A 266,395-nucleotide genomic window follows, 5' to 3' on the forward strand; every position below is an offset into this window, starting at 1 on the left:
CCCTCTCAACGAGCCATTCCGCACGGAGCGAATCCTCCTGCTTCTGTCCCACGGCAACAGCGTAGATCATCCTGAAGGTGACAGAGAGCCTTGCATGGGGATAACAAGGCCTGGCTATGCACGCCAGACCAAACTGTGTCACATCCATGATCTGTGGACAGAGCCACCCTATATCGATTGCATCTTTGCCCCTGGGAGACATAAAAATGTGCGCGCACACACCCAGCAGGCGAGGTTATGAGGAATGTTACGGGAAGCTGCAGCAGTGCATAAATCACTCTTATTAATTACAATGATAAAAGCTGAACACTGGGAAAGAAAAATATGACGGGGAGCTGAAACTGGAAGACATTATAAGGCTCACAGGGCTGCAGCAGCTTGAAAAGGCTGCTGTTACTCTGTTGGTGCATTTCTGTATTTTGATGTTCAATAAGACCAACTTGAATACTTGTGTCCTCTGTATTTAATATATTATTTTAAAGTTTTGACCAGGATTATTTAAATAAAGGAACATTTACATGATGCATCAAAGCATGAAAAATTGTCCCAAACAGGACAATTCAAATTGTCACCTACACACAGTTTCCTTCTTGTGCATCACTATGACAGACTGAAAACTGTCCTGCCCTCCCACATTTAATACCAGCATTGCAATTTCCTGGGTAGCAATTACAAAAAGCTGCTATCTGTCTGTTTACAGACTGATAAGCTTTTGCTGTCAGCAGGTAGTTTTTCTCCTTTTAACAGAATGACCAGCTACGGAGGGGAAATGGATTCAAAAATAAACCATAAATCTGGGGAGGGAAATGCACAGTGTCTCCAAAGAGCGTGCAGGTGATGAGACCACGATAAATCATTTCAGAACTATTTTTCCACTTTTAATGGCATTTATTCTGTATAATTCAACTTTAAAAAATGTTAGAGGGGAAATATATATTAAAAAGTTGCGACAACCTGCTTGTATTTCATGATTGTACACACCTCTAAGTTAAGACTTAGTCCAGTTTTTTTATTCTGTTTCAGCATTCAGGAAATGTGTGTGAAGACAGACGGTATCTTGTTGCACTCTGACTTCAGTTTTTACTGTATACTGTCATACTTATAAGGGAACGTTATTTATTAAAGTATAAAAAGTAGCAAAAGTTCAACTTAAAACATCTTGCAAAATTCTTGATAAATTGACATTCTGTTTCTCTTTATTAATTGCAGGTGGAAACTGCAATTAATGAAGAATGTGTGTGTTTGTGTATTTCAACAATGAGTTTGTTTTATCCTGGCAAAATAGTTTGCTTCTGACTGACTTCATAATAGTTTGATAATGACTTAATACTTACTCCGATAAAAGAGGGAAAGGAAACCGGCTCTTTTCCAGAACCAATTCAGAACTAAATCTGTACCAGCCCTGGTTGAAAACAGGAACCTCTTTCATTCAAACTACTGTCTGCAACCTTTCTGCAGAGCCACCCCAACTCATAACAAATGTCTAAATTACACTACAGTGCAACACCAATCCCTTAAAATAGTCGCCATACTAACCAATAGAAAAAGATCCCGACTCCCAATTGACCACATGCATGTAAAGCAATAGAAAACTTTTTTCAAGATTAGCTGTCCGTTGTTGCTACATACTAATGAAGGGGGAGTAAATGCTTTAAATCAACAACTTGATGTCAACTGTTGGGTTTCATTTGACAAACATTTTTTTTTAGTGATTGCATTAATCAGTGTCATTGCTTTTAAACTTGGGGTTTAATTTGTTAAACTTTAGTGTAATCAGACTGTGTGGTGCAGATTTTCTGCCCAGGTCCCTCTTGTAAATGAGATTTGGATTTAAATGGGATTATACCTGGTTAAATAAAAATAAATAAATATGAATAAGTAACCAGTCTTGACAATAAACTGAATTTGAATGTATACATTATTAAATTGTATTTGAATTGACTCATCTTATAAATTGCCTTGATTCACTATGTGAAGAAACTTTCAAGTTCTGTTTTATTTTTTTTTTATTTGTCATATCTGTTGCTTTTGTGCCCCCATTCCTTCATGCTGCCCTGGACAACTGCCCATGTGACCCACATTGAAAAAAATAACCGCTGGATGAGCTTCATGCTGGTTTTTAGTTGGGACTGTAGGAAATATTAAACATACTGCCAATATTACACTAATAACCACGGCAGTGGCACACAGCAGAGTCGTGTGAAGCTCAGGACTGTGTTCGTGTGTGTGCGCGCGCGTGTGTGGGAGTGTTTAAGTGGAAGTGGGAGTTGGGGGGGGGGCTACAGTATGAAAAGTAACGTCGCTGGAGGAGCAGATGTGACTGCCGAACTGTTGGAAGCAGATGTTAATTAGCAGAGGAAACGTTAACGGGAATAACTGGATTATGAGGATTTGAGGAGGAGAAGTCGCCTGAACCCGGTGTCAAACACACACACAGCGGGGAGGATTAAGTTCCGGGCGCCGTCGCTCCTCTCACCGCGCTCCGGGGGGCTGTCATGGGCATCGACCGGCGGCGGAGAGCCTCCCTGGCTCTCACCTTGAACTTCCTGGCGCTGTTCCTGGCCGTGTCGGCTCTCACCACCAGCTACTGGTGCGAGGGCACGCGCAAGGTGGTGAAGCCGTTCTGCACCGGTCTGGTGACCACCAAGCAGGCGTTCTGCATCATGTTCAATAGCTCCAACATCAACGACACGCGGCTGGTGCAGTACATATGGGAGACCGGCGAGGACAAGTACGTGATGAGGAAGTTTCACACCGGCATCTGGTTCTCCTGCGAGCAGAACATCAACATGACCGGTGAGTTCCGCCGGAAAGGCGAGGGGGACCGCGCGCGCGGAGCGGTGCGTCACATAGAGCCCGGCACATGCAGAAAGGGACGGAGTCAGAGTTGTTAGATGCGATTTTAATCAAAACAGGTTTGACCAGCCACACCTCTGACAAGATTTAGAGAATAATCCGAGAAAATGCCTTTGCAAATAAATGGAAATATTAGAGTTTAAAGTCTGCTTCTCAGTGTGGTGCTGCGGGTCATCCAGCAGAAATGTGGAAATTTGGCGGAGCAAATTGTTCGGAATTTTATTAAAAAGAATAAAATAAAATAAGCTGATATAAAACTTAGGAAAAAAACATAAAACTTTTTTTTTTTAACAAACGAGACAACCTACTTATCTCCTTCATGCATAGTCGTCACTATGATGTGTGTGCGTGTGTGTATTTGTGGGTTATCTGGGTATAAACCACCTCACTTGATTGTAGTGTCCATCTGTACAAAGCCCCCTATTGGAAAACCAGTGTAAGTGCACAAAAACCACCCCAGACATACAAGGCTGCTGGCCATCAGAACTGCTAACATATTGGGAATATATTGGCTGTTCAATCAATCAATCAATCACATTTTATTTGTATAGCACATTTCAGCAGCAAGGCATTTCAAAGTGATTTACATAATAAAAAAACAGCATGTGACATTGAATAAACAGCAAGAAGGAGAGATTTTGAAGAAAAAAAAGATTAAAAAAGATAACTTTAAACCCACACCCCTTTTATTACTTCAGTTAAACATTGTTTAACTAGGATTCCAACCCATTGGGACTTTAGTCAAAAATGCCTTTTGACAAGGACTCTAACCTCTAGGTTTTTAGTTGAAACGCTGTCAACTGGGACGCTAACCTTCTGGGCTTCTTTCCTAAGAACCTTTAGTCAAAACACCATTTGACAAGGACTCTAAACCTCCAGATTTTTCAGTTAAATGCCATTTAACTGGGACTCTAACCCTCTGGGACTTTAGTCAAAAATGCCGTTTGACAAGGACTCCAACCTCTAGGTTTTTAGTTGAAACGCTGTTAACTGGGACTCTAAATCCCATAGGACTTTAGTTAAACATTGTTCAACTGGGACTCTAACCCACGTTTTCTACGAGTGGGGGACAGTAAAAACTAAACTGAATGCTGCTTCTGACATGTGAGATAACGACTAGTGTTATTTTATTTTCGAGGTGTTGATAATATCTCACTGTATAATAGCTATTAATCTTCTCCTCCTTAAAGTGAATATCATGCAGCACTGGTCCATCATTCTTTAAAATCAACGTAACCCATTGTAGTGTAAAGATACAGAAAGCTGAAATAGTTGAAGTTGTTAAGGAAGCTCAAGAGTTTCCACCTTACAGACAAAGTGCAAAAGAAAGCATAATATAAAATACTGAAAGTTGAAAATGAACAATATTATTTTGTTGTTTTTCATTAAATTATGTTGAAATATACACTGTAAAACTGGAAAGGCAATTTAAAACACACAAAAATTTATTCACATGGAAATTGATTTTTTTTTCTGAGACAACAGTTTTTAGTGATAGGATTGGACACATTTTAGAAAACACATCAATGTAAGAGATAAGTGGCTCTTTATTCTTATTCAGCACCTATTTAAAAGTCGGATATCTGCTGTTTTTTCTGTCTTCTTCCTTATTGTGTGGAAATCCTCCACTGATGACTTACAGGACAGTTCCTCAGAGGTGCTGGACCTCCAGCTGTGACTCTGACATTACAGAGAAAAACATTTGTATCTTCAGAACACCATAGAAGCATTTTGTGTGTACTGACTCCGTTTCTGTGCTGCAGACTTCCTCAAAAACGGAGGATGGAGGCGGAAAGCAAATCTCTTGACAAATTGGATCATTCCGAGATTTCTTCTTCTTCTTTTTATTTTATTTATTTTTTTATTTTCATGTCAGTTTTATCCCCTCAAAGTCCACCTGAAGCTCTCTTTCTGTCGCAGTCTGGGAAAATGCTGGAATACAGATGAGGTCCCATTTTTATTTATCAGTGAGGTGCAGGGGTGGCTGTGCTGTCACCGGGTGTCAATTAAATGTCTCATTTACATTGTTTTTCAGGTGAAAAATGTCGGAGTTTCATTTATGTGGCGCCGGCGAACGAAAGAGGTGAGGATATATAGACATATTTTGAGTTTTATGGGAAAATTCAGACCGAGTTAATGTGTGCGTAATACCTTGAATGGGTGAGACACAGGATGTCTCTGCCGGCTTTATTCAGAGGCTGGATTTATTGCGCGTTCTTCTTTAAATGACACAAGTTCAGACAGCTTTTATCAAAAGGATCTATGAGCATTACTCAAACTACTCTCACAGATTCTGCTCTTAAAAAACACATGGATTTACACCGACATTACTACACATACAGAGGTGGAAGGACAAAAAGGAGCTAACCACGGGCTACAATTTTTTTGTAAAAAAAACCTCACAATTATACACTTGGTTTTGTTGGACTCTTCTATAAATTCCAACAAAAATACATTGTGGTTTTTGGTATGATGTGACAAAATGTGAATTGTAACTTCCAGGTTATCTGGCTTTTTTTCCCCTCACCAAACTGTTGGTTATTATTGGACTTTAAGGCAGAAAATCTGAAAGCTGCAGGTGTAACATTGTTTCAGGTAATAATAATAATAATAATAATAATAATAATAATAATAATAATAATGCAACTTAGTGTTAAGCAGCGCAGCAGAATCTTTTGGGAAAAGGACTGTAGACGTCACAGTTTCAGAAGAAGCTTGTTGCTATAGTAATTTTTACAGAACCCAGATGATGAGGCTAAAGAGCAACATAGTTTTTATCTTAAGGAGGCTGGTGTATGCTTTGGTTAAAATTTAAAGCTGTGTCTTTCAGTAAAATGTGACCATGTGAATTTAGCCTTTATAATTATACTGTCCTCATTAGTCCTAATGAAAGACTCTGTGCGCTGCCTGTTTTCACGGCTGAATGCCTCATTTTGGCTTTTTAGCCTCACTTTTTTTAAAAATCTCACTTCTCTGTTGTCTGGACGCTAGCTTACGTTGCTGGTAGTTGACCACGTCTTGTAGGATTCCAACACGTTTCTCAGAATTGGTCAAAAACAAAAGCACGGCAGTTTTTTGTAGGTGAACGTTTAAAGATTGATCCGTTTATCAAGGAGAAAAGCATTAAATTTGTTTCCCGAAGACCACGAAGTGGGTTCAAGCTACTTAGGTTTTCTTAAAGAGATCTGACTGAACTGAACCTGACAGCAACAGCAGCTTAAACCTGGCATCTTTGTGCTGTTTTCAATCTTCTTTATGCCAAATGAATTGCAAAGTAAACATGACTCAATCCAGCAGCTGTAGATTCCTTATATCCAAAGGTTAGAATGTGCTGGGTGTAATGTGCAACATTGAACTCTTAAGAACTATACAAGTGAGTGAAAACAAAGGTTTGGACACGACATGTTGCATTTTGAAGGGCATGAAGAGCTTCATGCTTATGGTAAAGAGATTGTTACAGACAGAAGTATTACATCTTTTCATAGTCTTGATCCAGACAAATAATCTGCTCTAGATCCATCGTAAATTAGCGTTGTGATGAAGTCAGGTATGAAGTGACCCAACTTTATGACGCTGAACTTTCCGATGAACTGGTCCTGCTCCGCTCTTCAAACACACAACATTTAATGCATCTGTAAAGGTTACTGCTATTTCCATCGCCTCCCTCCACCAAACAAAACTAAACATCACAACTGATTGGAGCCAAAAACAAACACGGTTTCCCTGCTGCAAAAAGAAAATCACTAAATTTCTAAACAACTTGAAAATCTGTAACCAGGCAACTAACAGTTTACGTCTCTCTGCAGCATAAACTGGCTCAAACCGAGAGGCTCTGTGAAACAACAGTTTAGGTGAAAAGCCCAATCAGTGGTAGAGCACTTGTTGTACATCTGAGTGCTAAAGTCTGTAGTTGTGATTACATTTACATATCATGGTACATGTTCATGGAGGGCACTTAATTAAATGCTTTTGATTGCAGATATATTTTGTAGAATGTCTTTAAATATGCTGCAGTAACCGCACTTAATACTTTCTATTTGCCCATTTTACAGGCATTTATTTTATAAAATACTATAAAATCGCTTGTGTAGAACTTTCTGGGATGTTTATGGCAACAGGCTTTTTGTTTCTATTTACCTGCTAATATCGCCGCATTTATCGTATCGTTTATTTCAATAAATTTCTTAACATGATAAAAAGTTTTGATTTATCATTGTGACAATAAATTCCAGCTAACGAGTCTCAAAACCATCCAAAATCTGACAGTTTTATGAGTTTCTCCATTGTTTTTTTTCTTTTTTTAACTTATTCTGGAGTTTAGTGTTAAAAATCATACTTTTTATTTTTACTTTTTGCAACTGGCATCCTAAAGAATTGTATTTACAAATTGGTGCGTTTTTAAAGAACAGTATTTGTGGAGCTGCGATTGCTGTGCCTCTAAATCACAGCTATACAGTTACCTAAAAAAAAAAGAAGCTGTAAATAGATCTTATTGTAACTTTTACTGTTATCACAACAGCATCACAAAATATGGTAATAAAACTTTAATTGCCCGCCCCTACTGATCCAGCCAGACTCAGGACGGGCTGCGTTTCCTTACACATCGCTCTGAGTGTCCTCCCTCTGTCTGTGAAGGTTAATGATATGGGTGAAGGGGGTCACTGATCCACCTTTCTCCTCTCATCACTTCTCCTCATCCATCCTCGCATCCTTCCCTGTCCCCTGTCTTCATCCTTGTATAAGGATGTTTTCCCTCCTCTTCATCCTCTCACCATCCACTCAACCCCCCACCATGTGGATGTGGGTTTGTTCTTTGTCTTTGTGGTTCCTTCGTGCTAACCTCCTGTCTCCATAGGAGTGCTGTGGCTGTGCATCGTGGCAGAGTGCCTGTACATCCTGCTGCTGGCCACCGGGGGCATCCTCATGTCTTTAGAAGTTTGTCACATTGGCAACGTCATCGACGGCCTGAAGCTCAACGCCTTCGCTGCCATCTTCACCGTGCTCTCAGGTAACCCGGTTGTCATGGTTGCGATATGGTTGAGCTTGAAATATCTACTCGTTCTGTAATCAACTTGGTATTACTCTGATCAGAGACGGGTGATGTGGACTTAGAATTTTATCGCGATATTTTGTAATGCGATTGTTATATCAATAGATGGCAAAACAAATTTTATTTCCACTTTTTTAGGTAACTGCGTAATGTAACATTCATAGCACTACAAGCTGCTCTTTAAAAACATTCCTCTTCCAAATAATATTCTTAAAGAAGTGTGACATCTCTAAGCTGCACATAGACTTTACTGATTTACTGATATCCATTGATGCTCTTGCAAAAAGACAAAAAAATTAGAGAAAACAGTAAAAAAAAAAAAAAAAGCATTTTTTGTCAGTTGAACTGAAATTTTTATCATGGCAAGAATGTTTTCACGATAAATGATAAAAGATATGATAAATGTTTCCCTAAGAACGACATATTAAGAAAGAAAACACAACATAGACTTTTTTTTTTAATTCCTGAAAAATATCTAAACTATATCGACATTTGTTTCGTGTGTTCTGCTGATAGCGAGTTGCATTAAGGACACATGAGACGTAAACACAAGTTGAGGTGATTTGATTCTCCTCTAAACAAAAAGAAGTTGGATTCATTGCAGAATGAAAATTGTTGCAACACAACACTCTCAGGATGCAGTCGAGGAAATCATGTGACTCAGTAAATTGATTATTCAATTTCTAAAAACCTTTTTTTTCCCACTGGAACCTTCCATAAATTTATAAAATAACTTTTTCTCATGTCATGGAAATGGTAAAATCTGACAAACTTGCCACACAACACATATGCTCGCTAGTCTTTTAATACCTTAGTAATAAGAAGATTGTTTTCTTCTAGATTATAGTTTGTATAACGGTAGTTAGAATAATTACTTTTATGGCAATAACATAGCTTAACTGTGGTGAAATGTTTGAGGAAATGGTTAAAACATACTGGTTAGTTCCATGTTTAACCCACATGAGAAGAAATGTAATGCTTCTTCAGGAAAGATTCACACGACTGAATTAAACTGCACTCAGTGTTCATCCTACAACACTTGTTGCTGATCTCTGAGATGTTCACAAGTCATTTTAGTGAAATCTCTAATAGTTAAAATCAACATTTTAAAAGCATTTCTGTAGGACTGATGTTCAGAGTGATGCGATTTCTTTCCAATAATCAGTTAACACATGAACATGTCACAGTACGGCTGTATCTCTGCAGACACGTTTGTCAGGGGGAAAAGAAACCACGCTCCAATTCCATCTGATTTGGGTTCTGCTGCAGAACAAGCGAGCGTTTAGCTCTGCATCCCCTGCCGGCACTGTTCCAGTCACACAGTCGGGCCAGCCGCAGCCCCACAGCCCCTTAGAAGATTTCCCGCTAGTTTACTGTCTGCCTCCATCTCTCAGCGGAGGAATTAACAGTGACCTTCTCTCTAATCCACTCTGTGAAAGTGATGCTGAGCTCCCGTGTCTGAGCTGTGAATCAGCAGTGAAAGATACGCGGCTCCACAGCGGCGACGCGCTGCGTTCCACTCACTTGACAAGTCAGATTTAGAAAGGCTGTAAAAAGAGTCATTTTCTGAAGAGCTGTTCTCATTTTACACTGGGGTCAGTCCTCAAAGCTAGCTAAGTACAGGCCTTAAAAATAAGGATTATACTCATTCATAATGTTGGAACAGTGTAAATTTTAACCCGTCTTCAAAATAACGTTCTGAGAATGTTTTCACACCTTATAGTCCGGTAGACTCAGTTCGATTGGGGACCACAATTTTAACTACTCTTTCCGCTATGTTCCCCTCCTCGCCTGTGGTGGCGCTGCACCAAGAACCACTTAAGGAAATGACATGAAAACCTCAGAAGAAAACACTGAGCACAACTTCCATCCATCCATCTTCTTGCACCCTTGTCCCTTAGTGGGGTCGGGAGGGTTGCTGGTGCCCATCTCCAGCTAACGTTCCGGGCAAGAGGCGGGATACACCCTGGACAGGTCGCCAGTCTGTCGCAGGGCAACACTGAGACACAGGACAAACAACCATGCACCCACACACTCACACCTAGGAGCAATTTGGAGAGGCCAATTAACCTGACAGTCATGTTTTTGGACCGTGGGAGGAAACCGGAGTACCCGGAGAAAACCCACGCATGCACAGGGAGAACATGCAAACTCCATGCAGAAAGACTGGGGCCGGGAATCGAACCCAGAACCTTCTTGCTGCAAGGCAACAGCTCTACCAACTGTGCCACTGTGCAGCCCCTGAGCACAACTTCCTTTTTCACAAAATGTTAAAAAACTGGAGTAGCGTCAGATTTTAGCGGTTGTACGATTTCTCATTTGTCATTTCTCCCGTTAACGCTACACGCTCACGTTTGTTTTGGTTGTATTTACCCAGAATGCCCTGCGGCATAGTTTTTCTGCTTTTAGAGCAGTCATCTGTCTGCTTTGTGTATTGTGAATGCAAGCAGTAAATATTGCATTGTGTCAAATTGTCAAAATCATCATTATACGTCAAATATGTTGCTCAACTTTCCGTTTACTGCTAATCAAAGGCAGCTCTAAACAGGTGGGTCAATTTAGCTTTTCAGCGTTTCAGCTGTTTATAAATTTCCTTGAAGTTTCTCTTTCTCTGGTGTGGCTAATCCGAACAGGGATAAGCATGTAAAGAAAAGCACAGAGGATGTTAGCTGTAACGTGAAGCTAGATAAGCTAGCTTCTCTAGCTAGCTAAATAGTATCGCATCAAACTGGGCCTTGAAATTGGACATGCGCCTTTACGCCGCTCAAATGACGCGTCCCTTTCATCACAATCTGGTCAAGCATAAAATACTTCAAGATATTTCTCTGCCAGCTGTCGCCGTCTTCGGGATCATTATATCATAACAGAGCTGTCGGCCATCCTTCACTCCTACTCTTGTGCTTTAAGACGATTCGTCTTTTCATTCGGAGTTGACAGGGCTTGAACTCAGCGTCTCTGAGTTATACTCTCATGGTTGTGCTTTGGTGTTTTGTAGCTGCTCTAGCCAGTCGTCTGGAGAAAAGGAGGAGGCGAAACCCCTTAAGGTTTGTGTTGTTTCTAGTGATGGGTAGATGAGGCATCATGTATCGTTTCGACACATAGCAAAACTGTGTCGATACTGTGTCGATACTGTGTCACTCAATACTGAAACCTGTTGGACATTAAAAATTCCTACAGGCAACATAGTGATTTGATGACCAAGTCTATACAATAAGATTTAAGTCTTTGTATTTTATTGAATATTATATATTGTATTATTTCATATCTTCAGTTACATTTAAAATATATTTGATCTACAGTCAATAAATAATGTGAACATGTACCATAAAGTGAAAATTTAAGTGAATATGTTTGGAATGAGGATGATTGGACTGTTTTATTCCCACAAATTTTTATTTAAAAACAAAGTTTTTACAACATTTTGACAATACTTCTCCTGCTCTAGAAAAAATTTAAGTAAACCCTACATTTACAGCGAACCTTTGTTTTTCTTAGGGATTGCTTTCCGAAAGTAACCCGTGATATGCGAAATCCGTGAAGTAGTTACCTTTACGCTGTGAGTTATTACACAGCATAAATAAATACTCTACATTGAAACCAAATAACAAAACCTGTTTTCAGGTCAGCGGATGTACATGTGCATCAATCGGGCTTTAAGAGAAGAAAAAACTGTTTTTACCAATCATACGGTCAATCAGGACGCAGAACACTGTGGGGAAAAAAACAGCACAAAAAAATCTGCGAAGAAGCGATACCGTGAAAAGTGAACCGCGTTACAGCGAGGGTTCACTGTATAGGAAATGATTTATAAAAACAAGTGAGTAATTTGTAGAATGGCTGCATATCTGAGTTTATCTAGGTGTATCTGAGACTTCATTCTCATGCCTGGCCTCATAATGCCTCAGCATTGAAAAGGTGGATTTATTTAAATAAGACAGTTTAGTTAAACATATGCGACACTTAACCTGCACATGTTATGAAAGTAAACTAAAAATCAGTTTCAGCTGAATTTGGGTTCAGATAGATCAAGTAGAAACTGACAAGAACCGGATGAAACAACAAAAATGAAAAAAATATATATTTTCCAATATAAGATCAAAATGGTCCCACACTGCGGAAACCTTTCGTTTGAGGCTGCTCCATAGTTGACGCTGTAAAAGGTTAAGAATTCATTTGGCAAATGCATTTGACAGATTGACAGATTCGCTTCCTTATAAACACAGTTTGGCGCGTTAATGTCTTTTCAAAACAGTTCCTGTATCGGTCACGTGACTTGCTGAAACCAATACGCGCACCGACACGGGTTTTGGTCTATGGGCTTGACACATGCGCCGACGCATCGGTGTTGCTGGACCCATCACTAGTTGTTTCTGTCCTGCTGGAGAGCGAAAATCACGCTGTCAGTTTGCTGTTGAAGATCTGTCACCGTTTGTTGCCTTCTAAACAGCTTCCCAGGCTAAGCTGACAACATTGCAGAGGCTTTAGTGCACTTGTAAAATGTTTGAATTAAGCAAAGGCTTCCAGAAGCCGTTTCCTTTTTTTAATGGGATGAGTAGCAGGAGATAGACTATGGTAATGAGGTCTGGAGGAAAAATACAAGGGCGCAAATTAAAGTTTATTGCTGTTGTCAATCATGCATGATATGATAAGAAGGCATCTGAGTTTTCTTTCTTTTTTTTTATTTTGGTGAGATGACGATGGCAGAGGAACAAGAAGATCATTTTTTACGATATGTAGAAGCTGGAGCCCATTAGAGCTATGAGTCAGGTTCCAATTTTAACAGCAAAATGTAATCTTGGTAGAAAAAACAAAAGCACAAAGTTGTATTTTTTATCCACAAGGATTTGAGAGTGAGAGTAGCAGGAAGCATGTGCCACCCTCTATGACTATTAGAATCTCGGGTAAAATGCGTTAAAATAAATGGTTGCTATGGAGACCTGGTGACCAACATGCCATTCTTTGTTCTGGTTTTGGTGACGATGTGCCAGATCCATAAGGACGGATCTATGCATTCTAGATCTATGCTGTGTGCTCTGAACGACGTCATGCTTTTTTGTTTATTTCACATTATATTTATAATTCCTAATGACACTTTCTGGACTATTTGAACGGTTTGCTGCAGTTTATTCTCTGCATGTTTGACCATGTTTTTGTTTTTGTTTGTTTGATCAGTTTCTTATTTATGTTCTACTCCTAACTGCGATGAGTGAACAAATTGAAGTTCATGTTTGATCGAGCTTGTGAAGCTACTGGTGTGATGCACTGGTGCAGAGTTGTCAGATTTTGTTATTCACTGCATTTATAAGAATCACTAAGAATCATTTTAAGTCAATTCAGCTCTGTTTTTCCGTATCGGATTGTATCAGCCTATACTGAACCTCAGATATCGGTGTTGGAAGTGAAAAAGTAGATTGGTGCTTCCATAGTCTTCCCATCCACTAAAGTCTGACTAAACTAAGGACTTTGGTGGAAAAGTGTATCCTAACTTGATACAGGTTCTGCCCAGCTAATGTGCTTCCTAGTTACAACTGTTTGACTGTATCCCCAAAGGATGTTCGCAAATAAGACGGTATTGTAGCAGCAGAGAGAGAAAGAGACACTTCTGCAGAGCTTTTCCACCACACTCTGCAAAATGAGTCACCCACTCACGAACCTCTGGGAATCCCATGATTAGACTGCAAATACAAGTGACTCACTTAAGTGCAAAGGGGAAAATACAATTGAGAGATCTTTCCCAACACGCATCGGGATGAGTAGTTCCTCAGGTCCAATCAGTTTTCAACCTAACGGAGCCTGCTGCTTTGATCGCTCTGTCGATTGAAGTTCGGAGACCAATCGTCACGTTTTTGACTCGCTTCGGTTTGTGACCTGCTAAATGTAAAATACTTAACTTCAACCGAGCATAACAGGAGGACGCCATTGTTCCACGTTCATGAATACACATGGAGGCAGCGAGGAGAGTTACTTGCACATGAGAGGGTGGCTCGTGTTGAAGATTTGGAGGTTATTATCCTCCAAATGAAGTCTTGCAAAAGGACTTCTTGAACATTCTCACATCCTGTCACGTTCCAGCCACTAAATTCATGTTTTTGTATTTTGCGTATTTTGTTTTACGATATGTAGTGCCTAGTTATAGAAAAATAACTAGGCATGCCTAGTTATAGAAAAATAGGAAAAAGAAATGCTTTTTAAACTTTGGTATAACTGGAAATCTGAAAGGTGTAGCATTCATTTGTCATTGATCATGCTAAATGCTAAACAGACCAATAAACCACTGATTTTACCTCATGATGAAGGATTCTGCTTTAGACACTAGATGCTCTCACTGTGTTAGTCCTAGTTTTTCTTTTCTGACGCTATTTAAGACAAACTTCCCCACAGCATGATGCTGCCAACACTGTTTCTTGTGTGTTTTTCAGCTTTACAGTTTGGTCAGTTCAGCTCAATTTATTCTGATCATGAAAATAAATAAGATTATTTAAAGGCTCTTTATGAGGAAGTCCAAATAATTTCCAGTGACGTGTTTCTACTCCAGATGATGAGTGATTGACAGCACTAAGACCCTCCTCTTGGCTCTGATTGATTGTTTCTGGCTGACTGGTGCATTTCTGTAGTTGCTACTGGGAGAAGGTAGACAGAGGAGCTCGATTTTTTTTCATTTTTCACAGATCATCAGTCTTATTACACTGTCACAACACAATGATAATTTTAACAAATATGTGAAAAGCATGTTTTCATAAAAGTTAGACACTGCAGATTTAATGTAAATGCACACCACACTTTTCAGATTTAATTTAGCAATAAAAAAGAGAGCCGTGTATCATTTCCCTTCCTGTTCACAATTATACACTGCTTTCTGCTGTCATAACCTGTAAAATTTAAATAAAACACAACGTAGGCTGTCATTATTTTTGACAAATTGGAAGCACAAGATCATAATTTATCTTAATTTGATACCATAATGTGACCCAGAAGTTTGGGTTTTTTACTACCCAGCAGACTGAACCTTAGAAAATACACAATTTGTTTCTGTGTATGTATAAATTTATCAGTATAAATTTACATACTGTGTTCATAGTGCGCCCAAATGTCTGCAGCCTTCCAGATAATCATCTAATCCATTTGTTTTGTTCGAGACCAAATCGGTAATGGCGTCAAATCATTTGTTCTGACTTTGCTGCCATCTAGTGGTCGATAAAAAAAATAAATAAAAAAATACTGGGAAACCAAAGCAACGTCTTCAAAGGAGAATTAGTAGCAGTGTCACGTACCTGAGGCTGGATGTATGTATGTTATGTATGTGCTTTATCGCACACAGAGTGACATTCATCCACTTCAGAAGGAATGATTGTGAAGAAAACATCCGTCCTCCCCACATGCAGGGACAAGAAATGTGTCATTCATCCCGAGGCAAAGCCTTCCCTCATCTACATGGCATTATGACAACGTTGTAATGCCAGGATATTTTAAAAATGAAACATGAGCATTGATAGGCAGGAGATGGGAATGTAGGTGTTTGCTGCTGAATCTGTTCAGTGGAGGGATTTGGCGGAGGGAGGGGAAGGAGCTTATGCGGTAATCGGATTGAGAGGCTCCAGTTGTTTTCACACTTGTTGTCCTCCGCAGGCATTCAATGGTTCATGTAAGGAAAGCGAGAATTAAAAAACAAACAAACAAATGACACAAAGAAAAAAGGTCGTTTTGTGGCTTCTTTCTCACATTTCCAGATTTATTTCACAAGCAATCTGAAAAAACGTGACATTAATTTATATTTTCAGGCCCCCCGTTAAAGTTGATACTCCCCGATAAAGTCCAGTGCGGCCGACTTCAGTCTTCAGTAGTCGCGTTTATGAAAGAGAAGCAAGGACAAAAGCATTTCAGAAAGAAAGTGACACCATGTATTGTTAATGAATATGTAAAAGCACATATATACGTTTAGTAAAAGTTACATACTGCACCTTTAAGATGTTCTTATCTGGGAAAAACTCTCAGTGAGTCAGGTTATAGATTAACGTGTCCCAGGTTTCCTTTATGCAATGCTGCCACCAAGTGGGGACATTGTGGTAGTGCAGTAGTTTCTGTGTGTGAGTCACATGCCCCCTCTCTCTCTGTGTGTGAGGCAGGTCTGCTAGGTATGGTGGCCCACATGATGTTCACCACAGCCTTCCAGCTGACCGTCAGTCTGGGTCCAGAGAACTGGAAACCTCAAACGTGGGACTACAGCTGGTCGTACATGTGAGTACAGTTTACCTGGTTGTATGAAACACATGGAAAAGTGCCACAAAGTAAAACAGCATTATGAAATGAATAAACAATTAAATAAATAAATGCATAAATAATCCTGGAATGAGATAAACAGATCAACTGGGAAAAAAAGCTCTCCATTAAAAAAAAAAAATGTTTTCTTCAATATTTATTTTGTTTTTATTTCATGGGAACATTTATTTGAATTATTTATTGATAGTAGTGTTTATTTATTGATGCAGTTTCAAATGGAAGTGAAAAGGCTCTCAATATGAGATGTATTAATATTCTCAATAGGAACTGCCCCACGCTTTGAGGTACAGCCAATTAGCACAAAGGAAAATGAATCTAATTCATGGATTGGCTGCTTTTCAGAAGCCAGCTAATAGTGTGTCTAGTAGCATTACAGTCAGCTTCTAAAGCTGCTTTGTCTTTTGTATATTTTCCATATTTGATTCATGCATAGGTGAATCCACAAAAAGTTGGCTATCCACTTTAACCCTTGACTGAAGCAACATCATCAGTTAAATTTAAATCAAACTGTTTAAGGATTTTTACCAAAAAAGTGGTTGTCTTCCTAGAATTATTAGCATTATTGAACGTTACATTTATAAAATAATATGCTTAGATACAAACTGAAGCCGTTTTAGTGGTTAATGTTTCTTATCGTCCGAGATTAAAGTGGGCTCTGTTCTCTGTTTCGTAGACTGGCGTGGAGCTCCTTCACGGCCTGCATGGCGTCCTCGGTTACCACCATCAACCGCTACACCAAAACCATCCTGGAGTTCAAGCACAAGCGCAGGAACATTGAGAAGAACCTGAAGATCAAGCAGAAGCTGCTGGAGCTGGACTCTCCGGAGCAAGTGTGGGACATGTACATCAGTTCGGTGCCGAGCACCGCCGAAGAGCTGCTGGACCTGTCGACGAGCGGCCGCAAACTCTCCAACGCCTCCATCTTCCTGGACCTCAACGACCTACCCGACCCGCAAGGAGAGGAGTACTGCTAGAGGAACCGGGTCTTGAGACACGACAACATGGATGTTACGCTCTGCGCGGTACAGTGTGAATACTGTAAAAAGGCTAGCTGAAAGTTGGAACTTTTCTTTTCCGCCACACGACTTTATACAATCGACTTACCGCTCTGCTTTGCTCTCTGCCAGCTCTTAAGATGTGAAGATGGATCCTAATCATGCTGATTCTGCTGGTTTGAATGAAGGTTTAGCTGGTAGGTCCAACCGTCTCGTCAATCTGAATCTAACCTTGGCGTTAATCCAAGGTAGCCACTGTGGGACCAATGGGTCTGTGTGGATTTCACCAGCAGCATACACTGTGTTATTTCCTTGTATTAAAACATCAGCTCTGTTTTTCAATGTATGCTTTGAGATGCTGTATTTTCTAATGTATGTGGAACATAAAATAGTTGAGAGTCGATACAAATTTGCACCAACTTCTTGGCAGTTCCCAGGATCGCGCAGATGCTTTTAATTATTTTTTTTTTGTCCCCCGCTTTGTAAATCTGCCTTACCAAGCAGACTTTACTGAACTTGGTGTCAGCGTGAAGCACAGAAACAAAATGAATCTATTCTGAATCTTCAAGACGACAACACAGGGTAAGGGGTGCGCCCCGAGTCCTTTTAAAAATAAACAGTTGAGTCATAAATTAAACAATAAGTTAGAGTTTTTGAAATATGGATGTATAACCTATATCTGTGAGTCAGACTTGGATTGTCTGTTTTTTATTCACTTTAGCTCCCTAGTAAAGTGAATACTCATGCTAACTAGCAAAAAAACTAGCTAGCTAACATGTACTTTGATGACTATTGTTTATGCTTTTTTGTCTCAAAAGACCAACTTATGTACAAAGTTTCTATATTTTCCATGCAATTTGACATATGAAAACAAATTGATATTTAATTGTTTTATTATTATGAGCAATCAATATCTTCCCTCCTAGATATAGTCTGAAATGTCAGCCGATGCTTTGAAAAAGTGTCTGCCCAATTACAGATTTCTTTTCTTTTCATAACAATCAGATGTTTTATTTGATTCAATATTACTGACTTTCTGATGTGTTTTAAATGTTTCTACATCAGAGCATGATTTGTTGCTTTTTTGAGATCTTTTGTCCTACTTCATGCTGTCAGACTGATTGAATTTCAGTGATTTCTTTATTCCTCAGATCAAGCAGTAATGAATTTGATTCATTTGGCTCAAATGAACCAAATTCAGTCATCTGAAACAAAAAAAAGTTACACCAAACTGGTTGGTTTGGATAGCATTTTCCTCTAGCAAATGAATTTTTTTTTTTTTGATGAGCTGAAACTTTGAAGTTCAACAAAGAAGCAAAACTGAAGAACTCTGTAAAAGGGCAAACACCTTTTTAACGTCACTGTATCTAAGATGTCTGGAACGCAACATAAATCTGGTTGAAACTTTTGACAAGTTGCTAAGTTCTTCATATTACTTTTCCTTAGCGATGTACCTCTGCTAAGCATTGTTGCTAAGAAGAAAAACGACTTCTTCAATGTAACTTAACAACTGTCCCATTACGGCACGAAAGTCATGCGAAGGAACAAATTGGATGAAAGATCTACGAAGGAACTGACTTGATCACCATCCCAGTAGACGCAACATAATCTAAAGCAAGCACATTCAATAGTTTGGACACCTGACTGATCATTGGACTTTTCCGATTGATGAAGCACTGTGAGTCTGTGACTCTTCACAGCTGTAGAAGCCGATTGCTGACTCTTCTTCAGCAACTTACTTAACGTATATCTGAGAGACTAATCACTGCCTTCTTTTCAAATGAACCAAATTCAGTCTTCTGACACAAAAATAGAGTTGCACCGGACAGGCTGTGGACTGAGGAGGCATAAGCGATCTCCAAGAAGTGAACTGAAAGACTCGGCCCTTTCACTCTCTGAGGCACGAAAAGCTGGATTAAAGAGAAGCTGCGAGGATGAGGATGGGGGATGCCTAAAGGAAACGCTGAGTGCCTTTACATCCAGAAGCATGCCTCTGATCACACAGCATGCTGAACAAAGGCAACGCCGTTTCTCTGCCTAACCCCGATTCCAAAGCAACGGGTAGCCATCCGTGCAAATTGCCAAAACTTTTCCTCCGGAGAAATGCGCCTCTTTCTAAGCTTTCTGTTTGTACTTTCACATTATGTCGATGATGCAGAACTTGATACTTCTAGTCTGGGAGCATTTTAAGTGCATTTTGACTTAATTTTTTGTGTAACGTCAATGACTTTCCAACGTATTCAGCCTAAGATTCAATTATTTTTCCGCAAACTGGGTTTATAAGGCTAGAGCATGAATCTTTTGTCTTTATTTGTGTTTCATATTTTACAGTATTTACAGTCTCTTTGTGTGGTCTCTCTTTGTTATACTTTTGTGGGTGATTATTTGCAAGCTATTATAATATAAAGGAGAATATTTATGAACAGATTTTATTGAAAGATAAATGGAAAAAAAAACCTGTATCATAATAAAGAATGTAATTTCAAGTTTGAAACTTTTTTTCCCCAGACTTTCAATTTAAAGACCACAAGGTGGCAGTGTTGCCTTTGTATTGGTCGTGAGCAATTTCCCACCTCAACAAGAAGCAGAAGAATTTTATCAAATCAGTTAGAATCAAATAACATAAGCTAAATCGATTAAGTCCCGAAATTAACATCTTTATTTACATTTTTAAGGCGAGCACAAGACTTTTTACATCATTTTAGCAGGATTTCATGGACTCATTCAACTGAGGTGCAGAGATGTAGACTGTTTCTAGATTTCCTGAATTATTTTTTGTCAAATGTAAATGTTTCAGATATCCAAATAAATTAAATATACGACAAAACCAAATGATTTCATTTTTGACCAGCCTGGCCCTGCATGAAAATAAGACTGCCGTTCTTGTTAGATATGATTTAACTAACTCACCACATATTTTCTCAGTGTTTCATAGTCACAGATTAATTCGTGATCATAAATACCCATAAATAGGACCTGTCTGTAAACTAAAAATCTCAAAAAGAGCAACACAAAGGCGCCCCAAAAACAGTTTGTTTTTAAGGCTTTCTAACCCCAACAAACTACAGAAAGATCCATAAATCGTCTTTGCTTAAAAATATTTTTATTTTTTCCTGTTGGACAACAACTAGTGCAAAATACATGCAAACTGAAAACGGGAAACCGTGTAAGCGGACGAGGAAGGCTCGGTCCAAACGCTGGACAGCTAGCTAGCTAGCTAGCAGCAGCACGTCGAACTTCCCGGTGTTGATGTTCGGTTTTCTACCCCGCCGCCCTCCGCCGGCCCGTTTGCTTTGCTCAAAGCGGAACATAGCAGGCTGGTTCCGCACTCGCTAACCTAAGCAAAGCATACAAATGAGCCAAGTGATCCATACCAGTTCCCACTACATCCATTTAACCACATTCATTATTCAAGGATACAAAAGCACTCAGTCAAATCTGAGCTCATACACATATTCCCTCACTCCGCCCCGCCCGCCCCTCGACTCTGCTGCTTACCGCATGAAAGATTCATTCCTACCTTTTTGGAAACAATGCGTGCAGGACATTTTTTCAATATGTATGCCCGATTGCCCTTAAATTCTTCAAATCTGAGTCTGGGGAGGAAACGTTGGGATAAATAAAGGGTCTAGAAACGAAAATATGTTTGTTGTCAGTGTTCCTACACAGTCTTGAAAAGTCTGGAAAAATGTGGAACATGTTAGGTTTGGATAGGTAGGGAAAGAAGAAACGAAATATGAGAAAATGATTGATTTTCCAGACATTTTTCCTTCTTCCAATGTCTGAAGACAAAAAGACACATTGATGCAAATTAAATGGCTGTGCTTCATCTTTGATTTGCTGCATAATGCCTTGATTTCAGCTTTGCTGTTTGACTTAATGACTGAATCCATACTCATTCAGAAATAATGAGGGGCCATTTCACTACATGTTTGTTCTTCACAGCTTCAATTCAGGCAAAACTGGCCATGACAGCAGAAAAATAAAAAGACTAAACAGTTTTTTTTTTTCAAAAGTAATGGATCTAAAGCTCAGAAATTGTCTTTAAAAGAACCTGCTTCAGTCTAGGACAGGGGTCTGCAACCTTTAGCGTCTACAGAGGCATTTATTTTCGACATAGAGCTCACTTAGAACCCCAAACGTTACATGACTTCTTGAATAAGACAACTTATAATTTTATACTAAAGAAAGTGTGTTAAAAGACTCAGCATTTTATTTATTTAAGGTTTTCAAATAATGAAAAACCTCATTTTGCAAAAAGAGGATAAATACATTTTCTTCTATAGGCTGTTGATATTTGTGAAAAAAAGAAGCAAATTTTCAAACTAATTACAAGAAAAATTGATAAAAAAAATATGTTACTGGTACTGCGACAGACTGGCGACCTGTCCAGGGTGACCCCGCCTCTCGCCCGGAATGTTACCTGGAGATAAGCACCAGCAACCCTCATGACCCCATTAAGGGACAAGGGTGTAAAGAAAATGGATGGATGGATGGATGGATGGATGGATGGATGGATGGATGGATGGATGGATGGATGGATGGATGGATGGATGGATGGATGGATGGATGGATGGATGGATGGATGGATGGATGGATGGATGGATGGATGGATGGATGGATGGATGGATGGATGGGTGTTACTGGTACTTGTGGAAATTCAGTGCAGTTATTCCATGAAAAACTTAAAACTTGCACTTGCTGTTACATCTGTAGTTAAAAACTTTAGCCGAGCTATTGTGGAGCCGTACGTTGCCGACCCCTGTTCTAGAATATTCCATTCCTATCTTGACATGTCCAAGATTTAAAGACTTTCGAATCTTCAAAAGCAGACAAATGGTCCAAATTTACACTCTGAAAACCAAAAGCCATGTCTTGTTTTGTTTTTCAGAATCAGAATCAGAAGAATTTTAGTGTCAATGTCAGAAAGACAACGAATTTGCAGTTCTAGTTCCAGTTGTTTTGATTAAATTGTTTTTGTTTTTAAAAAAAAAAAACCTACAGATGATAAGAATAGGCTGGTTCAAAGTAAATATTTTAAAAATGAAATATAAAACTGCATGACTAAAATTTGAGTCCTGAAACGTGGAATATTTAGGGGACAACGTGTAGGGACCCTGAGTTTTTCGCTTCCTTGTACGACTACAACTGATTGTGAGTCAGACACTAAAAGTCGTTCAGTCCCCCCCCCGGCGTAAAACCGCATCCTACAGTCACCACGGTCTCACTGCATCTTCCTCAAAAGCACAAAGAGTGTATCGCTGACATATAAAGATGTCAACACGACTGATTGATCCAGACGGAACATATTGACACTGGGATTTCGGAGTGCAGTCTGCTGAGACGCTGCCTGGCTGTCTGAAGACATTGTTGACTCTGTTTTGCGCTCTGTGAGTCGTTTCGTCTGCCTCCGTCAGGCAGCAGATTTGCACCGGAGCAGCGTCAACAGAGGCCTCTCGCTCCATGCAGGTTACGGATCAGTGCCATCCGAAGTTTTGCCCCGCGAGCTGGTAGAAGCGCTGGTTGTGAGGCTTGTAGAAATCCCTCAGTTTCCGGATCACCTCTGGGTCTATGGAGACGTGTGTCCTCCCTTTTGTCTTCCCCAGACAGTGGGGTTTACTGCTGCCTTCTGGCTTTTTTAGGCAGGGAAATCCTTTAGTTTTGTTGAAGTAGAAGTGCTTGTCTGTGACGATCCTCTGCAGGCCCAGAAAGTCCTGGACTTTGCCCAGTTCTCCAGCCGGGTCAGAAATGAGTCTCTCCCCGCTGACCAGATGGATCTGATTCCTGGGGAACCAAGCCAGCCAACGCTCCATGTGTTGGGCGTAGAGGCCGATCCACAGTGGGCTCCACAGAGAGTCAATCTGACCTAGAGATGCAGGTAGGGAGAAAAGGGGTTGGTCATTATGTGGGAATGTTTTTAGGCTGGAGTCTGGACACGGAAACATTTGGTTCTAGTCAATGGCGTGGCCGAGGTCAAAGTATTTGACTTCTACAATTGCTTCCAGGCAAACTAATCCAGACGGTAATAAATGACTCTGAGAGTGTAAAATGAAGGTGTTGAAAATGTTGGATTCAATATACAACCATAGAGTGGTCTTGTACTTTGCAATATAGTAGCTTCTTTTGGTAGCATTCTAAGGACCTGTTGGCAATCTAGCCAGGGATCGTAAGAAGATTTGATTTAATAAACAGTACGGATTGACCTTAAGTTTCTTTTTTTAAATGTGGTTTTCGTGAAAGTTTATGAGCATACATAGCTGACATAGTTATGTTTACAATTATGATAGTTTGTACAGTGTGTAGCTCGCCAGCCACACCACAAAATGTTCCCATCCATTCTAGCTGCTGAATAAAGTAAAGCGAAAATGTTGTAGATAATTACTGTGGATAAATACATCATATCAAAAAGCTAAACACGTTTTTATGTGGATTACAAGCTTTGTCATGTAAACTGAACATTGAATAAACTCAAAGCATACTTGTGGTGCGGTTCTTGAAGGCCAGGCTCTCAAAGGACGGGATGTCGGGGGTCTTGGAGATGATCTGCGTATAATCTGATATGGCTCGCGTCACAGGGTCGCGAACGACCACTATCAGCTTCACATCCTGCGACATGGCATGGACTCGCGCTGGCGTGTCCACTGTGACGAAGTACCGGGGCGTCTTCTCCATGACGATCTGCCCATCAAGGGCTTTGGGCATCATACTTCTGGAGGTAGAAGACAAAATAATTTAGGTTAGACGACTACTTTGAAAAGTCTGTACATCCACCTCCACTAAAATAACAGGTTTTTGAGACCAAAGGGTTGAGAAAATTAAGAATTTCAATATAACATTTTTGTTTTGCACGTTAGTGTTTTTACTAATTTAGCTTCCCCTAAATAAATTTATCTAAACGCTAATTTACTTAGCTGTTTTGTAAATTTTCAGTTGAGTAAAGTTTGACATCTGTGTTGAAGTTTTGGCTATTGATTATTAATAATTCTTTGGTCATTTAGTTCAGATGTGCTCAAATCAAAGTCTCAAGTTTCCCACAACTTTAAGATGTGTTCCTGGATGGGAATGAAATGGTTGAATTACTTCCTAAACATCCAAAGTCCTGCTTATGATCTAATTACTTAACTCAGTTTAAAGTTTGAGTCAAGCAATTAGGCTTTCTGATCAAAGCCAATTAGGAAAAACCAGCAACAGAGTTAGCAAAATACTTTCAAACTGAAACCAGGAGTGAAATGTCTGTTCCAGAAAACAAATCTGGCACTGTTGAGGGCCATATACAATGAAGCAACACAAGTGTTACTGACACATAATGAGTATCAGCATTGTTGAATTTAGCAAATTAGCATTATCTTCCACTAAATAGCATGTTTTTAGCATTAGTGGAGCTAATGTTTATGAGCGGTGCGTTCAGGTTACTGCTACTAATGTTTTAGTTCTTGTTCCTGACGGATACCTCTGCCTATTATTTATGTCAATTTATTTACACAAATTTCACATTAACGTAAATGTTGTAAATGTTAATTTTACATTAAACGTGAATTTTGTATTTTAAAATACTATTAAATCTGGCTTTACCTCATTTGATGAAGTTATATTTACCATTTCACAGAACTGGAGTGTGGATCAAGATAATACAAGTTTTTTTCTGTTGTAAATTTGTTCAGTATGTAGTAATTAGTCAACAGTGAGATCACCCTCATGTCAGAGCGTACACCCATCCCCACACACACACACACACACACACATGGTCTGCCTCATACAAACCCACACCCGATTATTCACTCTGACATTCATCATACAAAACACATGACAGCATGAGCCGTGACAGGGCATCGTAACCCTGACCGACATCCAGATGAAAGCAGCGCAACACAAGTACAAAGAGTCTCTCCCTGATCCCGTCCAGCGCTGTGCTCCTCTGTCTCCACGCCAAAGCCCAGCAGATGGGATTCATTTAGCAGTAAATGACTCCAGAGGCCCTGCAGGACCGGCTGGAGGCTCGGGGACATCTGCCAGCACACCTGCCATACACCTGGTCGGCCGGCCGAACACGCACAGCTCTGATTCAGCATCTCAGCTCGTACGGACGGTAGGCCCCGCCTAACATAACCTGGACTGCTGGATGTAGCTTTCAAACCTTTTCCAAAGAAATTGTTTGAACAATATTGCAGAGAATGGGCAAAAATTTAATTCTTGGAAGATTTTTAAGGCAAAAACCAACGACAAAATAAAAAGTTTCACATAAGCCAAAAAAAATAACATCTTCATGGTCATTAAGTCTTAACTTACTTCTTACTTTATTTAACTCTGTCCATCCCTTTGTATCTGGGGTAAAACTAATGCAGCATTTTGGGAAAAGAGCATCAAACTGAATTTTAAAAATGGTGGTTGTCGTGTGATTGTCCGTTGCTGTTTTGCCTCTCTAGTACCTGGAGTCATCATCACCATGACAACAAACAAACTACAGAAAATTCTTTTGACTTCAGTAAAACAATCCAGAACACAGGAGGAAGTCCACAGAATGGCTCGCAGTGACTACTTTGGAGTGGCATAGTCAAAGTCTGGAGATGCAGTGACATAAATTCAGACAGGCTTTTTTTGTCATGTTTGAAAAACATCCAGTGAGACTCAATTAGAACAATTCAACCCAGGGAGGCAGCACTAGTTATCAAGTTTAGGGTGCAAATTACTTTTTTTTCATTGTAGGAATGTGCTGGTTTGAATAAATGTTCAGGTTATTTTTGTCTGACTGAGGGGAAAACATTTTACCACAGCACTGTAAATGATTTAGTAAGGGAGCTTTTCATGTCCTCTAATGGCAGATTTGCTCTAACAAAGCTAAAAAAATAAGACAAGGTCATAAAACTGTGCTGATGTTAGGATTCAATGTGTGACCCTGTGACATTTTTTTTGCAGGAATCTTTGGTTTTTGTTGCTTTGTCTTAAAAAAAAACACCTTGTTTACTGTTTTACATATTTGAAAGAAAAAGTTTTTAATGAATTTTGAATGTGGCATTAATAAAAGAAGGACAAGCAGAGAGCACACACACACACACACACACACGTAAGCTGATAAGAGCCAGGACAGGATGCTCTGGCAGCGTTCTGCTGTCAGCTCAGGTTTCAGGTGCTCCTGAAACACAAACCTCCCATCAATATCTTCTCCCTTCAAATCTGACAAACACACACACACTCACGCACACAGCGATTCCATTTGATCAGATGAGTGTGAGGCAGTTTTCACCGCCGCTTAGCCTGAAGACTTCCCTTTTAACTCTAATAACCCCGAGCAGGAGGAGCCACGCAGTCTGTTACACACACACACGCACACACACCTTGCATGTGCAAGGTACACACACACACACACACACACACACACACAATGCAAAAACACAAACATACACTCATTATTCACTCATTAGTCAATTGCTCACTATCTTCCCTCGGCTCTTCCCGTGGACCCATTTCTGGTGGACACACACATAATGAGAGGCATTTTTAAAAATCACACACAGTCGGCAGACTTAAGAGGTGGGTGTGATGGAGTTTTACCACAGCCTATAAAGGCAGCCCGTCTGCGTGTGTTTATGTATATGTGTGTGTGTGTGTGTGTGTGTGTGTCTCAGATCTGTTGCTGTGAGTGTTTCAAATGAAAGGGGTGGATGACTGATGAAGGAATGATGGCAGTGGACGCAAACGCGCCTCCATTAGCAATCTGTTTGCGAACAGCCTCAGAGCCGAGAGCCCCCATACCATTACCTAAGCACAAAGAGCTAATTACCGCCCCCCTAAGAGCACCATCAAAAGAAAATGTTCCTTATAAATATGTTTCTGCTATGAGCTTAGCGCACGCAGGCCGCGCTAATTGACGGACAAAATAGCCGTTAGCTTGTCGAGCAACAAAAACGCGTCTCCCACTCCCGGCATAGAAAACGCTTCCAAGCTTGAGGACACGTCTGTGACTTCAAATCCATTCACATGAAAACACTGTGTTGCGTAACGTTTACTCAGCAACACAATGCAGTTTGTTATTCGTGTGTCGGCTGCGTGTCACCGGAGCAGCTCGTAAAATCACCTGCCTTGTGTGGGTGGCTTTGCAGCGCCTTAGCAAAAACATTCATAACATACTCTTGTTCGCCTACAGCCATAAACTTCCAACGTGTTTCATTATGATCTTACGTCATATGCCAACAAAAAAGGAGCACAATAAATATGATACTTCACTCAAAAGAGGGTAAAAATTTACAAAATAAAAACTAGTAGCATACTTTTTTATTATTAAAAATGACTGTGTAGGTTGCTGTGTCGATGTTGATTTTTCAAAATGACTAAGCAGAATTTAATTATATTTTATCAGCATTGAATGAGCAATCGATTCTCCCCAATGGGAACTTTAATTGCCGTACACTTCCGCCCCAGGAATTGCGCCACACAAACATGATTAAATCAATAGTTTTTACTTAAGGTAGAAGTTCTTGAAATCTACTCGGTTATATGAATTGTTACTTTGTTGGCATACTTTTTTTTTACACAGCTGAAAACAGAACATTACCAGATACAGGAGGTGATGAAACGCAAAATGTCAGGGTAACATCAGATCTTGTGGTTTTGCCACAGCAGTGACCTCTCCTGGACTTCATCTGTAAAGTAGGACGTAAAGCCTCCACTGTGTTTTGGCCGACACGCTAGCAGGTCATCTGGAGGCACCATGTGTCAGAGAAAGTCAACTCCCAAAACAGGGCAGCCAAATTAATTGGCAGTTTAAATTCCAGCTTCAGCAGCATCTCCGTGCTCCTCGTTTACTGCTTAGTGCGAGATCAAACGTACAACATGATGGGCAGAGGGATTATCCAGCAGCTTACATTAAGCCTCTGCTTGCCTTTGAGGAACCTCTCTTTTTGTCGTTCATTTTCCAATATCGCAGCGAACCTCCCTCGTGAGTTACCTCGAGCCAGCCAAGGCCATGGGCTATTGATCCTACAGTGTGGGGGTCCCGAGTGTAGTCGTGGAGTTGGGTGGGATTACATGTGTTTATACTGGGAGCGTTATGATGGGGCGTATGAAGCGAGGAGGTGTTAGTGATGATGGAGGTGTAGCAGCGGCGGGGGCTCAGCTGGGACCGGAGAGTGGCAGGTGGAGGCTGAGGTTAGCCAGATCCCTCCGGAGCCCCATCAGTGGCATGCTGTGTCATGTGATGTGTGCCCCGTCTGCGTCTGTTAAAAAATGTGAAGCAATTACTTTGTCCATCACTAAGTCCGTTAGGGCATAGTTGGTGGCGGGGGTGGGATTCAGTTTATCGCCGATATCTGTGTCAGGAATGAAACAGCAGCCAATCAAATTACATTTACTCTCCACACCCGACCGCTGGTTTCTGAGAAGATTATGAGATTTGCGTTTGTTTCCTTTTTTTCATACATTTGCATGAGTGTGTGTTATGGGGAGAACCACTCATCCATTTCCTCTGTATGGGGGGACTATTAAGGAATCAGTCCATTGTGGCTGTGCCCTGTCCACTTCCAGGAGACATCCATCATACAGGGGCCCCCGGTACACACCCCCACACCCTGCACTTTTGGTTTCCAAAGCCCCAGGGGAGGGCCTTAATGAGGGCCGGATAGCTCCACCCGTCTGGGCCTTATGGTGATCACCATCAGTACAGTACAGTGACACGGCGAGTAGCTAGCACCTGAACCCCAGCACGGACATAAGTGATAGTCTACGCGACATCACATCTGTCGCTTAATCACCTAGAGGATTAATAACGCTTTGAGGTACGTATTGGCAAGAGGCCCCACGTCATATCAGAAAATGCTTTCACACTGGCCGCTAGTAACTTATTTACTAGCAGATTTGTAATCTTCTCCGATTTGGACGCTAATTACAATCTATTGTTCAAGCACAAGCACACAAGAATGTGTTTTGCGTAGCAGAACAAGGTCGTCAACGTATAGGTATGATTTTTAGATCTCACAGGAGGGTATATGGAAACGTTCCACTGGAGCAACTGAATTTGAAAAGAAGAAAATAATCAGCTCAGATTTTTTTTACATACACATACAAATATCTGAGCAATTAGAGACAAACCAGGCCCACAAATAATACCAACAAACCCCAGGCCAAAGAAAGTAAATGGGACACAAAAAAAATACATGACATTGTTTTTCACAAAGATTGTTTGAGGTTTGTCACCAAAATCCCAGTTGAGATTTGATCAATCTAAGTAATTCACATTTTAAACAGGAGATGAGAAAATACAGTACAAACAATAAAACAGCTAATTCGTTTTTCACAAACTTTGGTGAAATTATTGGCCAATTATTATATTGTGACATTGCTTGCAAATCATTTATATCTTATCCATCATTCTGGCATTGTGTCTTTTATTCCAATTTTGCCAGATAAATGATTTAAAGCTAAATCCCAGTCTCCCAATGTTCTACTTGAGATCGACTGAAAATTCCTGGCAAAGAAAAAGGCTGTTGAAGTCGACACACCCATGTTGCCCCTGCTGAGGTGGTCGTATACCTCTAACCACAACTTGTAAGGGTTAATGGAAGATAATATGAGGCAATAAAATGCAAAGCAGCTGGTTAGTTGTAAATCTCATCCTATTGGTTCCACAATCCCAGCATGATCTGAAAGCATGATCCATCCATCCATCCATCATGTCAATCAATCCATCCATCTACTGATCTATTTGTCTCTCCATCCATCAATCCATCCAACATGGCTTATGTCAACCAACTCATATCGAGTGTTTTTTTTTCTACAAGATTTTATGTCATTGTGACTTCTTTGAAGTAACACAGTAAGTCAAATCTGTGCCTGTACCTCAGAGTCAATAATATATTGATAAATGGCGTTGTGCCATAAGAGTAGAAACAGTAGCCTGAGTGTCTGTAGAGCATAAATCATTCTCCCTAATGTGTAGTGTCCTGAAACCAAAACACCTTCGCACATCACTTGCAAGCGGGTTTGTACAGGTATCTTTGATTTACATATTTGTACAGAGGCTGAATCAAACCCCAGCCATAACCCATCTAAATCCAAACCTAACCCCAAACCCGGATCAAAGACATGATCTCCTTCCACATGACATGCTCTTGGTCCCCCTAAAGACTACCGGTCCTCACAAAGTCAATGGATTGTTACAGCCCAGGTTCTAATGATGTACAAACACAGGAAGACAGACACACACACACTTACGCAGAGGGCCAGCTCTGATGACAGTCCCCCGGGTTGAAGCAAAGGTCAGCAGAGATGTGTGAGATTGAGGTAACGCACACTTCACCTTTCTCACCCCCAGCTCACCCAAGCCTTATCTCGTCTTCCTCCGTTTTATTGACCTTTTTTCTTGTCAGTCACCTGTCATGTCACCTCCGGTTAGGAAGCACTCATAAGCAAGAAACGAATTTCCACCTGAGTTTCAGTGAATTCCTGTGTAGTTGTGCTGAGGTAAAAGGTTGTGTGTAATATGAGCCCTTTGGGCCTATGCGAGGGAGCCGGGGCGGTTATGCCAACGTAGGATAAAGCTTCCTCCTAATTGTAACAGAAGCTGAGCTGACCAAAGCTAACCGCCCTAATGCTGAAGTCACCCCAAGGTCAGCATGAGGAGATAACACAATCGATCCCAGACAGAAAGGGGAAGAAGGAAACTTCCAGTGCATCTTGGGGGCCGTCGCAGTGCTCTTTTCAGATTAGATCTGGGCTTCCAGTGCCATTAGTGGATCTTTGTCGGGGGCTCTGATCTCAATTGCCCCGGTGGAAGCCAAATGTTATTTTACTCTCAAAGAAAAGAAGAGTGATTCAGGGGAAGATACACTGCTGCTGGTCCTCTTTAAATTAAAGCAATGGGGTTTGCGAGATAATCTACTGGCACACAGAATTCAATGACTCAGTTTGCGGTACAGCTGAACTTCAGTTGACCTTTTTATCCATACCGCCTTAAGAAAGCATGTTTATGTCTCGGAATGTTCACTTTTATATTCATAGTTTGTCATAATTGATATACAAGCGATATTTACTGAGTACATGTTTACTTCTACATGTCAAAAATTAAGTCATTCGTGCCATTTGGCTTTGGTAAAAGACCATAATCCGTTTCTCCCCTTAGCGCTCGACTCTTGTTTTTGTTTTAGTTGCATTTGCAGAATGCCCTGCACTATGGTCTGTTTCCTGCTTCTAGAGCAGGAAACAGGTCTGCTCCAAAGCAGACTAAATGTGGATGCATTTGGTCTCCGGTCCAAATGCATCCACATAAGCATTCGAACTGTGCCAGAGTTCACTTCAAAAGTTCACTGTTTTGGTTGGGATCAGAGTTTGATTACACCTTCACACCTTCCCAAATGAACAGGACTTTCTAGAGAAATTAATTAAAGTGGGCTAAACAGGGCTGCTTTGAATTCACCCCTAGACATTTTGGTAATAGCAGACATTTTGAGAGACCTTTAATGGTGTGTAATCCAGATTAAACTCCAAGTAAGTGCTTGGTATGCACACTTGACACGTATTATGATTGTTGACCGAAGCTTTCTGCTACCTACAGAGCAAGGATCATATTGACAGCCCTTGTATTTTCTGAATTAGAGGACATAATTTGGGACCTGGTAATGACAATTCTCAGTATTCATCCATTTTGTCAACATTTTTGACTAAGTTTTGTGCCTTTAATATTATATTTTCAAAATACTGAGTAGGACAGGAATGTCCTCTATTCATTCTGATTTTAAAAAAATGTCAACCTTATAGTTTAGCCCTGATTATTATTATTATTATTTTCCCCTTTGGATTATTCCTGTCATGTTCTTTTAGCAGTGTGTTGGTTTTCTTACTCATTCTCATTAGTTTAATTTTCTGCTATGTAGGTTTGCTGTTCATTCCCTTCTTTAGTAAGTGTTATGTTTTTCTTAGTGTTATGCTTCTTGTGTATTTGTACTTATTTTCTTAAGATTGTGATCAGGCCTGTTTCTCAGTTTGGCTTTTGAAGATCTGCCATGACACCTTAGGTGGGATGTTTGCATTGACTGAAAGTTTTCAATTATCAACATTTTTACTATACATGTTGTGAAGACTTTTGATTTTTTTTCTTTCCTCCTGCTACTGCCTATTACTCATATTTCTGCAGTTGAACATAAAAACTAATGTAATATTCAGCAGGAACAACTTTTAAACTTCATTTTTTTAGAAAATGCAAATATAGTTTCCATTTCACTTATTTTTAGTGTTAGTATTAAAAATGATCTATGTTTAGTGTTGTTTTGTTGTTGTTTTTTATAACCTCAGAAACAAAGATGTGTGTCCTTTGTCTGCCAGTGTGTTCAGGGCGTGGGCCTCGTGTTATGAAGTGGTGTGAACACATCATTAACTCTCAGCGCAAAGTGACCCAGAGTCAGAGGTCAATTGACAAAGCTGACAGTGATGTCAAGTGGATCAACACACAGCGAGGCCCATCTGGTCTGAGGGAGAGACGGGACAATCTGCTGTCACACACGCGTATGTACGTCACTGAATGTTTCAGAAACATCCGAGACATTCAGTTGAACACAAAATCAACCGACAGAGTGGCTCCAAAGGATTTTTAGTAGTCTCAGATTTTGGGGCATTTCAACAAAGCGTTGCTATACTGGTATTGTTTTGGTTCTCATAAAATATATTTACTTCTGGTAGCTTCTGTGGCAAACAAAGCAATGGAGGTCTGTCTACTTTCTATATCATATGGTATTTAACAGCTATCCATGCTGTAAATTTAGTGAGTTCACCCTGGAGTCGTACGTTTTCTGTCATCTGATACAGACATCAGTCAGACAGTGTTTGAATGCTCCTCTCATACAATCTGCTGTATGGGATTTAGTTCTGTTTTCTTGTGTGAATTTAAGATGACAACACGAAAAAGGGAGGTCAGATAGATATAGATCATGTCAGTTATAGCTGATTTCTACGGAATCCCAAAAGGCTCATGAGTTTTTAATTATTTTTTTTACAACACCTCGTAGCATCTAATAAAGTTGAAAACACAATAGCATACTTATACATAGCTGAAGTATGTAACTTTTATAAAAATATGTTTTTTACATATTTGTTAAAACTTTACAAGAGCTTGATTGACAGCCGTAAGACCCTCCTCCTTACTTTGATTGGTTGTTTCTGACCAGAAACAGTGTATTTTTGCAGATGGCAGAAGGACCACAGAGAGCAAGCAGAGCTTGATTTTTTTTTTGTACAGATTATCTTGTCTGTCTGGACATAGTGACAGTTTTAGCAAATGTGTAAACATATTTTTTACAAAAGTTATACATTGCAGCTTCAATTAACACCATTCAAATTTAGCCATTAATTCTGTATTGAATGATGTTTTGCTTGATGTTCAAGAAACATCAAGCAAAATAATTAAAATCAAGCAGAATAATTAAAAAATAAACTGCAGAGTCCATTTCACACTGTTTCCTGAAGAGTAGCGATATCTTAAAATATTTTTTTTTTAATCCCTGGTGTTTTTTAACAAATTAAAGTTGGTCTTGTTTAGAGCTATCCAGGACTGCAGGCTGGGCTTTCATCTGATCCAGTGAGTACAAGTTGTTAATTTGGCGCATCTAAATGTGAAAATGAGAGTCAAGTTAGTTTTGGGCTTAAAGTGGCTTAAAATGGTGTGTTTAAAAAGCAGAATACATCAAAAGCCCCAGATTATCACATTACCAAAGCCATGAAATGTTACGATGTAACTAAAGGAACAACGTATAAGAAGTTCCACGTTTGTTTTCTTTCTGCTCAGCAGTGGGGTTGTTTGGCCTTGGATCTCTCCTCTTAATGACACATTTGCTCAGTTTATTTCTTGTTTTACAACCATGAACACAGACTTTAACTGAAGGTGGTGCTTTCAGTTGTAGCTCTTGGAGTAGTTTTGGTAGTGGCCGGCCACTCCTGGGAAGATTCACCCATGTTCCATGTTTTCTTTGCATGCGGTTGGCTGCTGGCTCTCACCATGTGTCGCTGGAGTCCCAAACCCATGGGAATGACTTCAGCTTCAACTTTGCTGCTTATCTTTTCTTGGATGTCTTTATGTGACAATGTGTCTGCTTTTTTTGACAGATTTAAGCCTGCTTAAGTTGTTAGTTTCTGTTCAAGTAATTTCTTGATTCTCCAGATCCTTGCAGTAATCAGGCCTGCTTGGCTGATCGATTAGTTTTTGCCCTAAGGACCTGGTTGGTTTAATTAGCTTGTTTATCCCTTAAAAAGTGGACTTATTTATTAGGGGGGGGGGGGTTGTTTTGTTTTTTTTAGTAATAATCTGAAACTTTTATGATTTCATGTGTTTCGTTTAGGGCCAGGTTGAGCCCTGTACGAACATATACGCTGACAATAACTTGATTTCTCTAGGCTACATCAAGATTGTGAGCCAAAAATGTTGATTTGTTGGAAGATTTACTTCAACTTCAAGTCTTGGATACCGAATGTTAAGAAGATTAAAAATGATAAATAAAACGGTCTAGATGTTTTTTGTCTTTTCTAAAAAAGTTTCTTATAAGAACAGGATTATTTCTTGATGGTTCCAGTTTGACGTTTCGCCAGGTGGGACCCTCATGGTTTCCCATTTTGCTCCTTTCTGCTCCCATTTAAAACCCCTGAGCAAAACATTAACCATTGCATATCAGTTTTTTTCCCTCTCTCTCTCTCTCTCTCCCTCTCTCTTTCTCTCTGTGCGTCTGAACATAAATTACATTGCATTTCCACTTAATGTGGTTCTAGTCCTATTTTGGAACAGATGGCTTTTATGAACCCTGGTCAAACCAAAATATCTCCAAACAACCTTCGTCTGGTAGAAAATTGTTTTTGAGCTATGCAACCACATTTCCATGCGGTACAGTAGATTGGAGAACGTTTCTGTAAGCTCTGGTTGTCAAATTTCTTATAAACATACCCTGGAAAGTGTACAAATGAGTGTGCGGTTGGTGGCGAAAGGTCCCGTGACAGGCGGCTTGATTTCAGTCCAGAAAAGTTATACCTGAGAGAACGAAGAGTCGAAAAAAAAGTCACCCTTTTAAAACAGAACCGTTCCAAACTTTTAGCTTAGACGACTGTCCTGATGGGCTTTGTTAGTTTCAAATAAATCTCTTCTTACTATTTTAATTTGAAAGAGAAGTCAGCATCTTAAGATTTTCCGCATGACATCTTTAAGATCTTTGTACAGTTATCCCAAGTCTAGCGGCATGAAATCCTCCAGTCCACACAGTTGTAAAAACTTTAATAAAGCATTTAAATCTGAGGAAAACATTTTCATATCCCCCTTACTATCTCAAACAGAACTGAGTCTCCATGTGTGCTTTTTCGATGAGTTCCAAGTTTTCATTGAGCAGGCCGAAAGAAGAGCCACATGACAACAGTAACATCTGGCTCTGGCTTCAGAGATGATTACTCTGCTACTCTCGGAGAACTCATCCAACAGGCCTGACTCCGTGGCTCTCTGTCTCTCCATACTGTACAAACAGGCGCAGACCGCCCAGCAGGCACACACACGCGCGCGCACACACACATATCTCAGGCACAGATTGGCAAAGCTGCCAGATGGTGGAGCCTCACTGTCACCTAAACCACAATAAAAGAACTGCAGATAATGTAAGGGTATGTGTATCCACAGGAGAAAGAGGGGAACATTTTGAACAGCAAAATGAAAAGTGCCCAAATCTTGATTAAACCTCATGTAACACTACAGATATTTTAATCAGTTTTAGCAGTGATGCTAGCAAAGGTCTGCCATCCCACCCCCCACCACACAGCTTTTATTTATTTATTTATTTATTTATTTATTTATTTATCATTTTTGATTGTCTTTTAAGTCCTAAGATGATGGAACAGACATTAAGGTTAAAAGTTAGTACACTATTTTAAAAATCATAGTCGCAGAGTTTTGTTGGTTTTAAGTCGCCATTTTCTAGCATATCTGATCAGCTAATTCTACACTTGAAAACTAGAATTTACAGACTGCAAGCAATAAAAAAAAACATGCACAATTCTATAATTGAAAATCAGAATGTTGAAGTAAAGGAAACATATACTATAATTGAGTATACTAGAGCAATAATTTAGCTATCCGTTAGGAATAACAGCTAGCAAAGGTCGGCCAGTTCCCACCCCCCACGACACAACTTTTATTTATTTATTTATTTAATTAATTTATTTATTTATCTTTTTTTTGTCTCGTGGGTCCTAAAATAATTCATTTCTTACTATTTAAGAAATGCTCTAGTTGTTGTTTCTAGCAGTTTTTATTGGTCCTCAGCAATAAACATCCCAAGGTGGATATACTACAAACTTTTTATATATATTAATTTGAACAAAAACACACTTACATGAATCGCCTGAAAGACTGCTACAACTTTTTGTTTACTCAAGATTAAACCTGCTGCCCCTATCCGTCTGCCCACTTAAATAAGAAATAAAAATCCTAGATATACCCCTAGGTTCTAGTCTAATCTTTTTTATGGATGGAAAAGTGCACTACAAACCTTTTTTAAAAATATATATATCGTATATAAAAACTTAATAAAAGTGAACGGCTGAGATGGATTCCGGTGTTTCGCGTGCATACCTGTACCAGTCCAGTCCGCGTGCGTAATGCCGATCAAAGAAGTGCGGCTCGGACCCCAGAGCGCGGATGTCCGGGTGGAGCCGCAGGAACTCCAGCAGAGCCCTCGTGCCGCCCTTCTTCACCCCGATGATGAGAGCCTGGGGCAGCCTGCGCGCGGCCGTCCACTCCTTCCCCGAGCTGTTGGTCTCCGGCGCGGGGTGGCCGCTTCCCAGCGCGTCGCTTCCGTTCCCCTCCTGCCGCCATCCCGACGCCTTCGCGAGGAAGTCGCGCGCGGACGACTTGATTTCAGAGTTCTCCGCGAGTTCCGACTCGCAGCCTCCAGTGAGAAGGTAGACCAGGGAGAAGCAGATGATGCTCAGAGAGGAGGCGATGGTGAGCCGGTGGAAGAGCCGCCGCAGGTCGGTGCTCGGGGGGTGGAGGTGATGCTGGCTGAAGTGGTGGTGGTGGCGGTGGTAAAAGGTTGCCATCCCTCGGCTGTCAGTGCCACATGGCCGGCCATTCTACCGCGAAGTTCAGCTCACATCCTAACTCCTGGAGAGGCTCTCTGTCATTGCGCTCAGCTGCTCTCTACCTCCTTCATGTTGTGCGTCTGGAGCGCAACGAGCAGCCCCCCTTTTCTCCCGCCTTCCTGCGTTGACTGAGCCCCAAAAAGTAATTCACCCAAACTAGTTTTTTTTTTTTTTTTTTTTTTTTTGTTGCGATCACTTACTTGCCAAGATGAGAGAAAATAAAACCGTGATATCCGAGCTGCGCTGCCGCGTCTTTGCACTTCGCTGGATTACTCTCACGAAGATCCGCATCCAGGCATCTCTCTCTATCTCTCTCTTTCGCTCTCTCTCTCTCTCTGCCTCCTCCTGTCTTTCATTCTGTCTCTTCTTCCTCTCCTCTCGGTTTCATTGGGGGGTCATGGCCCGAGGCGAGTTTAATTCCATTATTATAATATCAGGCAGTCAGTCCTCTGACTGAATGAACCGAGTGCGTAAACCCGCTCACATGTGCCTTTGTCTCGCTCGTCTATAATGTGACTTTCAGAGCTTTGCAAACATATAACATGCCAACTTAAAAAAAACACACACACAAACTCCGACATATTTCTCTGAAATTGCATCAATAAAAAAGTGGAGCATGATCTGGGTTTCAAAATGTGGCCACCTCTTCATCCCTCCACGAGAACTTTGGATTCTCAAATGGATGCAGGTATGCACTTTGACTAGGCAGGTCTAGCACATGAATTTGCTGCAAAGCGTCCTCCAAAGCATGTTTATGTACCACCACCATGTTAGATTGGGCTAAATAACTCATCATTGCACAAAAACATATAATGGAATGGTTTAGATCAGAGCTGCATGCCTGTCAGAACGGGTTAGTAATAATTCAGGAAGTAGATAAACACTTTTGCTAGTTTTAGTTCCCACAACTCCCAAGCTATAGCCCCAAAAATGAGTAAATTCCCGGCCAAAAACAAAACAAAAAAAACACTTGAGGAACTGAAATTGCTCATGTAATGTAGCTTATCTTATCTGAATGCTTGTATATAAAACTAAAACTGACTTGTTTTTAGTTGTTTGTTTTGTGTCAAAAAATTTTTTTCAAAAAATAAGAAAACAAACATTTTATTGCCCAAAATGCAATAACATAGCATCCCTTCATGTGCAAATTGACAGTATATTTTGTACAGATTTGCTTTAGTTGGGACTAATTCTCCCAACTAAAGCATGAAGAAAGATGCTCTGAGTGCATCTTTCTTGAAGCAAATGGCCTTTTTTATAGACTCTGTGTACCCCAGTTAACAATTAATCAATTCCTGAATTAGCTCACAATCATTTTAAGAATCGAATAATCACAATTAACTCGATTAATCACAAATAATTTGATTAATCGTTTGAGCCCTAGTTTAATTTGATATTATAATTAGTGGTTATAAAGTGAGGAAGAGTGAAAACATCTTTGCAAGACTCTGCCAGTGCCTGAAACTCTGAGATTTGTGCCTCATTAAAGCCAACGCAGTGCCAGTGCATATGATAGATGGCTACATAAACACCTGTGTTTATGTGGCCTTATTGGTTTAAGGTTATTAGTGCCATTTGGACTTGGGCTTATCGCATACAGCTGACACTCTGCACTCTAAGACCTATGGCATAATTGGCTTAGTAATCAGTCAGTATTAGGCTCTGCCGTCCATCTGCCAATTGTCTTCTAATCCTGACCTCAGACCACCCTGTGCACGCGCCCACGTTAAGTAATCATTCACAAAAATCTCCAAAATTCATCATCAAGAAGGACACTTTTTCTATTGTTGTGGCGAGGAAATAGGGGCAAGTTGGTCAAGTTTGCTGATTTAAATCCATTTAAAAGGTTTGTATGCATATGATGAGTGTTTGCTTTAGCGCCTGCACCAGGAGACGAGCAATGCAATCCTCTGATAGGGGAGCCATGTCTGCAATGTTGCCTTTTATTATTGCAGAGTGTGGAGCTAAGGTGAGGGTAATAGCTCATAGGAGACTCATTAGTTCTCCAACACTGACACTCACACACACGCACACACACACACACACACACACACACACACACACACACACACACACACACACACACACACACACACACACACATGCACTTTATGTTCCATTTGGCCTACCCCTGTCATTATCCTGGTGCAGATGTGACCCGTCCTGTAAAACCACTGCATTGTCCTGCGGTGAATAAACACTCATTTTCTAAAAAAAACACACAAAAAAACAAAAGAAACAACTAATATAAACTAATATAACGCTCTGTGTTATTTGGCCTCTCCTCCTTCCTTTTTGCTGCTGAGGCAGAAACAAACTGCCGTCACAAACTACGAGATTTATTTGTAATGTGGTACATTTACATAATGATGCAATCAATTTCTTGACAAGGAAGCCAAATTTGCATCTTTTACGAACGTGCTTCACATACCTAAGTTAAGAGAAAAAGAAAATATTTTGTGGTCTGAACATGTGAATATTTAAATATGTCAACATCAAAAAAAGAAAAGAGCAGGCACTCCTAAATGGAGGTTGGATCTCTACTGTGAGGGGATGGGTTAGGGTAAATGAGCTCCAATCCAATTCAATACTATCACATTTAGAGATGATTTATAGCTGTGTGTTTTGCTGCGATAGTCAAAAAAAGAAATGAAATCTACTAGTTTTTCTTAATAAATGAGATTAGTGTTTTGTTGGCACTTTGCCCTGGGCTTTTAGTCGAAACTTCAAACCCTGATCAAGGTATTTTACAAAGTTAAGTGTAAAAGTCCTGGAATATTCTCACTTGTAGTTGGTTTACTGACTGGGATTTTTATGTCAACTATGCCACACAGCCAACTATGACCTGTATCATGTGATGCTGCCTTCTCGGTGTGTTCAGATTTAGTTTAAAACAAAGTTTATGAAGTAGGAGAATGACTTTTTTCTGTTACATTTACAGCAATATGGTAAAAATGTAACATGTTGCATCACAACAGAAAGAAAACACACTAACATTAGGCTAGCATTTAAGCTAACTGCTCTGCGACAGCATGAGTAACAGAACAAACTGTAGAAATAAGGCTACGTTCACACAGCTCAATCTCGATTTATTTATTTATTTTTTGATCAATTTTTTTGCCTGGTAGTTTTTACTACTAATTAAATGTGACCCAAATCAGACTTCTGTGTGAAAGTTTTACCCCAAAGTGAATCACAAGTGCAGAAGAAGAATGTCAACGTTTCCTTCTCAACAATTGCAGACTATGGCACAGTGAAGAAAAACAGCAGTAGTTTTTCTCCATTGTGAACACCAGAGGTCATGTGCTGTAACCCAGGGTCATAAGGGCCAAACATAGACGCACAGAACATTTCTAAACAATGAGAGCTGACAAACAGAATCAATTTTAAAGTTGATTTGTTGGCTGTAGCAAACTTTATGGACAAGCAACTTTTAACAGACTCCAGCAAGTGTTTCTGGAGACTTTTCATCCATTCTCGTTACCCCCCCCCCCCCCCCTACGCCCCCATGTAACAAAAATCAGATGGAAGCAGAATTTGAGTTAAGGAGTTCAGCCTTAGAGAAAATAAGTCTGGGGTTGTGCTGTGGTGGTGCAGTGGTTAAGCACAACCCACATATGGAGGCCTTAATCCTCGACGCAGCTGTCGCAGGTTTGATTCCCGGCCTTGGCGACCTTTGCTGCATGTCTTCCCCCTTCTCTCATTACCCACTTTCCTGTCAATTAACTATCAAATAAAGGCCACTAGAGCCAAAAAATCTTTAAAAAAGAAAATAAGTCTGACAATCCCAGTCATGGTGGATGCTAACATGGGTGCATAGAGTGAAAAAAACAGCACTGACAAGAATGATGATTGACTTCAGAATTTAAACCACAATATTTATTATACATAATGTTTATTTCATTGATTTCTGTACATATTTGCTACCATTTTCTGTTGCTTTAGCCTCAGTTATCTCCCATAGCAAAACAATAGTCCTTCAGATTAGTAACAAATCTACTGTTGCTCTCGCTGAAATGCTTGTCTCTCACTCTTTGCAACATGCGTAGTTGCAGCCTGATTAGGTAGTTGGAGCTTGATTGGGCATCAATATGTGTCTTGTTTCAACCAAAAACAAAACTGAAAACGTGGTTCCCACCGATAGCTTGTGTCCTTTTTCCCCTACAATGTGACATTTATGACTTTCCAACTTTCTTCCGTTACAGCTATAGATTGCTCTTCCAATTATTTGCAGTTTATTTTACTCCCCAGCCTCCCTCCATGGATCATCGGGCAAGGTCATCAGGTGAGGCTGTGTGTCTTTTGTCTGCAGTGGCCCAGCAGATTGTTCCGTGATGAAGTGGTCGTCTATAAAAGCATGACCCCCCGGGGTCAGGGCCAGAGCGGAGACGGTGATTCATTACCCAACATGGAGGGGCAGAAGGGGGTGTGTTTGGGTGGGTGATGGTGCAAGATGATTAATAAACTCCTGCATCACAATGTGTGAAATGAAGAGCTTTGAAAGTATCCAGCCTGTCAAATGTGAGAATGAGTCACATGACGTTTCTGATTTTCGTTTCCACAGGTTTTTCCAGTACGTGCCGTCAGTTTTTAGTCATAGTCATGGCGCGGTTGGAGCTATTTACGAGCCGACAGATTTGTCAGCTGGCTTGACTGAATCCTTCATCCCTGCCTGTGGTGACAATCTAATTAGAGTTAAATAAATGGGATATATAATCAGACTTAAATTACAGCCATTCGTCACTCAGTGGAGGACCTTACACCTGTGAGTCGGTCGCGGTCTCAAACTAAAGAAACACGCCTGACTCCGTCATAAATCTCAACACAAAGAGATGAAATCAACACATCCGAGAAGCATTACTGAAACCATTGTGAGATTCCTGTCATTCTAATCAGATAAAAGCTCATGCTGCCGTTTGATAAAGTTTTCCTTCTTTGGGAACATGTAAAATTAGAACAAAAATCGAAAGGTAGACGATACCTAAGCCTATCCAGAGGTTGTGTGAGTGCATCATCGGGTTCCTACGCAACAGGATCACTGAGGTGAGCTCCACAAACAAAACAGAAAGGCTAATAAACGGATGAACATTCGGATTTGGGCTGGTTGTTGAAATAATGGATGGGAAACGGTCCGGTTTCCCCAAGAAGGAGACACGCCTGTTTGGCCAAAGTTCACCGAAAGCACCAGGAGTCTGTTCAGGGGTTTGTTTCCTGCCTCGTTTGCAGCAGGATTTGAACAGAAACTGCTGAAAAACAAACAGTGTTTAAGATACTGCTAATAAGCCACAAGAACACTGTTTATCAATACATCTGCTGTACAAATCTGTTTTTATATAAGAAGGATTGCTTGCACTGTAAATTCTGTTACTCTGTTTTAAATTGCTTTGAACAGGCAAAGAAATGACTTGCTTAAATTATCGCCTCTGGGATTACCACCATCTTTGGGTGGTGCCTCCTTGACTCAGAGGAAAAAAAAAATGTTTCTCTTTGGAAATGCTACAACATTTTCCCATGAGATACTTGAATGGTCTAATCAACAAATTCAAGGGAAAGTGTTATGCATTTTCCAGGCACATATTGCCATTTAATAGCACAATCAAGTAACTATGTTAATTTAAGCTGTTGTAAAAATGCTACATCTATTTAAAAAATATGACGTAAAAGAAAATTGCCTTCGTAGTTTAATGTCTCTGTCAATTTAATAACTCCTGCTCTTTCTGAAACTCCGCCTCTTCAGCAAGTCATAGTAGCGTCGCTCAAATATCAACGTTTTTTTTACCAGCCTGAGAAGTAGCATCTCAGGTAAGTATCCCATATAATTACCTAAGATGTAGCTAGTGTAATGAGCTCGGCAGATGTGCCGTTTCCCCATGTGTTTGCTAATTGCTGCTGGCTAGTCTGAAGGAGCTGAGTGGGGGAGTTCGCAGGAGAGGGCCACTCTGTGAGGCGGAAATGTGGTCCAACCAGGGGTTTTGCACAGCTGAACGGTTGCCCTGGGAAACTAAAGGATTTCTCAAGCATGCGTGAAAAAAATCAGCGCAACACTCCAGGTATGTTTGATGAGAAAATAACATTACAACGTGATGCAAAAGTCAAAAATAGTCGATTTTTACATACCACTGCCAAGAAAAGATTTCATGTGTCACTCTGTGGTCACGGTGATCTGATCAGTGTACCTCCTCCTAACTGCTATGTATTTTGTCTTTGATCATTTAAATGTGACTTAATGTGGCTGATTTCTTTCAGCAATGGCTTTCTTTTGGCCAATCTTCCATCCAGAGAGACTAATTACCGTCCAATTGACAGATTTTGCAGCTCCTTCACAGTCTTCATAGACTCTCTCAGAGGGCCATATATTGGTTTATTTGTAGTTATGCTTTGTTCTGTTAATATCTCAAGCCTGGAGACTAATTAATCGACGACGTAAACGAACAAAAATCACATTTCTCTATTTATGAAGGGTCAACTGTAAATCATTGTGAGGCGACTCCTCTCGATGGCCTCTCATCTGGACCTGTCATAAAGCAGGTGATGAATTGGCGTCTAAGCGGCTGCCCTGCGATTTGTCTCGACGTGCTGTTTGTTCTCCCCGGTTCGGAGGCCCGCTGGGTCGGGAGTCCTGCCAGAGCCACACCCTCATCAGAGAGCCGCACCTGCTGCTCGCCCAGCGCCGTCCCCACCTGTCATTGACCCACATGCCGGCCAGGAGCGTGCACTGCGCAACCGCGAAGAGAGGGAGAGCTCGAGCGAGCGTGCTCGTGCGTTTGACCCACAGGGCGCGCGGGGATCAGAGGTAGGTGCCAGATCAGATCAGATCAGATCTCTCCTAGAAAGGATAAGCTCTACTTATGCTGCTCTTGGAGGTGTGTGTGTGTGTGTGTGTGTTCATTTCTTTTGTGCGCCCCCTTCCCTCCTCAGGGCTTTTCTCGCGTATGTGCTTTTGGTTTTAATGAGCAACGTGCTCGTTTGACCCTCTTCCTGTTGTAGTCGCAATGCGGTTATTGTGAGGCATGAAATGCGGGTCGTGGTCTGCTGGGTCGAGTAGCTCTTTCAATTAGGAAAGTCTGTAGGTTATGACGAGTTTTATTAGTGAGCTTTTTCACGCATACAGGGAATTAGTCCTTCATGTTGACGGTAGTGAGGCAACAAGCAGCAGCCTTAGTCAGAGTTCATCTCCATGTGGCATAATAACAAACTTAAGTGCATTTGACTGGGATTTTGTGTGAGACCCAACACAAAGTAGCTCATAATTCTGAAAATGAATACATAAAATGATGCACGCTTTAAATTAGTTTTGCACTTCTTCACGAAATGTAAACAAAAATGGAGTAGTTAGATTTTAGCAGTTGTCAAAAAGACCACAAGCCACTTCTGCCGCTAGCTAGCGTCTCGCGTTTGTTTTGGTTGTATTCACCCAGAATGCCCCGGTGCTATAGTCCACTTCCTGTTTTTGGAATGCATTCAAACTGCACCCGAGTTCATTTCAATTGGTTTTTAGACGCTCAGAGTTCGATTATGCATTCTCGCCTCCCAAAAGGACCCGGACTTTCTAACAAATAAACTAGAGTTTGATTAAAGCAAACTAAACGGAGGTGGTGTGAATGCACTCTTAGCTTTAGCATCCTGGAAGAACACCTCTGTATTTTGCTAAATAAAGACGCTAGGGGAGTCTGGACAACTTTCACAGATGCTCCTTAAAAATTAATACCTATTCCTTTAGTTGACAACGATGTTCTTCATGTGTGATAAAATTCCCTGCCAGCTTTGCTAACTTGAACCACCATTCAACCACATGTTCCTCAAACGGCTCTTGACACAGACAGCTTCCTCTCTCCCAGACCTCACCCTGACCCGTTAGCCTGTTTGAATCCTGACCGCTCCGAGTCTTCCTCAGCGGTCAGAGCGCTGCCAGGCCTCCTGCAGGACTCTAAAATAGCCAGGAGGGTTTAATGTGCCAACTAGGCTGACCCTAATCTCCATTTATGCCCTGCTGCAGGTGCTAACGCCGCTATCAGCATAGCTGCATCTTCACTACAGCAGAGTGGGGCTAATCAGCAAAGCCATGCCCTTTAACCTCTTTTAAAAAGCAAAATTAACGCATTGGATTGGGATGAAGGTGTTTTCCATACGGAATGATGAACAACATTCCTCAGTTTAGCGGCCGGAGTTGGCCCGCAGCTGCCGCCCGCCTCTCCCTTTTTTATCGACAGAAGTGTTCCTCTATGGATCCTAATGGAATAATAATGAATTGTAATTGCAAAGAGCTCCCTCTCTCTCGCTGAGTCTTGATGCACTTCTTCTTTTTTTTTTTTTTTTTTGCTATTGACCCGTCTGCAGTGAGCTGAAGCATGAAACACCCCCGCGCTCCATATCGATTTGGCCTCCCGAACGAGAATGTATTTTTGCTGCCATTAAAACGTATTATTACACACACGCATGAACGAGCTCTAACGCGCACATCCAATGGCACGTCTAACCGCTGGACTCTAAACGCCCGAGACAACAGGTTAATGTCCCGGCACTGCGACGGGGAGCGAGTGCGTCCGATAAAGTACAACAGAGGCCTGATCAAGGGAGGGAGGGAGAGATTAGGACTATCTGCTGGAAGGCCTGTCCTCAATTCCACAGGCTTCTAAACACATCTGCTAGCATTGTTTAACATCCCTGTTGTACAGAGAGGCGGATTACCACTCACCACCCCCCGGTTTGCTTCCCCCAGAGGAGGAGGGGGAAGACTGTGCAGCAACATGGACCTTATCCCAGATAAATCTGTTATCTGGAGGTTTCTGTCAGGAGATTAAAGATGGGGAGGGAGAATAGCAATATGGGAATAATCCCATCCAGTTTCAAGTTTCACCTTTTTCTAAAACCTGCTGCCAGAATACTGTTTGAAACCAGGCAAAAAAAATTAAAAACATTAATCCTGACCACCACTCAGAGGGTTTCGTTTGGGATTATTCTACCTTCTGCCCGTCCATGACAAATGTTAAGTGTACTTCTCTTTGTCACATCTGCTCCATTTATTTAGGCCAGTCTCTTTTTTTTTTACCAGTCTTTCTTAAAAACCTAATAAAAAGGATTTGGTGCAAAGTGCGTTGGAATGAGTACGAAATTTTATCGCCTGTTCATCATAACAGACATCGTCTTCAGTAAGAGGCTTCTTCACAGTCACTGCAATAGGAGATCCCTCCTGGCAACAGCAATCAACATCTATTACAACTCTTTGAAGAATCTTGGTTAATATGAATTACAACATTTAATTTCCCTTTTTGATCCATAAAGCATTTTTGAATATGATTTTGAATTAAAAGTAATTATATAGATTCATGACACAGAGATATATGTACATCTTTTTTTTTTTTTTTTTTGCCAATTCAAATTATGATGGTGCACAATAAATTAAAGTTGACAAATAAAACCACTAGAAGAAAACTAGTGGTTTATTAACTAGCTAATAAACTAACTACCCTACTGAGAAGTTTTATAGTTTGCACCAGAGTGGACTGGAATCTTGACTTGGGAACTTCAGGAAGCATAGAAAGTCCTAAAGTCGTGGAAATAGGATCTAAGAGAGAACTAGGTGCGGGTTAACACTTGGGCGACTGGAGATTGTCTGGCAGTTTTTTAAATGAATGCAGCAGCCTAATGAGGGGAGGAAGCTCAGGTGCAAAGACAGCTACCTGCTGGGCCAAACCCTACCAGGAGTGATCAGTGGAGAGGAAAAAACCCCAGACTTGCTGTGTGCTCAAAACATTGTCAATATTATGCTAATGTAGAAAAAAGACAATTTTGCAATTGCTGCGTTTCCATCAAAGAAGAAACACAATTAAAAACATGTGAATAAGTTTATTCACTTGACAACTTGTTGAAAAACACGCCACGCCATCATCGTCCAAATTCCTGTCGTCGTTTTCTTCATGGTTTGCACCAGTGGCATCGTCCAGTTGTTGATCGTGCTAAAAAAGTGTTTCCATTGCAGTTTTGTGAAATACAATAATGTTAATACGGTCAAAAAAAACTCCCCATCCTATCACCAACACTTTTAGCGAAAAACAAATTTGGTTTTTTTAATTGGCAATTTCATTAAACTAATTTATTTTGAAAATATCAAGTTGTGCAATAACGTGGTAAATAGAAACGCAGATAGTATGACAGCATATTAGAGCCGTTGTAGATGCCATTAATGGAAGGAGTAAATTTCCACCAAAAAAACGCAGAAATTTTGAGTGTAATCTCCAAAATTTGAGAAAAAACAAGGACATTTCTGAGCTCCAAAAGTAAAAAAAATTGCAAGTAAAAAAGTTTTCAAAAGTTTGTAATTTTTGACTTTTGAAACTCAGAAATTTCCACTTTTTTTTTCTAGAAAAGTTCTGAGATTATTCTCAAAATTCTCTCATCTTCCTCTTGGCAGTACACCACCGGTTCTCAAAGCAGGTTTAGTTCATGCTAGTTTGCTGACCAGTGCAGCACAGTGATACTACGGGTAATAAAGGAGGTACTTATATACGCTGGCAGTGTGGCCAGGTGCCAAGTCCTGCTGCTTCAATCTGGTTCAGGAGTGGTTGATAACCCATGTTATCACTGTGTGTGTGTGCGTGTGCCGACTCTGAAAACTCAAAATCTGCAGCTGCAGTCCATACTTGGTGCATCTCCACAAAAATCTATAAACAGATTTTTTTGGCTGCAGTTCTGCTGCTGGTCGAGTCTCTTTTTATGATGTTTTTTCTTTCACTCAACTTTCGTTGAATACAATATTTTGTAAACCAGCAACTTGTGGTTTACTCTCATAGGACCACAACGCTATTTCTGTTTAAAATTTTTTTTTGTCTTTTTCTTTTTTTTTTCAACTGAAACTGGAGACAAATTTCAATTGTTTCTCCTGATTCTTTTACTACTTGATTGGTGATGCTTTAGATATTTATCAAACGGCTTTCTATCGTCCATTAACATTTTCTCCCAACACTCGGTAAAACTGAAGGAAAAACTCTGTGTCGATCCACTCATAGCAGGAAACTGGGCAACCAGTCCCTGAGCGAATCTTCATAGAACACACATACAAAAGACAAGGCTGCCTAAAACGCAAAACTGAGCCTGAAAAGCTAGTTTAAAATTCCTCTTTATCTCATAGTTTTCAGATTAATTAGGACAGGTTGTCTTTCTTTTTTAGACGTTTTGTTTGTTTGGTTTATGAATTTCTTTTGTTTAGTTAATTGGTTATAAAGAAATATTTATATCCAATTTCCGACTCCATTAGTTATTATCTCGTATTGATCGCCATCTTTCGTTCAGCTAAAATCTAATCTTGAAAAATATATAAATGTCAATATGCTGCCGAATATTATATCATGGTAATGAAAAGGATTCATTATTCTGATTTTAAATTAATTCATTTATGTGCATTAAAATTATTTGATACGTCTACAGAAGGTAATGTCTAACCGCTGTGTCCAACCAAAGTCTCAAATTAGGTTCTTCTCCTAACGAGACCTCTTCATTAACTCTTCATCAGCATCATTTTTTTTATTACAGCTCTGGGCATTTTACAGTATTCCCCAGTGCTGACTGAGTAGTGTCAATGCCAACCTAAATGTCGCTCACATCCCCCCCAAACCACCATCATCCCCCTCCGTCCACCATCCCCCTTTCCTGACAGCACCAAGTAGCCGGAGACTGATCACCCAGTTCATTTCGCCGGTCCCATTGGGGTTTCCCTCTCGTTGGCCCATGTAGGACACATATGGAGACGCAAACGCACACATGCATTCAGTTTGAAATCATTCATGGCCGTGTCAATTTTGATTTATAGTTGCTTTGTTTTTGATCAATTACACAGGCCCGGCATTCGGAGCCGAACAGCCCTGGAGCTTACAGCAGATGAGAGGTACGATTACAGATGTGTTCGCACATTAAAACCTAGCAATGTGAAAAAAAAATGTAGAAGTACACCCTGCATACTCCTGAATGCATCATAGTCAATCAAAATATTATTTTAAAGAGGCTTTGTTGTATTGTAGACCAGAAAGGAATGGCACAAGGTTGGTGTAGATCTTATTTGTCCAAAACATTACAGCTCATGTTTGAATATTCACCAGAATCAGTTCTGGAGTTCCACACAGTTCAGTGCTTGGGTCAGTTTTCAGTTTTATACAACCCCTTGAGCTTGTCGTTATTTGTCTGTATTACAAAGAAAAATATGATCTAGATTTTATACAAAAATAAAAATCTGAACTATATCCTTTCATGTCTACTTACTCTTATAACTCTCAAAAGTCACTGAGTTAGCAACATAAACTCGTCTGTGTGTAATAATATCCCAAAATTTGAAGATAGACCATTCAACCCATCTCACTGCAAAAACACAAAACTTATTTCTTGCATTGTAGACATGTATTTCTTGGTCTAGTTTCCAGTGCTTGGAAAAGACAAAACTAACATAAGAGTCTCTCTTCAGCATGAACTATGAGCTTGTTTTGAGCAAATAATTCCTTAATATTAATTAAAATGTACTAGTCCACAGATTATTTCACTTACAACATGAGAAAATAATCTGGCAATGGAAGTAATGCGTTTCCATCAGTAACAAGGAATTATTGACTTAAAACAAACTCATATTTCTTGATAAAAAGTTACTTTTAAGCTAGTTTTGCCTTATTTCAAGAGTACTGAGATATTTGCACTAGAAACTAAACCAAAAAATACTTGGTAAGATAAAATATGTCAGCATGGTTAGTCTAGCCACTGTTTTAATGAAAGGAACGACCGTTAGTCACAGATCGACATGTTAAGGATAAAAACCAAGCAGCCATGTACAACCAAGATAATGTTCCACATTAAATTAAAAAAAAAATCTGTAATATGCTTTTTCCAGGTGGCATCGTTGAGAATCTATGGCAGAAACTGGAGCCGCTGTAATATCGGCGCCGCATGTTGAGAGCTCTTCCAATGACAATGCGAGCAGCCGAGTCTGGGACCAGCTGAAGTTTATTGACAGATTTGTGTGTTGGACCAGAGAGAAGAGAATTGGCTCTTAAAATACAATGCCACAATCGATACGAGAAGTAACAAGAGCACAGATTAGAGTGGCTGTGCTGATGTCCCGTAAGCGAGATCTGAAGTGCGCAGGTGAAAATAAGTGGACTGCTAATATGTTGCTGATGATAATTAAAACATCTTGAGTCTGTATGCATTTGAAGCACAAAAAATAAAACATCTCGCTGCATTTGGTTTAGATTGAACAAATCTGTTAAAAGTAATCAAACGATAGAAATGCAGTAGTAGGTTTTGGATGAATTATTCGGAGCAGCAATTACAAATACGGTAAACACCCATAATTATTAGACAGCTGTGTTTTTGTTTTGACGAGCTCCGTAGCAACGCCCACACAAACGAGCTGGATGTCCTTGCAGTGCTGGCCACTATCATCGTTCTGTGCAGGCAGCAGCGGCTCTGCAGCAAGTCCTGGTGGTGTCTAACATGTCTTGCTAACATGGTGCGACTGCTCTCACCCGCCACTCAGCGAAACAAATGGCAGGAAGACTCCCATGGAAGAGAGGCATTGCTTGAACGAGTCACTGAGGTCATGAAGAACATAAAATGTGTCTGCTTTCTCACGGCGGTACTCTCCTCTGAAAATGTGTTTAACTTACTCATCTCTGTATGAAGATACAAGTACACCCAGACAAGAATGAAGACATTTTATTTCAGCACCCATTTTAATATAAAATTACATATAAGTTACTTCAGAGGGTGCAGTGGAGAAGATTCCAAGCACACAGCCCTGGGGAACACCACCATTAACAGTCATGACTGGAAATGGTTAAACTGAATCCGACCGAGTACGATGCAAAATTGTGGTCAGTAGTTTACTTACACTTATCGTAAATATGTGTCATACAATTTTATGAATTTATTTTTACCAGATCTCTTTTAGTCCAATACAGACTCGGCAAATAAATAATTGATTAGTAGAACTGCATTGAAAATGTTGAAGAAGTGAACTTAAAGTAGAAACGATTGTCCCATTTTGAACGTGTTTAGGAATTCTAGTCTGAGAAACCGTCTCTGATCAGAGCTTTTCATTAAACCCCAAAGGTCCAGATTTTATGTGACACCCTGTCGACATCTAATTATACCGTGAAAACAATCCCGTCTTGTAATCACTTTAAACATGACAGACAGCTTTACACGTCTTTTGTTCGGTAGTTTGCATATGTGTGAGTGTGTCCCCCCTGGTCTCGTCTTGTGTATATTCCCACTGAGACAGAAGCCCATCTGACTAAGCCGGGACATATGCTGCTCTCATGTAATGGGCCCCCAAATACAGACACAAGTGTCTGTACAGAGCAAGCTGACGAATCTTGGGATCATTTGAACTTTTTATTCCCTTTATTAGGACACATAGAGGAACAGAAACGGCACTTTTCATGTTGACTAGTGTAGCTAACTTCACTGTGGCGTTACTAACTTTACAAATTACACCCAGTTTAAAACCATGTCACAATGTTAAAAGAAGCAACATAACATCCTTGTGTTTTATGACCTGACTATTTTCGCCTGCGTCTTAAAACCGGCACAATGTAATCAGATCTAGGCAAACGTTGTGACATTGAGCCACATTAAATGCATGTGAGTTCAGAAAATGGTTTATCTCTCGTGAACTGTGTTTGGGTTTTAGTGAGCACTGGAAGCAGGAAGTGATGGCACAGCACTGCCAAGAGAGTTGTAATGACTTAGCTGGAGGAGTGTCAGAGGCGGTGTGAGTGTGATGGGGTCACAGCCCTGGCATGAGGATAATCCTGCTTCAAATTATCAATGACCGAGTCATGGTAGTGCACACATTGTAGCAGGATCATCACCCAGTGGGAAACACAGCTTCCTTCCCTCTTTTTCTGTGTAAACAAACTCCTGAAATACATCAGTTTTAAATTTTATTAAGCCAGATTTATCAACAAAATGTAGAATCATTTTTTACTGCTTAAAGTAGTTGGTACATTTCGTGAATTAATATAATTGATCAAATAAAGCCAGAAAAGTGACCTGATACTGAACCTGATGTAAATCATGTATTCATAACAGATGTAATGCATTGGATGTTTAAAATGATTACATTTCTAACTCTATAAAAACATCAAGCATTATAAGTAAACTGGCTACCATTTATTTTTATACCCATTATAGTTGGTCTTTGGATATTAGTAATGTGGCTCATCACCCAGGGTGACATTCTGTCCAGGGTAAAAAGTTATCAGTCAGTTTGACCAGAATGGGTTTTTAATTGCCCTTTGTGATCTCCAGTGAATGAAGATTAAAGATTGTAAGAAAATGTGTTAATTAGTGTTAAATTTAAAGGTTTTTTATCATGATGTTCATTGTATTTAATCAAGTCATATTTATCTGAACTGGATAGTTCTAAGCTGGGTGGAGGTTCTCTAAAACACAAATAGGTCTAAAACTTATTTATCTTTAATGGGGTTTTTTGCCGTGGGATGCAGCATGAAAGACATGATATTGTATTTAGGTTGGTAAAACCTGGAACATATAATTCTACAGTGATTTAAAAAAATAAACAATTATAGGTAGTGAAACCTACTTGTGAAAACAAAAACATAGTTAAAACTTATCTGCCTCCTCATTATATGTGCAGAGGGACAGGTTCACCTGAAAAGAACATCACCGTTCATTGGTCAACAGACTCAGTGGACCGCTTCCAAGTCCATCACTGAGACAAAAGATACAAGGGACAAAAGACTATTTGCACACCCGCGCGCGCACGCACACACACACACACACACATGTTTGTGTGGCTATCTTTGTGGAGGCTTTCCATTGACGTTACCTCGAGAGTGAAAATTCTCAAACCTAACCCTAACCAAAACTCAATTCACACCTTAGTCCTAAATCTAACCCCTGACCCAAAAACAGTTTCCCCTTGTGGGGACCAGGCAGTGGGTTCCCACAATGCTGTATGTCTCAGGAAGATCATCCCCGCTAGGTATTACAAAAAACGCGCACACACGCACACACACGCATACCGGGTCACCAACTGAGAATCACCAAATGACATTTTTGGACATCATGAGACAAACCAAGGACAGGAAAAAAAACAATACAGAACTGAACATCTAATTAATAATAAAGTGACTTCTGAAGGTTGCACTGTTGAGTTGATTTTTTTGATTTTTTTTTTAAGTCCAGGAATAATTGTAGAAAGGTTCAAAGGGTCCCTGTGCAAGACACAATAAACTACTACTTAAAACAGTCCTGCTATTATCTACGCATGATAATACTCCCACAGAGACCAAAGCTGTCTGCCATTATCCGAGTTGAACAGAGGCGATCACAGCCAGCAGGTCCTCCATTGATCGTGGAAGTCCCCGGAGCCGACGCAGCTCCTATTAATGCCTCTGAAGTAACCACTGGCAACGCCCCAATCAGGTCTGGTCACAGTCCTAAATTGATCAAATGATAATTGTGCTAATCCAGCGGCATCTAATGTTCTTTCTTACATAGCAGGACACAGTGTTGACTCAACCACAGTTCAAGCTATGGGTATATGAAGCTTTTTTTTCCTTTCACATTTCTGAGCATTTTCCTTTGAATAGTGGATCTGGAACAAATGACCAGAATACGAAGTTCCTTTAAATCAAGACTTTATAGTCGCTTTCGACCCATAATCATTGGAATATTGACCAGCATATTTGATGTGCATCAATGATTTTCTCGTCAAAATGTAATGTTTGTTACTAGTTTCTCCATTGTTGACTACATGTTTTTATTTTATGTGTTTTCATGATTTAAAGCACTTTGAACTGCATTGTTACTGAAACGTGCTACATAAATAACCTCAACCGATTGACCTTGTCAGCACACAGCCAAAGTTTAAAGTTTAATGGCATCAGAAAATTAGTAAACTTCCACCGTTGCTCTTTCTACTTTCTAATGGATACAAATCAGTCTCTAGATGTACAAAACACTGAAAGACAAAAACAAAAGTTTGAATATCTTTCCGTGACAAAGTCGGGTTCTGACTACAGGCGCCGCGTCGCTTTCCACATTTTCCACCCGTACCTTGTGACTGGCGCACAGAGATTACCCAACATGCCCTCCATTCACAAATCCAAAATAGCCCTTCCTTTCCGCCGGCCGAGCACAGCCAATCAAGAGACCAGCAGAAACGCAACAGTTACCAGCCGCTCCTTTCAGAACTACTGATCCGAGACCTGTTAGCATCCACTCCCACAATCGCACACTGGACCTTTCAGCGAGGACATAAAGAAAATGCTGTGAGCCCCACACAACAGAACAAAACGTCTCCTTAGCGAACAATTAGGATTCCTGCCTTCCATACCTTTTCTCTCTCGCCCTGTGTCTCTCTGAAATCCCCCGAAACCTAAGCTGAAGTTTAGGGTGAAGGTGTGAAGAGGTGCGATTGCAAGAAACAAACAAAAAAAAGCACCTGAGGCTTTGATTAGGCCGAATAAATCTGCAGGAGTTAGGGGCAAGCGACAGTGTGTAAATTGGATATGACACGCAATCTGGGTGCCATAAAAGCCGTTTCACCTTCCGTCCTGATGAGGTGCTCCAGTGAAGACTTGTTTTACGGATGCAATTTTGCCTTAATGTTTCCCCTGCCGGCACTAAGCCACCGTGTTGCGCTCGGCAACCTGAACAGGGGCCCCTTGTTATCGACAACCTTTATCAGTTCCCAGTATATTACGCGATCCTCGTCTCGGGGATGGATTGCGTGGTTTCTGAAAGCATCTATTTCACAATGTAAGCTTCAGCCGGCTTTGTCGATTACAAATTTTTCAATTTCCCAGAGGAGAATGGATGTCTTTGTGCAACAGATTTATTTATTTTTACTCGTGTTGTCTCTAAATTGAAACTTTTATAAACAGTGACAAGTGGGTTGTTTCAAGGAGACGCAGCGTCTAGTTATTTTTGTGTGTGTTTAAATGTTATGTTAGGCAGCGCACATGTGCCACCCGATGGGCAGGCTATACATGCAGAACAGACTTTTGTTTCTGTGTGGCTGTAAAAACATGCAGGTACAACTATGACATGCTGATGTTTTGTATGTTTTTCTTTTTGGGAGGATATGCAGGTTCAGTGCAGAATTCAGTTTTATTTGAAAGTACGAGCTTTTGACCAAAACAGCTATGGATATAAAGGCTAAATAGAAAAAAAATTGAAAAAATTGCTTAAAAACCTGGATGTTATTAGAATTGGATAAAAAAAAACATTTTTCAGATTTTTTTATTTATTTTTTATTTCAAATGTTTTTCCAAACTGTATTTCTGAAGCTGTTCTTATGCTGACAGGTGAACCTCTGCCACAGTTTAAAGTCATGTTCAGCCTCTATCAAGTCTATTTAGAGTGAAGGTGTCCAAACCTTTTGTCACATGGACCAAAAGTATTCATGGGTCAAAAAAACATCATTTTTAGAAACTAAAGTCACCAAAATGTGATTTTTTTTTTTTTCACCTAATCAACAACTAAAGTAATCATGAACTATTCTAATTAATTAATTCACGTTTGCTTTTGGTTTTGGGGTTGAAAAACTTTTTACTTATTTATTTTTTTATATAAAAACGGGACGTAGGGTAGTCTTTATTTTAAAATACTTAGTCAAGTTGTGTGCGCGCAAGTTGTAGACTTGGTCCTATTTACCATGAACATATAAAGGAAACCAGAAAACTTGGAAAGCATAATTAATTTATAAGTAGATGTTAATTTAGGAATTGTAGTTTGGTACTAATCTAATTTTTTTTTTTTATTCCTGAATTCTTGATGGGGGCGTCACTAAATCGTTCCAGGGGCCGCAAATGGCCCCCTGTATCTGCTTTGAACACCCTAGCTGCAGAAGATTCTGGTGTATTCTGCTTCATCTGACTTTCCAACTATTCTGACCAGCTTTCTTGTCCTAGCTATCCCCATAGCATGCTGCTGCCACCACCAAGCTTCACTGAGGTAATAGTAGATTCAGAGTGATGTGCAGTGTCAGTCTTATGCAGTTTTTTGTTTGTTTTTTTTCTCAGTCATCTTTTTTTTTTTTTCTATGAAGGTCATAAAAGAAAACTTGTTACTTCTTGGTCGTTCCTTTACTCAGAAGTTGAATTCAAAGTGTGCAGTTGGACAAAAGCAAGTGAAAAAGTCCCTGCAGGTCACATTTCTTGTTGGTGAAATTCAAGTTTCTCACCAACTTCAACATCAAAATCCAATATGACTTCCTTGCATAGAAAACTTAGATATTTAGTCTGTGTGAAGGAGAAAATCTTTTATCAGAAACAACAACAGCGAATCCCACCAGTCTTCATATTTTGAACTGCAACATGCGGCTAAGTTGAATTTTACATCATTGCTAGATTTAAATTTCAAACCCCACATGCAGTAAGCAGCCAGTTAAATCAGAAAAATTCCTTTTGGAGGCAGCCCAGTACCCAATAGAATGACCCAGCCAAAGTCCAGAGCTAATTTCAGCTGGCCTGAAAGCAGATGTGCCGGTCATTCTAGACGAGCAAACAGCCTCTCAGGCATGGCTCCTCCTGACGACAGCAGCCACGCTCAGCACACGCAAGCTAATTCTGCATTGTGCGGCGACTCTCTATGAAGAGTCACTTATTTTCTGAGAAAAATCCAATTAAGTCATTTGAAAAGCTTCTGCCACTCTTCACACCTCTGCCGGTTGTGGTTTCGGTGGCTTGAGCGTTGCCGAGAGGATGAGGACCTGATCCGGGGGTCAGGGAACCCGGTGACTGCAGGCTTTAGAGGACCCTTTTTCCAGGGTGCCCCTTCTGTTTCATTAACCAGCTCTCCTCCTGCTGTCACCCCGCTCTAATTAAGATGAGGTTCAGGAGAGGGTGTGAGCCTCATGTTGGGGGCGGGGAACGATGGCGCTGTTTATTTGATTGTTCTTTACGTCCCAGTTCATCTTCCCGGCAGGGGCGTCGCCGGGTACCCCTGAAATCTGATTGGCCACCCCCACTAGAAATCTCAACCAGTTTGTTAGTTTTAGTGTGTTTATTCAATTTAAAACACTCACTCATACACATAATAATAATAATAATAATAATAATAATAATAATTGTTGTTGCAGTCAATCAACAACTATAAACTATAAATCAAAAGAAATTCAAAACAAAGTCAAGTAAAAATAGTTCACAAGTGTTGCATGAATCAAAAAAGGTGAAAGGGCCTAAATTTACATATCTGTTACACATAAACAATTTCTACGCTTCATAGTTTCATTGTAAGAATAAGTAACGAAATGCACAGAATCACCAATTAAATCCAGACGAAAAGAAACAAAATAAAATCAGAAAGATTAAAAAGTCAGTAAATTGTCCATCAGTCATGTTTCAAATACTCATATCGGACATAGATTAGTGTTTTGCCCACACTGATGGTCGATGATAGAAATGCTCCTTTTTTTCTTTAGCAACGGCCATTGTTGATTATTTAAAAAAAAAGAAAATTAAGTAATGAGACATCACATATCAACTTACATTTACATGTAAATACATGAGATTCTAGCCAAGTGGCTAATTCCCATCTCTCCGTTGATGGCAGGTTGATGATGTTTAGTAATAATAGGGAAAATCAGCCTCAGATTACAGGGCAACAAAAATCTCTTCATGAAGTGGCAAGAGGGGTATTTAAACAGTTGTTTGCAATTTGTAGTCTATAACGGTTCAATAATTTTGACTTTTAAGCTGATTAGCTGCATAGAGTTAGCATAGCGGCATTAAAAATAGAGTTGTATACAGTTAAGCTATGCTAAGCTAAACAAGCTAATCATTTAGCTCCCTAATCCACTGCAACAAACAAATCTACTGTATAGTTTCCGCTTACTGAGCAGATCCATGTGTTTTGTTTGGTTAAATAGTTTGTCATTCAACTTTTGACCCATTTTTAAATGTAATTTAAAACTGCAGTGCATTTAGTTGAAACTGTAATTTTAGCGTGCTGCCCTTGTACAGTTTGTGCCCCTGTCAAAAACAAAAAAAAACAAACAAATGTAGACACGGCCCTGATTCCCAGAAAGGCGGCATTCCTGTCATGCAGCTCCTGTATAAAAGCACCAGACCTAATGACCCCTCCCTAATTGCACAGTGTCAATATTGTTGCATTTAGATTCCCACAGCTCTCATATAATATGCACAGGGAGGAGATGGCTCATCAGAACTCAATACCTTGAAGCTCAGCAAGGTGGCCGTGGCCCACCAGCACCAATATCGCATTGCACTGTGTCAACCTGCTTCAGGTTTCACAGTCGTTTTCACTTTTTGTTGTTATTTTGATGATTTTCTGTTATGGAGGCAGCAGCCAGAAGAACAAAATACTCTGAATGTAGTTATGTGGGACACGTTTAGCACGTTTCTAAAACACAAATGTACGTTTTGTACATTACTCTGATCGTTTAGCACGGTTGATAGTTTTGAATTATGCTGCAGGATGACGATCCAGATACACTGCAATCTCACCTTTTAATGGCTAAAAAAGAAAAACAAAATAAGAGTTTGAGTCTAGTCAAAGTCTTGAGTTATATCCTCATGAGATGATGTGGCATGACTTTAAACGTTTCTTCTTCAGCAAAGAAGAAAAGTTGACTTAAGAGAGAAATATTCACGTAGCTTTGTGAAGCTTTTTATCTCTTAATAAAGAAATGATGTTGAAGTTATTGCTTTAAAGCTGCTTTTTGTATTTGGTCAGATTGTCTGTGTTTCATTTTTTTAACATTTCTTTAATGATCTGAAACGAGAAAATGTCACAAAAACAAAGGGAAAAAAAGAAAATGTAAGTAACCTTTCTTTCAAGTCGCAGGCAGGGGTGAAAGTAAAGGGGTACGGCAGGGTACTGCGTACCCCTAAAAGATTTAGAGGGGGTACGCAGTACCCTCAAGAGAGGAGCAGCTGTCAGCTGTAAAAAAAAATCAATGGGTTCACTGTGCAGCCGTGACTGATTAGTTTTTCAAGAACGATCTAAAACAGACTTAATTAGTTAATAAATAGCTTTTTTTCTCATTTCACATTGTTTCTGAACTGTTCATGTTTTGTAGAGCAGGGGCGCAACCAGTGGCGCAACTACACATTATTCAGGTGGATGCGAAAACATAGATCGGCGCCCCCCACCACCCAACCTCCCGAGGGAAGGATGTTAATTCAAACATCAAACACCCTTCACGTATCGTGAAGGGTAAAACTCGCTACATTTACCTCGTTATGTGCGCGAGGTGAAGGAGCGTTACACACGCCGAAGTGTATGGGAAAACAATCATCGGCGCGCCGCCCCCTCCAGACGGGGTTTTGGCGCCCCCTCTGGTGCTGCGCCCCTATGCGTTGCATACCCTGCACACCCACTTTTTGCGCCACTGGGCGCAACATGTCGATCGCAGAAGGTTTTGAGTCGATCTCGACATTAGGTGACAAACTGAACGCCGCCAGAACGCTGAGACCAGCATGTCCTCCTCTGACTCCTTATCAAAATGTTCATAACTTTATTAAAGAACAACAACAAAAAAATCAACAAAACGTGTTCAAATTAATGACCCAACAATAATAATAATCTGTGATTATTGTTTCTACAAGGTGTTGAGCAATTCTGTGCGTTTCGGTTCCATTACCAAAATAACTAGCAGAGCAGGAGTTTAAAATTAACTAATCAACCACCGCTGTGTTCAGGGAGGCTTATTAATGATCGCAAAATAAATATCAAGCCTGCAAACCTAATATTGTAACGGACTGAATGTTGTGTTTTTAATGTAATCTCTGGTCGGCCAGAGATTACATTGCCATGGCAACGGCTGTGCTTAAGTGACAAAGACAGAGTAAAAAGGTGTTTTAGAGTTGATCACCTGTTCAGGTTGTTTTGTTTGTCTTTGCTGTGGTGCATCACAGCCGCTGTAGTTTCTGAACGTTCAATAAACGATAAACTTGGACTAATTACCTCGTTCTTTGTGGTAATTAATTCAAACATCAAACACGGTAAATATGTTTCATTAAGTATATAACAAACAAATGGCTTGTACCGTGATAATTGTGTGAAATTAAATTAATTGTCTAATATAAAAGAATAGTTTGATGCTGACAGGCTCAGAGTCTGAGAGGCTTGTCCTTTATCAAACAATTTTTTTTGCCTTTTATGTAGTGGAAATATTGATGTTGATGAAACTTTCTCCAAAATAATAACCTTTTTCAACCTTTATAGCTCCACTGTTGAAAATGAGGCTCTAACATTCACAAATGACACTGAAATAAAATCCAGTCCAACATCTGGTTTGAGGTGATTCCTCTGGAACATGTTGGAGGAAAAATATTCCAACTTCAGAAGATGAGCTTTAACCTAACAGAGCTCTGTGGTTCCTCCTATCAGTATGAGAGTCAGGGTGAGGAGGCACCATGTTAGGAAGAGAAGTGGAAGCTTCAGGATCTTCAGAACAAACAGGTCATGATGCTGGGCTACTGATTATCCCTCTGTCTGGACACAGGATCAATAGAACCACTTTAAAGCTAAAATGATTGGTTATATGGTAGACATGGAAAACTGGGATGCACTCCATTCCATGATGTTCAGGATTTAGGTCTCATGGCATCTCAAGGTGTCAACATTGCACCCAGTGGACTGAAGAAAATACAGCTTTATTTTGTAGCAATTCAAGAGCTACCCAGCTTTTATTGTTTCGCAAAAAAATTCATCAGCACAGAAACTCCAAAGCACACAAATATATATATATATATATATATATATATATATATATATTTTTTTTTTGTTTTTTTTTGTTTTTTTTTGTCATAGTACCCCCAAGAATTTAAAACTACTTTCACCCCTGGTCGCAGGGGTTAATTAAATAGTGTTTTCATGAACCAAATTAACATTTTTGTGACTGTAAGTAAAGCTTAAACTCCATGTTTGTCTTAGTGCTGCTTGTACTATCCAACAGTCTATCTGTATTCATACAGAAATAAGATCCTATCTGCTGTAGATAAGACACTGGCTACACATAACTTGTTGACAGAACCCATCTTTTTAAAAAAAATCCTTTTTTTGTAGCGTTTCAGATCCATGCGATATGCCATCCTACTAATTGGTCCTAATTACGAGATTCTTTTGTAATGACCAAAAAATGATTGAGTTCTTTCGTTTGAGTGATTAAAAATCAGTCTGGGCTATAAGAAAAGCAATAAGGCAACACATTGACCAAGTGTCTGACATTGGACATTGACTCTGTATCGACCACTGTATCGACAGACAATGGGCAGACAATCGATGGAGAGCCTCAAACTTTATTAACATCTCCTACAGGGCAGCGGACATTTTTTTTACACTCAAAGACAGATCCGTCATGAAGACTAAAAAAAATACTACTCTAAGCTCTGCACTCAAATTAAACCTATTCCATTTCTTTTGGTACAGAAGTTTAGCATTTGACCATATTTTCATACAAGTATATTTTTAATATTTCTTTTAGTACTTTTGCTTACAAATTTAACTGTCAAAGCTGATTTAAATCTCTATAGTTACATAAGTGCGTGTTCAGGACCCTCTCTATCTTAAGGTCATTAGAAACATTAGTGTATTTTGTGTCTGAAAGAAATAAAACCAAAGGATTAAATGTGAAAGCTTATAAAATCCAGCTGGCAGCACAGTTTTATTCTCCCAAATGCGTTTATTGTGGTAAAGGGAGATATTTTAAGTAATGGAACGTGAGACATGCCGGATCCGTGATTTGCAAGGATTTGTGAAAGATTAAGAAAAAGTTTCCTTTAAGATTGAATATGTGTAATCTTTACAGCAGATTTACGGATTAGGAAGACTTCTGCAACTAAAAAAAAAAAAATCACGATGACATGTGATGCTGTGATTATTCCTTGACAGAACCGCTTAATCCCACACAGAGTCTAGGATGTTAACTTTGTCAACTTTTTTTACTTTAGTTTGCAGTGTGCAGAGTATCTGAAGGATTTCATACGATGAAACTCGTACTTTGTTTAAGAATAGCTTAGAAGGCAAATATGTTTTTTGTCCAAAGTGTTTGCCCTTACAAGATTTTGCTCATGTCTACACAGTAAATGCTGGGACAGTCAGGAAGAAGAGCTGTGTTTGGTACCAACTTCATCAACCTTATGGATTTATAATTTGAGTTGTGGAAGAGACACACATTTCTCCCTTCAGGAAGCTTCTCCTAGGGAGACCCAGGGCCTTGTCAGGACTCGAAGGACATTAAGGGAACATTAATGCCAGTCCGCTTTATTCTAACTCATTTCCTTCAGTGGTTCTTGGCGCAGCGCTGTCACAGGCAAATGGGGATGGGATGAGATTTTTAAAAAATGTGGGCCATTTGACACAGGGCAACGTGAAAGTCACAGCAAACCACAGCAGCTGAAAATGTAACAAATGTTGCAACTTTGGTCCCCAATCGAACCGACTCTATTGGACTAAATCACCCTAAACCTCTTGTAAATTCTGGGTCTCCTTCCATTGGGATATTCCAGAAATTCCCTGTTCCAATAAGCCATGTGTTCAAGCATTATAAATGTGATATCTTAAGAACTGATCGTGCTACCCCATTTCGCTTAGTTTTATAATAATTTAGTCAACTCTTTGCATATTTGTATTATTTAGGTCTTGCCATATTCATCGGCTGTTGTATTTGTTATTGCTGACAAGATCTTGCCCTGCTTGTTGACTCCTTTTCTATTGTAGTTCCTGTATCTATTTCTGTTCTTTGTACATTTGGATTTAGCTTTCTTAGATGAGTGTTATTTTACTCCTTGATTTGTTTTGAGTCTCAGTTTGGCTTCTTTGTGCTAATTATATAGCTCTCTGGCTTCATTGTTCGTAGTTTCTGTCCATTACTCTGCTGATCATTTTGCCATGTGATTTCCTGTAAGTTGTTCTTTTAGTTTCTTTGTTAAACTCTGCCAGAAACTTTGCATAACAGAAATATTCCCTGACAAATAATGTAGTTTGAAACCAGATTCCTCCATCTCTTGGTGTTACTTAAACACACGTTAATTATTTATCTTTTCCTTCCTCCATAGCAAGCAATTAACTCCCTCTATGTCTTAGGAAAGACAAGTAGCTTTCTGTCAGTTTGGAAGGTTGTTGGTTTAATTCCAGCTTCCATCTCCTTTGTCAAAACACTAAATTCAATCTGTAAGTAGACATGTAAATATGAAGACGGTATGTGATATAGGTCACATGGGCAGATGCCTGGAGTGGCATGAGCACCGGATGGAAGAATAAAATGCATCTTTCAATTCTTTCCTGAACAGGTTTTCTATTGCTTTTAAGCATGTGTGATTAGCGGGAGTAAGCGATCAGATACCTAAAACCATCTGGATAGACTCCTTTAGATTCTCCAGGCTCCCCATGGACTCTGGAACTTTTCACAAGAATGTCATTTTGTATTTTGGATCACGTTCTTTCTGTCACAATCCATACGCTGTTGCGTATGGATTGTGACATACGCAACAGCGAGAGGCTTGACTCTCTCAGATGAGAGAGTCAAGCCTTTTTCTTTACCCTGGCATCAACTCCCAGTTTACTATAAAACCATTTATCCATCTCCCATTGCTTCTGACCAAGACAACAAGATACACAAATTTTGACTTTGGCCAGAAAACAACCGTCAACTAAGAAGAGGCGATCCGCCAGGACATGGATGTAGAAGTGCTGCGTTAAATTCTCAGAAATGGTAAATGGCTTGTACTTGTTTAGAGCTTTATCAAGTCCAGACGACCTCAAAGTGCTTCACACTGGGCCCTCTGGCCACCACCAGCAGGCAAGGCAGGTGAAGTGTCTTGCCCAAGGACATATTGACTAAGAGAGACGATGGGCAACCCACTGATTATGGGACAAACTCCTACCATGGTCCTGATATGTCTGCTTCTAGGCGTTACTCCAAATCTGTAGCTCCTCTAGCCATTAAGATAAGTAATCGCAACTTTTGTTAGACTTTATCATCTGAACCCAACAATCCTGCTCAGATCAGCATATTACACCTGTCAGACTTCTTTGCCCCACTCACATCCAACTGTGTACCATTATGAGCTTTTTAATCCGCACATTGTCTAGACATCCACAAAGATCTGTAGATCCACCACCTGACATAATTTCCATTAAAAGTACTCCAAAAGATTTTGGGAGGTAAACGGACATCTTACACATGTGGGTGGACTAATAAACTGTTAGCCTTCTGATATTAGGAAAAGGTTCAAATTACCTTAATCACGTCACGCAAAATGATTTAAACTTCCAGAAAGTGCAGGCTAAATGAAATAGAAGAGAACATGTTTTTATTTATACGTTGCAAGCTGGGATACTAATATCCAAAGCAATAAGAAGGGATTGACAAAGGAGACATTATACTAATGCTCATTGGAGCAGTAAAGTCTGCCTCCGTCCAATATTTTAAAGCAAGAGGCGGCCCCTCTGGTGTTGTAACTGAAAGCTTAGGGAATCATTACCATGGCCTCTCCATAACCTCAATAAGTCAGGTTAGTGTCAATAACCTGGCCTTTAAAAATTGATAAGGGTGATCACTTTGCTCACAGTGAGACAATTTCAGAGAAGCAGACGTTCCCATTTATAAGTCACGTCTTGCATTTAGTAAGCATCAACCCTGGATATCGCTTTAGGACAATCATCTTCCTGATGTTTGGGCTTTATCTACATATTACTCACCAAAGAGCGCAGACACATGATTGAGAGAAACTATTAGGCTTAGATCGTTCGCTAATACTGCTGCACACCTCAGTGCTTTGCTGTTTGATTTACCTTCAAGCAGAAATAAATCTGACAGTTTCATGGCTCGCATGATATGGGCGCGCTCTTCAACTATCAGCGAAGTCCTGTTAAACAATAAGTCATACGTGGGGGCAGACCGGTGCCCCATCATCTCACATGCAGCGTGGTGATGGTGACATATGGAAATGTGTCCGATCAAAATGCCAATTTGGAGGATCCGGCAGAGTTCTTTAATTTATTTTTTTTTTTTCCTGTTTGACACATGGAAATGTCACAGAGCTGCATTTATTCATGTGGACATTAGAAGAGCATTCCTGTCCCAAGGACCCCGGGGACAAAAGAGGTGCTCCCCTGAGGAGAGTGACCTGGAGGACACACTCGCGCTTACCAGCTGGACTAGATACCAACCCCCCACTCCCACAGCCCTAAACTCACAAACATGAGCTGCAGAAAACTCCCCGGTTGGACCTGCTGAATTTACTTTACATTTAAAGATGACCAAGGTTTGTGACATCTGTCAGCTTTAAAGATTAAATGTGGTTTTATAGGGAATGTATTTATTTTTTATGCAGATCTTGAGTAAAAAATTGATGACAGTAGGTTATAACTAAAAACAATCAAAAATATTTATTCATTTTTATTTATATATTTCCCAGTGCAGGATAAAAAGAAACACTCCAGTACAAGGCAAAGGAAGAAGAGGAAAACCTTCCCCCCGAAAAACAAACAGAACTGTCATAAGTGCTGCTGCCATCTAGTGGACATGTCTGTGAATTACAATATTTTTCTGAAAGTAGTAGTAATGCAATTTTAAGTTGATACATGAATAAAATGTTATATTTAACTTTCCAACAGAATTCATATTTGCAATTTAACCAATTTGATTACAAAATCAAAGGAAAACAGTCCTATGTCTTATCCTGTTGCCTGCAGCATTTCTGATGCTTGTATTAAAGTTTGTCCAATACAGATGATTCTTCTCCAGCCATTTTGGGTATATATATATATATAATATATATAATTTTCAGGTCATGTCCTCATTTGTTCTCACTGACTTTTTATCTTTTACCTAACAATTTTGCTTTCAAAAGTAAAAAGGAAAGTAATCACAAAACGGACCACCATTTCTCATCGCACATTCAGAAAAAAGTAATGTAACTTCAATAAAGGTAAAGGCACTTGCAGGCCACTGAAATTCATATTTTAAAAAGATTATCTGCTCAATAATAAACTAATTGTTTATTACTGAAAAAGACAGTTTTTTGTGAAAAAGAGGTCTGTAAATTATTCTAGTTCCAGAACACAAAAAGAGTCAGGCATATAGTGTCAAATTTGAATTTTTTTTTTGTTAATGATTAATGATGGAGAAAATTATTTTTGTTGTATCTACTTTAAGAAGATTGTTAGAAAATATCCCTCTTACCAAAATTACAAGGAATATTTTATGTCTTCACTGCCTGTTTTGACTCCCAGACACTCCCATGGTAACATTATCATCCTGCCATGATGCCACCGCTCAGGCTTTGCCGATTCCTTCTGGCTGCTTTACTTGGTTGTTCTTAGTTGTTCTTGGTTGTTCTTGATTGTTCAAGTAAGTCAGTAAATTTCACCATTTGATAATGGTTCTGGATGCATCACATTCTTAAAGGAAATAAGAAAATTGTAAGACTGAAAGCAACAAACTTCATTCGTACATTTAAGTTAAGTTTCCTCACTATTTTCAGTTGTATACGCTCCTTGTTGCCATGACGTCACACAGGTCCTATTCTGTTAAGTGCCAAGAAAGTTCTAGAAAATTTAGTTGTCAATGAAGATCTTGTAAGATCTCATAATGTTGTCTTTGTTTTTATAAATGATGATTGCCATTGCAGACTTAAATTAAAAATGACAATCAAATAGTTTAACATAAAAATTACTTGATTAGTCATAAAAGTTATTAGGTTCAAACAACTCTTTGATTGCCTTAGAAGTAGATGTTGGTCTCTTTTACCAATCTTTACTGCATAATCCACCATGCTGAGTCAAACCCAAGGTTTGGATCATTCAATGAGCATCGCAAAGTAATATAAAATTAATCCAAATTAATTTGTCTTTTTCAACCCAGCAGTTTTTAATGTGTTCACTCAATTGTTGTCTGTCAAAATGAATCCATAATTCTGAAAGCAACGTGAAACTCTTTGGACCAACAATATTTTGCTTGATTTCACATCTACTCCTGTCTTCTTCTACTGTATCGGCTCTGCCAACACGGAGTCCTTCACTCCGGCCGCCAGCACAGCGAAGAGAAAGGGAGGAAAGAGGGAACGGAGGTAGAGGGCCACCCTGGGGATGGGGTGGGCCAGCACAACCTCCTTCCTCTTCCTGTTCACCGTCTCCAGAATCTCATTGGCCAGGACCGAAGGCCGCACACCGTGGGTGAGCTGACTGGCGATATCTTTGAAGGAACAGACCAATTGAAACTCATCCCAAGAGTAATGTAAATGTAATGTAAACATCTGCGTCATGCCTTTTGGTTTGCGTCATACTCACAATTGATTAGGACGTTTTGCTTTGGAGCTGGCTCCACGGCGGGTGGCGGCTCAGAGGCGTTGATGAAGGTGTGGCTGATGGTACTGACAACAATCCCATACTCCTCCACTTCGGCCCTGAGGCAGTCGAAGAAGGCCTGCGCCGCGTGCTTGGAGGCCGCATCTGTCAGCAGACGCAACACATGTAGCAACCCAAGCTTGTCTGCAGAGTCTCATTCCATTCATTACGCACCGCATTCTTTGTGTAATTGTTTTCTGCCTCATCGGCGGAAGCCCTCAGGTCTAGGGCTCTGGTTACAAGACACACAGTAACTAAATGCTATGAATGAGGAAGTGACGGCACTTAAAATCTAATCGACTCTGGTTGGACTGAGAGCAACCTGGAGATTTTTCAGAGTGTAAACAAATTATTATTGAGCAAAATATTATGTTTTTATTATTATTCTGCTGCATTCTGATTTATTTACAGCAATGAAAAGAAACTAAAGACAGAACAAAGAATGGTTTTGGCTGTAGGAAGTAATGAAAGGTCCTGGCCTTCATTACCTTTTCATGCATTTTTACAATCTGCAATGTAACAATTAGCCAACATTATTTATCCGCCTGAAGAAAAGACATTAACATTTTTTTTTTATTATTTGCATCAGAGTTCTTGTCACAGAATAGAGGCAGTGGACCAGACTGAGAGACATTTCCTGAAGGCTGAGTGACTTCAGAGGACTCTGGAAATAAGCATGATGGGATCATATGCAAATCTTATGGCAATGTTGAGTCAAGCTATAATGTTTTATGATATTTTCACAAAGTTTTAATGCCAAATTGTAGAGGAAAAATATAGAGGCTAAATGTAGTGGTGGTTTAAAAGTGCTTATCGAACCTGTTCCACTCTCTCAAGAAAAACACAATCTAATAATCTAATCTGCTTGACCAAATTAGCTAGATCACTTATGAAAAGCAGTATTGTCTTTATAAACTCCAAGGCTGTTCCAAATTTGTGCTTATAGTCAGGAAAAAAAATTAATGGTCATATAAGTGATCCTTTTAAAATGATAACTTTCCAACTTTGGTATACCATGATGTAAAAAGCCACCACATAGCTAGCTAGCAATGCAGAGCTAGTTAGCATCCCTAAGTAGATAGATAGATGGATACATAGACTTTAATACCTTGTAAATCAGTGTGTAAAACCGTCTCTACAAGCTTTGCAAATACAGATATTAATTTTGTTTTTTTGCTTTGTTGACTTCGCATGTTGGCACAGCTACTGTCAAACAGAATGGAAATTATTCAGATCTTGCCACAGACTTTCCCACAGTAACATTCCAGCTCAGGATGATGCTGCAATCGCCATGTTCCAATGTCTGTAGGATAATGCGCAGGGTTCCTTTCATGCCTACAAATGGTATTTTCAAGTATTCCAAAAAAGTTAAAGTTTGGACTCAACTAATTTGAGTGAAATGTCTCCCAACATTTGTGTCACAGGTAGCTACAATGGTTGCCCTCAGATGTAAACTCTGACTTATTTTACTGTCTGGAGCCGAAAACCTTTAGCTGGCAACTTACACGAGCCTCTGAATGGGATCGCCAGTCGGCCCTGGATGCTGTTGACCAGTATAACGTGTCCTGACCTTCTTGACATCATCGCCGGAAGAACACCTGCCACAATTTACCGTTTAGATAAAGCTGGTCTACCACAGTTAAAACTGACTAAACCCAACCTGAAGCTGGATTTGTAACGGCGTGCCGCTCACCTTTGGCGAGGCTGCTCGGACCAAAGTAGTTGATGTCCATGATGTTTCTGTCCAGCTCCAGAGAGACGCTCTGAACGGGAGCTTTCAGCTTCATGCTGCTGTTGCAGATCAGCACATCCACGTAGCCGTAGCACTCCATGACCTCAGCCACCACATCCTCCATGCTGTCCATGTCACTGAAATCCAGGATCACCAGCTTTGGAGCGAATGTCTAAGTTGAAACAAGTGGCACTTTGTAAGGTGTGGATAATTGATTGTGAGTCTAAAAGATGAAAATGCAGGGTTTTTAAAGAAAAACAAATACCCCACAAAAATATTTTGTAATAACATATATGTTCATAGAATAAATGATTTATTCCAATCCTGCACAAATACAGAATGAAACTTGGATCGCTTGCACAGAAGGACAGGAAAGGATAACTGAGCTATCAGAAAAGAAAACATCCTTTATGATAAACCGATACTGATTGGCTCTGTGTCGCCCACACAGCTATCTAAGCTTTCTCTGGCCATACGCTCCATGTGCAGTGGTGTGTGTAAGCAAAGAAACAGATGAGGACAGCATGCTGTCAGACAGGATATCCTTCCATTGTGTTGAGCAGAGGAAGTGTTTATCTGAGAGGCGGTGACAGAAGGAGTTTCTGATCAAAACAAGAACGGACTCTGATATCCACGGGCCGTTTGCAGAGCTGCCACACACCTTACAGAAAGCCAGCAGTAAACTGGGGTCTGCTGGAGGTCGCAAAAGGTAGACCCAGCGGCCCAAAACATCCAGTCAATGCTACTTTAAAGGTTTAAGTCAAAGCATATCAATGGATTAAAAGTACCCACATAAGATTCAGATCTAGATTTAATTTGAAAATTTGTGGTAAGACTTGAAAAACAATGTCTCATTTTCTTTTTGCTTTGTGTTGGTTTACCACATTAAGTCTCAATAAAATCTTTGAGGTTCGTGGTTGCTAATTCAATTAAGTTGCATTTATCCATTCACCCATTGCATACCCATTTGTTCCTGCAAGTGTGGGCGTGGAGTGGTGGGCAGACTGGTGCCTATCTCCAGTAGTCATCGGGCGAAAAGCAGAGTACACCCTGGACGGGTTGCTAGTCCGTCACAAGGTTTGGCGCTCCTGCTGCCCTGGGTAGCTTCCCATATGGATTATGCCAATCAAATGGCTCAGTACAGTTAAAAAGGAGCACGATTCATCTTAAGAATCTGAAGTGACATACTTTCTGGCATGTACCGTTGGTCTTTGTTTCATTTCCTCACCTCTCTTGGATCAGAGTCAGTAGTCAGAGAGTCGTACAGGGATTCCAGCTTATCCCAGGTAGTTCCACACAGGATGAGTCTGGCACCGGCCTTATGGAAGAGATGGGCACATTCTGAAGAAGACAACAAGAACATGCTATTTAGACAAATATATACGCAAAAAAGAACAATTGCTGACTGCCTTAGCTAAACTTGATGGCATTTCAACAAGGATTACATCTAACGGAGCGTCTAAAAACCAATAATGAAAACAAATATCTGTGTTCTCTGTGAAATCAAAACAAACATTCCTTTTCAAAATGTAGATATTTATTATTCCTGCTGAAAGAAAACAAAACAAGAAAAGAATTAGCCTGGAAATTAGCATAGCGCAGCATCCAGGTAGTTACAAACTAAATTGTTTGAACATTTACCCATATGACAAAATACAAAGAAAAAAATTATATTTACTTTTGTGCTAATGTAAGAAACCATTTTTAAGTTTGAATCAATTGAATGTTAATAAAAGCTTAGGATAAGAGTATCCATTGTCAATATGATTTAATTTAGACAGACCAATTGAGCTAATACTTATGATTTTGGACTGTTGGGGGTTTGGGGGAGCTGGAGTGCCCTGGGAAAACCCACGAATGCTTGGGGAAAAGATGGAAATTTCAAGTAGCAAAAACTCCAGGTCAGGATTCAAACCCAGAGCCTTGTTTTTGCAAGGCAATAGTGTTACCAAGTGCTGCACCATGCAGCCCTTAGCATAAAACTGGAAAAAAAGAGAAATGATTCTTTTTTTTTCACCTTCCTCTATCAAGGAAAAACCCTTAAGCACCAAGTCTGGCCTCCAAAAAGACATAATTTGGTACACATGCGGACCAGCTCTGGTTGTGCAAGTGATTCGATTTACAAGGAGCTGGCACATCTGAAAAGAGAACAGAAAAGGAGTAAGTGGAGGTCTTATGAGTGGAAAGAAAGTGTTATCGGGTAGTTGCCAGAGCATCTGAAGTCAATAAGAACAGCAACTGGAGATCAGGAGAGACTAAGGATTCCTGATAGATGGAATAGACATTCCATGAAAATGTGACATTGGCTAAATGTTGAAAACAACGGATGTTTTAAGGTAACTACATAACCTGACAGGCCAAATAGTGTTGTAGAGAGTTCACCTCACAGTCTGGGCAACCATACAGCTTCACCCAAACTTGTAAAGCAACTGCTCTCAAACACAGTCAAGTTCTGGAAACGGTAACTGACGTGACTACGATACAATCCTTCAAGTGATTTTGTTGTGTGCTGAGCCTGGCAACACAATTGCTCCTTTCATAATTCCATGACTAAACATCCTGTCTCTGATATCAATTCATTGAATCTGGATTTACGTGACAGTGCGTTGCAACTGGCAGAGATCCATTTTCGTAGGACGTAAGTGAGGTCAAATATTTTGAACAGTACCAGCTCCCGCTCCTGAGACGGCATCGGTGATCACCACGACTTTGTTCCGCACTAAGGTCTTGGACATGAACTGTAAGACCTCGTTGTAGATGTAGTACACCCCTGCTGCCACGACTATTAGCAGGGGCAACACCATCACCGAGGGGAGGCCCATGTTCTGCCGAGAAGAAAAGAACAGGAGTCAGTGAAGGAGACTCCAGTTTGTTGGTCAAGTCAAACACATCGTCAGCTATCGACACAAAAAGCAAGTCTGAATTCAACTGCTACTAGGACAACCCAATCATTAAAGTTTGCTCTTTATCTTGAACTTCATGAACCGTTGTGAGTCGGAGAAAGCACATTGATACAGTAATGGAGACTCTTTGTTTGCTGCTGTAAATTAGTTTGAGTCGTCATTGGATTGCATCAAATCAGTCGACCTTTGAAATGCATTTGAGGCATTGTGCAATCCAGGCACTGACACTCTGTCTGGAGATAAGCTGGACTCCATTGCTGTAACTGTATTTCATGTGTCCATCAAAATCCCTGTTTTGGAAAAACCAGTGTGTGTGATAGTTCCTTGCCAGATTGTTTGACTCTGTATCTAAGGAGATTCTTCCCCCCTCTTCTGATTGAAGTACACTCATGAAACTTAGATTCCTGTCTCTTTATGTCTTGGAAGTCTACCTTTTTCTCCCTTTGCATCCCTGTTGAGTGACTACCTGTCCTTATAGCGTCTGCCTCGTAACCTACCTTTGAGTAGTCACTTGAAACTCAGACTGGTCTTAGAGTTTGAACCTCCCCAGCATTAATCACCTGGCTGATCAATCCTGGGCCCTAGGTACACTTGATCACATTCTTCAAGCAATCCCCAATACTTTCATTGTTGACAATGTTTAGTCTCTGCTTAAACTCACTTAGTTAATTCTCCCTAAGAATAGTAGGTGGATGGAAATATTCTTTATTGTTTCTTGGGGAAATTCAGGAGGCAACTGTGCACTTCAACTTTATTTTCACTTGTTCAAACATTCCACAATAATATAACTGTCATTTCTTGTTTCTGTTTGTTGTGAATTTTCTCTGAGAGTCCAATAAAAATTTATGGTTTTGAAAACTGGTCAACATAATAAAGGCGATCAGCAACATCTCGTTTTGCTGATTTATAATTGTAGTGGTAATTCAAAAGTGCCTGTTAGCTTGACACTAGGTCAACAGGCTGAGTTAACAAGATATGAAACTGGTTTGTTTAACTTGGTACTTTTTGCATTGTTATTTAATTTAGAAATTTATTTGAGAGAAAACAGTCACCAGTGCTGTCCTCATGTTGTACCTACAGGAACTTGCAAAAGTATTAACATGCTGTGATTATTAATTCTGTGACCTCTGAATGCAATTTGTTGCACTTAGTTTTATGTAGTGATAAAGTAAATAGTCTTTAATAGAAATACATGCCACACTTTTCACACTGTACATGATTTTCAAAACCATGCACTGTTTTGCACTATTTTATGTTTGTCTATCACATATAATAAGTACATTTATATAAAGCGGTGGGACAAAGTGTAAAAAATATTCACTTTGTGAGAATATGTTCGACCAAGAAAACTTTTGCTTACAACCTAGCCATACTTTTGGTATTCTCACATTAGCAAACAGGGAAACTGAGGCTATAAAACAGCTCATGTGTGTCGGCTCAGGGCTATAAAGGGTAGGATATTTAGGTCATCTCCCAGTTTAGGGAACTGACACATTTGCATTTCAAAGCAGCTATTGGTCACTTCAGGAAGCAGAAGACGGCATCGTCACGACAACATACATGACTCTTCTGCTGGTATTTAAAAAGCTTGGTTTTTAAAAACCCAAATTTAACATATTTGTTTTCTAACTGGGTGATTTTGAACTAGGTTATAATGCATTGGATGAATGCATTTGCATTTTCTCTTTGTGTTCTTGACTAAACTTGCAACAAATGTGTTCAACTTACGTGAGGGTTTGCATTTGGACTTCTCGCTAATATACTTTCCATGTAAAATGAGGTGAACGGCTAAATATATTCTGGACTTGGAGGCTCCACAGACTGTCATCTTTGGAACACTGTCATAGGACACCCTAAAGGCCGCAACCGGAGAGATTCACATTTAAATGTCCAACCTTTCCCGTCCAATCTTACAAGTGGAAACAGGTTAAGATAAAGGTTAATCCACACTGAAATCTCCTGATCGCTCCAGAGATCCAGTTCCCTGCTTAGCTCCCTGTTTGGACTGACACATGATTAAGGTTAGTCGGCTTGTGCGTGCACAACTATAGCAACCAACCGACAGACACAAACACCTGTAATCTGTGTTATTATTGGTTCACTTACAGCATGGACAGGGAGCTAATCCTTCAGCAGGACTGGCTGGCAGTTGTTCTTTTATGGATTGAGTCGCGTAAATGAGGCCCTTCTCTTCCCCCTCGCCCATTCACACGGTACCGCTCCTCTCTGTGTCTGATTAAGTGCTCTACACTGGAACCCCCACACATCCCCCCTGCTTATAATAGCCTCCCCTTGAGTCAGGCAATAATACACACACATGCAGTGTACAGTATCTGAAGTATGCCCACTTGGTGCCATCTTGAAGAGAGGAGGCACAAGTTTGGGTGTCAGCTCCACTCCTTGCTTGGGTATTAAGAAGCTGGTTAAAAAAAACTGAAGACTCTGGGATTCTAAATAAAAATAAATACAAATAAATTAATAAAATCCTCCATTTTTCCTTGCATATAAATATACATATTGATATTAAATCATTTTAAATATTTCCATAAATAAATTATATTTATTTTTTTTCCTGCTGAGTCATTTTGGTTTCTGGTTAATGATTACAGCAAATTCTTAAAATGTGATTAATAGACTCACTCCATTATTACTAGTTATTATGACTAAGAAGTTCATTGATAACAGTGAACATACACACGTCAAATCTTGATGAAACATTGTTTAAAAAAGCAAATCCAAATAATACTTAAACAGCAACTTGGTTTTTAAATACCACTTCAGTAACCATACACAGCTGAAACCACATATTAGCTTTTTTCTTCTCATTGACAAAATTTAAAATACAAGTATTAACAAATCAAAGATTGTAAAAGCAAAGAAAGTTTGCTTAAGACTGCATCAAGTTAGCCCTAAAATATATAAGCAAATAAATTTTAACATAGATATTTCATAGCTTATGGCTGCTCATTCTGTTCACATATGAACCAGTTTACATTTTCCCGAAATCCATAAATGTGATCAACTTGATCATATTAAGTCCAAATAAAATACACATTTATGGAGATAATGTGATTAATTTGATTTAACATATCAAAATATTTCAGTGACATTGCTCCGGCTGTAGGTGGCAGCAGTGTGCAGTTATCGCGAGATCCCTTCGAATTCCCGGAGCTTGTGTGTGTTCACCTCTCCTCTCCTCCTCGCTCCACTGGGAAAGAAGAAAATAAACCCACTGCTGCTACAAGGAGGCTAGTTATGGAACCGAACCTTTAAATACTCGTTTTTCTCCGTTATGACTGGCTAAGAAGTGGTTTGTCCGCCTGCAGTGTTTTTACCCGAGAGGAAAACATTTTAACATTTGGACCTTCAAACCCTCGGCGTTATAAAAAATAGGAGAAAAAAAAGTAAAGTTGAAGAAGCGAACCCGAAGAGGATTTCAGCAGCGTTGTATCAGCTTGCTAGCCTCCACCGCTAACCGGGGGCTAAGGAGCACTGGATGAACTTCGCATGGAGCGACTGCTACCGATGGGTTTAGAGTTTTCTGCCTGACTGTAAGCCTTTCTTTGGGTTTGGAGCTCACGGAACGCCGCTTTGTTGAATGGACTCTGCCCGCCTGCAGTTCACGGGCAGCAGTTGTGCGAATGCCGCTATTGTGGTTTTCGCCATCCCGCTATTAAGCTTGAGATCCACTGGAAAGCTAACAGGATATTAGCCTCCTTCTCCCCTCTTCTCTTTGTGGTTGCAGGCCAGGGACTGGAAAGCATTCATCACTGAGCTGGGTGCTGGGAACGCTGGCTTGATGGCAGCTAATTATTTATTCGGAAAGCAGCAACTAGATACAGTTTAAGCGGCGAAAAGGAAACGTTTGTTGCGGATGCTGAAGTCCCGAAACTGCGTTTGTTACTTGAAAATGCGTCGGAGCGCTGGAGCTTATTCCAACTCGGGATAAGAGGGGGTGGGACACACAGGAGAACAGCGGGATTACAACTTCAAGGTCTTTGGAAAATTAAGCTAACCCCAGTTCGTATTTTCTTTTTTTTTTTTCGAATAAGTGTTGAAATATAATGTCTACCGCGAAGGAAAATACTTGTAGGAAATTCCAAGCGAACTTCTTCAATAAAAGTAAATGTCAGAACTGCTTCAAACCGAGGGAGCTGCATCTGCTGACCGACCAGGACCTGACCCAGGTAAGCCAGTTAAAACCCATTTCAGCATTTTAGTTGTTTTTTTTTCTTCTAATGGACACTAGTTCAAGGTATACAATCCCAAAAAACTCGACGAAGTTGCTCTACAGTCAGTACGGAATATTTTAAAAACACAGCTTGTGATTTGAGAAAACCGTATTCGCCAAAACATACACACAAAAAATGCGATTTTAGTGCTTTTCGGTATTTTAGCCTCTTCAACATCGGGGCAGTTATGCTTGGAATCCCAGGTCTTTGACCAGACAAACCTGAACTGGGGTGTTTTCTTTTTTTACAATAATTGCAGAGTTCACATGAAACTATGATTAATGGAAAAAAACACAAAGGGGACATTTTTGAAGTGCATCCGTATTTGTTTTGGCTAAGCTTTAGATTTCCTGATTTTTCTATAAAAGATTAAAGAACTCCACTTAAAATATTTATCTCAATAATTTTTGACATGAGTAATTCTTAATTATGTTGAGTGAAGATGAAGTCACACTTTGTGAGCGAGCAAGCAGTCATACCTTTTTTTGTTAAAAAATGGAAAAAAAATGTTTTATTACAATTATATATATAATATTAGCGGATAACCAAGTCTTCTTCACATTGTTATCACTGCTACACCGAAGAGTGTTATGTCTGCAAAAAAAAAAAAAAAAACCTGAATAGTGCTTGGGTGTCTGGTGGTGCATTGACTGGCTGGAAAAAAGGCTATGATTTTTTTAATTTCCAACCAAAGATAACAGACAAATCCAGCCACCAACCAATTTCCAGTTTTATCTGTGCATCTCTTGGCAATGTTAGTCCTCCTTTTTTTTATCAGAGCAAACCAAATGTTTCACAAGTTTCGTTAAAAAAAGAAAAAAAAAATGCAAACCAGATTTGATATCTAACATTTTAGATCTCTCTGCATACTCCAGCTTCCTCCCACAGCCTGAAAACATCACGGTAACTTTAGTTGTTCTCTCTAAATTCTCCTTGAACGTGAGCGTATATGTGTGCATAATCATTTTCCCTCTGAATCTCTGTTTCCTATGGAAACGTTGGATTTCTGAGCTAGATTAGATATTTTATTTATTTTTTATTTTTTACTCCATAAAGTCCCTAGAATACCGTTTTTACTCAAGCTCCAATTTTCCATGTTGTGTGAGCAGATTTAAGTCCAGATGTTTTAAGAAATAAAATGGACCGGACAGCTACACCCTTGTAGCTTTAAGAAAAGGTAAACAGAAGAAGTGTTGATCGGTTGGATGTGAAGGTTGAGTTCATCAACAGGATGTCATTATAGGCAATCGACTTTGTGTGTGTGATGCAATCAGCATGCTTCAGAGTGTTTGCTGTGTGGTAATGAGGATAGAGTTTGGGGTAAGTGTTTATTTAGGCAAAAGTGAAAATATATATATGTATATATATATATTTTTTCCTTGTTCACTGCAACCAGTCAGCTTTCCTTGACGGATTGTGCGACCTGAAGCTGTTAGGTTTGTTGGAAGGTAAAACTCTGTTCATCTGTGATGTGTGTTTGGAGCGTTCCTCTCTCGGATCATTAGTTTACTCTGTGATATATCCTGTAATCGATGCCAGATGGGCCCTTGAACACGTCGTAAAAAAAAAAATCAAACGGCAACGTCAGCATCCTGCTATTGCAATTTGCGCATCTCTTAACCCCTCAAACGCCACAGTCTGGACAGAGGGGCTCACAGTTACATCACTTCCTTTAATCCCCCTTTGACCCCGCGCAATGGCGTCTCCTGCGAAGGAGTTTGTTCCTCCCTCCGTCAACGTTGCCAGGATTTTTCTGAAAACGCTCCCAGATTGCCACCAATCCCAGTAGTCTGCGGGGAGCCGCCACTGCCGCAGCACAAGGAAGTTTCTGTGAGCCTTCCATCTGGACAAACTTCAAACCAGTTAGCGGCACCAGACCCTGTTGCGTAACACCGTGTAAGCAGGATGCGGCTTCAGAGCCTCGATTAACAGATCGAAGGTGAGGCGTAGGGGATTTGTAAAGAAAAACAAAAAAAAGGCACACCCCCAGTGTTCAGAAGAGATAAACCCGACAACCCCCGGTGAAAGAAAGCTCCTCCAGATCTCCCTAATGCAGTTAGGGCATCATGAATAGGTGATTTAGCTAAATGAATTTGAGTCCTAAATTAAATGTGAGTTAATCAGAGCTGCAGAGTTTGCTTTGAAACGGAGAGGAAAGTTGCGCAAAAGAGGAGGACAGTGACTGGCAGAAACAGCCCTTCTCTGTTCAGCAGGAGAATAAAAGGTGGGTTGAGGAGGAGGGGGGAGGGGCGGCTCCTGCTGCCTGAGAGAATTTCCTTTATTACAGTGTGTTCCACAAGGAGTTTTACCCCTCTCCACACCCCTCTCCGTCTGTTGCCATGGTTTTTCTCTGTCACACAAATCGTTTGTTCCCACTGTGTTGGGAGATCGGGTCCGTTGGGGGACAAGGGGGCGGTGTGGGGGGCAAATCCCACCCTCTGTCCAGCAGAGACGACCGGAGGAAGGACAGTGATGGAGGATGCCGGAAGGCCGAGGTTAACGCAAACGTGGGAGAAACGGAGATACGACGGGGATGGAGGAATGGGAGAGACGGGAAGTGTGTGGTCGGAGGGAAAAGCAGGATCGTTTTCCTCCGGCTGCTTAATCCCACCGTTCCAGCTCACTTCCCCATAATCATATAAACGGTTGAGTAGAATTAAGGCTTTCTGTTTCATTTATGCCAATAATCTTACACAGTTTGTCCATTCTTGTGTGTTTTTAAAGGCTTTAAAATGGCTTATACTAATCGGGCATTATTATGACTCCTTACTGGAAACGTGCAAAATTTTTATTTATTTTTTTATCTTGGCACCTATCAGTGGGCAGGATGTTCCGTGTGGGTTAGAAGGAGGGCAAATGGGGTAATGTAAGCACTGGCATCTTGGTGCCAGATACCATGGCGCACCTTCGAGGGTCGAGCAGAGTTCACGCCTCCAAGCCAAACTGGATCCAACGCTCTATTAGACAGATGGTTTAAAGGGGTTTTTTATGCTTAGTAGGCAGTTGAGTTGTTCTCACTAATCCAATTAAATAACGCAGGAATCCTCTGCATTCTGGAAAAATAAAACCAGCTTCACTTGCTAAAACCAAGACAAATTGTCTGGAATATGTTGACTTTTTGTAAAAGCCTAAAAACAACTTGTATTCAACAGGTGAAGTTTGCAAGTGAGGGAGCGTTTTGTTTTTTTAAGGATCAGTGTGATCATTATGGAGGTTCTTGGATCATGGGTAAGCTTGGATTCCCTTTGCGTGAACCAACTGTCTTCTCTCAGATCCACTCCGAGCTCACCAGCTTTAGATTGCTTGCTTATAATGAAACAGCAATCTGTCCAGGAAGCTGTGATCGCAGCTATCAATGCAGATTTAGTCAACATTTGCAAATAGTCACAACTTTTCCGTAAATCCGACCAATCACCTTCACGTTTTCTGTATTTCCTTCTCTTCTGACCAATCACAGCAACTCGGCCTCCTATGAATTTAACTTCCTGTTTCAATTTGTGATACAGGAAGTTTATCATTTTACACCTCTTGCTAGTTAACTAATGCCAGGAATAAGCCCAATCCTCTTAAGTTCTTGTATAGAAGTTGTGCTCATGGTTGCTTTCCACGTTTTAAAATATATCTTTATTGTCACAATAGTAAGAGCAAACAGTCATGGAGGAGGCCAAAGGCCAGCAGCAGGACGATGATGCTGGGCCTTCAACGTAATGGAAAGGTTATGTGCAACAATATCAACTTTTTTGTAAGACCATATTGCATCAAAAATAAACTAAAGAAAATGTGAAACTTTTTTTAAATGGTGGTGCGAAATCAGTCATTTTAGGCAGCAACGATCACAATACAAACCTGGAGGAAGTGAAAGAGGCGAGTCGTTATTTCTCATGAAAACGATTCTGCAACTCCACAGCAAAATGTTCTCCACAGCTGTATCGATTAACAAACCCATATGCGTCTGTCTGTTCTCCTTCTGCTCAGAAGTAGAGATAAAATTTGGCAGCCACTCTAATTTGTGGCTCATTTACCAGCCGTTTTTCTTCCTCGAGATTTCAGACATTAAGTCATGGTGAGAACATCTAATGCAACTCCTCGTATTAGGAAATGGAATGAAGTGCATTCAGTTTCTGTTGGATAGCTTTTTTTTTACAGATCACTTCATTTAGGTAATGGTTCTTTCATACAAATCAGCGTAATCTAGATTATTGAAGTTCAGCTTGGAAATACAAATTTCCAAGCATTTCAGCACAAATCTTAGAAATCCAGTTGCAGACAAAAGTGTGGCAAAATCAGCATTTTTCTTTTTTGGGGGTTGGCAGTTTAATCAGAGCTAGTGCTAGCTCTCACAATTTCCTGTCCAGAGAAAAGAAATGGAGAGGGGGAGGATTCATCAAAGAAAATAACTTTGCACCAGTCTCCTGTGGTCTTTTCCCAAAGACATTCAGTCTGTCCTCAGTTTTTGTTGGACAGAAGTAACTTCATAGCTTCTCCTAAGAATCAGCTTTATTGGCCAAATTTGTGCACACAAGCAAGAAAGTTGACTTGACTCTCAAGAAAGACATTTGAAATGTACATTTATGAAAAAGATTCCTAAAAATATTATTTTTCCATAAATATACATAGTTTTTGCAAAACAAAAACTATCATGTTTTTATTATGATACATATATCCATAATGGCTTTAACTGCTAGACGTCACTGAACATGGGACTGAATGAGTGATTCTTTGTCGGTTTAATACTGGAAAGAAATAACCAGCTATGTCATTATTTTTGCATTAATTTAAAAGTTACTTTGGTAGAGTTGTATATATTCACATAATCTAATTGCCTCACGTTAAATTCTGCCGTTTAGGTGGCTGTTCACACTTCCAAATAAATGCAACCTGTATGCGTTTTCCAGTGTGACCTGAAAGTGTCCTACAGGCACAGTAGAGGGCGCAATAACGTCTGCGTTCACAGTGTTTTGCTAACCACCATAAAAAGAAGTACTCGGTGTTTGCTGAAGTAAACATGGAGGTTAAAGGTGGAGCTTAGCTTACACATTTGAAGTTGTTGTCTGACTGTAGCAGCATATTAACACCTTAATACTCATTATAGTTCACCATGGTTGTTTTTCTCCCAGCTTGCGTGTATCAGGACGCAGAATAGTGAGGTTTGTTGAGTATCAGTGACATTCAGGTCGGATGAATGTGACCTGAACGTTTGGTCACAGTTGAATCGGATACATATTGGATACCCAAGTGGCCTGGGTCGCATTCGCAAAGAATCCGACCTGTGTTGTTCAGACTGTCATGAAAAGATAAGATACAGATTGCATTATGTCAAAAAAATTATAAAAAAAAAAAATGGAATTGGGTCACTTATGGGTGCAGTGTGAACGCAGCCTAAGTTAGCGCTTTAGAATTTAGCTAAAGCACTAAACAAATAAAATTACTCTGCTGTTGGCAAATTAGCAGAAGAGTGCCCACCACTACTTCTGATCTATTGCATTGTCCTCTAATCTTAGGTGAGTTAAAGACTGTTGTAGTTCTTTTGGCCACATGAAGAGCTGCTGTGTCCATTTGTGCATTCGGTGAGTTCCTCAGCAGGCACTCAGCCTCTCAGCTGAAATGCATGCAAACCTGGCAACCAAGTTAAGCATTTGCTGCGCTCGTCTCTGATTTCTCTTTCATCAGTAAGAGCCGTCACATTTCACTGTGCAGACTGAAGTGGGAGTATGTTCAGACTGGCACAGCTCCTCCATAGTTATTAAAGTGATTGAAGGTCTCCTCCGGAAATACTTCTAGTGTTTTAAAAAGATAGTAGTTATGTAGTAGTCATCTAACAGCTGAAAGAGTTTGTCAACAACTGAATGTGTTCTCGTTTATTCCTGAAAGTCTGGGAATGTGCTTACCGGCAACCATTTTTGGCATCCAGCTGATGGAAAAATAAAACACATTTATAAATCATTACATAAATTCCCAAAGCATTGTTTCTCATTTCATGTTTCTGCAACATGCTTCTTGTGATGCTCTGCTTCCTCGCCAATGGAGTTTTTGTAGAAACCAAATGCAGGCTGAGCTCTTACCAGGGCTCCTGTGCAATCTGGAAAAGTATGGGATTAGATTGACGTGTTTTCTAAGTCTAGATAAGTATGAAAAAGAAAAGTTTGGATTTCCAGACTTTATTTCCTGTGTCATTGTCTTGATTAGAGGTTTTCAATCCTCTGTAGGACCTACTGTCCTGCGTTTTTTAGGTGATTACAAAATATAGAAGTCAGGGTTCTTGAGGTTCTCCTAAGAAATTCATTTAGGGAGGTTTTTTTTGTATACCTGGTGATCCAGGTGATCCAGCGTCAGTAGACTCTGTTAAATTGGGGACCAAAGGTGAAACATTTGCTCCATTTCCAGCTGGTGTGGCTTATTTCCAAGCTGCACTGTCAAATGAACCAAAACTTCTTAAAAACATGTTCACCCCCTCACCTGTCGTGGCGCTGAACCATGAACCACTGAAGGAAACAACACATAAACCTCAGAAGAAGACATGAACGGAACTTCCTTCTTCTCAAAATGTAAACAAAAATGGAGTAGCGTCAGATTTTAGCCATCGTAGGAAATGTCTTGTCTTTGGTAAAAGACCAAGAGCCATTTCTTCTGCTAGCACTAAATGAAAAATCTAGATTTAAAAAAAGATGGAAATGGGTATGCATGTGCTAACTGACCCTGTGCAGTAGCCTGTTTCATGCTTGGATTTCACATGTGCATTTTAACCGCACCAGAGTTCACTCCGACTGAATCTCGACTTAGGTTTGTAGGTGGACCAGAGTCCGATTGATCATTCACACCTCCTCAAACGAATCGGACTTTCTAGGCAAACAAACTAGCGTTTGATTAAAGTGGACTAAACAGGGCTGATGTGAATGATGCACTAAAATACCAAAAATGTTGATGAGAACGCATTTGAATTTTAGAAGCGCTGTTTAAAAAGAAAAAGAACATTTTATATAAATTGAATACATGTGATTATTCCAGCGTTGCTGATTCTAGTATATTTGTTGGTGGAAGGAAGTTCTCACATCTGTGTCTGAGACGCTGCTTCTGATACCTGTTTGGGTCAGTTAGTGCATTCATACCTATTTCCATCTTCTTTTTTTTATCTTCAAATAAATCATTTTGCATCAGAAAGATCTGACATGAGTTGTGTTTTTATTTCAAGGCTGTAGCTGTAAGTGTCTCTTCGTGAGGACATCCCTCTAGGGCCCATTCCAGCTTTTGGACAGCAAATGCCTCAACTATGTTCGCGGACTGATTATATCTTGTTGTTCAGCTCTATGGCATTTGACACCCTATCTAGTGTTTATCTCATGATAACGCGCCCAAGCCTCTGCTTCCTGTTTACGCCGTGCACACACTCGGCGTCCCGGAGGGGTCAGGTGATCGAAATGGAGTGGATCTGGTTTGAACCACAACAGAAACGCCGCTTTAGGGTTCACTGCTGAATCCTCCTTCTTTCTGGAACCGGCTGCTTTCTAAAACTCCCCCGACACACACACACACACACACGCCTCCAAATAATCTCCTCAGGCTTCATGACATCAGGGCAAGGTTGAGATAGTTTATCATGCTTTGTAGTGCTCCCAAACTCATTTGATTTATGAGCTTCACAGCATGCCGTCTCTCCAAAATACCCCTTTCTTCTTTTTTTTTTTTAATGAGTTCAGCTCATTAAGGGTTCATAATAGACACGCTGCTACAAGTTGAACCTGGCACGTATGGATTTACTGCAGGCATGCAGTGACAGAACAACGACGCGGCCAGCAGCAGAAATCCCAGACTTCAAATTGCATCCTGCTGCCTTCCAGCTGGTTCATCTGGGTTGGGCTTGTAGCGAGTTAGCGCTAACATGAGAGCAAGCCTGCTACTGGTTAGCTGGTAATCCCACTCTCTGGGAGAGGACATGCATTTGAGTCGCTCTGTACTTCTGCGTGTTTTTATTGGAATTTTATGTGATGGACCAACACAAAGCATTGCATAATTGTGAAAGGAAGAAAACAGATGGATTTATTTGTGTGTGTGTGTGTGCATCTACTTTGTAGCTGCACACATTTTATTTGCAAATGTAGCTCAGATTTGACTTGGTGGACATTAGTTTAAGTCTCACTATAGATTTTATAGGTCTATAGTCTTTGACTAGGCCTCTAGAACACGAGTATGTGGAAAATAAGTCGATTACAAAATGCGTAACGATAGACATGCGATCAATATCAATAGATGGGACAACTGATTGTTCAATAATTTCACTGAACTTCGATTCAGAACCGCACAGAATTCTGGGTGATGTAGTGGACGTCACCCAGTGGAAAGACTTTATCCGTTCAACCTCTCACAGCCAGCTAAGGAAATGTGAGTTGCATCAGCTAAATCACTCAGGCTTTGGTTACCTAGCAACAACCTGTTGAGTGATTTTCGAAGCAGCAGTTTCATGTTTTGCAATTGTGCCTCATAACTGCTTAATAATAAAAAACAGCATGAAATGAAAACTGGATAAGACGGGGAAGGTCATGGCACCAGTTTGACAGTATTTCAGATATTTAAAACAAAATAACTAATCAATAATTATCGATGTCAACTGATATGAACGCTTACATGGTGATAGGTTTTTAAGACGTATCGTCCAGCCCTAATCCAAGCCTGTGGTGTCCAAACTTTTTGGCCAAAAGTGGCAAATTTAAACACTGGTGACCCACAAAATTCATTAAATTAAAAAGTGGAAAAATATGTTGGGATTTAGTTTTACCTGCTCAACAATAATCATTTTTGAAAAATAAGATTAAGTTTCCAAAACATCTCATTTGGACCGTTGCCGTATTATAAGAACAGCCGATATTTACCACATTTAACGATCGTCAGTTGTTTTATATTTTGTTGGCCAAATTTTTACAATTTTCGACTTGTGGCCAAAGAAAATCATTTCAATGCCAACTTGGTCTAAACCAACCATTCCAGTGTTTATCTCTGGTTATATGTTCAATGTGAACCTCTGTCATGTTCTCATCTAGAATTCCTCTTGCATTTAGCTCCATCCATCTTCCCATCATCTCTGATCCGCTTTATCTTTATCGATTTATCGATAATTTATAATTTATCGATTTATCTCTGATAAATCCAAGTTTGAGGAGTAATGGTTGTCATGTCAACAGATTCTCTCATGTCAGCCGTGGATGGCCCCCCATTATTGTTTTTGTTAATTTTAGGGGTTTTGGAGTAAACGCTGTTGAAACTATATTACACACAAATGTATTTATTTAGGAGTATGAGCGTAAAATGGGGCATGAAAACCACTAGAGCCGGGTGATTTGGCTAATTGTTTCATACCAGGTCTGATTTCCTATTTTAATTGATTTTGAATGATTTCTTTTTTTCTGAAAAAGAAATTGCAAATGACAGAAAACATTTCCAAAAAGTGTCTTCTATTTCAATCATCCCTTCTATGAGTTATGCAATGGAGTATTTAGGTCTACAGGAAATTTTGTTAAATTGGAAGAACTAAACAAAATCAGCAGAATTAAAAACGCAATTTTACTTGAACATCTCAATTGTGTGAAAAATTTGTTTTAATAAGAATTGAACTGTTCTTTTATAAAGTTGCTTCTTCCTTTGCCTAATATTACATCTTTTTTTTGGCAACATTTATTCTCGCATTACGTCTACTGCGTGAAAATGATCTCATTGGCTGACTGTTTATATTTTGTCGATTTGAATTCAAAGACCAAATAAATAGAAGCTGCAAAACACTTATCAAACAAGATGGCCACCCTGAACATGACATCACTCATTGGTGGAAAACAAAATCCAGATTTTCCAAAAATAAATATTCAAATAAAAAAATTTGATTGATTAAAATCTACGTCCGACATGATCACAGACTTTTCAGTTTTTTTGTTGTTGTTTTTTTCATTACACCAGATGTTTAGAACCTGGTTGTGTGCGAATGCTTGCACTATAGCAACAGTGGAACATCTGGATCCTAAAAGGCTTCCTTCCATTAAATTCAACCAGAGTCTTTCTTACTCTGCTTCCCCAAAGCTCACATTCTGCCTCAGTTTTAATAATTATCTAAATTACTGTTCTTTCCTTCTTTCCCTGTTTTTTAAAACAGGCCAAGCCTATTTATGCTGGATGGCTGTGCTTGGCTCCTGAGGGAACGGACTTCGACAATCCGATGCAGAGATCCCGGGTGAGTACGCCTGCACGCACTCCTCTGCAGACGTTTCTTCCAATCTGAAATTAAGAAATGAGAGCAAATGGTTTAGGATATTGTTTTCTTTTGCTCCCTGGACGAAGGACAAAAGGTCTGTTCTTTGGGCTGTTCTGAAGAAATGTGTGTTGTGCTTTCAGAAATGGCAGAGGAGATTCTTCGTGCTGTACGAACATGGCTGCCTGCGCTTCGCCTTGGACGAGTCGGTGAGTGAAAACTCCTCCCACTTTGGGTTTGTTACAGCATCAAGCTGGCTCAAGCTTTAGGTTGTTGATTCTCTACGGCGATTATCTCAAAGTGGACGGTAAAGTTTTTTTACTCACATTTCAAGACATCAGAAAAGGGTAGAAAAGCTGAATTCTAAAGATCGTTGAATGTTTTCTGTCTTTGACTAATCGATTGCAAATAATTATTTAATACATTGAAGATGCATCTCGTTACTGTTGCAGATGTCTATTGCTTGGGATTAAACTTTATACATCACTTGAATCAGTTTTCCAAACACTATCCTAGTGAGAGACATTTAAAAAAAAAAAAAATTATTCTTTGATTTTACATTGTTTGAACACAGAAGACATACAACACATTCAACCACTTGCCTGATAAAAAACATTTACATCTATTCTTCTTTATAAATTGTCTATTTTCTGTCCATTTGTGATTCTTATAGTCTTAGTCAGTTTCTGCATACCGTACTGACAGACATTTTAAAACCATTCTACAGCACAACTTGGACTCCGTTTTTAAAATTGGACGGCAAAAAAAAAAATCTTGTGTAACCACTGGATGATTAGTTAAAAGATTTCTGTTTCATTATTTGCTTAGTTTTTGCTCACATGTTTACATTTTCAAGTTTCAAACAATTAAAGACAAGATGGAAGAGTCCATGTGGAGTGGTCAGAGGTTTTCCACCACCTGAAAATCCAATATGGCTACCTTCTTTATAAAACTTGGTGACCCCTGACCTACAGTGTTGCCAGTATGAGCCTAGGGAGGCAGGAAAAGTTGGATATGGTTAGGATATATATATATATATATATATTTTTTTTTTATATTGTAATTTAACATTTTAGATTTATTTTTGACCTTTAATGTCTGTATGGTTTATCAAGTTTTATCTTCTAAAATGTTGGTTAGAAAAGCATAAATTGCCTTGAAAGTAAAAGCATGAGAAATAACTGCTGGGATTTTTATGTTGGTTGTTTCAGAAGGTTGATATTTTATCTCCATTAATTTTACTGTGAACCCAGAGGAATCTGAACTTGAGGCTAAACCTAATTGCCAGTCTGGTTTATTTGAATGCTGTCATCTTGTTTGCATTGGGTGGTTTTCCTTGAAGCCAGCAACACTGTCCCTCCCCCACTTGTTACTTTTGCACAGCTAGTTAGCTGAAAGCACGTTTTTCCTCCTTTTTTCTTTTCAATCAGAAGAAATGTCTCTTTTTCTTTCCTCTTTTTTACTATATGAAGCTGTATAAACCAGTCAGAGTGTGGAAACTAAAGGAACATGTCTCATTACTCTTGAACGTAGTGCGGTTTTAAATCTGTAGTTGTGGAACAATGAACAACACATCTGTTAATAAATCGCAGGCCGTTACCGAAGCAGTTCACCTAATTAAGCATTTAATAATGGCTTGTTACACTGTCAGAGCAGAGAGTGTTAAAATTAGCGGTGGAAATTTTTAATCGAATTATTTACAGTCTAATTAATTATAACTTCATCAAACTGTAGTGACTAAATAAGCAACATTTTCAGTCAAAATATATTTTTTTAAATTATTGAATAACTTGTGGAAGTCTGTGCTGCTGTGACATGTTTAGCACTGAGATGCTATTTTAAGCTTGATTAGCTTAGTTGATAAGCTAGCTCCTTTTAGCACAACTGGAACATAGCAAAAGTCTTTTCCAGATCAGATTGTTTGTTGAAACAAAAATTAACCAGCAGTGTAACAAGAAAAGCGGTTTTATCATTTGCAGTTCTCACTTGTGCGACAGATTTACGGAGGTACCAGAAACGCGCAACTACTAAGAGTCCGCTCAGAACCTTTGTTTGTAAAAAATGTTGTCAAAATTTTTAACGCATTAAAAAAATCTATGTAAATAATTCATAAAAATTAACATGTTAAAGTCCCGGCTCTTTTTGCTGCTGTTTTAAACTGACCATTTTGAGTTTGACTCCTGTCTTACTGTCTGTTGCCTCACATAGATTTGGCCCAAATGAAAGTCCCTCGAGACTCATCTACTGCTTGGAAGATATTAACTGTTTTTAATCTTGCAAAAGAAAGTCTTTAGCATTGTTTCTGAGAGAAATCAGAGCAGCAAAACAAATGCAGCACGCTAAAAAGGTCGTGGAAAAGTGTCTGGTTCTCCTTGGCAGCAGTATAATAGATTTCTCTGTTTAGAATTGTTAAAAAAGATTACGAGATGAATGTGAGAACATCTTGCCAAGTATATTTGGGTGGCTGACGAAGTACCAGGGTGGCCCGCTTTAAGTAAACAGTGTGGGAAATTTTTGGACTCATACAATGCTTTCCAGCTCCATTCACTGTTGTTCGCCTTCAGTTCTTTTTCTTTTTTTTTTGTTTTGTTTTGTTTTCAGCAGAAGATGTGTTTGGTCGACTCTGTAGAGGATGCATGTAGCTGATTGGTACGTGTTTGTGCTCTGGACAAAACACAGCACGGCTGCTGGAAGCACCGTGGGCTTAATGAGACTCCCACCCGACTCGGCTGTCTCGCTTCTTATCACTCGGATAAAGCCGATATTTCGGCTGGCGTCGCGGCGACGCAACCGCACCTCTCCATATCCACCGTAGAAAGATTAGAGAAACGCACTCCGCCACATCAGCAGGGGCTTGAAATGTGCGAGCTCAGTGGAAACTGCTTGTTAACCTCAGTGGTGCTGTAGAATAGGAATAATTTCACCTCAAACTTGTTAAACATGTTGGTGAGAGCAGTAGCTGAGGTCAAGGCCTGTAATCACTGCAACGCTGGTGAGGGCAAGAACACACTCGGAGAGGAAAGTCAGCTTCTGTTTGTGGTGCTGGTGTGTGTCGCCGAGGGAATGCGACATGGGTGACCAAACCCATACCGGCCGATCTGACTGGAGATTAGGTCTGCTTGCGCGGGGCCACACACTACCAGCTAGCCTGCCAGAAACACACAGATACCTGCTACCGTGTGCCTGCCATTAGCTTCATATCATCTTTGCCTTGAAGTTACTATGGCGACTCTCTCTTTCTCTGTTGCCAGAGATGACAGTGACAATGGGAGGAAACTTTGGAAAATACCGTGTGCGCGTTTCCACTGTGTAATGTGTTTCCAGTGACACCCAGGCTGGTGTGCAGTTGTGTTTTCCTCTCATTGTAACGACGATTTCCAAAACTGTCCAACACATTGTCCGTCGGTCTTTTCATCTGCTCCCCAAGGCAGGAAATGTGGGTCAGGGAAATGGCCTCTTTGTACTCCAGACCCCGAAGATTAAACCTTTCCGAAGCGTCAGCGTCGATCCCCAACCTGTTAACGCTCCTGATCTCATTGATGTGGCTAACCTAACGTCCTTGAGTTATTAGGGGAGGGCACCGAAGGTGTGGTTGAGATGGAAGTGTCCCGCAGAAGCCATGTCCAGACAGACTGATCTTTTTGTTACTCAGAACACATCAGGTTGACTTTTCAAAGCTTCTATCTAGAATTAAAAGTAGTTGATAAGCTAAAAACAACCTCTAGAACAGTGTTTCTCAACCTTTTTCGGTCCAGCGCCCCCCTAGCCTTTATCCAGGTCCCTCACCACCCCCCGCCAAAGAATTTGCAGGCTACTTTACACTGACTATTATTTTATTAATATTACTACCACTATTGTAGATGTTTTGATTGTTATGCTTGTTTCTGTATTTATCATCAAAAATAATTTCCCAGAGAACAAAAAGTCATGGGAATAGAAATTATTTTCACAGGCGTCTACAAAAAATGCAATGAACATTCAAGTTAAAATTGGTAGGCCTAACATCAGCCAATCAGAGTGGAAAAATATTCTTATTCTGTGTCATTTTCTAGCTGTTAAATATTCCATAAAATGACCAGATAAATGATGTTCAACATGCCAGTTCAAACTTTGGTTCTTAATCAAATCCTAATGAGTCAAATTGAAAGTGTCATAGTCATCAGCCTCATGACATTAAAACTGATATGAAAAATAATATTGAAGAAATAAATATATCAAATCTAATTAAAAACATAAATAAGTGATAAGTTATTTACTGTTATGGTCTGTAAGATATATTTATTCTCAGTACTAGATGTGGTCTCAACAAACCCATGGCACTTCAACAATATTATTTTACCTTTTATCTGGAAATAGTGTGTTTATTCTTGCTACTGTCCTCTGTATTAAGTTTAAATCGAAAGGTCTAGCCATACCAGTTTATTCCTCTGTATTTAATTTAGTTTCTTAGTTTATTCTTGCATTTTGTTCTTCATTTATTTCCATTTAGTTTAATTTGATTAGTATCATCTTCTCTTGGTTTATTGCTATGTCCACATTAGTTTCTTTCCTGTTGCTACATTTATTTTATTTATTTACATTTATTTTTTATTGACGCTCACCATCAGTAATCTTCACTCATCACCTGCTGCGCCGCCTAATCGTCATGTGTTTCACATCATGTGTTGATTTTTTTCACTTTTTTTGCGTCGGATTCTTTGTTTTTATGCCATAATTCACATCTAGTTCGTTGCTCCGTTTTATGTCCCGCTTCTCCTGTTTCAGAGTTTTGCGCAATGTGCGTTTGTTTTCTTAACCCCCTAAGGCGCAGAGCGGTCGGGAAACGTATCGATGGGGAAAAAACAGACTGACATAGACCTTTTAAAACAACAGAAACAATTTCGGTATTCTGATTATTGAAATTTGAAAGTGCTGTCATTGTTCTATCACACCCGTTTCATTCCGGACCACTTACAGCACCGGGCATAACGCTATAAAATGAACGCTCTCTATCGTGGTATCACCCATGGAGGGATTTCTTTATTTAAATGGGTTAATTTTTCAGAGGGATACAAAGTGAGGGTATCGTGATTTTAGTAATTACATGTTTATAAGAGCGATTTTCTGTTGTCCTTCCGTGGAAGCGGGCGGCCTTCAAACGGATATAAAACACTTTTTAATATAAGTTGCTGCTTTGACATGATCACAGAACTGCCAATACATATGTACAAAAATACCAGACAAAGTGAATCACAGCAACGTCATCAGCCGGTGTAACGCTGAACTGATGCGGTGAAGCTACTAGACGCAGGAGAGCTGAGCTGCGCTAAGAAGCAACAAACACTGAATAGAAGAAGAGCTGCCATCGATACAGTTGCAGCCAAGCATGTTTTGATGTCACACAATACAGTTTTACCAAGTTGCTCAAAGTCTAAACTGGTATTGTTGTGCATATAAGGTGTAAAGTTTACCTTCGACCAAACGCCCCCCAGAGGAATCTCAGCGCCCCCCTTTTGTAAAAATTTCCACCAGCGTCCCCTGCCGTCCTCTGAACGCAGGGGGATGTGGCAGTTTTGCAGTAAAAAAAAACTCAGTAAGTTGTTTTCTGACTTATTGAGCAGAAAATAATTCTTTTGCCATTTTTCCTAAACATAGCTACGTTGATATTAACTGGTTAGTTACTGGCAACCTGTGTGGGGAGGGACAGTTGTTCCTCGTCAGAGCCTCAACTTTTTTAAAGCATCGGTATATTTTGGTATTAGTAGTAGATCTGTCTGTTCCCTTCCTACTTCCTGTTAGCGAACCACTCTTACCCATGCAAGTTGGCTATATTTATCACAGTCATAACTTCCCTCACACCTGACAATAAGTAGGTTTTAGAAAACTGCCTCCAACGATTTTTTAAGACACATATAAGCTACCATCTTGTTCAGTGGTTTTATTTTCTTTAAATGAAATCATCTCTTGGATGTTTCAGGTATAACTGATAAGATATTTTGCCTTATTATTAGCAGAATTAGCTTAATTGTACTTGAAAGGACCGATCGGTCCTCTACTGATGCTTTAACCCTATGAACCCATGGAGCAATGACGTCTCTCGCTATTTTTCACCGATTAGGCAGCAGTCTATTTGGAACTCTTGCCCCACATAACTAAAGTATTTTCACCACGAAAAGAGGGAAAGATGCTCTTCCATCTAAAGCAGCATTCCTCCTGCTATGCCCTTATTTGGTGAACAGCAGCGCGCTCGCAACCCCGGCACCAGAGAGCGGTGGGGAAAGGGAGCGTTAGCCCCTGAAACCCACAGAGGAAAAGTCAGCTGTGCCCCAGACCCAGACATTCCTCACGAACGGCCCGCCAGAGTGGATGGCGATCCACAATGCTCCTGATATCACAACAGCAGAGGTTTAGCGAGCTCTTCACGTCTGACTGAAATGATGGCTGAAGGAGACCGGCCTTCAGCCATCTCCTTCAGAAATGCACTCCATGATCTGGATGTCTTTTCTATTGTATCTCTCTTTATCTTGTTTAAAGTTCAGGGTTTTAATAGATTTTACAATAGTGTTTTATTTTCCTTTTTTTTTTTTTTTTTTTTTTGAGATTTTACTGCTTCAATGTTAGATCTTGTCAGATGTTTCCACTTTGTACTGATGTACAAAATGAAATATTACCCAGGTTTTCAATATTTTTCTGGATAATAATGAAATTAAGTTTCATAGGCTGGAATGTTCAATGACATTCTTTAATCTACAGCAGGTTTTTTTGTTTGTTTGTTTTTGGGTCATTTTTAACCTTTCCATTTACAAGTCAGAAAAGGAAAACCGACAATGCTGAAAATAAAAACAAAATGATAAAAGCAAAACACAAAAACAGCCCAGAAGTAAATATTTTAATTCGTGTCAATGGACCGAAAACAGTGTAGCTAGAAACACGTTTTCACTTTTTAATGTATAACATCATCAAAGTCGAAACAGCATATTTGTTCCTGTATATTTTCCTTAAACATATCTCCAAGTAATTCCAGCAAAATCTGTAAACACTCGTAAGAAAAACAATCATGATCTAACTTTGTTATATTTGTTTAGCAAATTATTTTTTATATATATTATTTTTTATTATTATTTAAAGATTGAAAAACACAGTTTTAAGTCCTCCCAACAATTATTCCACACCTGAATCCTTCTAACTAAAGGGCAACAGTGTGACATGTAAAGTCAAAATAAGGAATATCACATAATAAATTAAAATGATCTAAATAATTTCCATTTGCATGATTCAAGGTTTCCGTCAGAAAACTTGCTCAGCCCGGTGGCTGGGCGCCTGGGCAGTCATTCATCCAGCAATCTGCCACTTGATAGTTATGTATTACTGGAAGATTAGAAAATGAATACCTGAACACCAACTACAAAGTCTTAAAAAGTGAAACCATTTTAAAAAGACTTAAATAAATAAACAATGCTTAGCCTGGTGAGGGCACAAGTAAAGCCTGGTGGCCCACCAGGCTTGTACCCTCAGGGGAAACCCTGTGATTTACTGTTTTTCTCTTTCTACCAAAACCCGGTTCAGTCTGATACATTGGACTTAACCAGCTGGTTTTTTGAAGGACGATTTTGTTTACAGAGATTTCATAATTCATTTTATTTGTTGTTTCTGTTGTTTATTTATTTTGGATATTAAACTATCTTCTAGTTAAATGTTGATTAGAATTTAAAGCTTATTGATCTTGAAAATGATGTCTAAACAACAATATTACCATATATCGCAATAACTTCTGGCACAATTTAGCGTTAATTATGGACATGTTGGCTTAAAAATTAAACATCTGTTCTACCAACCAGCCTCTAGTGAGAATAACTGTCAACGGATGCTGTTTTTTCTTAAGGCTCTTGGTCTTAAGGCAGCTGGGTTCTGTCTCCTCGGTTTTGATGGATGAAGCTGTTTTGAGGATCCTGCTGCTTAGAAAACAGCCGTTTCCTCTCCACAGCCTGCTGAGGTAAACTTAAGCCTGTAAAAGCCTCCTGGAGAATTTATATCATTTATGCAGTGGGTGCACTCCACTTAGTTTCAAACTCTTTTTTCTTTTTTATCCACAAGAGTTTGTTCCTTCAGTAACTTTATTATTTAGTTGTCTCCTGTATTTTTAGAGGTTATTTTTATTTAGCAAAACCTCTAAAAAGGTGTCCTCCACGAGGACACTATTTCCTTCGATATTATCTCCTTGCAGAGTTATAAATATCCCCCCTTGTGGACGGCAGACACAACAGGAAGATGTAGAACTGGCCCAGTTGCGGAGAAAATGAGAACCAGGACGAACGATTTAGCGTTTGAGCACTCATCTTGGCCGACACGTCTCCCTTTGTTTTGGTGCCAGTAGCGGAGAGCTGTTTCCAAGCAACGATTTTCTCTCGAACTGACAGTCACCCGGGATCAGATGGACTGCAGGAATTCAGGCTCTACCTCACAGCAACAACTAAGATAGCAAAGTCTGCTTCGTCTCAGGCGGTTGACATTTCTGAAGCCCAGCGCTCGCTGCATCCAACTTGTCTCCATTAAATACAGGAAATCCTTGAAATGTTTTAATTTGAGGCCTTGCTGCAGACGGCAAACTTTTGGAGATCATTTTACCGTCAGGATTAGGCAAGGATGTATGCAGTACAACCTTGAGCAGAGATGCCATCACTGCTACAATAATCACAGTTTTCCTTGAGAGGTTGAAGAAAGAGAAAACCAGCAGATACTTCAAATCGCAACTTTTCAGATTAAATTTATTGTTGGTTTCTGCCAGAAGGCCAATTTGAAATGATGTATGGGTTCCTGTTTAGTCATTTGTTGAATCAGATGCACACACTGATGTACTTCTATCAGTCCAAGGAAGCAGTGGGGATTTAGTGCATCATTTATTGTGATAAATTTCACACAATTCTGATTAATCGTTGCCCCGATAAATTCCAATTAATAACGGTTACCTGTGCATTTTATGATTAAAAATCACATTTCTTTTTATGACCTAAAGAAGAGCTTAATAAATGAGAATGCATTTTGAGAGACTGCAAACATTTGACACCCAGTATGAAGTAGCTGGTTTGCAGTTTGCTCTACCTGCCACTTTTTCCTGGTTTCTCCGTCTAAACGGAGTGATTATTATTTTGGGAAAATGCAGCAGTTTTGATTTCAGACTTCAAAGTCTGTTTTAATTATTTGTTTGTTTTGGGTGTTTTAAAAGTTTTCCAGGACCGATGTTGAATGTTCTTTATAATTTTTTTTTATCTTTGTGTGGGTATGCTGGCATTACTAAGTCTTTATTATTATTACATGAATATAGTTTCAAAATGACAATACTATTGTTTATCGCAGTAATGTTTTTTAGACAATTCATCATCTGGCGAAATTTGTTATTATGCCTAATTACTCGTCTGTTCCTAACTTTAACCCAAACTTCATTCACACTATACTTCTAAACTTAACTAGTAGAGCGCAGTAGAAGTGTATCATATACAACTACAAACAGACACATACTTTTTACATCAGCTTCTCCTTCACAGCACACAGTGTGACGTCGCCTCCGCTCTTCATGTGAGAAAATAACCGCTCATGGGAGGAAGTCTACAAAAATATATTTTAAACTTTGATTCTTAAAGAGAAACTGGAAACGGCTCAAATTAGAGACTGGAAAACATCCGACATACCTGTGATCGGTCTAAACTTTCAGCTAACAAATTTAGCCATTCTTTTTCCATAAAGGGCCAGTTTAAAGTAGCTCTTTATGTTCTGCAAGGAGCGACACAGAACACCGACTATCTCTTATTTATCCTCATAAATCGACACCAGATTGTACTAAATGTGTGATGGTTTCATCCTTGAATAGTCTCTGGATGTCAGAAGCTGCACCCGTTTCATTTCTTTTGGATTTTTGTCTTTCTGATTTGGGTCGCGCTCTGGATTCTTTTCTAATAGGGGAAATTCTTCCACAGCATCTGAACACTCTTTACTGTGACGTTTTGTGATTTCCTTATTTGGCAGCTCTTGGGGGTTTGCGCTCTGATCTTAATAAAACTGGATTTTTTCTCTGTGGCCTTAAAAGGAGCTGGAAGCAGCACCTGTCTAACATCAGACTGATAAGAGTAACGAGAATCTGAGTGGATGCTCAGAAGACACAAAACGTTTTATCTGTAGATGCTTCGATTCTTCTCACACACAGAACAGCTTTACTCTGGAATCCTGCGTAAGCCTGTCACAATAAGCAATAAATCAATTATTATTGATTGATTATTTTTTAAACTTTATTAAAATGATAATTATCGTTAAAGAAATGCTACCCTTTAATATTGTTGAAAAGCCAGCATTTTGAAAAATGCTACAAATATTTGACACCCAGTACAAAGTAGTTTGTTTGCACTTTTTTCAGTTTTTTTTATGTCAAAGCTGAACGATTATTTTTGAAACACAACTTTGGTAACAGACTTCATAATTCATGTAAATTACTATAGTTTTGGTTATTTTGCTAATTTATTTTGGATTTTTAAAATGTTTGTCACTGTTAAATATTCTTTAGATATTCAATTTTTGTTAACTTTAAAGGGTGTACTTGCATTAATATTCCTTTATTATTATTATTATTATTATTATTATTGTCTCAAAATGGCAATATTATTGTTTATCGCAATAATTCCAGGGACGTCTAGCAGAATTTATCGAGTCTTTCCCCCCATTTTCTCTGAACATATTCTACAGCAGAGAGATGTCTGTTCACCACATCGAACAGTTTAAAACAATTTGGAATACGATGGCAGATATATCTGTGTTTAGTCAGGCTCTCGCCCAGCCACCATCCAAACATAGACATTTGAAAACAAACCAGAACCGTCCCTTTTCAAATTGTTCCCACATTTACCTGTTTCTCTTTCTCTCGCTGCGCCTGACATCCATGTTGTTGTACGCGGCTCTAAAGGCATCATGCTGTGTCTCCTCCAGCCCAGCACGCTGCCTCAGGGCACGGTGAACATGAACCTCTGCACGGACGTCATCGACGCAGAGCCCAAGACGGGCCAGAAGAACTCTCTGTGCATCGTCACACCTGAGCAGGAGTACTTCATCAGAGGGGAGAATAAAGAGATCATCAACGGGTAGCGTCTCCTGCTGGGTTTCTCATTTCTCATTTAGTTGGTAGGATAGTAACAGGGAAGCATCTGGTGACTTTGCTTTGATTTCCTGTAGGTGGAGTGAACAGCTGATCGTCTACCCCCGAACTAACAAACAGAACCAGAAAAAGAAACGAAAAGTAGAGCCCACCACCTCCCAGGTAGAGTTTTCACACGATGTGACCAGCCAGCGAATCACAGTCCGTTTCCTGGTTTAAACTGTTTTCCCTGCGCTTGTCGTCGTCCAGGAACCAGGTCCAGCCAAGGTGGCCGTGACCGGTTCAGGAATCCCCGAAGCTGACAAGTCTCCTGACTCGAGCTCCATCATCTGGCAGGAAGAGCTGAACCAGCGGGAGGCCGAGAGCGCAGCGGCCTGGGCCGGCACCGACCAGCCGCTGGGCTCGCCGCTGCCCTCCGCAGGTGAGCTTTGGTTTTCTTTTTGTGGAATTTTATGTCAGCAAAGCGTTTTTTATTTATTTATTTTATTTATTTATTTGTGTATTCTTTTTTATGTACATTTTTTAATTTTACGTCAATATTTTTTTTATGTAAACGAGACTTCATAGATTTTATTTCAATAAGACCTTTTTATTATTTAAATTTTATGTTGAGACCATTTTCTTTATTTTATGTCAACAAGACTATATTTTATATTTCAAACCTTTTATTTATTTGGTTTATGTCAACAATATATATATCGTTTCTTTAACTTCATTGATCATTTGATGTAAAAGCACCAGGAAAAGCTACAAATTAATATTTTCTGAAATCCCAAGTAACTGTTCAAAAGTTAAATATCAGTTGATATTTAATTAACTGAATTAGAATCAGTTTTATTAACCAGAGCAATTTGGGAGTCTCAGAACAATCTGTGAAACTCTGGAAATGTTCCAGTTTCTAGGTTAGAGAGAAATTGGAGGACAGAGAATTTGTATTTTCAGATTTTATTTTCTGTTCTATTGACTAAAAGTGGTAACTGCTCATTACCTTTTCATATGACGGCTTAAACATGTACACCTGAAATATCAGCAGTACATCAAAACCTAAACTTTTATATTTTAACTTTAAAATGGTCTAAAAAGGACCAAACAACTTTTGAGTTTTTCTTGAAACATACGTCTCATGAAGGCACTGTGAACTCTTCATCATGGCCTTTCTCAGTCTCTACTCTCCTTCATCACCAGGTGACTGTGTGCCTGTGGGTCAAGGCTCTGATGCCGGGTCGGTAAACGGTGACGAAGTGGACCGTGGCGGCCTGCCGCTGCACGGCTCGGCCCTCCATCCCTCCGTTGGCCCCCTCTCTCCGACGGGCTCCTGCTCCAGCTTGGGAGGCGTCCCGCGTTGCCAGTCTCCGGTGCCCAGCGACCCTTTTCCCTCCGGCAGCTCCCTGCTTTCAAATGGCTCCCACATCAGCGGCTCGGTCAGCTCCCTGGACTCGGACGCCAGTGGCAGCACGGTCACCAGCACCGACAGCCACCCGGCGGGCCACAGGGGCGGCCACCACGACGCGCCGCGCTCCCGGCGGCTGGAGGCCGAGGCCAGAAAGGCAGAGAAGAGGAGCCGATTCAGGAGCCCTGACAGGCAGGAGAGAGAGGCTGTCCTCAGTCCCGAGAGAAGGTCCGTCAATCTTTCATTTAGAGATCTAATTTTCAATATTTTTTTCACTTGTTTATTTTATGTCTTTCTGGTGATCTGGCAGTCCTTTGTGGTAATCGGGTTTCCTCATATTATCTGTCATTAAGGGACATGGTACCATTTTATATTACAATCAAGTAACCATGTTACCTTCAGTTATAAAATGCTGTGTATGTCAAGTATGACTTACTTTATAAGAAATTTGACTTTGTAATTTATTGCTTTGAAATTGGGCTTCTGTCTCTTTAAAAACTCCTGCTCTTTCTGAAACTCTGCCTCCAGGAAGTCATCACAACATTGCTTCTTAACGTTTTTACCATTGGTGTTTTGAGAAGTAGCTCAGCAGATGTTCCACCAGGTGTTTGCTAATTGCTTCTGGCTAGTCTGAAGGAACTGAGGTGAGTTGAGGAGGAGCTGTGTCTGGAAGGCGGAGCTAGATCCCCCCAGACGTTTTGCACAGCTTGAACGGTTGCCACGGAAGATTAAAGGATTTCTCAAACATGCATGAAAGAATCAACTTAGTTGATTTTACATAATACTACCCCTTTAATTTATACAACAACGTTTCAGTCAATATGACTTAGAAACAGCTGATTGAATGAAGTGATTCAGCTTTAACTGGTTGAGCATAAAACAAAATGGCTTTGATCAGAACTGGGATCCAGTAGAAACTGATACTACCGTTTTCCTCTGATCAGCAGTTAGTTTTGTTAAATACCAAATACAAAGTTGTATCCTCGCAGGAAAAATTCAAGAATGAAGGAACTAAACGAGCAGACAGGTGATTCTGAGAGGTGATGTAAGACTCCGGTCTCCGTGCTGTCAAGTGAAGCCTCTAATCTGACTCCGCTGAACTTGGTTAGCGGACGGCTTTCTCAGAATCTTGGCTCTGTTCTGCTGACGCCGGTCTGAAAATACTTGAGCTACTGGCTTATCCTTATAAAGGCATGTCTGTACGCAGAGCAGACACACACAAGGCTTTGATGTTTTCCGACACACTCAACAAATTGATTTGGTTTTAATGGGAGATGAGCGAAAAGGCTGCATTTCATCAAATTAAGACATGTTGACTTAAAAGAGTGATCTCTCCGTATCACTTTCCTTCGTTCCATTGCTTCTCACTCAGACTGAATAAACACCCGGGTTCCTCACTGGGCGTTCGGTGATCTGCATCTCGGCTCCCCACACAGCAGAGAGCAGAACATTTCTAACAAATCGAGCAGCAAGAGGGCGGCGTGACAGGAAGGGGATCTCTCTTCCCTCTCTTCCTGTGCCATTTAGATCCCTGCACTTGTACCGGGCTCAAAAGGAAAAAAAGGTGGAGTCCAGCAGAAATGTGCAACTTTGAGTGGTCAGTGTTTGCCAGTGAAGATATAGGTGGACACATGTCTACTTTTTCTGCACTGGTAGACAAGAAGGTGCCTTGCGGTTTAAGATTTTAGACTCTTATGTACAGACATGGCCCACTTTTCCTTGTTTTAAGAAATGCAACAAAGTTGAGGTTTAAATTTACATTTTTTTAAACATGGCATGTCTGATGATGCGGCTCAGAACTGTTGTCTGACGGATTTACTTTCACAAGCATATCATATTTTAAAGGCGCCCATTTTGTTATACATATCTTTTAAAAAAAAATTGAAATTGTTTTGGGTTTATTTCAAATGTGATGGACACTGAGACAGAAAAGAAAAGGAGAACGGTGAAAGAAAAGATTTAAAGGGAGACGAGATAAGAAGCTTAGAGAGAATACAACACCGTAGAAGTCTGCTTCTATTCCTGCAAAAAGAGAGAAAATCAAACCAACAAACATGCACATTAGGGCTATGCCAAAAAATAGATTTACACAAGTATCGAGATTCTAATTTACAGTTTTAAAATTGATTTTAAAATGTCTCATAATCAGTTTTAAAAACAATAAATCTAATCTGCTGTCTGCCAGAGTTCATTTTGTAACTCGAGACATTCTGATGTCACCAGCCATGCGCAATGCACCAAAACAAAGAGGAAAAAAAAAAAACTACAAAAATGAAAGAGAGAGGGATTCGGCAAACTCCATCTTCATTAAAGGCAAATGTTTGGACGTTTTTTATTGAATTCCCAGGGAAACCGAGCTTGACATGTGCTTTACGGTGTGCACAGTTGGCAAAAATGAAGATGGAAATGAACGGAGCTAAGCTACATTTGAGCCACACTGTTACTGGTCAGGAGTTTATTAATGTTTTATGCGGAAATGCGCTTGGACAAAGCAAAGTTGATGTTTTGCTTCACCTAGTCGACTTCCACCGTCGGGTTTTTGCATCGGCAAGCGACATAAATGTGACGCTGTCAGAAATTACGTACTATTTTAACAATTCTTCACTAAATAACTGCCAAAAAAAACAAAATCCTCCAGAATCCAAACGCCAAGAAAAGCATCAAAGCAACAGACAAATTCTGCTGTCTTGTCATATTTTAGTCTGAAAAATAAAGAGAGTAATGTTGTGGAAACTCAGCAACTTTTCAGAGATCAGCATGTTATATTTTAGTGGTTTTTCATTTGTGCATAAATTTCTGTCAGAATCAAACAATACATGACTAGTATAGATAACATTATTACAGCTAAGAATGTTCCAAGATGTTAGGTCGGTCAGAAACTAAAAGCCTGATTTTTTTTTTTTTCTCCCTCAAGTCCTGCAAGGTCCGCATTGAATCCATCACTGAGGGATGAATATCGAGTTTGCTGTTTTCAGTTTCGATGCGGTCCTTTTAAATGCGCAAAATGTGACAAAGGAACCAATTTATCTCCTTGAAGCCATGGAGCTGTTGATTCAACATGAAAACTTAACTTTATCCTTTTAAGTTCACATATTTTTCCTGTCCGAATCAAACCCATCCTTCTGGACTCTTACTTACTTACACAATCAATCAACTTCAATGTGGTTGAGATTTTCATTTTCCCATCTTGCGGTTGATGCTTAAAAAAACAAAACAAAAACAAAACAAAAGGAAGTCAATTGGTGGGCGTTAGGCCTTGCTCTGCTCCCCTCTCATTTATTCCCATTTAAGGACAACAGCTCCAGCCTTCGAGGCCCCCGCGCCCCAAATAAGGGCAACATGTAGGCTAGAGTTGTACAGTATTTCCCACTGGCTTTAACCGCCTTCCTCTCTGAAATGTAGATCGCTGTCACTGAACAAAAGGCCCGTGTGGGCGAGTGTCCGAACATTAAGCGCACTGTGTCACAGATTGAGGACAATTGCAGATGTGAGAGTGGGCTGTTCTTTGATTCACTGATTGTTCCTGTGAGATGGATCAGCACCGTGGCCCTTCACCAAAAGGCCTGCTTCAGTGTGACCAGATGCTGATCACAAATTGGGAGTCAGAAATAGTATTTACTGTTTCACAGCCTGCAGAAGCTGTAAACAAGTTACTTTAAAAGTGTAGGAATTTGACTTTTTCTTTCATATCTGCCTTTTAAAGCATTCGATCAGTTCCACTGCTGGATCTTTTGAATTATGTCAGTAACTAAGAACTCCCGTGTTGATTTAAACAAGCGGGACCAGGGACGAAGTGTTCCTCTTTTCTCTTCGGTCTTTTTATTTTGACACGCGCTGCATTTGTTTTATTGCTTTTCTAAAGACTGTGGAAGTATGTGGCACTCATTACTCACAAACGGACCTGGGCTTTTACATAATATGTTGTGGTGCAGCTTAACAATGGTTTGTTTTGTTTAACTCTGCTACCTCAGCCAAGGTTCTAAGCAACCAGCTGCTAAAACTCCAGCCCACAGATTTACAAATATCTCATCCCTCTGCATGCAGGTTTAATCTCACTGGCACAGCCTCATCGATGGCCACATTTGTTTTCTTGTCCGACTGGAGGTGAACTGTGTTTGTATAGATTTAATTTTAAGATCTTTGGTTTATATGATTTTCAGAGTAATCTGGACCAGTTCCTATAATGTTAGTAGTTGGGGCCTGCCATAGCAATGCATAGCCAGGCACCTATTGTTCTACACCTCGAATTTTATTTTGGGTCCCTCTATATTTGCTATTAATGTGCATTGCTGAAAATCAACAGGCAATTAGATCATGTTGGCTTTGAATTTCTATAGCATCGGACAGAATGTGTTTCCCTTTGAGATCTTTTGTCCTCCTTCATGCTGTTAGACAAGTTTCTGTTTGAGTGATTTATTGATTCCCCCAGTCATATAGTAATCAGACCTGTGTGTGACTACTGAAATTGATTTTGGCTAATTACTCCCAGTGAATTCACAAACTAACAGGGGACTTTTCTTTTTCACCTAGAGCCGTGTTGGTTCTGGGACTTGGCCGCATTGTCATAAAGCATCTCTAATTGTCATTGTTTTAACAGTCTGTTAGATTTATTTTTCTTTCATTTACTAAGGCAACATTATATTGTTGAGTATTACAATCATGATATTGAAGATGATAAACCCATATTTTCCTTTCCAATTAACCATTTATTTACCAACAAGCAGGTGTGGGCTTTTATTGTTTATCATTTATCGTGATGAATTTATTTTGAATTTCAATTTATTGTTTTCACAATAAAACTCACCAAAATTATGCATGTTGTCTGAATTGCTATATTATTTTCTCCACCTTGTTCAATGTGCGTATGAATTCATTTGAAAATATTATTAATTGCAGTTAATGTGTGCAGCTTAGTGAAATAAATCACACTTCTTTATGTGCTAAAGAATAGTGTGTTGGAAACGGGAGTGTTTTCCAAGAGCTGCATTAGTTTTTGTGCGGCTATGATTGCTGCTAAAGATAAGTAATAAATATCTTTGTGACAATAGTACCACAAAATATTGTTATTGCAATAAAACTTCATATTACCCACCCAAACTTACAACTGGGTGCTTGTGTTTTCAGTCGCTCCGGTGTTATTGAGAAGCTGGAGGCCTTGGAGCTGGAGAATCCCGAGAAAATGGAGGTGGAGGAGACGGAGAGGAGTCGAGTGAGACAGGGCCGCAGCGAGCGCAGACGGTTCTTCAGAGAGGTAACGGCAGATCCACCAGAACCGACACCAGGCCGAGGTTTACGATGCAAACTGAGAGGTTAAAGAGCTTCTTTCCAGGACCACTTCTACTCCTCCTCTTTTCTTCTGCTTCTCATCTTTTCCACCCTCATTGTTTTGCTTTCAGGTCAGAGGTCAGCAGCTAGCGCTGTATTTATTTCGAGTTTCCATTCTTCGTTGAGATCTCCCCTGGTGATTACGTTTCCCTTTTCCCATCCCGGACCTCTGTGCCGACTTAGAAAGCTGACTCAAGCAGCACAGAGATCCAGCACAGTAATGCTGATTGTCTTGGCCCCGGATCTCTGTTAGTCACGAACCAATGAAAACGGCACAAACAAACACAGATAAAGCTGTGTGGACTGCTGGCGTTGCTGACTAATGCACACAAGCAATTCTGTGAGTTCTCACAGGGATCCAGATGAGCTGACTTGGTTGTTTTTACTCCCACCATTCTTCTGTGATTTTTTTTTCTGGTTTCTACGCACCTCTGAGGGCAGTGATTGTGACAGCAGTGATTAACACATTCTGGAGGCGGGTCTTTAGCTCAGTGGGTTGAGCTTGGTCCTTCCACATGTGGATTGATTAATAGTGTTTGGTCTAGAAATATTTAAGAAAACATTTGAGGTTTTTGTCAAGATGGCGGCGTAGCAAGTGGTCGACTTCGTCTAGCTGCGCACCACATGTTCGGTATTTGAGCAGACTACCATCCTCCTTCTAAGATTTCCCAACTAAATGAGGTGATACGATCGCTGATGAACGCCTCTTCGACTTACGCTAACATTATGCCGCCCAAAATTCTTAAGAAAATGAACAAGACCGGTGAAGTGGAGTCCAAACTAGCTAGCACAGGTAAAGTGGCTAACGCGGAGCTATCTGCTGTGCTACCAGTGGCTGGTGGGGCTGCTGTGCTCGACCCGGCGCTTCGTCAAGTCATTGAGGAGATCACTGGGAACATCTCATCAGTGATTTCCCAGAAAGTGGACATTCTGACTGAAATGCTTAAGAGCCAGGCCACAGAGTTAAAGGTGCTGGTCGGACGCATTACAGAGGCCGAGGACAGGATCGCAGTTCAGGAGGACGGCCTGGACCAGGCCACGGCCCGCATCAAAAAGTTGGAGAAAGAAACCCTCATGATGGCTCAACGAATTGACGACATTGAAAACAGAGGCAGGAGAAAGAATATTCGGGTGCTCGGTCTAAAAGAGGGCGTAGAGGCTGGTCCTGGAGCCCTACAATTTTTGGAAAAATGGCTGCCTGAATTTCTAGGAGTCGAGACCAAGAGCGGCCGGATCAAGCTTGAGAGGGCGCACCGCACACGAGCTCCACAGCCCGGGCCGACACAGAGATCAAGACCAATGCTGATCAGATTTCACAACTACCGGGATCAACAGCAGGTTCTCGAGGCAGCGCGGCGTGCGGGGAGCGGAGATCAGCCCCTGATATATCAGAACTCCAAGATCATGTTCTTCCAGGATTTCTCGGCGGACACCATGCGCAGGCGGAAGGGATTTGACGCGGTAAAGAGGCGGCTGAGGGAGGCAGGTATCCAGTACTCCCTTCTCTACCCGGCTAGGCTGAAGATTATGCGCGATGGCGAGGCAAAAATGTTTAATTCGCCGGATGGAGCAATGGAGTTTGTGGACAGTATAGGATGAAAAACTCCTGCCGAAGTTCTGAATAGATCGGCACCAGAGGTCGGCTCTGTAAGCTTGCTCTCTCCTTTTTTTTTTTTCTCTCTTGTTACTTTATTATTCTCATTGTCACCCGTGAGAACAAGTGATGGGAGTAATTATTATGACTATGATTCTTTTCAATCTGTTCTGCTCAGCTGCTTTTCTATGACCTTTTTCTTTTGTGGTGCGCAGCAGCGGGGAATGTGTGATGGACTTTCTCTTTTGGGTTAATCTATCTGTGTGTGTCTTCACCAGGGAGATGAGACACACGGGTTTAGTAAAGGTAGGGATGGCCCCCGGTGGGTTTGGGGGGAATGCGCACCTTGAAAGCGCTTTTGTTGTTCTGTATTGTTCTATCTTGGTTCTAGTTTGTTGGTTTTGGTTGGTTTTTGTTCAGCTCAATACGTTACAGTCCTTATACTTAATCATTAGTTGGGGTGGCATTGCATTACTACATTATAACTTTAAATTATAAATGTTAAGAATATGTACATGGAACATTAAGGGAAGTCATTCACCAATTAAGAGAAGAAAGGTTCTTCAGGCCCTAAAGAAGGAAGGTGTAGATATAGCGCTGCTGCAGGAAACACATTTAAACGACTCCGAACATTTAAAACTACGGCAATGCGGCTTCGAACATGTTTTTTTCTCCTCTTTCACTAATAAAAGTAGAGGAGTTGCAATCCTTGTTAAAAATTCAGTGCCCTTTAAAGTCATAGAATGTAATAAAGATGAAAATGGGAGGTATGTGCTTGTGAGAGCAATGATATATGGAGAAGAATTTGCCATACTGAATGTTTATTTCCCACCGGGCCATCCTATTAACTTCTTGACAGGAATAATGGCAAAACTTGTGGATCTCTCTCTTGAAAATGTTATCGTAGGAGGCGACCTCAATTGCCTTAAGAATCCACTGAATGATTGGCTCCCAATTAGCCCCCTCTCTATTTCAGGTAAATCAAAACAGATTTTTGATCTCTTCGAGGAGGCGGGGTTTGTGGATGTATGGAGAAAACTCCATCCTGCTGGAAAGGATTACACTTTCTACTCCAACCCCCACAAATGCCACACACGTATTGACTATTTCTTCCTCCCTAAAATTACGTTAGGACAAGTTGCCTCATGCAAAATAGGACACATTGTTATATCCGATCATGCTGCAGTGTATCTAAATTATTCCGTTAAAAATGCTAAGATTCGGTCAAATCACTGGAGACTAAATCCTTTAATTTTAAAAGATGAAAAATTTGGGAAGTATTTTCGAACAGAATTCAAACAATTCCTCGCTATCAATTCTCCCTCCGCTAGCAGCCCTTCCTTGCTTTGGGACACAGCCAAGGCATTTAGTAGAGGATTAATAATATCATACATGTGCAGCAAAAAACGAAGAATTGCAGAACAACAGGACATATTGGAAAGAAAGCTTAAGCTTGCAGAGAAAGAGTATATCAAAAAACCCTCGCAGTCCAAGCTGGGAGAGCTTAATGCTATTCGGTGTTCGTTGAACACAATATTGACACAGAACGCTACAGACAAAGTTAAATTTGCTAAACAAAGATTGTTTGAACATGGGGATAAACCGGGTAGATACCTTTCCTATCTTGTAAGAGCGCGAAAGTCCTCCCAATCAATTGCCTCAATTTCTGACCAGAAGGGTTCGTGTTCTACAAATCCAGAGAAAATAAATGCAATTTTCTTTGATTTTTACAAAAATCTGTACCAATCTGAGCAATGTGATAACTCTCAATCTTCAATGGAGACTTTTTTCTCCAAAATTAAGCTGCCCATTTTACCAGAGGACAACAAAAATGACCTAAATGCAGAAATAGCAGAGGTAGATGTGGAAAGAGCCATCAGATCTCTCCAGGGAGGGAAGGCACCAGGCCCAGATGGGCTCACTTCAGAATTTTATAAAACATTTATGGATCTGCTATCTAAGCCCTACTTAGCCATGCTGAATGATTCACTTAGTTCAGGTGTTCTCCCCCCTTCCCTCCGAGAAGCAAATATATCCTTGATTCTTAAGAAATCAAAACCTCCAGAAAACTGTGGCTCTTACAGACCCATCTCACTACTTAATGTTGATCTAAAATATTGACCAAAATTTTAGCAAAACGCCTGGAAAACATTCTACCCCTTGTGATAGGGATGGACCAGACAGGTTTTATCAAGGGGCGTAATTCCTGTAATAACCTCAGACGTCTTTTGAACGTAATCCAGCTGTGTCAGCGGCGCGCGATGGATGGTCTTATAGTCTCCTTGGATGCAGAAAAGGCGTTCGACCGTGTGGAGTGGCCATTTCTTTTCTATACTTTGCGCCAATTTGGTTTGGGCCCCAACTTTATCAGCTGGATAAAAGTCCTATATAGTCGTCCTTTGGCTGCGGTTATTACGAATGGGCTTAGGTCTAATAATTTTGAGGTGGGAAGGGGAAATAGGCAGGGCTGCCCCTTTCCCCTCTTCTATTCACCCTTGCAATCGAACCACTGGCCGAAGCAATTCGTAGTGATCCCGCCATTATGGGTATCAACACTGATCGGGGGACTCATAAAATCTCTTTATACGCCGATGATGTCTTGTTGTTTCTTTCCAGACCTGCCACTTCGGTTGAAAGAGTCATCACAATCATTAACCAGTTTGGCTCATTCTCGGGATATAAAATAAACTTCTCCAAATCCGAGGCCATGCCTCTTGGTGGACAACTTCATATCCCTAGTTCCCCCTTTAAATGGTCCCCTGCAGGATTTAAATATCTCGGTATATCTGTTACACCTTCCTTTGACCAGATGTTTAAAACAAACTTTCTTCCATTATTTGAAAAAATTAAGCTAGATCTTGAACGTTGGAGTGGTCTTCCCATATCTTGGCTAGGCAGAATCTCGCTTCTTAAGATGAACATTCTTCCTCGCTTGTTATACCCAATCAGGATGATTCCTATTTTATTTACTCAAAAGTGGATCCAAAAACTGAAGAGTTGGTTTGGTTCCTTTATCTGGGCCAAAAGAAGGGCATTTATAAAAATGTCAACATTACAGTTACCAAGAGACATGGGAGGCTTAGATCTCCCAGACTTAAAAAAATATCAAGTGAGTTCTCTTATTCTATACGCTCGAGAATGGTTATCTGATAACCCATCCGCAGTCTGGCTAGATGTAGAAGCCTCGTTATGCGACTGCCCTCTTAAAAGCTTGCTTTTTCTTAAAAATATGAAAACAATAAATAAATTTTGTAACAACCCAATTACTGTGAATACAGTCAAGGCCTGGAGGACGGCTCAAAACATCGAGGGCAGAACTGGGAGGACATCCTCACTCACACCCTTTTTTCGAAACCCCGATTTCCTTCCAGGTATGTCGGATGCGGGTTTTGGGGAATGGGTGGTTAAGGGTATCTCCTCTTTAGGTTGTCTTTTTAAGGAAGGGATCCTCATGTCTTTTAATCAAGTTGTGGAAGCCTTTGGAGTGGGGAAAAATAATCTCTTCCGTTTTTTCCAGCTGAGAGACTTTATCAAAAAAGAAACAACTTTACTCAGGGACTCTGAGGTTTCGGGTGTTGAAAGATTGCTTACCAGTACTCGTGTTGTGTCACTCAGTGTTTGCTACAAGACATTGAAAGGTCATAGGAGTCACTTAACAACTCTGGCCCAGGCCTGGGGAGATGAGCTGGGCATCGAGATCACTGATGAAATGTGGAACAGTATATGGAACTCTGCCAGAAAAATTTCTATTTGTAATCGCTCTTGGGCGCTGCAACTTAAATTATTACATAGAGCTCACCTGGCCCCAAATCGGGTCTCTAAGTTTAAACCAGGGTCCTCTTCCCTGTGCCCCAAATGTAAGATATATGAAGGCAACCTCACACACTGTCTTTGGTCATGCCCTAAAATCCAGTTATATTGGGAATCAATTCTGGCTGAGATAAGGAAAATTATCAAAACTAATATCGATCTTGATCCAGTATCTCTTCTCCTTGGTCTACCAAATAAACATATTCAAAATCAAAACATGAGTAAATTGTATAATGTCCTTACTTTCTGTGCTAGAAAGAATATTCTGTTACAATGGATCTCCAATAAATCTCCTACTATTTTTGGGTGGAAGAAACTTGTCTTGGAATATATACCTCTTGACTTCCTAACATGTCTAATCCACTCTAAGACGGATACTTTTGTCCGGATATGGAAGCCCTTCCTGGACTATGCTGAAGGACACGTATCCACCATCTTGTCCCGAGCTTTTATAAATGCCTAGGTGTAATCGTTACAATGTCGGAAACATGTGTGCCCCCCTCATCCCCTCTGTCTTTTCTTTTATGTCTCTTATGGACTGGACTGTTGAGCTCTTGTTTTTGTTTTGTTTTTGCTTTTTGTTTTTTTTTGTTTGTGTTATGTTGTTGTTTCTATTAAACAAAATTAATAAACATATCTACAAAAAAAAAAAAAAAAGAAAACATTTGAGACTCATAACAGCAGCTGTGTTTCCATTACAGATGGAATTTCACAATCGTGATGTTTCCATTAAATAAAATTATACGTGAATAAGTTTTATGCGCATATGAGAAAATGATTAAAAAACATCCCAAGTCGCTTCCTGTGATCTTCTTTTTCATCTTTTCCACCAGTAGCAACATCCGCTTGCTGACTGTGTGATGAGAAAAAAGTGTTTCCATACAGTTTGGCAAAATAAACAAAGTTTTTATATAGAAGAGTTGTTTTTTTTAAGTTGACATGTTTTCAAATTGTCAAATTGCTCGATCGTATCGCGAATAGAAACGCAGCTGCTGTTTACTTGCCATTAATTGTTGAATTACAGCGCCATGAAACAAAGCATGTTATCTGTTTGCTGTGTAGGAGCAGAGGCAGGACAATGACGAAGGCCTGGACTTTCCCTCCAGCCTGCCCCCTCTGAGGAGAGCCAAGTCTTTGGATCGAAGGACCACGGAGTCCGTCATGACGGTGAGGCTCCTGCTCAGCTCTGGAGTCTCATCGGACTCTGTTGTGTTGTTTGCAGCTGTGTGAATTAGTCATTATTTAAACTTTCCCACAATATAAACAAGTTGACTCGCTGAAAGCTGGGACTCATGGGGGAAATCCACTTTCCTCGTTGTTTATTCGTTTTATTAGCCGTATTTATAGGTATGTTTTAGGTAATGTCTGTCTTATGTGGCTGAACCACAATTAAACACTGTTTGTTGTGTACTTAAGTGATCTCAATATAATCCCAGTCAAAACATTTTTAAATAACCTAACTACATTACATGTTGTTGTTGTGCTGACCAGCTGGATGCCTTTTACCTGTTTTCTTTGAGGTTTGACCTGCAAAAAAACCCCAAAAAGTTGTCAATTATATTTAATTTATTTAAGAAAGTTATACATTTTTGACTAATTCATTAACTTATGTTGTTTTTCCTAATGTCCTACATCATAAAGTTGAAACGGAGTCTAAAACCTCTTGAATTTGACACTACTAAAACTACATTTGCATTAAGAGAGATTGTATTGGCTGCTGCAGCTGCTAATCGTACAATTAACTGCAACTGAATTGAAATGTACAACGGGTCGAATTATCAACGATTTACATCAAAACAGAAATTAAACATGCTAGCTTTAACCTAGCATGTTAGCGAAACGCTCCCTATTAAAACGTTCTCCACAGTAGCAACATGTGATTGTTTTGAAGGCCGTATGTTGTTGGTGTTGAAACAAGTTTTCAAGCTGTTCCTGTCAGAAAGTCATGGCAGCTTTTTAAGTGAGTCAGCCTGGGTTAGAGGAGCATATCGAGGTTGACCTGCAGAAACTTTCAGGAAAAACATACAGAAAAGAGAGCAGTTTCAAAAAATGTTAAAAATGTATGTCTGAAATCTAAATATTATTATAACTGCCTATTTTAATAGTTCAAACACCAAAAATGCCTCAATATGCGCTAATACACTCAGTGGAAGCTTGCTTCCATGGTTTTCCTCACCTCTGCTCTTTAGGTCACAGCCAATCAGCACCAAGCAAAATTAATGTAACTCCTGGATTGGCTGCTTTGCAAAACCCTTTTCTAGTAGCATTGTGGCGTCACAAGCTGGGTTTTGTTTTGAATATTTTTGATAAGCTCCATGAAAAAAAATCTACAAATAGGCAAATTCTCTGCAAATGATTGAGTTACATTCCACAGGTGAAAAGGCTCGGGTCCACTGGTCTAATACTGGTTGAACATATGACAGTATTTTATTGTACGGTACTTTAAAGTTACGCTTTAGGGCAGAGAATTGAGTCAGTTGATGTTCATTAGTGACTTTGATTGATTTCAGGGACAAAACCCTCGATAGCGACGTCTAGTTTGACTCAACCTCACCGTTAGCTGTTTATGTAAATAACCCAAAACTGAAATAACCTAATCTTCTGGTTTCTCTCTTGCTTCTGGATTGATTCCCATCTCCTCCTGAAAAACGATTTCCAGATCTCGAGCTTGTTTGCGGTACATCAGTCTGCTGCCTGCTACTGTTGTTCTACAGAAAGAAGCTTCAAAGTCCTGCAAGGCCATGAACGACTTTTTATGCAACACATTCTTTTTTAGCACATTGCGTTGTTGAAGGCTGGAAACCGCTCGTTTCCGAGTGTTTCTTGCAGCATACAGATTTTATTTTCCATTTAATGCCTAGCGACTAATAAATGAGCAGGTTTGGATTTGCTCTGATTAAGAACCGCAAGCAGGACTCTGGTTCCCGTGCGTCTGCGCTCTGTCCGAGACAAAGCCTCCCCTGTTCTGCTGTGTCCTGCTAAGCTGCAGGATCCGGGGTCAGCAGCAGTGCCAGGGCCTCAGCAGAGTGGAGAGAGAGGTCGCTGGGTTGTTGTTGTTTGGGCTGAGAGGCCAGAACTGGTTAGGAAACGAGAATCAAACCTTGAGAAATATCTCGGCGGGTATTAACCTCTGGTATCTTTTTACCCAGGAAGTGTATAGTTTAGGTAACTGAGTCATTTCTGACGTCCCACCCCAACCTTTGTGTGTCGGTACCAGGGTGGGGTTGTTGTTGGCCACGCCTCCCTCTGCAGGGCGCAGCGCCACCCATTCTGTACCCTCTCCTTCTCCCCAGGTTACACCACTCTTTATAATCCATGTGTGGCGGTTTTCAAAGATGCATGCATGCGACCGTTTCACTCCGCTGCCTGTGTTTGTGGGGGGGGAAGTGTGTAAAAACAATATCACATCTTGGCACTGCTTCCTGTGGTCACCAGTTAAATGGATGTGTGTGTTGTTGTTCCCACGGTTTGGACTCGCAGCGCACCACTGCAGGCCCGAGCACTGAGCCACACTCATGGCGGAAGCTGTCCCTGTTCAGTGGGCGACATTTCAGCAACCTGGGCAGCGAAGCTGTCCATCCCACTGATGGGGGCTCAGCTTCCCCACACAGCTTACCAATTGGGAGAGTGTTGTGTGTCGTTTATGGTGCTTTGTAAAAGTATTCACACCTCTTTATCCTTTTTTTTTTTTAATGTCATGTTGAAGCCATGAATTTCTGTATTTTGTTTCGAGCTTAAAGACGAAGAAATAAAACTTTAGAGCCTCAAATGTTACGTGACGTTTTGGAAAAGAGAAGCTAAATATCTGCTATAGGAATTTTGGTAACACTTTATTTGAAAGGGTGTATATAAGTTGACATGACACTGTCATAAACATGACATAACATCTGTCATGAACATGAAGTTTTTATGAATGTTTGACAGTTGTCATGAAGTGTCATTCGGTAAATAATGACACTTTTAATGCAAAGTTGCTCTAAAAGTTGCATTGACAGTCCATTAAAAATGCCAACTTTGCATTAAATTATCATAATTTACAACATCATGCATAGTTTACACTTTAAATGGACTTTTAATGCAACTTTTAGAGAAACTTTGCATTAAAAGTGTCATTATTTACTGAATGACACTTCATGACAACAGTTACAAACCTTCATAAAGACTTCTTTATGTTCATGACAGATGTTATGTCAGTCTTATGCACACCCCTTCAAATGAAGTGTTACCGGAATTTTGTTTATTTCAGTTTTTAGGTTTTGAAATGAAGAAAAATGTGAAACTTTGTAAAGACAGGTCAAATTTTCTTCTGTTGGATGTTGGTATTTGTGGAAAAAATTTTAAAAATCTGTTTTTAAAATCTAAAGACGAAAAATTTGATCTTCTGTTGTGAAAATTCAATGGAATTACTCCATGACAAAAGAGGAAGTAGTATTGAAAACCTCCGTTTGTTTTTAAATCTGTACTTAAGAACATTAGTTGGTAAATGTTGGTAATTTACCAGCTAAATTTGTCAATTTACCAATTGGTAAGTTACCAACTAATTTACCAATTCCACTAATTTATTGTAGAATTGTAGAATTGTACAATTAAGAACAATTGTAGAAGGTCCAAAGAGCCACTTCCATCTTCGTAGCCACAGGTTGCAGTTGACTGAAATAGATTCTGAGCTGCTTTGTGATGCTCTACCATATGAAATCTTAATAAAATGCGTATAATTTTGTGGTTGCAATCTGACAAAATGTAAAAGTTTAAGGGGTGCAAATACCTTAGTGAAGAATTGTGTTATTTCAATAAATTTTAGAGGGTAAGTAGCAGTAAATTAATGCTTTAGCGCTGTCATTGAGAGCCCCGGTCAGATTGAATATTCTTTTTTGTTCATTTGTTTTTCTCTGTGCTGCTTGTTTCCTTGTTTAGCCGGATTTGCTTAACTTCAAGAAAGGCTGGATGGTGAAGCTGGATGAGCAAGGCCAGGTACTGAAAGTCACGATCGCCTCAGCTGAATGAATAACAAAATTAATTTTTTTAAAAATCTGTGGGAAATCAACACTTTAGGCTCATAGGAAGCAAAATGAGTCCAAACGGGATTCGAACTAAACCGCTCCAGTGTCCGTGGCTTTCTGTGGCCTTCACAGAGCTGTGGCCTCGCTTTCATCTTCCACCTTCAATGGACTTAAAAGACGAGGGTGGAGCGCGGCGGCTTTAAATGATTCGCTAGATGATATAAAGAGAAGGAAACTGCTGCCGCCGCCATGTAGAGCAGGTTTTATTGACTGCTGGGGTTTACCAGGATTTTATATAAATGACCTTTTTTAAATTTTGTTTGTGGACTTTGTGGCAGAACATTTCTGTTTTCTTTAATTTAGTGGAAGAAATACTGGTTCGTCTTGACGGATCACAGCCTGAGATACTATAAAGACTCGATTGCAGAGGAGGTGAGCTCGTTTGATTCATGCTGTCACTACTTTATTTGTTATGCTCTCTTTTTGTAATACTGGTGTGTAAATCTTTTTACTTTCTCCCATCAGGCCTCTGACTTGGACGGTGAAATTGACCTGTCCACCTGTTACAATGTAACTGAATACCAGGCTCAGCGCAACTACGGCTTTCAAATTCATGTAAGACGCTTTGAAGGCTTTGTTCTCCTGTGATATCCACTGCTAAAGAAATCTGAAGTTTTTACAAATGTTACATCACAGACCACTAAGCTGGATGAAGCAGATTTGTTGAACAAACTACCTGAATGTTTGTGGATTTCTGCTGATCCTGTGGTGATCCGTGTTCAGACCCAGGAAGGAGTTCACACTCTGTCAGCCATGACGGCAGGCATACGCAGGAACTGGATCCAGGCAGTCATGAAGAACGTGAGACCTTCCACCGCCCCGGATGTGGCCAGGTCAGTACCAGCTGGGCCAGTTTGGGTGTATTTCTGAGTAAAGGTTCAGTTTGGCTGAATAAAATCAGCTGGACTGCAAAAGCCTGGTGCTAAAAGCTGTAGGAAATGTCTAGTTTCCATGGAGACACATCAGGTGTTCATTTGTAAGGCAAAGTTGCTGCGTTTTCTCCTTTTTGACCTCTGTCTGTGATTCATTATGCTTCATTCTACAATGTTGGAGATGTTATTCTAAGGGTGTTCATTGTTGGAAGAAAAACATGCAGATATAAGGGCCAGAAAATGTTTTGAGCTCCTGATTATAACACACTGAAGGTGGAATCCAGCTTTGAAAGTTAGCAGCCTCAGTTTTGTATCAAATATGACTGACATGTCTGTACAACGAAGTGAAAGCTGCAGATATAAACTCTTTATTTGACGGCTTGTATTCCATTATATAGTGTTGTTGGTGTCTATATTATTGTAGCAATTAACAAGAGTCGCTGGTCGGCCGACTCTCAACCACAATCATGAAATTTCTTCATTGTCAGATCTGACATCAAACTTCTGAAACCAATCAAAAGCAGAGAAATCGAGGTCAAATAAAACCAGTGTTAGTGGTGGGCAGCCTTAAAGCACTAATCATGAACATTAGTTTTGCTAATGCTAAAAAGCTATCACGGTTTTTAGTGAAAGCTAATGCAGAAGCGCTAAATTCAACCATGTTGATACCCACCATGACGTGTTACAACATGTTACATCACCCTCTACAGGGTCATATTTGTTATTGCATGCCTTCCTGTATGGTTGCACTTCAGGAAGTGATTAAGAACAGACATTTAACTCATGGTTTCAGTTTTATAGTCATTGAGTTTTGCCATCTCTGTTGCTAATTTAGCCTACTTGCAGACAGTAGGGCTTTGGTCTGACTGGACATGAGTAGATACTGTAGAACTACAGCGATGCATTCTGGGTACAAAATAAATGTCATTTGCTGCTTTTACTGCATTTATAACGAGTGGAGAACAGGAAGAGAGGACTGTAGCGTAAACAGTCTTCACCCACTTCAAAATAACAAAATAAGAGCATTAATATAAACATCTAGTTACTTGAATAGTCCTTGACCAAAATTTTACAAACAAAGTAAATTGGTGCTTCAGAAATGTTTCCAGAAAACTGTATTTAGGTGAAGTTATGTGTGGTAAATGTTTTCAAAGTTGGCAAAAGCGCTAAGCAAAAAAGTAGCTTCGTAGTTAGCGGATTAGTTGGAGTGTACCCACCTCTGACCAAAGATTTAGAAGAGCTTGAAATCAAAAAGTCGATACTGATTAGAAATAATGCTGCTTGGACCTGCACTCGCTATGTAACAATAAACAGGAAGTCTTTGCCATATCGGTTTAGCTTTAGTTTGAGTTAGTCTTCTGCGTTTGTACCAGGTGGTAGCCTGAATCCAAGTTAGCATAGTAGGGTTAACGTTTCATTTTCCTCCTTCTCAGCTCAACAGAAGATCACGGCTCCTTCTCGGCGCTGGAGGGTCTCGTCAGACCAGACGTAGCTCAGGACTCGCCCTCCTCTGAAGTGTCCTCAGTGGAGAGGGAATCCGCTCCGGGTGCCATCAAAAGCCGAGCACGAGAGCGGAGGCGAGAGGGCCGCTCGAAGACATTCGACTGGGCAGAGTTCAGGCCCATCGCGCAGGCGCTGGCTCAGCAGCGGGCGCAGGAGGCCGAGAGCCTCCAGGCCGACCCGGATCGCAGCAGACGGAGGGAGGAGAGGAGGAAGAGATACGAGTGCGCCACCGGAACCGAGCACGCATCTGCTGCAGACGGAGGGAGGATAGACTGCGAGGGGGGGGACGGAGTCATGCACACAGACTCGGTCAGCGCCACGTGTTTGGAGAAGCAGCAGCGGGTGGAGGAGGTGATCGAGGAGCACTGGCGACAGGTGGAGAAGACGCCCATCCGGGAGGAGCGGAGGGTCCCGCTGCCCTCCTCGGCGCAGTCCGGGGAGGCCACACAGCTGGAGAAACTACTGGACAGTTACAAGCATGGGGTACGTTGTTGTCATGGCTACATCGGCTGCAGAATCAACCAGACAGATTAGTTTGGTTCCATCCGTTTCTTACAGGTGTGGCCCTCTGAGGCCTTTGGCAATGTAAAAGTAAAAGTGTTTTTTTACATTTTGTCACATTGCAGCTTAAAACTTTAATGCATTTAATACTTTCCTTTTCATGTGATAAAGCGACACATTGTTAATAACCACAAAGGGAAAAATTTATAATCTTCAAATTTTTTAAACAAATGAAATTCTGAAAAATATAGCTTGCATTTGTTTTTCCATCAACTTTACATAAAGAATAAAATTTACTGTTGGCATACACCTTCAAAAGGCACAGTTAACAGATAGAGATCATCTTTGTGTAATTTAGTGTCGTTATAAACTGTTCTCTGAAGGAAAATGTAAGCCGGTCGGTTATAAACTTAGGGAGAAGTTTAACAATAGAGTTAAATGTCAGCATCTCACAGAGCTTTGTTCAATCCATCATCTGGAAACTGAGTACGGCACGACTCCAAACCCTCCAAGACAGGATTGTCCACCTGAAAGGAATGTTAGAAAATGTCAGTCTACAGCTGGCAGAAACATGCAAATAGATGGTACGGTTTTCCTATTTTTATTTGTAAATAAACTGAAAACTATGAATAATTTTCTTCCTTTTAACAATTATGTTGCATTGTGTTGATCTACTATGCAACAGAATGCATCGTAGTTTGAAGTTTCTGTTTGCAAAATTTGTTAGAAAAGCTTGACAATATTTATTGTCTTTATGAAACTTTTTTGCAACCATCTCCCTTTGAGTTTTGGGTTTCTTGAGCATCAAAAATGGGCACCAATGGAGAACTAATAGAACTTTCCAATGATTTTTGCACATTTTAAAAGAGCTTAAATGTCTTGGCTAAGGTCAAACAGAGGCTATGGTGTGCAAGGTAAACATTGGATGACAAACCAAGTCTTCTGGTTTTGACTGTTTTGATTACACTCTGCAGGAGCAGCTTTGTCTGACACGCTTCCACCTTCATTTAAAGGCTTCAGCCGTCTAAGAACATGGACAAAGTAGTAAAGCTGTAAACAAGTCTGAAGCTCAGCCTCGGTTATGACAAAAACAGAGGAAAGTCGGGGTGGGGCCATGCATTGTGTGGTTTTATAGCTGATTTTAAAATAGATTAAAGTTGGTATACCACCCAGACCTGTTAGGTCATCGTGTAATTTCCACAACAAAAGAAGAGCTGAGGATGTGCAACTGATGTCTAGCTAATCCGGTGACAAACCGAATAACCAGTGCATCTGTGTTTTACTCTCTCCTGCTGGTGCAGATAGAGGACCTGAAGGCCCAGTTGGAGTGCTGTCACCAGCAGCTACTTGACTCAAACAAGCACAAGCAGGAGCTGGAGCTCCAGCTGAGAATCGCTCTGGAGCAAGAGCAGGACATCCGCTCTGGCTACATCTCCCCGGTGAGTTAGCGGCGCGGCACGGCGCTGCGCGGTTTCATCGCATTCAGTCAGCTCTGCCACAGCGGCAGATTCAAGAGTTCAGTAACTTCCACTTCCTATTGTAACATCCTTTGCATGTCGTGTTAATGTAATAAAACCAAACAAACTGACATCAAAACTGCAGATTCTCCTGGTATGAGGCCTTGCATGAGTTCATTGCATGTGTCAAACAGTAAAATCCTGTTTCTACGCCAGCTTTCTACTAGTTAATTACCTGCTCTCTGCGTTCTGTCTGTCCTGGTTTTTTGAACTCATTCTACTCGTTTCAGAAATGCATTGAGTTTGGACCAAAAGACCGTAGCGTGCTAGCTGTTAATGTGACTTGCAGAGGATTATTTCACTCTAATGTGATGCACATGGACGATGAACCTTCCTGAATTGCTTTCACAGGTTTAGGATTCATACACGTAGGTGTGAAAAACTAGCCGTTTTAAGTTTGCTTATAGAGGCAAAAACTACCAACAAATTTGTGAATTTGAGTCCTTTGAAAGAGTTCGTCTCCATAGCCTCGGTATTGGAAGTTAGCACAATTATCCCTGATATGGTAACTAAAACAGTAGTCTCCATCTGTACTTTCAGCAGATCTTAAACTTTAACCTTTAAAAGCGCTGCCATTGTTTCCAAATCTGACATGTTTCAACACCGACGGAAGTTTAACAGACAGATATTTAATGAGGAGCGACAAAAGCAAATGAGGTGGATTAACAGCAACTAATCCACCTCATGATGATGTCATCCAGACACTGTAAGGCATTGTCACCCTGGATATTGAGCTGTTAGCATGTCATGACATGGGGTCATTACACAGCAGCATTGTCTTCAGTCGGAGACCTACTTAGAGTTGTTGAAAAACTGACTGATACCGGAGATCCGTCCTCCCAACAGCATCGTCATCCTCCACTGTTTGAAGATACTCGGATGATATGAGTTATGACGACATTTAATTTCCCTTTGGGATAAAGAAAGTATTTTTTAATTTAAGGCCTACGTTCAGCCTTCCTGCTAAACTTGGCTCCAAGTCAACTCACTTCTTTGCCAATTCGATAAGACGTTCCTAAAGCGGCTACAAATTACTACGTGACGCAACACAAAAAGTCAAGAAGAACGTTCAAAGTGAGAAACTGTGAAGAAGCAAAATGAGTGATCTGAAGTCGGAACCTCAGTTTGAAGCTGATGTGGCCTTTTTATAAAAGGCAGTTTCCTTTTTCTGTGCTTCCTTTGGTTTAAATTTTAAGGCTTGTTCCGTCAACATGAACTTCCCCACCGAAGTGTGTTGTTGTTAGTGGAAGCTGTTAGAAGGTAGATAGGACGCAGTCTAGTGGAAAATCGATCAATTCCAGTCACCAGCCGATATATCGGTGCATCTCAATTTGAAAACGGCAACAAAAAACCTCAAAATGAGTACTAAGAGAAAATGTTGCCCTTTGTTTTAAGTATACAAGCCTTCCTCCCTTTTTATTACTTCTGACAATTTTTTCTCAATTTTGTCCCGGTAAAGTGGTGATCGCACATGTATAGTCACATAGACTTCAGCGCTTTTTTTTAAAGTTGGACATTTTCTCTTTTCATCATCTACATTTCAGATACATTTGTTTAAAATGCTATTGTGTACTTATGAGTTGTGCTTAGAGTGAAATATCCTTTGTAAAGTTCACTGACTGATCCAGACTGAAAATAACGTCTTATATTCTAATACTTGGCATGGATGTCAGATTCATATCTTCCATTAATTTCTGCATACATCATCTTTCTGTTGTGTTAACATTTTTCTGTTGAGCTACATTAATACATTGAGATAAATGTGTCATGTTGGATTTCTGTTTGTTGATGTCTAGATGATTTTGGACTGTTTTTAATGACCATCATATTTTAGACTGAAGCCCCAATGCCATCTTTGGGTTATTTTTGTGTTTGTAATCTATTGTAAAATACACCACAAGAATGAACATTTAGCAGGATGATCCAATCTGCCGCCTCGTCAGAAAAGAATTTCAACGGTTTTAGGAATATACATCAAAAGGACCTTGTATGCCTTCTGCTCTTGAGTAAACCTTCTAGCTGGAACTAATACTGCATTACTTACAACATGAAGTAACAAATAACCATTTAACATGCATGCTTTGTTTTGATTAACTAACCGCAGACATTTGTTTTCCTTCCATTTCGCATTTTGTTTGTACAATTAATTTGAAAGGAAATTTGAATTGGAATGGAATTCCTTTTTATTTCGTATGAATATGTGGAAATGGGAATATAACATTTGTTTTTAAAGTGACAGCAAAATGATTGGTAGATATAACGCTGAGAATTATTAGCAAGCTTTTTGTCTCCCCTGCTGTGTGTTAACCAACTGTCTGGTCCCCTTTTCCAAGCTGGAGCACCCTTTGGGTCTGGAGGCTGATGTGACGCCCCAGATGAAGAGGCTCGAACCGGTTAGTTCCCAAGCACAGAGTTTAACAAAGAAGTACCAGGAGACCAAAGAGCTCCTGAAGCTGCAAGAGCTGAAAAAGCGCAACATGCAGGCACAGCTTGGCCTTTCGCTTTCTCACTCCTCCATCAAGGAGCCTAACCTTTCTGATCAAACGCCACCAATGCCAGAAGGCGCTGCCACTGAACTCATCCAAAAACGAGTTAGTTTCTTGCTCGAGGACAGTTCAGATGCGATTCAAGAACTCGAAGATCTTCTGACCGAGGAACCTCTGACTCTGAAGGAGCTCGGAAGAGTGTTGAAACTCCACAGCTTTGCTCAAAGTACCGGAGGAAAACACGAACTTCAGAAGCTCCTGGAGGCTTGGCAGTGCCAGCAGGAGATTGAAAATGAAACTTTTAAGAAGAGTTTGGCCAGAGCAGGAGAGAGCATACGAGAATACGAAGAGCGTCTTCTAACCATGGAGGATATGATGGGGAAAGTTCAGAAGCATAATTTCGAAAACCTCAAAGACCCCTACATTTCTTTGTCCAAACTGGAACACCATTCAGAGACGAGTGATGTGACGATTGCTTCACTCTCTCAGAGAGTCGAACTTCTAACAGGGGAAAACGGCGCCTTAAAACAACGATGTCAAGAGATAGTAAACCAGCTAACTGAAGCCGATAGAGAAATAGACCGACTAAAAGCTGAGCTTGTTAGCCAGCAGGGCGGAAAACAACACCATCTAGTCGTAGAGGAGCTGAAAAGACTGAAGGCCGAACTGGCTGAAAATCAAGCTAGTGCTATAGACCGCGAGTATTACGAGAGAGAGCTTAACGAAAAGTCTTTGAGGCTCCATGAGGCGTTAGTTACGTTGGAGGAACTAGGCAACACCCTTAAAGACACGGAGAAGAAGCTCCAGCTGAAAGAGGCCACACTAAGAGGTCTGGGTTTCCAGGCAGGCTACGAGGATGATGAATTACACCCAGAAGAGGAACATCTCAGAGACCTACTTCAATCTTCTCAAGCTAAGGTGCTTGAGGCTGAGAGAAGTCTCCGGAATACAGAGCAGCGCTGTATAGAGTTGGAAGCCCGAAACGATGAACTAGTTGCAGTAAATCAGGAAATTGAGCAAGCTAGCAGAGAGAAGCTAGAAGTAGCAGAAAATGAGGCGAGGATGCTGCAAGAGAGATTAGAAACGATGCATAGAGCTGGAGAGAATGTTGGTGAGGGTGAAAATGTAGAAGACAAGCAGGTTGATGATGGACTATTCAAGCAAGTGATAACCGAGTTGAAGATGAGGTCTGAGGCATTAGATAAAGTCATAGAGATGTTAGCAAAGGTAGATACTGATGTAGAAAAGATGCTTGGCCTTTTAAGAAGCACTTTATTTGGTTCTTGTAAGGAAGAACCTCTTTGCATTGGTGGAAAGGAGATGAGGTCAGTGCTGGAGTGGGAGTTCTGGAGCCAAGTGTTGAGCAATACCAAGTTGGAACCTGAAGAAGGCAAACAGATTAGTGAGTCTGAGCTGCTCCAGCAGATAAAGGCAGAGAAAAGACTTCAGCTGCTGGGGAAGGCAGAGACTGAAATGCCAATGGATTTCGCAAAAATGTACAGCTGGCTTGATGATGAAACATACGCTGTGATTCTTAGACAGTTAATAGAAACTTTGGAGGGAAGATCCCGTGATTTGAAGCAGATTGCTTCCAGTCTGGAACAGAACAAAGACCAGAAACTTCTCTCTTTTGGTCTAACAAGCTTTGGTCTTGGACAGACACAGTCTTCTAGGTATCTTTTAGATTCTCTCAAGAAAGCTTGCCTGTCGTATTTGATTGTTAGGCTTAAAGTACAGCATGAAATAGAGAGTCAACAGAGTCAGACTGTAGTGCAGACGGGGAGCTTGAATTGTCCAAATTGCCCTAAGCTGAAAGAAGCTGCTAGGGACCTCCAGTCCAAATTGGAAGATCTTCAAAATCAGCTTTCTCTGGCCTCTCTGAAACTTTCAGAAGCACCACAAACTTTGATCCAGATTGAAGGAGAGCCCATAGATTCTGTGGATAAAACCATTGAACTTCAGGACTTGGTGGCGAGGCACAGGAAGGAGTTACGAGATATCAAAAACAACTACGAGAAGGAGCTGGAAAAACTAAGGCAGGAAGTAAAAAAAGCCAATGAAACGATCCGCCTTCATTCAGAGGAAAATATTAAAGAGATGGACTCATTGACGAACTTTATGGAGAACCTGAAAAACAAGCATGAGGATGAAAAGAGGAGACTCCTCGAGAGGTTCGAACGGGAAATGGAAGAGCTGAGGAGCATGCTGAGCCCAGCGAGCCGAGAGAAGAACGAAACTGACGAGCACGCACCGTTGCAGGAAGCCTCAGCCCAAACGTCAACCCTGCGGGAACGCATCCAGGAGCTGATGAGCCAAGTTTCAGTCATGGCCGAAGAGATGAGGCGACGGGATGAGCAGGGTGGCACAAACACCCTGCGGCTGAAATACGAGAGAGACCTGGAGAACCTTAAGGTGGAAGCGCTCCTTGTCATTGCCGTCCTCCCGTCTGTGATGCCTTGTTTTCCTTTGTGGCATTATCAGATCCCATTCCTTCCCCAACCTAACTCCCTTCCCTAACCTCGATCACTGTTCTTTGGCTCTTTGTGCCGTAAACCACGTTTCCTCTGTGTTGCATGAAAACTAACTTCCCGTAGGGTTCATGTGACTTTTCCTTCAGCTTTAGCTGTAGAGCTACCAGTAGCTGATAAGCTCTAGCAACCAAAAAAAAGTTACACACATGAGCCCACATTTATCTTTTTGCATGAGTTTTATTATTCATGTTTCCACAATCCAAAGTTACTCTTTTAAACATATAAAGTTGCAAACAGCTTAAAAAATGCTTCTTCTTTTTTTAGATGAATATTAGCTGTAATGAAATATGTGTTCAGTTGTTGAATCCCTCTGCTTTTCCATACTAACAATTTTACTTGATGTGCCGCTTTTGCTCAGTGACGAAGATGCTGTTTCAAGTATTTGACAAAGTAATCTTAACTCAGTCTACTTGCTAGCTCTTTCTAGAACTCTGGTGCATTCAGAGCTGTCTTTAGATGGTATTCAGCTCATTTCTCATTATTATTGTCCAATTTATGTTCAATGTTTTTATAGGACTGTTTTCTCCCTTGATAAAAAAAGATGAATTGGTCTAAATATTAGAAACCATTTGCCATTGGAGCCATGGAGACAGCTAGAAAGTTGACTGATTATTTTGCCAATCAACTTGACAATTTCATTTGACTCTAAAGTCGGAACTTGGTCACACACAATCTGTTGTGTTGAGATTGCAAGTCAGAAACAAGCTCAGTTCTTCTGCTTATTGATAAGTTTGAGTTACTGTTAGCAGCACGAGCCACTAAGAATGGCTCATCAGAAGTACATTTCTATGTATACTACAGATTTATAGATATAGTCTCTCAAAAGTGCAAATAGTGCACTGTCTGACAACTGTTTATTGGGGTTATTTTCAAGCTTATCTGGTGGCCAAACAGTTGGACTTTTGGGAGCGCTCAATTTCATTTTTATCAACTTGGAAGTTCCGACTTCTGCGTACAAATGGAAGGTGCCAGTACTTTTTATGTTGCATTAGAAGGTCACTGTACCCTGTTAATTATTTTTTTTTGGAAATTACTTTTCAATTAGTATGTAAAACTGATATGCTGTTTTTAATAAGGGTTGCACATGGAGCAAAAATTTACTTTAGACACTTTTTACTCCATAGATAGCATTTCCCAACATGTCCCTCGCTCCAACCTTCACAATCCATTTCACAACAGAAAGTCTCTGTCTGACTAGAACATCAGAGGATCACTGATTAATAGCCTCACTCACGTACACAAGTTTCCCAACTTTTTCTTTTTTCCACAAAAGTCGAAGCAGAGTACTGGGTGGTTCACGTTAGTAACTGCTCACCATGGTCATAGTTTGCATTTCATAATAAAAACACCCTTCAAAATCCCTATTGGCTAGTGAGGATGTGCTGAACTTGGTGAAACATTAGTGTAAATAGCCTAAAGCTCTCTTCTCTTGCACTTTTCTTTTAAAATTTCAACAAATAAACATACAGGGAAAAAATTAAACGTGGACAGTTCAAAACAGGGTATAAACAAATAAGGTAATCACAGAACATGTAAATTATGTTGTCAAAATTAAATTGGTGCTCGAGGGTTGTAGTCTTTCAAGGGCAGATATAATTTGAATCAAAGTTAGTGCTTTGGCATTAGCTTTCACCAAATACCAGAAGCTAGTGCTTTAGTGTTAGCAGAACTAATGTTTATGATTAGTGTTTTAGGGTTAGCACTGCTAACCTTTTAGTTGGTAACAACCACCACTGTCTGTGGAAAACAATGGGGCAAAAAAAAAAAGAAAACGCAGACAAATTTTTAAAAGTAATTTGAAGCTGAACAACGCTTGTAAATGTATACACTAAAAAAACGGATTTACTAAATAAACTAGTAAATTCATCTCCTTTCCTACTTTAGCTTAGCCTTTTTTTTTAAAGAAAACTTGCAAAGCAGATGATTTGGAAAGAATTTTATAGTTTCACTTGAAATAGTAATAACTTTGCTCATACCAAAATACGGTCCTTGATTTAAAAAAAATATTACGTTTAAAACCCCTTTAAGCTAGGAAATAATGTGTAGCTGAACAGCAGAACTAAATCTGCCAAAGTATTTGCACATAAATTTAAATTGAGAAACTGTTACATGGCCCTGTATACTGTTATTTTTTTATATCTATAACAGAAGAGCAGCATTTATTCCAATTGCTGCTAAAATAATATTGCATTTTGATGATGACAGTTATGATTGTGTTGTGTATCATTATTTCCAGTTTGATAAACAATAATCTATGATAGAAAACAGCTGAATTTGCTCCTGTTTTGAACATAATATTGTATCTTTTAGTTCTTTCTGTTCCATATTAAGTAACACAAGTATGAAGCGCTACTATTAGGGCGTTAGTCAGGCTATCTGCTCAGGTAGTCAGCTTTAGACAAACACAGCTGATGCTTCATTTCTATACTTTTAAAATGTTATCGTGCTATAAAAATTTTCAAGCACAGGTTTTACATTTTTATTTTTAAAAAGGTATGAAAACATAAATTTATTGTAGTCGTAGACTTGCCGTGTGTAGCAACACGCGGGGGAGGGACCGATTGCATGACTTTGCCCCATTTATTTCAATAACACTGGACAATGCAATTAAAATAAATTTGGATCTTCTCTAAACACCAAACAAATGAGCTCACAGGCTTCTGAAGCAGCTGCTTGGTCGGATGTCAGAGCAGGAAGTTTACACTAGCTCCGTGTTGGTGGGGGACTTTTCCACTTCTCCCTCAGCCCCTGGGTTTGTCCCCCCAGGGAGAAGGCTACTCCTGTGAAAATCCAGCAGACCTCCATTCCTCACGTTTGCTTCCTGTTTGTATTTGTTCAAAATTACACGCAAGAGGTGTAATTTCGGCCTTGCTGATATCTTGTCGGCCCCACAGTCATAGCCCGACATTCTGCCTAAGATCCAGTCGGTCAGAAAGTTTAGGACTTTGTTGACTGGAGTTAGGATTTTCTTCACATTTGATGGAACAGGAAGTGGCAGCTCTTCATTCATTCGCCCTCCTCTCTGACCATCTGTGGCTTTCTTCTACGTATTGTGCATCCTGCCGTTCCTCCTAACCCTCTCTGTCTTCAAACATGCTCCACTTGCACATGGTTGCAAGGCTCTAACGTATTGATTAAAGTTATTATTGTTTACTGGTTTAAACATAAAGGATGAATGTTTTTTCCTCCCCTCCTCCTCAGCCGATAACGATCTGCTGCTCCTCTGCAGATGACCTGTTGCTCACTGCGAGCCTTGTTTTCTTACAGGCCACCTGTGAGAGAGGATTTGCCGCCATGGAAGAGTCCCATCAGAAGGTGATCGAAGAGCTCCAGAGGAAACATCAGAGAGAGCTAGAGAACCTGAAGGAGGAGAAGGAGAGGCTGTTGGAGGAGGAAACGGCCGCAACAATCGCTGGTAAAAGGAGAAAAAAAGAAAACTACCTTTCATGAGGTGTGATGAGTTCCAGAGAAATGTCCACAAACTGCCACTGAAGTTTTTCTTCTCGTTTCTGCCGGTTATCTAAGCTATCGAAGCAATGAAAAACGCTCACCGGACGGAGCTGGAGAAGGAGTTGGAGAAGGCACGCAAGGCCAGCAGCAACGCTGAGAACGCCGACATGGAGGAGATCCGCAGACAGCACGAGTGAGTCCTCTGCTCTGCCGCAGGGATTACATTCATCGGAAAGATAAAGCAGGGAGTCCGCGCATCCTTAAAAAGTCTGCAATTCATCTCTCTGAGTCCTTGAAATGTCTTAAATTCCTTAAAGTTGGCCTTAAATGCATTAATCACAGGTCTTAAATTTTGTTGTGGCGGGATTATTTAATCTTGTATATTCTACTGGGATGAAACAATTAATCATGATTAATCAACTAATGAAATAATTGTCGATTCAGTAATCGATTAAATCGCTAACTATACAGAGTCAGAAAAATCTAATTTGCTGAAAAAGCAGATTCAGAGCAGTATTTAAGAAAAACTATTATTTATTTGCATCTCCTGTGTTTGAATATTTTAGATTTTTTTAAAAAGGCTTAATTGGCTAAATGGAAATGAAACCAATTTTAATCGTCAGAATAATCAATTACTATAATAATTGGCAGTTTCAACCTTAATATTCTATGTAGTTTTCTTCTTGTGGGATTTTGCTGTTTCTCAAAATTTTGAGATTCCAGATTGGAGGTGGTGTATTTAGCAACTTTTCAGTCAAAATCTGAATCTGCAGGTTTTTTAAAAATTAGTGATCGGTCAGAAAACTGCAATCAGTACACCTCGAGAAAAATCTATATTAATAGGACTGGGGTTTGTTTTAAAAAGCTACTGCTGTCTAAATGTATACAGATTTCCTCGACTCAATACTTCAGTCCTTTTGGCCTGAGGCATATTTACCTCATTTCTCTTAAAATAGATTCACTTTTAAGACATCAAATGATTAAAAACAAACCCATTTTAAAGCACAGCTGTGTATATAAAGCAATCTCGGATCCGTCAGGCTGGGCTGTGCTGACACACGCCGCCAGTCAACTGTCACCTCTGATGCTTTTCCAGGTTTTAAGACCTGCTGATTTATCCTGATCAGTGCATATTTCACTCACGGCTTGTATGAACATGCATGGAGGCTCCATGTGTTCGCTTCACCTGCCTGCCTTCAGCACTGTGAGGAGTTTACAGGCTACCAGAATTAAAAGGTCAGAGGATCAAAACCAAAAGGATTCACACGCCTCAACGGTTTAATGGTGCAGCCACAAATCTTGATGGATTTTATTGGAATTTCACCACGCTGTTTTGACCTGAGATTAAATTATTTACTCTATTTACTGAAGGCAGCTGTTTTCACTGGATTTCTTTTATGTTGGAGAGTCAGACTGAAATAGAATGAATACAAATGAAAATGTGTCAGATTTTTATTTTTCTTGCTCCAAAGTGTGACTCGGTGGCCATTTGTGGTTCTTGAATTATTACAAAGCGGTATAAATTTTGCCGTCCAGCACATAAAGCCGGTGCAGATGGACATTTTTTGTAATTGTTTTAACTTTAGATTTCCATGGCAAGTTTCTGTCTTTTTAAATGAAACGTATCAAGTAAAACACAAGAAATATTTCTTTTATTTGCCCCTTTTTTAAATTATTTCAGTAAGTCATCCAGCGATACTTTTTACCCACTTGGCCACATTCGTCTCCTACACTTCTCTAAACACACTGAAGGTTTTTAGAAGAAAATTCTTTTTTTTTTTTTTTTTAAAACAGCAAAGTTAGAAATAATGGAGTCCCATCACACACACTGCTGGATTACTGCAACTAGTAACAAGAAGTACATGAAAATCTATTTGCTCCAACACACGAGACCCCAATAAAATCCACTGAAGCCAGTGGCCAAACTGTTAAAAACATTAAATGGGTCCGAATACTTCTCGTAGGCCGAGGTATCGCATTTCAAGCAATTTTCTGAACGTGGACGGCGAACGCATTATCAGGCTTGACGTTGTGTTCCAGGGAGGAGCTGTGTTCCTTCCAGCGGGAGATCGAGGTGTTGTCAGAGCAGTATTCCCAGAAGTGCCTGGAGAACGCCCACCTGGCCCAGGCTCTGGAGGCTGAGAGGCAGGCCCTCAGGCAGTGTCAGAGGGAGAACCAGGAGCTCAACGCACACAACCAGGTGCACACACACACACACAGTCTACACCCTCAGTCTACACCCTCATGCTTTCTGCTGGACTCTGTCTTGATCTCCTTCTCCGGATCACGTTTAGGAGCTGAACAACCGTCTGGCTGCAGAGATCACCAAGATGCGCTCCATGACGTCTGAGGATGGAGCCGGAGATCCAAACACCACGATCCAGGGGAAGGAGCTGTATGAGTTAGAGGTAACCATAAAATCACACAGATAGGATAAAATCCTATCTGTGGATTTTATCCACACAGAAGCGCATAAAATCACACAGATAGGATTCTAAAACCAGTTTGCACCAGTGAACTTTGGCGGCGGCAGCTGTTTCCCCTCAGGAGCCTTTCAGTTGTGAGAGCCACTAGTTTAGTTTATTTTGCACAGTTAAAATAGAGGTAGGCCCTGTCTGTCACGATGGCACAGTTTAGCTGGTGGATAAATTGTCCCAGTAACTATTATTATTGCAATAATATGGTTCTGAAACTATTTTCAAGTAGTGTTATTGATAATGAAGTAATAATGCAAGTTTCCCCTCTTAAAGACCAATACACTTTAATTCAGTAAAGAACGCTACATTATAACACAGAATAAAACAAAAATAAAACCGAAAAAAAAAACCCGAAAAAAATTGGATCTGTAAAGGATATGTCCCTTTAAAAAATATATATTATCTATAATAATTATTTTTGTAAATAGTTACTCCTTTTGATTAATCTGTCGATTAATCGGATGAAACAAACAGGCACTTTCTACAGATTTTTCATTTAACCCCTTGAACCTTTTTTTATACAATACAAGAAAAGTATGTGTGTAAGACTGTAATATTGTAATCAAACATTTTGCATCGACATGACAACTAACCCTCTATTAATAGGTTTATGCATTTTCCTACAAATCCAGTCCATGTTCTTTCCCTGTGGTTTCCTCAGGTGATGCTGCGGGTGAAGGAGTCTGAGGTTCAGTACCTGAAACAGGAAATCAACTCCCTCAAAGACGAACTCCAGGCCGCTCAAAGAGTAACGTCGACTCCTTCGCGGCTTCGCCTCGGCGACTGCCAACGATTCCCAGTCGCGCCTCCAAAAGAGCTCTGCTTCTCTAAGCGAAATGTTGTGCTTGCAGGACAAGAAGTATGCGACAGATAAGTACAAGGACATCTACACGGAGCTGAGCATCGTGAAGGCCAAGGCGGAGCGGGACCTCGGAAGGCTCCGGGAGCAGCTGCAGCTGGTGCACGAGGCGCTTGGCGAGCCGTCGCTCGAGGACTTGGAGCGAGGAGGATACGGTACGCCGGCCGCCGCCACCTCGAAATGGCCCGCCGTCCGACCACCAATCTAATTCGGTTTCTGACCGTTCTCGTGACAGATATCATGAAGTCCAAAAGCAACCCCGACATCCTGAAGATGGCAGCGGCGGCAGCCAAGCGCTCGGAGCGAACCCTGAGGTCAAAGGTGGGTCAGAAAGAAACGATTTGTGTTTGCAACAGCCGTGCAGTCCGCGAGAGCTCCCGCTGAACGGCAAAACCACATGGCTGTGATGTGAGACAGCAACACTTTGACAGTAGACAGAGCAGTCCAGCTTTCCATTCATTAAGACCTGAGATGCACGTTCCAGTTATTTGCTGCCCTCTGCAGGTCGCCTGAAAAGTTGCATGCAACAGTGCATGTCCCTAGCTGTGGAATGGAATTTATTTGATAGACCAACACAAAGTAGTGCATAATTGAAGTGGAAGGAAAATTATGGTTTTAATGTTTTTTTATCAATAAAATTTTGGGTTTTTTGAAAAATCTGTTATTTTCCACCATCTTGTTTGGCAAAGTTTCTATTTATTTGGATTTTGAACCTGGCTGCCATTTCTATAACAAAGTACTACAGCAATACTGTATAATAAAGTCATACACTAAGAGTCAAAAGTCATCTTATTAGAAGAATGAAGTTATAATTTTATGTTAACCCCTACAGAATAAAATACAAATTTTTCTGTGTAACACGTTTTTACAGACAATCTTTTAACCCATCAGCATCAAATTATCTCCAGTAGGACTTTGAAATGATCATGCAAACCATTTTGAAGAAAGACCCTCACAGACTGAGCTGCTAACACCAGATGGCAATAACTTATCAAAGCTCTTTTTCTTGTTAACTTTTTTCTCATAACTTCAAGAAGTTTTCCAGGTAAAATTTCTTCTTTATTCTGCTAATATTATGACTGCATTCTCGTAATTAAGCAAAACTTGTCACAGCCTGGCCCTAATGCTCTGTCGAACAACTCACTGAAGGGACGATTGAAACAAAAGCCGATTTTTTAAAATATTTTCTGCCATTTGTCTTTTTTTCTTTAGAAAAGAAAGTGAGAAAAAAAATAAAATCAGACCTGGTTTGAAAACATCTGAGATTTTATTTTGAAGCTGTGCTGCCCAGCCCTCAAAAGTACCTAAGTAATAGAATCCATACATACCCAATACCATGTGTGGTGAAGTTTTAACACACACCACCCTGAACACGTTGTCCTCACTGTGAGACAATTTAATGGCTACAACATGCTGGGGGTCACTTTTCTCTAGCAGAGACAGGAAATCCATGTCAGAGTTGATGGGAAGATGGAAGGAAGTAAATATATGATGATAAAACGTATCACAGGCTCAAAGCGCCGACGTTTCACTTCCAGCAGACTGAAAAATATTAATGTGTTTAAAATGGCCTAGTGAAAGACCAGACCTAAATCAAAGTGAGAATATTAGTTCACATTGCTGAAATTCAAGAATTCTCTATAAAACTGGTAATTGAAGCCATGATGTTTCTACAAAAAACCGACTCAAGAAAAAAATCAGCTGTTAGTTAAAAAAATAAATAAAATGTAATAAAAAAAACAACATATTTTCTTGTTTCTTATTCAGTTAAGCTCTAATTTGTATTGGTCTTGCCCTGGCATAAACACACATTTGTGGCTGCATCGTGGGAAAAAATAAAAAATAAAAGTTCAAGGGGTGTGACTACATTTTCCTGTCTGTTATGACTCCATCTGAACTGCAATCTTGGGATTTTGTTGCAAATCAAACACCACAGCGGTCTAACACACACTTTTGCTGGTGTGTGTGTGTTTTGTTTTTTCCTCCCCTTCTGTCCTCAGTCTGTGAATCGAGACATGCCCTGGGACAGTTAGCAGAAGACGTGTGTAGGCCTACTTCTTCCTCTCCTTTAGGTAAACCAAAGCAGACACACCCACGGGTCGGTGTAACACACCCTGCTGTCTCCCACTCAAGATCTGACAATGATCTTTAGTTCATGATAAATTTCTCACATTTAGTTTTTTTGTTTAAAGCCAGAAAACACTTAAGTAAAGCTAAGAAACATACCTGGGTAGATTTAATCATAACTGGGTGACAACTGGATAATAGAGGAAAATCCCTTGCCTAACTCTTAAGTTTTTTTTGTTGTTTTTTTTTTTCCGCCTGGGAGACGTGTCCTAACGTCGAATATCTCTTTTGTTTGTTTCCCTCCAGAGTCTGAAGGAAGGGCTGACTGCGGAGCAGAGACTCCACCTGTTCGAAAACAAAGACGCGAAGGAGTTCTGACGAGCAACGCATCACGTCTGCCTGCCGTGCCGCATGTTTAGGAGCCCACTATATTTTTAGCTCTGCTACGACTTATTTAGAAACACTACACACTGGTCACTAAACACAGATCATATATGTTATTAAAGAAGACACGCTATGAAGTTTGAATTTCATGTCTAGAGTTTGCATTCCATGCACTTCAGTTAACTGTGACGTTTTTGTATTATTTCTCCCCCCCCCTCCAGCCCCTTCCTCCTATGTCTTTATTGTAAATAATGTTTTTAAAAAAGAGCATCTGCCATGCATACACTAAACTGACTGTGTAAGCTACTGTTTTAACACAATATACTGTTGCTAGCCAAAGACATTTAGCTGTAATGTTGACTGGCTTAAAACAAAAGCGTATATTGAGAAGTAACACCTGCATAACACAACTGATAGGAATGAGTCCAGTGTTCGGCCTGTTGTGACTCCTCTGCACCTTCTCCACACGCACATACAAGCTTTGGAATGGGAACGCTCATCCGTGTTGCCTGTCTTCCGAATTAACATCACGCAAACCTGATGTTCCTGGAAAGCTAACGGCATTCTTATGGACAGATTCACTGACTATAATTTAAGTACATACATTAAAAGGTATAGTTTTTTTTGTTTGTTTTCTCTCACAGCAGTTGTTGGTCCAGCTGTATAGGAGTTTCTCCAGTTGGTTTATGTTTGTAGTCTTGTTCCGTGGCAGTCCCTTTGTATTTATTTAAATGGCTGGGATTTTTCTTTTACATTCCCATTCTTCTGTACTCTATTATTGTAAATATAAAACAAATATACACCAACTGACTACAGGTTTATTAGCAATAAATATTTTTGCACCCTTTCTGGTTATGAAGTTTGCCGTTTGCGTAGTTCACCTGAGATGTATCGCAATCTTTCACGTTGCATCTTGCGAAAGATTTACAAGGGTTTTGTACACTTCCACTTTGTCGGAAACTGAATGAATACAGTTAATAAAAACTGCATATACAGCAATAAAAATGACAAAAAAACACACCAAGATACATTCCCCTTGTCTGAAGGATGTAGAAAATGAAATTGGACCTTCAAAGATATGCAGTTTCTGTGGTGACCTTGCTGCCCAATGAATGGTTGTGGTTCTGCTCATTTTTTTTCCTTAGTTTTTTCTGTATTTATTTATTTTACACAAAAATTCACTACAGCATCAAGATACAGTGTTAATATAACCCTGGGCACTTTCTTGTTGAGAGGGAATAATGGTTAATTTCTAGTACACTCAACTGGGTTCAAAGAAGTTATGGAGGATGGTGGAAAAACCACAAACGGTGTTTTGCTGTAATCCAGTGGACCATCATCAGGACATCAGCTCACAGTCACATGCTGGTAATGCCTCTACTGCCAATCCTCAGACACCCCAATGTCAGTAATGTAGCTCCTTAGCCATCCATCATCTTCCATGCATATTAAAAAGGTTATTCCATGTTGAACCTAACCCACCACCCTTTGCGGTGGTGGGTTAGGTGAGTTTCTTTGTCACCCCAAAGAAACTCACCATAGCCGTACATGGAGCCAAAAATAAACACGTAATCCATGTTGGTGAATGGGAAAGTTCTATACTGTAGCTTTGTTGTATACAAAACAGTAAAGCTTGAATTTGTAGACTTTGCTAAATCCATACAAGGTCAAAGTTATATACTCGTATCTGGTTTAATGTCCCTAAGCACATTACACCCCAGCCACCCACCTTTGATGGGCATCAACAAAACTTCTGTCTGGATATTTGTCATTTTCTTGGCACAATGAGTTCATTTAAATTGGTTGGTAGCAAAAGAGACCTGCAACATGATGATTGCAATTATGCTTCATAATTTGTACAAGCTAAATCTTGACCTTTACACTCATAGTTCCTTATCTTTGTGGACAAACAGCTTAGTGTGTTGTTTGACCATAACACTTTCTCTCTACGTGGCTTCTGGCTTCTCATTTTCGTCAAGTTTCAAGGTATTGGCAAATAAGTTGAAGCGTTTTTTCTTGACCTCACAGTCTGTTGATGTAAACTGCAGTTTATATCAGCATAGACAGCAATACATTCAGTTAATGTATTGTGTTTTAATAGCTCCTGAACAGCTTAACCAATTTTGGGGGTCATGCAGAATGAAGTTAAATAAATGAAGATGGTTTAGTAATTTGTGTACAACTACCATGAAAATGTTTTTTTGAGGGAAGTCTTTTTAAGCTAGCATAGCATCTCTGAATTGATAAAAATCACGTTAGCATTAAATAAAGTCTAACTGAAAGTGACAGTAAGTGGAATGAAACGGATCACGACGCATCTCGGTTCCACAGATGAGTTTTAGCCGTTTCACTTGCTGCTTTATTTTGATCAGGCCGATGCAAAGGTAGGATTTTTTTTTATTAAAAAACGTGGAAAAAGCCTAATCTTTATCGGTCAACAGTTATACATGACGTTTAAGGTGTTTTTAATCCGTAGACAGACTACAGTTAACACCTTTGAACTTGATTAATTGCGAGTAGATGTGATCGGTTGTAGAAACTTAGTGATTTATTTTGAAGGCTATATCCGGAAGTCGGAGATTAGGTTCCAACATGACAGCACTGCTATCAGAGTAGTGTGTTTCTAGAAAGTGAGTGGATATTTATTTAATTAAGGGCTTTTTTTCTTTCCCAGTTCCATCACAATTCATATGAAAGGGAGGCGCTTTTGATGGAGACGCAGGCTGGGATGAAATCCTAACTGAATGTTTGAAAACGCAGAGATTTTCCCCGTCCGGGTAAGTTGTGATCAGAAGCGCAGCAGAGCCCGTACCCTCCGTCCTGTCTTTGTTTCACCCAGCCGGGCCTTGCCCCTATGCGGACCGTTGTAAGTAAACGGAATGCCAAACTCCATTACAAGTATTTGGTAGTTTAATAAAATGTGTGATGTCGCTTATTCTCGGATACCTGTGAAGAAACGTTTAATAAACTTGGCATAAAAATCATGTATTCTTCAATTCGGAATTAATTAAACATTATAAAGGGTGCTATTTGTGCTGAAAGATTTGATTTTATATTTGCGTTGGACGTTTTTTCCTCTTTAAGAAGTTGGTGGTTGTCATAGAAGCTTGTGAGGAAGAAGCAATATTTTCAAGTACAAGTTAACATTTTATTGAAATATTTATATTATGGGGATAATAAACATAGCCGAAATGACGACAGAGGGTAGTCGTTAAATGTGCGGGTATATTGGAAGTATTAAAGTTTAAGATTACGTTTTTTACAGTGTTTCGTAGAAGCTATTGAATATCCCATGGAAATTGACACACGAGGGGAGATTACCGCAGCTACACCGGGCCAGGCTAGCTCGCTAGCTCTTGCTAAGCTAACTAGCCATCCTGACCTGTCAGTGTCGGTGGGGAAAAGTTCGCTGTTTGCCTTTAGACCCGTTTTTCTCATAAAATAACTTCTTAAAATTATTGACATGATAACCTAATCTAAAATGAAGCTAGAAGGTAACCTGTCGGTTATTTCTTTTTTGTGTGTTTTTTACTACAGGAATTAAAAGCCAAGTACACGTCAGTTACCTAGCTTATGACAGCGGTGTGACTTCGAGGGTCGCGATTTAACCGTTTCTTTTGTCCTAAAATAGTTGTGAAGATAAATATGTAGTTGATGACTTAAAAGAGATAACTTTGTTTTTATTCGACATTTCCTGCGCAGGTCAAAGGTATTTCTCACAGTTGCGGTTAGAGATTTAAATGTACTCAAGAGTGTCATTATCAGGGTTTTTCACTTTTCGTCGTAATATTTCCCCATAGTGATAATAGTTTCCCCGTTTTTATATACATCTAAAATATCAGCTATAGTTAAAGTTATATTTTAGTTTAGCTATATCACCAGTTTAGTTTTAATTAATCATCTAAAAATCTGAAATATGACAGTGATTTGAGAAAGTTTTGTCTGTTTTGGAAAATGGACTAGCTGTCATTTGTGTCTAGTGTGGTTAAAAAAATAAAAAAAAATGAATGAAAAGTCCAACATCACTATGACATCCATGCAGATGCAATTGTATGTTTCATTTACGTAAATATAATGAACTTTTTTCCATCTATTGCAGTTGTTATGGAGCAGCCACCTGGGACCTTGGATGAGCTACAGCATCAAGGTGCCTCTTCCCCCACTCGCTCCAGTGTAATAGACTTGACCAGGAAAGACGATGAACACCTCCTCACATCACCATCTCTGGATGCCTTGCCACGGCTCAAGGGCTCTGACTGGGCCCCGAACTCTGGATCTGCCATCCCCGGGTTACAGTTGTCAGAGACTGGCTCCTCAGATGTCACAGTTCGACCAGGGGATCAAATTCAGCCAGACAATGCCTTATCCCACACTACAGTCACTCTGTCCTACGTGAGCAGGTCTCATGTCTTCTCCACTCACAGCTCTCCTCCGTACAGTGTGTCGCCCATCAGCAAGTCTTCCTTCCACCCTCAATGCAACACGGACAACGGGTTTGAGGAGACCAGCTATGCACTGAACCAGCATTTCCTAGAGCAGGACAAGGAGCCTGTTAACCTTGTCACACATGCAGAACCGTTCCCCTCGCTTTCTCAACCTCAAGTGGGACCACAGAATAATGCTAGAGAATACAACATGAAAGAGCCTCCTAAGTTTAATGGAGAAGCCATTTCCAGTGATGGACATGATAAAAAGGTACTGGCAGAAGAGAAACACAGCATTCTTTCTGAAAGTAGAAATTGTGTAGAGAATGGTTGGTCAGAAATTCTCCGGGATGAGGATGAGGACAGAGGGACATCCGATGTGCTTTTCATTGGGGCTAAGAAACAGGACCAAGAGGTCTCCAAAAGCGGCGGTTCCACAGATGTGCGTTCAGTGAGCAGGGAATACAAGAGCCCTTTGGAGGATCCTGTCTCCCCACCCTCTACCTCAGTAGATGATGTGGAGGATGTGTTCCTGCTTCCTCAGGCCTCCAGCTCACCCAGCGCAGATGACTTTTATTTAGAGGCTGCCAACGATGCTGTGTGTTCAGACAGAACCACTCGGGCAAGCTCTGCGGTCAACGATGGCCCAACGAGGTTAGAGTCACGTGATGAGAGTAAATCCCATAGACGGAAGGGTGTTTTGGGGCCTTTGAATGACTTGACTGATGATTCCTGTCTAAATCCGGAGAACAAAGCCAGTTGTGCCATTCGTCACGTTAATGGGAGTGCAAATGTGCTGGAGAGGACGATAAAAGAAAGGAAACTGCCCATGCGTTCTGGTAGAGGGACTCGACTGGAAGCAATAGTCATGAATATAAATTCAAGTCGCTATAAAGTGTCCAGCAGCATACTCGCCAATAAGAAACCCAGTGCCTCTCAGCCAGTAACACACACTTCTGCCTTGCCCAGATCCAAGAGGAAAGTGAAAGGCAAGGTAAAGACAGCTTTCTCGCTGAGAACTGTCAAAAGAAAAGCTGTGAACTTGAAAAAAAGTAAACCCAGTAGTGTCGACGCTCAAAGTTACAATGACTCTACCTCTGTTTCTGAGTCTCTCACCAAGACCGAAACATCAGGCACACCTGCTAAGAGATCTCAATTTGTGAGACCAAGCAGAAAACCAGCACGGCCATCTCGGAGTAGGCCTGTGAAGTCTAAGACGAAACCCCCTTCTCAGTCAAGTGCCCAGTTCCCCACACATAAGAACTTGAAAAAGAAGCCAGAGTTAGTCACTGTCCCCGAACCCTCAGTGGAAGTTACTGCATCAAAGGTGTTGTCCATTCATCCGCCACCAAAATCTCCAAAGAACAACCAGGTTGACCCTAAAAGCAAAACATCATCTCCCACAAAGAAGACAAAGACACCCCCGAGACGGAGGCGAAAGAAACCCAGGTGCAGCCAACCTTCCTCTATGTTCTCCCCAAAAGAGCCTGAGATCAAGCTCAAGTACATCACCTACAAGGAAGAAAAGAAGGATGTCAGGTTGGACAGTTTCTCTCCGTTTGTTCGTGTCAAGCGACAGCAGTCATCCCCTGCTCTGTGCACAATAGTGAACTACCCCGAGGAGGTGAAGAGGGAACCCAAGGATCAACAGCAAGCTCACCCCAGCCACTTTGTCTCAGCCGTTGTACCCACCACTTCCTGTCTGTATCTGGGACGACTGTCCACGCACGGCCAACACCAGCGCGCTCTCGTCTGCTGCTTGTGCGGCCGCTCGGCCAACTCCATCGACTTGGGGGATCTCCACGGACCCTATTACCCCGAGGGGTACCGGCCGAACACCAAAGCACCGGCCAACGCGTCGGGTCTCAAAGAAGATGAGGAGGACTCCAGCTATTCCGACTCGTCCTCCAGCACTATGAGAGCCAGACGCTGGGCAGCTCCGCTAAAGCAGAAGGGCCTTCTGGGGAGCCGCAAGTTTTCCAGTGGTAGGATCAGCGGCCCCGCAGCCAAGCGGGCAAGATCGGACGGCGGTCTTGCGGATGCGGAGGACTGGTACAGCCCGCCTGTTCTCCCCGTGGAGCCATGCGAATATTGGCTCCACGAGGACTGCGGCATCTGGTCCGCAGGCGTGTTCCTTGTCAGGGGCAAAGTTTACGGGCTGGAGGAAGCCGTCAAGGTGGCCCAGGAAACGGTAAAGCTTCTCTTTTTAATGGAATGGCAATACAGTAGGCGCTGTTGTGGTTGATACCTAAGATGTGTTGTAAGCCACAAGAAACATGAATAAATTCAGGTCTTTCAAGTTTAAAAAAAACCCACTGGAGAAACATTGGTGCTGACAAAAAACATCAATTCAGTTGTCACTGCTTGTTTTTGCAACACTTAAATCAATGGGAGGGTTTTTTTAAGGCTTGCTGACAGTTGGAAACGGGGCTCCTTTGAGTTTGGCCTGTACACGGTATAGATAATAGGCTAGTAGAAGAGAAATGAGGGATTAATGAATTGAAACGCATCAAAGTTTGCTTCAACTCTTCTCTGATGTAAAAAACCGGTTCAGCCAGATTAAAATTTTTTCATGGAGCAGCGTCCTGAAGAAAAGCTTGATGTTCCAAGCGATGAATTATGGTCTTAAGAAATGGCGTCGTCATCAGGAGTCCCTCCTCCCTTCAGTCTGTGAATGCTTCTCTTTGGCCAACTGGAACATTGTTTTCCTGCGGTTCTACTTTGACTCTCTTGACATTATTCCCACTCTTCAGCTGATCTCTATCAGTTTGCACACAAACGTTTACTCCTTTTTCTGCCTGTTTTCTCCTCCGTTGTTTTTGTTTGTACACTTCCTGTTTTCAAGCCAAGGTTGCTTTGTTTTCTGTCCTGATTCATTCATGCCTTCCCTCATGTCCACCTGGAGGTTTCTCTGTTACAACCAGGACATTTTGCTCTGTGTTTCGTACCCAGCTAACTGGGAACAACCGAACTCTTTAACTTTTTAACTTCTTGAAATAGATTCCAGACCCTATTTCAAAAAGCTAACCTCATTGGTTAATAATGAGGTTGTTTATTAGCCAACCTCATTATGATCGCCACACTCTTTTTTTTTTTTTTTTTCCTAATGCAGGGTTCATCTTCCACTTTGAGTGATTTAGTTTTATTTCTTCTACTGGATAAGAAAAAAATGGACCACTAGTAGCAGTAATTCATTCTTTTAGTGGTGCAGTCAGAATGTTCCAACTATTATGTTCCATATATCTGCAGTTTCTTTTTTTCTTTTGTTGCCCCAACAGAGCAACCAAACCTCTTAAGAAGTATTTCCGGATCCTTTGAGGTTGTCATCACTTAGGCTGCGCTCACACAGCAGGTCTTGATGCTTAGTCCAGGTTTTTTTTTTTTTTTACTGAAATCAGATTTTTAAACCTGGCATCTTTGTGAACGGTTTACGCAGTGGGAAAAAAAACCCGTCAGATATGGGTCGCATTTGCCTGCTGTGTGAATGTAGCGTAATGTTTTTAGTTTTGCGCAACTTGTTAACTTTTACCATTAAATGCATGATGAACTTTCTGCAAGAGTAATCATCAAAGTCATGATGCTGGTGAGTCTAGTAGATTTAGTCAGATTTGTAGTGTCAGGGGGTTGTAAACCTCATGAAAGTGACGAATCAGAGGCTTTAGAAATCAGAACAAGATAAGTTTTGCCCTGTTTTCTCGACCTCCAGCCTATCTAACTCACCTGCTCGTCTTTGGACCTGTGTCTTTCCAGATGTGTTCGGCCTGCCACAATCCAGGAGCAACTCTGGGTTGTTTCTTCAAAGGCTGCCCTAACAAATACCACTACAGGTGTGCTCTGGAGTCAGGTGAGGCATTTGCATTTTCCGTTGCAGATACACTGCATACTACCTACTGAAAATATTCTCACCTTTAGTTGCATGAAAACCACAAACCTCCCTCACTTCTTGTACGATAGACTTGCACAAAACAGTGCAGAAGAAGAAATCAAGTTTTCTTTTTTTTTCTTTTTTTTTTTTTTTACTAATTTTGAGTCAAAATGTTTCAGCATTTACAGCTTTTCAGATTTTCATTCTTTTATTTTGTGTTGGTCTATCACAGAAAATACATGCATACAGTGAAATACATTGAGGTTTGTCGTCGTAACATCAGATAATATAAGGCCTGTTATGACAACAATAAATTGTCCCAGAAACTATTGTGATAAATGATAAAATTGTCATTTTGAGACCATTTTCAACTGATATAATAATAATAATAGCATAACATGCAAGTTTGCCCTCTTACAAACTACTAAACTTTAATTTTGTACAGAACACTTAACACTGGAGTTTTAACCCTTGTATGTAGAAATGGGGTCCAACTGACCCCACATACGTAAAAGTTGTATCATTTGCCATAGTACTCTAAGTTTGCCTCAGTCCTCGAACGCACAAGGGTTAAATATCCAAAATAAAACACAACCAAAAGCAGTAGATAAAAAGGAAACAAACACACACAACTGAAACCATGAATAAAAATGTATCAAGTCTCTTTAAACAAAATGTAAAAAAAATTGAATCATCAGGAAGGAAATTGAGCTCATTTTAATTTACCATGCTACTAATTGCTTATTGCAACAGGCTTAGTTACTACTAATCCGTTTTGCAAAGTACTGTGTGTGTTTCGCTTTCCGAGTTGCTACCCAGTTGGATATGGACACACATGTACCAGAAGCTGTAGCTGTGAGTGTGAAGCGGTGTGTGTGTGTGTGTGTGTGGAAGTAGCAGCTTTGTGTGAGGAGCTGTTGGCTGCAATAACTTCCTCCGAAGCCCAAAGTGGCACGTGTGGGTGGTTGAACTGTTCAGTTGAATCAGCAGGACGTCTCTATAAAAACCTTCTCCTCTTGTTCCCGCAGACTGTGTGCTCGTCGAAGACAATTTCTCCATGAAGTGTAAGAAGCACAAGGTGAGCATCCAAGAAACCACAAGCATGATGGGGGAAAAAAATAAAAATATAACACGAGATGAAGCTCAATGTATAACGTTGATGTTTTTTTTCACCAGAACAAAACGTTGAAAGCACCTCCAGGGAGCCGATGGGACGACAGGTGACAGATTACATGAAACCTCATGAGGAAGGTGAGAGTTGTAGCCTGAAACATCGTTATTTTCCAAAACCAAAGCAAATTATAATGTCGGATATAATGTCACAAGGCGTCCACTGATAGTAGAGGACATATGTCTTCAAAAAAAGATTAAAAATGAAGAAAATTGTGGTTTCGTTGGCCGAATAAAACAAAGTGTGATTTCCAAATTGGGATTGCCTACATGAACACAAAAAGGACGTTTTAAAGGTCTTGAAAGAGAATTTTTATTTGGAAACTTTTTGGTTTGTTTCTGCTAAGTAGGGAACATTTTAGGAAATAATCTCACCTCTAACTCAACGTCTCAGTTTTATCCGCATGCTTCATTTTTTTTTCCTCCTTTGTGTTATTTTTCCACAACAGCAACAGACACAGAACCCACTACGGTTACAGCAGAGTTTAGGGAGAGCTCCTGTCTGGACGCATCATCATAAAACTGATTTGATCTGTTTTAGTATGAACACATTTTCCATGTTTTGAATCGTATTCTACAAACACACATTAGTTCCTGTATGCCCACCCTAACCCTACCACTCTCCTCATCGACTGACAGTGACTAATTAATATAATTAATTTGTTATTTTGAGGTCTTTTCACTTAGATTTTTTCTTTCTACCAAAGTTTGGTGTTTGGCAGAAAACCTGCTGCAAATACTGCCTCCTTGTGGTTTAGTTTTGCCATTTTTTTTTCCCCAGGTTTTTGTTTTTTTTTACCTTCAACACTAAAATAAAATAGATGATATTTGTAGAAAGGCAGTCGCTTTATGAACCCACATGCACCTCAAACTATTTGCATACTTTTTTAGTGAAACTAAAAGGGAGCAGCTGTAATGTAGATGGTGTTGAGATCTGATGTTTCTGAAGTGTCTGCATCAGCTGCCGTGATTTACAAAAGCTTCCATCTGTTTGTGGCAAATAGAGGTGAAATACAAGGAACACAATTCCGATCAAACCACATTCACACATTGGTGAGAAATAGTAATAATAAAATAAATTAAAGCCATGCATGCTTTTTCTTCAAATTCGTTGGTCTATGGCATAAAAGTCCCAATCACATACAGTTTAATTTGTGACCGAAACTAGGTAAAAGGTCAAATATGTCAAAAGTGTTTTTTAAACCATTCACTGTTAAAGGTAGTCTTTCAGGTTTTCCTACAGTGTATTATAAGCCTGGCGGGCCACCAGACTTTACTTGTGCCCCCACCAGGTTTAGCATTGCTTTTTTTTTTTAAGTCTCTTTAAAATGTTTGCATTTTTTAAGACTTTCTAGTTGGTGTTCAGGTATTAATGTTCCAGTCTTTTAATAACATGATTATCAAGAGATATTTTAAAATTTCCTGTCAACTTTAAACATTTTTTAACTTAAAAACACAACGGCCACTGGATGAATGACTACCCTCGGACCCAACCACTGGGCTGAGCAAGTTTTCTCGCAGAGCCGGGTGCAGACATTTTTTGTTTTTTAAAAAGTAATCCACCCCACGTTAGTTGGCTGCTTATCACCAGTGTGTGTGTGTGTGTGTGTGTGTGTTCGGCTGATAGCAGCAGTAACACCGTTCTCCCCCCAGTCGGCCCCTCAGAGGCTCAGTTTTAAAAAATGCAGAAAGGCATCTTCACCATCACTCCTTTATTTTTACAGAATCCTGCAGGAATCCGCCAGTAACCATGACCACAGCGGACCAGGGTCACCCACCCCCGCCCCTCATTGACTGACAGCTAGCACCCACAAACCTTATCGACTCCCTCTGCTGTGGACTGCAGGAAATTACAGAGTAACATGCTGAATTTGTTGTTTTGTCTGGTTATTTATATGGGATTGTTCTGTTTCTTTCTTCTTTTTTTTTTTTGCTTTTTTGTTGCTCAGATTGATATGAATAATAATCAAAAGATATTTAATTTTTTAAAAAGATTTTCTAAGTATTTGATTATATTTGGTTTATTTATTCCTGAACTCTTACGGGCTTCTTCAGCTGTTTGTCAAAGAGGCTTAATTGTAATATGTGTGTGTGGCGGTGAGAGTGTGTGTATGTGTGTGTGCTTTTATTCTACTTTCCATTGGGAAAGTATCAGTTTAGGATTTTTAATATTCTTCAACAAGTCAAGGAGATTCTGATGAGTTTTATTCCAATATGGGACATAAATAAATGCGACAGTTAAGCTGCTGCGCTCACGCAACAAACTATCTGCGTAGGCATGGGCCTTTCAACCACAATATCACCGTTTCCTGGTATTTACACTAAATACAAATAGAGTACAATGGTCTAATTTAATGCAGAATAGCAACAATTGATCCAGCTGGTTGCAAAATATCACATATTAACTAGTATCTTAATTTACATGCACAAAACTGAGCTAACATACTGCTTTTAAAGGAACACTTCATATTTGCTGTAGCAATTTCCTTTCTTGCATTACAGTATGTTTACATAAAGAAATCCTCAGAGCAATGGAAAGCTAACGGCTAGTAAGACGACTCCATGTTGTATGACGCTACGTTAGCGGGCGCTAAACGCCTGCAAAGCTCTGCTAACACAGTTTGAGCGTAGCTATGTGTTAGAAACAGCTGGGAAAATGGTGATAAAGTTAATGGTGACTCCTGTGAGGTTGTAGGTTTTAAAATATCAACTAGTATGATAAAGTGTCCTATTGTTAAACTAACACTAGTTGTTAAACTTCCACTGCTTTGAGGATTTCTCAACCTTTCTAGAAACTTGTAGCATTATGACATCTGTTTGCTGTATATATTATATCATTATTGCTAATATTCTGACAAGATCTCTATTTGACTGGTTATTTAGTCAAGTGCTCTTGTAGCAACAGATGGGGGAGGGGCAGGGGCTTTTGATGCTAGATAAGCGTCTGCCCATGCCTACAGCAAGACATTGGACCATCAGTAATAGTATTACAGGCTTTGCTTTAAATGATGCAGCACCGGTTGTAACTTCAGATGATTTTATCAGCGCAGTCCATCATTGTGTGTGTGTGTGTGTGTGTGCGTGTGTGTGTGTGTGTGTGTGTGTGTGTGTGTGTGTGTGTGTGTGTGTGTGTGTGTGTGTGTGTGTGTGTGTGTGTGTGTGTGTGCGTGTGTGTGTTTGAATGAATGCTAACAGGAAGCACTCCAGTCCGGGCCCCGCAGCACTGTTCAGCTCTTTTCTTGTGGCTCTTTTCTCATCATCAAACTGTTTGTGATGATTTAGTTTGTTCGTTTTTATTTTTTTGTGCAACTCCGAAGCACTTTGGCCTCCCCAACGTTAAGTTGGGATCGTTAAGGGGAAAAGAAAAAAAAATGTGCCCATGTGGTTTTCGCCGGCGCTGCCTTTTAAATTAGTCAGACTTCCTGTGAGTCTCATAATAGTGGAGCGAGAATCCAGTGTGGTGTATATTGTCCTTTGTGTTTCAGCTTCACTCCAACTCCACCGTCAGTCTCTGACGGTCTTTTACGAAAGGTTTTTCATAAAAGGCTGTCACTAAAATGTGTCCTAAAACACAGTATCTGCACCTGAACCCTTCTTAAAAAGCCTTATCTGATCTACGGAGGGGGACAAAAGTTTATCTGGGGTGCAGTGACAAATTAGTTCCTGAGTAAAGGCACCTGGCTTGCACTTTTTCTGTTTGTTTTTTTGTTTGTTTGTTTTTTCTGATGACTTTATTTTTAGGAAGTCTGTGTGATCAGTGCTGGCACCTCTCCGTACCACCGGGGGCAGCATGGAGTCGCCTGGTTGTACTTGTCAGATTCTCCTCTCAGCATTTGGTCACCAGCAGCATGAAGCATCTCAGAGGAATCAAAGTCTCACCTTTAAAAAAAAAAAAAACTTCCTGGCTGATCCTTTTGTGCCATCTCTTGTCTTTTTAGTATTTTTCGCAGTTTGTGTTTTTATTGCAGTAAAGCAGTGAGCTTCCCGCAGGTTTGTCTGGAAGCTTCGGTGATTTGTACCAAATATACATTTCTGAATATGTTGTTTATAAAACAAAATGTTTGCATTTAAAAAATATATATATATATATATAAATATATGTTGGTCTCAGGGCTGAATCTCAGATATTGTAAAAATGTTGTGTTTTTTTGTTGTTTTTTTCTACCTATTTTTATTTTTATTTTTTTCTAATGCTGTTACCGCAGTAACACATGGAACAGGAGGAGGTTTTCTGTCTTTCCTGTCCCGGTACACACTAAACGTTACATTCCACTTCCTTTTCTTTTCCTCCGTCTGCCTCAATGATGTGGTGATTTTGAGTTTAACATCAAAAGAAGACTGCCAACTTGTTTTAATGTTGCCATGATCTGATTTTTTTTTTGTACCGTTTCGTTCACGTCTCGGAGTATCAGAGGTCTCGTAATTGTCAGAATAAATATTTTGTTCAATCTTCTGGTTTTTCTGTGTGATGTGTAGTAATACCATTAAAAAAAAAGCAATATCTGAAAATAGCACTCCTGATGCCTGATGCTGCCACCACCACCATGTTTTACTCTTCAGGGTGATTTCCAATTTAGTTTTTCCTGCACCACTTTCCTGCTTCAGGACAAGTCGCTCTAATTTAGGGAATCGAGGTTTGCTTCATTCACATTAACCAGATTGGCTCGGACGTTTATTTTTCTCCTTAATGGAACAAAATTGTCGTTTTAAAAACCTTTTTTTTGTTTACTCAGGTTAATTTTGTTTCAACCATTTAGTACTCTGGGATTTCACAGATTTCAGTTGTGAACTTGTATCTAAAATAAGTCATTTGGTAAAAAAAATAAAATAAAAAAATTGAGAGAGCAGTGTTGAAATCAAGTCTACTCCTAAAGCAAACCCCTTAAAATTCAGCATCAAATGTCATGGGATGAAAAAAAGAAAAGACCAATTTCACTCCAACACATATTCTCATTTTATTGACTAAATCTCAGCTTACAGGAAGACGGTTGTTTGCAAAGACAAAGGTGGATAGGAGTTCTAGTGCTGTGATAATCTACTCATTAAAACTCTGCTAAAATCATGATGATGGGAAATGTCACCAAACAGACAACGGGATTTCATTACACACATGTATCACATTATGGATGAAAGGACGAAGCAGCAATCACTGACTCAGACACTACGAAACGAAAAGGGCCAAGTGGCTGAACTTGGAAATCTACTTTTGCTCACCGCAATAAATTGATAAAAATATATATTGCCATTTTCAGCTCAAGCACAAAAGTTTTTTGAAGCAAAGAAAACGAGTGAGGGTGAAAGTAAATAAGTACCCAATTACTTATTCTGGTTCTGCTCATATATTGACAGGTGATGCCTGTAATTCCCTAACTTTCTTACCAAACCAACAAGATTACAGAGCTGTTCATTCTCAAATAAAACATCAACAAACAGAAAAGTTAGACATCAGTGAGTCAACATTTGAACAAAAAAAAAAAAAAAAATCCAGTTTGCGCATTCACTTATCAAAAACATAATGGAGTAAAACTTCCCGCTACATTTAACATACAGAGTATTGCTGGTGGGACTTGGATGATTAATGGATACTAAAACAGAATATACAAACTAAATAAATAATAATTGAGAATACTCAATTGCCACATTAGTTAATGGGCAAAGCCTTAATTTAGAATCCAAATTTAGAATTTTACATTTTAGAAGCAATTTTAAAAAAGGGGTAAACTTCATGAAGCTGCTTTAATAATTTTAAAAATAAGTAAAATACTAGCAACTATTTTCTAGCAGGACTTTTGAAACAACTTCCTGTTTCCCTCTGTTTATTGTTGCATTCTTTAACTTAACACTGAACCACTAGTTATCTGAAATTAACAGTTTTGGAAACTGCTGACACAACGGGCAAACCATGACAACCATAAAGCTAACATCTCAGGAGAACCCAACATCGGAAGAAACCATTCTAAACTATGAGGTTGTCATGTTCATATATTTAAGGTCTATAATCAGTCCAGAAAAATCCTTGGTAGGACATTTCAAACTTCGCAATAACCTCCAGGTCAGAATTTCTGGAATATTCTCACGGGGTACAGAAATATCAGCTGCTGCCAAAACAACTTCACAATTTACTATTAGAACGACTTGGAGTCAAACTTTAGGTAAAAAAAAAAAAACCTAGCATAGCTAAAGCTTTTAAGTGCTTATTGAACGGAACATTCGACGTTTTTTGTCATTCGACTCTTTAATAGCAATACTCCTGTTAGCTCAGGTTATGAGCCGGTGTTAGCATACAGCTCGTCGCTTTCTAACGGTTGTTTTAAAACTGCATTACCTTAAAGCAAGCGATAGGTGGCGCGACTTCATTTTCCATACCATGACCTCCTGCGTTTTACTTGAGCAGCCGCTTTATCTGCCTGGTTACTTGTCATGGACCCATACCTACGTTAAACAAACAAAAGTTTCAAATGCCTCTTATTGAAAACCTACCATGAGATACAAGAATTACAACACCCATGTATCTGAATAGGAATATCCATTTTGAGTTCCTTCCCTGACTTCAAACTTTGCAAAAGAAACCCCAGCAAGTCAAAGGCACCATTAACAGTATCTACCGGGTGCTTCAATTGCTCGATGAGCTCATGTACAGGTTTCACGCGGTCATGTGAATTTAGTGTTGTAGCTCACAGCCAGCTGGAGAAAACAGCGGGGCTACAGTGTCTGCATCAGGATGGTCCTTTGTTCTGTATCAGAAGGCTGCTGATGAGGTCAGAGATGTCACAAGATGTTGTGCTTAGCATACATACCCACTGATGATGAAAATGCACAATGTACTGGCTTTAGCTGGGTCTAGTTGTTCCTCAGTCGGGGAGAATCCACGCTGAGGCTACTGACACAAGATGAAGAAACATATCGTCGGCAGCGGCTACACTACATCTACGGGTTACTACGGTTTGGGGTTCGAGAAACACTGAGCAGGTTTTCACAAGAGAGCTTTTTTAGCACATACATGTTCATGCAGGTTAATGTGTGGAAAGCGACAGCCATTCCTACACATGATTTTAAGCCTTGGAAAATATCGTTTTTCTTGAATTATTTTCTCATAGTCAAAAAAAGGAATGGTTTGCTTTTTCTTTTTCTTTTTTTTTTTGCCATCATTCTAAATCGGATAAAAAATACAAAAAGTGAAAAGCTTCACTACCTCATCAAAGGCCATTTAGAAGAAAGCTATTCAGATAAAACAGTAGTTTCTAATTGCAGCCTCTCGCTCCAGTGCCCTCATGCTTATAATTTTTTTTTAGCTGTTCTTTAAAGTGGTGAGATGATCACACAATAACACAAATATTTCACACAGAGTAAAAACTAATTACTGTTTTCTTTTTTTTTTTTTAGTACCAGAATTTCTCAAGAGATCATAACACTGGTATTCAGTCTTGAATACAATGCAAGAAGGTGTGCTATTGCAAAAATAATCACATATTTCTGCAAAACCTTTTTCTTTAACAAGTGTCTTTTTTTTTTTACTGTAAGTGAGAGCTAATCATGCAGTGATAAAGTTGGTGTTATTTTCTTTTCTGTTTTGTTGTTTTTTTCCCTTCCAAATTGAGCTAAGGTTGTTTCTTTTTAATCTACAGACAGTATTTAGATAGTAGTGTCAGAGGAAACGCATGTTCGGTAAAAAATAAAACACAATGAAAACAAAAAGCATCGCTGACAGATTTTCCTGTGAAGCTTTCAAAGACGAACTTCAGGAGTAAATATAAAAATAGACAGAGACATCATAGTCATTTTCTCTCGCCTAAAGTTAGGCGAATAGTGTTAGATTTTTCTGGTACAAGCATTAACGCCGGTATGCTCATCAGTTGGGGTGTAACAGCATTTTGTGGTACGAAATCTAGTGATACTGAAATGTGTTGACATTTCTGTCACACACACACTTTCCTGTCTAGCTAATATGTGGGGCAGGATCGCCTGGTGAAACAGAGTTGAGTCCCTGATATGAAAATAAGTGCTTCAAGCTACATCTGGAAATTTTTTGCTAGGTTTTTATCCAAAGTAAGAAAAAAAATAGTGTTGCGTTAACTGAGTCGACCACAAGGATTGCAAATTGGGCTGGATGATAACAGTCTGATAAATTAGCATTTGGAAGTTGACACCATGACTTAAATCATTTGTTGGTCTGTAATTTTGATTCGCTATAGGGAAATAAACCGCATGTGAGGGGAAAACAAGATGAATTTATACCTTAAACCAACAGAAGCTCACAATGCTGAAGCTAGCATCTGACTCAAAACTTCCTATAGGCAACATAATAAATATGGTTTTAGTATTATTTTAAGGAAGCACATTTGATCATTTCTAGCTATAAATTGAAAAAGACTGGATGAAATCTAAAATGTTAGTTTAGATTTAACTTGTGAAATTTGGCTACTGCGAATTAAGGGAAGCATAAACCCTAACAAATCCGAAATTAATAACTCTCACCTTAAATGGGCATTTTTCAAAAACAGTTTGTAGTTTGTGATTTTTGAACCCTTCGCACTATTTGTGAATCAAATCGCTGTGGTGAACTCAGTGTCCCGTATCACGGTGTCTCAGGAGATGAACAAATAGTTACACCCCGACTTATTAGCCAACCGCAAGTGTTGCACAGGGAAGAGGAGTCGGAAGTCACTTAACAGTATTCACTAAAGTGGAAAAAAGGAAAGCTACATTATTAAAAAAAAACAACAAAAAGAAATAAAATAGAAAAAACAATTTTAGTCTTTTACGATTAAATAAATAAATTGTATCTCAAAGCAAAATACACTTTTTTAAGATTCATACACACAAACCACAAACACACTTTCACATTTTTGTTACACATCGTCCCACTCCGTCAACCAGGGTGTTTCTTCGAGTTCTGTTTTAGTCCTCATCACAGAAACAAGTTCTTCGTTGTTTCGTCACAGCTTGTGAAGTCTTCCCTTGAATTATTTTTGCTGCAAGTATTGCTCTATAAAATACATTTTGGTTTTCTTTTCTGATGGTTTTAGTCACGGAGTTTCTCACTTTTTCTTTATATTCTCATGAAATGCACCTCAAAATGTCCCTAGATTGTAAACAAAGCCTCTCTTGATGACATCCAATAAAAGATCTTTCTGTATGTGCCTTCAATCAAGATCTACTAAGTCTTCAACGTGTCGACTTTCTTCCCAAGATGTAGAAAACAGGATACACGTTAGTACTTTTAGTCTGGTCTTGTTTCGATGCATGCACAACTATTGCAGTTCGAGAGGTATGGAAGTGTGGGTTGAGTCGGTCGCAGAGTTCGCCATGCTCACACGCAGATCTCAATGGGTGTAGCCACTAGCAAGCGGCCGCCAGGGGAACCGTTTTCCCGTGGCATTCGGTCATAACTGTTGGTGGACGACACCGAGCTGTTAGTGGAGACAGACACGAAATGATGTCCTCCACCCGGGTCCATCATTGCTCCCTTGGCCCCGCCACCACCACTGCCCCTTTCCACCACCATGGGAGACATTGGAGAGAGGGGCGAGAGCGGTGAACGAGGCGACAAAGTCTGCTGCTTCATCCTCTCCACCAGGAGCTCCTCATCTTCTTCCCCTGACGAAGAAGTAGAGATGGTGCCTTCCATATCTCCTCGCACATTCCCTCCTCCTCCACCTCCTATGTTGCTCCCGCCAACCATCTCCGCGCTACCACTGCCCCCTGCATTGCCGTTGTTGTCATGCTCTGCATCCAGCATCCAGGAGTGGCTGAAATACCCGAACACCTCCTTAACGGAGCAGCGGCGGTCCTGCTCCACCGAGAGCAGGCGGCGGAACATTCGCAGCGCCTGCTCGGTGAAACGCCTCCACTGCGATGGCACCGTGTTCGTCCTCCTCCTCTGCCAGTGGATGAACTCTTGATAGAACGTATCGGTGGGAAGCGCCTTCTCCCAAGGGAAGTTGCCAGTCAGCATGCAGAAGAGCAGCACACCAAAGGCCCAGACATCGGTGCTGTAGTCCACACAGAAACCCTCCTGGCGGGAGGCATCGCAGAGCTCTGGGGCCGTGTAGGGAATGGTGCCACTCACCTGGGGAGAAAACCCAACAGGTCAGAACCATGTCAGGGAAAAGAGCCCAGAGCAACTGAGAAAACTCAATGGTGACTTACTCTTTTCACAGGCGAGCCAGCCCGACGGGTCATGCCAAAGTCTGAAAGCTTGACTTTGCGACACTCTCTGTCGAAAATGAGGATGTTTTCAGGCTTGATGTCCCTGTGGACAAGTTTCTTACAATGCAGATAATCCAGAGCGATGGCCACTTGATGCACGCAACGCTTCGCCACCGACTCAGGTAGACCAACCTGAAAGACCAGATGGAAGAACATGTGCCGTACAGTTAGGACTTTCCAACTTACAGCCATTAAGAAGGGCAGACAAAAGAGTTAGGATCCCTTCAAGTTCTCAGTCAAATGTAACATCAGACAATGCCATTCAGGAAGAGAAATATTAAGAGTAGAGACATCAACGCTCTTGGGTTGACAAAATTCCTGTAAGGCTTTACCGCTTTTTAGAAACAAGGTAATCTTCTTATTTATGCATGGGTAGAGATTTAGAGCACAGACTGCATTGACAGTTAGCATTTTTATCCAGTTGATCCTGACAATTGCTTCAAAACCAACAAATAATGGAGAATGACATAGTCAGTGTTGAAGAGAAAACTAATGCTGATGATAGGACTTGCAATGTGAAAGTACTGGGTCTGTCCATTCGTCATGTAGTGTCTTTCTGATGAGTCAAAATGATAGCAGTCTATGTAGAACCAAAGACTATAACACCACAAGTCCCTCGACTGTGTGAGCTGAGGATGATTGAACCTGGATTGTTTTTGAAGGGAAACTGCTCTGCTGTTATACTATTTTACTGGCTTTCCATGGTTCAATGATCGTTTTGGTGAATGTCGTGAATTAAGGAACAATCAGAATGGCGGCTATAAGTCGGCACCTGTGGGGGAATGATGTCGAAGAGGTCTCCTGCCAAAGCGTACTCCTGGGCAAAGACGTAGTACTCGTCCGTCTCAAAGGCAATGCCGTACATGTTGATGATGAAGGGGCAGGGGGAGAGATAGAGTGAGATGCTGTACTCCCGAAGGAACGATTTCAGCTTCGTCGTCTTCTTCTTCAGAAACTTCAGTGCCATTTTTGTACCTTTTGAGAAAAGATTGTGAATTCCTTGTCAAGAAAGTGGCATAAAATGTGTGTACACACCAGGTCCCTCACCTCTGATCTTGTGGATCACAAGGTCCACCTTGCCGTAGGTGCCCTTCCCCAGCTCCCTGATCACCTCATAGTACTTGTTAACCTCCAGCCTCTCCAGGTTCTGAGCAGCGATCAGCTGCAACTCGTCCAGGATGTCCACGTTAGCTCGAGAAACCAGCGGAGAGGAGCTCATGGTGGCGGCTGTTTCCAACGAAGGACTGGGGTGAAGAAGTGTTGGTCAGTGAGGAGAGGCGAAGCAGCTAGCAGCTGGGGTCACTGTACAAAAACCAGACCGGGACGTGAATTTTTAGTTTTGTGTGTTAATGAGAAGTATAGATTTTTTTTCAGAATTTCAAAAACTAAAGACTTTCTGAGAGAAAAGAAAAGTTTTGTACAAAATCTGCTGATTCTTGCATTTAATTTTACAAATCAGAAAGAAAAGTAAATATATGAATAAAAACAGTTTGATGTTATAAAAGGATAGGTCTGAAAACATAAGACAATATATGAATGTATATAATAAACAAGGTATACAATTCTCTACCACCAACATCTGTTCTACAAATGTCATATTTCCAGTTTATGATTCAATTTTTACTAATTTTCTAAAAAAAAATAGAAAGAAGAGTTAAATATTTTTTATGTATATAATTAAGGTAAAATTTTAATTACAGAGTTATGAATTCAACTTAAAATATGAAAAAAATTGGACTACGTTTAATGAGACAACTGATTTGCCAAATTGTATTTAGTACTGAATCAGTTTCTAACTCCATAATAATAAGCATGAACCATAAGCCAACAGAGCCTAAACTCCTTTATCCAAAAAGAACCGACTAAACCCAAACGCAGTTTAGACGTCTTTAGTGCTACAATTCTCTCCAAGCCTGTTAACTCGCAACACATCTGTGCTGTGAAAACAATCAACAGTAACATATTGGAGGCTCAACCTGTGCAGCTCCTTTTTGCACCTCTATTTTCACTGAAGATAGCTGAGAAATCTGAGAAACGTCCTGTTGGCAAGTGGTCATGGCTGAAATGATCATGTCTTTTCAGTTCCGTCCTTCTGTTCAGTGGATCAGCTGCAGCATCGCAGTGAATTTTCCTCATGTTCCAGGCTTCATCCTTTTAACTGTACCATAGTTTCTGACCGAATGCTACTGATTTTTTAGAGGAATCAAGTTGATTTGTTGGTCCAACACATTATGGATTTATGCCAAAAATACAGAACCACAATTAAAGTAGCTGGTCACAGTCACCGCTCAGAAACAGAAAATATGTGAAGAAATACATTTGGACACGGCTACCGTGAAGTAGAGATGGGCTTGGTTTGTATAAATGCAACAAATTTTGAGGACAGAGTGTGAAATAATTTGCTTCTGTGGAGTTAATGAAGATTGGGTTTGTTTTGATGCTTTGTATAGTACAGAACTGCTGAGTCTAAAGACAGGATTTCATCAGAACATCCCAAATGTGGCTATTAAATACTTATGTTTTGCAGAAATGCTGATAAAATCACCAGATATTACAGAAGATTTGCTTTATTTGCTCTATTTATGAGAGAAATTTCAACAATAATTCCACAAATTTAAACATCTCGCACCAGGAAACTTATCCATCTTCTTTTCTGCAATGTTCTATGATATTATTTATTCTAAAACTTTAAAATGGAAATATAATTAAGTTCTTTTAAAATGACAAAAATTTCCTTAAGTAGCTATTTATCAAAATTTTTAACTTGTATTTTTTTTCTACATTTTTGGCTCTAAACAATTCTTATTTTGGTGAACTAAAGGCAAATACTGCTCTTAGAACTGTAAAGGTTGCAGACCCCTGGTCTATCACATAAAGTCTAATAAAATGCCCTTAAGGTTGTGGATGCAACATTAGAAAATAACTATTTTGCAAGGTACCGTGTGTTCTAAGAAGCGAAGTCTGCTGTTTCTGTTATATGAGACGTGGTTTTCAGGGCGAGTGCTGCAGGACGGATATTTAAACCCCCCAGTCTGTCAGTCAGATCTGCAGTGTGGTCGTCACTGAAAATGCTAATTATCTGCAGTGAAGGCCTTAGTAATTCTAAAAGCTGCTCACCATGGGTGGCTGCTGGGAGCTGAGTCACACATACACACAAAACAGCAAGCCAACAACAGTCAGCTCCAGCAGATCCATTTCCTACTGCAGTGTGATTATTCTTACCGATTGCTTTCTTTCTTTTCTCTCTCTCTCTCTCTCCTTTCTGAGGAGGCTGATCTGCCAAGTCCTGACCTACAGCCTATATAGATTCTGGCGCGTGTGGAGGAGACGCAGGAACACACATGCAGCCGAACACAGAACCATTACATAAGCTGCTCAGAGGAGTTGGATAGCTCTGACATTTACAGCATTTCATTATCTTCAACACACTCCTTTGCCAATCTCCTCAGAAATCTATTTTACATCACACTTTCTTATGCTTTCCAGTTTTTTGATGTCCAAAAAAAAAAAAAAAGAGCTTGGAAGCTTTCGTAACTCATGTCATGTGAAGCCGGCTCTCGTCATTCCCACCACAGGCCTTGATGTTTCTCGGTGGGGGTGTGATCTCCTTGAGCGATATGGACAGAGAGAGAGGTTGATGGCAGCAGGTGAGGAGGGATGAGTCAGTTTGGGTGATGCATGGCAGCACAGAGGGCCTGTACTCTCTCTTTGTCCCTGACACGTGATAAACACACACACACACATTTAAAAGAGAGGCCAGGGAGTTGTGGGCACACTAGGCTATTTGTTTCTGTCATGGATCAGAACTGCTTACTTTATATATATATATATAGTATATGTGTGTCCTGCTTGTGTATGTGTCCATGTACTGAAACTGCGGATAAGATTATTATCTTGAGTAGCTCCCCTTAAATCCCATAAATGTTATCAACATGTACATGGAGTATAAAGAGAAGTACACAACATTAAAACAATGAAGTCACATTAACTTAGGGGGGGAAAATCTCCCTCTGTAATTTCCTTGTTAAACATGAAAACTCTGTTGTGGGACTTGCTTGATTTGGAAATATCAGGAGTCTTTTGAAAAACTCAGTTAAATAAGCTACATTCTCCAGAAAATGCTTGCTCTTTTAGCATTGTAAACTGTCCTAATAAAACATAGAAGATGCTCAAAATGTTAACTCTTTAATTTCTTCCTTTGCATTAAAATAGTTAAACCAGCTACAAGGTTTACCCCAGAAAACTTGCTCAGCCCGGTGGTTGGCCCATTGTGTTTTTGAGTTGAATTTTGTTTTTAGTTGACAGGAAATTGGAAAATATCACTTGGTAATTGTGTGTTATTGAAAGATTAATATCTTGAACACAAACTATAAAGTCTTAAAAAATGCAAACACTTAAAGAAAAAAATTAATAAATAAGCAATGCTTAGCCTGGTGGGGGCACAAGTAATAACACACTGGGGAAAATTATGCTAGCTAGACTTCACTCACTTTCTCACTCATTAAAAGTGTCGTATCACAGTGAGTTTTTTTCAATACTTTTGGATTTTCCTTCAGCTTGGCTGTTGGGCAGAAGCAATGAAGATGGCAAATTCCTGTGCCTAACTAGGATTTCAAAGTTAGAAAATTTATCTACACACTGCTTGGCAAAGAAAGCAGAAACAAACTCAACTGCCTCGTAAACATTTAGACACAAAGGGAAGCCACAAATGCCACCACCATCTGCTGCTGCACAGAAAGTTTTCCACATCTCCTCTGTGAATGTTTCCCAAGGTACAAAATTCTACTCTGTGTAGGGGTCTCAAGAACAAACTTTAACTAGTATAAGTCATTTCTATCTCCAAGGAGTTGAAACAGCAATGATAGATATTTTTCTTTGCCTCATTTTTTTGTACTTAAAATGAATTCAAATTAAAATTTTAATTGCCATCTGGAAAGTACTGCCTAATGATTTATTGGTCTCATTAACATTTCATAAAATATATATATTTTTAACTTTTTCGGGAACAAGTTTTATTGTTCACTTTTATGGAACTATAAAGTGAGCCATTTTAAAAAGAAGCCATTAAATCAAATCATACATTTTTGCTTCCCCTGTCAAATAAGGTTCTGTGGTTTCTGGTATTGGATTGAATAGATATTCAAATGTGTGTTTGCATATATTTTCATCTGACTCACAATGAATTTAATCATCAGTGTGTGTGAGACTGCAGTCCCTCATCTATGTATACGTTTGTGTCTGTTTTCTGTGCAAATGGGGCCAGAGTGCCTTAAAGTAAACAATGTTACAGGGCCCAACAGGTTTATGGGGACGATAATGTTAGATCTTGTTAAGAAAATAAACGTAAAATATGCCAGTTTTAAAACTTAACCACATGCACAATATTAGATCAAATTAATAAACATTGTTAATTGTTTGCTTATGTCTAACCATGTTTTCCTACTCCTACTCAGTCCTTTTTTATCTTAAATGCATAACCACTTGAGTTGTAAGCAAAAATGCTCTGAGCAGAATTTTGAGACCAACTTGGGTTTTGACCCACCAATACTTATTTTAGCCAATAATAATTTCTCTTTTAGAACATCTACAACATAATTAGATACAAGGACATTTGAAATGATTTTTAGGCGTCCGCCTGTGAGTGGTCACTGATTATTTATGTTAGGAACAGAAGCAGTTTCAATCCACTTTGTTCAGTATCATGTTTGCATATGCTAACAAGGTTTACTGAAAAAACAGTTTCTGTTGCAATTTTCTAAGGAATCTTGGCCCTACAGGTAACTGTGAAATTACAAAAAGTCTAAAAATATTTAAAGATCCAGCATATTCAATAATATATAGAAGCTGAATGCTCAAAAGGAAAGTCAGAGGAACTCCAGTGTAATCTGTTCTGCCTTCCAAAACCTGAATAAACCTCATCCATGTGTTGACATAGTGCAGAAAATACGCTTACATTGATATATCTCTGTTCTCACTCTTATTTAGTCACTGAATTCACCACTGATGCTAATGAAATCTTATTTTGAGTCTCCATCCTCTCTGTTGATGTATGATGTGAAAAATAAGAATCTTTAGGAATGAAACTGAGAAACTGAAACATGAGTTTGGGAGTACATGCGATTTATCATTCTTTTGGACTATTTTGTCTTTTACAAAGATTGTGGCTTAGTTTTTACTGAAATAAATAATTGAAATGTGCAACACTACTGAAGCTGCTGCCCCCGCGACCCGACCCCGGATAAGCGGAAGAAAATGGATGGATGGATGGATGGAACACTACCAGTCTCATAATATCATCCATCTGAGATTTAATGTACCAAATCAAGCCAGGGCCATTGAATGAAAACAGAACTAAAGGGAGGACGACTGTTGACAGAAACCAAAAGAAGTAATCATGTTTTTTCCAAATTCTGGTTGTATTAAACTTTTACATGTGACTTTAAAACCATCAGAATTGTTTACTCCATAAGGCTCAAAATCCAATGTCCTGGAAACAGAAACAAAATACATCGTGTTCCTTTCAGCTGATCACAAATCCTCCCTGCCTCCCTCCTCCTCCTCTGTCCTCTGAGCTCCACACTGACACTCTGTGCCACCAGGTTTAAGGCTGTGTGAAAACAGTGCAGCAACTACAGGCCACAGCTGACTAAATCCCAGACTGCTTATGCAACCAGCGGGCGTTGCTGACTGGCCAAGCATATTCTGCTGGCCAAGGCGATGATTGCCGCCACGTCCGCCTCCGCTCATGCAGCCGCACTGTCCTCCAACAATTACAGCAATGCCGTCTTCATCCTCTTTTATGCATGTGGAGCATAAGTCCGCATCTTTTCCCTACTACAGTGACAGAGATTAAGTCATTTGTCATCCGAAAGAAAAATGCTGGCATGGTCAGAAGAAGTTGTTGACCACACATACACAGAATCAAACTCCTTTTTGGTGTAAGACTAACAAATTCGGCACTGACAGGCACCAGACAGTATGAGGGAAAAATAATGAGAAAGGAGAGGCAGGGACAGCGGGACATTATGACAAGGACCACTGAGCAGCAAAGAAGAGATAACGAGAATACCTTCAGCCAGCGATACCTGCGAATACAATAGCAGATGTAGGGGATTTATAGCAACATTCAAAGCTAAGAGTATCAAGTTTCAGCTTGGTTCTTGTGAGCCTACAAATAAAAATCTGATTAAGTGTAGTGTGCAATTTGTATTCAGCACATTCAAATTTCTTAGGAAATATATGTGAACAAACAGTACAAATAAAGCTCAAGGGACACAACAAATGGCTCAGGGATGAAGTTGTGCAAAAGGGTATAATCCAGGGTTAGCTTATAAAGTGATATCTCGAGCTTTTAACAGGTCAGCGCTCCATTCAATCCATCAAAACTAGCAAAAACAAGCCATCCCCGTAAACCCATAAGTAGAAGACGATTCTCTGGTCGATGACGCCAAAACATTTTCTCTACACAGAAAATCATATGCATGGGAGACAATATGACAATTCATTCATTTACTCAGAACAAACAACTGATTGGTGGTGCAACTGGACCAACTACGTCCTGCGGTTTGAAGGTAGAGCCACTTAGATTTTGCTCTGCACCTTTATACTGAAAAGAAATTATGGTAATAAAGATGTTTATTAAGTCCATATTATTAATATTATTGTATATTTTACCTGTTTTATGCTTCAGTTGGTTTTTGCATTAAAAAAGCTGCAATAACGTCTTCTGCAAAGAACACCCGAATCTGCCAAAGCTCACAAATCAAGTTAAATGACCCAGTTGTGCCTGCTCACAGCGGTCATATTAAAAATGCAGCTGCAGGTGCTGCTCCGGTCTGTCACAATGAAAAAAGAGCATAGGCAGAAAGCAAAGCACTCAATTTACCGGTACATCGATGCTCCCATCCTCACCTATGGTCATGAGATATGGATTACGACCAAAAAACGAGATCCTGGGTGCAGGTGGCTGAATTTGTGCTTTCTTTTGGAGGTTTTGGGCCACATTCCACTGAGAGGAGGCTATTTATCTCTTCTGACCTGGGAATTCATTGAGACCCACCAGAATGAGCTGGAAAGTCCCACTGGAGTGAGAGGTGTCTGGGTTTCACCCCTGGACCCGATCTCACATAAACACAAGATGGATGGATGATCATGTCCCTCGAAGTCGTTCCATTCTTCAGTGGATTTTTTCTTTTTCTTTTTAGCCTTTTTGATTTTAGTACCAAGATATATGACCACTGGGGGAATGAAGGTTCATGTTGGTATAGATAACCCTAAGGATTCATTTCACAGCTTATAAATCAGTTCGCTAGATTTTATCTCTAGTTCAAAATCAAATCTACATTTAGACTGATTGTACCTGAAAACAATTATTCTACACTGAATGGAGTTCGAGATGAATGACAAAATTTTCAGTGTGTTGTGTTTTCTTGACGATAAAGCCATCTTAAAGTTAGAGAAGCATAAAAATGTGACACATGGAAAATAAATTTGGGCTCGGATACATTTTCTTATGTGAAATTAAAGTCAATTGTGAAACCTTTATTAATTGAAATAAGGGTTATTTGTGTGTGTGTGTGTGTGTGTGTGTGTGTGTGTGTGTGTGTGTGTGTGTGTGTGTGTGTGTGTGTGTGTGTAACCAACACAAGTTATTGGATTCCAGCTGCTGGGGTCTTTCAATGAAAAATAGAGTAAAAATAGATTCAGCTGAATCTTATTTACAGATATATATCACCAAATCCAGGCAGATTACAAGCCATACCTATATGAAAATATATATGTATATTAAATCCAGTGAACATTGCAGTGTGCCACAGCAGAGACGAGAAATCCCTTTCACCAGAAAGAGACCAATGGCAGAAGCAGACTCAGCATGAGAGGCCATCTGCCTCAACTGGTTGGGGGTTGAGACGACATTTAGGAATTATTCAAGGCCTAAAGTCTTCTTCAAATGATGGAGCACTTTCCACACAATAATATATCATAATACCAGAAATTCCAGTCATTAGTCATAGAAGACTATGAAATTCAAAAGTGGCCAAAAATAATAACAAAGAAATAAAGAGTGCATTTCATATAGCAATAGGTTGTCCAGTGTTTACTACAAAAAGGAAGAAGAAATGATGCAATATGGATTTTTATAAAGTGTTTTGCACCTCAGCTCAGCTACACGACTAAGTTGATTGTAAATTGCTGCTTGTGTCACTAGGTGTCACTGTGTAGTAAATCTACAGTCAAATTCAGCTTTATTGGCCAAGTTTAAGTACACAAGCAAGGAATTTTACTTTGGTTTTACATCTTGTGAACGTATCGACATTTAACTATAAATGTATGAAGTTTACAAGTTTACTTTTCTAAAAGTGCTGTTTGTAAAGGTATATTCCAGACTTTATCATATTAGACAATGTTGTAAAAATAAGTATCAGAAGTTGAATTTTAAATGTACCATATGTCAAATTGCAGTAATCAATGCAATATCAAAGTGTGACATTTCACATTTGTATTTTAATAACATTTTGGCCTGTTGGATAAAACTTTGACTTAACTCAGTGCAAACCCTTGATATATATTTTTAGCAGCTGAGATGCTAAAGTTCATAAAGTGTGATGGAACATTGTGATAAACCAAAAAAATGGGGTAAATGGAGGGTTTAATATGATCACCTTCGTCAGAACAATGTTTTTCTGATATTTCGCCACCTCTGTATTGAGCCCTGGCCAAGGTCTTAAATCATTTTGATAATTTCTTGATCAGAACCAAAATGTGATACTTGAGATTGGACAGGGACATCCATAATCAGCAAACATTTGTGCATCTGCTGAAGACCCACTTTTCTCTCTTCTCAGTGAGCCTATTTATCGACCCATTGGGCCCGAACTAAATTTGCAATTGAATTCCCCAGAGTCCTTGCACTAATGCATTGCTCTCACCACAAGCCTTAATCAATGGATGCCTAACCGTAAACCACGCAACAAGGTAATTCTCCTTCAACTCAAAAACAAAATCTAATCTTTTAGATATAGGCGGTCCTCAAAAGTTGGTGCTTCATTAGGGTTTCACACACATACACACACATTTTCCAAATAAATACCTGACTCATAGTTTTGAGTAAGCCCCGAAAGGTTAAATAGTGTTCCTACTAAATCCTGGATTGTGACATGTTCTGATTCTTCAGCTGGTTGTGAAGACATTTACCACGTTATCAGTCCCATGAGGACAAATGACAGGCAAAGCTACCACCACAACTGGACTCTCACTGGCAAAGTCGATGTTTAGCCCCAGACTGTTCATGTAACCCACATTGGAAGCTATGACTCATCGTGCTGGAGTGTCTGTAGATGTGCAGTGAGTCGACTTCAGTGTGAAATAAAGCACAAGGTCTCCTCTGATCAGCAGACACACGCAAACAACCAGGCACCCTCCTCCAATTAGATAGCAGCAGGATATTTACCTAGATTTTTTATTTATAAAATTTTTTTTTTGCAGATTTAATAAATAATCATGCAAAGATCCAAAATAGCCAAAACTTCTGACCAAAATTAATTGAATTTTACTTGTTTAATACTTGAAATACCAAACAGTAAGTTAACCACGAAGTGCTTCGTACAGGAGTTACATCTGGGTTTTTTTTTTTCCGACTGGATATTTTCACCGTTCACTAAAATTCTAAAACTCAAATCACTAAACTCAAAAAGTCTACAATGAAAAGAGGTTTACAGATAGTTAAAAATGTATAAAATATGTATTGTATTTATAAAAACACAGCTGTTACTGTCACTTGGTCTGGTGAAATAAGAGGCGAGTGCTTTCATCCTGTCACTGCGTTTGAAGCTCTTAGTTCCTCGGTTGCTTTGGTGTCTCAACACAGTCGGGTAATAAGGACATCTAAAGGCACACTGGGTTACAAAAACACGAAAAATGCCACATCACCGTTAAATTGTTTCGCGCTTCAGAATTTTGGCTACAAAAGAGAAAATATTGGAATAATTCACCATAATTGAGGTTGACTCCCTGGAGCTAAAGGCCAGCATTTGGTTTAAAGTCGAAAACACTGCTCAGACATGAATTACACTGAAAAGAGATGTTTTTTAAAACAAAGTTTTAGATTTATAAACCTTTATAAAACACAAGAAGTAGCATTTCGACTATTCTTTTTTTTGCATTAATGTGAAAGCATAAAACCCACAATAGAGCGACTAGTCAAAACTAAAGGGTTTTATTTTATCCCTGACTACAGATTGTTAAATCTTAGTTTTCCAAAAAAACATTCTGTTGTTCTCTTGAACCAGATATCAAATCTAGTTTTATCACTTTACTCCTCATCAGTTAGGGAAAAAACCGTAATCTGCCAGTAACCAAACGTGCAGATGCTCAGCCTTCAAATACAAATTAAAATCTGTATTTTATTTTCTTTCTGTTACAAAATCGACTAAAATCTGCGTCCTCTCCTAAAAGCAGAGTGCTGTGCTGCAGCCACACAAGACGTAAACACTGTGTTCAGGTGGCGCTTCACAGCCATCATCAGTATTCTGGGAGCCAGTGTTGTGTTGCGTCTTAGTCTGCTGAGAGTTAGAGGAAAATCACAAGCACTTTACAGCGCTTGAAAGAATAGGAAACAAACGCACATGCAGAAGACGCCGCAGACACACGACAACCCCCCACAACCCCCACTATGCGTTACCCAAAATGACAGAACAGATCACAAGCATGGAAAGCAGCGCTGTGGTCAATGAGAACATTCAAAAATATTAAAGACTCGCAATAATCAGCATTCAGGAGAGGTGAGCGCTTTGTTTACAACGTGAATCAGAGCTGGTGGGCTCAGAGGTGATGGGTGAGTTAAAGCACAGCAGGACACGATGCTGCTGTCTGTCTGCACTGAGGAGGTCGGGGTGCAGGTGAGGAGACGCAGGAGATTTCTCCCATTACTCACCCTTCAGTGGGCTCCCATTTGGAGGCTGTGGTGTCCACTCTGTCCACGCAGACTCATAATTATAAAAAAACGGGCAGGTCGATGAGAGCGCATACTACAGGTAGGTGAGCCTGACCGACGCGTCCAGCCGGAAGCCTCCGCAGAGCAGTGTGTCGCTTCTGGATGTGGATCCGAGCATCCTGCTCCCTCCCTGCGGCTCTGCGTCCTATTGTCTCCGCATCGCTCTGATCTCCAGGTTGGGAGGAGAGGAGACGAGATGAAGACGGCGCGAGGAGAGGATGGGGAGAGGGAAGGTCCTCCCCCTCCTCGAGGCTTCAGCCAATCACAGCGCTGCTCCGCCGGGAGCCGCCGCTGCTCGCTGTCTCCGTACAGACTATGCTGCCTTCGTGGGTAATCGGAAATATCAACAGTGCACGCAAACGCGATAAATACAACAAAATAGAATGAAATTAAGTAAAAATAAACGAACAGATAAATTAATAGTAGAAGTATATTTACAGGTGCGTCCTAGTAAATTAAAATATTAATTTAAAAAAAATTCATTTACGTAAATTTGTATATATTTTATAGATTTGTTCCACACCAGTGGAGTTAGAATAGAATAGAAATACTCTTTGTTGTCCCACAGTGGGAAAATGCAGGTGACAGGAGTATCAAGATATTGTCCTAAAATAATGGCCTAAGTATTTTTTTTTTGCCAAAAACAATTTTTTATTTTATTTTTTTTACCTGAATTTTTTTTTTGGCAAAAAAGAGGTGGAGATTCTTGAAAAACAAAATAATAACCAAAAATAAAATAAATAAATCACTTTTGACAAACAAAAAAACTTACACAAAATATCAAAGTGTTTACAAAGCAATTAATTAATTACTAATAATATAAGCCAATGCAAGAGTTTCACTATTATTAATTATGACCAAAAGCTAATCGAAACTCTAAATTGTATCTTGTAAAATAAATATAATACACAAAACCACTAAAACTGTATTTTAGAAGATAAATGTTATGTTATGTCATAAACATCCTCTTCAACGAAGATAAACTAAATAAGAGATTTCTAAAGAAGCTGTATCTGAAAATATTAACGGAAAGTTGAGTGGAAGAAACAACTGTACAAGCAATAGGAATAACTGCAGCCTTTGAAGAAAGCCACAAGACATTGATTGCAGCAGGATTTCAAGATTCAGCGTAAAGCCTCAGAATCAATTTAATGGGGCTCAGGAGACATTGGTACCAACCTGCAGCAGTCATTGAGCAAAAAACATACAACACTCTAGACAGGTCAGTTTAATTGAACATGAGATTTAACTGTTTGCGTCCTGTCCTGTAAAGTGTACAGTGAGTCTGGCTTCCACTCAGTGTCAGCAGAAAATTTGCTTTGTACATTTTTGGTGGTGTTTGGGTATTTTCTAATTGTATACATCAAAAATATATCAAAACTCACTTACTATAAAAAAAAAGAAGCTAAGTTGACATTTAGCCGTTAAGTACATGTGTAAAGGATACACATAAGAGGGGACAAAATGAGATAGAAAGGGGGGGAAATGACTATTAAACAATGTTCACATAATAAAAATACATAGATAATTATTCATAATGATTCATACAAGTTTTCTGATAACCACGCAAAAGAACGGAATATTTCAAGGTCCGAGATGTCCTCACAAGTCAAAAGATAAAGATTCACACTGAAAGTGATGCTGCTTACGAATACGGAAGATCAAAAATGATCAAAAGCTTGAGATTAGGAAGCTATTTCTACCAGAAAGGCAAATGTACAAGCCTCCCTTAAACGCAGCACCGGTCCAGAACAAAAGGGCAGCTGTGCAGTGCAATAAATGCACTTCTAATCTAAATGTACCCTTAATGAAAACAATGCAGTAGTCGTTTTTTAGTGATCCAGTGGCGCTGAGTGAATGTGAGATATTGTCCTGGACTGTTAGGATCTGCTCCTGCAGGTCCAGACGTGCAGTGATGCAAAATGTCCTACCATTGATTCAATTAGTACAGGCTCCAGCGGCCGATCCATCGGAGGAAACAGCTCCATAAATCATGGCGAGGTGATTATTAGTGGAAGCTGTCTCTCCCCATAGGATGTTTTCTAAGATCTCTCCTGTATTACAGCAGTAGCTACTCCATGGTGTTCAAAAAAAAAAAAAAATCACCTACAGCAGTTAGACAGGTGGATAAACTGAAGGGATTCACAGAACTTCATGTTCACAAATATCTGCGTCTGTTATAGGAAAACGTGATTTTATACAATTTTATACAAACATCCCCACATCATAATGCTACCACCACGTTTCACCATAGCAGATGTTATCTTTTTTCTTCTTGCATTTCTCCGCTTGAAAAGTGGCATTAAGATGAAAGGCAATGTCTTGGTAGGTTTGCAGACTATGTAATTTGTTGAAACAGCGTTTTACAAGTTTCACTAAGTCAAATTTTAAGACCCTTATGAATTAAATGTAAGACCTGTATCACGGCAGAAATGTTAAAAATAAAACTGCATATGTTGTAGTGTCTAGCTTTTTGCACCAACTCCGTACGGGTGGCCAACAACAATGAATATCTCAAGAAAATGTAAGACTTGTATATGACAGATACGTACAAAAGAAATTGCCTATTTTAGTAACGTCAAGCTTTTTAGCACAGAATGAATGAGCGAGAGGCAAAGACTTACCAATGATGGACGCAAAAAAATAGCTAACTAGCTAACGAGACCATATTAGCAACTAGTTAGCGGTAGCTTCAACTTCTTTAAGTCACAGGATGGAATGAACATCTGACAAAAAAGTCGAGCAGTAAAAATAAACTGCATAAGATTAAACTGTACTGCCTCCACAAAATTTAAACCCTGAGATTAAGTGTGTGTTGCTTTCCCAATTTTTGTTTATGCTGTTAGTGTCTATTTGTACTGTGAAAACTTTGGTTGTCCAAAAATGTTAGATATATCATCAAAAGTCAGCCTTTCATTAATATTTTATTTGTAACATAAGTAATCTTCTTTCCACTTTGCAACCAAGTAATTCTGGCTCAATTACTTCAACTGAAGAACCAAGTTAGTGAAGTACATAAAACACAAATAGATGATAATAAAGAGAAACTCTTTCAGCTGAATGAAAAATTATTTATTTAAAAGCAATTATTGAATTTAAAAAAAGGAACCAGAGTTAAGAATGTGACGACACACACCGGGATTAATATACCTGATATACAATAGACAAAGGCTTAAAAGTGCATTATATGAAACACCTGATATTATGATAGACACAGTGCAAATGATACAGTGCAAATACTTGTACAGATTTAAAAGTAAGCTACACAAAGAGAAACAGAGCCAGGTCCTTGGTGTGGAGATGCTGCGCCAGGTTCTGAATGCGACACAGGCGGACGTTCTGAGCGTCCCCGGCGCTGTACACTCTGTAGATGTGGTAGCGATCCTTCTCTTTCAGCGCGAAGTCCAGCTCGTTGGCCGACATGTGGATGAAGGATTTTTCTCTCTTCACTGTTGACTTGACTTCCACGAATATGGCCCCCGCCTCTCCAAAGGCCAGCTTGAAGTCGTAGGGCTGGCCACTCTCCCCGCTCTGATTGCACCACAGGACGTGGGTGGGCCGCGCGGGGTCACTGCTGTCTCTCCAGTGGCACAGGAAGGAGTTGACCAGCTTCTCCCCCCACTCGCCCACCGCCGCCAGGTCCATCTGCTCGTCCAAAAACACCACCTGGAAAAGGGTGGAGCCATCATCAATAGGGATCCACTTTTTCAAATTCCGATACCGATATCTGAGGGTAAGTATCAGCCGACACGATCTAATACAGAAAAACAGCTGAACTGACTAAAAAAATTACTTTTTTTTTTTTTTTTTAAACAGACATAAATGTACTGATTTGATAACGCTGCACCAGTACAGCACGCTAAAATACACCAATTGCTTCACAAGCTTGGTGAAACGTGTAAAAACACAACATCAAATGTAAAATAAATAATAAAGAAACTGAAACTGACAGAAACAATAAGTTGACTACGTTGGTCGAACATGTAAACTAAACAAAGACGATGCGTATAGCACAAAGCATAGAATAAGCCTGAATAGATCCGCACTTATGCGAGATCTACATTTTTTACAGATATTGATATCGGATCGGTACATCGCCAGTTGTGAAAACCAAACCGCAACCAGAGCATCAAAGCCTTGCAGAGAGAAAGAAAGAAAGAAAGAAAGAGAGGGAGAGAGAGGTAGTACTGACGGTGTCGGGTCTCTGGCAGGGGAGCTCCATGTCCTCCAGTGTGGTCCGGAGAGGGTGGTCTTTGTCCCACTGGGGGAAGTCCATGTTCAGGAGAGGACGCTGCATGTCCCCAACTGCTGCCGTCCCCTGGAATGTACCGCAGGGAACCAGTGCCTCAGGCCCCACCCTGACGGGGAAAACAGGCAAAGAAAGGGTAATAGTTAGGGCTCAAATGATTAATCCGACTCAAAAAAGAGGCTGTTTGGTGAAAAAAAACCAACATATTCAGAGCAGTAATTAAGCCAAAACTGTACAAAATATATATACTTTTTATACTTAACGTGTATAAAAAGTATTTATAAATACTTTTTAGTCAAAACTCCACAAATTGAATAGTGTTATCACCCATTTCAGATTTACTGACGGACTGCTACGGTATTGCATTTTAGGCAATATGCGGTTTACTTTATTTAAAATATTAATTATTTATTAATGTATTTCTAATATTGGAACAAAAAGGCTTCAGTGGTTAAATGAAATATCTGTAGAATGTGCATATTTTTATCTGATTAATCAATTAATGGTCAGAATAATGGATGGATTACTAAAATAATCGTTAGCTGGAGCCCTGGTAGAGGTGAATCCCAACGTTAGTTTTCTACATGCATAATTCAGACACTGTTAGACAAACAGGAGACAACCTACAGGCTGTTTGGAGGAGGCTGGTTGCTGGAAGGTTCTGCAGGCGGCTCAGATGGAGGACTTGGCGTCGCCGCGGGGCCGGCGGGAGCCAGCCTCTCCTCTCCACCCTCGGCTTTATGGGACTCGGCGGTCTCAGACTGCTGGCTGCGCTCTGGCGGGTGACAGACGACACCAATGGAACAGGAAGCTTTAACACAACGTGCTGAACACGCACAATCTGTGAATGTTGCAGAGACAGTTTTCCTTTTTTGTCTTTTTTAAGACTCTGACAGCTTTAGAGTTCTTCCCAGCTAGTACTCAGTGTCACTTTAAGATTCAAGAACGAGAGCCAGGAAAACTATTTCCAAGCATTTTCTATCTGTTGAGATAACTTCCTGGCTGTGTGAAACGCCAACACTGCATCTTCATCATTAAACACGACAGTGGCAGTATTATGAGGTGGGAGATGATTTTCTTCAACAAATTAATGAAATTGACTGTAAAATGTTTTCAGTATGTGTAGAACATGCATCAACTAGCACAGCTGACATGAATACATCACTTTGGCTGAATTAAGTGGAATTTGTGATGGCAGTATATGGGGGGATAATCATACTAGAAGGGCCTACTCAAAGTCCAGACCTAAACCCATTGGAGAATTGGTGGCAAAACTTGAAAATTACAGTTCAGACATTTTCTATTAAATCTAACTGAGTTATTCCAAAAAGTACAGAGTACAACTCTAAAGGCACGCCACACTTTTCAGATTTTACTAAGCCGTTTCTCCTTTTTTTTTTTCTTTCTTTTCATTTCAATTACTCACTACTTACAAAAACACTGTGGGAGCGAGGGGATGAAATGTGAAAGTATTCGAGGTGTGTGAATATTTTCACAAGGTGCCGTCGTTTCATAAGCAGCAGCCAGTGTGTTCACACCTGGAGGTTTTGGAGCGCTGGTGGTCGCCGCGTCGGCGCGAGGCTCCCCTGGACGGCTCGGAACTCTCTGAGGGCCCTGAGGGTCTGCAGGCCTGCTGCTCCTGGGGCCCTGGTCTGCCTCGCCGCTTCTTTTGCCGGGTCCCACTTCCTTCTCTGGGTCTCGGTCTTTAGGAGCAGCAGGAGGCGGCCACATTTTTAAGACGGCATCTACCACGTCACTTTTAGGCTGACCTAGAGGAGAGAGAGAGAGGAAGAAAAAAATCCTTTAATTGATTAAAACACAAGATTAAATGTGTTATTAATTTGTAGAAGAAGCATCTGAGCGACCTGAACGGCTGCTGCCCGTGTTCGACATGGACGCTCGAGGAGGCCAGCAGGCCAGCGTTTGTTCTCCGTCTGGTTGAGGGGGAGAAATGGTCTCCTCTAGGGAGCTGATGGAAGAGAGGCTCCTGGAAAACACTGCGAAAAAAAAACCAAAACATTTTATAGTCAGAAAGGGAAAAACATTAAATGTCTATAATCACATCTTAACAAGACAGTCATTCATAAGTCTAATTCCATTCCCACAAATGAAAGTCATAAAAATGTCGAGTATTCACTAATACAAACAACTACGGCTTCTTTAGATTGACTCATTTCCTGTCAGGAAGTTGACATATTGATCATGATTGATCAGAAGCTAATGCACTATATCAACATGGTACTTATCAGAAGCTAACGCTAAAGTGCTTGGTGTTTAACAGAAGCTAACGCTAAAGTGCTTGGTGTTTAACAGAAGCTAATGCTAAATGCCATATAAATATGGTTTTTAATGAAAGCTAGTGCTAAAGAGCTACATCAACATGGTATTTAATGGTAGCTAAGATAAAGTGCTATATGAAAATGGTATTGAGCAGAAGCTAATGCTAAAGTACTACCTTCTGCCATGTTGTCCACCATATGTCACAAGGAGAATGTGAGGAGGCTCTCAAATGTAAATTTTTGTATGTTTCTGTTTAATTAACATGCCTGGTTGTTTGTTTATATAAGTGTTGTATACTTAATTCATTAGTTTGTTGTGTACTTGGCATTTGCTCAATAAAGAGAAGTGAAGAGAGGAAACAGCAGTGCCTGCTAAACAGTCTTCACACTAAATGAAAAATATTAGCACGTGTGCCCACCACTGTCAAAAGTAGCTTTGATGTATTTTTTGGGATCATTGTCCAGCTCAAAACACCCAACTGTGGTTGAGTGTCAACCAACTGACACAGACTGTTGCCCTCAACTTCACTAAAAGGAAACTGGTCAGGGTGTTCAGGAGCAGTGCAGATATGGTCAGGAACATCATCAGTACCTTGATGGACACAAAAAGTTTGCAGTTCATCTTCAAGCTGCAGAAGATGAAACTTCATAGGGGCATTCCAGCCTGTATGAATAATTTTGACCCTGTGTGGATAACATCACCTGCTGCTGCTGAATTTGTATGACTCAAATGAAACATTAAAACAACATAATATTTCAAAAACTCGACCTGTTGAGTGTGTGGAAACGTCTGCCTGGCGTTGAAGGTCATGAAAAAGATTTAGCGGTGAAAACATCTTTAATCACAACAATACTTGTGTGTGTGCTGTGATGCAGAGGGAGATCTGCTCCTTTCGCTCTTTGAGCCTTGGCAACAGCTGCGCTTTTATGTTGCCTCACATAAAGTGAGCAAACACACACAAAAAAAACACACACACACCAGGTATTCTCTAATGGAGAAGAGGAAGACTAGTTCAGATTGAAATATAAAACCCTACACAGCTTTCTAAATGGTAAAAAGTAATTCAGCGATTCGTTTCCACCTTTCTCTACAAGTTTATTACAAAGGAGTTGATTTCTTGCCTCTTTACTGGAGAATGTTGTGCTTAGAAAACACAAAGAAATGTAAATTTTATACTGGGATCACATCCAGCAGGGCAAAGTAAGAGTCGAGTAGCATGAAGCTCAATAATTAGCTTAATCTAAAGAGTTTAATATTGTGTTTAAAAGATTGAACCTGCACTCACTCTGCAAGAACAGACAAATGTATTCTTTTACAAAAAATAATTTGTATATATAAAAGTTCCAGGAAACAGATGGAGCCCCATTTGCTAAAATATTATGCACTTCTCATCTCTTCTGACAAGTTGAAATATGAATATTATTGCAGATTTTGTACAAAAATGATTTTTAAAAAAGCTATATACCTCACAGTTTATTCTTTTGAAAAAGAATAAACTATGAATAACCAATGATTACAGTTTTAAATTTTACCGTTAAGGCTAAAAATACACACCCCACTGAATTATTTGCACTTTTTCTGCTTTTGAGAATCACACAGGCTGAACAGTATTTACTAACCGTTACTTATTGAGTTAATAAACTCAATAAACAGTTTTAAGACTTAAAACAAAAATGAGCTGCAACAACTCAGTTTTATTAATCCGTTTAGATAATCATGTCATTGAATGCTGGTGTCAGCGGTTTGTACAGAGAAACTATTAAATATAAGAATTTAAATTTTGAGAAGGGGGGACAACAAATCAACAAGTGTTTCCATGGTGACAGGATAACATGCAACAAACTGACGCCAGCCCACTTTCATCAGTTCACCAGCGTATAGCGAACAGCTGATGGAGCCGTCAACGTTATTCTGCTCATTGTGCTTCAGCAAACACTCCATCCATCCATCCGTGTGTGTGTGTGTGTGTGTGTTGTGTACCTCTGTCATTGTCCATCTCTGGTCTGAGGGGCTCTGGGACCTCCCACTGCTCCTCGTCGCTAGGCAGCTCTCTGATGTTCTCTTTTTTCATCAGTCTCTCCAGACCCCTTTGATCCTGCATCAGGTTGTATGACGGTTACCAAATGCAGACTCAATATCTACTGTATGCTTTTATTTTGAAAAGCACATTTCCCCACCAGTTATATTACTTCATTATTTTCATTATTTGATGTCGTTTGTAATTTGTGCTCCTAGCTAATGATGCCTGTTGTGTAAAAATCTGCTTCCTGGATGGAACCTTTTATTAAATCATTTAATCACAGGAATATTCAGCTTTTACTAATAAATTCAATTAAACTCCAAGCGGATCAGAGATCATATGGCACTTACGCTGTTTACCAGGAGGGTCAGGAACTGCTTCAGGTCCTTCCTTTGGCTGCTGTCTGTGCAGAACAGCTTCACCAGCTCACTGTGAGACACACACACACACACACACACACACACACACACACACACACACACACACACACACACAGAGGCAAGCTCGTCTCAGACAGTTCACCTTAAAATGAGCTACATGAGGATTCCTACAGTTTTTAATTGAAAGAGCCAAAACTAAAGATTTAACCACAAATTTTCAGTTCAGATGGACAGACGAACGGATGGTTGGATGGATGGATGATAAAATGGATGATTAGATGGTGGATTGAACAGCAGATATAAATTCAGTATGAAATAGGTTCAGTAAATAATATTTTCCAGTATTTCTCCAGCCTCGTCAGTCTGCTCTCGTCTCCAGAACTTCCTACGTTCAGGTGTTGAGCCGACAAACCTCAGGATCTCCAGCTTCTCGTTGATGTGGTCCTTCTGGATGTAGAGCTCCTTCTCGTCCTTCAGCAGGCAGATCTCATCCTGCAGCTCTATCACTGCGTTCTCGTTGCCGGGGACGTCCAGCTGGTAGTGGATGTACAGCTTCCCCACCTGAAAACAGACGGCCACAGAGAACAACGTCTGTTTAGGAGGTGGAAACCCGAACCCAGAGACTTCAAAGTTCACGGTCAAAATCGTGCAACAATTCAGTTCTGGTTTCTTTCTACTTGCCCACCTGTCCAAAGGAGAGGCGCTTGAGTTTCTCTGCTATGTTCCCCTCAGTCAGGTCTGCGTAGACGTCGGCCAGCTCTTCATGGTGGTAGAGGAACCTCTGGATGTAGGGGACGACAAAGCGCACCAGGGACTGCATGGAGGCACAGGGCCTCCAGTTCTCAGTCTGCGGCTCCCATTTGACACACTGGGAAAGATGACGGATACCACAGATCTCCAGGAATGAGCGTCTGTCCTTCTCGTTGAAGGCTGGTTTAGTAGCCCGATCCCCTGTGACCGGTTGACCTGCCGGACCACACAGGAAGTAGGAAACATTTAGATACTCTTTAGTGATAGAAAAGTTGATGGCATCATGGCGGCGGCATACCGGTTTTACTCCTGGGAACAGTCTTCTTCTCTGGTGGCGGCAGGTGGAGCAGAAATACTGCCTTGTGATGTTTGAAGATCTTCTCCAGCTCTTTGTCGTCGCCGATCATCGGTTGACGACTCAGACTCACCCAGCTGTCCTTAGTGGGGAAGACCTTCTTGTCGGAGACCATGACTGGTACACAGAGAAAAAACACACACACACACACACTGAGTCACTCAGTCCCACATAGACAAACACTGGAGAGACATAGGAAGCTTTTTGCAAGTTTCTCTGCCTCTAATGACTAAAACACACGTTTCAGTGGAATTGGTGCCAGATATCAGGAAATCACCTGACTAACATTCTTGAATATTTAATAATCATTTGAGCTAAACCTCCCCACAGAGAGGACATGTAGACACAACAACGATGATGATGATGTTGGTGTAGAACAGTGTTGTAGTACTCGAGATCGGTCTTGGTCTCGACCACATTTGGTCTCGGTCTTGTCTCGGTCTCGGGCGCTGAGGACTCGGCATTTTATTTCAAGACCAGTCGAGACCGCAACTGTGAAAATATCACTAAACGTACAGCATACTGTCCAGTTTATTTGTTAACATCTTTGTTTTCAGTGGATGCAAAACGCATCGATTAAAATCCAAGCAATAACCGTGTTTCTGTTACTCCCCCTCACCACCTTTCACTCGCACGCGGAGCTCCAAGACATGCACAGTGATTTTCTCTGAGCGGCAGAAGATGTCTATCTAATCGTCAGTAATATAATAGCGCTGCATAAATCATAAGAAATCCGATGGCGACAACTAACTCAGCAGCACTTCGCTTTCACAGATGGTGGGGACTACGTCTAACTTTTTTCGTCACTTATAAAAGAAGCTCAAAGAAAGGTAAGCTCCGTTGACGTGATGTTGGCAAAGTTAGCTGTACAGAGACACATAAGCATTTGTGATGGAAAAAAAGTTGTTACTCACTGCACTTAATTATTGTGCAGAGGTGTTGACTGACTTGTCGCATATATGGAACAATGCTGTGTCCAAAAGTCTGCAATATAGTGATGTGACATTCAGGAACAGTCTGATTTTTCTGAACGGCTCTTTACTTAGAAAATAGGACCGAAGTGTCACTCAGAGCCGTTCTTTGTTCTTGTAATGCTTTGCGTACACTGCAATAGCTATTATTATTTTGTTTAATCATGTACATTGATATTTTTTTAATTAAATAAATAAAACACAAGAACAAAAGAGCATGCAGAGCATGCACATTGCTCTATGATCGTTTTCGTTCAAAGTGGCTGTAATGTCTGCCATGGTGTCAGACTACCTGGCTTCATGTAGCAGGAGAGAGGGTGAAAACAGTCACGGTGAGCACCTTGTGCTTAGTTACTTCTTTGTTGCTCCTTGGTCGGTGTTTATAGTTGAGCGTTATTTACCGTCAGGGCATTGCCTCAATTGCTATTTTTAATGGTGCAGACAGTGATGGTTTCTGACATGAGCAATATGGGCAAACACCCAGGGTGTTATCTTTTTAGGGATGGCACGAGACCACCGCGGATTGTAGCACAAAGATGGAAGCACTTTATTTTAATATTAGTAAAATTTATTAAGTATTTAATATCTAGGTGTTTTTATGGGAATATGGATCTTTCAGATCAATTTGAGAAGCAATTTTGATCATATTTCACATTGTGTCATTTAGTGTGGGCTGCTGGTCTTGGTCTTGACTCGGTCTCGACTTCCCTCGGTCTTGGTCTCGACTTGGTCTCGGACCATAAAAGTCTTGGTCTTGTCAAGGTCTCGGGTTAGGTGGTCTTGACCACAACACTGGTGTAGAACAACTGGTGCACTGTGCAACCATGACCCCAAAAATGATAGACGGATGGCGGAAGAAAGCAGGGGAAAAGAGAGAAAGACAAAGAAACAAAGAAATTAAGAAAGCAATAAAAGAAAGGAAAAAAATAAAGAAATGAATAGGGGTGTAGTGATACAATAATTTCACGATAAGACATACGATATTCTGGTCATGATACGATATGTATCACAATGTTTGTTGAACGATTCGATACAATCCGATACGATTGAGTGCATTTTTACAATTTTCTGAAAGATTTTAGAAAGAGTGATTTTAGTGACATTTTGTGTTCCATAGACTTGAATTTAGTTAACTGAAAACTGATTAAAAGCACCAACTACACAATACCTGACTATGATTGGACAGTCTAACAGTCTGCAGCTGGACAAACTGAATCAAAGATGCAGTGAGAGAATTAGTTTCTGTCATTTAATACATGTGGATTTGACATAAAACTCAAAAGTTTAAACAGTAATCCAGGAGCAGAGTGGGGAGATTATCAACCTCTGCAGACTCTCAATATGCAAATGATTGCACTTATGTTTTTTCTTTTGGACACTGTGGCTGCATTTTGGAGTAAAAATGCAGCCACAAATGCAGTCTTTTGGGAAAAAGGCTTTTCTACCTTGGCTCCCGGAGTTAGCCGTGGCTGTAAGCTGCTTTCTTCTAACTGCTAAAGTAGTGGCTCCGCCTCACCCCGTAGTGATCGACTCCCTGCAGCTAAGCAGCGCCGCTATTCCCCTGCTTGGATCTCTGAGTAGCTGCCTCTCAGACTGCCAGGATCTCATCGTTCTCTCAGTCTCTGATACTCTTTGTCTGTTGCTAATAAGAATGATCGATCAGTCATTGTCATCATGGAAATCCTCACTGCGCCGCGGATTCCGGCTGCGGGTTTTTCCTCTTCGTCTTCCTGCTCAAAACACAGCGCCGCTGCACGCCCGCTTCGGATATTGTCAACCCATGTTCATTCTTCAGGTAATCCTTTATATACAGAACAGAAACCGCTAAGCTAAAAACTAATTATGAAGTGAATGCTACCAGTCGAAATTAGCATTAATTTCGCGAATTCACTGTTTTTGCAGCTGCTCCCTTCGCGCCGCTACTCCTTTCCACTTCTCTGTTCTGCTTCTCTTTCACGGTTACTTGCGCAACTTTACTTCGTTTCTCAGCAACAAAATACAACCTATCGTTATTTATTGAAGATTTTACATGTCCAAAAACACAGGAATCTAATGTTTCGTTTCGTACGTTTGGAAGCTCATTCCCTCTCACACAATCAGAAAAGCCGAGGAATGGCGGCGCTTTTGACATTTCTCTGACAATAAGAAAAATATGGTTTACTAATTTTAGCATAACTCCGGTTATACTTGGCCTATTAACACAATTTAAAAACTGTTGTGTAGTTTATAATGTGCACTTTAAGCTCAAGTTGAAAGTGAGACTGAGGGAGGCGGAGTCCTGCTGCTACGCCGTAACAAACGACGTTAAAAAGAGCTACAAGGCTATGGACCCCTATTGTTTAAGGATTGATACTCGCGGATGAAAAATCGATACTTTCCAAGGGCGGAAAATATCAATATATATCGCCAAATCGATTTATTTATACAGCCCTAGAAATGAAGAAAGCAATAAGAAATAAAAAAAAGCAATCAAGACAAAAAAGAAAGAAGGAAAACATGAAAAGAAAGAACAAAAGAAGGGAAAAAACAAGCAAGAAAAGACAAAAAAGAAAGAAAGTAGGAAAAGAAAGTACACAACAAAGAAAATCTTAACCAGAAATTAAAAATAGCAATTTGTCAAAAACTTTGTTTCAACTTTGAACAAAAGTGATTAACAGGGTTAGTAATAAAAACTTTAGAAATAAATCTTACAGATGCCCTTAAAAATTAAAACTGCTTCAATGTTTTATGGCCCAGATTCTTACAAAAGCAAAATCCACATTAATAATTAAACCAAACCAACCTTAAAAAGAGTTGATCCTGAAATATCTAAATAAAGATTTAAAAGTACTCTTCAAAATAAAAGCCTTCATGTCTTATAGAGCAGAGTATTGTAAAAGTAAGTTCTTTTTTACTAACTATTTTTACTCTGATTTTTTTAAACTTATTTTCTAATTAAATTGTAAAAAATAAAAGGAAAAAGAAAATCTGTTGACTTTTCAAAATAAAACTCACAGATGCTGAATAAGCAGGAACTGAGTAATGTGTGCAAAACACTGATGATGATGCAAGCATCTGTAACCCGTCACTTTAACTGCTGCCTGAGCTGAAACGTGTCGCTGACTGATGAATCCTGTAAGAACAACCATCCATCCTCCATTTTGAGAATCCATCCTTCTCTTTCACACCTCTCCCTCTCTGAAGGACATGAAATATCTAAGGGGTCAGACGGAGGGAAGAATAAAAAATACCAAGTGTCTAGTCAGATGATGAGTGATATGTGTCCAATACTAAAAACAAATTTTTTTTCTGCCACTCCCTGATTACTTCAGGTGGTGTTAATGTGTGCCTCGGTACTTTCTCTCCCCAGAGAGAATATTTCCAGGTTGCTGCACCAAATTCTCCCAAGCTGTGTTTAAATCGCGTCTCTATCTCTGATGGGCCGATGGGTGAGGTTTGAAAGTCAGTCTGATTAAAGAGGAGAAGGACGAGTCACTCACCTTTCAACTGGGAGCTGTAACTCGGATCAAATTTAGTGCGAAAAGTGTTTTCCTGGTCTCCAAACACTTTACGCTTACACTTATGAGCTGAGGAAACAGAAAGACGAAAAACTGTGAGAAGAATCAATGGTCATTTGTGTCTTAATTTGTTGTCCATTTATGTTTTTGTGGTGTTTTCTACTGACCATTTCCATCTAATGAGTTAATTTTAAGAAAGCTGGCTTCGATATGATTTAGTGGGATTTTATGCAGCTGACAAGTGTGGAAAATTATCAAACATTTGTACAAACATATAAGGACCATACTGATTTATTATATCGTTTATAGACACTGTGAACATTATCACAATAAATGCCAATTGTGATGCTAGTTTATGTTCATGTAGTCCACAAATAAAAACATTTAAGAAGAAAAAACTAAAACAACCTTTTGGGAAGCATTGTCCCTACGGGAGCAAAATATTATTGCACTATAAAAGTACAATATCGCAGTTTAGAGATAAATTATCTAAGTATTGTATATTACAAACGACTTGCATTATTATTATCTGGAAAACTGGATGGACTTTCATTCAACTTTACAAGCAAGATTTGGGTTTTTGTCAAAGTGGAGGAAAAATTGTGATTAAGAAAAATGGAGGAAAACATTAAAAAAGTGACTTCTCTAAACAGCTATATGGAAATTATTATTTAATTCTTGGTGTTGTGCAGCACTAGTCTTTATAAGCTTTGCAGAATTAGAGAGTGAATTATCTGCCTATGCTTTGTTGCAAAAACACCTAGTCAGTCTTGCTGCACCTCATAAAATAGCAATAAAATACATTGTAGTTTATAACTTTAATGTGACAAAGTATATGGAGCATTTTAACTATACGGACCAGAATGGATACATCCATCTTTAGCTAGACAGTTACAAGGACACTTAAAAGGTAATGTGATATTCTATACCCTTAATTTGTTCCACCTGCTTACTTTCATTTTTTGCTAACAGATTTTGCCACTACAGTTCTGACAACAAGAAAAACAAAAATTAGGCAGGATGTAACAAATAGTTTTGCATCCTCATTAAAGAGGAGATTTGCTAACAGATGGGACAGAGTGAAGAACTTTGAGGCACCAAGTGAGAAAGCCTCTGCAACAAAGCGCTCACCGAGTTTGGCGAACAGTATGGACACATCCTGCAGCACTTCAGCGGTCGGCACGGGAACCGAGGAGCAGATCAGCTCCAGCAAACCCACGTACTGCTTCATGTTGGGACTGTCGTCAACGTTCAGGCACTGCATGGGAGAGATGCGGCCACAGGCGCATCAAGAACTCACATTAGTATGATTTGACATCTTTAATCCCACCTCATCTGTCAGATGTCATTTTTGGTCTTTTCTCAACCAGCTTAAGTTAACGGGCTAATTCGGCAAGCTACACAGAAACATCTTTGCTGACAGATACTGTCCATCTACTCAAAATTGCATATCTAAATAAAAATAACTAATGATTTTTACAGGTCACTGTTGTTTATGTAAGTGATCTAATAGGGAAGCAATGTGAGTTGGGCGTTTTCTATTTACAAGTTGGACAACAGTTGAATTTCTTAACCATTGTGCCGCTAATTACTACTAGCAATACCAAATGACAAAGTATTAATTTACATTTAACATGTTGAAATAAAAGAATTGTGAACTCTAAAAATCACACTTTTGGGCACAAAGTGAAACCACTAATATGTTCAAGCCTGAAGATCAGCTCTGGAAATAATGTCACATCCAAATGGAGAACATTCATACTGCAAATTGTAAAACTATCGGAGGTCGCTAATTGTGATGCTAACTATAAAGAACCAACTAAAAAAAAAAACGCACCAATAAAATACATCAATGTTTGGTCTCAGAAGCCAAATTTCCATGGCCAGTAAAAAAACCCGGCAAGAATGTCGATTGAAGACAGAATTTTGATTGGCCAGTCAGCTAGCTAATCAGCTAGCAGCAGAGCTAACTTTTTGATTAGCGCTTTTGCTAAGCTTGGAAATATTTAGCACACTTGGCTCCCCCTGTATTAATTTATTACTTATTTTACAACAGGAAACATACAAGAACAAAACAAAACATGCACAGTAGAGAAAAAAAAATATATAAACATGAATATAATAGGTATGTAAGAGCGTTACAGACCATTGGTATCAACATGGCTGAATTTAGCACTTTAGCACAGCGTCCACTAAATACCATGTTGGTGAAGCATGTCAGCGTTAGCTGAACTGATGTTTATGATTAGTGCTTCAGGTTTAGCGCAACTAACGTATTAGTTAGCGATGACCACCGCTAACCAACAGACTGTCTGTGAATGTACTGTAGTGCTTGAACTAATAAAGTGGGGATTAAAAGGATTGTTTTAATCCTTTATTGGTAATAAAAGTTTTGTAACTTGAGCGCAATGAGCTTGGATCTGATGTCATTGCCAGATCAAGCTCTTCTGAGACAAATAGAACCAAGAGAGAGCATAATTTATATAAAAGTGATATGGGAACGTGTCCAGAAGTCTTCCACCCACTGATATTTGTTTTACAGAATTTATAATGTAAGACAGGAATAATTATCTATTCAGAATCAAATGAAAACTAAGCCGGTCTTCAAAATATGTCTGGTGTTTGATTCACATTGGTGAATGAAATACATATGGGTGTTAAAGGAAAAATTCTGCATTCTGCTATGAGCAACCACAGGGAAATATACCACAGGTTTCACAAGTCATAAAAAGCAGGATATTTATAAGGTTTTAACAGCTGTCTCAGCTCACTAAGAGGTCCCAGGTTGACGTCAAACGTGTGACTCAGAGTGAATTAAGCAGGCAGGAAATCAACCTTTTCTGTGGCTGTTGTTAGGCAGATGCATTAGAGTGGCACGGCCTTATTGGAGGAGCTTACGTTCAGGAAGAAGTCCCTCATGTCCTCCAGCTGGCTGTAGAAAGGAACCAGGACTTTGGGCTGCAGGACGGGACTGTCCTCCCTCTGAGTGAGTTGTCTGTACCGCTGGAACAAGGAAGTGTTATCGCTCCAACACACCTCCTTCAGGTGATAGAAGCGTCCTGAACACCAGTTATCACTGTGCCTGGACAATAAAAAGATTTACCAGGTGTTAAAGGTGTTAAACTTATGACAAAAAAAAAACCCCAAAAGGAAAGAGGTGCAGATCACATCGTACCTCTTATTCTCTACAAACACAGCGGGGGTGTGCTGGAACAGCTCCTTCAGGCTGCTCAAGGAACACTTGTCCTTCAGGTAGCGGTAGACGTTGTGGATGTGCGTAACAGCTGTAGTGAAATGTGCTCCCTCGGTCTCGTCTGCAGCGGACCTCTCCTCTGGGTCGCCTTCTTCTGGCTTGATGCACCATTCCTTCAGGTACTGGATCAGAACCTCCACCGTGATAGTCTCTCTCATTGCTAAAACGAAAATGGAAAGTTACGGAAGCTAACTACTATAGAACTGAAGTACTGGTTCTGGTGGACGCATTTCTACCTAGGGCTCTGCTGAATTCGCTGGAGCATATGTCCACATAAAAGACGTGAGTTCCCAGCAGGCTGTGGACCTCCTCCGACATCAGATAGACTGAGCTGGGACAGAGGTACTTTCTCTCTTGTTTTTCTTCCTCTAGAGGGCGATAAGCTGGCACCCACTCAAGGCTGCAGAGCTGATGGTAAAAGGAAGACCTTGTGTGTTTGACTGGTCCGCCGTTGCTGTCGACAACCTGAGCCGTGAGGTACTGAGAGTAACGGTGTCTGCAAAATTGAGAAAGGATAGAGTTGGAGGAGGCGAAACAGGTAAAAACCTGAACTGTGTCAATGGGCATGATGACTGCAAAGTGACTCACAATCCTTGAATTTCCATTTAGCCACATTACAAACACAAACCTCGATTTTATTTTACTGAAGAGCATTCTTCAATCTAACTTCTGAAAATGGAAATGGTATGTAATAACTGGCAGCTTGTAAAGATATGGCCGTCTACTTAAGCTAAAGGTCTACAACCTATAACTTAAGTAAAATACAGCAATTTTTGCCCTCAGTCCAAAAATTGCTGGACTTTCTATTTTATGAAACGTACAATAGAAAGGAAAATTCATTTAGAGCTGCAACTGATACATGACACTTTGAAAAAACGACTATAACTTTTGTTACTTTTAAGTTCTGAAATGAAGAAAAACCTGAAACTTTTTAAAAATGAGGACGGTTATATTGTCGTCTACGGCATGTTGATATTTGGGGGAAAAAAAAGAGTAGTCTCCAACTTAATAAAAAAAAAAATAGTAGAAATACAGTCAATGTTACCCGGAGTCCCAGTTGGTCTGCAGCAGCTCTAACAGAGCCGTTCTCTGCTGCAGCAGGAGGGAGCCCGGAAGCTGAGCTGTGGCCAGGGCGTGGAACTCCTCACAGGGGTAGTCGTCGAGCACGCAGTCACTTCCTGGACTTTGGTGCCACCTTGCACTTTCAGCTGACCAGTGACTGGAGGCCTAAGAGAAGAGCAGGGGAAATAATGAGCCCCACGGTAACTAATGATATTTCACTTTAGTGTCTAAATCTGTCTGGGGCCAATCTGACCGCAGTTTTCTTGGACATTTTCTCAGATTTGTACTACTCTGACTTTTTTCTTCTGACCTTTCAGTGCAATCTCTAAAAAAAACAAAAACAAAGTAACAATAACATTATTACAGGGTTTCTGCAAGTTTAATCAACTCAAAATTAAAGGCATTTTAAGACCTTTTTTGAGACCATTATGAATGAAATTTAAGACCTGTATCTATGAACGCCATCCAGTCAAGTGGCAATAATTTGAACATAATCTTGACAGACGGAAAAAAGCTAGCTAGCTACCTGGGTTACATTAGCAGCTAGTTAGCGGCAGCCTCAACTGTCTCGAATCAGAGGACGCAATGATGTCCAAGTGTGACACAAACTTTTGCCTGACAAAAAAGTCGTGAGAAAAAAAATTAAACCAAATAGTCTTGTCAAGACAAAATTTGACACCTGTGATTAATATATTAAAGCCCACCTTACTTTTTAAAATAAATTTAAGATTTAAGATCTTTTTAAGAGCATTATGAATGAAATTTAAGATCTAAACTGTTTTCTCCACAGAAATGTACAAACATCGCCCAAACAACTAGCAATAAATTTCCAATTATGCACAAAAGTTAGCTAGCTAGCTAGTAAATGTATATTAGCAGCTAGTTATCGGTAGCCTCAACCTTCTTGAGTCAGAGAACGCAATGATGACTGAGTGTGACTCAAACTTTTGCCTGACAAAAATGTCTGAAGGGAAAAACATTAAACAGAATATATGAGTAACTAATCCTGTCAAGGCGAAATTTAAACCTTGTGATTAACATATTAAGTCCAGCTTACTTTTTAAATGAATTTAAGACTTTTTAAGGATGCGCCGACAACCTGTATTAACATGCAGCGTTAAGCAGAGAAAAATTTCCCAGAACTGGATGAAAAAAAAAAACAGCTGCCTATACTTCAAAAGCTGATTTATTCCTTATTCTATATCCATGTTTTATCCCTCGTGTCTGTTGCTGAGGCTAAAAGAGGAACCAGGAGAATGGGATGGGCTGAGCTCGGTTGTGCTGCATGTCACATCATGCACCTCTTTCCTACCTCAAAGCAACCATTGATCTCTTGTTCCTAGTGTGACTCATAACCCTTCGCATTTTCCTCTTTAATCACTAACCTATTTGTCACGATGACTCACAGATGCAGATGGAGATTCGGCTCTGCTCACAGCTGTGTGCGTACAGATTGTGCTGTCCTGAGCTTTTGTCCTTTTGCCAGAATTTTGATTTGAACAAGGGGTTTAGGTTCAACCTGAAATATCCTGCTAGCCTGGTTTATCTGTGTGGAGGGGTAAAACCACTGATAGACCCACTGCTCCAATTAACTCTGTACACTCTGTCCTTTCCCGCATAAAGCACTCCTGGCTAGAGCTGGGCAATACATCTATTTTATCCATTCATCAAATATTTAATTTTTGGAAAATCTGGATTTTTTTTTCACCTATGTGCTGCTCATGATGAAACTAGTTAAAACTGCTCTATTGGAGAAGCGGCTTTCGTAAAAGTAATAGCTCCACTGACATTTTATTCCACTTTTAACATGGCAAAAATATCTTGTTATAAGTGAAATAATCTGCCTGTGAAACTAGTACTATTTCATCAATATTAAGGAATTTACTGACATAAAACAAGTTCTTATATCTTCCTGAAAAGTTACCTGTAAGTTAGTTTTGTCTTATTTCAAGAGTACTAAGATATTCAAACAAGGAACTAGACCAAATTAGTCTAGATTTTGCATTGTTGCAGAGTGAACTGACATAACTGACTTCTCTCCTCACCAGTTCCTGAGGGGTCAGAGTTCGGCGTTGTTTGCGGAGGATGAGGCCGTCCCTGACCCCCAGCCTGCCGAACAGCTCCCTCCATCCAGCCACATCGCCGTCTGTCTGCACATAACAGGGACTCAGCAGGATCCAGTCGCAGCCTGGTGGAGCGTGAGGGCAGAACCGACAGGTTAGCGAGACAGAGCTTTGCACAAGCATAGGAAATTAGAAACATGGTGGGAGTGAGCCACAGAGCAAACAGATGTGGGCAGGTAACCGGGTGTGCAGTTTTTAGCTGCTAATGTCAGTTATTTATCATCCAAGCAAGATGTAATTAATCCGCTTCATTGCTTTTGAGTGCTGCCAGAAAGAAGATTGCCGCACTGTTTTTCTAAAACGGAGCAAAAGCCCACCGAGGTTCTGGCATCAGCGGATTGCAGGAGAATGCCTAACGCCTGTGGAAGACGTTTGTTATTCTGAAAACTACAGAAGCAAAGCAATCTGATTTCAACATCAAATATTTGCTGTTAAATGATTCAAAGCTGCAAACATTAAGTGTGTATCCTTTAAAGATGCTCTGGACTTGAAGGGTGTAGTAGATTTTCTGATCTGTTGTGCATTACATTAACACTTCACAGCTGCTTAATACCACAGAAGAGGATTAGGGCCATTGAAAAAAACCCCAAGAGATTCTGACCTTAATCTTCTGAGATCAAAAGTAAAAATTCTGAGGTTTAAGTCAAAATTCTCTATTTTTCTCAGCGGCTTTAATCATCTTCCATACAACATTAACATTGTGGACAACAATGAATGTTACTGGACGATGCCTATTAGCCGCTACAGCTAGTGATGCGCACCATACTGTTCCAATGTGGGATGTGCAAGAATCCGTCACAAAAATGTTTAGCGTTCTTATTTCTTATCTGACTTCTATAAAATAAGGCTTAAATTACAGCTGGAAAAATTGCACAAATCTCTAAACTGTTTGGTTTTTGCCAGTTTGGTCAAGATGTAAGAAGGCTAAGCAAATCTCTAACATCTAGAAGTGATTTCACTTCTATGTGTCTGTGGGCATATGTGTGTTTGCGTGTGCTTGTGTGTGTGTGTGTGTATATGCGTTATCTCCTACCAGGAAGCGTTTTTGGCAGGTCGATGTTGCCGTATTCCTCAGAGAAATGCACCCTTTCAGCAGTGGGGCACAGCAGACCCCTGCAGGTCAGTACAGGTACTGCAATGTCCGAGTATTCCTGGCTAGAGGAGGAATGCTGCTTGATGAAAACCAAGTAACTCACAACCACCGACTCAGGCTTTGACTTGAGTTGGAACAAGCAGGAACGAAAAAGGCACAAAGAAAACAGTTTAGATCAAATAAACCTTTTTGTAAAGGTTTTGAGACGTTAAAAGTTGCCTTCAGTCACCTTCCATTTGCTGCTGTTTATGGTGGGATAGATGTGCTGCTCCAGCAGCTCCTGCGGCTCCAGTTCGTGGACCCCGAGCTTTTTGAGCAGCTCTCGGATCTGCTGACTTTCCAGAGGCCCCAAACAGTTCAACAGAGAGGGCTGGACCACACTCAGATCTTTGTACAACGCAGACAACGGTCCTGCAAAAAAGACAAAATGGAAAATTTATAATATACATTAGTAACTGTATGAGCTGTCCAGGGTGTATCCATGCATAATATTTTAAATTTTGTAAATTAATACTTTGAAAAAGAAAATAAGAATCGGTCAAAATCAGCATTTGCAGATCAGAGGTTTATAAAAATTGTCAGATTCGCCACAAAATCTTGGTTGCTCTGATGCCACATCACGCTGAATTCACCGCATCATTCACAGCCTAGCAGGGTCACAGAGCTGATGTGAGATGGAAAAACTCTGACATGACTGTAAATGGAGGATTACATGCATGGCCGACCGCAAACTCAGTGTTTCTATCGGTTCTGCTGCCTTAGTTCAAGACAGATCACAGCGTATCTGTATTCCCAGGGAAATCTGGGAATTTAGCAACAACAAACAGCACTACTCAGAAGAAAATTCAATAAACTCCAGAGGGCACATTGTATAAACATAGATGTATATCAAACCACTGGCAGAAAGCATGTCATGTTTTTAAGTTTTAAGACTTTAAAAGTTACTTTGGCTTTCAGTAAAAATGTCTTTTCACTTTGGACATGTTCCCAAATATTCCTCACCACCTTAAAACACAAAACCTCTGTTGACCTACTTTGCTGCTTTCTGAGGCTGCCATCTAATTCCCTGCTGATGCCAGCACTGCTCAATATTTCAGTAGAACACTGTCTTTAACTTAGCCGTCTCTCTGAAGTTATCGCACTCATCTCTGCTCACGTCTCCCCAAAGCTCGGTCTCTGACCTGAAAACTAACCAAACGAGTCCCTGCCGCAAGCTGCATCCCCTGACAGGACTCGTAGTGTAAATGGAACAGAGTACGTTTCCAAAACCGTGGAGCAGAGATTCTCTCTGGGATTTTATGCAAACTACGCATCAAAGGCGGTGGCGTTCCTGCTTTTTGTCCTCCTTGTTAAGGAAGATCCGAGGGTTTTTCTATGGCAACATACATTTTCCTCTGAATCTGCACTAATTCCCTTGGGAAGGATTCATTTAAGCTCCAAATTGTGCTTAGCTGCACAATTTGGAGAGGTGTGTGCATCAACTGACCTCTATGTCATTATGGAGAAACCATCTCTGCTGCCACAAGCCTTCGTCAAGAAAACCAATAAATGCTAAACTGCCAGAAGTATCTGCTAATCAGTCATCACACAAAAAAACACCCTTTTCAACCATTTATTTTTATTTATTTCAAATGTATTTGTGTGTTTCAAGACTGTAATGGATGACCCAATACGTTTGGTACCAGGGAAAGTGACAAACACCTTCCACCTGTAACGTTGGCTCTGCGTTACGGTATTTGCATTTTTCTTTTGTGGAACGCAAAGCCAAATCATTTGTGGAAAATGTGCCTAAGTATTGATTTTTTTCATGAAATGCAGCTAAATCATTCAGAATATCCAACAAGGGAAGCCGAAACACCAATGCCACTTGACACACTACTTGGTCGGTGTTGGCGAAGAAGCCAATCAGGGACGCCATTTATTTTACCTTTCAACGATCGGCTGAACCCCCAAAGAGAGGAAATAAAGAAGACTGTAGTTGTTAGCTTCTGTAACACATTACTCACTTAAAACAAACCAGTAATAAAACACCGCCACTTTTAATATAGAGCAGTTTTTTTTAACACACATGCTTTCATGGAGGACAAGAAAATGTCAGGAATAACTGAAATTCAGCCAAGAGATGCTCATCTCCTGTTAGCTAAGATTTATAACAGCATTATGTGATATTTAGCTGTTAGAAATATTTAAAACTGAACTTGTTTTACATTTTTATACTGGTTATTGTATCAAATATAACAATAACTGTGTGTCTGGAGCGGAGTCGCTCAAGTGGAACAATGAAGCAGGCGACAGAGAAAGCTCTGGATCCTGAGCAGCTCACAGGGACCCCAGACAATTTAACCCACATGATTATTCAAGATGCTAAACCGCAGAAAGCAGAAAGCTTACATCAAAGTGTGAAAATCAATTATTCACTCTTGGCACTCCGGAGCTTGGCTTCGGCTGCCGTTTCCGAACACGGTGACGCAAAACGAGGGTGGATGTTCCTGCGCTTTTTATGCGAGCGTTCCTCGGATATAAGTGTCTGTACATCTGCTTATTCTTAGAAGCAGGTCAGCGGCGTCCTGACCGTGGACAGATTTATCCCACACACGCACAGCGGGTCTCTGAATGTTGGAGTGTGAGGCAGGTGCAGCTTTTCAAGCAGCGTCTGAGCTTCTATGAGTCAGACGCTGTGCAGATTCTGAAAGTCTGAATCTGCACTGTTTACCTGGGTGCTACAACAAAAATAGAACAGAATGTTCTGGGGTTTTTTTTACAATCATTTCATGCTTTTGAAAATATATATATCACCGCCTGAGGACAAATGGTACGTGCAACCTCTGATAGATATTTATCCAGCTTTCTTCTCTTTATAATCGTTTATCATATTTCAATTAATTTGAAACCTGAGAAACATCAAACGCCAACTTGCTGGCCTTTTCGCTTAGTAACCACTTTGCAATTTCAAAATTCAGTGCGTTTTATTCAAATGTTGTGTGACACCTACATGTGGTTGGGAAGTGGAAATGAAACAATATGTGGCTTTTTAAAACTTTCACAACTGAAAATCTGGTAAGTGTGGTTTGGATTTATCAAAGTCACTTTTCTGCTGCTCTGAATGATTTTGAATATTATTAAAACGCCTTACGACTGGAAAATTGAAATTCTTTTAAAGTCTCGTTTCTCTTTGCTTTTCAGTTGTGAAAGTTTTAAAAAGCCACGTATTGTTTCATTTCCACTTCCCAACCACATGTAGGTGTCACACAACATTTGAATAAAACGCACTGAATTTTGAAATTGCAAAGTGGTTACTAAGCGAAAATCTCTGTAAATAATCCAACCACTAACCTCACTGTAAGCACTTTTCTACAGACCTGCTCGAGAGCAGAAAGTTACAATATTACCTGTCTGAGCTTGAGCTGTTTTCTTCTTCTTTGTGGCGGTTTCTTCCATGGGAAAGAACACGCTCTCCCCGCCAAGCGCCACCATCCGTCCGTCAGCCAGAGGGATGATGCTCAGCTCCCTGAGGTTCTGGAGGATGGACTCGGCTTCTCCGTAGCGGTGCTCCATCGCCCGAAAGTTGCAAACCAGCAGCCTGGCCAGCTGACGGAGGCCTCCCTCTGAAACACACCGTTTTAATTCACTCAGTGAACGTTCAGCAGCTTCCTCTTGGTTTCCTCTACATGTAATTGATCGTAGCAAGATAAAAGCCGCCACATCTTCAGAATTAATCATTTTCAAGAGATATACTAAAACCAGGTAAAGCAGATGAGATAATATGAATTTAAATATTAGACATGCAAATGTATTCATTTTGAAAAACCAACACAGCCAGCTCCTGTCATCTCCTGGGAGAGAAAAAGTGAAAAAAACTTAAATTGGATGCAGTTTTAGTTCAAGCCTGTGAAAACGACTATGATCCATTTTGATTGTAGTTGATTAATATAGTTCAGCCTCCATTCATGCGTAATGTTGAACAGCAAGGCGTAGCATAATGTTGGGTAATTTTTCCGTTGAGTCTCCTTTCTGGTTGCATTTTCAAACGAGTTTTATCCATCTATATATATATATATATATATATATATATATACATACACACACACATATATATATATTTTTTTCTCAGAAGAAAATAGTAAACATTGAGGTAACGTTAGATGGAGATGCTCAGTTTTGTTTATTTTACTGCAGTTCCCTCCAACTAAATGACAGCAATCTCTACCATGACATGTATAATATTTAAATATTAAATATTTTAACCTCTTTTTTCTTTTCTTTTTAAGTTTTGTTGGCTCCAGTGGCTTTTATTTGAAAGTAGTTTGACAGGAAACAGGGTAATGAGAGAGGGGGAAGACATGCAGCAAATGTTGTCAGGCCAGGAATCAAACCTGTGACCACCACCACGAGAACTAAAGCCTCAATACATGGGTCGTGCTTTGCCCCTGCACCACCACAGCACCCCACTTTAAGCTCTTTTTCACAAAAAATAAAATGCCATCAGCCAGGCTGCAGAGTTGTAATTACAGTGAATATAGCAAATAAATGTTTTGCAAAAAACATTTAGTTTGATTTGGTCATAATTAAAACCATGTTGTTGTTCTACAATCCTAATTAATTTTTTTAACCAAATTTAACTGCTCCACCACACACCTGAATGGATGCCCTCTGCTTTGACCAGCTCCTTTGCCATGGCTGTGGTTACCGTGGTAACATCCGATCCTCGCAGGTACCGGACTCCCATCTGAGTGAGCAGGGAAGCGGGAGGCGTCGGGCTCAGGCCCGGATGGAGATAGGACAGAGACAGGTGCTTTTCCAGCTCGTCGCCGCTGATCACGTCCCGGATCACGACGTCCTGACAGACAGCGACCTGCGACGGCTGCTTGTACACGACCTTACCACCTCAGAGAGGCAGGGAGAAACCTCAGTTACACGACGCCATATTGTAGGTTTATTTTCTACAAAGGGCTTGCTGAGAGCAATACCTGAGTTAAGAGTTGGCAGGAAGGCCTTGCCCTTTAGCAGCTGAATAATCTGCCCGGCAACAGGCTTGAAGAAGTCCAGCACCTCATCAGGCAGCGGGATGAAGTGCAGGAACTGGCAGAGGCCTTTCAGCCCTTGGTACTCTGGGTGAGTCTGAAACAAACCGTGTGTTTGTACATCGATGATAAATTTTTATTTTACGATTTCATGATGTTTTCTCCACTTGTTGACCTTTAAAACCATTAAATTACTATTTGGAGAAAAAAATGTATTTCTAAAGTTAGGTTGTGCCTTACAGTGAAGACATCCATGGCCTTGAGGAAGAGCTGTGGTATTTCTGATCGAAGCCACTGGTTCCAGGAGCTGTCCCTGTCAACATCCTCCCGAGAAGAAGGGATGTCGAAATCGCCTAAAGAAGAGTACGCAATTACATCAAACCACGGTCTGTTTCTTCAACAAATTATCCTTTTTGAATCCTCAGTTCTCACCTTGGATGATGAAACGAAAGCCGAAACTGCGAAGAGGCAGGTAGGCAAACACGGGCTGCTTTTGTGGCTGGCAAACGATGTCACTCTCCGTCTCACTGCCGCCCAGCTGGAAAGCCAGAGCAAGTTCGGTCGACTCTACGTCTTCTTTTATCTGAGGGGGAGATACGTCTGAGTCAGAACAGCCCACAGACTGACAGACTGACTGACTGCTTCAAGGTGAATGCCAAGTAAACAATGGTGGCGCTAAAAACTGGATTGCTTAACATTTCTTTGTTTAACTTTGTTGCTTCTTGTACATAGCCAAACTGCAGAGGTTCAATTTTGTAAATGACTGAAAGAAAATAGGCGAGGATGTAACAATAATACTGAAAATGTAACCTATTGTTGAATTCAATGTACTCCCAAGAAGATCTGGAATAGAGAAATAATTAATCATAGCTTCAATAACATTTTCTTTTGATTCAATCTTCAGCTTTTTGTCAGTAAAAAAGGAAAAACTGAACTTTTTCATTGCTGGCTTGAATGCAGAGTTTCTAACCTAAACTTTTCTTTTGTTAAGTCTCAAGACATTCCAGCACCTTGGAGCTGTGATGAATTAAATATTCCTAAATGGTACAGACACGTTCAAGATGCTAATCAAATGTTTTGAGCTGCAGTGCTTTGCAAAAGTATTCGCACCCCGTTTTTGTAATGTTAGAACCACGAACATCAATAAGTTTCAGGGTTTCCCTCAGTGTAATATAAGCCTGGCGGACCACCAGGCTTTACTTGTGCCCCCCATGCTTATTTATTAAAGTTTTATTTTTTATGTTTGCATTTTTTAATACTTTGTAGTTGGTGTTCAGGTATTAGTCTTCCAATAACACATAATTATCGAGTGATATTTTCAAATTTCCTGTCAACTTTAACATTTTTAACTCAAAAACACAGAAGATTGCTGAATGAATGACTGCCGAGCGTCACAACCACCGGGCTTAGCAGGTTTTCTGGGGGAAACCTTGAGTCTCATTGGGAATTTTATGTGCTTGTCCTAGAAAAGTTGGTTTATACTTGGGAAAAGCAAAAAACACAATACTTTTAAAGTTTGTGTTCATCAGAAAGGCCAATTGAGCAAAACTGCAAAACTATCAGACTCACCCAGGGCAGCTGACTGTACCCTTTGAGATTTAAATTTGATATATAAAGGGATTTATAAATAAATGTTTTTCTTTTTTTCTAAATGGTGCTGAATTGCCTTCTACTTTATATCCTAATGAAGACGATAAAAATATCATCACATGCTAATCGGCTAGACTTTTTAGCTCTTCTTTAGAAATAACAGGGTGTTAGTATTGAAAATTGAATTTTCTCAGTGTAAAGGTGTGAAGTTTAGCACAACATCTTGTGCTAAAGATGAGGCGACTGCGGCTCTGTGTAGAGCAGTTGTCTTGCGATCGGAAGGTTGTAGGTTCGATTCCAGCTTCCTCCTGCCACATGTCGATGTGCCCTTGGGCAAGGCACTTAACAAATTGCCTACCAATCTGTGTATTGGTGTATAAATGTGTGAGCGTTTGTGAGTGCAAATGGGTGAATGTGACTCTAGTGTAAAACGCTTTGAGTGGTCAAAATGACTGGATGGGGTTATGTGTGTGTACCTTGTTGGGCTGCAGTGTGGTTTTCACCACCAGCCAGCGCTCTGTGCCCTCTGTGTGCTCCACCTCCAACACATTGTGACTCAGGTCTTTGCGAGTCATGGTCACAAGGCGCTTCTCGCTCTGCAGATAAACAGAAAGAAAGAAAAAAATTAATGTCACTTTTATTAAAAGGGTGCATTAATATCTTAGAAAAACTGCATTCTGCAATGAAAACAATGGCTAACCTGGTTATAGATGGTGATGGAGCGCAGGCGATGCAGAAAGAGCAGCAGTGAGGGATGGACGTCATGGAACAGGTTCCTCGTTTGGTGACTTTCAGAACGCAAGGGGAGGCAGATTTTTGTGGTCCAGCTAATAAAGAAAGGCAGGAAAAAAAAGGTTTTGGTGGCTGTATAAGACAGAGCTGCATGAAAATGTAAATTTCTCATAATCCCACCTGTGCCGATGGATGTCCTTGAGCTGTGCATCCAGAGGCCTCTCATCCTCGATCCAGTGGGGGAGGATGTATCCCATGGGGCCGCAGTTCCTGTCGAAGCGCAGGTGGAAGCCGTTAGAGTGGATCTCAGGACAATCTGTGACCTTAAACACAGATTTGAAGCCGATCCCTTTTTGCCCTGCATGAAGAAGCACAAGCCAGATCATTCAGACAGCAAGTTTGTACTGCTAACTTCAACACATACAAGTACACATTCACATATAAACACACATTCTTGTACTTCCATCCAACTGAGAACATTACATTGACCTTCACTCATTTTATAATAGTACAGTTAGCAGATATGCCTAACCTGGACATTTTCCCAAACCATTACTTGTCCACAATTAACGATATCTTTTACCAAAACCTAATTCACAACATACCTTTAAGCTAGTAGTGTGCAGCAGAAGTGCAAAAACACGAGGACAGGGAAAATGTCCTAACTTTCCATAAATAACCTCCCTTTGTCGGTTAAAATAGTGAAAGTGGTCCTCTATATGTATCATATGCAGGGTTTACCTCAGTGTTATAAGTCTGGCGGGCAACCAGGCTTAACTTGCGCCCCACCAGGCCAAGCATTGTTTATCTTAAATAGTGTTTTTTTATATACCAGTAATAATAAGGATTGATAAAGCTAGGCTTATACCTAGGTTGGTTTTTTGTGCGATAAAGTCACACTTTAATAAATGCAAGAACACCATGGTGTGCATAATCACCAATGTATCCGTATTTGTGTTTGCCCTTGGTGCTGCGGCCTACGTCACAGATGGCCCTGACGTTCCTCTCCTGGAAGCCCGTCTCGTTGTTGAGGATGGTGACGCAATCTCTCTCGACCACAAAGGCGAGCGCTGGGAGGGCGCCGCCCCCGGAGGGGTAACTGTTGTCATCGGCATTCTGACAAAGAACGCAGAAAAGAAAAGAGTAAATTTCTTCGATTTTTGCAAAGACAATTGATTCGACTACATTTAGAGTTGACGTTTCAGGGTTGTGAAGGTGTGAGTGGCCACCTGAATGAGTTCTAGGACGAAGTGTGTGTCTTTGCTGTAGAGTTCAGTGGACAGCCGGTCCAAGCTGCGGCCCAGTCGCTCCTGGTGGACCTGCATCAACTTCTGGCCTTCCGCATTCAGTTCCACGCCAATGCCAAACTCACTCTTCCTGCACCGTAAACAATGACTAATCAGCTCTACTGAACCATCAGATGCTTACTGAGTGAACGCAAAGGCAAAAACTCAAACCTGATGTCTTCAATTATGTTTTTCTGATGACAGAATGCATCCTCCGACTGACAACCATCAGCCTCCTTTTCATCTGAGTCGGACTTGTCGATCAGATCTGCTTGATCGCATTCAGCCTCACTGCTGATGTTTGATGTCTCTCCGTTAGGAATGGAGGCCAGCTCATACAGCTCCTCCTCATCGTCTTCTTCAGACTCCTTTGGTTGGTCGCCATTAACTAGAGGAATTTATTTGGGGGTACAAAAAAAGGAATGAGAAACAGAACTGGTTCAGTCCTTGATTCAAGGCAAAAATACTGAAAAGAAAAAGCAAACTTTATTTCATCCACCTTGCTGAATGGTCTGGTTGAGGTGAGAAGACACTGAGCTGCTGTCTGTGATGTCGTCTTCGAGGAACTCGTCTTCACTCGTGTTTAGAGCGGACAGACTGCTGCTGTCAGAATCAGTCAGATTGGGCTAAGGAAACACAAATAAGAAATCGTTCATCAATGAAAGTTTACGGTAATGCCACATGTTAAATATATTTAAATCCAGACTGACTAGACTTCTCAATGTTTGGTTTGTTCGGACTTTCTCCTTCTGGTTTCTTGTAAGTTAGTTTTTTGTCTCATTTCAAGTGTAATAAGCTATTACCAAAAATACTTGGCAAGATTTTGTTTTTTTGGTTTCAGGAAAGTGAGGCCCACAGAGCTTTAGATGTTGTGGTTCTACTGTGACTTCCTGGATGAGCCTCAGAGGAAGTCTTGAAAGACTTTTGGTAGGCTGGTCACTCTTGGGAAGCTCCAAATGTTTCTACTCTTCAGATCAAGGGCATGATGTTTTGATTGTTGAGTTCTCTTAGCCTACTTTATCTAGTTATGTTTCTGTGATTTATTTATTCAACCAATATGTGAATGAAGTCATCAGTTCTAAATAGTTTTTTCTAAATCTCTTCAATCTCCGTCTACTTTTTCTTTGCTCTCTCACCTTGCCGTGATCCCCATTCGCTACGTAACCGTTACTGTTTTGGCTCTGGATTGAGGTTAGCTTCTTCTGGTAGTCTTTGACCCAGTCTGTGATTCCCAGGAGGATGCCCAGCTGGTGCAGACAGCTCATATGTTTGGGGTCAGATTGCGCCACCGTGATCAGGACTTCTTTAGATTTGGCTTGACCCAACACGCGGGAGAAGGGCTCCAGGAACACCTACCAAGTCGCATTCAAACAGAAAAATAAGCATTTCTTATACAGTGGCAACAGAAAAACACACCAACCATTGACTCCTCCAATACGTGTCCCAATGTGTCGTCGCTGACCTGCTGCAGAAGCGCCTGGCAGGTTCTCGTGGGGATCCGTGTCAAACACTGCAGCAGGAAGTTGGCGACTCTGCTGTAACACATCACATCCTCGTCCGCTTTGGACAGATCTGAGGAAACGCGCATTATTTTGATGACGAAACATTCACACGCCAGACGCAAGGCAAAACCGACACTTTTTTGCCATGATTCTTATTACCTTCTTCAGCCACAGCTGCGGCCAGAGTGTTCTCCATGTGATTGGCCAGGAGGGCAGTGGGAGCGTTGTCAATCCCATCGGCCGTCACCATGGACACGAGGTGGCCGGCTGTGCCGACGGGGTCGAGCTCCGCCACGGCATTGGTGAAGTGTTTGTCGCCCGTGTCTGTGGTGATCCTCAGCAGCAAACCCGGGGTTACCTCCAGCGCCGCCAGGCCTGTATTCGCTGAGCGGCAGCAAGACAAAATATTATTGTATTATTTACGCATCAAGTAGCTAACTTTGGATAACTTTTCCATTACTTCCCGAAAGTATAACCACAAACTTCCATTTATTTTATTGGGATTTTATGGGACGTCCCAACACACAGTAACGCACAATTGTGAAAGGAATCGTTATTTATCGTCTATCAGCTTCCTACCACTAGAAAACAACATTTCTGTTTATGCTTAGCATCAGCATCATCAGCTAGTCTTACTGTAGTCAGATAACAAAAAAAATACACACTGCATTTACAAAAATCATATTACAGATTAAGTATTAAAACAACACATTATATTTTCAATCACTTTTAAAAAATGAGTCTTTAGTTTAATATAAAGAAATATTTTAATTTCCCATACATAATAAAAACGTATCCTTTAATTTGAAGTGTATTCTATTTTGTATTATATGCTATGACACTCTCATATATAAAGCGCATAAATGCACAACAACCTCATAAATACACAAACACACAGTATGTTTCTAGTTGCAGGGGTGTCCCTTGCTACAAATGATCAGCTGTACACTAACGGGATGCTGTTATTGCATTTAACTAATAAAATATATATATATATATATATATATATATATATATATATATATATATATATATAAAAAGGATTTCAGTCATCGATTTATTTGCATCTTTTAATGTATTTCTAATATTGCATAAAAAAGTCTTAAATGAAAAATTTGCATAATGTGCCAATTCTTTTTATCTGATAAATTTAATTAATCATCACAATAATCGATAGATTAATCAATTACCAAAATAATCACTGCTGTAACCCTTTAAACAGAATTAAAATGGAAGGGCCATGGTTCTGTACCTGCATTAATTTCAATGAAATCTTTCAGGGACCCAAAACTGGGTTTAAAGATCAGCTCCCATTGGCTCCAGATGTTCAGATCCTCCAGTAGAGGGCAGCATAGCAAGCTGGCCAGGGCCTGGGCCTTTGACATCTCTCCCAGGCGTCCCACCGACTCATAGCCACTTTCAACACTTTAAAGGAAAAATTCAGAGATTCGTTAAATTCGAAGGAAGCAGAATTGAGAATTTTTGTCTGCCTAGTAACAAATCCAACCTTGATTTGCTGTGTTTGGCCAGCAGAGCTGACTCATAGTAGACAGAGCTCAGTCCTGTCCCAAAATGCTCTCTTTGCTTCTTGACCAAGCCGGCCAGCGTTTGCAGGGTCCCATGGCCCAAGTCCCGACTGTCCCGGACCTTGTAGTGAGACCGCAGTGCTGTCTCAATGTGAGCCAGCTGGAAAAAGACATTAGGATAAGAACACTGGCTATGTACTTTCACTACTTTCATGCTGATGAGATACTCACTTCGTCTGGATCGGTGGAGGATATGTTGCCGCACTGTTTAATGAATTCAAACACGTCTTGTTTGGTGGGTCTGAAACCACTGCCTGTGAGTTGAGCATTAGTATCCAGAAACAAAGCAGATCCTAGAGATTCCTGCAGTAGCTGCACATAAACACGCACAGGATGAGAGAGTGTCAGTGGCTGTAATAACTTCCAAATAGTGGACACTTTCCCTAATTCGCTAACATTCTAAGAGTGGAGCTAACTTGTTGCTTAGCGCTTTAGTGTTTACGCCAACTTTGAAAATGCCCAGCGCTTTAGCAGTTTTGCTAACTTTGAAAACAGCTTGCGCTTTAACCCTAAGGTTATCGGCTCTTAAAAATTCTTCAAGTAGCTACATGTTTATGCTATTATTTTGACATATAGCATGTAGCTACATGTTCCATGTTTTTGGCAAACTTTTAAAATGTTTAAAGCCTTAGCTAACTTTGAAAATGCCTGGCACTTTAACTTTTTTGCTAACTTTGAAAATGTGTAGACGTTTACCGTTTTTGGATAACTTTGAAAAGTTTAGTGCATTTGCTAACTTGGAAAACAACTAGCGCCTTTGCAGTTTTGCTAAACATTTAGTGCTTCACTTTTTGCCAACTTTGAACACACTTCAAAGTTAGCAAAACTGCTCTTAGCTCCCCATAAATGAATTTTTTCAGATAAACTCTGAAGCGCAAATTTAGTTGGTTGTTTTGTAAAGATTCAGAAGACTAAAATCCAACATCCAAGTTCAAGTTTTGGTTACTGGCTCTGAAAAATTCTTCAAGTATCTAGAAGTTTATATTCATGCTCTTATTATGAAGTCTGTTTACGCAGCAGTTTTGTTTCCTCTTTTCAAAGTCTCTTTTTTTAAAGAAACTTTACTAGATGAACAAATGAGGTATACAGAAGAAAACAACAATTGAAACTGTACCCTGGTCAATTAGACAAAATCAACAGTTAGTAAAACTCAACAACTATAAAACTGAAACAATGTGTGAAATTTGGTATAGTGTGTATGGGGAGACAATGGTTAAAATTAGCACTTCAGCAGCAGTACAGAGCTTTGGTGGAACTAATGTTTATGATTAAAGATTTAGGGGTTGGCACAACTAACTGGTTCCCACCACTGCTTCCCAAGTAGCTTCAGATGATAATTTTGCCATAGGACACACACAGGAAGTTGAAGTTGTACCTGAATGTGTTTCACCAGGAATTCCAGGAAGGTTCCTTGTTCCAAGGAGAAGAAGTCTTTGATGTGAAAGTGTTTGGCCAGCTTCTTCTCCAGAGCGGCGATGTTTGCCAGAGTGATGGCTGAGGTTTGAGCAGCCAGGTTGTCTTTTACATACTGTTTTAGTTTGCCTGTGAAATACAAACCACACAAATCCATCAATGGTGCTCAACTCTGGCTGGAAAAACATTTATGGTCAAAAGACTACACAACATTCATATCATAGCGGTGTCATTTTCTCTTTAGAAACCTTCACTGGGGAGGGTCGGAGCAGTTTTGTCCACCGCTTTAGCTTCCTCTGTAGCTTTGGTGGTCTTTTCTTTGGGCACCAGGTCCTGTGGAACTGCCAGGGAACCGCCACAGATGGCCAGCTGGAACAGAGCTCTCGTCAGCCGATCGACTGACACCTGCATCAAGAAGCTCTGGATGTGCTGGATTGGTAAAAGAAACACAGCTCTGTGTTGGGAATCACTTCTCTCTTGAATTAACACAGAAACATGGTCGCTTTGTTTTTGGACTGATCACAAAACAAACTGCGAAGGGACAATATTTGACTGAGAAAACATTAGGTGATGTTGTTGCAGCAGCTGATGTCTGCCCTTTGACCTACAGTCTGCATCTACATTCCTGTAGCATGTAGCCATGGATACCAGGTCGACGAATGAGGTGAAGTCAGTGAAAAAGCCCAGTGTTATTTCAATTGAAAGAGATGTACAGGTACAAACTGCACCATAAACAGGGCACATCCCTAATTGTAATAATAATCTCTCAGCATGAGAGAACTCATCACGAGTTCAGTCCATTAAAGTCGAATCAGTGTGAACAAGTTAAATCCAGCAGTTTTGCAACTTCATTAAGGATTAGGAGATGATGGGTGGCTTTCCTCTGAATGAGCTTCAGTCTGAAGGCTCATGTTGAGAGACTTAGCAGAATTACCACCCTGTTGTTCCGAGCGCGGAGCTAAGGACTAACTGGGGAAAAAAAGGGGCCGACATCTCCAACCTCTTTTGTGAATAGAGAACATTTGTCATAGTCTGTCACCCACCTTCGCCATCCTGGGGTTGAACACTCCCTGGGCGTTCGACAGGACCTCCAGCACGACGTCGCCTGCTGGCATGGAGGCGTACTTCTTCCTGAGGTCAGCGTTTCCTGTACAGGAGAAGGAAGCGGCGCCTTGCAGCGGTTCTAGGATGCTCTTCTTGACTTTCCTCAGTCGCTCCATGGTCTCCTCCTCCAGCTCTTTCTGGATGATTTCCCTGGCCTGTTCCATGCGGACTTGCTCACATCGGCTCGCCTTGATCAGGCTCTTTAGAGGAGACGCAAACCAGCGTTAATAGAAATAAGACCTGGTCGTAGGTCAGGTGCAAGAAAACCACAATCTTTCACAATGACCAGAATACATTATTTGATTATTGATTGAAAGAAAATAGGTTATGTTTACGTTCTGTTCTACTAAGTGTTGCACTGAGAGCAGCTGAAACACTAGTTGTTCAGTTTTATGATGTTCAGAGTAAAGAGTGATGTAATACTGATGTAATGATGATTTAATGCAGATGAAGAAGTTACTTTACTGAACCACTATGTTTTTAAGTACGAGATGATAATGATTTTAATGAGACATTGGGCTGACTTAGTATCAGAAAATGCGTATTGATAAAGAACCTAGTCAACCCAACATATAAGGTTAAACAACATAAAAACATACAACTTCATTCTCAACGTATTTGAAGAATTAATTGCTAAAAATACAAATTGACGTCCCTTATTAATATTTCAAGTGTCAATTTATGTCACTTTATACAGAAAATAGCTCAAACTTAATACTTGCCTCTCATCTGTGTGTGACAGAAATATTTAATATTATTACCATTATTATTATTGACCTTTATTTTACCAGGAAAATCCCACTGATATTAAAATGTCTTACACAAAAAAATGCTGATAAAATAAATATTTTATTGAATAGGTTCCCAAACTGCAGGAAGCAGTATGGATGAATGAAAAAAAAAAAAAAAACACAATGATGAACGCTGTGTGTGCTGGGGGGAGTGGGGGCTTGAGTGGATGGAAGAGTATGACAGGTCTAAGGATCTCTCTACACCCAATGACACCACTCCCTCGGTCACACACATCGTTCAACCTGAGTCTAACTCTCCCTACTGTAATCCGTAGGGGAGCCCAGAAAATGTTTGGAAAACCACCGGGGGATCCCATGACAAAAACTTTGGGAACTACTGTTTCATTGGATAAAATTTAGCAATAATTTCCAAATGTTTTTCTAAGGAAACTGGCTAATTATACATAGACATTCACTCTAAACGAATAAAGAGAGTTTCAATCACATAGGTGTATGATTAGAATCCCATTGGCTGAGGACAGGAATTAACCAATCAGTGAGTAATCATGACTGCAGCATGTCGAGTGTCTTACTGAAATCGGTAGACCGAAGCTGGGAATCCTGATCCCTAGCTCGTAGGGAGAATCACAGTTGTAATGATCAGACAGATGCTTCATAAACTCTGCCAGGTCCAACCTTTGCTTTGAATGCTTCCTCCTGAAAACATTAATATGCTGCAAAAACAAACAGACAAAAACAAAACAACATTAAATGTACATATTTTCACATTTTTAGTCGTCGCTCTTTGGAATGTTGATTTGCAGGTCAACATCATCAGCTTTAACTCTGATGTTTTTGAGCGGCACCTTTAAGATGTCTACGGTCTCAATTTCAGGGATGTCGTCGTCTTTTGTGTTGCCGTCGATCTTGAACATGCGATGAACGAGGGGGAGCTTGCACAGCGGCCCCAGGTTGAGCTCTTCGAAGCGCTTCTTGGCCTTCAGACCAGCCAGCGACTGGCCGAGCTCGTACAGGGTGCAGATGGACGTCACCGCCTCTGTAGCCTTACATACAGGGCAAAGCTCTTCTCAGCACAGCACTCAAATATGAAAGAGTTTATGCCAAACGTGCATGTACCCACCTCTATGAACATGTTAACCTCTCTGATGAGGTACTGAAGGTTTTTGAGAGCTGGAATAGTCCAAGGTTTCAGCATTCCTGGGTCCAAGGAAGGAAACATTATGCAAACCCGGGATATCACCTAGAAGGAGATGTTGAGAGTAGAAAAAAAACAGCAAATGGTCCTGCATGAGCGTCGTTACGAGCAGCTTTTTTATTTTTAAAGGGACAATATTGTTTGTTTTCCAACCATATTGCACAATCACATAACTGATTTACCTTCCGTTATAAAAATGTTGTATGTATAAAACATAACTTAAAAAAAATCTGATTTTGCAGAGATAGCTCACTGCTGCTAGTTTAAAGGGTTGCAGGAGAAGGGTGTTCTGTAATGCGGAGGCTTGGCTTAGGAGCTGCGCATGGAATCAGTGTTACAAACCCAAATGGTTGCCACAGAAGATCAAAGTATTTCTCAAACACACATAAAAGAATCAAAGCAACATTCAGGAATGTTTTTGATGAGGGAATAAAATTATAACATCAGTTAAAGCTAAAAAAGTTGATTTTACATAATACTGCCCCTTTAAGAAAACTAGACCATACATGGCTTGTCAATAATTGCATACATTAGTCTAACTGTAGCCACAGTGTCAGCTTTAAATAACTGAACTAAATCTCAACATATAGTCAAACCCAATCAACATTTATGCTCTCAAATGATTTGGTCGAAAACAGAAAAACTGTAAGCTTTACTCTTTCCTCCATTTCACCTTTTCTTTAGTGACCAGCTCCCCCTCGGAGGCGATTTCTCGTACAACGCTCTCTGTCACACTGTTGATTGTTTCCGGATCCATGGCCCTCTTCCTCCTTCTCAACTTTGCATCCTCATCATTGTCCTCCATGGCCTCCAAGGCCCGCATGTTGCCGCCGTGGATCTCCCTCTGCTGGGCATAAAGCCTTTCTCTGAACACTGGCGCACTGGCCTCTTTCTGGTTGGCTTCTTTTGCTTTGCCTTTCTTCTCTTTGGCCACCGCCACACTCGCCCCCAGCACCGGGAAATCACTAGCGGTCAGCAGGGCGGCTCCCTCTGCAGGTGGCATCTCTACTTCGGCAGCCTTCGTGTGGTTTTGTGTTGCTGCAAAAAATTATGTAAAAACACATTTTTATAAAGTTGTAAACAAAGAAGGGATGGTGGGAATTAAAAGTGAAAGCTACCTTCGGTTCTCTGCCATGCGTTTGTCTGGGGATTTGCTGCTGACTCGGTTTGACTCGGCTGCTTCTTTGCTTCCAAGTTGTCGTACAGGGACATGTACTGCCTGAGTGGAAACGTTTCGCTGAACATCTGAGAATAGTAGGTTTGCAGCTGCTCCATTGTTGGCGCTGTCAATCGATGAGTCTTTGTTACCTGAAACACATTGGTGGACTTGATGATCAGGTTTCAAATACAGATGCAGCGCCCCCTATTCTTATCAGCACGCTATGTTTTTTTTTTATAAAGTCTTACATTAACTTCTTTCATTGTAGGAACATAATCCAATACAGAACATTTTTTGAAAAGTCCCATCTTTGAAGCGATCCTTGTAATTTCTTCTCCAATGTTAAGAAATATTTGTTTTTAAGCACTTATGGTAACGCAAATACTGTCTTTGCATTAATATAAAAATCTTTTGCTGCTACACTTTCTGAATGTCTTGCACCATTTCAATTTTGCTGTTATCTTTGAGTTTTACACTGTGAATGTCTGACATTTTATTTCCCATCTTCATTTTAACCAATTTATGCAATTAATTAGTTAATTTAGTTGAGTTAATCTAGCTCTCACCACTGTGCATTTTTCTTATCGTCATTAGTTAGTGTGACGGTAGGTCTTTTTATTGTTGTGCACTTTACTCTTATTTAGTGTCAGGAATGTCACAGTGAGAGTGAGAATCATAATTTTGATTGCTTTTTTGTCTGGTACATGTTAAGAAATAACAATAAAGCCGACTTTGAAAATTTTTTCAAAGTCGGCTTTGAAAAAAAGGCCCCTCCTTGTTTGGTAGGAAGGGCCATTTCCTACCAAACAAATGTAACACAAGCATTTAATTTCATGTATACTTTACATTTTAATCCATGTTTAGATTCTTTCAAATACCAGTTCACAGATTCCTGTTTCCTAAAGGTTTAAAAATGACATAACGTAAAAGCCTGTTCCTCTAACTCTTTAAATTGGGAAATACATAAAAACATCCCATTCAACAATAGCAGGGCATGACTACGAAAACGTAGCTGCAGTTACCAATATATACAGTTAGACAAATAATGCCACATTTCCAGTTTAAAAGAGCTTGAGCTCTGTGAATTGAGGCTATGTCTGTAATTCTGTGGCTCCATCCTCTTTTAAAGGTTTGTGATCCTTGTTAGAAAGTGTGAGCTATTGTAAACTCAAGATATGAAAGGATTTTAAGTAAAAATCTGGTGAAGTCAACTGGAAACTTTAAATAGATCAGTATATTATAAGCCACCAGGCTTTACCTGTGCTCCAACCAGGCTTAACATTGCTTATTTATTTATTTAAATGTTTGCATTTTTTAAGACTTTATAGTTGGTGTTCAGATATTAATCTTCCAATAACACATAATTATTAAGAGATATTTTGACATTTCCTGTCAACTTTAAGCATTTTCTAACTCAAAAACACGATGGGACGCTGGATGAATGACTGCCGAGCGCCACAACCACCAGGCATAGCAAACCATCCAAATTACAAGGCCAAGTTAAGACAGAAATGCTTCAATTTTTCTTCAATGTTTACTTGAAGTGCAGTAGATGTACTCTATATATATAAATAATCAATTGTTCCCATCAGTAAACTTTAATATCTGTCTCCACAGTGTTTGCTAAATCTGCAATGAGGAAGTATCCAACGAAGAGTTCAAAGTTCCTGTAATCTCTTACATAACAGGTAGTTCTGAAACCTATTTGGCCTGAAATGCTTCAAGGTGGCCCTGCAACAGACTGGCGACCTGTCCAGGGTGTACCCCGCCTCTTGCCCGAAACGTTAGCTGGAGATAGGCACCAGCAACCCTCCCGACCCCACTAAGGGACAAGGGTGTAAAGAAAATGGATGGATGGATGGATGCTTCAAGGTGATTTTACAAAACCTTTTCAGTAAAACGGACAGTAAATGGAGTGCAAAACCTAAAATTTGCTACATTAATACAATATTTTAATCAATGTATACATGGGTTCTGTGTAAAGAACAAGTCTTCTGTTGATCACCAGCCAATCAATTGCACTTAATTGCTTTGTTTATTCCATTCTCAAACTCACTCAGTTTAGACTCGAGTCGTTGATTATCTCATGAATAAAAGTCGTGACATTAGAGGTTTGATGACAAAACTCACCTGCAACACTCTCTGGTACAGCTGGTCTTGGGTCAGCTGCGTAACTGGCTGGGATGCAGCAACAGGTGGGTTGCCTGAGATGTAATGGGTTGATGACGATGAGGTAGAGGTCACCAAAGGTGAGCCAAGAAAATTCATCGCTGACTGAGGGACAGACGCACTGGGCGAGCTGTAATCACACTGGAACGCAGGTACTTGAGTTGTTGGGTTTCTGCTGCTCCTCTCCTTGAGAGAATCTGGTGTCCGCGGTGTTGTAGGTCGGCTGTCTTCTTTTATTCTTGTTGATGCTCTCGCTACGGGTTGACTTTCCGAGACGTAAATCTTATGAAAAACCTTTTTCCCGTTGACAACTAGATCGTCTTTCAGAGACCCAACAAGATCTGACGCCGTTTTGAAACCCATAGACGATACGATCAAGTCGTGTTGGTATACCTGCTTGTATACTGTTGCCAAGGTCTTCAGGCGAATCCCTTTAGGATTTTCTTTTATCAAGTCAACTACATTTTGCAGAACATCTGTAGTCATTTTCCTTTGTGCTTTAGCTTCAGCAGCATCTTTGTTTTGACGGCGATGTTCCTTGTGAAACATCACATCGCCCTCCACCACCAGGTCTTCTAGAGTGGAAACCATGCTCAAAATGGAGGTAAAGTTTAAGTCGCGTACAACTAGGTTAGTGCGGTATTTCTGGCTGTAGAGATTGGACAATCTAGTCAGTGGTATCCCATTCTTGTGTAGGTACGCCAAAGCAACGACGTTTTTCAAAACATCCTCCATCTTGCTACAAAGGGAAAAAGACATCAGTGAATTAATGCTGAACAATAGTTTGACAGTAATTTAACAAATTATACTTGAAAATGATTGAATGAAGAGATAAAAAGAAGCTCTTTTGTTGTCGTCGGAATTAACTTCTGGAACGGACTTACAAACGTATAGCTCATTATGGGTTTTCTAAATATTGATTAGAAAGAAAGTATTTGATGGTTATAAGGACAAAATACTTCAAATTTTTTCGCATCTGATTTGGTTTTGGTGTGTTTTCTGTCCTTTTGTTTCCATTTGTGTTTCTGTGATATGTTTTGGGATTTTTAAAATATATTTATGAAGGGGTATTTTAGCTTAATTTGTCTTGAGCTTCTGCCTGTACCGTTTCAGTCAAGTTGTTAAAATTGTTGCAGTATTTTGAAGTAGGAATAATTAATTACTTGATGACTGATTATAAATATATATTAACTGATTTTAGCAGTAACAATATTATTTATATTGATTTTGCCTAATATGAATGTTACTCATAAGCCATCACCAAAACGACCCCACAACACTTGCGTACTTTAGGATGAAAAAATAAATAGCACCTAATTTTTAGTGCTATAGTTTTGATACATTTCCCATTCGATTGTAATGCGAAATTAGAGTTAACTTTTAAAATGTCGCAAAAAAGAAAGAAAAAACCCCAAATAGGAACAAATCATCCACGCTACACAACGTGTAATTTCATCAGACTGAGGAAGTTATTTTGAATTTTGCCATTTCCAAACTTATCTAATGCCATTCTTCAAAAAAGCGCATAAAAACTTAACAAAACAGTTATTGATCAATTAAAACCTTTTAAAAACTTAAGATGTCAGGTACAACACAAGATTTTCATACATTCACAGTAAATAAAATACATAACTGAGTATGATTACCAATTAAACTAGGTTAAACAGAAGTGAGAATTATTGTTTAAAATGACTAAATACTTGTGCAATTAAGTTAATCTCTGAACCATGAAGAGAAGATTCACTGAGGACAATATTATATAAAAAAATAATAACGTTAAGGGTCATGTCAAAACAAGATTATTTAAACTACTGTACAATGCATCTACATTAAAACTGAATTACGTGAATACAATAACAGGATGTTAAGAGATTACTATCTCAACAGGAAGGGTTATGTCTCGTTTTCTCGTAAAAGAACCCAGTGAAGTTGGAAAAGGGGTTTATTAAACCAGCCTATCCAGATTTGCATATGGAAACCTTGAAGACAGGCAGAGCGAAACTTCTGAGATGGCAAAACAACAACAGCCACCAAGGAGCAACAAATGAGAAGAGGGAAAGTGTACTTAAACGTTACCTCTAGCATCTATGTTGCTGTGCATTCAAGTCTGGTTTAATAGATGTAGATACCTATTAAACCTATTAAAGCTTAATGATTAAGCCTTTAGCAAAAGGATTTGTTAAGGAAAGACAGAAGAGGAATTTAAAGCATGATCACAGACTGAATCACACCCAATCCGCTGTAAACAGTGTGTGCAAACAAAGGGAAATCCTTCAGCTTAGATTTACTGTAATTATGCATCAGTTTGCACAATTATTAAAAACAATTAATAAAAAAATGTGGTTTTGCTGTAGTCATTACCATCAGAATATAACAGGACAAGGACAAATGGTGCACTTTGTGACAACAAAACACAACAAAATGTCAGCGCCCAGCAGCTTCAAGCTTTGTATTAAGAGAAAATATTCAAATTCCAAAATACATTAACATTTAACCAAGCATTTAACAAAAACAAAAAACATTAGCCATACTGACGCAGCTTTAAACAACAAAAAATAAACGAGTTTATGTTGTTATATAAATGCTATAAATATATTATTCTCACCTTTTCCTTTACCACAAACTACATGTGCAGTGCCTCTCTTGAACTTCTTCACCAAGCTCCAACAATGACCACCAAGCTTCCTCTTCGTGTTTATATACCCCCGCACCTTCCCTCCCTCCCCTTATCGAGTGCGCCGTCTGTGTTTCACAGCCAGACAGCTCGGGGAGAAATGAAAGTGAAACTAGAAGCCTTGTTTCATTTCTCCGGAAAAGAGCCCTGCCTCACAACACAGGTCGTAACACAACAGCGTGTGTTTCACGAGCGACCGTAATCTTAAGGCCTACTGACCGCGTGAGAGACAAAACTAGTTTAAATGTTTTATTTTCCGTTCACCAAAAAGCATTAGCCAGGAATACATACTAGGAATAACAAGTTAGTCTGTGCTGGCATGTAAGAAAACAGAAGAAGTGACGAAGCAGCAGCGAAAACTAAACAAACACAAGCGGTGACGTCTCGAAGAAGCCGAGCGCTTTAAGTTTCACGTTCCCGGCTCGAACCAGCTGATTCACTGCAGCTGTTAAGTAACAAATCACGTGACCTTGTTTCAGCTGTTTAACTGAGGAAGGGCAACAGGGTTCAGCACAAAAGCAGCTACAGATCCCCAATGGCTGAGTGATAGAAAAGTTGTAAAAAAAGAAAAAAAAAAAGCCCAAATTCTAATGAGAAACAGAAAATGGCAACTTGAAAGATAAAGATGTGCTTTGAAATTCGATAGTAGAGACAAAAAAACATGCAGACTGTAAAGCAGTACAGGCATTTTTACAATCCAGAGCTTGTAATTTGAATTATTTTATGCATGCACTGAAACTTACTGGCACTCAAATAGAACAGTGAATGGGTTGTGAACATCTATATAAGGCTAATTGCAAAAGTTTCTTAAACAAATTTTTAAATCTTCTTTACTTGTAAGTAAGGCAAAAATAATAATGATTTTTCCACAATGCTTAATGGAATTATGTCTTTGGTTTATGGTAAGCTTTGAAAATCAGTCTCATTAGTTAGCTATTACCTAATTAGTTAGCCAAGAGCTAACTCATTAGCTATTAGCTACTGTTTCATGACAAAATGAAACCTTAAAGGTTTCAGTTTCTAATTAAGGCACTTAGAAACAGGACAGATTATTTGGCCATGTAACCTATCAATGCACAAATAAGTGTGGTGAAAATATTGAATATTATGAACAAAAAGAGATCAGTCATGTCAGATACACATCATAACCCACAATAACTGAGCTGCTTTACTACCAAAGAGTTGCTAAATTGCATATCAGCTAGTAGGCTGTAATAGCAGAGTGAAAATGATTTTTATTTACAGCAGATGAAAACAAATAATAATTTCTCTAGCCTTCTCTAAAGGCTAGAGAAAACAGTTGTTCTTGTCGAAACCAGCAGAATTTGTTAGGAATTTAGCACAACATACCTTGGATTTGTCAGTTTGTTGTTATTTCTCAGTGCATCATGTTTTCTGTGTCCACGGCGCATCAAAAATAGAAAAATCAGGAATGATGAGAAGCTATGACAAACAGAAACAGAAAAGCTATCTAGCTTACTTGATAGCTTACTAGCTAGTTTTCTTTTTAGCTTACTACTAGCTAACTTGCTTGCTAGCTTACTACAAGCTAGCTTGCTTGTTAGCTTACCACTAGCTAGCTTGATTGCGAGCTTAATACTAGCTAGCTTGATTGGGAGCTTACCACTAGCTAGCGAGAAACGAGATTAACAGACATACATATCTCTAATTACATAAAATGTAATACTGTCAATGGTATCATGTAGAGTTCAGCCGTGGACTTTCTAAGCCCACTGTAATTTTATTTTCAGATTAATTTATGAGATATATAAATTCATACATCAATTTCTAAACTCCTTCAGAGTGTTGACTCCCAAACAATTTGCTTGCACTGCGCCATCTCGGTCTTTTCAGATTCACTCATAACGCATCACTGTAGTCAACCTGAAGTCTTTTCAGACTTGGTCTTTCATAGTCTGTCCCCAAGTTTGCAGAATATAGTGGCATGTAGCAACAGCTGCTGAAAACCTGCACTTGATGCACTAAAGAACCACCAGGTCATCCGCATATGATGACATTATACACAACTTTTTCTTTTTTTTTAAGGTTTTATTGGCTCTAGTGGCCTTTATTTGGTAGTTAATTGACAGGAAAGTTAGTAATGAGAGATGGGGAAAGACATGCGGCAAAGGTCACCAGGCCGATAATCAAACCTGTGACAGCAACGTCGAGGACTAAGGCCTCCATACTTGGGTTGTGCTTAACCCCTGCGCCACCACAGCACACCCATACACATAACTTTTGACACAGCTGCACTGAATATTGCAATACTGTCATCATAGTTCAGCAATATTGTCTAACCCTGAAACTCCATCTATAGTGCAGAATTGCAGCATCTTGCACTCATTCATTTTTAGCTTCTTCCAGAAATCATTAGGATTAACTTAGCAGCTTATGAAACATAGAATTAGCCATCAGCATGTTCTTATTCTTCCTGGTAAAATGCATAGCATATTTATATTGTGAATTAGTGATCTTCTTATGCCATGCAGCCTCACAGGCTTCTGTATGACAGTCTGCAATGTATTCTACCCAGTTACTAGTTACTGGCATAGGGATAAATAGTGGAAAATATGTATCGAACTTTAAGGGCTAAAATAAAGATTTATTTTCAATCGTCCTTTCTCTCTTGCAGTTTGAAAACTGGGAAATGACTGAAATGTGTAACTTATAAATAATGTAGTAGATGATACATTTCTTTCAGATAATTTACTGAATGGAAACAACGTTTGAAAACGTAGTTAACTGAGCAAATACTGAAAAGGGTATTTTGCTACCTGCTGTACTGCAGCAGCATCCATGAGCTGCTGCTGTTTGGTCTGCTGGCATGTCTTTGTTCTGAACGTTTATGGCAGAGATACGCCTGAAAACTGCCGATCCATCTTGGCTAGCACATCTCACATGCTAATATTAGCAACAGATAGCAAAGGTTGTGAAAAGTAATAAGTCACTATTTTATGTCAGCTGCTTATTAAATGTATTAATAAGCAGTCACCTCACCGGTACTTTGAAAACGTAACATTGTTTCACGTATTCGCCATTTTTAGCAGCTTGAACGCTAGCATGTGAGCAAGCTATGAAGCTAACATCATGCTGCGTTCACGTTGTACTATAATATAGTAAATGCAACTTCTCTGCTGAAAAACGCAGAAAAAAATTCTCATTGTGTTCAGTGTAATTATATATATGTGTAACTGCGTTTAAAGTTTATTTTCTTGTTTCTATAAGCATTAGATTTAAAACTGAGGTCAACAGTCTCGCGAATTGTGGCAGGTTGTAGATAAGAGCTGCTTTTTTCCCGCACGACATGAACCTAGCATGATGTGAGTGTTTTGTTTTTTTTGCTATGAACTTTATTAGTTTAGGACCAGAAGTGTTCAGAAAATATATAAAAAAAAGTGATGCAGAACAACTAGAAAGCCATATAACACAAAATGAAGCAAAAAAGAAGGGAAAATAAATATATTCAATAAAATAACCAGTAGTGAGGGGTCTTATTTTTATTATTATCTGGGCATAAGTCAAATATAAAATGAGACATACATAAATAAAATATGAGGGAATAACTTCATATTTTCTTAAAAACATTGAAGAACATTTTTTCTCAAGGAAAATGGGAAGGTATTTTCATATTACTTATTTATATCAATTTACTATTGCAATTCTTAGTTGAAAAACCGTAATCTGGATTAACAATGACCCTTGAATTATTTTAATCAGAGCCTGAGGCCATAGGGATATGATAACTTTAATTACAGCATTACATTATTTAGCAGTGCAAGTTTTTAATTTGTCAAAGTAGTATTTAGCGTTAGTGGGATCGTCTTAGGCTTTGATGTTAATAATAGTCATATTAACAGATATTTGTATATATTTTTGGCAAAGCAATAATGAAAATGGTTATTGTATGATTATTGTACAATTATTATTATTATTATTATTATTATTATTATTATTATTGTACCAGCAACCCTCCCGACCCCACTAAGGGACAAGGGTGTAAAGAAAATGGATGAATGGATTATTATTGTGTGAAGTATATTGCATTAAACTGATATAATTAAGACATGATGTTGTAATGCCAGAACTGACCAAAAGAGGTCAGTATAACATCCAGTCAGTAAATCTGCCTTTCAATCGTCGGAACGTGACTTTGTGAGTTGCAGTCCACATTCTTTTTTCTTTATGTTTTTTTGTATTTTTTCCTGACTGTCCACTTAAGAAACCAGACCCATAATCATCTGCATATACTCTCATTCTGTAAACATTAACTTTAGTCTTAAGTTTTTCCACTTCCAACTTTACGGAATAGGATTAGGGCCACTGGAAAAAAGAATAAAACAGTTCTGACTTTCATCTCAGAATTCTGAGATGAAAGTCAGAATTCTGACTTTTTTCCTCAGAATTCTCACTTTAAATTCAGAATTCTGAGATTAAAGTGAGAATTCTGACTTTAATCTCAGAATTCTCACTTTTATCTATCTTTGACCTGCACAAGCATGAGTCCATCTCTAACTTATTATGACAATAGAAAAAAGTCACAATAACAATAAACGGTACAATATTTAATTATTTGCTGATTAGCAGTTAGCACCACAATTATCAAATTCAACTGGTTTTCCCAACGTTCAGCTGTGATGCTTTCAATTTCTCTCACAAGCCCTAAAGTTAAAAACTGGGAATGATGTCCAACCTGAGTTGATATTAGTTTAGCTACTTATTGTAAATACAGGTCTTCCAGCCTGTATTTACAATAAAAGTAATTTTATGCTTTCAGATACAAATACAGGTCATCATTGTACTGGGTGTGCCTCGGTTTTGATGCTATATTATTAACGTAACTGGACAGCAACCACTATACATTATATTTAAGTGTATACATTGGATATATGCCATAGACAGAAGGAACATAGCACTTCCACCAACTTTCTCTACCGTTTACATCTGCGGCAGCCATATTGTCAGTCTGAAACAATGGATGATGCCAGTGCCATCAATTATCAATCAGTGGGTATTGATCAGACCTACACTGTTGAGGCTTGTACATACCTCACAAAAAAGGAGAAATACTTTTGTTTTCTCCCAGAACACAACAATATTACCCTGTCATCCCAGTCTGTTTCTAATACTCTGTAGTTACAAAGATGTTCTTCGTAGGATATATCAAAAGGTATTTCTTGTTTTTTTTTCCCTTCATTTCCTACGGTGAGTCTTTCAGGCTATTTTTAATTTTTTTACTTGAGGCTCTTCTTTAATCATTTACTTTCTCAGTTTCCCAAAACCATTCTAAGAACACCAAGCTTGTGCAGCCGAAAGCTCTTTGGGAGTCACTTCACTTCACTTTTGTACAAACACAATTTGTCAAGCTTTGTTGTTGCAATCTTTGGAGAATAAACTCCAAATTGGGAAGAAATGGTGTCTCTATGGAACAGTCGGCTCGTGTTACAGACGACTTTACATTTGTGTCCACGAGACGGACATGTGTAGACAAAGCGCTGGTAAAATCTTTTTTTTTTGCTTTCTGCTCTATGATTTATGTCTAAAGTATGCCATTTGCTATGCTTACAATCTCTGCTATGTGAGGAAGATGAGCTCTAAGTCTTCAGAAGACATCAGCAGAGTTTGCTGGCCTGCCAAACATTTCACAACCTTTAAATTACAACATGTCACTTCTTGTTTATAAGATGAGAACATCCCAACCAACTCTGTGACAAAAGACATGCTGACTGTTCTGTCAGTGTTAATCTTTTTACTTTAAAGCTGTCAGTTTCTCTGTAGTCTCTCACAAAGGACAAAATGAGACATAAGATGGAAATGGTTTTACAAGAACATTGTGTGTTTTTTTTTTCTTTGAAGCACTTGGCATGATAGCTCTTACAACACATTGCCCGACTCAGATAACCCCAAATTATTACTCCATACTCATGTGCATGACGTACTCCGTCGACTTTGGAGAATTTCCTTCAAACTCTTCATGTAAATTTGTCCAACAGAAAGTTGCTAACAAGGTTTTTTTCATGGAAGCTGTAGCTCACAGAAGCGTCACTGACTGAAGTGATCCTGTAAATTCATGCAGCCTGAGTCATCAAACCGTACCCAGGCAGGTATTTATTCTCAAGGTAGTAAACAAGACAGTCGTATGAAATGTGGTGCGGTCCAAATTTATACTTGTATCAATTCTCAGTTATAGAACAATACTGTACGTACACTCAAATGATCAGTAGGTCATATTTTGCCAAACCTTGAAAAAGGAGTTGATGTCAGCAATCCGTCCTCTTCTGCACGCATGTGGCGACAGAGGGAAGGAACAACTCAGATCTAACAAGAAATCAACAGCTCAGTTTGAGCAGCCATCTTTTGAGGCCAAAGGAGATGAGAGGAGATAAAAGAAGCAAACAGTAATTCTTAAGGGAACAATGGAAAGTACAGAGAGTTAATGTAATGGTGTGTTCACACTAAACGAGTTTTGAGCGTCAGGCGCGTCTGGTTTACAGTCAAAGTCTATGCGGAGATGCATCGAGGGTCGTTGAGGCGTGTTTTAAGTGTCTAGTGCGACGCAATTTGAATCGTTTTGAGCGTATGAAGCGTCCAGCGCTTCACATAGATTTTGAACGTAAACCAGACGCGTCTGACGCTCAAAATATGTTTGGTGTGAACAAACCATTAGACATCATCACAGTCAGAAACACAGGAACCCACTGTCAGGTATTTCTTACTTTAGTATCGTCTTTATCTAACCAAAACATCCAGGTCTATATATCAGCTATACTTGTATGAAAGATTTTCCTGAAGTTACAAACTAACATGAGCTTTTACTTTTGAAACCACTTACTTTCAGTTTTATAGTTACAAAAAAGAAATTATGCTGTACATTTGTGTTTTTAACTATCTGGCCACACAATTTACACAGGAGACAGCTTTACCCTGCCCCCAAAGGAAGAATATTAGTTATTATTTTTTCATTTTTGCATGAAATAGCCAGAGTTTGTTCTAAAAACCGCTTAGTACCTAAAAAAAATGATAAAGGAACAAAAATTAACATGTTTGTGTACAACTTGAGATGAAAAGACTCCTTAAACACTTGAACTTATTGACAAGAGCCAACTCTTGACTTTGCTGTGTGAGACGCAACGTTTACAGTTGCCCAACATTTGGTGCTTTTCAAAATCAGTATATTTTGAAAATATATATACAGTATGTTCAATAAACTCGAACTCAAAACTGGAGACACAGAGTGTAAGAGTTTTTATTTGTTTTGTACAATTTTCTACAGTATTATACTAAAAAGCATAATGAAAGGATACAGGACTATGAGTTACATAGTTTTTATAAGAGTGTGTATGGAAGTCAACAAATATATTTGTTTTGGTGAAACATTATTAATGTTCTTAAATACATTCTTTTAATTACATTACATAAGTGCTTATGAAAAGCAGTAGTAGCTACAGGTTTTTATAGGATTTCAGCTGCTCAGGAATTAACATGCCTGGTATTTTTGTTGAATACAAGTTACTTACTTCAAGTTTATCTTTGCCACTTTACTACAGGTGAGCATAGAAAACCTATGGTGCTTCTCCATATGTGCAATGTAGGCATGCTATGTACGCCTTTCTCTTTACCATGGCTGAGGTTCTCAGTCGTCCATCAAGCTTTAACACAGAGAACTACTGCAACTCAACATGTCTTCTTCATTCTCTAAAGGCCAACATTATTCCAAAAAATATTCTAAATACACTGCTCAAAAAAATAAAGGGAACACTTAAACAACACAATATAACTCCAAGTAAATCAAACTTCTGTGAAATCAAACTGTCCACTTAGGAAGCAACACTGATTGACCCGTCGAGGGTCCCCGTTGTCAATCAGTGTTGCTTCCTAAGTGGACAGTTTGATTTCACAGAAGTTTGATTTACTTGGAGTTATATTGTGTTGTTTAAGTGTTCCCTTTATTTTTTTGAGCAGTGTATATTAAAGGTCAATCTTGCAACATATGAGTAATGTGCTTGGAGGAATGCTATTACATCAAACCTTCCCTTTCTGAACTCCGTGAGTCAATAAAATGCATGCAGCTTTTGAGGACAAAGTGAAACACCATCTAATGGCAGAGCCGCCTGAACTATAACAGCAAAACTAGCTCTTAAAAAAATTACTTCTGTCCCGCCTTAAAGGGATAGCTCAAATTTTTTCAACAGAGGTTGTCTGCAGCAACTCTCAGTAATAGTTTTGTTGCCTGAGCCAGAAAGATGACATACAGCAGTGAGTTTGCAACATTTTTTAGAGTGGTTAAAAGCTAACCACTAGGTCGAGGTGAAGAGCTAAGTGCTGTGTCACGGTGAAAAGCTAACTGATGAGTCGCCATTTTAGCCAATTTAAGCCATTTAAAACAGCTAATGCTAAAATTGTTTATTTGTGCTATAGTAACATGTCAATTGCCTACATTTTCCCTAAGCTAATCAATCTTCATGGCACAGGTTTTAAACTATTTATTCTGTTGACAGTTTCCATTTGATTCAATCAGTTATCAGCTTAGCTACTGACTAACTACAGTAGTTAAAGTGTTTCAATGATATTTTAAATGCATTAAACACTAAGGGTTTTTTTTATTCTTGGCTTATGTCACTTAACACAGTTAGCTTGGCTATTGAAGACCACACTTTGCCTTCAATAGCCAAGTTAACTCACTGGTTTTCCAAATTTGCAAAACCAGTGTTTCCATGAATTTGGGAATTTAGAAATTTGGGTTTTAGGTATTTTCCCAGTTCCACTTACCCAGTAAGCTCTGATTTCCTAGGCAAAACGGATCACAACATTGAGGATTAGTTTTTGTTTTTTTTTGGTTTTGTAACTTAGTTAAGTCACAGAAGAAGAGGTCAAAGTTTGAACTGATTTCTTTTAAATACAGTATTGAATTTTTCAGTCAGTGGTCTGACATACAGGTTAATTCTTTTTATGAAATGGTTAAAGTAATTGCACTAAACTGGCTTAATCCCAGTTGAATTTAAAGTTCACGTCTTTCATTTTTTCTTTGAACACTGCATCAAAGTGCTGTGCCTCTTCTGGTGTAAGCAGGTTCCTCCAGTCTCCAGCGACCCCTGAAATAAAACACAAGAGACGTGGAACCTTTTGGAAACTCTTGTTTTTTTTTAAAGGAAAATGTTGAATTTATCTCATCGGTTATAAAAAGCAATTTGTGCACAAATGTAACATAAATTTAAGTCTTTTTGACTTTTATTTGTAAAGACACTAATGTGTCCAATTTGTTGCCTTAATTCATTTGAGTTGAAATTTTTATATTTTCAGAAACAAATAAAAATGAGAATATTCATGCATTCAATTTCTACAATTCATATAGCTCTATTTTTTTAAAGCACATATATTTTGTGCGGTTTATTGAATCAGGACAAAGATGGAACAGTTCAATAAAAAATAAAGAATAAGACAGGTAGTTTGAGCAAGACACAAACAGCAATACCATCGAGACGGCCATAGATGTTGTTCGTGAGCATAAAGTTTATCATAAGACAAAATGGTTTCTTGGGCAATAGTTTCCAGGTTGTAATGCCTGCTTTTTACATCAGTTCAATCAGTTCAATTACAACGTCAGTGTGAATGCTGCTAGAAATACAGCTCTGGGAAACATGAAGAGACCACTTAAAATGATCAGTTTCTCGGATTTTACTTTTTACAGGTATATGTTTGAGTAAAATGAATATTGTTCTTTTATTTTATGAACTACAACATGTCTCTGAAATTCCAAGCAAAAATTTAGTATGTGCAGAAAATGAGAAATGGTCAAAATAACACAAAAGATGCAGAATTTTCAGACCTGAAATAATGCAAAGAAAACAAGTTGATATTAATTTAGAAACAACAATGCTAATGTTTTAACTCAGGAATAACCAGGAGATTTTCAATGGGGTTCAGTGAAGTGGGCTCTTCATTTTTTCCAGAGCTGTATAGTGTTAAGATTTACAGAATTTGTCACAAGTAGCCATCATTGTGACGAAGTGCTTTTAAATTTATCTGTAGCGTGCTGCATTGCTAGGTCTCCAAGCTATTACCTTTAGAAACCTTTTCTTTTGATTTTATCCTCCTTTCTGGATGAACCACCAGGTAAATCCTTATATTACAAACTCACCCAGAGTCTTTATTAGTACTTTAGTTATGGGCATCCATTGTGCTATACAAAACAACGTCACTACTCCTGTCACTTTTAGCAGCTTTTTCAGCTACGTTGAGATTCTTAATTTTTAAGGGCATTTAAAATCAGGAATGTTTCCAAATTCACTGTACTAAATCATCCAAACCAGTTTTAACTGGCATGAAAACCAGGAATCTAAAACTGATACCCGTTCCACCACTAGGGGGCCATGTTAATAATGAAAACTCACCTTTACGAAGGAACTGACTCTTTGTTTGGTCCATGAATTCCTGGGGCACCACCGAGTAGTTGGACATAGGGTTGTTCTTCATGTTTTTGAATAAACATTTGTCGGCTATCTTCTTCAGCACATCAGGCTCCAAGGGCTTCCCCAGGAACTGAGCGATTCTGCTCACAGAGTCGTTCAGGTCCTGCTGCACAGGAAGGCACAACACCATTCCATTTTAGAGATCGGTTCATGTTCACAAAGAGTTTCATGGCAAGATTCGCTATTTCTGTACGACTTGTTTGAAACCAAAAACAAAGGAAAAAGCACTTTGCTGTCACCTTTATCATATCCTCGTAGGAGATATACATGATCTGCAGTTCCTCTTTAGCGTTCAGCCAGCCTTTCACGTGGTCAAACCAGGAGCCAAAAATAACTGAAAAAAACCCCCCCAACAGATTCACAAATTTTTTCTCTTTATCAAGGATTGTGAATCAGGTTTTGAACACAAATACGATTAGATTTATATTCTGTAACACTTTCACAGTGAATGCAGACAAAGCTACATAGAGATGGTAACCTTTTCCCGTGAGGAATTTCTGGAGGAATTCGCTCTGCGGACCCGGTTTCACCAAGAATGAGGTGATGTTGTAATAGTGAAAGGCAGATGTGAACACGTCTTTGGGGTTCCTCATGACGTAGACCACCTGCAGAGATGGTACAACAGTCAGTGTGGAAACTTGTCAGAAAATATATTCCAACCTGTTTTACATAAACTCTGTGTGTTGTTTATAATGCGTCTCCAACGTACAGAGTTTCATAGCAAAACCCTCTGGTTTGTGTATTTATTTGTTTTTCATTTCAAAATCACAAAATTAGACATTTCTACTAACCCAAAATGTTCAAAAGTAAAACTTCCTCACATCTTTTAACAATTATTTTAACATGCACAAAATGGAATAAGATGGCTTACATTATTTTAAAAATTCACGCAGTGCAGAAACAGATCATACCTTTTTGAATTTGTGAATTTCTCAATGAGTTGTACTAACTTTTTTTTTTATCTTTTTCTTTAAAAAGATGCGACAAAATCTGGATCACAAGCTCATATCAAAAGTAGCGATGCACCGATCCAATATTAATATCTGTATCAGTCCCAATATCGAGAAACATCCTAGATCGTTTATCGCTGACAATGCGCCCGATCCATAAGGGCGGCTCTATTCAGTCTAATTCTATGTTTTGCGCTCTGAGCGACATTATTCTTTAATTATTTATTTTATTTAGAATTTCTAATCGATTGAAGCTTCTGAACCATTTGAAACAATGTTTGTTGTGGTTTATTTTTACATGTTTGAGTTATGTCAGAGTTATCAATGGATTTTGTAATTCAGTACATTTATGTTTGTTTAAAAAAAAAGGAAATGTTTTATGTCAACTAAAGTACTGTTTTCGGTATTAGCCGATGCTAAACCTCCGATATCTGTATCGGGATCAGCAGTGAAAAAAGTGGACAGGTGTATCCCTAGTCAAGAAGGGATAACACAGAGAGGATTTTTTTTAGATTAATAAAGTACAGCAGTGATCCCAACCACAGACTCAGTGGCAGGTTTACCTTTGGTTTTACTTGAAAGAAGGACGCCGGCATCATGTTGTAGTGGAAGTGTGTGGTGAACAAGCGGGGAGACGGCCGCTGTTCGAGCTTTAGGATGGAGGCCCGGGTTTCCTCCAGCCAGGGAACGCGGTCCCAGTTAGGCAGCGTCTCAACAGAGGCTGGATCCCCTCCACTTATGATCATGGGGAGAATTTCCTGCATCCAAGTTGTCCCTACACAAAGGAAACAAGGTAGTGAGAACATGCAGCCTTTTTTTTATTTTATTACTGTTAGCAAATATTTAAAGTCAGGACAACCATGCTGAATATCACAATGTTTCACAGAGTTTTCATTAAAGTACGTTGATAAAATCCGCCAAACGTGATGGATAACTTGAATTAAAGGAAGAAGACTTCCCCTTTCAACTTTTCTTACGTTAGATTTGTAGATTGTGACAAACTGAATAGATTTTAGTTCAAGTTCAGAGCTGAAAAATGCAAAATAAAAAATTATTAATTTCAAATGGATTCTAATCCTAACCCCTAACCCTCTTTTCCTTTTTCTTTCTAAAAGTCAGGATCAGCACAGTTCATTTAAAACTGACCCTGTAGCTTTTAAACCATAATCGCTGTGAAACAATCTGAGATTAATGAATGGCCTTTATCACTGGCCAAAATAAACCTCGGCCTTATTTTGGCCAAGGTTTCAGACGCAACAACATTGGAAACAGCCTAAAAGCTAGCCGAGGTAAATCAAAGGTTACGGAAAGTTAAGTACTACTGTTTTTTTTTTTTCATGGTTTCAAGCCTTGTGTTTACATAGAAACTGACTGAAAACATTTTTTTTTTAAAGAAATTGGTTCCAGATAAAAATACCCATTTAAAATGCCTTGCTTGCATTTTTGTGTTTAAAAAGAAAAAAAAATAACTATGTCACAGCCCCAATTTCCAAAGTGTACTTCCCCCATACCTCATCTGTATTTGGTGTATTGCTGCTGCAGCGTCACACCACCACCCTGCAGGCCTGTCACTGCAGCGTTTGGCTTGTTTTTAGAGATCTTACAATGATTTATCCACAAAGGCAGCCTTTCAAAAACAAGAAGTGAAAATATAGTTTTCTAAAAATGTTTAGATGTTAAAAATATCCCAATTTCCGTAAATTATTACAGTAATTTTATGAATAAAAACTACACTTTAATACGGATCTAGAACTTTGGTGAGCAGGTCTTAGAAAATCCACTTCAGAACCACTGGAATAACTCAAAATTCTAAGTAATTGAGTAAAACTTTAATTAGGCAACCTAAAGTAGATATGATCAATATACATCAAGACTAAAATGTCCAGATGGACTTGAGGAAATGAATACTTTAACTGTCAGGAATCTTTTTTCCCACAATATCACCATATTGCTGATCTGCCACCACCATGGAGAACACACCTACATAAAGAAGATTCCAATGCCTAATATATCCTGAGTTATGCAAGGTATATCATTTGAGGCATGAAGATAAAACAATTCTCTTAATGTTGCATACAGGTGTGGCTCAGCTAATGGAAGTACTAGCATTAGCTCTTTTCACATCACAGTCCTCTGATATGGCAGCAAAGACAACTAACCTCAGCCTTTTTACAAGTCCAACACTGCTGGGCACATCCTGCAACAATGGGCGCTTACATACAGTAAATGGAGAAAGAAAGGCCTTGTCCAGCCAGTTTGTGACTGAAGCATGGTTTATTATAATGACATGTGACTCTTGTCCCACTACTCCTACCGTCACAACACACAGAAACTTGTTTACCTTCAAGGTGCAACGGAAAGCAGGTTAACCTCAACCCCCGCTTTCCATTCAGGACATTACTCAGCATAAATCGTTTACCGTATCAAGGGATGCCACAACACTAGAAAGTAATGTTTCAAAACTCTTAAAGGGTCTTTTAATAAAATGCCGGACAAAGTATCTGATGAACCAGTTTTGCTAGCTGTATAGAGTCAGCCAACAAGTTTGTCTCTCAGTGGCTACATTTCCATTGACCATACAACAGCGCAACTTGACATTTCGAAAATAAATTTGCTTCATAGAACCACAGCAATTTAATGTTTTGATTCAAGAATGTGAGGTGACTCTTTTTGCCATATCAAAATTTGTTTATTTCTCAAAATAGCAATTTTTCGTACGACACAAGTTACATCATCATCAGTTGCCACTGACACAAACCACAACAAAGAAGCTTTTTATTTAAATGACTTATCGCACGTACAAACTTATTCATGTGTCATTTTAATTGCGTCTCTTTTTAAAATTTTTAATGGAAATTGCGAAACAGCCAATGCCTAACACACAACGAGCCTGCGTGGCAGTCAGTTCCCTCTCAAAAAGGCAAATGTTTGTTTTTTTTTAACTTGAAGATTAAATAAAACCAATTTCTCAAATCTCATTTGCTGGATGCATATCTTCAAAAAGAGGTAAATCATGGTGACCACATATAGAAATCAATTTTTATACAGGACTACTATCCATACTTCTGGTTGCTTTCGGTTGAACGCCACAGCGTCAGACAGAATACTGATACGTCTCCAGACCGTAACTTTGCCAACAGGTCGTTTCCCACCAATAACACCTGGGCTGTATCTTGACCTAAATGCACAGAATGCTGGAAGATGTGGGCGACACTTCTGTGAAAACTTATCAGATCAAAACGGTGTCAAAGGCAGAGAGGAAGCCTCAGATGAGTTGAAACAAGAGCCAAAGATTTTTTTTAAAAAAGGCAGTTTATCAACAAATATCTCTTTAACCTCATGAGTCAAGCTCTTGACCACAACACTGCACTGAGACTGCACCAGTAAAGGTTTGAAATTATATAAACTTTAACAGCAAGACGTCAAAACGTCTGTGTTGGGTTTTACTGGATCTCAGTGCCCTGTTTGACGCAGCTAACCTATCTGATGTAGAGACAGGAAAAGTTGGTGCGACCGTCTGCTCCTACGACTTCTGGTTCAGATGTTATCAGTCAGATTGAAACTACGCTGTCAATTTGACATACTTTTAAGCAAACCAAAAAAAAAGAAAACCAGTGTGAGGTTCCTCAAGGCTACAATCTCAGGCCACTTTTTTTTTTCATCTACACGTTCTCCTCTGATTAGACGATGTAGTACTCCTACATCTACTATATTTATCAGATGATGTATCGGAATCAATATCCGATGTTTATTTACGTCTGGTTGCAATTATGACACAATGTGGGAGAGTTGGGCTGTTTATCTGACACATAGAAGCAATTTAGGTGGTGTGGTTGCTTTTATAAATTGTTGTAAGTGTAAGAATAAATATATACATACGAAATATCAGTAAATATTGGTAATCACCTTAAAAACATCACTAGAATACAAAGTTTACTGTCAAAATGGGACACAGAAAAACTTGCTGTTAATTTCAGTAGGTTACATTATTGTAATTATCCTATTTGGGTTTCTGTAACAAAAGAAGTAGGCAATTGCAGTTTGTCCTTAATGTTACCAAAAGTGTCTTAAACAAACCAAGAAAATGGATCACATCAATCATATCAGCCTTTATTGATGTAGTTATTCCTTATCGGCAAAAGGACAGATTTTAAAATCTCATAGATGATCTGTAAGGTACAGACTGGTCTAGTCGAGTTGCTGGTCAGGTACAAACCTTAACTGTGTTCCCAGGACAAGAACTAAACAAGGTAAGACTGCATTTAGTTTCTATAATCCTTAACATAGGAAGAGACTCTGAAAGTCTGACGTGTCCAGAAACTGCTGGTTCCTGCAAATCAGAAACCAAAAGTTTCTGATGCAACTTTATACCAACGTTGCTGTTGGTCACAACTTTCCCATAAAAGGTAAGATATTACTATATCAAATTATTTTCATGATTGAATTTTGTTTTAAATTAGCAATTTTAGGGCACCTGGTCCAGTTTTCAACAACGTTTGCTTGTCTGAGAAATAAATCTATGTTTTTTTTTACAATGTGTGTCGCATGAATGGATGTTACCGTTTAGAAGACACCTAATCTTGTTGGAGTTTATGACAATAAAGATTACTGGGTTTTTTTTTAGGCAAATGAATAATCTCAGGACCAATCTGTTCTTTACAAAGAACCGATATCTGGTTGCGTACTGTGAGATCTTACATGGGGAGACAAAAAGAGTAGAGAAAAAGGAGAGGGAAGGCTGACCCGAGTATTGAAAGAAGCAGATTAAGCTCTCAAAGAGCCCTGTTGTACTGTTCTGTTCCGAAAAGCTAAGAAAACCCAAAGGAATCACTGTACTGTATAATGGTTGTGAAAGACGAAAACTCCTGTCCTCTGGAATCATGATGGATAAATGACTGCCTTAGCACCTGTGGTGGAAAATTGCTACAAGTTAACATCTGCTGATCATGCTATATTAAATGCTTGTGAACTCTCACAAAAAGAACAATTTGGATTACATGTAGAAAGTTGGAAGTTGTTTTTTACAGCTGCATCAGAACCAGACCGCCCCTTGTTTTTAATTCCTTATCCTTGGTCTAAAACTTATGTGTTGTCTCTGCCTGGCAGAGCTTTTCACTCAGAACTCCTTCACTATTGATTGTCCTACAAGCTCTCTGTATTGTGCACAATATATGAATAAACCTGATTGAGTGATTTCACCTGACAATGCTTGGTAATATAGTTTTGTTTCCACAACACACCCAACTGGCTTGGTAATATGTAGTAGTGCCAATAATCTCAAAAAGTAAGAACAGATGCCAAGTAAAGCCATTGGCATGTATCAGTTTTGAGAGGCTTGCAAAGTCATTTCTACGGCTTTGGGACTAAAGCAAATTACAGTGAGAGCCATGATCCCCCAAGGGAGAAATGTGGACGATCCATTAAAAACGTCTATTTTTTTTTTGTTCTCTTGCACAAAAAACATTACTTTAAGAACAAACACACTTGGGTAATGAGGCAGAATTATGATCCAGAAACAGTTATTTTTGATACAGTTTAAGGGCCTTTTTTCTAACTACTTTCTGAGGACAGACTGCTCTTTATGAGGAGGTGGTTTTTGGGTTAGTTTGAATTGAGTTTAGGTTAAGTTGAGGGCTTGACAACTTAACCTGGTAATGGCTATGTTTAGGGTAAGGGTCGATGTTAGGCTATAGAAATGAATGAAAGATGAATGAAAGTCAATGCAAAGTCCCCGTGAAAATAGACTTACTGCGTGTGTGTGGGTGTGTGTAGAAAAGAAACCGTTTGTTTCAACACGTTTTAAAAGTGCTGCCATTTGGCACAGCGTAACTTTATGCCTATAAGGAACTTTCTCTCTCTCTCTCTCTCTCTCTCTCTCTCTTTTTAATCGTCATTTTTCCAGATGTCTCACGGTGATGGTAGAACGATGATGAAAAGCTACCTCCGGATAACCCTTGGCTGGAGTGTAAAGTCCAATTCTTGGTCAGTTTTGTATAAATTATCGAAACACCTCACTATTTACGCGTTTATCTAGCAGTCAGAATTTATATTATTTATATATTTTTTTTAAGCATTAAAATACCCCCCTCCTCTGTTCATGACGCGAATGACGGCGGGACGCTCACCTGACTTGGGGTACGTTACGATGACAACATCGTCAGGACGAAATGTAAACTCCTCGTAGTACTTGAGGCTCTCCGGAGTATGTATCGCGTTTGGTACATAGACGCCCTTGTACAGAGTGTAGAGGTCCGCTTCAGTCATGGTTCCGAGCAGAGTGAACGGAGCTACGTGTGTGCGGCTCGGGCAGCTCCGAGCTGAACACTGCTGGACTTTGTCTGAACTTTGTTGATACTAACGAGTAGGATGGGACTATAAGCCGTCGTCTCTTCCGGTCTCTCTGTTAGATTTTGAAACGCAACACAAAACACAGTTTTCAATTCTGTATCCTTTAGCCATATATGTGTGAAAATGAATCGCAGATGTTTTGTATGTTTACAGCGCTTCGCAAAAGTATTCACACCCTCTGTTCATCTTACAAACACAACCCTGAATGTGACTTTAAGACTTTTTGTGGAAGACAGAGACGGCCCAAAGCATAAGCACACTAAGCCGCTTCTTGAGGCACCCCTTATATGCTTTGAGTTTTATCACAGACCTTTTATCTGACATTTTTGTGTTCATTGAGAATGAGAGTACTACTAAATTTGAACGTTTAAGCATAGATACATCTAAATATTTTGAACTATTTAAAGAAATTGGCACGTTTATATGGTAAAGGTCCTGTCAATGCCACCTTAGCATGCAGTCAGGTTCTACAGACATCTAAAAATTTACTTTTTTATTTATTATTAATTAAAACTTCCCTCCGGGACTGGCGTTTAGGGTCTTTTAGGGTTGTTATCCTGCTGAGAGGTGAACATCTGTTCCAGTTTTAAGCCTTCAAAAGTTTTCTTTTGTAATTGTGCTGTTTTTAAGTCATCTAGACTTCCCATCCACTGTGACCAGCAGTTAGCCATACTATGTTTTAAACATCAGAACAACTTTCTTTGCTGTGTTCCTTTCTATTTATTTTCTCTAATGTTCTCCAAAAAACCTTTTTGAGACCTTCTCAGATCAGCTGGATTTACATTGAGGTTAAATTACAGACTTAGAAGTCCACTCAGACTTCTGATGGCAGATTTTTCTACTGGATTTCATTTAAAGGTGTCAAACTAAAGGGGGTTGAATACGACTGCGTGCCACTCTTTTCAGATTTTATGTAAACAAAAAACTGTGCTTTTATTTACACTTATTTGCTACTTCAGGTTAGTCTAACACAACCCCTACAATGATAATACATTCCTACTTTCCTAAAATAATGCTAATAGTCCCTAGAATATGTAATTTTTGCCAAAAAAGTCACTTTTGGCAAAAAATGACAGGTCTTTTACGTTAGGAAGTGACAACATTTAAGTTTGTGGTTGTAACATGAGTGCACTGATTTACACCAAGAACCCTGAGCCTCACATTCTGCTTTACATTCCATTGCAGTCAAGTCTGGACATCTAGTTCACTCCCTTTTCTGCACCAACAGCAATATACAAAATAGTCTTCAGTCTATTGAGTAACCCTTAAATGTGCTCACTAAGCCACATTTATCTTCAATAATGACAAAAGACATCATTTTTCATAACGAGGCAGAAAAATCTTTGGCTACTTATTTTGTAAGGGTTCAAACAACTGGCTAATAGTGCGGACTATTATCTGTTATCTGGATCAGTCTGGGTTTAGCATTATATGCTGTGCAGCTGTTTATCGTCTGTCTTAGCAACAAACTCTGAGTGTATATCCAGCCAACAGGATTGCCTTCTTTGCTCAAACAGAGCATTCACAGGCATGTTCAGAGAAGGGTAAGTACACACACAGCTTAGTTCACGTCTGATGGATGTTTAATCCTTAATTCTTAATACTAATTCTCTTCCCATTGGCATGGAAGGGTTTAATAGGGCTATGAGGTACCAGTTTACATCTAGGCTGCATTAACACTGTAGTGTCTGACAGCACCCAGGCCTCTCACATCCCTAATGAATGTCTCACATGGGACTGACTGATGTATGGAGTCCAATAGACTGAGAGTCCATTTTATGGTCTCATCAAAGGGACGGAGAAAAGGTATTAATTCCAGCATCCTATGGAGAGACAGGTATCACAAGACTAGAAAAACAGGGACAATGACGATAATGAAAACGTTATGAGACCCAAATGTGCGTTCAGAGGACAATATAAGATGTTATGTTGTGAGAGTTGGGGGTAGCAGGGTTCTTTATTGATTGGGTCACGATTCCTCGCGATTTGGTTGTCGTGATACGGATGGCAGGTCAGAATAAAATCTTTCACTGTTCAGCTGACGCATCACCACACCAGCGACTTGAAGACGACTGCTAACAAATAACCACAGCACCTTCCCTGCTCAGTCCCCTTTAATCAAACTCTAGTTCGTTCATCTAGAAAGTCCGGTTCATTTGGGGAGTTATGGATGAGCAATTGAACTCCGACCAAACATTAAACTCTGGTCCGCCTACAAACCTAAGTCTCTGTTTGAATGCAAACAGACAGCTCTAAAAGCAAGAAGCAGACTAAAGAATAGACCATTCTGGGTAAATACAACTGTAGAGCGCTAGACGGTCTTTTGCCAGAGACAAAAGAGAAATCCTACAACTGCTAAATTCTGGTGCCACTATAGTCCTCTAGGTGTCTCTGCAATCCTGCCAAATTTCCTTGACCTAGCTTGCTGTGCGCTAACAGGTACAATAGCACCCTGAGCAGGTGGGCTATGTATAATAGAAACCTGAGTCTCATTATTGCTTTATGAAGATGATGTTGACGTGTTTGAGTCGTGACCTTTGGCATTCACTGGAGCTCTTCACTGTAACAACAGAGCGTCAGGAGTGAGAATTAGCTCTCTGAAGTCTGAAGCCATTGTTCTCAGCTGGAAAAAGATGTATTACTCTCTCTTTGACATACTTTCTAAATTTTTATTAAATTTTTAATTTACCAGAATAAAATCCCTTTGAGATTAAAAACTTGGCCAAGAGGCAGCAACAAGTACAACACAAAAAGTTACACAGTAAAAAGAAAATGACAAGCTATCAAGAACAGGTACATGTCATTGAATCGGATTTTAGTTTGGATGTAAAGGCACTAAATGAGATAAATTCAGTCAATCTCAAAGTTTCTTGTGGCAAGTTACAGGAAACTGGAGCAGAGTGAATAAAAACTCGTTACCTGGACAACAGCATCCTTCTTGCTCTTTTGAGATTTTCAAGAATGAGCCGGAGTAAGACATGTGGTAGAGATTCATCACCTCTGAGGTTTGTTTATTTCGCACAAATCAAAAGTCACACGAAATATGTGGATTACAGCTGTCCGAATAACCGATCACCTGACTGAGATAATAGTCAGGTATTATCTCATTTGAAAGCAAATGTAAAGTTGTGTGGCTATTCTTGGTCACAGCCACTAGGTGGAGCAAAAGACCAGAGGAAGAGCAGAGGAAGAGCCGCCCTGCTGCAGATATGTGGGGAACAAGATCTGTGGAGGGTGAACCTCAGCTGACCTCAATTTCATTCTGTGCTATGCTGAAGCAGACAGGAAGTGGTTTTGCTCAGCATACTTTTGAATTGTTAAATAAAGTACCGCATGCTCTCAACAGGATATTGTTGGCTAGCGTGCAAGGAAACATGCACACTAGCGATGAAAGTCCAAAGGTGAGGAAACCTCACCACATCTTTAACTTAGCAGCCCAGTTAACCTGCAAGAGATTTGTTGATTGTTCCAGGTGAAGATGATCTTTTATTGTATAACTGAGAAATATGAGAAAAAAATTCAAGATTTGATTTGACTTATTCATAGGAGGAGGGAAAAATCCATATTAGAAAAAAAATGAATGCTTTTTACAAAATTACCAGCTTCACTACACTGTTTTTGGTGTTTTTATTGGTCAATCAATTCCCAGAAACCTTTAGTTAGTGATCCTCTGCTAAAGGTTAAATGGAGATGCAGTTTCTGGCTCACAGAGCAGCAACTCCTCCACCCAGCTCCTTCAGACTAGCCAGCAGCAATTAGCAAACACTGTGCATCTGATGAGCTCATTGTAGGAGCTACTTCCAAGTACAACGCTGGTAAAAACCAATAATTAACAGAATAGCTAGATTGTTAAGACTTCCTCAAGGCAGAGCGCAGACATTTTTAAAGAGACAGAAGCCCAATTTCAATGCATTAAATTACAAAGTCAAATTTCTTCTCCTTCATATTTGATATTTATGGCGTTTTTATAACAACTGAAGGTAACATAGTTACCTGATTGTTGTGTAAAATAGCACTATGTGCCTAAAAGATCCATAACACTGCCCCCTTAAGGCTTTTCAGACATCTGTAAAAGGGTGCTGGATGACCTCCTTTGGTCAAACAGAGCTTTCACAGGCATGTTCAGAGAAGGGTAAGTACACACACAGCTTGTCTGGATTCAGTCTGAGCAAATTTTCAAACTTTCGAAGCAAATTCTCCGCTACTTGAAACAAAATCCAGCATCACTCAAAGATAACGAGAAATTATTACAGTAATTTTTCAAACTCAAAAGCTGCTAATTTACAATGACCATCTAAAACCAAAGTTCTTCTTCATAGTCCATTTTCTGTACACGCCGTGTTCAACAGGCTCTGGCAGTCTCATGCAGAGCAGATTGTGGTTCAGTAGTCCCTCAACAACTGCAGAGTCAGCATTCATTCTGTAGTGCTGCAGCCATGAAGTGCGATCTTGCCACCAGTAACCTCAGTCTGGCGCCTGATGACTGGATCAGCTCCTTTCCGCTAACAGAGGAAAAGAGGCAGAGAGCATGTACTGTAAATAAAAGCCGCTCGTCCAGATTGTAGTCTGAAATATGGAGTGTTTTTGTTAAACCGGGTAATGTTCCTAACCTCTCGTAATCCAATCCAAGCAGATTGACTCCGTTGACAGCCAGGATCCTGTCTCCGGGCTCCAGCTTCTCACACTTGGCGGCGGGAGAGTCTGGCACGACCGCGCGGATAAAGACGCCCTTCACCTTCATGGACGTGTTCTGATCGGGGTAACATGATAGCCGGGAGTCAGGGGAAAAAAGGATTTCACATTTGAAGCTTTTTCTTTTAAACTGACTGTCAAATGTTTTAGCAGCAACACAGTTTACAGGCGTACTGTGTGGGCAGCTTATGATCAAGTCAAGCATGCTAGCTGCAGCAGTACGAGGATACAATTTTCCTAAAAATGTAGCTTTATTTCAGCGCAGAGATTTATTTATTTTTTGTCACTGCCACTAGACAGAAAATATTTACATTCACATCCCAGGATAGCTACGTTTCCAGTAACCATAAAATTGCGCGACTTGAAATTACGAAAACAGATTTGCTTAAAGGAAATGCGGCAATTTCAGAAAAACTCAAATTTTTCGATAACACAGTATGTATCTTTTTGCTAGGATGAAGTAGTTTTTCAGCTGCATCAAAATTGATTTTTTGATACAGTTTTTCGATATATTATCGAAGAAATTCTGTTTTTCGATAATATATCAAAATACAGGAGTTTTTCAAAATACAAAAAAAAAAAAAATCCCATAAACGGGATATATTTGTCATATATCATCAAAAAACTCCTGTTTTTCGATAATATTCGTATATTTTGTGCTAGAATGAAGTGGTTTTTCAGATGTATCAAAATAATTTTTTTTTTTTTACAAAACTGCAATGGATACACTTTTTTTCCTGCATCACACAAGTCACGTGAGCAACAGCCAGATGTTACTACTACTGGCAGAAACTGCGAAGAAGACGACAAGAAGTGATCGGAGGATGATGGCCTGTTTTTTTTGTTGTTGTTGTTTTTTTTTTAAACAATGTGCAGCTGAATCCACTGGAGCTCTCCCAGCATCACACGCTTCATAAAAAATTGTGAAAAAACGTTGTCATTTGTTAAATCCATAATCCCAGGTGTAAGGTGTTTGTCGCTCCAACGCCTGAAAAAGACGCAGACGTCTATTGATTTCTGAGTTATGAATATATCTCATGTCTCTGTTTACATCCATTGCTTCCAGGATTTATAAAGACTTATCGCGCAAAAAAGTTATTCACACCTAATTTTAATCTAATTTCTTATTAAATGCAAACAGAAATTGCAGAATTGTGATTTTTTTTGATAGAAGGTGGAACCGAAGTCTAAAACCTCCACGGACATGTATAATACAGCTTTGTTTTTTGTTTTTTTCACTTTACTGACCCTTGTGTCCACCAGAGCAAGGCCAATTCCCGTTTCACCCCGCTCCAGCTCCAAACTGAAAACCTCGTCATTGTCGTCCACTTCCTCTTCCCCGGCCTCCTCTTCCTCCTCTTCTTCCTCTTCCTCCTCTTTTAGCCCCACAAGTCTTTTCACGGTGCCGCAGTCCGATTGCAAATGGTCCGCATTCAGCGCGGCCAGACACTCGGACACTAAGCCACCTGGTGAGAAGTTTGAAAGCAAGTTCAGTTCTATTTATCACAACACAGCGGAAGAGCATGAATTAAAAAATAAAAGTGCTGCAAGACCTTCACATTCCACTGTTTCACTGTTGGGATTCATCAAGGCTCCTGTTTTAGGTCGGATGAGGAGGCATGGAGGGTCCAGAGCCGACCACTGCACCTCACTGGGTTCTGTCGGCTCCAGATTTGTTAGATTTTCAGCAACAATATGTGCAACATTGGTGCTGAGCTCCTCCCAGTTAAGGCACGATGGTGATGGAGGTAGAATCAGGTCATCTGGTGATGAATTACAGGCTTCTAAGTCGACATTTTGAAGGATGTCGTTGACCGCCTGAGCAGTGTCCGTCTGAGCGGCACCAACCTACAGAACAGCTTGGGTTAGTATGATAATACAGTAAAGTTTCAGCTCGGCATGAAACATTAGAGATCACAAATTCCTTTAAAATAACTTGAGAAATTGTTTTTTTTAGTGTTGGAGTAACTTGTTGGCATTTTTTGTTGTTGTTTTGACATCAGGGTCAATCAATTTTTAAAATCCTCATTTGAGAAGCATATGATTTTATTAAAATTTACAGCTTTATTTCACAAATTTTTTTTTTTTTGCTAGGATGAAGTCGTTTTTCAGCTGTATGAAAATAGATTTTTTCACACATCTTCAATAGAAACACTTTTTTTTCACGTCACACGGGTCACATTATCAACAGCCAGATATTACTAATGATGGTTTGTTTTTGTTTTTTTCAGTCAGTGTGTGAAACAAGACAAAACTAAAACTGAAACAAATATTCTTGTCAGACAGATTACCAGAATTGCCCTCATTAGCTGCATTTCCATTACAAATGTAGTGCAAAACCTTTCGGTTTTTTGAAATTTCGAAAAAACACAATTTCACAATTACGAAAATAAGAAAAAGCTATTAAAATCCCATGTGAATAAGTCTGTTCACGCTGTAAGGTGGTTGCCAGTTTTATCACCTGACACCAAACACCAAATATAAAAGGGGAAAATCAACATTTTGCCACCTGGTGCTTCTTAGCGTCTGCATTGTTCATCTGGGAATCAGACAGAGCGCCGATAAACTCCTGGAGCTTTTGAAGCTGCTCCCTCAGTGCTGGGTCTGCCATTGGCCATCTGAGCTGGAGCCGGTAACCTTCGTCTGGAAGCTCCAGCGGATGGTGGGTGTCAAAACTCTCCAGGATATCAGCTAAGTAAAGGTAAATTGGATTTCAGCACGATATTTAAGAACCACCCGGATTATTCTGTAGAGGACTTTTCACCTGTTGTGTGGGCTGCCGCTTGGTCCTGTGCGGATGGAGCCCACGTTTGGGCGCAGGGTGAGGCAGGGCTGTACAAACTCAGCAGGTGGTGCAGCTGGGCCGGACTCAGGTTGGGGTAGTCGGAGCGCAAGGACGCCCACGGCGTCTACATGTGAACGACACGACAAGGACAAAATGTTTCTACATTTCCAAGGGACCTTTCAGGACGTAATGGACGATCAGTCTCCAACATAAATCACAGCTGCTGCACTCGCCTCTTTAGATTTTACTAATAAGGCAAAGATAACGGCATCCAACATGCTGGACTCAAGTGGGTGTCGTCATGGAAAGGTATGGAGATTAGTTACAATACTGGCGAGGTGTCAGTGTCTGGAAACCTTCAAGATCCCGTTGAACTGTTGCCTGAACTACGTTGCAAAAGGAGAAGCTTCCTCTGCTTTCTTTGTTTCAATCGTTGTAGCAGTAAAAGACAAGCAAGACAGTGGTCATTTAATGTAAAACCACCGCTTGACTGGATTAAAAGATCAAGAAGACACTGGAGCTTTGACCTAGGTTATATTTTTCTTTCAGCTAAAGAAAAAGAACATCTGCTTCAAATGAAACTAGACCTAAAACTTTAACTGCAAACATTTTGTCAGTAACCGTCCATCGGATGGTCATTGTTTTAGGACAGTTAAAGTAAATTAAGAGCCTAATGTACAAAAGTTAATCTAATCCCTTTCAACAGAACCTCGCTTCAAAAATCCCGTGTGTGGGAATAATTTATTGTTGTACGATGTGTGCTGTTTGTTTGTACCTGCAGTAAATTCTTTCTTGGCGTAGCCAGCAGGTTGATAGCTGACGAGAGTGTGTGTGTGTGCTCCAAGGCCAGTTCTCCAAGTCCAGCCGCGTGGGCCCAGTCCAGAACCAGGTCGAGATTGGCCCGCATTCGTACTCCTCTGGACCACTGGTAGAAGCCTGGTTCTGAGCCTGGGTGCACATGAAGAGAAAACTGGTCAGACATTTTCTTTTTTTTACCCGTTATAGACTCATGAATCAAGCCAGTAAGGAGAATACTGATGTACTTTAAGACATAGTTCTGTTTTCAACATAGAAACTGGTGTTTTCTATGTTGATTTTGGTGTTTTCTATGTGTTGATGCTGGTGTTTTGCATGTGCTGATACTGGTGTTTTGTATGTATTGATGCTGGTGTTTTCTATGTGTTGATACTGGTGTTTTGTATGTATTGATGCTGGTGTTTTCTATGTGTTGATACGGGTGTTTTCTGTTTGTTAATGCATGTATTTTCTACATGTTTTCTATGTGTTGATACTGGATTTTTCTATGTTTTGAAGCAGGTGTTTTCTGTTTTGATATAGGTGTTTTTTATGTTTTGATATAGGTGTTTTCTATGTCTTGATACTGGTGTTTTCTGTGTGTTAATGCTGGTATTTTCTACGTGTTTTCTATGTGTCGATACTGGTGTTTTGTATGTCGATACTGGTGTTTTCTATGTATTGATTCTGGTGTTTTCTGTGTGTTGATACTGGTGTTTTCTGTGTGTTAATGCTGGTATTTTCTACGTGTTTTCTATGTGTCGATACTGGTGTTTTGTATGTGTCGATACTGGTGTTTTCTATGTTTTGATACTAGTGTATTCTATGTTTTGATGCAGATGTTTTATATATTTTGATGCAGGTGTTTTCTATGTCTTGATGCTGGTGTTTTCTATGTGTCTAAACTAGTGTTTTCTATGTCTTGCTACTGGTGTTTTTTATGTATTGATACTGGTGTTTTCTATGTATTGATACTGGTGTTTTCTGTGTGTTGATACTGGTGTTTTCTATGTATTGATGCTGGTGTTTTCTGTGTGTTGATACTGGTGTTTTCTGTGTGTTAATGCTGGTATTTTCTACGTGTTTTCTATGTGTCGATACTGGTGTTTTGTATGTGTCGATACTGGTGTTTTCTGTGTGTTGATACTGGTGTTTTCTATGTATTGATATTGATGTTTTCTATGTATTGATACTGGTGTATTCTGTGTGTTGATACTGGTGTTTTTTATGTGTTAATGTTGGTGTATCCATATCCTGATGTTGTTTTCTATGTGTTGGCACTAGGGTTCATGTCTCTTGATGTTGTCGTTTTATGTGTTGATGTCAGAAATTAGTGTGTCTTTTTGCAGGTACCTCTCTCCATGAGTGAGTTGAAGAGCGATGCATTTATGAAGTAGAAGAGGTAGCCAATGAGCTGAGAGGAGACCTCTGGGTGGACCTGACAGTCTAAAAGCAGCCTCCAGCTCTCGTCCAGAACCTCCACCATCTGACTGATCTCCACGGGGACGTGCATCCCGCTACCACCCAGGCCCCGACCACAGTCTCCGGCACTCTCCCTGAAAGGATTGCAGTCCAGGAGACTCGGAAGGACTGTGTACAAGAACTGGTTGGACAGAAAAGAAAATCGACGTGACTCACTTATCCATGCAGCTCTGGAGACTGTTGACAATTCCTGTGGCTCAATTAGAGGCCGGAAAAGTTAACATTGCGTGGTACATGATACGATTGCTGGGAGAAACTAAAGCATGCAACCCTCCCGGTCAAATTTCAGACCACCCATATATAACTTAAGCATGTCAAAGCCTGTCACTAAAACATAGCTAATACATGTTTACTTTAGTGCAAGCAGCAGTCCCAGACATAAAGAAAAACGGGATTTCTAAGATTTTCACCTTTCCCTCCAAATGTCTTTCCTGTTCCTCAGAGTGAGGCTGAACAACTACAGCTTTGTTCGGCCTAATTGTACACAGACATCCCCCTTCCCCTAAGATCTCACTCCTATGCCCACAAAGTATCTGAGGTTAGTGCCAGCCATAGATCCACATTCCTGAACAGTTGAACATTGCTTTGAATGTGGGCTTCTTGGCATTGAGCTCCAAAGAGGGCTGCTGAGTGAAGAGCACTGAAGGAATCCAGTGCGAGCAGCTCCGTTTATAGTTCCTGCGAGGTTCCCGTGGCGAGGCTGAGCTCAGCATTAACCGAGCCGGGCCGCGTGAAACACAATGGAAACGACAGAGCTTTTCAATAAACAATCTTGGAAAGACACACTGGCTTGGAAAATGTCGCTCAATGCAGACGAGCCAGAGGGGATTTATATTTTCAGCAGCACTGGTTTCGCCGATGACCACATGCACGCATTAGTTTGAAGGCCAACATAAAAAGACAACTCGAAGCATTGTCTGCTTACGTCTGCATTCGCTGTGACAGACAAATAAACACAGTCTGCCCACAAGTCTGCTTGTAGTGTCCTTTTATTCATCAAAATGTCTCTTCATCCGAAATACTTGCTCACCAGTGGCGCCTTTTGCGATGCATGCCGATACAATTTTCCTTGTATTGACAAAATAACCACAAAATATATCAGAGGAGCAGATTCCAAACACTGTCAAACTTTGTTTCATTTTTAAAAAGCATTTGTTCTTTGCTCTGTTTGTCAAACTCCAATGTTTTTTGTGACTACACTTGAGAGGTATCAAAATTAAAATTTGTGAAACTGATGCAGAAGTAAAATGATACAGTCTGGTATCTGTCAGATATTTAGTTTTTCTTAACATATTTTTGTTTAACAGATACATAACCCTGTCTTGTATATGTCTCGATAATGTTGCTGTTACTAGCAAATACTGGCAGGCCACGAACTTTACATTTTTAGATATTTAAATTTCATAAGAGCTAAAATTTGTTTCTTAAATGTATGAAATTTTAAAAAAAAATTATTTTCAATTCCACTAAAATGGTTCCAACTTTTGCTGGTAATATTGTTTTTAAAACTAACTGTTGATAAATCTTATTAATTAAGATTATTATCAAAACAAAATAATACGGTTATACCAGAAAAATTTTTATTTAGTTGAGTGTGTTAAAATAAAATCACTCAAAATATCCCATTTTGACATGACTTAAAGAAAATGTGGTTTTGAAGTTGAAATTGGGAGTTAAATACTTTGTCTCTTGAGCTCAGCAGATGCACAGTTTGACTAGGTGTCTGCTAATTGCTGCTGGCTAGTCTGAAGGAGCGGAGAGAGGAGTCTCAGGGAGCACTGATCTGTGAGACACAAGCTTGGACACTGCAGCTCCGAGGAAAAGCTGCGTCTTCATGACGGAATAAAATCAAAACATGATATGACGTAAAGCTCAAAAAAGTCAATTTAACATGACGCTGCCCCTATAAAAATGCTGAAAACCATGAATCATTAGCCTTCCATTAGGTACGTCTCGTAAAAAAATCCCAATTAAAATGTATTGATGTTTCTGTGGTTCTAACTCAACAAAGTCAAAAATTTAATGTAAGTGAATACTTGCAAATCCCTGTAATGGATTTTTTTTTTCTTAAATGTGCATTTTTACTAGCCTTACATTTAGATTATTGATGGCTGAACTGACAAACGCACATCTGGAAACCATTTGGTTCATCAAGCTGACTTCCTGAGAGAGAACAGTGGTGTGTACAGTATGGATGTAAGAGCAGGTAGTTAGATAACCACAGCCGCTGCTCTCAGCAAATATGTGCTGAGTCAAACCTACAGGACTGCGTTTATCGAAGAATTCCTATAGCTTTCTCTCTGAAGACGCAGCATTCTCACCGTCTTCCCAACAGTATGCAGGAGGCTCGTAACCTGATGCATCAGGCACAGATCTGAGTTCCAGCTGGCACAACATGTGAGACCTTGACTCGGCTGCTGCTAACATTATGGCAAACCGCTAATGGTGTCTTTGATTTGGCTTCGGTCTCATCACCCACGGCTCTTCAAATGCCGAGTCTGGTGCAACCAGGACCGTGGAAGCGGTGTAATTTACGACGGGCCCCAATCGATTGGACTCTGATTTGCCATGGGGGACTGGCAAACAAGCATTTGTAAAGGTCATTGTTTGAACTTAAATAGGCCAGTCTGTTCAATAGTATTTTTTGGACTGCGTTTTCACCCACGCCTAGACAGCTCCACTGGAAACTTGTCTGAAACTTTCCTGGGCACGCTTCCATGGGTGTGGTACTGCTTCAGTGTAAAAGGGCAGAACTGGATACTGTTGGCTTCACATGCTCTTTTCTCTAAAGGCAAGCTGACAGTTTGACTCTAGAAATATTGTCCATGATCAGTCCAAGAAACTGAAATCCCTCCTACTGGGCACACCTTTCACCTAGCTTAGACTAGCAAGCGCTAAGCCTGGGAAAACGGCTAGCCTGGCTGCCTTTTGATAAATGTCTTTGGCTTTTTACCACCAGCAGGATTGTTTTTATAGCAGATAGCTTCATTTCATCCAGTAGGTAAGGGCTGGCCACAGTTTCTGATTTATTAGGCAAATTTATTATTTCCTATAACCACAAAAGCATGTGGTGCTGAGCCTAAACCGCAGGTTGTCTTGCAGATGTCCCATCTTGGTCTGGTAAAACTTTATTTTGGACATTGAAAGAGAATTTGGTGGAAAATAACATTAATTTCAAAAGCTTAAAATTCATGACATACACTTGCAGCCCCAAACACTGCATCCTTTTTGAAAATGACAGTGTTGACTTCCAGTCGGTTCAGGTTAGCGCCAAAGCTAGCTAGCTTCTTCCCAACAGCAGTGCTATCTAATACTTTTTGTTAGTGAGTATTACAGCAGTTTTCTGAACTGTTGCCTTCATGTAATATTTTCTATTAAGGCAAACTGACAGTTTGTGTTTATAAATATTATCCATGACAAGAAACTGAAATCCCACTATGGAGATTTACCTTTCACCTAGCTTAGCCTAGGAGACGCTAAACCTGGAGAAAATGGCTAACCTGGCTGACTTTATGTCTTTGGCTTTTTACCACGAGCAGGATTGTTTTTATAGGCGATAGCTTAGTTTTATCCACCAGGTGAGGGTTGAAAACAGTTTCTGATTTACTAGGCTAATTTATTATTTCCTACAACCACAAAAGCAAGTAGCGCTGAACCTAAACCGCGAGCTGTCTCGTTGGTGTCTCGCTAGTGTCTCGCCTCGGTTTGGTAAAACGTTTTTTGGGTCAGTGCCAGAAAGTTTGGTGGGAAACAGCACAAATTGTTTCTTAAATTCTTGGCAGGGTTGCATTCCCATCAGTTCAGATTAGGATTAAGGCTAGCTTGTAGCCTTAAAAAAAAAGAGAATTAGTTCTTTTTGTCACCTGACCATATAACCTTTCTCCACGTTTGCTCTAACGCCTACATATGGCAAACTGCAAACAGGATGTTTTTAAGGTTTTCTGTCAATAAACGCCCCATCATCTTCCACCTAAAGTACAGATCTATGGAGTGCACAAATGATAAATGTCCTCCCATCTCAGCTGTGGATTTCAAAATGTGGGTTTTAAAGTGAATTTACTAGACCAGAAAAACTCTATAGCCGATTACTTCATGTAATTTCCACCAAAGCTTTTCATTTTAGCTTTGCAATTCTTTTTCAGTGAGTCAGCTTAAAGTGAAAGAATATACTGTGACATAGTTCATGCAGTATAAATGGCATCCATTCTCCAACATACACAAGCACAAACACACACACAAAGGCTCTTGCTGTGTTTCCTATCTGCTCTGCCACAATGCACCCAGTGTAGCTTAACAGTACAGTCACCCAGGATGTTAAAAAGCTATAAAAGTGACTCACCAAAACCCTTTTTTCTCTACACCTGTCTGATTATATTAATGTCTCCGGCAACACATTTTAAAACAGGATGGAGCTGCCTGAATCTGCAGTAACATTGAATTAAGAAGTGACTGTGAAGTCAGCTGTTACCTTGGTGATGTAGTAGACACACTGCTGAAAGGCCAGCAAGATGACTTCCTCCAGGACGGCCATCGTCTCCTCGCTGGCTGAACGAATGCAGGACAGGCGAAGCTCCAACATTGCTGAAAAAGCACATTGACGATAATTTCCATATTTGAGTTTAACATACGAGACATTAGCTAACTGCATCAGCAATGCCACCGACCTAAGTTCTCCAATACTTTGCTTTCATCGTCTTCCCCGTCTCCATCCTCCCTCCGCTGCTCCTCCTTACAGTTTCTCCACTCCAGAATAAGAGGCAGTTGATGTTGAATGAACTGCAGCAGCTCCAGGGCGTTGGCCATCCACACCACCAGGGGGCGCAAACCCGAAATTACATCATGTAGGCTGCGCACTTCGTGGTTTGAACCTTCACTGCAAGACAAAAACAAAACATTCTGAAATGTCCTTGATGAAATGGCAGGACGAAGGGATACTGGAAATAAAAAGGTAGAGCTTACTCTTCAGGATAAACAGCAGCTAGCTTCGTAGTGCAATCCTGCATGAGGCGAAGAGATAAACTGCAGTGAGTGTTTTTATGTCATGGTACGTTTTACTCAGATTTTTTTCCTCCGCTGAAAGCAGTAACCGATAAAACAACTTTAAAATAGTGAGTCACAAAGTTATTCTCATGCCTTGAGCTTCTAGTCCACGATCTAAAAGCAGAAAAGAACGGCACAACTGCAAAGTCACTGAGACGTGGCTGTCCCCAAAACTGAAAGGGTTAATAAGCAGAACGTTAGTCAGAGGAACTGCAGAGATCCACAGCTCAGGTAGAAAAGTACACTGACAGAGCAGGTTTTATTTGTGTTTCCCCACAAATCTAGAAAAGTGACAAGAAAAAAACAAGTCAGCGTTGAAAGAAAGCCATAACAAATCATGTTTGCAGTTTCCCTAAAGTCATGATGTGGACACAGCAAACGTGTGGTGAAAAAAAAATTGAAATCAAAACAAAAAAATTTAAAGTGATTAAAAGTCAAAATGACAAGAAAAAAAGTCAAAATGTTGAAAAAAAGTCAAAATAAAGAGAAAAGTCAAAATTATGAGGAAAAAGCGTCAAAATAACCAGAAAAAGTTAAAATGACAAGAAAAACATTGAAGTGACAAGAAAAAAAAATCACTGATCATAAAAAAGGTCAAAACAATGAGGAAAAATGATTGAGATAATAAAAAAGTTAAAATGACAACAAAAAAAAAAGCCAGAATGATTTTGAAAAAAGATGAACTGGTGAGAAAAACTAAGAAAAGACATGGAGAAAAGCCAAAATGAGAACAAAAAGTCAAAATAGTGAGGAAAAAAGCTGAAGGGAAAAAAAGTTAAAATTACAAAAAATCAAAATGAAGAGGAAAAATAAAAAATAAAAAAAATAAATAAATAAATAAAACCAGTGCAACATCTATACACCAATATGCAACAAATCTGCATTACCTGCCCTCTGTCGGACACATCCTTTTTTGACTTCAGCCAAGAGTAATCCAGCAAGAACGATCTCAAGAGTTGGCCAAATGATTCACAGTGAGACGATAATTACTGAGAAACAAGCTGTGATGCTGCAACTGCAGTTTTTCTGCTGCGTTTGCAATGATCACATCACCAAGACACAACACGTTTGATGAAGAAGAGATTGTTTAAAACCAGACGGAGCTTTTTTATTTTCTACAATCTGCCTCTTGACAAAGATCCACATAACTTTGCCAAACAAGAATGTAGGCACTATAGCCATAGTCTGTGTGAAAATGTTGGGGAAAACCAATGCACATAAAGTTTCACAAAGTTTATATGGCAGTAACAGCCAACCCAAACACGCTCTGAAATTTAACGCGTCTCACTTGGTTTCCAACCTCTCTAACCACAAACTCACCCACGTGGCACTCTGGACTTCACTCGCGCTCAGCAGCAGGAGCCTCCGTAGGTCTGAGGTGTGAAGGTAAGCCGTGGCGTACTGGAGACACAGGCTCAGCAGAAAGGAGACAGTCAGTGGGGCTCCGTCAGTGATGCTGCTGCCGTCCATAGAAAAGATCTCCTTGACGACACGATCTTCATCCTCAACCCTGTAGCTCAAAGTCAGGATGTGGCCTCTGGGTGACGTTAGAAAGGGTGGGCCTTTGTTGGGAGACCGCTTGCAGGCAGAACCTCGGAAGTCTGTGCAGTTTGGGATGCAGTGGATCATTGCTGTACTGTGGATGGTTGCCGCCGCAGGAGGGCTGAGACACATTATCCACGGAGCAGCAGACAACGTTGGTTCAGGAGAGGCATCGCTTTCTTGCTGTAGTTGAGAAACAGAAAAGAAGCATGACGTCTCCTGAGTTCTTCTTCTTTTAGGTCTGCGGCGAACAACTGGATTCATTCGGCCGTCTTCGTCGAAGACTGTCTCACCTTGTTCACTGAAGGTTGGGGATCCCTGAAAAGAAACAGGTAATGCTTTCCCAGTCCGATGATGTCACCGGAGCTCAGTCGCACGTCGTCTTTCACGGCTTTGCCGTTCCTGGAGATGGCGGCGTCTTTGCAAGGGGAGAGCGTGATGGGGCTGCCGACGCCGTGGCGGTGAAGGGAGCAGTGGCTCGGAAGGATGTCGTCAGCAAAGAGGACGATGTCTACACTCGGCTCATCTTCGCACTCACCGCGTCGGCCGATAAGAATGTGTGGTGCAGCTAGCAAGTAGATGATAAAGTCCTGAGAGGAGAGATTAACGGTCAGTCACAGATGTTGTTTATCTGTATGGAGCATCTCTGAAAAACTACTTCTGAACACGGGGCTCTCGTACAGGTTTGCTTAGGGATTCCAATACTAGGAACCAAACACCTAATATTGCACCTCGATTGGACGTTTATGGCCTTTCGGGGAGGTAAAGCAAACTAAAACGTGTTTGTCACAACTATACAGACATGTAGGTCTAGGTATATTTACTTAGTATTGACAGAATTTTTATTTTTTAGCTAAAGATAAAATCGGATTCCCAATAAAATTCAAGTCATCCCCTACTGAGAAAGATCTACAAAAAAACCTAGAACAACGTTGGGTTTTGTATTGGGACAATGATCCAAAGGACATCAGCAAGTTCACTTATAAATGGTAGAAAAAATATTTTGGAGTGACCTAATCAAAGCTTGTCCTTGTGTCAGATATGATTTAACCGAATTAAAACAATTCATTTGCAAAGAAGAGCATGAAGCAGAAAGTTTGATGTGGACTAGGATGGACTTCACCATCAAAGCTAAACTGGAAAACGTGTTTTAATCTTGAATAGTTCTTATGATTCGAACGTCAAACTGCTTTTAACATAGAATGTCTCCTTAAATAAAGTGAGCGCTGATCATAGTGATTATAATGAGATAATTGTGTCACTCCTTGTTATTTTTTCAGATTAAACCAGCTGAGCTGAAATTGGCAAAGCAGCTGCATAATCACGTTCCTCAGGGGTAGCTTACTGTACAGGGCCTTCTGGGAAACTGACGCACAATTAAAATCTCCTTATTCTAGTTGATACATAAGCGTGTGTGAGTGCATGTGTGTCGGTCTTTGCAAGTAGTTTTGTGTAGAGTTGTACTTATCCACAGTTAGAGAAGCCCTGGTAACCAGACAGGAAGCAGAGTCAGGATCGACTCTTTCTGTTTCCTGATCCGTGTTCTGACTCTATTCTTTTGCTGACCTCTGCACAGCTGCTGGCTCCGTCACTGTCTCTTCACTCAACCAGCATAATTCTTTTCGTGTGTTTCTCTGATAAATGGATATTAACGCTTCTGTATCTAGCAAGGTTCACAAAAGTTGCTTTCCTGCAGTCAGTAAGCTGAAGTGGCAGACTTTAATTTAAACGTACTGACAAGCAGTAACTGGTTTTGCTTTGCTTAAATGACAGCTCCAGTTTGCCTGGCTGGCTTTGTCAAATGACAAAAACTCTGAAAACACAAAATTTTAAAGACGTCCTTTACGTCTGTTTTGATGAGGGGAAAAGTTTTAAATGTCGGATGAAGTCAGCGTAACTTTAGCTAGCAGCAGAAATTGGGACTTAAATTTAAGTCGTGCTCTACCCTTTTTATATAAAAGGTCATATTTGAACCACTTTGCTGCCATCTAGTGTTCAGATAGTGAACTACATTTTTTTGTAATTTTGCAATACTAAGCTATATTTTAATTATTGTAATTAATGGATTTTATAGACTCCTTTAAGGTCCATTTTTTTCATTATTTCAATTTTTAAAAAAACTAAGACCCAAAAAGTTATTTAACTACTATCATGCACACTTATTTCACAATAATGTCACTAATTTGAATTTATTAGTGACATTAGGAATTATTAGGATTAATAATTCCTACCAAATTTGGTATTTGCATGACAAAAATATATTTTACATATATTTGTATATAATTTTCCTTTAAATAACTTCTGTAAGTAAGTTATTTAAAGGAATAAATAACTTTCCTTTAAATAACTTACTGTAACTTACTTAAATCTTGAGTCTTGGCACAAGATTCAAATGAGTCTTGGCACAAGATTCAGATCTTGAGTCTTGTGCCACTTCTTAATCCATGGAACAATCTTTACCTCATGTAACCTGAGGGGAAACAACCTGCAAAGCCTTAGCAGTTTGTTTATTTTTTAGCAGATAAAATTAAATTAAATTAAAAAAACTAAATTTTTAAAACATTTTATTCAAAGATTTGTTGTGGCCTCCAGGTGCTTTGGTAATTTTGTCCCTCGTTGATAAAAGTTTGGACTCCACTGTGCTAAGTAATCAACACCTCTCATTAGCAAACACAAAAGTTTTCACTTTCTAAGCTAGAGACGAGCAAAATCTGTTAACTTCAATGGACTTCATTTGGTAGAAATCCAAATTGTCTTGAAAAAAACTAAAAAAATAAAAAACCTAAGTTTTTTTAAAATGGTTTATTGGTTTCTTCATGAACCTTTAAACCACAACCATGTTTGCACGCTCCACGCTGCAAGATATTCTTCTGTTGACACAAGTAAACACGCTCTCATCAGTTTCGCTGTCAGTCTGGTGGCACAAAGACAATGCCACAGAAATGAGGCTTTACAGCAAAACTCCATAAAATGTCAGAGTGTTAAAACACCCACATCCACCACGGGTGTGACGCAGAGTTATAATAGTTTTAGGTTTTTAATTACAGTTGAGTTTTATTTTGTTGTTACTCTTGTTTGACTAATTCAGTCAGTTTCAATGAGCTTTTAGAGTGTTAAGTAGATCGAAACTTTTTCTAGTTGCAGTTAGTTTTTTTCATAACTTCTAGGTGCAAAATTCAAACGGTCAAAGTAATGTGTTGTGATTATGTACGCATAGATTGACTAATGAAGATTCAACCAAAGATACCATTTTCAGAAAATATATTTCATTTTAGTTGAATAACCAACTGACTCTGATGTTTTCTCCTAACTTTTGCTGTCGTCATTTTACAGACTAGCATAAATGTTTGCATGTAAATAGTACGGAGAATCATAATTTGCCCACTACTGCTTGTGTGGGGGGAAAAATATCAATTTCCCATCGTTCTGAAAGGCTAATAAATAGATTCATAAACACAAAAACAACGAATATTACATCTATAATTTTAGTACATTTTAGTTTTACAAACACGATATGCTTCCAGTAAGTTACAGTTTTTCTCTATTAATTACCATTTGAATTTAATTCAGTTAATAATGTTTTCCTCAATATTTCCGTTAGTTTCAGGTAACTATAATAGCCGTGGCATGACGGCCACACGCCTTTCCCCCCCCTGCGTTGCTGAGCTGTGATTGGCCACGTACCTGCGTGAGGCTCCAGCCCTGCAGCAGCAGCAGGTACGGGCAGTCATGTGGAGGGTGAATGGAATACTGTGTGGTGTTATCGTCGCTGCTCTCCGTCTCCTCCCTCTCCGACTCCTCTCCCTCGCGCTCGCCCCTCGGCGGACAGAGGTTCTCTGTCTTAGACGCCGTCCCGCCGTCCCCCTCGAAGGGCGTCTCTGCGCTGCAAATGTCAATCAGTCGGGGGCCGTTTTCCAGGGACTCCCGGCTGTGGACTGAAGAGTGGCCGAGGCTCTCGCGAAGACTCTTGGCTCGCGCGTCGCGTTTCCCGTCGCTTTTGTCCCCGCCGTCCAACAGATCCATCTCACTTTTGCTCCTCCAGAGCTTCTGACTGCGACCCAGAGTCCTCTCCACAAGGGAGGAGGTGACCCTGGATCGGCTCTTCTGCAGCTTCCGGGCCTGGGCATTGATACCTGATGTGGGCGGAAGTAAATAACTCTGAAACTGAACCTTTAGAGCCACATAAAGACAGTTACAAAGTCAGCCTTCTATCATTTTAAGGAGAACTTTTTAAGGATTAAAGTTCTAATGCTCAAGGAAGATATAGAGAAACTCATCCATGCGTTTATATTTAGTCAAGTTGATTACTGCAGCAGTGTCTTTATGGGTCTCCCTAAAAATATCAGACAGCTGCAGCTGATTCAGAATGATGCTGCTGCTGGAGGGAAGACAGAGAACATCACACCAGTCCTGAAGTTCCTACACTGGCTCCTTGTAACTCAGAGAATAGACTTTAAAATACTGTTGCTAGTTTATAAATCACTGAACAGCTTAGCACTACAATACATTAAAGATCTGCTGTTGCTTTATCAACCTTCCAGACCTCCAAACACGGAGAAAAGCATTCAGCCTCTATGCATCATAAATCTGGAACAAACTTCCAGAAAACTGCAAAGCAGCTAAAACACTGAGATTCTTTAAATCAAAACTAAAAGCCTACCTGTTTAGGGTTGATTTGAAACACGATTAATGGAATATTGACCAACCTATTTGAATTTTACTGATGATTTTGACAAATAACATTCAAAGAAATTTACCAGTTTCTCAATCAGTGATTGATTTTTTTTGTTATGTGGGTTTGTATGACGTAAAGCACTTCATTCTGCCCTTTAGCTGTAATGTGCTGTACAAATAAAGTTGATTGATTGATTGAAAACGATGAGCGAATTGAACCGCATCATGAGGCGAAAGGTCGATGGAATGTGATGACAGAGCAACGCCCGTGTTTTCCTGCGGCAAGGTGAGGGGGTGTTGCTGCCAGAGTCAACAAGAAGAAGCCCCACTCAGGAAGCAGACCTCAGTGGAAACAGAGGCAGCGCTCATGGAAATTAAAGGGAAAAAAGCTCAGCTCCGCAGCAGGGAACCACAACCCCTAACCCCAACCAATCCACACGCGGACACTGACGGAGCGCCGTACCACATTGCGTGCGCCGTTCATAAAAGCAAAACACAAAACCGGACACACTCTTAGATGTGAACACAGCTGTGTAAACCCAGGAGCCTCTGCTAGAAATGACTGACACAAAAACATCAGCAAATCAACCCAGCACCTTGACGCTACCATCTGTGGGAACGTCCGGGTGTTTTTCAGGCGTGCCACACGATCCGTACTTATCTGTGGAGCCAGTGTTTCTGCAATGTTTTTATTTGTTTTGTGTTGCCTTTTTTTGTTTCTAACAATAAAGCATGACACAGAGAGGGTGTGACGCTGGGGGGAAAACAAAAAACGGTCTTTAAATTGCCGTGCATCTGCAAAACCCATTAGGCTGTTACTAAAAATTCATTGTCATGAAAGAATCAAATCCAGCCATGAGTCTGAAATTCAAAAGAATGAAAACAAGACTGCCAGGCTTTGGCCGGTTTTCTCAGGAAAACCCAAATGCTTCACTGTGAGAACCGGCTTTGAAGCCAGCGGAGCTTCATTCGTGTCGCCTGATGGAGTCAGGATGTGGCGAAGCAATCGGCCCAAAAGGGCCTGCAGTTTTTACCGGCAGTGACGGTGTCCCTCTCCTTCGACGTCTTCTCCTCTATCAAACTTTTCCGCTGGATTTCGAAACGTCTCGCCAAGCCTTCTCTGGGTTTCCATAGCGACTGCAGGAGGAGAGGTTTCTCGTGGTCGCCCACGACCCTGAAGCCCTCCGTCCTCCACTGGCGGCTGTCGATGGAGCCGATGGTGTCGCAGAGGACGTAGGACTCGGACTCCTCCTTCCTCAGGCCGTACCTGCATCAGATGGACGCATTCAAAATGGCTACACTCCTCCTCACGAGACACGGGAATGAAAAATATCTTCACAGGATTTAAACAGATTTTGCCCATTTTGTCACACTTGAATATTTCAGGTCATCAAATGAATCTCACAATCAGACAGAGAGTCTGAATAAATCTGAAGTTTAATTATTTTATTTGTTACTTTCATAATCTTGCCCAGCTCAAACGTTTTTGAATATTCTGATAAAAGAAATGAGTCAGAAAATATTGTCACTCATTTTCTTTTCCTATCACACTTTTTCCTTCCACTCAACTTTCTATGAATAGACAAAAAAAGATTTTCTCTTTTACAACATTCAAATTTTTCTCTAGGCAGCTTCTCAAGGCAGTACTTATAACTGTTTTTGATCCACCTTTTACCACCACATTTTTTCCTTTCACTCAACTTTTTTCTTTTTTTCTTTTGTACAATATTCTAACTTTCTGAGACACTGAATTTGGGTTTTCATTATCTGCAAGACATATTGATTAAAATTATAATAAAGGCTGGAAATATCTTACTGTATGTGTAATAAATAGATGTAATATGTGAGTTTTACTTGAAATCAGTAATAAAAATCCAATATAATATCTGTATCGGTCCCGATATTGAAAACATTTTAGATCGGGTATCGATGACAATGTGCCTGATCGATCAGGGCAGATCTATTCAATCTAATTCTATCCTTTGTGCTCCAAACGACGCCATGCTTTACTTATTTTACATTACATTTCAAATTCCTAATTGCTCTTTTTGCACCTTTTGAAAGAAAGTTCAGATATCAATCTGTTCTGGTTGAGACGAGGAAAATTATCAAAACTAATATTGATCTCAATCCAGTGTCTCTTCGCCTCGGTCCACTAAGTAAACACATTCAAAATCAAAGTTATGTAACGTCCTAATCTTCTGTGCTCAAAAGAATATTTTGTTGCAGTGGATTTCCGATAAGTCTCCTACTATTTCTGGGTGGAAGAAGTTTATTTTGGAATATATCCCTCTTGACTTTCTGACATGCCTCGTCCGCTCTAAGACTGACAGCGTTGGACGCACTGGAGTATTTATAAATTCTTAGAGTTGGACTATAAAATAATGAAAATATGTACACCTCCTATCTTTTATTTTTATTTTTCTGTCCTTTGGGTTGCACTGCTGAGCTTTTGTTTTGTGTTGTATTGTTGTTCTTAAGCAAAAAATTAATAAACACATCTATATAAAAAACAAAAAAAACTCAGATATCGGTATCGGAAGTGAAAAAAGTGAATCGGTACACCTCTAACTGAAATTTCGTGTATACATAAGACGGTCTACTTGCATTCCTGAACGTCCCGTAATGACTTTTTGTGTCTGGACATTTCAGATGGATAGAAAGTGACCAAACCTTCATTAGAAAACAAAAAACAAAGAAACTAGAGCTTCACAGGAACAGCACTTTACCTCCTGTCCACTCCTGTAAACTACTTAATTACTTAATCCCAGTATCACCAGCATCAGAAAAGTACAAATCAGGGTATTTTTTTAAATGATTGTGTTTATAGTGTTTCATCTCCTGATGCCTGTTGTTGGTCTGAGATTTTATCAGTTGCGCCTCGTTGCTTTTTTATGACCACTGCATATTTTTGTGCACCGCTTGCAAATCTTTATTTATCCTAATAATAAAAGCATTTTTTTTTTAGTTTTTATACCAACATTTCCAGTGAAACAGAGACTGTTGAACTTTCCTATCACTCCACCGAGGGAAAAAGAGAGCAGTCAAAACACGAGCTGCTAAATGTTGCACAGATCAAATCGTAGATCAATTTTTATCAACTTTTTCTAGATTTTTTTTGCCCCCATACACAAATAATAACTGGAACTATAATGACGTAAGAAGTATAAGAAGTATTATCGATCAGTCATATCAAAACAGAGATAAAACATGCTAGCGTTAGCCTAGCATTAAAAAAAAAAGTAGTTGATTTTAAGCTAAACTTCACTTGCTTTGTGTTAGCTAAGTCCTAAATGTTCCTGCCACCAGCCTCTCTTTGGTACCGGGTCGTTCGTCCGTCTCATCTTTAGAGACTGAATCCGGCCGCCATTAATCATCCTGTTGTGCGTCTGAATGAAACCTAAGAATGACAGACAGAGGCGGCCTCAGAGTCTGGCCCATCGCTGGCTGTGTTTCACACAAGTCTGTGGTTTGGACTGGGCCGATCAGAACTCCACTTCTTTGTGCACACACACACACACACACAGCCTGCTGTGTGTTCGATTATTATAAACAGAAGCATCTGGTTAGGCGGACCTTAGCTTTAATTCACTAGAACAAGCTGACCTTTAAGCAGCCTTAAAATTATGAGACTCTGTTTTTTCTTTTGTGCTTAAGTTAAATTTAAGTTCCATCTTAAATAAATCAGTGTATTTTTTATTTTTTTTGCCAAGTTTACTCATATTCATTTTGTAAGTATGCATGGGCGCAAATTAAAATGTCATTTTAGCTTTTTAATGATGCATTTGACCTCGTATTTTTCCAGGTTGAAGCATACGAACTCAATTAAAAGAAAAAAAGAGGAAGAATTAGAAGCAAAAGCCTGAATTTAATCTGGATTTTTCTCTGCTCTACACTGACTAAAATACAGTAAATGTTACCCTGATACATACATACATACGTACGTACGTCATTGTAACGTAACAACTTCCTGAAGGCAGAGATTCAGAAATAGCAGGAACTTCTTAAAGAGACAGCGACCCAATTTCAAGGCGTCAAGTCAAATTTCTTTTAAGTTATGTTTGACATATGCAGCATTTTTATAACTGAAGGTAAAATAGTTGATTGATAATGATATAAAATGGCACCATGTGCCTTGAAAATGCATGAGGCTGTCACTTTAAATAAACTCTGTCATCTCCAATGAAAGGGGAATTAAAGGTTTAAAGATCAAAACGAACGCCCATGTAAATTTCTAAACAGTTCTGTCGAGTAAATTCAAAACTTATCTGAATATGCTGAGTAAAAGAAAAAAATCCCTGAAATCACATAATGTTTTCCCAACCAAAGGTTATTATTATTACCTGAAACAAGTGAAAATAAAAAAAACTAAAATCGAGGAGACATTTTTGTTAACTGAAATAAATAAAAATGATAATTAATGGGGGGAAACTATAACTGTGAGCTGTCTGCAAATTACTGCACTCGCTGCTCCTTTTGGCGACACTTACTGCAAAATGATGACGGCAAAAATTCGAGCAAAACACCAGAGTTAGTTGGTCGTTCAACAATAATTAAATAAATTTTTTTAAATGGCATCTTCTGCTGAGTATTTATTACCCAATCAATGTATACATGATCACAATACATTACTTTGACCTGTTTGAATTCTGCACCTAGAAATGATCAAAATATGAAAAAACTCAAACTTCTTCTACAACAACTAAAATCTAAACCAGTGGTTCCCAAACTTTTTCTCCTGCCCCCCCCCCAGTGGGTTCCAAACATTTTCTGGGCCCCCCTTATGGATTACAAATAGCTGTCTAGTTGAACGACTTGTGCGAGCAGGGGAGGGTGGTGGGGGGAACGACTTTTTTGGGGGGCAAAATGAATGTACATAGCTGAACATAGACAACATCAGCAGCCTACAGGCTACTTGTTAAGCTTAAGGTGATGCATTGATATTAGCTAGTCATCTTTTAGCTAACATTATCTTCATCCAACAGCTTTACTCAACAGTCTGTTAGTTTGGGGAAAAAACTGTGAAAAGTTCTTTGCGTTTTGCTGGTTTGCTGCCATGATTCTAACACGCCTGCTTGGCTCCGCACAGCAGCTGCAGCAGCAGGTCTCCTTCACCGCGCACAGGTGTAAACCCAGAGCGAGCGTCGTAGCGCTCATGTTGCGTTTAAAGGAGGCTCGGAAAAACAGGTTACCACATGTCAACAACGGATTAAACAGTTTTAACTGCTGATAAAAGTGACAGGGGAGACAGATATGGGACACGTGGAAGCCCCTGCTGTATCAAATTGACATAGGAATAACAGAGTTGGCCATTCTAAGGTAAAAACCCAGCGCATACACCTTTTTTTCAGGCTTTTTTTTTTTTCATTCAGACAGCTTCCCGCGCCCCCCTGCAATGGCACGGCGCACCCCCCCCCCCCCCCCCCCCCCCCCCCCTATAGGGGACGCGCCCCCACAGTTTGGATTTGGGAACCTCTGATCTAAACAATATTGAACTAATAAAAACTAGCAAACACACTCTAAAAACTAATTAAAACAAAATGAATTAGACAAACAAAAAGTCACAACGAAAAAAAACAACTAAACTTTTACAGCCCTGTTCAACCAGATCAGCCCAGTGGCAGGTGAAGTTTTAGACCAACAGAACAGCTTACTGCTGAGCGCAGATCATGTGATTATGGAGGAATTCCTGCTCTCACTTTTATGCTCTTACAGCAGTTTATTTTTCTGAGTGCATATGGGCTTCACGCGGAGGGGGATCGTAACTCATCCCGAGCAGAAACACAAGACCACCCTCCCGCATATGGCGGCGCATGTTCTCACCGATCCAGGGCCTCCTTGACGAGCTCCCCGGCGCTGGAGTGCGTGGTGGCCAGGACGCTCTTGTAGTGAGCCCCTTCACAGATCTCGTTCCCGAAGATCTTCAGGATCCCTGGGGCCGTGATCTGATTGGACAGCTCGGACGGGTCGTCCTCCGGCAGGACTTCCGCGGAGAACACTGCGGATGCGAGACCGAGACCACACGGGGAAAAGGACATTCATCACTGGGTCTGAGATGTGGTTTAAAGGAAAAAAAAGACTGCTTGGTTTTTTACAAGCGCCGAGGTCACGTTTGCTTTTATGCGGTGAATATGCAACAAAACCAGAAGACATGATGTAAGGCATGTAAAGTATTCCAGTTTTACAAAGTTCAGATGGATGGTTTTGTTTGGGTAAAGTAGGAGATTGAGATGTTCTAAACTCGGTTCTCTTTTCACATTTTTTTATGTTACCAAAACGATTGTGTTTAATCCCTGTGTATCAGTTTCTACCATTATACTTTGCGAAATAGTTCAAACTCAGTCAGGCCGAAGGACGGGTGGTTTTGAACATCAATTTTTAAGTCTTGCCCAGATTCTCTATTGGATTTAGATCCGGGTATTGACTGGGCCATTCTAACACAAGAATATGATATTAAGGGTGGGCATTTATCGCATCGTTTATCATGATACATTTCTTATCACGATAAGAATTGTGATCTATTGTTGTCACATTAAATTCAAATTAAAAATGTTTAAACTTTTTTGTTATTTTCCCCTGCTGTTTAATTTATTGAACTTGGCTAAATATGGCAAGTGTTTTGAAATAAAGCATCCCAAATCCTTTTCTAACACTGACAATAAAATTGTACTATTGAGCCCAACAGAATTGGAAAACATTTGTAGAATAAAATAAAACAAACATTATATTCCTCTTTAAGTTTTGTATCTAGAATGAATAACATCAATCTTCTGCAAAAAGAAAAGACAAAAAAATCTGTCATTTTTGCGATTATCATTATTGTTATTATTTAGCTCGCGACTATTGTTGAGGTTTTTAAAATTAGCTCAAGACCTGTAAAGAACCAGACACAAGACCAATGAGGTTTTTATGCCTTACTTTGCAAAAGGAGAGATCCACAACCTCTAACCTGCTCGAGATCAAAGATTGGTGAGCTCTGCTCAACTCTGCTTGGGAATTGGCTTTTATTATGATGACCTTCTTCAGTAGAACAATGCTGAGATAACAGAACAGATGGACCCCTTGAGTAGGAAATTACATCATAGATAAAGAAAGAACCTTAAAGAATAACTGTTCAGATCCAGTTGGGTAACTGAACACATTTAGATAAAACACTCAAATAAAATGATAAAACAATGATTAGTTTTACCCAACAACTACTTTCGATTCGACGATTTTGGCTCACGAGACAAAACGTTTAGACAGCTTGTAAATTTAAGAGAATTGGGATAAAGGTGGCTAAATACATGCGCACTCTATATATTCCTCTTTTTGTTCATCTAAAATTAAAGCCTGTTGCTGTTATGAATACAAACAAGTTCAAAACCTATTAATACATCACAAATATCTTCCACAGTGGAAATATCGGCATCAGAATCTCAGGGAGAAAACAAAACCAAAGTGACCTACTGCTGCTCTTCCTGACTTGGACGGACCTTGACGACCGGAGTCCCGCCGTCAGCGCCATGGAGCCCGATGTAGGCACGGGGTTGCGGTGGAAGACGCCAGAGAGTCGGTTGGTTTGGCGACGGATGCGATTTTTGCTCGGCTGCTTGATGGCCACGCCCTCTGCCGACCTGCAAGTGGAGGAACTGCCGGTGGATACTCCCGACCTGAAGGAAGGAGCGGCAAAGAGAGGGAACTGATAGAAGACGGAGGAGGGGCAAGAGTTCAACAAATTCAACAACGACAACAACGACAAAACTAAAGAGAAGAACTTTGATCAAATGTCTCGTACGTTTCTTTACCCAGACCTGGTCTCCTTCAGCATGTCTGCCCTCAGCTCTCTCTATGCACAGCTGAAACAATGAAGTGTTGTTCGGACCTTACCAAGACTCTAAGCTTCTTATAGTTCAAAGGTTCTCTGCAGTTTCCCCACAGTCTCCCCAGACTGGGATTTCACAGCTTCTAATTCTGATTCTCCCAATGGAAAGTCTCTGCTTAGAGACTTTAGTCAGTGATGGCTTGTGAGTATAAGGTGTAAAGGTGACCTAGCTAGCATGGAAGGACTAGGATAGCTACGGGCTAAACAAAATATGTACTTTTTTTTTCATTCTTAGATAGTGAGGCTTTAGCTATTTCTGCATATTTTGAGCTCCTTTCACAATGAGATGATTTAGGGCCTCTTGTCACTTTAAATCCAGATAAGCTGCTGCTGGCCACGCCCCCCAAACTCAACGTTTACAGTCACACGTGAAAATGGCTGCAAAGAGATGCACAATTATACATCGGTACCCCTTAGAAAAGCAAAAGTGGAGCCTCCTGTACAACCAACAAAAATTCAGCAAGAGGTTTAAGGAAGGATAAGTCAACAAAGGATAAGTCAACAACAAAACATTTGTCTTTTCCAGCAGCCATTGCATATATTTGTAACAACAAGCTGATCTACGGTGCTGGAGTTCCGCTTGGGTTGCTAGGTGATGGGTTGGCCTTCGCTGGGGTTGTCAGGGCCCATTGATTGTGACTCAACGACCTGGAGGTTTTTGAAACGGCTCATTTTTGCAGACACAAAAAATAACATTAACTTGTTGCCAAAAAAACAAACAGTTTGGTGGTTTTTAAGTACTTGACCTGTTTTTAGAAGCAGAAGAAACTCAAATAGAAGTACAAAAACACGCAAAATGTGAATTTAGCATATTATGTTCCCTTTTATACGTCAAACATCTTTCTGGTTAAAAAGAAACACGCCTTCCATCTAGCCTAATGTCTTACAAATCAGTGAGTACAGAACCTTTAGATAGGTGCCAGTGTCACATTTATAGGTTGCGTGGTTGCTACTTGTGTTTCATACAACAATCTAATTCCCTGGGTTTACAGAAGAACAAAAAAGACCCACAGCATCACAGATCCTCCACCCTGCTTATCAGTGGACATAAGGTGCTTCCACATATATTGATCATATATTGATCATGTGTTTACTTAATTTTGTTCCATTTAAAGTCTCTGCAGCGTTCAGCAAACTCTCCATGTTCACATTTAGCAGACAAAATGCTTTTTGCTGGAGTTTAATCCCAAAACAACATATTAGCTTCTGCTGTTGGTGACCCAAAGGTGGGACTCATTCTGCTTAGTGGTAATTGGTTAATTTATTCCCCAGGGAAACAAAACTCTCAGATTACTAATAAGATGTTCCTAGAAACTCTGATCAGCTTATAATCATTGTTAGAGGTTATTGTACCAATGACAATGTGGCTAAAAACTAAATACTTTACAGGACCTTTTTAAGGTGCATCTTGCTCAACAATATAATCTGAGCGACACACACTTGTTTAAAATCAAATTTTACAATTGCATTTTATGCTTACAAAATCTAACAAATTTCACATTGCTTATTACAAATTGTGATTGCTTCTCACCCTTACAGGTCTTAATCATAAACATGTGACTATTGAATCCCAGGTTATTATGATGTACAAAAATTAACAGTGCACACCTTTAAATTATTACTTTGTAGATTCATCTTTTGATTCAGTTTCTGCTTTTAAAGTGTTCACATCTAAAAATATATATATTTTTAAAAATACCCTAAAGAAATACCCTAAAATACATTAAAATTTTAAGACATTTTGAGACTAAAATAGCTTTAAATTTTATGTTATGATGAAAAACAAACTTCCACTTTTGGGTTTTTGGCACAAAAACACAGGCCATCACTGAAAAAAAACAAACACTACTAAGGTAGTCAACCTATTACTTATGTCAGTTTCAATTTCTTTGAAAGAAACGTTAAGTCTTTTACAACTTTGTAAACGTAAAAGAAATGTAAACATTGTAAGTCCGATATGCATTGGATATCGGATATCTGCATACGATATCTAATGCAAATATCGGAGGATGCAGATATTCTTTGATATCTGCATCGGTTTTAGAACTGAAAAAAGTGGATCGGTGCATCCAACTAACCCAGATGAGTCTGAAAGCGGAAGATGTGGAGTAATACAATTTGTGGCAATCAAAGTGAGTCCAGGCAGGCATCCAAATCAACAAAATAATTAATTTGTGAGAGAAACATTAAAGATCAGAAGGTAAATCTGTCAGGAAACCTGAGGACTCACCTGTGTAGAGGCTGTGGATGAGAAACATGCTCACAATCTGACTGTTGAAGGGCAATGTGGGCAGACGTTGTCAAGTGAAGATAAAGGACGATCGAAAGGTGAAACTGAATCCAAACTGAACCAAAACATCTTCAAAAATACCCCCCTAAGCTTCTACAAGCTATAAAAACGATTTTGTACATAATCTAAGTTATGTCAGCAAATGATTCAACATTTAGGATGTCTAATTGTCTCCAGTCTTTTATGTTTCCACGCTGAGCTGCTGCTTTCATTGTCTCTCTCTCTATGTTTTTGTTGTAAAGTAACGAATAAACATGGTGAGGCTTTATTATTGCATATTGCTTCAATTTAGCCGAAGGTAACATACGGGGTTTGACTGTTTTAGAAGCACGAAGGAAAAAGAGAAGTTTGCATCTTCCCTAACTCTCTCCAGCTGTTCTGGCTGGAACAGCTGCCCGCACAGAGCGCTTCCAAGTGGGTCATACTCACTGAGAACCATCACTGCTCTTCTGTCCCAGCCTCACAAACCGTCTGTTTGCGGGGGCTTTGGAGAAACTCGGTGGTCTTGGAGGGAGAGAGTGCAACTCCTCAGCAGAATTTCTCATCTCATTCATTCCCGTCTGGAAGCTTCTTTTCTTTTTCTCTTTTTTTTCTTTTTGGCACTTTTCTTTCTTTTTTTTCTGAGTGATTCCTCCTCAGCTGAAAACCCCTGCAGATGCGGCTCTGTTATCGGTTCTGCGATGCGGGACGCCGCGCTTCATTCCGGGGATGTTCCCTCCAGGAGAGCCGCGGCGCAGAGCCATCCAGCTGCTGCTGCTGCTCCGGAACAGGCGCCGCTGCTGCAGATGTTTGCCCCGCCCTCAGCCAGCTGTTGGGGTTGCTCAGTCCCAGGGAAAGTGGGTGGTGGTGGTGGGGGACCTCACAGCATAAAGACTGCAGTGAATCGGAGAGGTCAGAGTTCTACCTGACGTGTTGCGGAACAGAATCACTCCTCCGGCGCGGATTCAGACCGACGAGGCAGCCGCTTTCCAGATGTGTCTGCACACACACGTCCACAGCAACAACAACAACAACAACGACAACAACAACAGCAGCAACTACAACACCGTCTTTCAAAATAAAACACCCTATTGGTCAGCCTGCTTCTGATCTTGCTGTATTGACAGTTCTCTTTTTACGCCCAAACGTCACTTCTTTTAGGCGGTGGTTTTGAAAATGGGCAGGCGCCCAGGGCGGCATCAGAGAGGGGCATCCTGCAAGCATGCATGATGCAAAAAATTATTAGTAATTATTCATTTCATGAAAGGGGGCAATGCATATGAATCAACATGAACGCGTCACGTAAATACACCAGAGTTAGCCTGTAGCACATTGATGGAACGGATTACCAAAAAAAATACAATTAACCGCTTAACAACGTAAATGACCTCTGATTTTTCAACATAGAGATAAAAGTAGTGTGACTTACAGTAAACAGTTATCATAAAAATAAAATCTGAACTCATATACACTTACATAAAAGCACATCATAAACTCAGGTAAGCTTCTGAAGAAAATCTTAAGACTGAGAAATATGTTACAATTAACAAGTAGTAATGAAACCTAAAAATGATAAAAGAAGAGCGTTTATCAGCTGATGAAAAACTGAGGGCGTAGTCAAAGCCCAGATATCGATCTCATTAAAATGTAAGTGGGGTAACAAAGATGGAGGAGGAAGGTTTTAGCTATTAATAATAGGAAAATTCACTTTTGTTGAAATCTTTAGTCTAATGAGTAAAACATGGTTATTTTTTTGTTGTTCATCTAAACTCACTTTCTTTTTCAGAAATAAATAAAAAAAAGACTATGGATGTAAATGTAAACTGTTTTTTTAAAGGAGGTAAATATCTAATATCAAGTTCTAATCGGTTTACAAGACATACACGTGACACAAAGAAAACAACAGAGAGGATATATACAGGTCCACCTGTAAAAACGTACATTACAAAATAAACGTTTATTTAAATTTGAAAATGTAAAATAATAATAATGATAGCCCGATTGCTCCTTTTCCTCAGAGTACATCGAAATTCACAGATTGTGTGACTTTCGTTTATTTTTTTGGTTGATGAAAAATTATCAAATTAGGGTTGAGGTGCCATATTTTTAATTCTGTAAAAGTGACTGTTGTGGTCAGAGTGGCGTTTTTATTCAAGGTGTAGAACACTGCCCCCTGGAGGTCTATCGTGTTATTCCTTCCAGCTGTTCAGCTTATTAGCCACTAAGCTTAGCTTTTGTAAGCTTGAAACGTAAAAATGTCAAAGTTTTACTCTCAAACTCGTCTCATCTGTTCTCTTCGGGAAGTTATGTCTTGCCTTTTGAGACTTTTAGCCTACTTCATGTCGCCACACTACAGCTTCTATTTGAGTGATTTCTTAATTCCTCAGATTGGCCAGGAATTAGGGCTGTGTGTAGTCTGTTAAGATCAATACCAACAACAAAATTAGGTCAGTTCATTAAGTTGTCATATTCTGATTTATTTACTCTGAGCCGCTTTGAAATTAGTCTAACATTAAGTTAATTAAATCTGACCTGATGCTAATATCAGGTAAATTGTGCATTGAAGCTCACAGCATGATGAAGAACCGAAGGCTCTATGGAGGCGTGTGTGGTTGTTACCGCTGTATCGCCACTAGGTGGTGCACTTTCCTAAAAAAAAAAAAACGGAGGGGTTCACACATGGGGATATTTGATCACTGAACGCACAAAGAGGTTTTGTCTCATCAAGATGGGTTCACATGTGGCCTTGAAGGCAACACATTACTGTCTGAAATCTGATATACACCAAGAAACAACTCTGGATGTGGATTTAGTGAGGAAAACTTTACTGACAAAACTTCTTTGGCTTTGATTCTTGTAAAAGACTTTCCATTCTGTCACATATTACGGCTTACTGCACCCGTAAATCCCACCCTGTACTGCTCTGCCTGATCAGACTAAGTTATGAAATATGGTTTTAAGTTAAATACAAGCTGAAGGATCTCAGATGGTCATGTTTAGATGTGTGCTCCAGTTTGAGGATTCTTCAGATTCCTTAGATTCTTTAGTGGTGTCATACACTGTAGCGGGAGATATTTGCAAATCTCCAATCACTCTTCGCTTTTCTTTCACATAGTGCCTTGCAAAAAAAATATTCGTGAGCCTCCAGCTTTTTCCATGTTTTGTCAGAATAAAACCACAAATTAACAAATAAAATACATAGACAAGATATTTTATTTGGATGTTGTGTGACAGGATGGCACAAAGTGGTGGGAAGTAAAAGGAAAATTCTTATTTTTATTTTATGTTTTGCTTGGTTTCATTTTACTACAGTTAAACATAACATAAAATTTAAAAAAAGAGTTTTTATCAATAAAAAACTGAAAAGTGCGGCATGATTTTGCAGTCTGGCCCCGTTGCTTCGAAGCCCCTCAGTAAAATCAGTCGTAATCAAATGCATTTTTACTTCACTTATTTACTTAAATTAAGTTCCTTAGAGTTTACTCGTGTCTAATTTAATCTCAGTATAAATCCAAATATTTTCTGAGAAGTTTAAACCATGGTTAATTCAAATTTTGTTCGTTTCTCTTTCAACTGAACAGCAGTAGATGAATAGAAATGAAGATAAATGGATAGTATTTTTTTATTGTAAATCTTCAGATTGTGGTATGCATTTTATTAGCGGTGATGGAGGTAAAAAAAAAAGACAATCCTAGACCGAAAACGTCCACTGGAATAACTGCAAGGATAGTCAGAAATACACTGAATTAATTTAGATCAAAGCATATATACATGTGGTAGAATGGCCTAGTCAAAGTCTGCACCTAAATCAATCAGAGAATCTATGGTAGAATTTGAGAAGTGACTCAGAATTGCATAATGGAGGGAACGTGGTTCTAGATCTACAAAGCAAAACAGAAATAATTAATCTATGTGACTCTTCAGATTTGTTTTGCCATATATTTCGAAAAACATGCATCATTTCCACAAATATGCACTTAATCATGTTGGTATGTTGTACGGTTTGCATTTATTTTTTTGTACCTGAATGGTGACAGATGTAGGTATTTCTTGTTTCTGTGTGATCCAAATCAAACAGCAGCCTGTAAGTTGGAGAAATCCCCACTGGAAAGCATGGAGAGTTTAATGAGCTTATAGGGAGGAGCGGGTGGAGCTGCTCTGTCAGGGCCTAATTGCGTGTAATGTTATCACTAATATGTCACTGCTGGTACCTGTGACAGGCCAACCTGGCTCCACCATCCTCAGGTGGCTTCCGTTAGCGGCCTGCTAGCAAAACAGAAATCCATCTGATTGAGGATAAAGAGGGTTCTTCCTGCAGGCCGAGGTGAACCGTCCTAATGGTTCACCTCGCAGGAGGAGAACAGACGGGCTTTAGGATTTGTAATCAGGTCCCCCGGTGGAGAAGGAAAAGGGAAAATTCAACAAACTTTGTCTTCTGGTCAACAACAACAGAAAATCTGGCTGGAAGTGCATTTGGTCAGTGGGAAAAACTGACCAAAACTGATTGGTGTGTTTCTGCAGATAGCAGTAGGACAACAGCGAGAAGGCAGAGGAGCTGGATTTTTTTCATAGATTACCCATCTCATAGTTTCTCAACATTGTGACAGTTTTAACAAATATGTAAAAAAAAAAAAAAAAAAAGCCATTTTGTTTATGAAAGTTACATACTGCAGCTTTAAATGAAACTCTTTGCTTATCAAAAATTAATCTGGAACTAACTCATTTCAGCTTCAATGTATCTTGTGTTTTGATCTGAGGAGATAAAGCGCCACCGCAACTCAAAACCCAGCCTAGAACTTCGCTTGGTATCTCATGGCTCCTTATCTCCAGTTTAATGAGTTCAGCAGCTGCCTCTGCTGCTCTCTCTCCGTTTGGTTCTCTGTTACTTTTGTCAGACAATGGATGACAGGCCGTGTTCTTCAGCTGAGGTTTAGAATAACGCCTCATATAGAGTTGCGTGAAGACAAGAGCTAGGCGGACAATTCACTAAGGAGAGCACTTAAGCATCAGCGCCCTCAGAAATAGACAGGCCGCTTCTCTGCACTCGAAGGCTAATTTTCTGTACATTTCAGTCACGCAGAATGCAAATTCTGATCTTACGGCCTTTACAGCATCATCAAAATGTTATTTCAGTATTTAAGTTCAAATGATATGTAGTCCTTTCACACTATTTTGTTTAATTTTGCATACTATCTATTCTTCCTTCTTACTATGAATGGACCCCAGGATTCTGTTTTTAAGAAAATTGGAATATCATATCAGACTAGTGTTAGGTCTGTTAGGTTTAATTAGGTCTACAAAATTTAAACTTTTGAATTTTGTAGACCTAATGCTTGAATGTAGTATCTATGGTGCATCTGGTCAGAGTTTCTCCATCGATCTACAGCCGTTTGAGAGGGAAAACCTTGTCAGAAGAGTAGATGAAAGTAGATGAAGACGAAAGAGACAGCCATCAAGAAATCACATAAATGAATTCTACGTAATCATTAGAGATAACATTACACAAAGTATAAATCATCACCCATTTGTGACTTTGAGCTCAAGATCTGTTGAGAGTTTGGTGGTGGCAGGCTAAATAGTAGTAATATTTTTGTTTGCATTGGCCCAGGTTATTTTGGTCTGATGTTTAAATTGGTTTCATGATCTGAAACATTTGAGCATGACAAAATTGAAAAAAAAAACAAAAACAAAACAAAAACAGCACTATAGCCATACCGCTGACACAGAGCGATCCACTCTGCACTCACTATTTATATTTGAGCCTTAAAAGCAGCGCTGGCTGTGAAACGATGTGTGAATGAGTTTTCGGATAAACAGTTTCCTAGTTATTGATCCCTGTGTGACTCTGGTCTTTGCTTGTGACCCATCGTGGCTGATAGGAGGCAGTTTTGGCCCTGAGGGGTTCTGAGCTCACTGCAGTCTAAACAGACCATCGCTTTTATCTGTTGCGAGTCACACGCCACGTGCATTTTGAGGCAAATCCTGGTTTTACAATTTCTCGTCTCGAGCAGGAAAACCGGCAACAGCCTCAAAGTTCCGCTCAAGATGACGCGCATCTCGCCTTCTACCGATGAGTAATTCACCGACAAGACAGGTAGGAAAACAAAACGAGGCGTAAATCTGCCCTTAAGGGTGTGTTGCGCAAATAATAAGTCAGCCATTCATAGAAGACTTTAGGACCAATGCTTTCTGTGTTGACAGACAGTGGGGCTATAGTATGATGGCTGTAATAAAATATACAATGCTTGTGCAAATTAGGAACTAGTACAACTAAAGTCACTATGTATTTTTCCCATGCTGTTGAAAGTACTGATTTTTTTTATTTTAATTATTATTATTTTATGATGTTTAAAAACTTTAGGCAGCCATGAAAAAGCAAACGAGGCTGATGGACAGAGGAGTCTTAAATGTGTTATTCTCCAACACACTCTGGACATGTTTTTCAACTTTTTATGAAAAAAAGGGAAAAATAATTAAGTTTTATATATATATATATATATATATATATATATATATATATATATATATATATTCTAATTGTAGTGGTCGAGCACACCCTGGCTTATGAGTCTGTTTCTTTATACCAAAAGTGATGGAGTAAGCTGCCTGACCCGGAGAGGAGGGGAAGAATCAGGATGGAGTTTAGCATGACCAGTCAGTATAAATTAAAACACCAAGAAACTAGTCTTCAAAGACTAAGTGAGGTTTTGTTGGATTGTATTTGGAGCTCAAATCATCAGCAGAAGACTAAAGCGCAAACAGTTTGGACTAAATAACAGTTCCATGATTTGGAAAGTTGCAAATTAATATGTAGACATATGAATTTCGTTTTTTTTATATAAAACTGGAGATAAATGCATAAAAAGTGCATTCATCTTCATTTTAACCAAATACAAATATAAATAAATATGAACAATCATTATTTTTATATTGCAAAATGTACAAGTTCCATAAGGTTTCCCCCAGAAAACTTGCTTAGCCTGGTGGTTGGGCGCTAGGGCTTCACCCAGCGACTCGACGTTTTTTTGAGGTTAAAATGTTTAAAGTTGACAGGAAATTAGAAAATATCACTTGATAATTATGTGTTATTAAAAGATTGGAATATTACTATCTGAACACCAACTATAAAATCTTAAAAAATGCAAACATTTTAAAGAGACTATGCTTAACCTGGTGTTGGCACAAGTAGAGCCTGATAGCCCGCCAGGCTTAAAATACACTGGGGAAAACCCTGACGTTCCAGTTATGATTTAACCAGCAACATAATCAAAATGAACGAGAGGGCTGAAACTTCTACTAAAATAAAATAACAAAGGTTATTTTTCTTTGCTTTTCTTACAGCAACAGGGACACAGACCTCAAAAATGCAAGAAGGTGAATTTTACATAAATGAGAGGCATTCGTCATGGCGCCATTCTCTATCGTTTTCTAAAAACGTGTAGAACATCACTCTAGAGGGAGAGAAAATATTAACGCGGAAAAACATTTTAATTAGTTGCAAATCTCTCCAGGAAGGACCATCCCACAAAAGAGCTGAGTCAGCATACGAAACATTGAAGGCAATGAGAATAAACCCAAAGCACAGCCTGTCTGGAGAGATTGCCTGGACAGAAAAAAAAATCTCTCTAAAGAACAACACAAAACTCAAAAGATCTGGAGCGACATCTTTTGGAGAAAACCAAAAACACATGTAATATCAACTGTCAAGCATGGCGGTGGAGGGATGATGATCTGCTCAGACACTTGTTGATTGTGAACTGCTATTAGCAAAACAAGTGGATAACGTGGAGCTCTGCATTCAAACACTAAAGTAATATTTTCTTAAACACCTCTTTTGTACAGTAGTGTGTATAGTAGTGTGATTTGATATCTTGAAAAGCCTCAGAATTGCAATTAAGTTGTTTATTTCTGCTACTGTCATTTAGCATTTGAGGCTTGGTGGCCATTTTGGATTTCAAGTCAGGGTTAGTTCA

The 266,395-nt window shown here is 39.9% G+C and overlaps 9 protein-coding genes and 1 long non-coding RNA gene across 18 annotated transcripts; 4 read left to right on the plus strand and 6 right to left on the minus strand.

Annotated features, from left to right (window-relative positions):
• Positions 1-2,002: 2,002 nt before the first annotated feature.
• Positions 2,003-19,672, plus strand: gsg1l2b (gsg1-like 2b). Its single transcript, XM_008437755.3, has 5 exons — positions 2,003-2,796; positions 4,892-4,939; positions 7,712-7,864; positions 16,030-16,141; positions 16,857-19,672. Exons 1-5 carry the CDS (start codon positions 2,496-2,498, stop codon positions 17,155-17,157), a joined length of 915 nt encoding a protein of 304 aa, XP_008435977.1. The 5' UTR covers positions 2,003-2,495; the 3' UTR covers positions 17,158-19,672.
• Positions 19,673-22,170: 2,498 nt separating this feature from the next.
• On the minus strand, positions 22,171-38,292 carry hs3st3l (heparan sulfate (glucosamine) 3-O-sulfotransferase 3-like). The gene is made up of 3 exons (XM_008437757.3): positions 36,758-38,292; positions 23,658-23,887; positions 22,171-23,044 (listed from the first exon to the last, which is right to left on the minus strand). The coding sequence occupies exons 1-3, from the start codon at positions 37,222-37,224 to the stop codon at positions 22,656-22,658; spliced, it is 1,086 nt and encodes a 361-aa protein (XP_008435979.1). The 5' UTR covers positions 37,225-38,292; the 3' UTR covers positions 22,171-22,655.
• Positions 38,293-43,923: 5,631 nt separating this feature from the next.
• LOC103481927 (uncharacterized) lies at positions 43,924-50,261 on the plus strand. The gene is made up of 3 exons (XR_536363.2): positions 43,924-44,059; positions 49,100-49,147; positions 50,135-50,261. It is a non-coding gene; the product is annotated as an uncharacterized LOC103481927 (long non-coding RNA).
• A 15,360-nt stretch (positions 50,262-65,621) lies between these two features.
• dhrs7cb (dehydrogenase/reductase (SDR family) member 7Cb) lies at positions 65,622-74,495 on the minus strand. The gene is made up of 7 exons (XM_008437758.3): positions 74,341-74,495; positions 72,000-72,156; positions 70,560-70,672; positions 69,293-69,503; positions 69,105-69,197; positions 67,543-67,704; positions 65,622-67,447 (listed from the first exon to the last, which is right to left on the minus strand). Exons 2-7 carry the CDS (start codon positions 72,151-72,153, stop codon positions 67,239-67,241), a joined length of 942 nt encoding a protein of 313 aa, XP_008435980.1. The 5' UTR covers positions 72,154-72,156; positions 74,341-74,495; the 3' UTR covers positions 65,622-67,238.
• A 697-nt stretch (positions 74,496-75,192) lies between these two features.
• mpripb (myosin phosphatase Rho interacting protein b) lies at positions 75,193-134,483 on the plus strand. Of its 4 annotated transcripts, XM_017310792.2 has the most exons (25): positions 75,193-76,421; positions 86,599-86,676; positions 86,838-86,903; positions 97,645-97,796; positions 97,888-97,972; positions 98,060-98,231; positions 98,996-99,428; positions 104,325-104,451; positions 110,992-111,096; positions 114,844-114,900; positions 115,293-115,361; positions 115,455-115,544; positions 115,713-115,822; positions 117,295-117,847; positions 119,167-119,304; positions 121,716-124,280; positions 127,667-127,814; positions 127,925-128,042; positions 129,890-130,049; positions 130,144-130,257; positions 130,988-131,074; positions 131,178-131,340; positions 131,421-131,506; positions 133,186-133,257; positions 133,559-134,483. In XM_017310792.2, the coding sequence occupies exons 1-24, from the start codon at positions 76,299-76,301 to the stop codon at positions 133,216-133,218; spliced, it is 5,832 nt and encodes a 1,943-aa protein (XP_017166281.2). In that variant the 5' UTR covers positions 75,193-76,298; the 3' UTR covers positions 133,219-133,257; positions 133,559-134,483. The 4 variants fall into 4 exon arrangements, with proteins under 4 accessions (XP_017166281.2, XP_008435981.2, XP_017166282.1 ...); XM_008437759.3 differs by lacking the exon at positions 133,186-133,257; XM_017310793.2 differs by lacking the exon at positions 133,186-133,257 and having other exon boundaries at positions 75,256-76,421; positions 121,716-121,775.
• Positions 134,484-136,115: 1,632 nt separating this feature from the next.
• On the plus strand, positions 136,116-147,545 carry LOC103481930 (uncharacterized). Of its 4 annotated transcripts, none has more exons than XM_081600729.1 (6): positions 136,116-136,502; positions 137,736-140,251; positions 141,811-141,904; positions 142,954-143,003; positions 143,102-143,176; positions 144,820-147,545. In XM_081600729.1, the coding sequence occupies exons 2-5, from the start codon at positions 137,741-137,743 to the stop codon at positions 143,147-143,149; spliced, it is 2,703 nt and encodes a 900-aa protein (XP_081456855.1). In that variant the 5' UTR covers positions 136,116-136,502; positions 137,736-137,740; the 3' UTR covers positions 143,150-143,176; positions 144,820-147,545. The 4 variants fall into 4 exon arrangements, with proteins under 4 accessions (XP_081456855.1, XP_081456856.1, XP_008435985.2 ...); XM_081600730.1 differs by having other exon boundaries at positions 136,116-136,266; XM_008437763.3 differs by having other exon boundaries at positions 136,117-136,413.
• A 480-nt stretch (positions 147,546-148,025) lies between these two features.
• bsk146 (brain specific kinase 146) lies at positions 148,026-165,542 on the minus strand. The gene is made up of 5 exons (XM_081600731.1): positions 165,237-165,542; positions 154,352-154,606; positions 154,077-154,279; positions 153,245-153,436; positions 148,026-153,164 (listed from the first exon to the last, which is right to left on the minus strand). The coding sequence occupies exons 2-5, from the start codon at positions 154,521-154,523 to the stop codon at positions 152,406-152,408; spliced, it is 1,326 nt and encodes a 441-aa protein (XP_081456857.1). The 5' UTR covers positions 154,524-154,606; positions 165,237-165,542; the 3' UTR covers positions 148,026-152,405.
• A 2,811-nt stretch (positions 165,543-168,353) lies between these two features.
• On the minus strand, positions 168,354-212,603 carry LOC103482098 (uncharacterized). Of its 2 annotated transcripts, XM_081600134.1 has the most exons (48): positions 212,290-212,603; positions 210,863-210,907; positions 206,800-207,577; positions 204,629-204,818; positions 204,184-204,548; positions 203,436-203,555; positions 203,161-203,358; positions 202,888-203,028; positions 201,503-201,763; positions 200,708-200,888; positions 200,422-200,588; positions 199,218-199,358; positions 198,968-199,146; positions 198,713-198,885; positions 197,620-197,844; positions 197,421-197,530; positions 197,095-197,310; positions 196,458-196,584; positions 196,130-196,346; positions 195,902-196,049; positions 195,611-195,788; positions 194,853-195,030; positions 194,641-194,767; positions 194,417-194,536; positions 192,783-192,933; positions 192,591-192,703; positions 192,297-192,447; positions 191,965-192,213; positions 190,719-190,934; positions 187,559-187,740; positions 187,270-187,453; positions 186,159-186,301; positions 184,097-184,278; positions 183,288-183,547; positions 182,974-183,211; positions 182,697-182,880; positions 180,930-181,056; positions 179,781-179,867; positions 175,274-175,447; positions 174,911-175,191; positions 174,638-174,786; positions 174,196-174,274; positions 173,806-173,920; positions 171,411-171,542; positions 171,084-171,314; positions 170,173-170,320; positions 169,489-169,654; positions 168,354-168,962 (listed from the first exon to the last, which is right to left on the minus strand). In XM_081600134.1, the coding sequence occupies exons 1-48, from the start codon at positions 212,307-212,309 to the stop codon at positions 168,558-168,560; spliced, it is 8,952 nt and encodes a 2,983-aa protein (XP_081456260.1). In that variant the 5' UTR covers positions 212,310-212,603; the 3' UTR covers positions 168,354-168,557. The 2 variants fall into 2 exon arrangements, with proteins under 2 accessions (XP_081456260.1, XP_081456261.1); XM_081600135.1 differs by lacking the exons at positions 210,863-210,907; positions 212,290-212,603 and adding an exon at positions 209,444-210,032.
• A 4,131-nt stretch (positions 212,604-216,734) lies between these two features.
• Positions 216,735-227,534, minus strand: sult2st2 (sulfotransferase family 2, cytosolic sulfotransferase 2). Of its 2 annotated transcripts, none has more exons than XM_081600138.1 (6): positions 227,057-227,534; positions 221,495-221,706; positions 220,460-220,586; positions 220,221-220,315; positions 219,904-220,084; positions 216,735-218,604 (listed from the first exon to the last, which is right to left on the minus strand). In XM_081600138.1, the coding sequence occupies exons 1-6, from the start codon at positions 227,193-227,195 to the stop codon at positions 218,495-218,497; spliced, it is 864 nt and encodes a 287-aa protein (XP_081456264.1). In that variant the 5' UTR covers positions 227,196-227,534; the 3' UTR covers positions 216,735-218,494. The 2 variants fall into 2 exon arrangements, with proteins under 2 accessions (XP_081456264.1, XP_081456262.1); XM_081600136.1 differs by having other exon boundaries at positions 219,904-220,087.
• Positions 227,535-230,263: 2,729 nt separating this feature from the next.
• radil2b (Ras association and DIL domains 2b) lies at positions 230,264-263,031 on the minus strand. The gene is made up of 18 exons (XM_008437766.3): positions 258,873-263,031; positions 255,739-255,941; positions 254,113-254,287; positions 249,324-249,556; positions 247,300-247,748; positions 243,909-244,205; positions 243,394-243,798; positions 241,993-242,030; positions 241,698-241,906; positions 241,502-241,614; positions 236,905-237,154; positions 235,532-235,704; positions 234,736-234,880; positions 234,481-234,662; positions 233,525-233,819; positions 233,220-233,437; positions 231,890-232,029; positions 230,264-231,781 (listed from the first exon to the last, which is right to left on the minus strand). Exons 1-18 carry the CDS (start codon positions 258,995-258,997, stop codon positions 231,688-231,690), a joined length of 3,744 nt encoding a protein of 1,247 aa, XP_008435988.2. The 5' UTR covers positions 258,998-263,031; the 3' UTR covers positions 230,264-231,687.
• Between the last annotated feature and the right edge of the window lie 3,364 nt (positions 263,032-266,395).

Source organism: Poecilia reticulata, chromosome 19 (genome assembly GCF_904066995.2).
Source record: "Poecilia reticulata chromosome 19, P_reticulata-male-v2, whole genome shotgun sequence".
Lineage (NCBI taxonomy): Eukaryota > Metazoa > Chordata > Actinopteri > Cyprinodontiformes > Poeciliidae > Poecilia > Poecilia reticulata.

Excerpts from the sequence above, each read along its gene's own strand:
- mpripb (XM_008437759.3), top strand. The coding sequence starts at position 76,299 with ATGTCTACCGCGAAGGAAAATACTTGTAGGAAATTCCAAGCGAACTTC. Across the intron at positions 86,677-86,837 it reads ATCCGATGCAGAGATCCCGG|AAATGGCAGAGGAGATTCTT; the intron begins GTGAGTACGCCT and ends TTGTGCTTTCAG. Across the intron at positions 130,050-130,143 it reads AGCTCAACGCACACAACCAG|GAGCTGAACAACCGTCTGGC; the intron begins GTGCACACACAC and ends GATCACGTTTAG.
- gsg1l2b (XM_008437755.3), top strand. The coding sequence starts at position 2,496 with ATGGGCATCGACCGGCGGCGGAGAGCCTCCCTGGCTCTCACCTTGAAC. Across the intron at positions 7,865-16,029 it reads CATCTTCACCGTGCTCTCAG|GTCTGCTAGGTATGGTGGCC; the intron begins GTAACCCGGTTG and ends TGTGTGAGGCAG. Across the intron at positions 16,142-16,856 it reads GACTACAGCTGGTCGTACAT|ACTGGCGTGGAGCTCCTTCA; the intron begins GTGAGTACAGTT and ends TCTGTTTCGTAG.
- LOC103481930 (XM_008437761.3), top strand. Across the intron at positions 141,905-142,953 it reads CAGGTGTGCTCTGGAGTCAG|ACTGTGTGCTCGTCGAAGAC; the intron begins GTGAGGCATTTG and ends TTGTTCCCGCAG. Across the intron at positions 143,004-143,101 it reads TGAAGTGTAAGAAGCACAAG|AACAAAACGTTGAAAGCACC; the intron begins GTGAGCATCCAA and ends TTTTTTCACCAG.
- LOC103482098 (XM_081600134.1), bottom strand. The coding sequence starts at position 212,309 with ATGCTGCTGCAGTACAGCAG. Across the intron at positions 197,311-197,420 it reads GCCAGGCGCTTCTGCAGCAG|GTGTTCCTGGAGCCCTTCTC; the intron begins GTCAGCGACGAC and ends GCGACTTGGTAG. Across the intron at positions 179,868-180,929 it reads CATACTGTTCGCCAAACTCG|CTCATAAGTGTAAGCGTAAA; the intron begins GTGAGCGCTTTG and ends CTGTTTCCTCAG.
- dhrs7cb (XM_008437758.3), bottom strand. The coding sequence starts at position 72,153 with ATGGGCCTCCCCTCGGTGATGGTGTTGCCCCTGCTAATAGTCGTGGCA. Across the intron at positions 67,705-69,104 it reads GATCCCATTCAGAGGCTCGT|ATGCGGCCTCCAAGCACGCG; the intron begins GTAAGTTGCCAG and ends GTCTGCTGACAG. Across the intron at positions 67,448-67,542 it reads GCAAAACGTCCTAATCAATT|ATATCGCCAGTCAGCTCACC; the intron begins GTGAGTATGACG and ends GTTCCTTCAAAG.
- sult2st2 (XM_081600136.1), bottom strand. The coding sequence starts at position 227,195 with ATGACTGAAGCGGACCTCTACACTCTGTACAAGGGCGTCTATGTACCA. Across the intron at positions 221,707-227,056 it reads CGTAACGTACCCCAAGTCAG|GGACAACTTGGATGCAGGAA; the intron begins GTGAGCGTCCCG and ends TCCTTTGTGTAG. Across the intron at positions 218,605-219,903 it reads GAGTCAGTTCCTTCGTAAAG|GGGTCGCTGGAGACTGGAGG; the intron begins GTGAGTTTTCAT and ends GTTTTATTTCAG.
- radil2b (XM_008437766.3), bottom strand. The coding sequence starts at position 258,997 with ATGAATGAGATGAGAAATTCTGCTGAGGAGTTGCACTCTCTCCCTCCA. Across the intron at positions 255,942-258,872 it reads AAGAGCAGTGATGGTTCTCA|GTCGGGAGTATCCACCGGCA; the intron begins GTGAGTATGACC and ends TCCTTCCTTCAG. Across the intron at positions 244,206-247,299 it reads AGGGCTGGAGCCTCACGCAG|GACTTTATCATCTACTTGCT; the intron begins GTACGTGGCCAA and ends CTCTCCTCTCAG.
- hs3st3l (XM_008437757.3), bottom strand. The coding sequence starts at position 37,224 with ATGGCAACCTTTTACCACCGCCACCACCACCACTTCAGCCAGCATCAC. Across the intron at positions 23,888-36,757 it reads CGCGGACTGGACTGGTACAG|AAGTATGATGCCCAAAGCCC; the intron begins GTATGCACGCGA and ends TTCTACCTCCAG. Across the intron at positions 23,045-23,657 it reads CTTCAAGAACCGCACCACAA|GTCAGATTGACTCTCTGTGG; the intron begins GTATGCTTTGAG and ends CTGCATCTCTAG.
- bsk146 (XM_081600731.1), bottom strand. The coding sequence starts at position 154,523 with ATGAGCTCCTCTCCGCTGGTTTCTCGAGCTAACGTGGACATCCTGGAC. Across the intron at positions 153,437-154,076 it reads TCGACATCATTCCCCCACAG|GTTGGTCTACCTGAGTCGGT; the intron begins GTGCCGACTTAT and ends CTGGTCTTTCAG. Across the intron at positions 153,165-153,244 it reads CTGGCTCGCCTGTGAAAAGA|GTGAGTGGCACCATTCCCTA; the intron begins GTAAGTCACCAT and ends TTTTCTCCCCAG.